We start from the raw sequence: 288358 nt of genomic DNA, 5'->3' as shown, positions 1-288358 counted from the left end.
GGAGTTTTGCTATTTGGGGAGCAAAATAACTGATGGTGGTCGAAGTAGAGAGGATATAAAATGTAGACTGGCAATGGCAAGGAAAGCGTTTCTGAAGAAGAGAAATTTGTTAACATCGAGTATAGATTTTAGTGTCAGGAAGTCATTTCTGAAAGTATTTGTATGGAGTGTAGCCATGTATGGATGTCAAACGTGGACGATAAATAGTTTAGACAAGAAGAGAATAGAAGCTTTCGAAATGTGGTGCTACACAAGAATGCTGAAGATTAGATGGGTAGCTCACATAACTAATGAGGAGGTATTGAATAGAATTGGGGAGAAGAGAAGTTTGTGGCACAACTTGACCAGAAGAAGGCATCGGTTGGTAGGACATGTTCTCAGGCATCAAGGGATCACCAATTTAGTACTGGAGGGCAGCGTGGAGGGTAAAAATCGTAGAGGGAGACCAAGAGATGAATACACTAAGCAGATTCAGAAGGATGTAGGCTGCAGTAGGTACTGGGAGATGAAGAAACTCGCACAGGATAGAGTAACATGGAGAGCTGCATCAATCCAGTCTCAGGACTGAAGACCACAACAGCAACAATCCCTAGGTAGGTATTTAGCTGAATTTACAGACTTGCGATTTCCTATTAATACATGTCCACCGCTCTGTCGAGTGGGCATGTAAAATTACCCTTTACAAATAGTTCTGATTTGTAATGGAAATAACCCGACGATTTCCGATGACACTGGGAGTCGCGTGGGAGACGCGATGAACATTATTTGTTTGTGATGACTCCAGCTACACATAAACAAATTGAAATTCCAAATATCTTTCGAAACACCAGAGAAAAGGTGCTTGACGACTCTCAGGACACACACACACACACACACACATACACACACACACACACACACACACACAGAGACAGACACACACACACACACACGCACACACAGACACACACACACACACACACACACACACACACACACACACACATACACACGAGTTAAATAAAAAATTTTAATCGCAAAAACACGGGAAAACGTCAAGACGATCTTCCTAACTGAGCAAGATACAGCGCTTGTCGCGTACAGGTATCCGTGCTCCACATTTTAACAGACCGTCTTGTACACCAAGCCATGAGGGTTGCAGGCACCTTAACAGTTAACATGCCGTCCATTTTAGGAGACGGTCAAATCAGTATAATATCTGGCCTCATCAATGGTATCTTAGAAGATTTTAAAGTGTTTCCAGGATGGTTGCTTCATCTTTTATTTTCCAGTTCCTCAACAGCGCACCGTTCCCTGTTACACCATTTTAGGTGTTGTGTAGTTATAGTCTGTATATTTTAATCTCAAACTGCCTTGACGCACACCTTGAGGTAACAAAAATAGAGGGATACCTCCTAACATCGCGTCGGGCCTCCTTTTTCCCGGTGTAGTGCAGAAGGTAGACATGGAATGGACTCAACAAGCCGTTGGGTGTACCCTGCAGAAATATTATGCTATGATCCCACTATAACCGTCCATATCTGGGAAAGTGTTGCCGGTGCAGGATTTTGTACACGAAAATGTCCAATAAATGGTCGATGGATGGCCAGACCATTCCGTCGAGTTGTCCAGCATTTTCTTCAAACGATACTTGTGACCCGGCGACATAGCCCGTTGTCAACCATAAAAATTCCTCTTTCTTTGGGAACATGCCGTCCAAAAATGGCTGCAAATGGTCTACAAGGAGCCGTACATCCAGAGGAGCCAGTCCATTCCATGTAAACACAGCCCACACCATTTATGGATCCACCATCAGCTTGCATAGTGCCTTGTTGACGACGTGGGTGCATGGCTTCGTGGGGTTTGCGCCATACTCAACCCCTACCATCACCTCTTACCAACAGAAATCGGGACTCGTCTGACCAGGCCACGATTTTTCAGTCCATCCGATACTGTTACGGAAGAGGCGCTGCAGGCGAAATCGTGCTGATAGCAAGGGCACTCGAGTAGATCTCTGCTGCCACAGCCCATTAACTCCACATTTCGCTGTACTGTCGTAACGGACACGTTCGTCGTACGTCCCTCATTGATTTCAGCAGTTATTTCACGCAGTGTTGCTTTTATGTTAGCACTGACTACTCTACCTCTAGGTCAGTAAGTGAAGGCTGTACGCCGGTTCGTTGTCCGTGGTAAGAGATAATGCTTGAAATGTGGTATCCTCGGCACATTCTTGACAATGTAGATGGCGGAACTCGAATTGCCTAAAGATTTTCGAAGCGGAATGTTCCATCGTCTAGCTGCAACTACCACTCCACGTTTAAAGTTTGTTTTTTCCCGTCGTGCTGCCATAATCACTGTGGAAACCTTTTTACATTAATCACTTGAGTAGGATTTACAGCCAACGCACTGTCCTTTTATACCTCGTGTATGCGGTACTAGCACCACTGTATATATGCGTATCGCTATCGCATAACTTCTGTCACCTCAGTGTGCATCTTTTGGTGTTCTTTGTGAAAGTGTGAGTGAAAAAGAGAGGGTGTGTTCCAAGGTGACTGTGAATTACTCTTATACACTGAAGCACTTAGCAGCCGGCCGGTGTGGCCGTGCGGTTCTAAGCGCTTCAGTTTGGAACCGCGTGACCGCTGCGGTCGCAGGTTCGAATCCTGCCTCGGGCATGGATGTGTGTGATGTCCTTAGGTTAGTTAGGTTTAAGTAGTTCTAAGTTCTAGGGGACTGATGACCTCAGAAGTTAAGTCCCATAGTGCTCAGAACCATTTGAACCATTTGAAGCACTTAGCACTCCGTCTGCAGGCCACTAGTGGCCTACCGGGACCACCCGACCGCCGTGTCATCCTCGGTGGACGATGCGGATAGGAGGGGCGTTGGGTCAGCACACCGCTCTCCCGGTCGTAAGATGGTGTTCGTGACCGAAGCCGCTACTATTCGGTCGAGTAGCTCCGCAATTGGCATCACGAGGCTGAGTGCATCCCGAAAACTGGCAACAGCGCATGGTGGCCTGGATGGTCACCCATCCAAGTACCGACCACGCCCGACAGCGCTTATCTTCGGTTATCTCACGGGAACCGGTTCATACACTGAAGAGCCAAAGAAACTGGTACACCTGCCTAATACCGTGCAGGGCCCCCGCGAACACGCAGAAGTGCCGCAACAAGAGGTGGCATGGACTCGACTAATGTTTCTAGTAGTGCTGGAGGGAATTGACACCATGTATCCTGCCTATACCAGTTTCTTTTCCGCTTCGGTGTATTTTGTCACCTGTTGCATATTTTTCACGCAAAACCGCATTCGTCTCTCACCAGTTGAGCACGGACGCTGGTAACCTCGCTGTTCAGCTCTGCATACCGCAGCCGCCACGATCACCATATTGTCCTTTCAGGTGATTACTTTTGCGTACAGCATTACAATGGACGAATCCGTACGTGGATTCTACAAGATGGACCAACGTTGACTGAACGCACTTCGAATAGCTATTAATTTGGACAGTAGGCGCTATATTTCTGACGTGTTAATGGCGGTACCCTTACCTTCTGGCTCTCCGTGACGTCATCTTTCAACGTGATAACGCAATACCGCGTGTTGCCCATGCTGGCCTGACCAGCATCGATGCAGATAATGTTCGACTGTTGCTCTGGTCATCATGTTTTGCAGGCCGCTCACCCACTGAAAAACGTCTGGTTATGGATTTCTGGGAATCTTGCACACCACCACTGACGAGTGAGTACCATTGACGGGACAGAGATAAAGATACAGGAAATGACGTACCCAGATCTGTGAGAAAGCAATTCGACTCAGTGCCCAGTCGGGTATCAGCCACTGCAGCTGAAAGATATGGTAGCCCTATGTGCTAAGCTAAAACCCTCAAATCTGCCGTAAACGAAAAATAAGTGAAATTTCGTTATTTCCTATTATTTCTTGTTTTACAATTTTAATGACTACCAGTGTAATTAGTCTAATACCTACGCAACCACTTACAACGGTAGCCACAGTTTATTGTGGTCCGTGGGCGACGGCGCAACCTGTGGCGTCTCTTGGTACCGTAAAAGTTCAGGCACATCAAAGGCTTCTCAGATGTGCGAACAGTTCTAATGTTCATTAGCTACGTTGCCATCTAGGGGATGATAACACTTCACCCAATTCTACTTACTTTTTAATAAATTACAGTAATTAGATTGTGGGCACTAGCGAAAATTAATAATTTTCTTACCACTCTACATCTACATCTACATACATACTCCGCAATCCACCATACGGTGCGTGGCGGAGGGTACCTCGTACCACAACTAGCATCTTTTCTCCCTGTTCCACTCCCAAACAGAACGAGGGAAAAATGACTGCCTATATGCCTCTGTACGAGCCCTAATCTCTCTTATCATATCTTTGTGGTCTTTCCGCGACATGTAAGTTGGTGGCAGTAAAATTGTACTGCAGTCAGCCTCAAATGCGGGTTCTCTAAATTTCCTCAGTAGCGATTCACGAAAAGAACGCCTCCTTTCCTCTAGAGACCCCTACCCGAGTTCCTGAAGCATTTACGTAACACTCGCGTGATGATCAAACCTACCAGGGACAAATCTAGCAGTCCGCCTCTGAATTGCTTCTATGTCCTCCCTCAATCCGACCTGATAGGGAACCCTAACGCTCGAGCAGTACTCAACAATAGGTCGTATTAGTGTTTTATAAGCGATCTCCTTTACAGATGAACCACATCTTCCCAAGATTCTACCAATGAACCGAAGACGACTACCCGCCTTCTCCACAACTGCCATTACATGCTTGTCCCACTTCATATCGCTCTGCAACGTTACGCCCAAATATTTAATCGACGTGACTGTGTCAAGAGCTACACTACTAATGGAGTATTCAAACATTACGGGATTCTTTTTCCTATTCATCTGCATTAATTTACATTTATCTATATTTAGAGTTAGCTGCCATTCTTTACACCAGTCACAAATCCTGTCCAAGTCATCTTGTATCCTCATACAGTCACTCAACGACAACACCTTCCCGTACACCACAGCATCATCAGCAAACAGCCGCACATTGCTATCCACCCCATCCAAAAGATCATTTATGTAGAAAGAAAACAACAGCGGACCTACCACACTGCCCTGGGGCACTCCAGATGATACCCTCACCTCCGATGAACACTCACCATCGAGGCCAACGTACTGGGTTCTATTACTTAAGATGTCTTCGAGTCACTCACATACTTGGGAACCAATCCCATATGCTCGTACCTTAGTTAGGAGTCTGCAGTGTGGCACCGAATGAAACGCTTTCCGGAAGTCTAGGAATATGGCATCCATCTGATACCCTTCACCCATGGTTCGCAAGATATCATGTGAAAAAAGGGCGAGTTGCGTTTCGCAGGAGCGATGCTTTCTAAAACCGTGCCGATGCATGGACATCAACTTCTCTGTTGTTAAGGATATTGGTCTGCAATTTTGAGGATCCGTCCTTCCACCCTTCTTATATACAGGCGTCTCCTGCGCTTTTTTCCAGTCGCTTGGGACTTTACGTTGGGCAAGAGATTCGCGATAAGTGCAAGCTAAGTAAGGAGTCAATGCAGTAGAGTACTCTCTGTAAAACCGAATTGGAATCCCATCAGGACCTGGCGATTTATTTATTTTCAACCCATTCAGCTGCTTCACAACCCCAGGGATGTCTATCACTATGTCCTCCATACGGGAATCTGTACGAGACTCGAACGGCGGTATGTTTGTACGATCCTCCTGCGTGAAGGGTTTCTCAAATGCTAAATTTAAAATTTCAGCTTTCGTTTTGCTGTCTTCTGTTGCTAGGCCAGACTGATCAGTGAGTGACCCGCTTGCCGATTTTACGTAAGACCAGAATTTCCTCGGGTTTTCAACAAAATCTCTTGTTAAGGTATGACGGTGGTAGTGGTTGTATGCTTCGCGCATCGCTCTTTTTGCAGCAGCACGAATCTCTACCAACTTTTGCCTGTCCTCATTCTCCCGATCTCTCTTGTACCGCGAGTGCAACTGTCTTTGCTTCCTGAGCATTCTCCGAATTGCGCTGTTAAACCACGGTGGGCTTTTTCCGTCCGTAACCCACTTTTTCGGCACATACTTGTCCAATGCGTGATTTAGAATGTGTTTGAAAATTGCCCATAATTCTTCCACGTCCATCGTACCGGAAGTAAATGAAGTCGATTCATTTACTAAATGGGATGTTAACAACTGCTTATCTGCTCTTTCTAGTAAGAATACTCTCCTAGCCTTCTTGACCGACTTTTTAACTTTAGCTGGTTTGCATTTAAATAAAAAGAAAGTGTAGTGAATTGTTACGTTCATTATGCAGTAAAATTGCTCCGTACGACAAAATCGTTAAGTTCTGCTCACCACGTGACTGTTGAATACTAAGTACTTGTAACCAACTCTCGAAACTATTAAAAGTCTAGCACTTGCGCTCAAAAGTGCAAGTCCAAAACTGACTGCTAACACTTTTATAAATAACACGAAACGTTACTGCTCCAAGGAGATGTTGTCCGAAAGTTTCTAAATTCTCAAAGCCGGAACGCGAAAATTCCATAAATACTCGACTCTGAACATATCTGTCACTTAAAAGTTGCGACCAACTGACCGCCCCTGGAAGCACATGTACTTTCTCTTTCAAGTCTGAGCGCAAGCTGTCCTGAGACAGGGTGAAAATTCTCATACATACATTTCTCGTAATTCTAACGTACATCAGACATACCAGCACAGCACAGAATTTCACCATTTATCCAGTTGTGTCTTTAGATTTTTGCTGGGTTTCTTAATTTTAGAGATATTTACCATTTCATCAGTGGGATAGTTTATGTATGCTAATTTGCTGTTAATTATTCTTAAACATGATAAAAATTGCACAATTATAGATAACTACCGTAATCTACTTTCTCATACTGAAACTAGTTCTACCATTTTACCGGCTGGATTGTGTGAAATTACGTTTTCTGATCCAGGAAGGAACGTTCCGGCTTATAATTTAAAATATATTATACGGAAAAAAGTGTGAAACTACATCGCGATATCGTTCTTCAAGATCTGTCTGTTGGTTTGTCATAACCGCTTAAGACGCGTAGAAGGTATTAATTTTCTAAATTCATAGGTATATACAAATCTTGTGTATTGAATTACTGATGTTTTATAGGGCAAACCGAGAAGATATTCAGACGCGCATTCTCGTCACAGTTTTCTCTTTAATTTAGTGTAACCGCCTACTTTTTAGCTATTTGGCTTGGGTTTGGCTTTAATGTACTTTTCGTTCGTAAAAAAATTTTCAGTTGCTGGGATGCCGCCATGTGCGTACCTCACCCTGTCAGGGTCCCCATCTGTCGCGGGGCTGTGTCTTTCCCAGCGGCAGTAACTCGGGCCAGTATTACTCGACACTACCGGCTCTTTTCTGCCGGCCGTGTTACTGTGTGTTCCGCCAGCCGTGTTGCTGCGTGGACTCTGTTCCGCAAGTAGCAGAGTGTGGAATGGTCATCTGCTGTGATCAGCAGCCGACGCCGAGTTGTCACCTCCTGGCAAGCGATGCGCGCCTCTGGCAGACCGTCGCATTGCTGTCATAACAGACTGAGAACCCAGTCGGCCTGCCTTTAAAGCCTCGTAAGTAACGTACCAAACCTATTTTTGCATACAAAACTCATTTCCGAAGGCGAGAGAAGAGATATACAGGTAACTGATAAGCCAAAACATTATTATCAACGCCCACCGCGACGCTGAATACCGCCTACTGGCGTTGAGGCACGTGACGATGTAACAACAGCATGCACGCGGGCAGACATGGATGGGAAATCACCCCAGTGAAGATATGGGAGCAAATCGGAAAAATCCATTGAGATGCGTGACTTTGACAAAGGGCAGGTTGTTATTACACTACTGGCCATTAAAATTGCTACACCACGAAGATGACGTGCTACAGAGGCGAAATTTTACCGACAGGAAGAACATGCTGTGATATGCAAGTGATTAGCTTTTCAGAGCAACCACACAAGGTTGGTGCCGGTGGCGACACCTACAACGTGCTGACATGATGAAAGTTTCCAACCGATTTCTCATACACAAAAAGGCAGTTTGTAATGTTGATGCATTAAGTTGTTCTTAAAGCGGTGCTGATATTTAAGACAATAAAAGCGGGTTAAAAGCTGTGAGCTATCTGGGGAAGTTAAGCTTGCATTACTGAGCAACTGTTTCACAAGGTATCCAGACTAGCTTACCAAATTCCCAAACAGACTAACATTAATTATAATCTTTTAATAGTCATATTACGACAACCGCATATATATATATATATATATATATATATATATATATATATATAAATAAATAAATAAATAAATAAATAAATAAATAAATTCTCTGTATATATATATATATATATATATATATACAGAGAATTTAAATGAAAATATATAAATCAGTTATATTTGAACATTTATTTTAACATTGATCATTGTTCCGTTAACATTTCAGCATGTTTAACTTGATTCATAACTAAACTGGTGCCTTATTTAGGATTGTGAAAATGTGAGTTTGTAGTCTTACGGAACACATCAAATATGCAGCCAAGATTGGGAGACTGCATACAACACTGCATTCATAAAATAACACACGAAGAACGTTGAAACATATGCAAGAGGAAATTAGCCAGAACCAACTGATTCAATTTTCACCCAAAGAAGTTACGTTCGTAGCGCAATACTGTCCGTCATCAAATTACCACACACTCTTATACTAAATTCACACTAACTGTGAAATCTTCCCGAAAAGAATAGCTGAGGGCTACTTTGATGATTACACTACATACTTCACGTGGTCAACTTGGTTTACAGAAAGAGTGTAACTCCACAATAATTTTGATAATTAAAATAAATTACACCGAAACACAATTTACGAAAGAAAACCTCGAACTGGTTACTATCGTCTTACTATTAACCTGATGGGTCAAACAATTGTATAAGCATGTGGTACTGGTCTCACAAAGTACACCCCAGGTGGGTTAAACATAAAGAAAAGTTGCTGTATTGAAAAATATTGTCAAGACGAGATGTTATAATCTCACACACATTCGCCTTTAAGATTAATGTTATTAGTTAGAGTTACGTATCATCAACACGGGTTTATACTTTACTCACAAAGTAGCGACACATCAACTAGTGGAAGATATTCTGAACTTCACACTCGAATTACACTGCGTTGCAATTTAAGATAACATTAAATATTTTAGATCTAAACCTGAAATAAAGGTGATTAAATTTTCAGTTAAACTGAACTTAAGAAATCCATTGTCCTACGGACTTAGCCGAGACGCGCTTAGCCGGAGATCTTACCACTTCAGACGCTCGCCGCAGACAGACTACTGTGGGTCCCTACTGAGGGTGCTTCACAGATACAAACGGAAGTGACCAGATAGGCAGCTTCCTATACCAACATGACAAGGGACAGACAGGACCATACTAAGAATAGAAACCTCTTTGCTTTTAGAAAGCGTAGCTACCTGTTCTGATGTTGGTCCTACTGTTCTCTAGCAGACAGGCTTTTCTGCTACCATCAAGCATGCAACTAGAAATACATTTGTTCACTCATCCTTTCGCACAGAAGAGAAGGGGGATGACAGTATCTTATCATATACACTATATAAAAGAAAGCGCATGTAGGTTCCATATGAGACTGTGTGACATGAATTACATATAAACTATGTTTTAAAGTGTAGTAGTGTGACAGATCGTTCTTGTTTATGTGTAAAAGTAACACGTTCCACTGCTCAGTCTCCTCCCAGAGTTCTCCTATCTTAAAATATTTATACAGCACGCATACTATAGTAAGAGATCCTCATTTATACTGACAGATATAGAATAGTAATAGATAGATAGTAGCAGAAAATCGGAAACAAGGCTACTAACAGCTGGGGACCTGGTTTTGCTAGACCCATAATACCCACAGATCGGATATTCCCCTGAGTTTTGCATTAATTCAACACAGATCTTGCTTCTCTCAGGAGCGACTCTTTTCAAATTACACAAAAAAACCATAAACAGCATTTCACTCGTTCACAAAGAAACCTTTTATCTTCACATTTGAGTCAACTTAAATCCTAATTGCACAAGGAAAGAAAAAAAAAAAACACAAACATCACTTCAATAAATCATATAGAAACATCTTTATCATTACTTTTACCAACATATTATTCAAAATGCTGTGTTCGCGACTGTTACCCCAGTTTCTATACGGCCGATCCCGATTATTGTTCCGTTCGCGTCGCGACGACCAGTCATGCCGTTGATTAGTACTACGGCCACGACTGCGGTCGCGCTGCTGTGCCCCGTAATAACTTTGTGCCTGATTAGGCGGGCATTCTCCTGCATTATATTCCAACTCTTGGAGAAGTGTGTTAATCATTTCCACGTCCTCTTTGCATCGTCCCGCAAGAATGACGTGGCGCAAGTGCATCGGCAATTTGGTGATTTATATCCTAATTAGTTCCGCAGGCCCGTATGGTTCGTATAGAAATTGATTCGCCTGCGGCATGTGGTCGAATAGGCGTGCTGGGCTGCCGAAACCAGACTGGTTCAAATTTGGCAGCATAATTATGCCATGCTTGACCCTATGCTGTGCCGCTTCCGACCAATAGGCGGACAGAAAGGCTTGTCGAAACTCCGGAGTGGACTTGCAGTATCGCGCTGCCGACCTCATGCGAATCACCGGTTCGCCTTCCAAATAGCCACACATATATTCTATCTTATGTGAACTTGCCCAGTCGGGGGGAAGACAGAATTCAAATTGCTCAAGCCATGCTCGTGGATGTATTCCTTTTTGCGAATTTCGAAATATCTCAAACTTTCTCACCGTAAGGAAATGTTTGAAATCAAATCCCCGCATTTCCTCCCAGCGAGGCCCTTGAATGTTTCTATTTTTCTCATGTCTGCCCCTCAAAATACATTCTTCCCTGTCCTCAAAATCTCCCTCGTGGCCAGAGTCCCTCTCTGCACTGTTTGTATCGCTATTTTTAGTGTTATTGGCAAGTTCGGAATCAAACCCCTTGCGGCTTTCCAGATGCGCCACGCGTTCTTGTAATTCGCCTGTTACAGCTTTGTACCGCCTGTTCACTTCGAACTGTCCCTTCTGAAATCTAAGAAGCGAACGCACTTCTTCGGTCTCTGCGACTGCTACCGGTGTAGTATTTTTATCGCTCTCCATCATCTTCATTGTGCCTACAATGTCCGCTAATGTCGCAGTCTAATCATGTATTTGTTTGTTGTCCTCCGCCCCAGTCTGCTTCAATTGTTCTACTTGCTGTTTGAGTGCGTGAATCGCTTGACTGTTGTCCGCTACTGTGTTGCTGACAGACGCCGGACAATACGTTTCCACCTTCTGGACCCTGGAGAGTACCTGCTGGTGTTCCCTTTGGCATTCTTCTCTCAGCACTTGGAAATTCCTAAGTAGCGGTTCCTCGCTCTCTTTCGATTCCACATCGCGACTCCGCTTGCCCTGTTCTAAGGCTGGCAGACGATCATCGATTTGTTCAAATGTACGGCCTAATTCTTTCATAATATCACTTTTTATTTCACTTGCCAGATTGTTTATTCTTTGTGAGATATCATCGGACACTCTCTGCATCGACTTGTCGACTTTATTTGTCTGCTGGATTAGATTTTCGTCTATTTGTTCGCCTAGCTCATGGATCGATTTTTCAGATTTCTGCGTCATTTGTTCGCCTGGCTCTCGGATCGATTTTTCAGATTTTTCGTCATTTGATCGCCTAGCTCTCCGATCGATTTTTCAGACTTCTCTGCGTTTTCTTTATTTTGTTGCAATAAGGCTTTCATGAGTTCTGCCAAATCAATTTGGTTTGTGGAAGGCAAATTAATTTCTGGCTCTGATGTGAGCCCGTTTGTCCTGTTTTGCATTTCCTCTGAAGTATTCCTCATTGCATTTTCGGAACCGTCTGATGCGTTAATATTCGAAATCAAATTATCCCCTTTGTCCATGTTGCTTAAGTTGTTAGACAGCCTACCTTTAGCTTGGTTACGTGTCTGCATTAGTTTAATTTACATCCGGTACGCAACACACTAATCACAATAAATGTATCCCCCAAAAATTACGACAGTTACACGAAAGGTACCCAACCTAATACGCACTTTTTCACACTCAAAACAAATTTTTGTCTTTGATCGAAGTCAGTGCAATTTACAAGCGAGAAAAAACACACACACACATATAAACTACACAAATATAGAAATCAAAACAACAAGAGAAACAACACAACGCCGCTCAACACGCTGTGAATCTTTTGAAAGTCTGCTCAGAAACAATGCACAAGTTGCTTGAGCGCTGCAGGGAAAAAAATTAAGATTATACAATGCTCGCAATCAAACGTTTCAGAGATTCCAGAGTCTAGTGGAATCGCAGAACTGGGTCGCCATGTGTAATGTTGATGCAATAATTTGTTCTGAAAGCGGTGCTGATATTCGAGACAAAGCGGGTTAAAAGCTGTGAGCTGTTAAGATAACATTAGATATTTTAGATCTTAACATGAAATAAAGGTGATTAAATTTTCAGTTAGGCTGGACTTAAGAAATCCATTGTCCTACGGACATAGCAGAGAGGCACTTAGCCGGAGATCTTATCACTTCAGACGCTCGCCGCGGGCAGACTGCTGTGGGCCCCTACCGAGGGTGCTACACAGATACAAACGGAAGTGACCAGAGAGGCAGCCTCCTATACCAAAATGACAAGGGCTGGACAGGACCATACTAAGAATAGAAACCTCTTTGCTTCTAGAAAGCGTAGCTACCTGTTCCGACGTTGGTCCTACTGTTCTCTAGCAGACAGGCTTTTCTGCTACCATCAAGCATGCAACTAGAAATACATTTGCTCATTCATCCTTTCACACAGAAGGGAAGGAGGATGACAGTATCTTATCATATATACTATATAAAAGAAAGGGCATGTAGGTTCAATATGAGAGTGTGTGACATGAATTACATGTAAACTGTGTTTTAAAGTGTAGTAGTGTGACAGATCGTTCTTGTTTATGTGTAAAAGTAACACGTTCCACTGCTCAGTTTCCTCCCAGATAGAGTCAGAAACACCACAGTAAATTTAGAAGTGGAATTTTGTTGTTGTGGTCTTCAGTCCTGAGACTGGTTTGATGCAGCTCTCCATGCTACTCTATCCTGTGCAAGCTTCTTCATCTCCCAGTACCTATTACAACCTACATCCTTCTGAATCTGCTTGGTGTATTCATCTCTTGGTCTCCCTCTACGATTTTTACCCTCCACGCTGCCCTCCAATACTAAATTGGTGATCCCTTGATGCCTCAGAACATGTCCTACCAACCGATCCCTTCTTCTGGCCAAGTTGTGCCACAAACTTCTCTTCTCCCCAATCCTATTCAATACTTCCTCATTAGTTATGTGATCTACCCATCTAATCTTCACCATTCTTCTGTAGCACCACATTTCCAAAGCTTCTCTTCTCTTCTTGTCTACACTATTTATCGTCCATGTTTCACTTCCATACATGGCTACACTCCATAGAAATACTTTCAGAAATGACTTCCTGACACTTAAATCTATACTCGATATTAACAAATTTCTCTTCTTCAGAAACGCTTTCCTTGCCATTGCCAGTCTACATTTTATATCCTCTCGACTTCGACCATCATCAGTTATTTTGCTCCCCAAATAGCAAAACTCCTTTACTACTTTAAGTGCCTCATTTCCTAATCTAATTCCCTCAGCGTCACCCGACTTAGTTCGACTACATTCCATTATCCTCGTTTTGCTTTTGTTGATGTTCATCTTATATCGTCCTTTCCATTCCATTCAACTGTTCTTCCAAGTCCTTTGCAGAATTACAATGTCATCGGCGAACCTCAAAGTTTTTATTTCTTCCCCTTGGATTTTAATACCTACTCCGAATTCTTCTTTTGTTTCCTTTACTGCCTGCTCAATATACAGATTGAATAACATCGGGGAAAGGCTACAACCCTGTCTTACTCCCTTCCCAACCACTGCTTCCCTTTCACGCCCTTCGACTCTTATAACTGCATCTGGTTTCTGTACAAATTGTAAATAGCCTTTCGCTCCCTGTATTTTACCCCTGCCACCTTTAGAATTTGAAAGAGAGTATTCCAGTCAACATTGTCAAAAGCTTTCTCTAAGTCTACAAATGCTAGAAACGTAGGTTTGCCTTTCCTTAATCTTTTTTCTAAGATAAGTCATAAGGTCAGTATTGCCTCACGTGTTCCAGTATTTCTACGGAATCCAAACTGATCTTCCTCGAGGTCAGCTTTTACAAGTTTTTCCATTCGTCTGTAAAGAATTCGTGTTAGTATTTTGCAGCTGTGGCTTATTAAACTTATTGTTCGGTAATTTTCACATCTGTCAACACCTGCCTTCTTGGGGATTGGAATTATTAAATTCTTCTTGAAGTCTGAGGGTAATCCGCCTGTTTCATACATCTTGCTTACCAGATGGTAGAGTTTTGTCAGGACTGGCTCTCCCAAGGCCGTCAGTAGTTCCAATGGAATGTTGTCTACTCCGGGGGCCTTGTTTCGACTCAGGTCTTTCAGTGCTCTGTCACACTCATCACGCAGTATCGTATCTCCCACTTCATCTTCATCTACATCCTCTTCCATTTCCATAATATTGTCCTCAAGTACATCGCCCTTGTATAGACCCTCTATATACTCCTTCCACCTTTCTCCTTTCCGTTCTTTGCTTAGAACTGGGTTTCCATCTGAGCTCTTGATGTTCATACAAGTCGTTCTCTTATCTCCAAAGGTCTCTTTAATTTTCCTGTAGGCAATATCTATCTTACCCCTAGTGAGATAAGCCTCTACATCCTTACATTTGTCCTCTAGCCATCCCTGCTTAGCCATTTTGCACTTGCTGTCGATCTCATTTTTGAGACGTTTGTGTTTCTTTTTGCCTGCTTCATTTACTGCATGTTTATATTTTCTCCTTTCATCAATTAAATTCAATATTTCTTCTGTTACCCAAGGATTTCTACTAGCCCTCGTCTTTTTACCTACTTGATCCTCTGCTGCCTTCACTACTTCATCCCTCAAAGCTACCCATTCTTCTTCCACTCTATTTCTTCCCCCCATTCCTGTCAATTGTTCCGTTATGCTCTCCCTGGAACTATGTACAACCTCTGGTTCTTTCAGTTTATCCAGGTTCCATCTCCTTAAAGTCTCACCTTTTTGCAGTTTCTTCAGTTTTAATCTACAGGTCATAACCGATAGATTGTGGTCAGAGTCCACATCTGCACCTGGAAATGTGTTACAATTTAAAACCTGGTTCCTAAGTCTCTGTCTTACCATTATATAATCTATCTGATACCTTTTAGTATCTCCAGGGTTCTTCCATTTATACAACCTTATTTCATGATTCTTGAACCAAGTGTTAGCTATGATTAATTTATGCTCTGTGCAAAATTCTACCAGGCGCCTTCCTCTTTCATTTCTTACCCCCAATCCATATTCACCTACTACGTTTCCTTCTCTCCCTTTTCCTACACTCGAATTCCAGTCACCCATGACTATTAAATTTTCGTCTCCCTTCACTATCTTAATAGTTTCTTTTATTTCATCATACATTTCTTCAATTTCTTCGTCATCTGCAGATCTAGTTGGCATATAAACTTGTACTACTGTAGTAGGTGTGGGCTTTGTATCTATCTTGGCCACAATAATGCGTTCACTATGCTGTTTGTAGTAGCTTACCCGCATTCCTATTTTCCTATTCATTATTAAACCTACTCCTGCATTACCCCTATTTGATTTTGTGTTTATAGGCCGGTAGTCACCTGACCAGAAGTCTTGTTCCTCCTGCCACCGAACTTCACTAATTCCCACTATATCTAACTTTAACCTATCCATTTCCCTTTTCAAATTTTCTAACCTACCTGCCCGATTAAGGGATCTGACATTCCACGCTCCGATCCGTAGAACGCCAGTTTTCTTTCTCCTGATAACTACATCCTCTTGAGTAGTCCCCGCCCGGAGATCCGAATGGGGGACTGTTTTTCCTCCAGAATATTTTACCCAAGAGGACGCCATCATCATTTAATCATACAGTAAAGCTGCATGCCCTCGGGAAAAATTACGGCCATAGTTTCCCCTTGCTTTCAGCCGTTCGCAGTACCAGCACAGCAATAGCGTTTTGGTTATTGTTACAAGGCCAGATCAGTCAAGCATCCAGACTGTTGCCCTTGCAACTATTGAAAAGGCTGCTGCCCCTATTCAGGAACCACACGTTTGTCTGGCCTCTCAACAGATACCCCTCCGTTGTGGTTGTACATACGGTACGGCTATCTGTATCGCTGAGGCACGCAAGCCTCCCCAACAACGGCAAGATACATGGTTCATGGGGGGGAGGTACAAGTGGAAGGTATGCTGTAAATGATAACAGATTTAAGAAATTGACATGAAAGGAATCCAACAGAAACCTTTGAAGTTGACCTGCGTTACCAGGTGAAACGTTGTTGTGATGCCTGGTGTAAGGAGGAGAAATGCGTACCATGACGTTTCCGACTTTGATAAAGGTCGGATTATAGCCTATCGCGATTGCGGATTGCCCTTGACGCTGCATCACAGACAGGAGCGCCTGCGATGGTGTACTCAACGACGAACCTGGGTGCACGAATGGCAAAACGTCATTTTTTCGGATGAATCCACGTTCTGTTTACAGCGTGATGATGGTCGCATCCGTGTTTGGCGACATCGCGGTGAACGCACATTGGAAGTGTGTATTCGTCATCGCCATACTGGCGTATCACCCGGCGTCATGGTATGGGATGCCATTGGTTACACGTCTCGGTCACCTCTTGTTCGCACTGACGGCACTTTGATCAGTGGACGTTACATTTCAGATGTGTTACGACCCGTGGCTCTACCCTTCATTCGATCCCTGCGAAACCCTACATTTCAGCAGGATAATGCACGACCGCACGTTGCAGGTCCTGTACGGGCCTTCCTGGATACAGAAAATATTCGACTGCTGCCCTGGCCAGCTCATTCTCCAGATCTCTCACCAAATGAAAACGTCTGGTCAATGGCGGCCGAGCAACTGGCTCGTCACAATACGCCAGTCACTACTCTTGATGAACTGTGGTATCGTGTTGAAGCTGCATGGGCAGCTGTACCTGTACACGCCCACCATCCAAGCTCTGTTTGACTCAATGCCCAGGCGTATCTAGGCCGTTATTACGGCGAGAGGTGATTGTTCTGGGTACTGATTTGTCAGGATCTATGCACCCAAATCGCGTGAAAATGTAATCACATGTCAGTTCTAGTATAATATATTTGTCCAATGAATAGCCGTTTATCGTCTGCATTTCTTCTTGGTACATCAATTTTCATGGCCAGTAGTGTACGTAGAGCGCGTGAACGAATATCTCTAAAACGACGAATCTGGTCGAATGTTCACATGCTGCTGTCGTGAACGTTTACGGAAAGAGGTGGAAGGATAATGTAACTACCACTAGGCGCTAAGCGGTTGCACCTCCACGTCTCTTCACAGAACTTGGGCTTCAAAGGCTTGTCTGCTCTGTAAAGTCGGATAGATGGTGATCTCTGGCATCTCAGGCGAAAGAGTACAATGTTGACTCACGCACGACTGTTTCGGAGCACACCATTCATCGTACATTGTTTATCATCGAGCCCCGCATCATACCACCCCTACGTGTTTACATGTTGAGTCGTCGATATCGTCAATTATGACTGCAGTGGGCACGGGACCATCGGGATTCGACCATCGATCAATGAAAACGCGTCGGCTTTTGGGGCGAATCACATTTTTACTACACTATGTCGCTTGACGTCTCCACAGTCGCCGTCATCGAGTTGAACGGTTATTGTAAACGTGCAGCGCGCCAAGGACGCAGGCTGTTGGGAGCACTATTATGCTACGGGAGACATTCTCCTGCCCTCGCATGAGACCTGTGGTGGTAATCGAAGACACGCTAACAGCTGGAAACCACCTGCATCCATTCATGCTACATGTCCTCCCCGACGGCGATGTCGTCTTTCAGCTGTACAGTTGTCCGTGTCTCGAAGCGAGATCCGTGCCACAGTGGTTCGAGGAATATTATAATGAACTCACGTCGGCGACCAAATTCACCTGATGTAAATCCTAAGGAACCCATCTGGGTCGCCATGGGGCGCCATCACCTCGTGCGCAAATCATCCGCCCGTTAATTAAGTTGATTTCATGACCTGTGCGCGGACATCTAATGCTACATATGTCCAAAAACCTACCACAAACATTTCGATCTCTGATATGCAGAATCAGTTATGTATTTCGTTCCAAAAACGGACAAACAGTTTATTAGGCCGGTCGTCGTAATGTTTTGCCTCATCAGTGTGTAATAGATATCATATCATACTGAAGCCCGGATCACTGGATATGTAGTACGACACATGTCTTTGTTGTTTTCAGTAGATATTATTTGTTTTCCTGTCGTTTTATGTCTTCCACCACAAAGGATTAAGCTGACCACCTACGAGTTGAGCACCAGCCTACAAAAGTGTGTTAGCAGCTACGATTAACAAAGTTCAAAGAAGAGGTGGTAGGCCATTATCACCGTCCAACCTTGGAATTGGCTTTTCCAGCCAGTTACAAGAGTATTTGTGGCCTAACGTGATCTCTGAAAGAAACGGTAGGCGATGTACTAAAATCTTAGGACATACTTCTGGAGTCGCAACCCGATGGTCATCCACGCAGCCACCGAGTCAAACGAAACACTTCGCAATTGCCACGGATGGAAATGGAGGGGGGGGGGGGGGGGGGGAGGTTGTCAAGTGGACATGATCCACTTCCCCGGAAGAAATTTTTCTATAAGCGTTTGTCAAGAAAGACAAACAGTTCTAGAATATTACAAGCTATGTTTAACAAACACAGAGCAAATTGAGATAAGACAATGTGGAATGACAGAAAAATTACCGAACGTAGGTAGAAACGAAACGACTGGGAGAAACAGCGCTAGTCTCAGTGAGAGGCCCGAGTACACAACCGTACTGCTACATTAAACACCAATGGAAAAAATGTTCCTGTCAGAGCACAAAAAGGACCAATATGTTTGTCTTTAAAGTACTCCACAGAATTGACGAACATGACTTTGAGTTGAATATGGTTTGGTTTAGCGACGAAGCCCACTTTCATATTGTGGATGGGTTCCTCAACAAGCAAAACTGGCGCATTTGGGGGCTGAGAATCCGCATTTCGCGATCGAGAAGTGCCTTCACGTTCAACGGGTGACAGTGCGCTGTGCAATGGCCATTCACGGAATAATGGGTGCGATAATCCTTGACAGCACAGAGACTACCGAACAGTACATGAAGATATTCTAAGACGATTTCATCCCCATTATCGAAAGTGACCCTGATATCGAAAGGATGCGGTTCGGGCACGACGGAGCTCGACCCTATAGACGCAGGAGAGTGTTTTATGTCCTGGAGGAGCACCTTGGAGACCGCATTCTGGCACCGGAGTACCCACAGGCCACTGGCATGGACCTCGACTGACCGCCATATTCTCTGGATCTGAACACATGCGACTTCCTATTGTGAAGCTGTCTTACGTATTCAGAAATAAACCCAAAACCATCGCTTAGCTCAAAACAACCATTCAGGAGGTCATCGACAGCATCGATCACTTCAGCGGATCACGCAGAATTTCGCTATTCGTCGCATCATCGCCAAGGATGGCAGGTATATCGATCATGTCATGACCTAAATCCGAATATCTGTAGTGACGTATCTTGTGTGTGCACGCCGTAGTTTGCAACTAATTTACGTTTCTTTTTTTTTCATATAGTTCGAGAATTGTCATCCTCTATGTACACATTGTATAAAGTTAACACGAAAGCGTTTGCTTTACATTTGTTGTTGATACTTAGCTCATTGATCATTCTCAATGGAGAGAAGTCTTCCGAAGTAAGAATGATTTCAGGTGTGCCGCAGGGGAGTGTCGTAGGACCGTTGCTATTCACAATATATATAAATGACCTTGTGGAAACATTGGAAGTTCACTGAGGCTTTTTGCGGATGATGCTGTAGTATATCGAGAGGTTGTAACAATGGAAAATTGTACTGAAATGCAGGAGGATCTGCAACGAATTGACGCATGGTGCAGGGAATGGCAATTGAATGTCAATGTAGACAAGTGTAATGTGCTGCGAATACACAGATAGAAAGATCCTTTATCATTTAGCTACAATATAGCAGGTCAGCAACTGGAAGCAGTTAATTCCATAAATTATCGGGGAGTAGGCATTAGGAGTAATTTAAAATGGAATGATCATATAAAATTAATCATCGGTAAAGCTGATGCCAGACTGAGATTCATTAGAAGAATCCTAAGGAACCGAAAACAAAGGAAGTAGGTTACAGTAAATTTGTTCGCCCACTGCTTGAATTCTGCTCACCGGTGTGGGATCCGTACCAGATAGGGTTGATAGAAGAGATAGAGAGGATCCAACGGAGAGCAGCGCGCTTCGTTACATCATCATTTAGTAATCGCAAAAGCGTAACGGAGATGATAGATAAACTCCAGTGGAAGACTCTGCAGGGGAGACGCTCAGTAGCTCGGTATGGGCATTTGTTAAAGTTTCGAGAACATACCTTCACCGAAGAGTCAAGCAGTATATTGCTCCCTCCTACGTATATCTCCCGAAGAGACCATGAGGATAAAATCAAAGAGGTTAGAGCCCACACAGAGGCATACCGACAATCTTTCTTTCCATGAACAATACGAGACTGGAATAGAAGGGAGAACCGATAGAGGTACTCAAGGTACCCCAAGCCACACACCGTCACGTGGCTTGAGGAGTACGGATGTAGATGTAGATCGCAGATCGCAATTCATCGCAAACGCCCGGTATATGATCTATATCTTTCAATAATGACTATGCTATTAGAAATATATTACTGACTTTGCACTCCTTCCAGTGTTACGTAAATTTTTGTTACTCATTTAGGTTACTTTCAGGCATGTTAAGACCCATTTTATCCATTTTTTGTCACTCCAGTACCACATTCGTATAGGCGTGAGGCGTCCATTGTACAGATTTCTTTTGGTGAAAAAATACTGACTAAAACCATAGCTTGGTGACCTCATAACCTTATGATGACACTGGAACCCTTGTCATGTGTTCACTACGTCCGTTAAAACAATATTTTGGCCTCAGACCGGATATTACGTTTATAAGTATAGTAAATTTGGACCTCAGGATCCCGGTAAGGGTTAATGATATTGAAAAAAAGTGTCGAATTTCCCCGAGAACATCACCTTGAAAATGTGTAACAATGAAACGTCCCCTTTGAACAATTTCTACACGACTGTCCTTAAACTGACACACAATATTTTTAGCGCAACGCAATCTGACTTTCAAAAATCCCTACAAAGGAATGGCCCTGACTAACATTAACCTATACGTTTCACAAATCACTTACCTCACAAAAATCTTCGTTACTCGAACTACTGCAGTACAGCGAGCGCCACTACTGCCAGCTAAATAAAAGATTCAAACTATGGAAGGCACTAACTACTGATAGTGATAGTTAGCAAATGAAAGATATTAATAGAGAACAAACAATGTATTTACCTTGATATCATCATATATAAATATAGCAGTTCATGACAAATTTCAAAACTCCGCCATTTCTCTCCCCACATCCACCACTGCTGGCGGCTCACCTCCAACTGCGCAACGCTACGCGCTGTTCACATCCAGCTGCCGCTGCCCAACACTACAATGGCGAGAATTACAACAATGCAAAGCAGCCACAGACTGCACACAGCACAGCCAGTGATTTTCATACAGAGGTGGCGTTACCAATAAAAAAACCTAAACAGTCTACTTACAACAACAACGACGTTGTACTATTGTACATATAAATAATTTTTTTTCCATCTGATTTTTCGTTAAACTTGAGTAATTGATGTTCTTATTTCATTTCTTTTTAGTTTCATGTCATTGTGTTAAGAAAACTGTAAACAAGTTTCAATGTGAATATTAATGTTTATGTGAAATGTCAAGCAATATTGTAATAGAATAGAAATGTAACTAATTTTGGCACCGTTGTAAGATGTTTAAAATTGTAACTGTGTGTCTGGTCCATGCGTAGGCAATGTGTTAGGATATGTAGAATGCAAAACCTCGAGTGAATACCCTGTCTGTAAGGCAGCGGTAAAAGGTGGATGGCAGGCGAGCGCGGGAAAATGCGCACGGGCACTGCACGGCACAACGGGCTCGGCAGTAGTAGTTGGAGTTTGGCATTGGTCTAAGCAACACCTTCAGAAGCGAGGAGGCTCTCCTGGAGGACGTAGTTTCACTGAGCCTTGGGTATGCTGTTCCAACGCCCACACAGCAAGGCAAAATTCCATAGGCACTAAATGGAAAAGTATTGCGACGCTAAGAAGAATTAAAGTGCCGATACGTCAAGAGCCATAGTTGTGGTTGTATGTGTGCTCCGTGCCTCGCCATCTCGGCGCTCGCCAACCGCCGCATCGATACAAGCAGGTTGAAATTTCTAGTACTGTATTCGTATGGACCATAGAGTGAACTGTTCAATAATAACGTAAATTTTACCAGACCTTTCCCCTCATTTAATTATCCTCACAACTAACCTAGACAGGGTCCTTTCCAAATGTTGTGCAATCCGAGTGTCCCGAAATGAAAAATTAAATTTTATGTTAATAATAATTACTTGCAGACCTAGTTATGTTAGAATGGTGTTTAAAGAACTGTTTTGTTAATGAACCAGTAAATGAATAACGAAGGTCTAATGGAGTTGAAAGATAACTTTAATATTGATATAGTAATGAAGTTTAATTATTTCGAGACAGATATAAAGGTATTTAAATGAGAAGTAAATAAGATGAAAAGAGTAGTAACGCATATACTTGATATCTTGAACGCATGATAATTTCAGTAATCAATTTTTTTTAATATAGTGACAATAACAGTTTCAGGGTCCCCCCCCCCCTTTTATTCATTTGAATTCTGAAGTGTTTCACATTGGTTTGACAAGCGAAAGTTAAAGTCAATATATAAGTCAAAATTTATCAGTGTTTTACCTTTAACAAAATTGACATTTTGTGTGTGTCACGAAAGTGCTATTGATAGGGTAACCTATGCCCGATTTTAATCAGATTAATAGACAGTACGAAGTTTGGTAGTATACATTATAGTGTAATGTTATGTATTCACGGTTTTTCCATATCAGTACAGAACGTGAGACTATCAGTTCAATAGATTTTCTGGTTCTAAAATTTTACTATATTATGCAGTGTTACTACGTGTTGTTTTGCATGAATATACACCAACTTGTACAGGGAAGAAACGCAGTTAATGCCTAATTAGGCTGGCGACCGTATTATTATCAAATTGGTAGCATCTTCAGTGTTACTTTTGGTCCATCTTGACGTGTAATTGCATTTTGAACTTACTTGACGGATCATTGTTGTCTGATTTGCCACCATTTAGGTACACGCGGTCGATATCTATATGAAAATCCTGTCTCGTAAGGTAAACCCCACTCACTTACCATAGTACAGGTTTTAATGAGTATTGTGTGACCCACGCGCACGTTACAAATGTATGGTAAAAATTTCGACAATCTGTCACCAATCGAAATTGCATAAACGGCCATTCTTCCAAAAATCACAGTTTTCCGGGGTTTTCTCAGGAACCACCCTTGAACAAATGGCGCTTTTATATGCCGCCTAAGGTCGACTTCTTTCTTTTGGAGTCATCATCTTCTCACGGTTTGAAACGGCTCGCCACGAATGCCTCTTCTGTGCCAACCTTTGCATCTCAGGGTAGCACTTGCCATCTACGTCCTCAATTATCTTCTGTATGTATTCCAATCTCTCTGGCAACGGCCTTGCCGCAGTGGTTATACCGGTTTCCGTGAGATCACCGAAGTAAAGCGCTGTCGGGTGTGGTCGGCACTTGGATGGGTGACCATCCAGGTCGACATGTGCTGTAGCCATTTTCAGGGTGCACTCTGCCTCGTGATGCCAATTGAGGAGCTACTCGACCGAATAGTAGCGGCTTCTGTCAAGAATACCATCATAACGACCGGGAGAGCGATGTGCTGACCCCACGCTCCTCCTATCCGCATCCTCCACGAAAGGTGACACGGCGGTCAGATGTCCCGGTAGGCCACTCGTGGCCCGAGGTCGGAGTGCTTATGTTTTCCAACCTCTGTCTTCCTCTGCAGTTTTTGCCCTTTACAGCTCCCTCTGGTAACATGGAAGTCATTCCTGATGTTTTAACAGAAGTCCTATTATCCTGTCCCTTCTCCTTATCAGTGTTTTCAATATATTTCTTCCCTTTCCGATTCTGCGCATGACCTCCTCACTCCCTATCTTATCAGTCCACCTAATTTTCAACATTCGCCTGTAGCACCACATCTCCAGTTCTTCGATTCTCTTCTGTTCCAGTTTTTCCAAAGTCCATGGTTCACTACCATACAATGCTGTGCTCTGAAGGTACTTTCTCATAAATGTCTTCCATTAATTAAGACCTATCTTCGATACCAGTAGACTTCTCTCTGCCAGGAATGCCGTTTTCGCGAATGCTAGTCTGCTTTTGATGTCCTCCTTGCTCCGTCAGTCATTGGTTGTTTTGCTGCCTAGGTAGCAGAATTCCTTAACTTCATCAGTGCAGATGTTAAGTTTCTCGCTGTTCTCATTTGCGGTACTTCTCATTACTTTGATCTTTCTTCGACTCTCAGTTCATATTCTGTACTCATTAGGAGGTTCATTTCATTCAGCAGATCATATTATTCTTGAAACTTCCTGGCAGATTAAAACTGTGTGCCGGACCGAGACTCGAACTCGGCCCCAGGCTGTGGCTAAGCCGTGTCTCCGCAATATCCTTTCTTCCAGGAGTGCTAGTTCTGCAAGGTTCGCAGGAGAGCTTCTGTGAAGTTTGGAAGGTAGGAGACGAGGTACTGGCGGAATTAAAGCTGTGAGGACTGGGCGTGAGTCGTGCTTGGGTGGCTCAGTCGGTAGAGCACTTGCCCGCGAAAGGCAAAGGTCCCGAGTTCGAGTCTCGGTCCCGCACACAGTTTTAATCTGCCAGGAAGTTTCATATCAGCGCACACTCCGCTGTAGAGTGGAAATTTCATTACATATAATTCTCCTTCACTTTCACTCAGGATAGCAATGTCATCAGCGAATCGTATCATTTATATCCTTTCAAGGTCCACACTATACCACACTAAACGCAAAATAATTAACCGATTTGCCCAAAATTCGCCTCGGCTACAGGAAGTATGTGATGTTTAAATTTTGACACTGTGCCTTAGGATAGCTACACTATGCCAGTTCTTCGTCCTGTGATCAACAGAGCTCGACATATGACCCCCTGGAAAATCGCATCTTCGCGCGCTGCTTTTTGGAACATTTTGGTAGCATGCACGGACAAATGAGTGATTACTTCGATTTTATATGGCATAAATTATGACGTCACAATTGTTCCACGTTGTGAAAATTGGACGCGCATATCCTTCATTTGAAAAGTTGGCTACCGATTCTTCTGTTGCGTGCATACACAAACTCTGAGTATGGGATTTTATTCTCGCGAGTGGTAGCGAGTGAACAGTTGTTGAGAGTTGTCGGACGCCACCTGGTCTGGAGAGAAGTCGCGATTCAGGAGAGGTGGCAGCCTGCCCTGACCGTGCTAGCGGTGACGGAGATTTTGGTACTAATCGTGGATTTTTGGTAATTTGCCTTTTTTGCTGCACATATTTGTTGCTTGCTTGCTCACTGTAGCGATTTTGTCAGATCTGTATACGCGTATAATGAAAGTAATTTTCATATCTGTGTTGCGACCAAATACCTGATTATTGACTATGCACATTGTGGATTAATTAAAGCTTTTGCTAATAAAACTGTCCCAGGAAAAGAAAGGTCTGACTAAAGTTGTAAATGTATGAATCTTCGATTTTCAGAATATGGTAAATAACAAGTTATTCATACGTACCCCATGCGGACGACGAGTCACTGAGTGTGTGAGAAATGTAATGACACTGACTTTCTGTCTCCCAAAGTTTTCATTTTTCTTTTCAAACAACAATGTTGTCCCCTTCAAAGTACACTACTGGCCATTAAAATTGCTACACCACGAAGATGACGTGCTACAGACGCGAAATTTAACCGACAGGAAGAAGATGCTGTGGTACGCAAATGATTAGCTTTTCAGAGCATTCACACAAGTTTCCGACTTTAATAAAGGTCGGAGTGTAGCCTATCGCGATTGCGGTTTATCGTATCGTGACATTGCTGCTCGCGTTGGTCGAGATCCAATGACTGTTAGCAGAATATGTAATTGGTGGGTTCAGGATGATAATACGGAACGCCGTGCTGGATCCTAACGGCCTCGTATCACTAGCAGTCGAGATGACAGACATCTTATCCGCAAGGCTGTAACGGTTCATGCAGCCACGTCTCGATCCCTGAGTCAACAGATGGGGACGTTTGCAAGACAACAACCATCTACACGAACAGTTCGAAGACGTTTGCATCAGCATGGACTATCAGCTCGGAGACCATGGCTGCTGTTACCCTTGACGCTGCATCACAGGCAGGAGCGCCTGCAATGGTGTACTCGACGTCGAACCTGGGTGCACGAATGCCAAACCTTTTTTTTTTTTTTCGGATGAATCCAGGTTCTGTTTACAGCATCAGGATGTCGCATCCGTGTTTGGCGACATCGCGGTGAACGCACGTTGGAAGCGTGTATTCGTCATCGCCATACTGGCGTATCACCCGGCGTCATTGGTTACACGTCTCGGTCACCTCTGGTTCGCATTGACGGCACTTTGAACAGTGGACGTTACATTTCAGATGTGTTACGACCCGTGTCTCTACCCTTCATTCGATCCCTGCGAAACCCTACATTTCAGCAGGATAATGCATGACCGCATGTTGCAGGTCCTATACGGGCCTTTCTGGATACAGAAAATGTTCGATTGCTGCCATGGTCAGCACATTCTCCAGATCTCTCACCAACTGAAAACGTCTGGTCAATGGTGGCCGAGCTACTGGCTCGTCACAATACGCCAGTCACTGCTCGTGATGAACTGTGGTATCGTGTTGAAGCTGCATGGGCAGCTGTACCTGTACACACCATCCAAGCTCTGTTTGACTCAATTCCCAGGCGTATCAAGGCCGTTATTACGGCCAGAGGTGGTTGTTCTGGGTACTAATTCCTCAGGATCTATGCAGCCAAACTGCGTGAAAATGTAATCACATGTCAGTTCTAGTACAATATATTTGTCCAATGAATACCCGTTCATCATCCTCATTTCTTCTTTTTGTAGCATTTTAATGGCCAGTAGTGTAAAACAAAGGAATGGTTGTATCAGTGGTTGTGTTCATGCATTGCACTCTGCATGGGTCGCAGTATTTCCTTTGAATTATTTTAGCACGTTGCTGAGTATATTTATGCAGTTACAGTGGCACGACGAGGTAAGTTGTCTGTTGTGTGCGGGAGCATTGCAGTCCGATTGTCTGGAGACGTTAGAGAATATTTTTTTAAAATTGCAGTCAGATACTTGAGAACTGATTTTTCATGATTTATGGGAAGAGTAATTAATTTCTGTTTTTGGTCTGTATCAGAATGCTGACATGTCCTATAGAAGGAGGTTCCAGAAAATGTTTGAATACTGACATGTCGGAATAAGGCTCTTCATAATACAAGATGTACGGCCACATGTCATATTTTATGATAACGATAATAAAGTTTCACTAGACCGTTCTGCAATTTTAAAGAAAAAGAATAGGTAACACTAATATTGTCAGAGATAGAGCTTTGCACATTTCCGTACGCCCTTCACTAGGCTAATAATAGCAATTACAACAACTGATAGTTAAGATTTTTAACTTTCAATTGTTGCTATTATAGCTGTTAAATAACGTTCGTGACAAAGGCACTTTTAAATGTTCGGAACAGTGCTTTTCTAATGAGTATTTCTCTGAAACGCAGTTTCTTAGAAATTATGCTAAAGCTACGTACTAAGCACTAACGTAAACACGCCTGCGACATTGCCTGTAAGGCTGTAAGCAAAATTGTGAAATCGCTCGACGCAGCGTGGTCACGCATTGTTGGATATTCGTATCATTACAGGAGTTGAGACCGTGTACTACCAAATCGGTCTGAAGACGAAGCGACATTTAATGGTAAGGTGTTAATCACCTTCCCCGATTCTCAAAATAAGTCGGGCAACAAAATTCAAGATTAAGATGACGTTGATCGTCTCTTTCGATACCAAAGGCATATCAGTTGTGAATTTTTACAGGTGGAGAAGACGAAAAACATCAGGACAGCGACTGTCGCTTGCTGTCGGGATCGTGCCGGTAGCACCAGATCTCACATCGTGTACGGATTTCGATGTTCAGCAACGCGTGACTACTACAGGGGGCCGAGCGGATTACTTCAAAATCTGGAGACTGCAACCCAGTGTGAGTAAAACAGAAGTGTGTTGCTTCCATTTAAATAATCGGTTGGCGAACGTAAAACTGGAAGTAAGCTTCAGAGGCAGAATACTTCTTCATAATTGGAACCCAAAATATCTTAGTGTCATCCTGGACCGTACCCTATGCTTCAAACAACACCTTCTTAACTTAGCTCAAAAGTTGAGGACTTTCCATAAGTTATGCGGAACTACCTGGGGATCTTCAGCAACCACCCTGCAATCTTCAGCTCTGGGCTTAGTATACTCAAGTGCTGAGTATTGTGCACATGTTTTGATGAACAGTCATCATACAAGGTTTGTTGATACTCAGCTGAATACGACAATGCCCATAATATCTGACGCAATCAGATCTACTCCAATTTATTGGCTTCCACTGTTAACCGGTATAATGCCTCTGTTCTACGCAGATGTACTGCCCTTATGAGAAAATTCCTCAAGATCTCCAGGAATTCCAACCTACCCGTGCATAGCGACCTGCCACTTTTAAATCGTAAGAGACTGAAATCAAGCCATCCAACTCTGTGCGATGCTCCTGACATGGTTGCTAAGGATTTAAAACCTCTTGGAGAAGGGAAAGGTCGGTGGGAAGCAGTGACAGATGGGCACCTGCGTAACATCTTCTTAGGTGCTAAACTTCCAAGTGGATTCGACTTACCACGCAAGACCTGGACTACTCTCAACAGAATCCATACCGGCCATGGCCTACGCAGGGATGCTCTCTTTAAGTGGAAGAAGCTGCCTAATCCAGCCTGTGACGGCGGGGTTCCATACCAGACTGTTCACCACATTGTCAGTGGATGCAGGATTCGAGCCTACCACGGTGCTGAAGAGGACTTCCTGCTAGCAACTCCAGATGCAGTGCGCTGGATTGAAGGACTGGATATTTAATTGTAAAGAAAAAGTTTATTGTGTGTCAATATGTACATATGTATACGTAATTTAATTTTATGATATGTCTGCATTAGCCATACGCTAAATAAATAATAAAGTTGTTAGAGTTATTAGTACATCCTAGAGAAGATGTCAGTGACCCTGGCCGTTACGCAGCACGAAGTGATCTCGTGCTGGATGCTGGAATGTACTCGGTCCCACTCTGAATACTATGGTGACCCTTATTGACCCGTCCTGTTGTCGGTAGTTGTGTGGTCGGGTGATCTACTCCCTACCTCCTGGTAGGTTTCAGCACCCGAAGGAGCCTGAGTGTTGGCCAGGAATGTGGATCTCAACAGGCCCTGTTGCTGGCTCCCGCGTTGAAGTACGGTATTGGCAACACTCTGCGATGCTGTGTTGTCGGAAGACAGTGAGTTTCTCCGTCAGTAGATGGTAGGCGGCGAGCAGCATGAAGTTCATTAGATGAAGGCCATCATCTTAAGTACATATTCGCCTGTATGAAACTTTCCTGGCAGATTAAAACTGTGTGCTGGGCCGAGACTCGAACTCGGTACCTTTGCCTTTCGCGGGCAAGTGCTCTAGCTGGTAGAACACTTCCCCGTGAAAGGCAAAGGTTCCGAGTTCGAGTCTCGGTCCAGCACACAGTTTTAATCTGCCAGGGAAGCTTCATATCAGCGCACACTCCGCTGCCGAGTGAAAATCTCATTCGGGAAACATCTTCGCCTAGTTCATAACCTCTGGTGGAGCGTCTAGGACATACATTCACTGCAGTACCGTAATCACGGAATCGAGTGCTGTTAATGTGAATGCCACCGATCCCAATGATCAACTCGTGATGAGAGCAGGAGCATTTAAAGGGAGCTAGCGCGAGACTATGACGCAAGGCACAATTCGTAATGACCGGATGTGTTCCCCCCTACTCCACTATACTAAGGCTATGTCGGTCCCTTGCTGTGTGCTCATACAGTGTTTTGCAGCATGTTTTACGAGCTAACGACCACCCTCATCTCGCTTCCCTTACTTTCCTGTCGCAGTCTCCTCCCAGCTGAGTGCGTATCCTTACCCGCCAGGCAGTGTCGTCAACCTGACCCATTTGTAGCGTACTGGCTTGCTTCCTGCTTCCACACCTGTCTGTGGCGTGACTTGATTTTGCTTGTGGCAGTGTGAGTGAGTTTTAATACTATTCTGTGCCCTAACACTACGATGCCTCAAGCGATTCTACAACAAGTGTTTTCTGACAATGACAATTTCCAACCGCCTTACAACTGATGTCAGACGTGTGTTCTAGGTAATAGTGATTACTTTGAAGGCCAGTAAAGGTATTTTGTTTGCAACTCTCGTTTCCTTCGTTTTCTGACACCATTCACCAAACTTTTCAAGCGCACTTTATATTTTACTATTATTAATATCCTGGGTATCCGTACACTTTAAAACTGGGGGCTATAAACGGTGCGGCACTTAAATCCGGACAAATTTCAATTTGAATTTCCCGCCATATCGTAGTTCCGCTGGAGGTCGCAATTGGCTCTCTTGAAAGCCATAGTCATCTACACTCAAGCTCATAAATTAAGGATAATTGCAGAATGTGGTGCCACACAACGTGGCACTACACAAAACTGGCGCTAACAGCATAGGCACCTAGGGAACACACGCGACACAGATCTGTAAGTCCAAGGTATTGGTGATAAGTTGAGAAAGCCATCCCGAAATACGCTACAAAACACCACTGTTTCCTGCGCATGTACCCCGACATTAATATGGGATATGATCACCATACACACGTACACAGGCCCCACAACGGCTAGGCATATTCTGAATCAGGTGGTGGAGCAGCTGCTGGGGCATAGCCTCTCATTCTTGCACCAGTGCCTGCCGGAGCTCCTGAAGTGTCCTGGGGGTTTGAAGACATGCAGCGATACGTCGACCGAGAGCATCCCAGACGTGCCCGATGGGGTTTGATCAGGAGAACAGGCAGGCCACTCCATTCGCCTGATATCTTTTGCTTCAAGGTACTCCTCCACGATGGCAGCTCGGTGGGGTCGTGTGTTATCATCCATCAGGAGGAAGGTGGGACCCACTGCATCCCTGAAAAGGCGGACATACTGGTGCAAAATGATGTCCAAATACACGTGACCTGTTACAGTTCCTCTGCCAAAGACATGCAGGTGTGTACGTGCACCAGTCATAATCCCACCCCATATCATCAAACCACGACCTCCATACAGGTCCCTTTGAAGGGCATTAAGGGGTTGGTATCTGCTTCCTGGTGTAAGTAGGCTGTTTATGTTTTCTTATTGGCAACGTTACGTAGCGCTCTGTATGAAAATCACTGGCTGTGCTGTGTGCAGTCTGTGGCAAGTTTGCATTGTTGTCTGCCATTGTAGTGTTGGGCAGCTGGATGTGAACAGCGCGTAGCGTTGCGCAGTTGGAGGTGAGCCGCCAGCAGTGGTGGATGTGGGGAGAGAAATGGCGGAGTTTTGAAATTTGTAAGACTGGATGTCATGAACTGGTATATTATGACTTTTGATGACTATTAAGGTAAATACATTGTTTGTTCTCTACTAAAATCTTTCATTATCTAACTATGCCTGTCAGTAGTTAGTGCCTTCCGTAGTTTGAATCTTTTATTTAGCTGGCAGTAGTGGCGCTAGCTGTATTGCAGTAGTTCGAGTAACCAAGATTTTTGTGAGGTAAGTGATTTGTGAAACGTATAGGTTAATGTTAGTCAGGGCCATTCTTTTGTAGGGATTTTTGAAAGTCAGATTGCGTTGCGCTAAAAATATTGTGTGTCAGTTTAAACACAGTCATGTATAATTTTTCTAAGGGGACGTTTCATACGTCGACCCTTAGCGGAGGATACCTCACTGGAATCTTCTGATTTTGTTCTTGTAGTTTGTGTAATTAGCGTAGCTATTGTTTATTGCTAGCGCGTAATCATAGAGAGAATTTCCTTTGTAGTTGTAGTTTTCATTCTTGTACAGTAAAACAGTTGTGGCACGCATGTAGATTTGCACCAAGTATTTCGCATCTGCGCTTGCAATTAACATATTATTTTCAGTGCTATGTTAATGTGTTCTCTTATTTTTGCTCTTGAAATTGTGTTTTTCTGTGTTGTTGCGTGAAATATTGTGACAATAATGGCGTGTGAAAAACGTAATACTAGGCTCGAAAGTAAACTGAGAAGTGATAGTGAAGACGAAAGTAGTGTGTTAGCGCCACCATGTAATGAATTAACTAATGTTCAAAGTAGTAATTTGGTAATTGTGCATAGGGAAATGGAGCGGGCTGCAAATAATGGTGTAGGCAGTGAAACAATTACTGAACAGGGAAGCATTATCTATCGACCGATCGGCAACAGCTCGCCTCAGGATTCCGAAATGACAGGACACAATCTTGCAAATACTGTAGATTCAGGATTTGCGTCCTCGCCGTTTTCTCAAATAAATCACGACACATTTTCTGCTTTTCAAAATGCGAATATTGCCAGTTCAAATGCACTGCCGAATAGCACTGAGGAACATGTTTCAGACACCAGTGCACTGTTATTACAGTTAATGCAACAAATTGGACAAAGGCTACAAAAGTTAGACACAACGCTCGAACAAAATCAGAAACAAATGGGACAAAATCTTCAAAAGTTAGACACAATGGAACAAAATCTTCAAAAGTTAGGCACAATGGAACAAAATCTTCAAAAGTTAGACACAATGGAACAACACCAGAGACAAACACAGCAACAGTTAGACACAATGGAACAAAATCAGAGACAAACACAGCAAAAGCTTCACACCACACTTGAACAAACACATGAAGATTTAACTACTGAGTTACATAACATTGACTCGAAATGCCAAAAAGTCTGTAATGACGTAAGAACACAAATTTGTGAGCATTTCCAACCTATTTTTTCGGGTCATGAAAATGCATTACAGAATCACGAAGCAGCCATAAAAGAACAGCAAACTATTGTTCATGAAAATCATGAGACCTTGCAAGCTAAAACTGACTCAGTTGCATCTACCGATTCGGTTACGCTACTTGCAAAAACTCAGGAAAACTAAAAGAACACAGTAGATACGATTTCAACACAAATGGACACTCTGAAACTTGGTTCAGATAAGCACACAGAGGAAATAATTTCACTATCGGATAAAGTAGCCGAACTTTCAGATCAGTTCACTAACTTATCTACAAAGGTAGATGATGATCTGAATGACACAAGACCTGTAGCCTTCATTGACACTGAAGAATATGAACAAATTAGAAAATTCAAACAAAAACAAAATCAAATCAATATAGTGTACAAAAGAGAAATCCGGGAGGTACAAGATCAGTTGGCACAAGTAATACGAGAATTACATATTTCAGAGGACACTCGCTCTCCATTACGGGCAGAGGGACATAGGAATACTGAACAACCACAAAATAATAACACAGGACACTTCGGAAATTAGGAAAGAAATTGGCAAGGCCGAAATGACGTAACAATGAGCGATCTGCTACTCGCCGACACGATGATTTTGACTATAAGCTGTTCATTACTACACGTAAATTCAAAACATTTAAGAATTCTAGCAACGACATTCATGCACAAGCGTGGCTCCATCAATTCTCTCACTGTTTTCCTCCCAACTTGTCATTAGAGCACAGATTAGAATTTATGTGTGGCTACTTAGAGAATGAACCAGCTGAAAGAATGCAATCGGTCATTCACGATTGTCACAGTGAAGGAGAATTTTATCATGCCTTCCTCTCAGCATATTGGTCTCAAGCTACACAAGACCGAGTAAAACATAGCATCATAATGATGAAACATTTCGAACAATCTGAATTTTCCAGTCTTGTGAAATATTTTGAAGACATGTTGCACAAGAATCAGTACCTGTCAAACCCATATAGCCCCTCAGAACTCATCCGCATTTGCTTAATCAAATTGCCTGAACATTTACGACATATTATTTTGGCAGGACGTTGCAAAGACGACATTGAAGCTTTTCAGGGACTCTTACAAGAATTAGAAATTGACACTGACAATCGCGGAACGCGAAAACAGGAACACAACAATTACAGGTCACATCCATCGCAATTCCGCGATGAAAGAAATAATAACTGGACACGACAAGGCTATTCTCACAACGCAAATCGTGACCAAAACAGACACCACCCGTATGCCAATCCTTGGCAGAATAGTAGTTACAGAGAAAGATCACATTTCCATAGTAACGAATATGACAGAGATAAACATAGAAACAGACAATATGGGAACCAAAACAATTATTATCAAGGGAGACAGAATAACTTTAAATGCAACGGTCCAGCGCGCAGTTACGATTCAGGGAGAAATTCTTCACCACGTGACTGACAAGAAAGAAACTATGGAATCCACCGACAAGACGACAGACGATATGATCGTAACGACAGACCTGAATTGCATCAGAACTGGCGAGATTCAAACAGAGCAGGGCACTCTCGACAAGGTGAATTTGTAGAAGTTAGGTCTCCTAATCCCAATAACGACGCGCGCCAAGAAAGGAACAGACAATGACTCGCACCGCAGGCAGCCGCGTGCGCCGGCTGGCTCAGAGAAAAATAACATCGACGCTAACCTTGAGAAAAATTTTAGCATTCCTCACCGACGTATACCGCATGATAATTCCATTCAAGTTGAACCTCTGCGTACTAGGAAGAGTAAAGGTTTACACCACATTTCACATGTAAAACCGTTTATTGAGAGGTAATCTGCTTTATAACTTAGTCTTTGACATAAAACTTTTCACTTCACGTTACTAGTATGCTTTGTCAGACTTAGAATCTGTTAACATGCAACAATGTTTGAAGTTAAATATCCAGTCAAGAATTAAGAGAACTTATTTAAACAGAAATTACGAATGCATTGTTATTGTGAACAGATGACACAGTGTTATTGTGTGTGTACATTCTTGCGTGTTAGTTTGCTTTAAGGATCACATACTTAGAACATTTACCTGTACTGCTAATGAGATTTTAATGCAACATTTTGGTTTACTTGAAAATACATTCTGGATTTAAAGTACTTTCTGTGAGATACCAGATGACACAGTGGTTAGTTTATATGACAGCTACACGATTATATCACAACGCTACTAATGAGTGACACAATTTATATTATTGCTTTTGCGCTGTATCTGTTTTATATCTGCACAGTTTTTCTGAATTATTCTGGAAAGCAAAACATGGTTTAGTAGTAACTTTTGTGGTATAGCTACAATGAGACAGCCTTTTCCGTACCACAACAATACGTTACAGCACAGTACTTTCTTCATCACGGCAATAAGCGTAATAACTAAGATATCTATACGCAAAGCATTTCACTTTTGTTTATCATGAGATAAGTACATTGACTTCTGCAGAACTTAGCTTTCGGAGGACAATAACTACGACACTTCCACAAAGATTATCTTACAACAAGATGCACAGTTTAGCGCTACAGTACACGTATTTGTTTGATTAATTTTGTACTTATAACATTTATTTTTAAAGATATTTGAAGTACGATGGTACAAAGGTTTTACGTGATACATTTTATTCCATTGCTGTAATCTGTAACACCTCAGGGTATAGTTACATTTATCCTCAGGGGGGTACACGCTTACTTTGTATACCATGTGTTTGGCAAGCACAAGGAGCCCTAGCTAATGTGGTATTTGCTTATACAACTTTACACATCGGTACCATATTTCTCTAACACATAAATTACACAGCTATCTGATCATTTAACTGAGAGGGACAAACTTTTGTTTTTACTATATCAGGGACATGTTTACGCAATTACACAGTTGGATAACTTCACACTTATGAAACTGTATTTTGTCTGTATTTCGTGAACTCTTCATTTTTTTTCAGAACCATTGTGATACTATGAGGGCTTTGAATGATGTAATTGGTATGAGATCATGATTTTTAAAGTACATTCGAGGTAGATGACACTATTGAAATGAGCAGAGAATATTTTTTTATGGTTTGAAATTATTGCAGAAAGCTACGACGATTTTAACATTTGACTGAGTTTTTATGATGTTATTATTACGAAGAAAATGTGTATTATGCTGTTGAGGTATGTTTATTATCAGTAAGCTGATGCTATATGAGGAATGTGATTACGTGTTTATATGTATACGAATAATGAACAGTAGTTAGTGACTTTGGTTTGTGAAAAAGGATGTTGGAAACCAAGAATCGTATTTTAAGAGTTATGAAATGTGTGTAAATGCGCGAATGTATCACAATGCTGACGAAAACTTTTTGAACACTGTTATATTCATAGGATTTTGTTTCTACACATTTGCAACGCAAATCCTCGACCTGTGAAATATTTTATATGAGACTGTCACTGTACCACAAACTGCTGTCGTAAATATTTCGGTAGGAGAGTGAAGTGACCTTCACGTAATGTGTGGTGGGCACCCAGCTGCACGATAGTCGCCTGGGAAAAAGCCATTAGTGTGTGCCTTTCAGGGGCACAGGTGGAGGAAAAAAAAGGGGCCATTATCCTCGCTATTGACATTCCTTTGTAGAAAGCATCGCAAATACGACACGCTCAAACTTGAAAATATATGATTACCCTGTGAAGCACTTAATTTATGATATTTACTAAAATGCCTAATGAAACGATGAGAAACATTATACATCTACTGTCTTTCTAGCTGAAAGAATTTTTTTGCCTTTGGAGACGCCATTTGCCTAGTGAATGACGTTTCATATGTTGCTTTATATACATATTTGTTCATTTTCTTTAATATCTAGTTTCTAACTGCACTGCAGCATTGGTTATTATAAAATTTAATAGATGTACTAATATCACTATTTTCTGTTTACAGACCCAGTAAAGAATACGTTTATGATATACTTTCTTAGAAAAGAGAGCACAAATAGACATTTCCCCTTACAGGAACTGCATAAATATTTTTTTTACGATTTGGTAACTTGTCTGCTAGAGTAAGTTCTCATGATGCATCACTCTAGTGTTAAGATGTGACATAGGTATTAAACATGGCCATTTTTACCGTAATATTTTTTCTGCTTGAGCTTTGTCATATTCAGGTATAAGTTATTGCATTTGCTGCTGCTGTTTGCCAGGCATAGTGCTACTGGATTTCACTTTGTATTACTCTGTTAAGCCAGTTTTACTACTGATTTATTTTTCTTGTTTGCTGCACATTGCCTTATATTAGTTGTAATATTGCAATTGCTTTGCTAATTTCTATAATGCTGCTTGCTTTGCAAATCTGCATTTTTTGTCATCGCTGTTTGTGTTAATTGTTTTGTGCTGCTGCATTGCCTCATCCCTTAGTTTTGCATCTGAGCTCAGTAGATTTAAGTTAGCTTAAGAGGGGGTAGATTATATAAGAAACCAACTATGATGGATTGGAAGAAATGCATTGAGAAGCTATAAGAAAATGGTTTGGCCAAAAAAGTAGTGTAGAGTGGAGAAAAACTATTTTTGAAAGAGGATGTGAACAGTATACAGAAAGCATGCTCGGATAGGATTTTTTTTTGGCTGGAGCAAATGTCGAAATAAGAGGGACGATCTATGGAATGAAGTTTTGGGTTGGACTGCAGTACCAAATGTTACACTGAAAACAAACCCTGTCCTGTATTTTTGTGTTATTACACTATGTGAATTTGTGTTTTTCCTGTCTGTATATGTTTAGCTAATAAGATTTATGTTGTAGAATTTTTCTGATAATATGTTATTTACCTTGTAAAGATGCTTAGACATTATTTATTCTATTTTGTTTTAATGCTCATGTGTAAATTTGATGTTTCAAAAGTTATTCTGATCTTTTATGTATTTACTTATGTCATAATTCCTATAACACTGATGTATATGTTAGTTCGATTCTTTTGTAAAGCCCATATTACTACAAATGTTATCTGTATTGATATGTTCTTTAATGATATATTTTGTACCTTTGTCCTTGTATTATCATGTTATAAAATTGTAATTGACACCAGTTCAGCAAATTAAGTAACTTGTAAGCATTCATTTCACTGCACACATTTCTGTTATACATAGTATATGGACAATATGTGAGAAGTAGGGACTGATAGTGTTTGCATGTATGTTGATAATTCAGCAAGGGACTGGTTAACAGCATTGCTGGTTCTAAGAACAATTCCAAAAACATTGTGAATGCACAAGTGATGGTTATGGACTTGCTATATTATCCGCAAGACTCTTCAATGGTGATTGTGCACCTGCACAGCCACAACAGATGGCTTCTGGCCATCTCTACAAGGACTACAGTGGGTTTGCATCTTTGATGACCCACCAATACCATTATCTCTACAAGGACTACAGTGGGTCTGCATCTTTGATGATGCACCAATATCATTATTTCTACAAGGACTGCAGTGGGTCTGCACCGTTGATGATCCATCAATACCATTATTTCTACAAGGACTGCAGTGGGTCTCCACCTCTGGTGGCCCACCAATACCGTAATCTCTACCAGGACTACAGTGGGTCTGCTCTGTGATGACCTACCTACCAATATTCTTCAAAACGTCGAATGACTCTGCTGTGGGTTTGCTCTGTTGTGGCCCATTACCTGTCAGCATGTCAAGAGTCAGCACCGTCTTTCCGTTGGAAGGACAACAATACTTCTTCAAGACTGCATGGAAATCCACTACTTCCGTGTGCATTGTCTTTTACTGCTCAGACTTTGAGAAAAGAAACGGCAGTTTTACTGTGATGAATGATCAGGACTGTCTTTATGGACTGTGAGAAAATTTTAGCTTTTGACCAACATTGTATCAATAAGTGTGTGCATTTGACATCTTTGTTATTGTAATTACGAAAAATTTTATCAAATCATTATTAGCCACTGCCCAAAACAATTTGTAAAATTTTTTGTGGGGAGAATGGGGGCTATGTAAGTAGGCTGTTCATGTTTTCTTATTGGCAACGTTACGTAGCGCTCTGTATGAAAATCACTGGCTGTGCTGTGTGCAGTCTGTGGCAAGTTTGCATTGTTGTCTGCCATTGTAGTGTTGGGCAGCTTGATGTGAACAGCGCATAGCGTTGCGCAGTTGGAGGTGAGCTGCCAGCAGTGGTGAATGTGGGGAGAGAAATGGCGGAGTTCTGAAATTTGTAAGACTGGATGTCATGAACTGATATATATATATATATATATATATATATATATATATATATATATATATATTATGACTTTTGATGACTATTAAGGTAAATACGTTGTTTGTTCTCTATTAAAATCTTTCATTTGCTAACTATGCCTATCAGTAGTTAGTGCCTTCCGTAGTTTGAATATTTTACTTAGCTCGCAGTAGTGGCGCTCGCTGTATTGCAGTAGTTCGAGTAACCAAGATTTTTGTGAGGTAAGTGATTTGTGAAACGTATGGGTTAATGTTAGTCAGGGCCATTCTTTTGTAGGGATTTTTGAAAGTCAGATTGCGTTGCGCTACAAGTATTGTGTGTCAGTTTAAGCACAGTCATGTACAATTTTTCTAAGGGGACATTTCACTGGTTCATAACAGATAAAAACCCAGCGAGAATCACTGTTCAGACTATACCTGGACTCGTCCGTGAACATAACCTGGGACCACCGTTCCAATGACCATGTACTGTATTCTTGACACCAGGCTTTACGGGCTCCAATGTGACCAGGGGTCAGTGGAATGCACCTTGCAGGATTCCGGGCGAATAAACCGTGTCTGTTTAGTCGTCTCTAGACTGTGTGTCTGGAAACAACTCTTCCAGTGGCTGCGGTAAGGTCCCGAGCAATGCTACCTGCAGTACTCTGTGGCCGTCTGAGGGCACTGATGGTGAGATATCGGTCTTCTTGTGGTGTTGTACACGGTGGACGTCCCGTACTGTAGCGCCTGGACATGTTCCTGTCTGCTGGAATCGTTGCCATAATCTTGAGATCACACTTTGTGGGACACGGAGGGCCCGTGCTACGACCTGCTGTGTTTGACCAGCCTCCAGTCGCCCTAGTATTCTACCCCTCATAACGTCATCAATATGTGTTCTTTCAGCCATTTTCAACACATAGTCTCCGTTAGCACGTCTGAAAGCGTCTGCACACTTACTCGCTGCACCGTACTCTGACATGCACCAACACACCTCTGCGTATGTGGACTGCTGCCAGCGCCACTGTGTGACGACCGCAGGTCAAATGCACCGCATGGTCATACCCCGAGGTGATGTAAACCCGCAAACCGCCCACCAGAGCGTTGTTTCACCATGTATCAGTATTATCCTTAATGTATGAGCATGAGTGTAGTAAACGGTCAGAACCTCAAAATGATCCAGATTTTATGGACAAGTGCGGGGTACAAGAGAAGAGCCACGATTATCGAAAGTGTTCGCGCTCGGCGTTTGCCCATTGAAATAGTTCGAGTCTTCGGGTACCCGTGACAACTCTTTACGATATTGTGGCAAAGTATAATGCTTCGGAGAAGTCTGGGGAAGGTTCCGCTAAACCTAGAAAACGCGTGTCACGAACTGCGCCAGTCATCGAAAAAGCTCAGTGTTGAATGTCAGCGAGCGAACTGTTCTCGCGTAACTACAAGCGCCGGAACGAAGATGACGAACGCAAGAGAAGAGAAGGCGATGAGACGACGTCGGCTAATGGTGCGCCGATTACGACCGCGCCACGACAGAAGAGCCCTCTAGCCAAGGAGAATATAGGCGCCGCCTACGCCAGCCTCGGCTGGACAGTATTTGCACAGTTGTAGACTGGCAATCACAGAACAGTTCTTAGTGATCCCTATCCATTGCTTGTTTGGACGTTGTTTATAACGAAGAACACTAGCTTTTGCATGACACCCTTCGCTTGTGACACATGTTGTGAGTTCAGAATTAAATAATGTCAATCTTCTTATTTGTAATAAAAACTATTAATGTGATTTGCTTGAACTGTTGTATAGCATTCCGAGAATGCAGCATCCTTTAGGCACCCTTTACGAGACGAGTGGGCAGGGACCCACATGAACGATGCATCGGATGGCAGAGGAGGACCTCATACCAGCCATTTAGTCCAGAACTGGCTCTCGGATAACATTGAGATGTTCTGGTTGAAACGCCCTGCTAAGCCCGCAGGACAGGACAGGTAGTTGGCATTGTGGAAAGGGGCCAAAATGAGCAGCTGTCAGCTATATTCGAACACACATAACTTTATTTATTTGACCAAACATTACAGTACAAATTCTTGAACTTTGTTCTCGGATGAATACGCCACATTATCTTATGCCTTAAGGGCACAACCACTTTAATTTTTTTTAAATGGCTAAAAGCCATTAACTCAAAATTCAGACGCCAAACAGAATATTTAGAAGGCAGAAGGCCTTACGTTAAGTAAGTTCTATAATTTGGCTGGAGGCCCAAAAATCTAACACGTGAAAAGCAACTACCTTAATTTAAAGACGGCTGAAGGCCCATGATTTAAGACTCAAGGTAAAATTAAATAAAAAAACACAAGGCAGAAGGCCTTATCTTCAATTAGGCTGAAGACCCCAAACAGTCTGATGCTCGAAAGACAAAGATCCGTAACTTAAAAATTGCTGTAGGCCCCCATGACTTAAAACTCAAGGTAAAATAAATTTAAACAACGGAGCCTTATCATAAATTAGGATGAAGACCCCAAACAATCTAACACTTGACAAGCACGGAACTTTAATTTTAAAACGGCTGAAGGCCCATGATTTAAGACACAACTGAAATAATTTTTAGTAGGCAGAAGGCCCAAGGCTTTATCTTTAAACAATATATTAATCAGGCTGAAGGCCCGAACAGTCTAATACTTGACAAGCATGGAATTTTAATTTTAAAGCGGCTGAAGGCCCATGACTTAAAACACCACTAAAAACAATTCAACTTTAATTCAAAACCATCGGCTTTGAGCCATACAAATACACACAACAGAAAATAAGAAAAGGCAGTGCAGCTAACTGGGCTCAGAAGTTTAGGATGTCGGCCAGCACTTGAAATACTAACGATCACTTAGGTGAGACAAGTAGTCGGCCCAACCATTCTCGATCCGACGGCAACCCAACCAACAGACAGTCAACGGACCCACCGACATAGTAACTTGCGCTCCACTCGACCAGCACACGACCGGGAGTTCAATGCAAAACGTAAAAAGGCATGGACTTCCACAACCAAGCATACATTAAGCTGTCAAACTCCACACACATGCTGGACAGTGACAACACGGTGAGAAAAGGACACTGCCTGAATTTACGTCAACGGCCAGGGCAGGTAACCGGAACGTTAACGGCCACAAGGCAGACAATTCCGCTGGTGCACTTCAATTACAAATAACGAAATACAGTTAGACTCCACCGGACGGTGACTAAACCTTCGCCAACTCGAACACACACCTTTTTGCTCGCGGGAATGTCCCAACAGCCAACAACGAGAACCAAACGGCACAATGTGATCAGTCTTGACTTGCTGGTAAACTAAATCCAAACTCAACTTTCGTGTCCAGGGTCGGTTAAGCACGGACCTCGTAGCAATAGGAACAGCCCCACACACTCCGACACTGCGTAGAGACCGCCAGCGGTCACGGCCAAACCACGCCCCGCGGAGATTTCCTCGCTGCTCCACGCCAACCGACTGACTCCCCGCACACAGCACAGCCTGAAACTATAAGCACCAGACCAAAGACAGTACAAGGTGCGAATATCGATAGACACCGCTGCTGCCTCTCACAGAGAGAGCGAACAACAGCATAATCGCAACCACTGCGGGAAACCAAACACAGAACAGGAACCAAGGTTTAAACCAACACATAACATGTGCCCAACACGGCTCACTGGTCATAAGAGTTGTGGCCCCCGAATGGCCAGGATTTGAATTCCCTCGACTACTATGTTTGGAGTGTAGTCGAAGGGTTACCAATAATACGAGACACCCTGATTTCGCATCTCTAGGCACCGTTATCGAAGCAGAATTCGTGAATATGTACAGCGCTGTTATAATGAGCGCGAGCGATCGCTTTTGTACAAGATTGGAGGCGGTCATTGCGGTTGAAGGGGGTTAAAAAATGGCTCTGAGCACTATGGGACTTAACTTGTGAGGTCATCAGTTCCCTATAACTAAGAACTAATTACACCTAACTAACCAAGGACATCACACACATCCATGCCCGAGGTAGGATTTTAATCCGCGACTGTAGCGCCTAGAACCGCTCGACCACTCCGGCCGGCGGGGGTTACATCGAGTAATGTTACTCTTGAAAGATACCGCTACTTATATGTAAAAGGATTTTCATTTTGATTTGTATTTTGTTTTAATAAATTTGCTTAGAAAAAGCGTATCATTTGTCCGGAATTAAGCGCCGCACCCTTTAGTCCGCCGGACGTAGGAACAGGTGAGCGGGGAGAGGAGGACAGAGGCGAGGGGGACCGCATCCAGAACCGAAACCTGACCTGCGCCTGATGACGTCCATATTTCGTCTAAAAACAGCGCCGACAGAGGCTGAGTCCTTCCGCGCGCTGAGGGATGTGAAGCCGCTACGCGCTGGCGAGCTCGCTCCGCGCGGACGCGTTTCGGAATACGCACCCACCTTGCGACACACCTTACTCCGTCGCATCCCGGCTGGCACTCTGCCGGTGGCTGTGCTGTCTGCCCTTCCTCTTTGGCGCAATCCCCCGCACGTGGTTGCGTGCAGAGCCTCCTGTTGCACTTGTGTTGACTAAACAGGACCCTCCGACAACGCACTTTATTTTCTTTCGATCCTTTATAGCGCAGTTTGGGTCAGTGGGAATCCCGGAGATTTCAAAACTGACCGGTAGGGATATTCCGTGAGCAACCTCCCCCGCAAATAATTCAAAATTTTCCACCGCCTTTCCGGCGCAGTTTTTTTTTCTGCCTACTGTTTTGTTCGACTTGATTTATGTTGGTGGTACAAGCTGTAATACTGATGCACCTTCGCAACTGTAAATCATCGCTGTTAGCGGGCTGGTGTGCCCGATCGGTTCTAGGCGCTTCAGTCTAGGACTGGTGACCTCAGATCCAGAAAATGATTGTATGATTGTATGATTATATGATATCGGAACAAACACTGGTAGCAGTTACTTCTGTAAAATATCTGGGAGTATGTGTGCGGAACGATTTGAAGTGGAATGATCATATAAAATCAATTGTTGGTAAGGCGGGTACCAGGTTGAGATTCATTGGGAGAGTCCTTAGAAAATGTAGTCCATCAACAAAGGAGGTAGCTTACAAAACACTCGTTCGACATATACTTGAGTATTGCTCATCAGTGTGGGATCCGTACCAGATCGGGTTGACGGTGGAGATAGAGAAGATCCAAAGAAGAGCGGCGCGTTTCGTCACAGGGTTATTTGGTAACCGTGATAGCGTTACGAAGATTTTTAACAGACTCAAGTGGCAGACTCTGCAAGAGAGGCGCTCTGCATCGCGGTGTAGCTTGCTCGCCAGGTTTCGAGTGGGTGCGTTTCTGGATGAGGTATCGAATATATTGCTTCCCCCTACTTATACCTCCCGAGGAGATCACGAATGTAAAATTAGAGAGATTAGAGCGCGCACGGAGGCTTTCAGACAGTCGTTCTTCCCGTGAACCATACGCGACTGGAACAGGAAAGGGAGGTAATGAAAGTGGCACGTAAAGTGCCCTCCGCCACACACCGTTGGGTGGCTTGCGGAGTATAAATGTAGATGTAGATGTAGATGCCGTGTTTCTTGACTTCCGCAAGGCGTTCGATACAGTTCCCCACAGTCGTTTAATGAACGAAGTAAGAGCATATGGACTATCAGACCAATTGTGTGATTGGATTGAAGAGTTCCTAAATAACAGAACGCAGCATGTCATTCTCAATGGAGAGAAGTCTTCCGAAGTAAGAATGATTTCAGGTGTGCCGCAGGGGAGTGTCGTAGGACCGTAACTATTGACAATACACATAAATGACCTTGTGGATGACATCGGAAGTTCACTGAGGCTTTTTGCGGATGATGCTGTAGTATGTCGAGAGGTTGTAACAATGGAAAATTGTACTGAAATGCAGGAGGATCTGCAGCGAATTGACACATGGTGCAGGGAATGGAAACTGAATCTCAATGTAGACAAGTGTAATGTGCTGCGAATACATAGAAAGAAAGATCCCTTATCATTTAGCTACAATATAGCAGGTCAGTAACTGGAAGCAGTTAATTCCATAAATTATCTGGGAGTAGGCATTAGGAATGATTTAAAATGGAATGATCATATAATGTTGATCGTCGGTAAAGCAGATGCCAGACTGAGATTCATTGGAAGAATCCTAAGGAAATGCAATCCGAAAAGAAAGGAAGTAGGTTACAGTACGCTTGTTCGCCCACTGCTTGAATACTGCTCAGCGGTGTGGGATCCGTACCAGATAGGGTTGATAGAAGAGATAGAGAAGATCCAACGGAGAGCAGCGCGCATCGTTACAGGATCATTTAGTAATCGCGAAAGCGTTACGGAGACGATAGATAAACTCCAGTGGAAGACTCTGCAGGAGAGACGCTCAGTAGCCCGGTACGGGCTTTTGTTGAAGTTTCGAGAACATATCTTCACCGAAGAGTCAAGCAGTATATTGCTCCTTCCTTCGTATATCTCGTGAAGAGACCATGAGGATAAAATCAGAGAGATTAGAGCCCACACAGAAGCATACCGACAATCCTTCTTTCCACGAACAATACGAGACTGGAATAGAAGGGAGAACCGATAGAGGTACTCAAGGTACCCTCCGCCACACACCGTCAGGTGGCTTGTGGAGTATGGATGTAATAGATGTAGATGTAGAAAATGTTCGACTGCTGCCCTGGCCAGCACATTCTCCAGATCTCTCACCAACTGAGAACGTCTGGTCAATGGTGATCGAGCTACTGGCGCGCCACAATACGCCAGTCACTACTCTTGATGAACTGTGGTATCGTGTTGAAGCTGCATGGGCAGCTGTACCTGTACACGCCATCCAAGCTCTGTTTGACTCAATGCCCAGGCGTATCGAGGCCGTTATTACGGCCGGAGGTGGTTTTTCTGGGTACTGATTTCTCAGGATTTATGCACCCAAATTGCGTGAAAATGTAATCACATGTCCGTTCTAGTAGAATATAGTTGTCCAATGAATACCGTTTATCATCTGCATTTCTTCTTGTTGTAGCAATTTTAATGGCCAGTAGTGAAATTAACCTCTACCCCCACCCCTCACCCCAACTGTTTGATGTTTCAGGGTATGCCTTGTATCGTCTTTTAAGTCAAGTGGCGCCTTAGAACTACTTTGTCCCCAGTGTGATGCAATAACTCTTCATTAGATATTCGAATTACAAATTTAAACTTCAGCACTCTTGTGTAGCATCTCAGTTCAAAATCTTCCATTCTATTCCTTTTTGTATTGTTTAACGACCACGTTTCCCTTCTGTAAGAGGCTACACTCCAAACAAAGAGTTTAAGAGAAGAGATCGCGCACTTGGTGTTGACAATCACTGCTTTATATTCTATTTACTTTCCTCCCCGTCGGTTATTTTCTTGCTCAAATAACAAATCTAGAGTAATGCTTCTTACATTTCCTAATCTACTTCCCTTAGCATTCTCTGACTCAATCCACTAACTCCGTTAGCCTTGTTTTACTTTCATGATTGTTCAGTTTATAATCTACTAGCTGAGGACCTGGCGTTGCCCAGGTATATATTTATTCTCATCTTGTACGTTTCAGTCAGATCTCATCCGTGTCCCTCTCCCTGTCCATCTTCTCTTCCCCAGTCAATCGCCACCTCCCACGTCTCTCTATCCATTTCAGACTTCCTCTCCCAGTCTGTCTCCTCCAATTTCTCTCTCTGTATGTCTCCCCCAGCTTCTCTCTCTGTCAATATCCTTGTCCCTCCTCTGTCCATATCCTCATCTTCCCTTTCTCTGATCATCTCCTCCTTCCCCTACCTCTCTCCATCTCCCCTTCCTGCTCTCTCTCTCTCTCTCTCTCTCTCTCTCTCTCTCTCTCACACACACACACACACACACACTGTCCATCTGCTCCTTTTTCCATCTCCTCCTCGCGCCCTTAATTCCATCTCTTCCTCCCCACTGTTTCTGTCTACCTGCCCCTTCCTGCTCATCCTATCCGTCTCCTGCCTCCCTCTTGCTGGTTGTTTCCTCCTCCCACTCTTTCTATCTCCTCCCCTTTCATTTCTCTGTTCATCTCCTTCTCCCCTTGCTCTGTACTTTTCTCTCTCCTCCTTCCTCTGTCCATTCTCTCCTCGAGCCCCATCTGTGTTCATCTCCTTCCCCATTGCAATCTATCCATCTCATTCTCCCTCTTCTTTCTCCACATTATTACCCACACCGCAAAATGGTTAGAGGCTGTTACCCTCACAGCTTTTTTTCCTGATCAGAGCTGTGTCTACTAAATTTGACTGAAATCGTTCCAGGTGTTTAGGATGAGCCTTTTACCCGTGCATTTACTTGCATACGCACATATCACATATAATTATGTCGGACGTCTTTTGCTGGGCGTAATATAGCAGCTCGACGTGGCGAGGACTCGACAAGCCGCTGGGAGTCCCCTGCAGAAATTCTGAGCCATGCTGCCTCTACAGCCGTCTACAATTGCGAAAGTCTTGCAGATACAGGATTTTGTGCACGATCTGACCTCTCGATTATATCCCATAAATGTTTGATGGGATTCATGTCGGGTGGTCTGGGTGGCCAAATTATTCGCTCGAACTGTCCAAAATGTTGTTCAAACAAGATGCGAACACCTGTCGACTGGCGACATGACATTGTTGTTTGGTAACATGAAGGGCATGAAGGGGCCGTAAGTAGCTGAACATAACGATTTTCAGTCAGTGGTCGCTTCAGCTGGACCAGAGGCCCAGTCCAATCTACGTAAAGACGGTCAACACCATTATGGAGCCACCCCAAGCTTGCAGAGTGCGTTGTTGGCAACCTGTGTCCACGGCTTTTTGGGGTCTGAGCCACACTCGAACCCTACCATCAGCTCTAACTCACTAATATCGGAACTCACCTGACCAGGCCACCGTTCTTGAGTCGTCTAGGATCCAACCGACATGGTCACGAGCCCAGGAGAGGCGATGCGGACGATGTCGTGCTGTTAGGTTGAGACACTCGCGTCGGTCGTCTGCTGCCATAGCCCTTTAACGCCACATTTCGCCGCACTGCCCTAACGGATACGTTCGTCGCACGCCCCACACTGATTGTTGCGGTTATTTCACGCAGTGGTGTTTGTTTGTTAGCACTGACAGCTCTCCGCAAACGACGTTACTGTAGGTCAGTAAGTGAAGGCCGTCAGCCAATGCGCTGTCCGTGGTGAGATGTAATGCTTGAAATTTTATATTCTCTTCACACTCTTGACATTGTGGATCTCGATTTTCGAGATGGAATGTTTCATGCGTCTAGCTCCAACTACCAATACGCCTTCAGAGGCTGTTAGTCCCCACTGTACGACCATAATCATGTCGGAAACCGTTCCACGTGAATCACCTGAGTACAAATGACAGCTCCGCCAATGCATTGCCCTTTCGTACCTTGTGTAGGAGATACTGCCACCATCTGTGTGAATGCATATCGCTGTCCCATGACATTCGTCGCGTCAGTGTGTAAGGTTGATGCATTAAGTTGTTCTGAAAGCGGTGCTGATATTCAACACAATAAAAGCGGGCTGTGAGCTATCTGGGGAAGTTAACCTTGCATTACTGACCAACTGTTTCACCAGGTATCCAGTCTAGCTTACCAAATTCCCAACCAGACTAACATTAATTATAATCTTTTAGTAGTCATCTTACGACAATCGGTGGTATATATATATATATATATATATATATATATGTATATATATATATATATATATATATATAAAGAGAATTTAAATAAAAAGAAATAAATCAGTTTATATTTGGACATTTATTTTAACATTGATCATTGTTCCGTTAAAATTTCGGCATATTAAGCTTGATTCATAACTAAACTGGTGCCTTATTTAGGATTGTGAAAATGTGAGTTTGTAATCTTACGGAACACATAAAATATGGAGCCAAGATTGGCAGACTGCATACAGCACTGCATTCATAAAATAACACACGAAGAACGTTGAAACATATGCAAGAGGAAATTAACCACAACCAATCGATTCAATTTTCACCCAAAGAAGTTACATTCGTAGCGCAATCCTGTCCGTCATGAAATTACCACACACTCATATACTAAATTCACACTAACTCTCTGTGAAATCTTCCCGAAAAGAATAGCTGAGGGCTACTTTGATGATTACTCTACATACTTCACGTGGTCAACTTGGTTTACACAAAGAGTGTAACCCCACAATAATTTTGATGATCAAAATAAATTACACCGAAACGCAATTTACAAAAGAAAACCTCGAACTGGTTACTATCGTCTTACTATTAACCTGATGGGTCAAACAATTGTATAAACACGTGGTACTGGTCTCACAAAGTACACCCCAGGTGGGTTAAACATAAAGAAAAGTTGCTATATTGAAAAACATTGTCAAGACGAGATGTTATAATCTCACGCACATTCGCATTTAAGATTGATGATCTTAGTTAGAGTTACATATCAACAACACGTGGTTCCACTTTACTCACAAAGTAGCGACACTTCAACTAGGGGAAGATATTCTGAACTTCACACTCGAATTACACTGCATTACAATTAAAGATAATATATTTTAGATCTAAACCTGAAATAAAGGTGATTACATTTTCAGTTAGGCTGAACTTAATAAATCCATTGTCCTACAGACTTAGCAGACACGCACTTAACCAGAGATCTTACCACTTCAGACACTCGCCGCGGACAGACTGGCGTGGGCCCCTACCGAGGCTACCTCACAGATACAAACGGAAGTGACCAGAGAGGCAGCTTCCTATACCAACATGAAAAGGGACGGACAGGACCATACCAAGAATAGAAACCTCTTTGCTTTTAGAAATCGTAGCTGCCTCTTCCAACGTTGCTCCTACTGTTCTCTAGCAGACCAGCTTGTCTGCTCTCATCAAGCATGCAACTAGAAACACATTTACTCATTCATCCTTTCACAGAGAAGGGAAGGGGTATGACAGTAACTTATCATATACAGTATATAAAAGAAAGCGGGTGTAGTTTCTGTATGAGACTGTGTGACATGAATTACATATAAACTGTGTTTTAAAGTGTATTAGTGTGACAGATCATTCTTGATTATGTGTTAAAGTAACACGTTCCACTGCTCAGTCTCATCCCAGATAGAGTCAGAAACACCACAGTAAATTTAGAAGTGGAATGTATGCCGTAAATGACAACAGATTTAGGAAATTAACATGAAAGGAATCCAACAGAGACCTTTCAAGTGTATGTGTCATATGTACAATGATGTAATTTTTCCGGTACCTTCAGTGATAAATTTGAATATGGCCTGCAAAATGTGTAGTGAATACAGCTAGTGGTAAATAAGCAATAAATTAAAACTTCATACTCAAGGCAGCAGTTCGACTGTGAGAACAGTGGCAATGTAGCGGGCGATAAACATTCTTCTTCTCATTGTTTTGTGGCGGTTATCAGCAAGAAAAAGTTTCATAATAATTTGAAATCATGCATATCACAATTCACCAATAACTCTCATTCTGAAATGCTAGATAATGAAGTATGACTACTGCTGCATCGTGGGCTACACTCCCGTTTTACGCCCACCCCTTTGACAAGTAGTTGGTTCTTGCCCCCACAGCGATTCGTCCCAACCAGCAGTTGCTATGTGTACCAAGTTGGTTGCAATTGGTCCAGTGGTTAAGTGGATGTGGAACACACTGTTACGTATCCCCGTGCACTTTGATTTTTATGTACAGTTTGATTGAATGTAAAATAATGTTATTCATTTGCTTGGTAGTAATAAAATCATGCATTAAACTTTTATGATCTTTGGCTATAATACAGTTTATATTGCATAGCACTTTAGGTAAACCAAATGTTGATTATCGTTGCAAACGCAAAAGATAAAATGCAGCTCTCACTACTGGTTTCTGTAGTTGAAAATTTAGCTTTGTACACTCTGACCTATTATGTTGGTATACGCGCAACTCTAAAAGATTTCCTGCTGTGAATGTATGATCGTTAATTTGCAAAACTATGTTCTCATAACTCTGATATTGCTTGTTAGAAATGAAACACTGTATCATTACTGTAACTGATTACGAAATTAGACATGTCTTTCTCTATTTTAGTCTCTGAACTGCGCTGAAAATTACTCTTATTACACGCACAGAAATTACAGTATGCAATGCTTGCCAGACATAAAAACTACAGTGAATTTTTTAATATTTGAACACTATTGATTGCCATGGCTAACACGAGAGCGTGAAACTAAAAATGAAAATGATTTTAATATTACTAGCCAGACCAGATTTCTACACAGCAGTCTTTGATTTCACAAAACTATAGTTTTAACTCTCTGATTTACGTAAATTATTTACGTCACTAATGTCTCACTATCAGTTGCCCATGTCCATCTGAAAATCACATAATAAAATCTGCAGTTCTCCTCTGTGGTCTCCGGGAAGCTGAAAGAAATAATTTTAATGTACAATTACCTGCCCTCTTAGTTGCGGGAAAACTGCTTTCATTCAATTATAGTTTGAGTTTGCCGCGGCAGCGGCTTCCAAGATCGTGGCGCAGCACTGCGTCACAAAAAATGCTAAATTCGCTGAAAAATGGGCTAAAAATGTTCGATGAAATACTGGTCAAGCGAGCTACAAATTATTGCAAGCATTTTTAACAATTTCTATATTCAGAATTAACACAAAATCAAAGTACACACCTTTTTTATACATCACTCCCCAACGGCGTCTTTCTCGATCAAAAAACAAATGAAAGCGAACTAAGCGTTCGAGAGAGCGTCACAAACTCTTAACAACATTCACGGCTACTAGAAGATAGAGACAGTAATGTCTGAGCCTCCACTACTTATAAGCTATTTAATATGCTAATATATATCTTTGTTATTTTTTAATAATCATTGTCTGCGTCGGTTTCCACACTCGCCGACCACAGACGTTGTTTGCAAAACTGACATACATAATATTATACAAACATAAAAATCCAAAATGATTATTTCTTTTATACACAATCCACATAATCGATATCTGTTCGTACAGAAATGAAATATAAGAACACAGATAAATGTTTTTTGCATATATTACACAGATTTTACAAGTGTCTTACTTGGGGATAATACATACATAGAAACATACATACGTACATATACAGGGTGAGTCACTAATTATTGCCACCAAGAATAACTCCGAAAGTATGATAGTAGTTGAAAAGTTTGTGGGCAAATGTTGGATGGGTCAACGGGGGTCATAATATGACGTTGGTTTTAAGTTGCTAGGTGGTGTCGCGTCAGAGGTATGAATTCAACATTTTTTTTTTTAATTGGGAAGTTGTAGTTTGGTACTTATTTTCTGATAACGGCTATCGAGACGAATTCAATTATGGGTAACATTAAGATCTCTGAAGGTCAACGAAGATAAAAAAACGCGGCATGAACGTCCATTTACAGAAGGATGTTCGAAGTGATGACCTTTGGTATCAGTACAGTGCTGCAGTCTTCTTATCATGGATTGAGTGGTATTCCTTATCACTTCGGCACTTATCGAAGCGTATGTTCTGACAATCCTCTTTCGTATATCGTGCAAATAGTAAATATTCACTGAGTACGGCGTAATCCATCTAACGTGTCATTGACATGTAAACACCATTCGACGGTTTCACAATACAACACTAACAGGAACGGTAAGACTAGTATCGTCGAATATGAATGATGTATTTCTCCGAAGAAGAAGTCGATATGTTTCTCATTTACGGAGAATGCCAAGGAAATTCAGTGAGAGCTAGAGACTTATACGCTGAAAGATATCCTCAACGTACTCACCCTACACGTCGTACATTTAAACAGTGTATGATAAATTGAGAACAACTGGATCTTTAACGAATCGGAAACATATCCGGCAAAGGAAAGTTACTAACGAGAAAACGGAAATTGGTACTCTTGCCACTGTGTTTCGAGATCCTTGTGTTAGTTCGCGTCAAATCGCAAGGGAACCTTGCATGAGCAAGAGTAGTGTTGGTCGTGTTCTACGTCGCCATGAATATCATCCTTACCATATCAGTCTCCACCAAGAACTAACTGGTACGAATTGTATGCGTCGCATTGAATTCTGCCGATGGGCTCAACTTCAGATTCGCAGGGATGACACATTTAATAATTTTATTTGAATTACTACGAGGCTACATTCATGAATCATGGAAATGTTAACTTGCATAACATACATTATTGGGGAACTGAAAATCCATGTTTTCTGCGCAACATTGTCGGTGATTGTATGGTGTGGTATTCTGGAGGACAGAATTGTAGGCCCCTGTTTCATCGTAGGAAATCTTAATGGTAGGAAGTACATCAAATTCCTGCAAGAAACATTAGGTGTCTTATTGGAAGAAGTTCCTTTAGGAAGAAGGAACAGAATGTGGTATCAACACGATGGGTGTCCGACACATTTTTCGCTGATGGCTAGAAATGAGTTGCAGAGACAATTCCCAAAGCGTTGGATTAGACGCGGAGGAGATGTGTCGTGGCCGGCTCGTTCGCCAGACTTGACGCCTCTGGATTTTTTCTTGTGGGGATTCGTAAAAGACATTATTTATAAAGACGTTCCAACTACACCTGAAGATATGCGAGAGAGAATTGTCAGAATATGTGCTTCGATAAGTGCCGAAGTTATAAGGAATACCACTCAATCCATGATAAAGAGACTGCAGCACTGCATTTATACCAATGGTCACCACTTTGAACATCTTCTGCTAATGGACGTTCATGCCACCTTTTTGACCTTCGTTGACCTTCAAAGACCTTACTGTCACACATCTTTGGATACGTCTCGATATCCGCTATCAGAAAATAAGTACCAAACTATATCATCCCATTTAAAAAAACGAATTTGACCTTCATATCTCTGAAACGACTCCACATAGCAAGAAAAAAAACAACGTCATATTATGGCCCCCGTTGTCCAATGCAACTTTCGTCCCACAAACTTTTCAGCTCCTATCACATTTTCTGAGTTATTCTTGATGGCAATAGTTAGTGACTCACTCTGTATATTGAAGACAGTATCCATTCGCTTCAATAAATGTTACAAGTATTTTGCCCTCATTGACAGAAATTAATATTAAAATTACTATTTCTTCTCTATTTCAAAATTTACGGTAATTCCTTTTATTGCTTGGTCGGTGTATAGACGCAATTAAACGGGGGATATGATGCAGTTCTGTGGATGAACGTGGCAGCTAAACGAAATATGGTGTTAGCATAAAGCACATTTCTCTTGAATGCGCCAAGTGAGATGTGTCTTTCCTTGTAGATGGATAACCATCAGAAGCGTCATGTTCTCATTCAGTGAGGAATTACGAAGCACTGTGGGACTCGACTCAAGACACTGTGGCACGGAATGATGAGCACAGCAAGTGAGCTCCACCACGTTGTTGGCTGCATACTGAGATGAGCATTCAGTAACTCACTACGATTATGTATATTGTGAATAGCAACGGTCCTACGACACTCCCCTGCGGCACACCTGAAATCACTCTTACTTCCGAATGAGAATGACGTGCTGCGTTCTGTTATCTAGGAACTCTTCAAACCAATCACACAATTGGTCTGATAGTTCATATGGTCTTACTTTGTTTATTAAACGACTGTGGGGAACTGTACCGAGCGCCTTGCGGAAGTCAAGAAACACGGCATCTACCTGGGAACCCGTGTCTATGGCCCTCTGAGTCTCGTGGAGGAATAGCGCGGGCTGGGTTTCACACGATCGTCTTTTTCGAAACCCATTCTGATCCGTACAGCCGGCCGCGGTGGCCGTGCGGTTCTAGGCGCTCAGTCCGGAACCGCGTGACTGCTACGGTCGCAGGTTCGAATCCTGCCTCGTGCATGGATGTGTGTGATGTCCTTAGGTTAGTTAGGTTTAAGTAGTTCTAGGGAACTGATGACCACAGATGATAAGTCCCATAGCGCTCAGAGCCATTTGAACCATTTGATCCGTACAGAGCAAATATCTAGTCTCCAGAAAAGTCATTTTACTCGAACATAATACATGTAAGAACGACAGGCTGCGGCAGTACTCTGACGAGGCATCAGCAGTATCCTTCTTGTAGAATGGATCGTAGACTGTGCAACACAGCATTTGAGGTTCATGTGGTATAATATGACGTATCGAGTTACTGGGTCATTTACCTGCTTAAGTTCTGCAGACCCACAGCATTTCTAGACTATACGCAAAATTTTAAATTTGGAGGACAACTTTTACTGGTCTCATAATTCACATACTCTTTCTTACTTTGCTGCTGGCGAATGTTCCGGGTTTTAGTGCCGTGGTCCGTGAAACTTTTTCGTTCCTCACGTTTCGTCCGAAGCTGCGCTGGCTCAGCGGAACTAGGAGCACATCTGAACATGTCTAACGCAACTTTGTACAAAAGACTAGAAAGGAAAAAGCTTCTTCGATCACGAATCACGACCTTACAATCGGGAAGATTTACCAGCAGCGAAGAGAACCGACCGTGAAAGCTTTCATTTCTGTCCTAAGCCTTTCAATAAAGCAAGTAAAATAGGTACATGAAATACGTTGACGGGGAGAAAAATTAGGATCTGAAGTTGGATGAGACTTTGATAATGAAAGTTGGTTATGTTTGTGGCCATGAAGCCTGTAGGGATGATGGTGTTTTGTGTCCTTGAAAACATTTTCAACGTAATACATGATTATGTTCTTAAAAATGGATTTGAACATTGATATTAATGTTGCGGAATGTCAGGAACAGTATGCCGGTAAGACTGCAGTTGCGCAGTGGATGGGTGGGCTAGAGTGTCTGTATCTAATGGGAGAGGTAAGCTAGGCTATAGTTGCAAGAATGCATAGAATCATTTCGTGGTGTGTGACGAGAGGGTGCCTGAAATTATCCTGAGAAATGACGTGGAATGTGTGGAGTTTTGAGAGAGGTGGGGCATGGTGGCAGAGCGTGGCAGCCGATTCTCTTACCGTTGTCAAACGGTAAGAGAATTGGTTTTGTGGGAGAAGTAAGACTCGTCAAGAAATTACAGGTGTGTGAGGTGATGTGAGAACGTTATGAGCTGGTACAGGATCAGGTTAGTGAGGGTAATTGGATATGGAAAGTGAGGCATTCTGGGACTGGTAAGGGGTGGTTCAACTAACGAGGGGCAGAAATCCCGCTACATCTGCGCAGTTGAGAATTACAAGTATGAGGGTCTTGTGGGTATGAATACCCATAGAGGCAGCGTTACTTTTTATGTTTAAGTTTCAAGGAAATGTCTTTCTGTCTGCTCCTGTGTTAATAGCCTACAGCTTCCGTCGACAGAACTACGTGAACCAGTCGCATTGATGTGACCACTGCCAATGTTCGACGTCAGTGTGCAATAATCGCCCATATGTGACAGGTGGCAGCACTCACTGTTGAGGGTATATAAGGCGCGCCGGGGATGGGTGAGGGGGGGGGGGGGGGACTCGAAAAACAGTGCAGTCGTTGTCGTAATGCGGAAATGGAGCGATTTATCTGACGTCCAAAATGACATGATCAGTGGCTTTCGGGCCATGGGTGGAAGCATTTCCGAATCGACTACGTTCGTAAACTGTTTGCGTGCCGCCGTGGTTAAAGTACACCATGCGTGGCTTAATGGCGTCGTTAAAAACTGATGGCGAGCCAACAGCAGCTCACCAGTACACCATGCATTGCATAACGCCGTCATCCAAAATTAGCGCTGAGCCAAATGTACTTCACCCCGAGCCATAGCTGACAGAGGTGAACGAAGTGTAGGGGCGAGTAGATGAGCAACTGACAGTCCAGATGAGTCAAGGGGCTCCGAACAGCGTCTCCTGAACGACCGTTTAGCGAACGTTGCTGCATATGAGCCTCCATTCTGACTGCTTTTCGCTGGCGACGAAAGCTGGAATTTGCACTCGAATACCGTAACTGGACGTCCACTGATTGGTGACAGGTGGCCTTTTCGGATGAATCACGTTTCATGCTCCAGCAGACAGGTGGCCGTTGTATAGGTCTGAAAGCAAACACCTTGCAACCAAGACACCTTGCAACCAAGAGGGAGCGTTATGGTCTAGGGAATGTTTTCGCGGCATTTCCTGGGTGATCTCAGCAGTCTAAGAGGCACAGTGGATCAACAGAAGTTTACCTCTATCCTTGTGGCCCATATTCACCCCTACATGCAGTTTGCTTCTCCTCGGCACGACAGCATCTACAAGCAAGGCAGTGTGACGTGTCACGCAGCCCGCAGTGTATGTGCATGGTTTGAAGAGCAGCAGGATGAGTTTATCGAAGTCCCCTGGCGCTGAACTCATCCAATCTAAACCCAATCGAGAATCTATAGGAACATCTCGATCTGGCTCTTTGCGCCATGATGCTGGACCAAGAAATCTTGCGCAACTGGAGTCGACATGGCTTGACATGACATCCCTGTCGATACATTCCAGAGCGTGACTGAATATCTTCCTGCGCATCTCGCAGCAGCCCATATTGCAAAAGGTGGTTATACAGGCTTTTAACAGATGGTTACATTAATGTGACTTCACAGTTTCTTTCACTGGTGAAAATGCATGAGGTGAGGTGTCTCGCACTATACGCCGTCCTCTTGTAGCTGCAAAGACGTTTATTTTTGTGATTTTTCAATGGGAAGCACTCGAATTATGACAAGCTCTGTCGGTGACTGGATATGCTGTTTAGTGATGACCTTGCACGGATGAGAGAATGTTTGGGTGGCAACTGTTACATTAACTTCCTACCAACTTTATAAAAAGATTTCTAAGTATAATATACGTTATTAATATTATTAACCTGAGCGGTCGTCATGCTCTAGCGTCATGCACGAACCTTGGTTCAATTTCTGTTACAGCCAGGGACTTTTTCTTGGTGGTAGGACTAGAACGAGATACACTCAGCATAGTAGTGGGTGGAGGTAGAAGGCACCACATTAAAACTCGGCGAGAACTTTCCAAGTGATTTATTGTTTCCAACTACAGTGGCATTATTCCTCCTGGTCTGCATCACAGGGCCCCGCAATGCTGAGAAAGAACCCCAGCGGCCCATGCAACAGAATGCTGTGTTATGCCGGCCTTGCACAGCCGCAGAATTGTGATGGCGTCAGGATATGCCGACAGTTGGCTCAGCAGTCTGTCTCCCTGCCGACTCAGCACTGCTCGGTGTGACCCGCAGGTGGCCATCTGCTGCTTCTTCTCGCCAGAGTTGCTGAGATTGCGGAGACGACAAGTGCCCGCGATCTGGCGTCCGAATCTGCGGCCCTCGCCTCGGGATGTCTCCGGCATGTGTTGGAAGCCAGGTCAACTGCCTGTGGTAGCGAGCCGTGGAGTGAGCTGCCACTGGCTGGCTGGCTACAGACCCCGTGTCAGCCTTAGTAGGTCGAACCAGTGACCCGCTGTGGACTGCAACACTGGTGCCCCATCTGCTGCTGTGTGTAGCTGGTGGTGTGACACACCCTTCATTAACTGCATTAAAGCATTGTAATGCCAATTGAAGAGTAACTAAAATGAGAATTAGCTGCTCCAAGACCTGGAAAGCCAACAACGAACAGGTTAGCGGTCTGCTGACTCTATACCATTCCATGCTTTATCCAAATGACACCATATGGCAGAGGATGGCATGGAGACCGGTCGTCACCACGCAGTCCTCTAGGCCTGATTGTGGAGTTGAGGATATAGTGTTATTAAACGGCCACAGAGAGCAGCTTAAACTGGTAACTGTAAAAGTCTCGCTCTACCGTGGCGGTTGGATGAAGGAGTGAAGAGACTGTCAACACTTTTAACAATTTTTGTAACTCCAACTTGCTTATCAGTCTCATGGCTGAGTGTCATATTAGTTACAGGGAGTCACTGAAACGACAGTCACGGTACTGGTTGTATTGTACTGTATCACAAGTATTAAACATTACGAAGTTTCTATGTAAACTGTGTTGTAGCTCCCATCTAAAGCATTTAGTTGAGGCCACTTCTATGGCGATGTGTCGATATGATAGCCGCAGAGAATAGCCATTAGAAGGCAAACAGCTGCACAACATTTAGTGAGTAGTGTACGTTATTTGACACGTACAGTTCCTGATATACAGGGTGTATCAAAAAGAATCATCTGATCTAAAAAAAAAGTCATAACTATTATGTTATTTGAGGTATGTGTGTAAACAATGTACTGTTGGAAAGAGCAAACTCTCGAGTTTTACATGGTTCCCGTTAGCAGCAACAGTGTGCGCCCACTTCAGTTCTACTAAAAATGGTGTCGGGACAATAGAAAGCAATTTGTGTTCAACGTTTTGCGCAGTGTGGGTCAGTAGAAACTGTTCAGCGCGACTTTCGCACTAGGTATGGTGTGGATCCTCCTGCAGCACAGAGCATTAGAAGATGGCATGAACAATTACGACAAACGGGTTGTTCGTGTAAAGGCAAATCACCGGGCCGTCCCCGAGTGTCTGACACAGACGTCGAACGCAGTCGCCATAATTCCACTAGGAGTGCGTAGAAATCCGTTCGCCGTGCAGCTTAAAATGCCTCCGATGTCCGCCTGGCGTGTGTTGCGTCGACGTTTACACATGAAACCATACAAAATTCAGCTACTACAAGCTCCTCGTGAAGGTGACAAACAACGTGTGGAGTTCCGCAATTTCGTTCATGGCACGATGGAGGATGACAGTTTTCTTCCACGCTTAGTGTTTAGAGACGTGGCAACATTCCATTTAAATGGAAAGGTTGCGAGGTGCCGGGGTGGAGAAGAGTCTGTACCTCTTTAATTCAGACGAATTTTGCATGATAACGAGACATGCAGTCGACCCCCTCCTTATCTACCAGCTAATTAATTATGAGCACAACGGTAATGGAAGCAAATGATGGTGGACCCTGCTAGTTAGTAAAATAAGGAATGCACACTCACAATAATTTAATAAAAATCGTAATGTACTCAAAAAAAGAGAACTTGATCCTAATAAACAACAGGAAATGGGATTCTGCCTATATCTACAAAATGATATGCGGATGAAATATCACAATGAGATTTATTATATATCAGAACATAAATGCACATCATTGTCGACACACACAGTAGGTTAAAGGATAGGGTGTACTGAAATATTACGAGAATAAGAATTGGCTCGAGAACAAGGGGCTCCTACTCTCTGTGATGCAATAGATTGACGATACTGACTGGAAGTCCTAATGATTCAAATATTAATGTCCCGACTATATAGCAGTATCGCAATTAGTAGTGAGAGTTCAAAAGGGATCACCTGGAGAAACAAGCAAGGTGGACTTGTAGCAAAGCGAGCGCGCGTGCTGCTGAGGGATTCAGTATAAAATTGAGAAGGTCCTACCATGCCGGAGCCGCAAAATACTGTACCAGTACTGAAATTTGCAGCACGTCGCCGATAGGCAGCGTCCTGATGATGTAAGCGCCGACTTCTGCCGTGCAGCAACTCTGTGTCAACCCCTGACCGCAAAGGCTCTCCGAGAATTCTAAGTTCTTCCGCAAATGAGCGACCAAGTCGCAAGACCATCGGACTCTGAGGAAGATCATATCCCGAATCCGCTGCCCGCGCAACCCAAGAGCGAAGCCAACATTGCTCTACTCCCTACTTTCCTCGAAAAACTGCGCATCAGCATTCAGTTCTGATTCCAAAATTCTCGCACACTGTCTCAGAACATCATTCGCGCCAATAGCGACCGTTCCCTCCAATTTCGAGCAGGGCTTTATGACGTCAACTAGCCTCAGTTTAAGTTGACCAATCATGCCTCTGTTATTCCGCTGAGGGCACTGAACTTGCCGTTTGACCGGCTACGAAAACAACCTGCCTAGACCACCGGCCATCCAGCGCCAGACAGTCGCACCCAGCAGGGCACGGTCCACAAGTATTCTCAGAATCAAGAGGACAACGCAGTCAGTCGGTGCCAGGAATCTTCGTTCCGGACGCGCCGGAACGGTAAACACATAAAAAGCGGCGACACTCAGACGTCTCGCAGGTCGTTTCGCCCTGTATAGAGTAGGTGAAACTCGACCGACGTCAGTCGTTCCGACAGGCGCTTAAGCCTATTGTACGAACCCCTCAGAATTTAGGGAATTGTAGCCCCCAATCGGAAACGCAGTGTGCTGCATCCTCCGATGCCCGCCTCCCACAGGCCACCCAGGGAAGTAAAACAACATGTTTAGGAATCAAGTGAAAAGTATTTTTTGAGCTCTCAGTACAAATACTCTCATTACAACAACCTTATTCGGTCCGTTACTACCGTGCAATGACATAGAACATTAATAAATTTGATGAAAATGAGAGGAGACATGCAAAAGAGGGCATGGAACCTCTTAAGGTGAACGTCATAATGTGAGAATATGGGGTATGGAACAACCACATGAAGTTGTACAACATGAAACGGACTCTCCAAAATTTAATGTGTTTTGTGCAGTTTCACGGGAAAAGGTGTGCTGTCCCTTTTTCTTTGCTGAAAACACTGTTATAAGAAGCACGTATCTCGATATGCTTGAGAACTTTCTTTTCCCTCGGTTAGAGACTGATTCGAACGAATTCATTTACCAACAGGATGGGGCACCACCACATCGGCGTCTGGAAGTGCGGGAATGTTTAAATCAAAGGATTATTGAACGATAGATTGGTCGCACTGGACCAAATGATTCAGCCTTAGATTACTGGCCTATTAGGTCACCAGACCTGACTGTATGTGATTATCTCTTGTGAGGGATATAAAAGACTTTACCCGGCCGCTGTGACCGAGCGGTTCTAGGCGCTTCAATCCGGAACCGGGGGACTGCTACGGTCGCAGGTTCGAATCCTGCCTCGGGCATGGATCTGTGTGATGTCCTTAGGTTAGTTAGGTTTAAGCAGTTCTAAGTGTAGTGGACTGATGACCTCAGACGTTAAGTCCAATAGTGCTTAGAGCCATTTGAACTATAAAAGACTTTGTTTATGTGCCTCCGTTACCAGTAACAGTGAATGAACTGAGACGTCGCATAACAGCAGCTGTAACTCAAGACATGCTCGCTGCAGTCTGGGAACAATTTGAATACCGCATTAACGTATGTCGTGCATCTCAAGTGGGCATGTTAACAACTGTGGAAAAGTATGAAAAAAAACTTTCTGAGTTTCTCGTTCATCAATAAACAAAATTCATTGTATTTTTTTATTAGTTTCAGAAATTAGACCTGCCAAATCGGATGATTCTTTTTGATACACCCTCTGCATTGGAAAACGTTGTCAGTAACGATAATTCATTGCATGATAACCAAATTTAGAATTGAAACGCAGGTGCTTGAACGCCATCCTGTGAAGCAATAGAGTGCCTGTGGTTGATTGCTTCAACTCGAGAGCACGACCGTGCGAAACCAGGCGTTTTCGGGTAGGCGTAAGTAGGGGTGAGCAAACTGGTGACGCGCTGCCAGTCAGGCAGTCTGGCCGTAGCCTAGGAGGTCGACTGTGGCTGCGTACCCGCGGGGTGGGGTTGCTGACGCTCGCGCAGAACGTGTACAGTAAGACTACCTGGCGGGTAACCTAAGGCCGGTATTACACTATCAAATTTCTTTGTCAAAGGTTTGATCAAAGATGCGATCAAATATTCGTCAATTATATTTGACAAAGATCTTTGATGTGGCGCTAAAAAGGGGTATTACACTGTCATCATATTTTTCGTCAAAGTTCAAGATGGCTTACAACAACAACTTGTTATTAACCGCAGCAGTTCCATGTACCACAACTGCACTGTGTGCACATGCGGAAGAGAAGCAGGAGAAAAAAAGGAGACGTATCTGGGTGAAACCGCGGGTTTTAAGACGACACGATGAAAGCATTCAACAAAACTTGTTACGTGAGCTTATAGTGAAGGACGTCAAGTCGTACATCAATTACTTAAGAATGGATGAGCATACATTTCTGTATGTGCTCAGTGAAGTGTATCCTCATATCACAAAGCACAATACTCACTCAATAACTGCTATATCTGCAAAAGACAGGCTCACTGTAACACTACGATTCCTTGCTACAGGAGAGTTAGGTTAGGTTAAGTCAGATCAGGTCTCCAATCTTCTTAATCTATTTTTGTATTAAGAGTGCCTCACGTTGCAAAGCGCTTAATCAGCTTCATACATCTCTATTAATTTTGTAGTTTTCGGTACACACCAATTGTATTTACCGGCCATGTTTATAAACACACTACAGATGACAGAACGCTGCAGCGATGCTAGCGCCCCACATGGTAACATGTCACATTGCAGTGAACAGAAGACAAGCGACTTCTTTGATCAAATCTACAGCGAGGCCCTAGATTTAATGAAATATTTAACGACATTTGACAAAGTTCCCTATTACACCATCAAGTTTCTTTGACAAAGATACTTGACAAAGATATTGGACAAAGAAATATGATAGTGTAATACCTGCGCCTGGCCCCGGGCCAGCCTGCGGGCACTCGCTTGTGTCCATGATCGATGGGGCAGCTTTGCAACAGCCTGAATTAAGATATGGCGGACAACCCACCTGCAGTTTAGATGCACTTCTGCGTTGGCAAACTGCAAACCGGGCTTCAGATGGCATCCAACGTCTCAGTTGAGACTGCTAATCAACAAACATTTTATCAGTTCACTTGTACAGTGTGCGCTCATAGTACAGCAGAGTCATACTTTTTGTAGTGCTCCTTGGTCTTCCAAATAAATCAGTTGTGCGAACGCATTGTTAATATGTACAGTGTGTGTGTGACTCACAGACCACTTTGAACCGTTGCACTATCTTTGCCTTGGGAGAGCACAGTTCGCGCGGGGATTGGAGGCGTGAGGGCAATGACAGTGAGACCACGAAGGTGAAACAGTTCGTCCTGGTGAGGAGGTGGGCGAGTTGGTACCTGGAAAGGAGGCGAGTAGCGTACCGGCAGCTGACACCTAGTACAAGTTCAGCAGGTAGCAGTCACCGGCTCTGAGCGTAGCAGTGATACCAGGGGGAGACACTAAGGGGGGTTCCTGGGTTGCGAACTACTATCAGTGCGGTTGGCTGCAAACCTTGCGAGGTTTGGGGAGCGGACTGACGAAAGTAAGGACCGTGTTCTGTGCTTCAGTGACCGACCGGACGTGGAGGTGGACGGCGAAACCCCGATGTGTTGAACTTGTGTGTGCGCTTGTGGGGCGGCGGGTGGAAATAATTGTTATATATACTGTTTTGTTTTTCCCGGCCGATTAGCAACTTATGTGGGGCTGCGGGTGGAAATAATTGTTATATAAAATGTTCCTATTATTTATTTAATGCTGTTGTTTGCCGTTCTCAACACTGGCTCTCTAACTACAATATTGGCAACCAGAAAGTGATTAGCAAAACGTGAAGCCTGTAATTAGAATTCCTAGTGCCCACTTCATCTGAGAAATACACTTATAGCTACAGCTTATAGCACTGAGGAATTAGGAGATTGTCTGGGATTCATAATCAAAAACGATTCTCTCTAAAATGTTCACTACATTCTGAAAGTCACAGACCAAAAAAAGAATCCACACAATCCAACTACCAGAGCAGTTCAGAGTCTAATGTGCTGATGCAACTATAACTGTTCAAATTAAATGTTTAAGTGAATGCTCGCCATAATTTGATGATAATGTTCATCAAACGCCACGCTAAATAATAGTAGAATATCTGTCCCATGGCGGCACGTGAAAATACGACATACGCAAACTGAAGATAGATCATTAAAGTCATCCCAGAATTTATACTTCACTTGAAAACGCTTTCATGGTTACGCGTATCCCGAGTAACTTATTACGGCATCCGAGGCTGTTTATAGCAATGATACCGACGATACGCGACTCCCGAGGCTGTTTATAGCAATGATACCGATACCGACGCGACGCGACTCCCGGCACGGGTGGTGCGCTAATCAACGTCTGGAGAGAACTGGGGCCTATGTCTCTCGCGCAGCATTCTTATATATAAAGCCGCGCTGCGGACGGCTAAGGGAATGCCTGATCAAATCCGCTCTGCCGACTAACCACTGGGCTAGTAATGCACCACTTCAAGTTATCGAATAAATTATCGTTTCCTTTGCTGATGGCCGATGAAGCTCTCAATTTAAACGTGCAATCAGCACACAGGTAAGTAATCATAATAAAAGTCTGACGTGGCTAGGTCAAATATTTCAGGCGATAGAATTAATTTAGTTACACTACACGCAGTAGACGAGCTCTGAACTTGCCCTTTGGAGATACGCTATCGCTATAGTTTTATAGTTATTCAGTTGAAACGTCTCACATCTTTATGATTATAGCGGATCTCCCTTCTACTTAAATTTAAACATCCTAGCCTTATTTATTCGCCTACTTAATCTATCTTGCTTCCTTAATTTTTAAGACAAAAACCAGAAAATCATGAATTTCAACTACAATTTTAATTTGTGAGATCCAGAATACTGTTTCTACTAAATTATTATGGAAAAGGAATCTAAATATAAATTTTTAAGTTTCTAGCTCTTTTCTGTTGCGCCAATGATTTTTACAGAAAAACGTCCAAATTTCGAAAACGGTTAAAGTTATTGAACTGACATTCAACACATATTGATTTAGTATTACTCCTGACATGCTAGAAACGTTTCAGGTTATTTTCTTGATTTTTAAAGTATTGCGCAACATTTATGACGTCAGAGCTAGTTACAGCGGACTGGCTGGCACACAATGGAAAGACTGATGTGAATTTTATATGGCGTGAGTAGTCTGCTTCCCTACAGGCTGCACGCTGCCCTCCCTGAATCGTTGTGCGGATGCGTCTGGTGAGCTTCTGATTTGGTTTGTCGGATGCGAGTGAGCCGATCATCGGCAGTAACCACAGTGGTAATTGCCATTTCCTGTACCAGTACTGTGACTGTCTGGTTTGGTAGTTGTCTGGTTCTGTTCGAAGTTGACGTCCTGTTCCATATCAGACGTTATATTATTGATCCCATTTTGTCTCTAGGCAGGAAAGTTGCGTGTGCACTCTTATATATGGTTCAAATGGCTCTGAGCACTATGGGAATTAACAGCTGTGGTCATCAGTCCCCTAGAACTTAGAACTACTTAAACCTAACTAACCTAAGGACATCACACACATCCATGCCCGAGGCAGGATTCGAACCTGCAACTGTAGTAGTCGCGCGGTTCCGGACTGAGCGCCTGAACCGCTAGACCACCGCGGCCGGCACTCTTATATACATATTGAATTTGTTTCTTTACTTAATGCTCCAGTGTGAGTGTTACTGGCCGGTCCCAACTTCCTAGTTGACTGCCGTAAAGCCGTCGGCACACGGATCGTGCCGTAGAACGTTAACATTGAGTGTGCCAAGTTCAACGTGCTGATGAACGCTCAGGAACGATGCGACTCGTGCATATGGTACGTGGGGCCCCAACGTGGTATACGCGATCGCAACGCACTCCAGCGGCAGTTGAGGGATGTTTCTAGTTCTTAAATCACACTGTTTACTCAAGGGGTGCGAATAAAATTCCCATGTTAGCTCTATTAAAACGCACATTTCCTCCATCGTCCACGAAAAGAAAAGTACCATGTCCAGTCAATAAGCACACACGTTTATAAAAGTTCCATTAGAAACAGTGCGGTACAAATTTGGAATACTTCTCCACATAAGATAAACATTATTTCATCATTCCCACATTTTAGTAACGCCCCAAGGTCAGTCTTACTTGATCACTGTTCCTACCCTGTAGCAGAATCTTTGCAACATGTGAATTATGAATCGAAAAGAAAAATGAGCAAAATATCTTTATACAAGTAGCGCAAGCTGTCCTATAGATTAAGCCAATCGAACAAGGTCACCCCGCAAGAGAAGGTGAACCTATATTTATATTACATCAAATATTATAGTATATACTCATATTAAACTAATAATAAAGTATCAGAACCTAATAAAAATGTGAATATTAGGAAAAAAATTTGTGAGTGTCAAGACGCGAACCCCTGCCCCAAACACTTAATTCCTCCATTTCCTCACAGGACTGTGACGCTACTCATTAAGCTTTTTTTTTTTTTCGATATAGTTCGTTGCGTTTGGTCTGGGCGGACGTCACAAGACATCCGTTAAGTTGATCGTTGATTCTTTGACTCAGTTTTTTTTATTACAGAGAGCACGCAGCCCTCTAACCGAACACGCTGAGCTACCGTGCCGGCATCGCTAAACCAACTACACACATGTTACTTGTAATCACAGTATTTACCCCACGCTGAAAACCTTAATCGTAGATATGTTGCTAATTGAAATTTAATTATAAGAAATTGTACCAAGAACACTGCGTTTTGGGTGGATCTTCAGTGTGTCGCTGCCTTCAGATACCCTACTTCCATAATACGCAAGTTACAATAATTCTTTTGCCACGAATATGATGTTTGTCATTATTTTATTGGAAACGAATCACACAGTTAACAATGGGTTTTCCAGTGATTCTCAATTTGCTGGTGCTCAGAAACGGCATATATACATATAGGCTTGAAATGAATGCCAATATGGCGCCTCATAACTCTGTACTGAAGGGAGACGTCGTGCGTGTGACGTAGGTGGCGTTGTGCCATCTCATTGGTCAACAGACAGACGCACGCTCAGAATATCTGACATGCCAGATATTGCTCTGACTAACGAACGTTCTATTCCACGCTACGACGTCAGAAACTCGGCACGCTCAACGTTCGGATGCACGGTCCGTTTGCCGACGGCTTAAGGCGTCGGATTTTTGGCGGAGCGCATTTATTTCTTAAGTGGGTTCATTTCACGTGACACATCCCGAATGTATTATTACTGGAGCGCAAAGTTTCATTTTTTGCCTTATTTGGTATTCATACCGCCAAGTTAGCGCTTTTTTTAATCATTTGTAATTAAGTCTCAATGAGGACTTAATTTTGCGTTTGTTACTACTATCTTTCTATACGTGGCTGTGATGTTATTTAAAAGGTTATGTTCTATCTGCTGTTAGTCAGAGGTTCGTTACGCATCCGAACGCGTTTGCTTGGGATTTAGTGCTCCACTCCCCGTGACGGTTACTTCCTTGTTGTTCTCCCACTTGACACGAATTTGATATAATTTGTGGTTGGCAGTCGAACTTCCTGCTCAGTAAATGTATTTTGAACTGTCTTTAGATTTTGGCCGCCTTACAAGTTTCATTTATTTGACTCTGTTAACTCACCGAAAAATTATTTACTTGTTTTTCTTCTTGCTGTAATTTTGACTGTCATGTGGCGGCATTCCGCCTATAGTAGACGTCTCGCCCAATTCCTGTACTATATTCTGTATTCCTCTGTTAATTAGGCTACCATTTGTGTTTCTTTTGGTGGGGCTTGGGTGAAATGTGCCTCGTTGATAGAGCAGGCGCAGCGTCCGAAAGCGGAGCCAAGTCCGCGCTCGACCGAATGTGCAGCTGGTCATGCACCACTTAATCTTTCCGAGCCCACATCGCTTTGCCAAGACAGGCTTGCATACCACGTCGATGTATTTATTTGTGTCTTAACCATTACGCACATACTGCAGCACTCGTTTCAATTTGTTTATTTCTAGCGCATGTAAATTTTTGAAGTGTTAACTGACTAATTTGCCAATTGAGTAATTACTAAATTTATGTACTTAAATGTGTTTACGCAAGTATGGCTCGGACAAATGAATAGTTAATAATCGTATTCCTTGTACGCACTGCTGGTGTTTAAACTGGCCAAATACTAGGAGATTTAAGATCTGTTAATTTCATTCACGACGCAATATTTAACATCAATATTGTCTCTTTATTTCTCTTGTATGCCTTAGAGCACCTCCGCTATCCGGCGTCATAGTAATATTCTTGTTTGCTGCTAATTTGTGGAGAGTACTTGTGTTTTGGATTGTAAATCTTAATGTTTCTTTCAACAAAGAATTTTTTTTCTCTTATTGAACTGCTTTAGTTTTTATTATTGTATTTAATCTGTTTGCTCTTAATCACTCTGTATGATTGGAAGTTATTCTGCTTCTTAATAGTCTGTACCTCTGGAGGTGTTTTTTTCAATAGATGTTAACAAATCAAACTTAGTATGTTCTGTTAAAACTAAGAGAAAGTTCACAACACCAGTGATATTCAGTCTCCCTTTGGCCCTGTATTTACTACTACTGACGGTCGTACGCGGGTTTGTGTGCCACGTATGTAAATTCGATCCTGGAATTTCTTATGAAAAGTTTGTCTCTTTTCATGTTGCCCAATTGATTTTTCGAGTTGTGAATCAGAAAGGAAAATTTTGTAAGTAATTTACAAAATTTGGGCAGGGAGCCAGCTCCAAAGTACAGCTATTATGATTATTTCAGGTGGCAACATGACCTAATTACATCTTTGAGTCTATACTCGGTAAGTTAGCTTTAAGTAGTGTGTATGAGAACATACTAATAATACGCAACCTTCAGCATGTCAGTGCAGTGAATGATTTGAAGCACATTAGGACTGTGCTGAAGATTCGGAAATTTAATAGTAAAAGTTGATTTCTGTTGCGTTTCAAAACTGTAGTGATAAATTCATGTTCTCAGTACTCGGTATACATGAGATTATGTACAGTGCAATACTGACCTCCTCGCACTTGTTATACGTCCAGTATACATGACTATAAATATTGTTTATCATGCACAGACAGCTTGTGAGAATTGTATTTAATGAAACATCGTATACTTTGATTCATTAAAAAGTAGCTGGTTCTTAATATCGAAATTTACAGTTTTTGTTTCAACTTAAACGCACAATAATTTATACACTGACGGAAAAAAAATCGCAATACCAAGAAGGGGTTGTGTGACATAAACGGAAATCAGCTGGTGTGATCTGACGTCTGAAAGATGTCTATCATGTTCCGTGCCAACTGCATCACTATGTGATCAAAAGTATCTGGACACCTGGCTGAAAATGACTTACAAGTTCGTGGCGCCCTCCATCGATAATGCTGGAATTCAGTATGGTGTTGGCCCAACCTTAGCTTTGATAACAGCTTCCACCCTCGCAGGCATATGTTCAGTCAGGTACTGGAAGGTTTCTTAGGGAATGGCAGCCCGTTGTTCTCGGAGTGCTGCACTGAGGAGAGGTATCGACGTCCGTTGGTGAGGCCTGGCACGATGTCGGCGTTCCAAAACATCCCTAAGGTGTTCTATACGATTCAGGCCAGGACTCTGTGCAGGCCAGTCCATTACAGGGATGTTATTGCCGTGTTACCACTCCGCCACAGGCCGTGAATTATGAACAGGTGCTCGATCGTTTTGAAAGATGCAGTCGCCATCCCCGAATTGCTCATCAACAGTGGGAAGCAAGAAGATGCTTAAAACATCAGTGCAGGCCTGTGCTGTGATAGTGCCACGCAAAACAACAAGGGGTGCAAGCCCACTCCATGGAAAACACGACCACACCATAACACCACGGCCTCCGAATTTTACTGTTGGCACTATACACGCTGGCATATGACGTTCACCGGCCATTCGCCATAGCCACACCCTGCCGTCGGATCGCCACATTGTGTACCGTGATTCGTCACTCCACACAACGTTTTTCCACTGTTCAATCGTCCAATGTTTACGCTCCTTACACCAAGCGAGGCGTCGTTTCGCATTTAACGGCGTGAACTGTGGCTTATGAGCAGCATATCGACTATAAAATCCAAGGTTTCTCACCTCCCGCCTGTCATAGTGTTTGCAGTGGATCCTGATGCAGTTTGGAATTCCTGTATGATAGTCTGGATAGATGTCTGCCTATTACACATTGTAAGGTAACGGGGGATAATATGGCTATACAATAACTTTGCTGGAAATGAAAATACCAGCTGTGGAAAAATGGATGGGATGTGAAAAGCACAGGGACAAGTCAATACATTTATAGACTTATCTTTCCGTGATAAAGAGAAGGCAGCGTTCAGCAGTTTCAGATGGTTTAAATTACTTGGTTACATGATTGCATGTAATTACTGTACGTGACTTTGCACTTAAGAAAATAATGTAGGGTGTGCTTTTAATGTGAGTCCTTGGATTTGCTGGATACCTAATCACTGAGACAGGAGTCATGCGAAATCGAGCTCTTCCAAGTAGCTCGTAATTTAAATTTAAGGCACAGTAGCAGAAATATGTTGGGCTGGTGTACTTCAATCAAAACGTTTCATAGTAGAATTAAGTTATAAAGATTTTTAGAACAACTGCAAAGTAAGTCATTATTTTATTATGAAGACACCACTCAGTTTCAATCTTTGTAGTGCCAGACAAGTATTTGTATGTCTCATATTTCGTGCAAAGACGTCATTAAATGAATGGAGAGGGGTGAAACTGTGCCAAAACATGGAGTTATTCCTAATTATGTAAATATGATAGAATGTCGTAAATTAGTTCTGATTTTAATTTTCCGTGCTTAAAAATAAAATTATGTATTAAATGCAGAGTGAAAATAGTGTAATGCAAAATCGACATGAAAATATTTGTTTCGTGTTTCGTAGTTCTGTTGTATAGCGTTTCGTTTTTTCAACTGCAACGAATTATAAAATTATGTGGTGGTAAATGTGTATAAAACTATATAACGTATTAAGTTTTAAGTATTTAAATCTTATAATAATTGTAAACGAATTGTAGCCATATTTAGAAATTATTTTGATTAATGTAGTGTCACGTGACCTGACACGGGACTGGGGATATGAGCGGGAAAAGGGGGTCTTTGGTCGTTGTCCGTTGTGGTGGTAAGTTCGGAGCGGCAAAGTGCCGCGAGTGTAAGCATGGATGCCAGGGTATGTGAATAAACTGTGAAGGTACACAAGGGGCTCAAATGGAACCGTTCACTACCAACCCCATTTGCAGATGAGCCACGTGAGAAATAGGTAGTGAACGAGCCCGTATACAGTTGCAACATTATGACCCTCTTCAACTGTCGGCGGTCTCTGTCAGTCAAAATGATCGCCGCGCGGGATTAGCCGAGCGGTCTTAGGCGCTGCAGTTATGGACTGTGCGGCTGGTCCCGGCGGAGGTTGTGGATGTGATAATCACTCCCAAAAACGTGATCGCATCGGACGGACAGACGGACAGATAATAATTGTCTGAAAACAAAAATTAAAATTTTCAGTCGAGGGAAGACTTGAACCAAGGACCTCTCACCCCACAGCTCCTCACGCTAACCACAGGACCAAGGCGCTCCTGACTGCACGCCGCTCTTGAAGTTGCATATGTTGCACGTGGACTACTCAGTTAATATATTTTGCTAATTTTTTTCATAGTTCCACACAACTTCTTCCTGTTTTCTCGATTGATCTGTCTTCAGTTTTTCAAGGCCTATCCACTGTTCCAACTTATAGCTAAATCTGAGGGGGGTGCGATGGGGAGGTTCCCTTGTCAGAACCATAAAAAAAAACTATGTGACTTAACATCTGAGGTCATCAGTCTCCTAGAACTTAGAACTACTTAAACCTAACTAACCTAAGGACATCACAAACTTCCATGCCCGAGGCAGGATTCGAACCTGCGACCGTAGCGGTCGCGCAGCTCCAGACTGTAGCGCCTTCAACAGCTCAGCCACCCTGGCCGGCGTATGTCAGTCAAGAGACGAGGTCGGCCTGTACGCTTTTATGCTGTTCGTGTCCCTTCACGTTTCCACTTCACTATTACATGGGAAACAGTGGACCTAGGGATGTTTAGGTGTGTGGAAATCTCAGATACTAAGTGACACCCAACCACCTGACGACGTTCGAAGTCCTTGAGTTCCGCGGAGCGCCGAATTCTGCTCTCCCACGATGTCTATTGACTACTGAGCTCGCTCATATGGAGCACCCGGCCGTAGGTAGCAGCCCATGCACCTAATGCGAAAATCGCATGTTTTCGAGAGTGTCCGGATACTTTTGATGACATTGTGTATGAATGGCGCTATTAGGTCGACAATGACGATGAAAATCACGTTTGCTTTAAATACACGCTGTAACGATTGTTGACCGTTAGTTACCTTTGAGATTGTATGTGGTGAGTTGATGTTAGCCAAGAATGTCTTTAAGGCAACAATGATGCCATTATCAAAACCTCACTGACTCTGAAAGAGGTCATGTAATAGGGCTACGCGAAACTGGATTCTGCGATATTGCAGAATGACTCGGCAGGAATGCAGCCACTGTACACGGCTGCTGGCAGCGGTGGTCACCAGAAGGTACGGTCGCAAGAAGACAGGGCTCTGGCGGGCCACGTGCCTCTACCGATAGGGAAGACCACGGTGTTCGGCGTGTGGATCTGGCGCATCGTCTACGCCTGGAGTTGCGGTTTGGGTTGCGATTTCTTATGACAGCAGGAGCACTCTCAGAGTCCCACACAAACTGACTGCAAATTTGTTCACCAGTCCGGTGATTCCACCTGTTGTGCTACCATTCATGAACAGCATTCCAGGGGCTGTCTTCTAACAGGATAACGCTCGGTCACATACCGCTCTTTCAAATTCTAAAGGTGGCAGGGCTAAAATACAGGGAGCGAAAGGCTATTTACAATTTGTACAGAAACCAGATGGCAGTTATAAGAGTCGAGGGACATGAAAGGGAAGCAGTGGTGGGGAAGGGAGTGAGACAGGGTTGTAGCCTCTCCCAGATGTTATTCCATCTGTATATTGAGCAAGCAGTAAAGGAAACAAAAGGAAAATTCAGAGTATGTATTAAAATCCATGGAGAAGAAATAAAAATTTCGAGGTTCGCCGATGACATTGTAATTCTGTCAGAGACAGCAAAGTACTTGGAAGAGCAGTTGAACGGAATGGACAGTGCCTTGAAAGGAGGATATAAGATGAACATCAACGAAAGCAAAACGAGGATAATGGAATGTAGTCGAATTAAGTCGGGTGATGCTGCGGGAATTAGATTAGGAAATGAGACAGTTAAAGTAGTAAAGGAGTTTTGCTATTTGTGGAGCAAAATAACTGATGATGGTCGAAGTAGAGAGGATATAAAATGCAGACTGGAAATGGCAAGGAAAGCGTTTCTGAAGAAGAGAAATTTGTTAACATCGAGTATCGATTTAAGTGTCAGGAAGTCGTTTCTGAAAGTATTTGTGTGGAGTGTAGCCATGTATGGAAGTGAAACATGGATGATAAATAGTTTGGATAAGAAGAGAATAGAAGCTTTCGAAAGGTGGTGTTACAGAAGAATGCTGAAAATTAGATGGGTAGATTACGTAACTAATGAGGAGGTATTGAATAGAATAGAGGAGGAGTTTGTGGCACAACTTGACAAGAAGAAGGGACCGGTTGGTAGGGCATTTTCTGAGGCATCAAGGGATCACATATTTAGCACTGGAGGGCAGCATGGAGAGTAAAAATCGTAGAGGGGGACCAAGAGTTGAATACACTAAACAGTTTCAGAAGGATGTAGGTTGCATTAAGTACTGGGAGATGAAGAAGCTTGCACAGGATAGAGTAGCATGGAGAGCTGCATCAAACCAGTCTCAGGACTGAAGACCACAACAACACAACATACCACTGTTGTAACCCAACATGCTCTACAGTGTTGATATATTTCGTTGCCTTGCTCGATTCAGCAACCAATCGAGCACATATGGGAGATCATTGGGCGACAGCTCCAGCGTCATCCAAAACCAGCATTAACCGCCCCAGTACTGACGGCCAAGTACAACGGCTACGGAACTTCATCCCACAGACTGATTGATGTCCAGCACCTGTACAGCACAATGCATGTACATTTACATTCTTGTATTCAACATTCAGGCAGTTACATCGGTTATTAACATACCTGCATTTCACATTTCCAGTGGCTTATCTTGCGTTTACATAAATTTGTCATCTTGCAATGATAGTCACTGAAATATATTGCGTAGACAGATGTATTCCCGAAATGTTATTACTCTACATTAATTATTTTTTGGTGTTGTGTTTTTTTCCGTAAGTGTATTACAGTACTTTACAACTTTTTTGTGTACTGCTGTACTGTATGACTGCATCAGTGTGTGAGAACATATAAGATTTGAGACAGTGCAACAGAATAGTAAATTTATTATTAGAGCAGGTACCCATTACCTGAAATGATGTAAATAAAATAATGAGTCCTTTGCATATATACGTCAGATCAGTGGCAAAGATAACTTGTCATCGAATTACCGAGACAGTGCACAGTTTATTTTTGTTAAAACAGTAGCAATCGAAAGAATAGTCATTCAAGTCATAGTTAAATAGTTCTAGTAAACCCGTTAAGAGTGAAGTCTGTTACAAGCGTACAAATCTTAAACCAATAATCCACAGCATATAAAATTTATAAACTCACTCATGGATCATTTTTGAGGATCTTTGGAACATGAGAAAGTTCGCCTGATGCCCAAAGTACGTCTTTAGCAACCTAATCACCACGAACGGGTGCTGGGTGTATCACTATAACACCGAGACGAAGGAGAAAAGCAAACAGTGGAAATATCTGGAACCACGAGAGCGGAAATAACCAAACCATCATCAGGCAAGGTGATGCTGATTGTTCTTTGGAACTGACTGGTGTGGTTCTGAGAAGTTGTGCTCGTAACTGGCAAACTCTGACAGCTGCATACTACCGAAATCTCGTGACAAGGTTACGAGCGCCTGGCACGGCGAAGCGTCGCAGAAAGACACACAGAGATGCTGGAGAAACTTAACTGGCTGACTCTTGAAGATAAACGCAAATTACGCCGAGAAAGTCTACTTATAGAGACTAGAAATGTAATACGTCCCTCTACATATCGCTCCAAAAGGGATCGTGTGACCAAGATTAGGTTCATTAGTGCACACACGGAGGCATTTAAAGAGTTGTTTTGAAAGAGTTGTTCTGACGCTCCATACGTGAATGGAAAGGGAAAAAGCCCTAATAACTGGTGCAGTGGAACTTACCCTCTTCCATGCACTTCACAGTGGTTTGCAGAATACAGATGAATATACATGTGAATCAGTTCAAGAGGGTGTTTTTGCTCTACGAAAATGTCCTAGGTCATTGTCCAAAGGACAGTCACACGCACAGCTCCATTAGGCTATCAGATTTTACCTCATTTCCCCGTATTTTACTTACATCACACCCTTTAGGTTCTTACTCTTTCCCTTGATAAAAAAGAAACACATTACGGTAGGCATTTCCATACTGACGACGATGTGATTTTCCAATTAGAACGTTTCCTGAACTGAAAATATATCCAACGCCACTCCCCGCCAAGTGATCCATTGTTGGGGAAAAAGTGTCGCATTGAAGACTGAATATATAGAGGAAGACTAACACCATCACCAAGTTTTATGTTGTAGTAGCTACATATTTCATTACAATCAAAAGCATTATAAAATCACAATCACAACAATCCAGGAGACTGCCTTACAAGGTCAGATCACTTGGACAAATAACAAATGAATTCCTTTAACCGGAACAAGACCGATAAAACTTGAAATTTGAATATGACTAGGTAAGTATACTCAGGTAAAGCTTTACTTAAATAGTACAAATGTCCATACAATTCCCATCAGAAATCTCATTACTTCCAATAAGCTGAGGAACAGATTAAGGGTGAGAACACAGATCTTTTAAGGTGTGGCTGGCAAACTTTCCTAAACAAACTCTGTACAAATGACTAAAACAGTTAGGGAGGTGCTTTAATTTTGACCAAACCAATCTTCAAATTTACTTATTAATCAACAATATTCTTAGAATGATTACCACTAGAACACGACCATATGATAATACCCCTAAAATGAGGTTGCTTCAATATTGCGCGTGAATTAGCGATAGACGCGAGCAGACCAAGGATTCAAATCAATACGAGAGATCAAAAATGGCTCAAATGGCTCTGAGCACTATGGGACTTAACATCTGTGGTCATCAGTCCCCTAGAACTTAGAACTACTTAAACCTAACTAACCTAAGGACAACACACACATCCACGCCCGAGGCAGGATTCGAACTGCGACCGTAGCAGTCGCGCGGCTCCGGACTGAGCGCCTAGAACCGCTAGACCACCGCGGCCGGCTACGAGAGATCCACGAGACAGGAAATGCCATGGAAATGTACTCAACTTTGCACTGCAATTGGACTTCAGATGCTGTAATTCTCTACCAGAAAGATGGAATCACGCAACAGTGACAACATAACCCAAGATGTAAAGGAGAGGACAGGGCTTTAAATATCTCTCTGCCCCCTTGGTGCTCTGCTCCCAGTATGATCGCGTCGACCGCTACCAATAATCTGTAACACAACACACATCAACGACAGACAATAAAAAATGGTTCAAATGGCTCTGAGCACTATGGGACTTAACATCTGAGGTCATCAGTCCCCTAGAACTTAGAACTACTTAAACCTAACTAACCTAAGGACATCACACACACCCATGCCCGAGGCAGGATTCGAACCTGCGACCATAGCGGACGCGCGGTTCCAGACTGTAGCGCCTAGAACCGCTCGGTCACCGTGGCCGGCCGGCAGACAACATTCTGAGACATAAACTACACAATCTTATCTAGATAACAGGTGATCAAGACAACTGAATAGAAACAAATTAGCCTCCATGAGTTACTTGGCCAGTGCCAGTCCTTAAACTTTATTTATAAGTTCGCTAAAAATCATGCCCTAAGGCTAAGATGACAAGAATTATCTCGTCGCACATTTAGACGCCAAACTACCAAATGAACTACAAGGTAGAATAGAGGACGTATCTCGGCGTGTCTTGAAACGCCAGAGTCGGACTTACTCACTACTCGTTGCACTTCCAGCTAAGTCTTTAACCACGCTTCATATCGGTTGGTTGGGAGTAGCCACACTTCCTCAATTGCCGTCAAGATAATTAGTCACGACACCGAGGTAAGTGATAAACAACCAAAACAATTCCAAAGGATTTTTAATACACTGGCATATTCAATTAAGCCGCACGCAACCCACCGAAGCAACTCGGCGACTCCAATTCAATCGGTTGGCGTAGCTTATAACAGACTCGAAGGAGCTTGTACTTCCGACCTCTAGGAAAACCAAAGCACCATGGACGGTGGATCTGCCCTCACGACTCAACACGCCGTAGCCGCTGGCCCCGCTCCTTCGTTGTCCGACCCCCTCGTCCTCTCGCCGTCCTGCCTACGTACACTGTCCCACGTGACTCTTGCTCACCGCCGATCCCGACACACCTCCCCAGCAGAGCTTTTTTTTCCTTTATGGTAATTTTAAACACCTATACAGGCGGGCTGTCAGCAGCATAGTACGCTGCTCTTCAGCCTTAAGTGGAACAATAAACATGACAGAGAGGTGATATATACAAGACAAAAAACGGCGGGCAAAAAATGGAGATACAAAAAAACAAACAAGAAGCCGTTCACGTTGGACGAAAAAAACACTAACACTTGGAGACACGGCGCACAAAACACGGAGAACGGCGACGGCACATGTGAACAGTTGAGTTGTAACTGCACAAAACACAAAACGATGCACACACACTAAACACTGATGGCGATGATCTCCGGCGCGCGAATGTTCACTGAGCGTGTACGAGTCCGGGGACCTGCCAAGAGAGGAGGTGGAGGAGGAGGAAGGGGAAATGGGAGAGGGGAGAGCAGAGATGCCATGGGCAAAGGAGGGAGGGGGAGGGAGGAAGGGGGAGGGGTAGCCCGAGGGAGAGTGGAGGAGGGAGGGGGGAAAGGAAAGAGAAGGGAAGGGAAAGGGGGGGAGGGAGGGTGCCTAAAGGAAAGGACACAGGAAGTGGGGGGGGAAGGATCAAAGTTAATAGGAGGGGTAGATGCAGGGGAGGAGGACATCATCTGGGAGGAGGAGCTGGCGGAAGCCACCTTGGGAGAGGGTAAGGAGGGTGGAGAGATGGAGACCGGGTGGGACATGGGAACACAGGCGCGGCAGCGGGCGGGGGTGGGTGAGGATCGGGGAGACGAGCGGGTGAGGAGGGTCGAGTTTACGGGAGGTGTACAGGATCCGTATCTTTTCAAGGAAAAGGAGGAGGTGGGGGAAGGGGATGAGATCATACAGGATCCACGTGGGGGAGGGGAGACGGATGCAATAGGCGAGGCCCAGCAGAGCGCACGCGCTGCCGTTAAATCCGCGCCGCCATAGATGAGCGGAAGACAAATAAGCATCGAAGTCGACTCAGAGATCAAAATGATGATCGATGGAAACTGACGCCAGAAAAACAGCAGCTCACTGACTTTTTCGAGATGATAATTAAAATATTTAAGATTGCAACATTGTAGTTAAATATAGTCTAAAAAGAAGACACTTTGGCACAACTACCGAATTGTCAGTGGTCACTGACTCCTCATTCCAGTCACTGGTGTCATGGACACTGCTGAGTGGCAACCTTGAATATAATTCTTGGTAAGTGATGACCACTCAAACTGGATAAAGATGCCCCCAAATAAAACAGTGTCTAAAATGAGGCAACTGATGGCGATACAAATAAGGCGAACTGTGAAATGAAATCACGGTTTGTGGTACCAGAGCGGACAATTCTCTGTCTGCCAAGAAAGGGGGTACAAAATGACCAATCAGTGGGATTGCAAGTCCTACACCAAGCAATCATCCTATCATTAATTCGTAAATTATTACTATTTTCGGTATCAAATGTAGGTATTTACAGAAAATTCGAACGTCACCTTGTAACAGCTGCACTTCAGTTTTTAAATCGTGACTATACTTTCCATCGTAGACCCTTCTTCAATGATAGGTAGCTAAAATGAATGACATATGTCGTTTCCAGCGCCTCGGAAGTCACGCTTCGTGCCAGCAAGCCTCACATCCGATACATCCATATCTACATTAGTACTCCCCAGTTCATAGTTTAGTGCCTGGTAGAGGGTTCATGTAACCATCTTCAAGTTATTTCTCTACTGTTCCACTCTCGAACGGCGCGAAGGAAGAACGAGCGCTTAAATATTTCTGAGCGAGCTCTGCTTTATCTTATTTCATTATGATGATCATTTCTCCCTATGGAGGTGGCCGACAAGAAAATGTTTTCGCAGTCGGAGGAAAAAGGAAATGAGCGTGTGCCATTGCTGCCCTGGAGGCACCGTCTGGGAAAGTTCGGCCGCCAAGTGCAAGTCTTACTTCAGTCGACGCCGCACTGGGCGACTTGCGCGCCGGTGATGAGGATGAAATGATGATAAGGACAACACAACACGCATTCCACGAGCGGAGAAAATTTCCTACTATTCCGGGAATTGAACCAGGGCCCGCTGCATGGGAGGCAAGCACGTTATCACCCAGCTAAGTAGGCCGACGCACTCGGAAGAGGAAGGTCGTGACTGAAATTTGACGAGAAAACCCTGCCGCAGCGAGAAACGCCTTTTATTTAATGATTGCTCCCCCCCCCCCCCCCCTCCATATTCACGTATAATGTATAATGTCCGTGGCATTCTCTCCCCTACTTCGCGATATTGCAAATCGAGCTGCCCTTCTTTGAACTTTCTCGATGTCTTCGATAAGTCCTGTCTGATGCAGAATCCACACTGCACAGCATTGCTCCAGAAGAGGGCGGACAAGCGTGGTATCAGTTGTCTCATTGGTAGATCTGTAGCACTATGAAAATGCCAATAAATCTTAGCCTTGTTTCTTTTCCCTGCAATCAACCCCAGTACCTCATACTCTCCACCTCTTCTCTCTCCTTCTGCTCCTCTCCCCTCTCTCTGTTCACCTTCTGTCCATTTCCTCCTCTCCCCTCTTCATCTACTCATTCTCCATCTCTCTGTCCATTTCGTCCCTCTATCTCTGGCCATCTTCTCTTCCCCTTCTCTGTCCAACTACTCCAACCCCTCTCCAAGCCTGTCTCACCTCCCCCTCTCTGTCCATCTCCTGCTCTTCCATATTCTCCTCCCCCTCTTTCTCTTCATCTCTTCCTCTCTCCTCTCTATCCATTTCCTCTTCACACCCCATCTGTCCATCTACTCCACCCTTATCGCAGACATCTTCTATTCCCCCCTCCCTGAGCTCATCCTCTTCTCCCTCTTCTCTCTATCCACCTTCCCACACATTCTATTTCACTTCCTCTTCCCCTCTTTCAGACCATTTCCTCTTTCCCCACTTTTTATCCATCCCCTCCTCTCCGTTTGCTCAGTCTATCTCTTCACCCTCATCCTTTCCCAATCTCCACCTGCCTCTCTTTTTGACCACCTCCACCTTCCCCCTCTCTCTGTCCATCCACTCTTCCTTGATATCCTTCTGCCCCCCTCTCTCTCTCCACCTTATCTTACCTCACACTCTGTCCACCTCCTCTTTCCCTCCTTCTGACCACCTCCTCCTTCCCCCTTTTTCTGTCCATATCTTCCTCCCTCCAGCTCTACTCATCAGCTCCTCCAACCTTTCTCTGTCTCCTTCTCTTCACATTCTATCTACTCCTCCTATCTCTATGCCCACCTCCTCCTCCATCCTTTCTTATCCATCTTCTCCTTTTCTGTCTCCATCTACTCCTGCCCTATCTCTGTGTCCATCTCCTCCTCCCACCTCTCTATATCGGCCTCCTCCTACCCCTGTCTATCTGTTCCTTCTCTGTTTCTGTATCTCCACCTCCTGCTTCCCCTCCCTTCCCAGTCCACAAACCCCACCACTGACTAGGTTGATGTGCCAAGCTTCTCACCTCAGAGTAACAACTGCAACCTACATTTTCAATTATTTGCTGGATGTATTCCAATTTCTGTTTTCTTCTACAGCTCGCTCCAGTACCATAGAAGCTATTCCCTGATGTCTTATAAGATCCCTTCCAGTCTCATAAATTGAGAGGGCAGTGTGCTGACCACATGCCTCTTCATATCTGCACCAAGTGACGCCTTTGAGCTAAGGTTGACACGGCGGCCGGTCGGTACCATTAAGCCTTCCTGGCCTGTTCTGGTAGAGTTTTTTTTAAAAAGACGCCCTACCATCCTGTCCCTTCTTCTTGTTAGTATTTTCCATATAATCCTTTCCTCACCAATTCTCCAGAGAACCTCCTCATTCCTTACCTTATTAGTCCGCCTAAATTTCAACAATCTTCGGTAGCACCACATCTAAAATATTTCGATTCTCTTCTTTTTCTGGTTTTCCCAATGTCCATACTTTACTACTATGCAATGCTGTGCTCAATATGTACGTTCTCAGAAATTTCTTCCTCAAACTAAAGCCGATGTTTGATACTAGTAGAGTTCTCTTGGCCAGGATGCGCTTTTTGCCAGTGCTTGTTCGCTTTTTATGTTCTTCGTGTTCTGTCCGTCATGGGTTATTTTGCTCCCTAAATAGCAGAATTCCTTAACTTCGTCTACTTCACAATCACCAATACTGATGTTAAGTTTCTTGCTGTTCTCATTTTAGCTACTTCTCATTAATTTCGTCTTCTTTCGATTTACTATCAACCTAAATCCTTCATTCCATTCAAAACCTCGTCTAATTCTTCTTGACTTTCACTGGGAATACCATTGTCTTCTGCGAATCTTATCATTGATATTCTTCCACCTTGAACTTTAATTCCACTCTTCAATCTGTCTTTTATTTCCGTCATTGCTTCTTCGATGTAAAGATTGAACAGTAGGAACGGAGGACTGTATCCCTAGTCTTACACCCTTGTTAGTTTGAACACTTCATTCTTGGTGTCCCACTGTTATTGTTCCCTCCTCTTTCTTGTATATACTGTATATTACCCGTCTTTCCTTATATCTCATCCGTATTTTTTCATAATTTCGAACATCTTACACTATTTTACATTGTCGAACCTCTTTTCCAGGTCGACAGATGCTGTGAACGTGTCTTCATTTTTCTTCAGTCTTCTTCCATTACCAGTCGCAATGTTATTACTGCCTTATCTTTGCCTTTACCTTTCCTATAGACAAACTGATTCCATTCTTCTGTACATTATTTTTGTCAGCACTTTGGACGCATGAGCTGTTATGCTGATAACGTAATAGTTCTCGCACTTCTCGGCTCTTGCTATCTTCGGAATTATGCCGATGACGTTTTCCCGAAAGCCTGCTGGTATATGGCCAGTGTCGTATATTCTACACACCAACGAGAGTAGTCTTTTTGTTGCCACTTTCCGGTTTTAGAAATTCCGATGGAATGTTATCTATCCCTTCTGCCTTGTTTGATCTTAAGTCTTCCAAAGCTGTTTTAAATGTTGATTGTAATTTTCTTCTTCTGTTACGCCATCAGAAACGTCATCTCATCAAAGAGACCTTCAACGTACGCTTTCCAAGTATCTGCTCTGTCCTCTTCATTTAACAGTGGAATCCCCGATACTGTCTTAATGTTACTGCTATTGCTTTTAATGTCTTCGAAGATTGTTTTAACATTTCTATATGTTGAGTCAGTCCTTCCGATAATAATTTCTTTTTCGATTTATTCACGTTTTTCATGGAGCAATTTCGCCTTAGCTTCCCTGCACTTCCTGTTTATTTCATTGCTAAGTGACTTGTATTTCTATATTCCTCGATTTCTCTGAACATTTTCGTACTTCATTCTTTTGTCGATCAACTGAAATATTTCTTTTGTTATCCGTGTTTTCTTCACTGTTACTTTCCTTGTACGCATGTTTCCCTTTGCACCTTCTTTTTAGAGGCGTCCATTCCTCTCCAACTGAACTACCCACTGATCTATTCATTATCGCAGTGCCTATAGCCTCAGAGAACTTCAAGCGTATCTCTTCATTCCGTAGTATCCCACTAATTTGCGCTTTGATTCTTCCTGACTGCTCTCTGAAACTTCAGCCTACTCTTCATCATTACTAAATCTGAGTCTGTAACTGTTCCTGGGTACGCCTTACAATCCAATATCTGATTTCGGAATCTCTCTCTGACCATGATATAATTTAACTGAAATTTTCCCATATCCTACTATCAAGCACAGCTCCTCTAATCCTTTATTCTTCCCCTTCTCCTAAAACCGCTTTCCAATCCCCCATGACTATTACATTTTCACCCTTTTACGTACTGAATCACCCGTTCAGTACCCTCATATACTTTCTCTATCTCGTCATCAAAAACTTGCGACATCGGCATTTATACCTGAACTATTGCAACCGGTGTTTATTTGTTGTCGGTTCTGATGACGACAACCCTACCACTGAATGGTTCACAGTAAATTACTTCCTGACCTACCTTTCTATTAATAACGTATGCCATTCCCATTATACCATTTTATGATGTTGTTAGTATTACCCTATACATATTCTTGCGTCATGAGCTACTCTTCTTTTTCTTCCTCACCAGGAAAGTACTTGGGCTCGAACAAACAGATCTGTATGAACGTTTGGTTACAGGACCATTATGTAACTCTGCATGTGCTGGTGGGTGTCGTTTTTCTGCAAAACTCTGCAATCATGCTCTAGATATCACTGTAGATGTAATTGTAGACGCCATACGCAATGCAGCAATCTTAACTATAAATGTAAATGCGGAATGTCAATAAAATGCTCCGAGCAATACGAATTACTGCAAAACGCACAGTGAGGAAATGCAAGTTGATCGCATGGCGTATTTGCACAGTGTTGAACGCCACGTCAATGACACTTTTGAAGCTGTTCACTGGTTCACCAATATCGTAGCCAGCGTTCTGCCACGCGTAACGAAGCATTGGTCTGTATACTCCCGCAGATAACTGATTGTAAATGACAGAATGCATATTCATGATAAAGAATCTGTCGAGCAATTTCGGCTGCATATTGCTGGAACGTAGTTTAACGAAGTTTGTTATTCTCTTGGCATATATTTTATATTGCCTGAAGAAATACACATCCAGAGGTTGTACATATTTTATAGTTTTAGGCGGAATGATTTTTAAATCTACATGTTTTCCGCCAGGTTCTTCCAGTAGTACTCGTTCATCCTTATGTCCAGACCAGGAGTCACAAAGTACTAATGACTTTCTCGACAAATGTGGATTCAAAACTGACAGAAACAACGTCTTCAGATGTTGTTTCGTCATCTTCCCATTCACACTTGCATCGACGACGACATTTGGAGGGCACCGCGTTTCTATTTCCCGGGACACGCGGGGTCCAAACTTCCCACTGGATTCTTTGAAGCAAATGTAGAGTTTGTCTGCCAATCGTCCGTCCATTGATAAAGCAACATCGACCGTGTAACTATGTGTTGCGCAGTTAACTGATTGCAACATTGTGACAGTGTTTCTCTCCCCTTTCATGGATAGTGTTCTGTCACAAGAAAATTCATAGTTGAACTGACTCTGATCACAGTTCCATACGGAACTAATATCGATGTTTTCTCTCGTGATATACTCATGGACGTCAGCAACAAACGTTTGAGCTCTTTCAATCAGCTCTTCCTCGTCATCCGTATCTTTTAATGCTTGGAGCATAGTGATACGGCATGATGTTATACTAAACTCCTTTTTCAAATTAGTAATAAATCCTAGTGAAGCTGTAAAGTTTGTACACCCGAGATTTCTGGCTACGTCCAATGCCCAATGTTGTAAATGCCAATAATGAACGGCGGAACCGTATTCTCGCGCTTCATCGAATTTCGCCATTACACGCTCCTTGATGGTCTTGCACAGCAGTGTACGATTTCCTTTGAAAAATGTATTTCCTTCTCTTTTCTTTGCCACGTAATCCAGTATGTTTTTAATATTGCTTTTAGACTTCAGTTTAAGGTATCTTTTCAGAAGCTTGTCGTATGTGTCGAAACCTCTTACGTAATAATCATCGTACATGTTCTCCAGTGTATTGTCATCAAACGCCGTGATGATACTTGCAACTTTAACCTTCTTTTTCGGAGACGGTTGGTATTCATTGTCACTGCTTCCATCGCCTCTTCCCGCACTTGCCGTAGCACTACCGTTTGCAATGAGTTGTTCGTCATTATCATCCCTATCATTATCATTAGGTGTTAGTGTTACAACAGTATCTGTTTCTAACATATGCTCATATTTCTGCACTATAATTGATACCAGAAAACATGTGAATGATTCGTCTTCTACACCAACACCATCTTCACGAGGAAGGGTTCCTCGTAACTTCATCTCAACCAATCGCAATACATTAGCAGGATTGATTAAAAATCACCAAGCCATCTCACGCTTCAATACACAAATAATGTCACAAAACGCAACTTCAGAGGCACACTGCACCGTCCCTACTGGTCCCGACTGGCGTGCCGGCAGGTCAGTGTGCAATGCGGCATGATACGCAGAGGCCTCTAACGGACGACTGCAGAGTTTTGCAGATGCGGGAGTATCACTAGGGCAATAAGAGACCTTTACATTATTTCTCACACGATTTTGGTGTATTTGTGTTGGTTCGAGCCCAAGTACTTTCCTAGTCAGTCGCACTCCTTCGAGAGGAAAGTGATTGGTGCTCCCACAGCGATTCCTTACAGATACTAAGTGATATGAGTGTCAAGATTGGTTGAAATTCATTCTGTCGTTTACGAAAAGATGTGGAACAAGCATACATATATCAGTTTTTATAATATACATGAATTTCATGATAGGTGACAGTTGCACCTCTTACGCACATTACAATGACAACGAAAGGTATGGTAAGTGGTTGAGCAAGTGACAAAACCCTTTGGAGGAAGAAAGGTTTCGACAATCAGTTAACATCTGGGTGCGGTATGTTGTGGTTCAAGCGCATAGCATCATCAATGCACTTCGCAGCTGCTGTGATAGGGGGAATGAGGGTTACAAGACTAATTAAGGAAAGTATGGAGACGGTGAGAATTCCTGGATGGCATTAATCCATCAACTACCGCGTCAGGGGTGTGATTCCCAATCGGGGAGCGTCTTGGGAAACGGAAGATCTACGCCGCCATCGCCATGCTAGTCAGTGGAGCTTGGACGACATTCCACCATGCCAGAGCTCGGCCACTGTCGCTGTATGACCGACTCAGCGCGCACGAGGAGCCACCAAGCTGGGAAGGGAAAACTGCTCCATCTGTCAAGAGATGCGGAACTGACCTTTTCCCGTGTGAGTATTGGGAATTGCCTCACAGTAAAATATCCTTGATTCAATTTACTTGCACCAGTTAAACGATGGATCAAATGACTACTTCTTTGTATTTTATCAGTGTAATTTCTTATCAACAACCTCTTAGCTTCCGATACTGGGACAAACTGTGTCACATCCGGATAGAATATTACACTATTGGCCATTAAAATTGCTACACCACGAAGATGACGTGCTACAGATGCGAAATTTAACCGAGAGGAATAAGATGCTGTGATATGCAAATGATTAGCTCTTCAAACCCTTCACACAACGTTGGCGCCGGTGGCGACATGTACAACGTGCTGACATGAGGAATGTTTCCAACCGATTTCTGATACACAAACAGCAGTTGACCGGCGTTGCCTCGTGAAACGTTTTTGTGATTCCTCGTGAAAGGAGGAGAAATGCGTACCAACACATTTCCGACTTCGATAAAGGTCGGATTGTAGCCTATCGCGATTGCGGTTTATCGTATCGCGACATTACTGCTCCCGTTGGTCGAGATCTAATGACTGTTAGCAGAATATGGAATCGATGGGTTCAGGAGGGTAATACGGAACGCCGTGCTGGATCACAACGGCCTCGTATCACCAGCAGTCGATATGACAGGCATCTTATCCGCATGGCTGTAACGGATCGTGCAGCCACGTTTCGATCCCTGAGTCAACAGATGGGGACGTTTGCAAGACACCAACCATCTGCACGAACAGTTCGACGACGTTTGCAGCAGCATGGACTATCAGCTCGGAGACCATGGCTGCGGTTACCCTTGACGCTGCATCACAGACAGGAGCGCCTGCGATGGAGTACTCAACGTCGAACCTGGGTGCACGAATAGCAAAACGTCATTTTTTCGGATGAATCCAGGTTCTGTTTACAGCATCATGTTGGTCGCATCCGTGTTTGGCGATATCGCGGTGAACGCACATTGGAAGCGTGTATTCGTTATCGCCATACTGGCGTATCCCACAGCGTGATGGTATGGGGTGCCATTGGTTACACGTCTCGGTCACCTCTTGTTCGCATTGACGGCACTTTGAACAGTGGACGTTACATTTCAGATGTGTTACGACCCGTGGCTCTACCCTTCATACGATCCCTGCGAAACCCTACATTTCAGCAGGATATTGCACGACGGCATGTTGCAGGTCCTTTACGGGCCTTTCTGGATACAGAAAATGTTCCATTGCTGCCCTGGCCAGCACATTCTCCAGATGTCTCACCAATTGAAAAGTCTGGACAATGGTGTCCGAGCAACTGGCTCGTCACAATACGCCAGTCACTATTCTTGATGAACTGTGGTATCTTGTTGAAGCTGCATGGGCAGCTGTACCTGTACACGCCACCCAAGCTCTGTCTCAATGCCCAGGCGTATCAAGGCCGTTATTACGGCCAGAGGTGGTTGTTCTGGGTACTGATTTCCCAGGATCTATGCACCCAAATTGCGTGAAAATGTAATTACATGTCAGTTCTAGTATAATATATTTGTCCAATGAATACCCGTTTATATTCTGCATTTCTTCTTGGTGTAGCAATTTTAATGGCCAGTAGTGTAATTTAATACCACATGGTCAAAAATGAGTGCTTAATCCAGAGTACTGTACAGCGTCCTACGTAAGTTCTAAACTAGATACGACAAGGAGAAGAAAAAACTGTTACTGGTAATATACATGACTACACATTAACATAGTAAAATTATAATAGTAATAACAGTAAGAATAATAAGAAACAAAGCGATGATAGCAGCAAACAGTTTCATTAAATACATTTAGAGAAAGAAGTGAATGTTTAGAGATGCAAATCTGGAACACTATACTACATTGGTAAGGATGGAACGTTTCTATGTATGCGAGTGCTCGACACTCATTTACAAGCTGCGAGATGCCTAAAAGACGAGTAGGAAAGAAATAATAGTGTGGTGGGAAATCAGAGGCATTGGAAAAAATCTACTAGAACACACAAAATATTGGAGGAAGAGAGATTTCTTTTGACACCTCTATCGAACGGTAGAGGATAAAGGATAACCTAACAAGTGGTTGGGGAACGACGTGGGAATCCCTTAGTGCAGTTCTGGGCCAGAATCTACTGGAGGTATTTTGCCGTTGTTTCCCTCGCATTGTCTACATCTTTACTGACATCCTAAGCATACAAAACAGTGTAAACTACATAACAGGTTACTTTCCATGGTACCAGTTATCAGGGTCCATTCACGTATGGAGAGCGGGAAGAATGACTGTTAAAACTCTTCTGTGCGCATTGTAATTTTGACTGTTGAGTTTAATTTTGATGTAGTTTTATTTTTGCCACTTGGTAGCGAACTGTAATCAATACTGAAGTTATTCATTTATAAAGATGAAAATTTTATAAACCCCGTCCATTTCCATGAAGCTCTATATCCAGTTGAGACAAAAGTTTTATAAAGTAAATGATCAGGTACTCATTACCATGTATAATTCTGTAAATAAATCTTGGGTACCAGCCAGACTCTTACAACAGCTCGTCAAGTTATGTACTAACTTCTAATGATGCCACAACGCAACGCGCTCGTGCCCGTATAGGCAAAGCAGCTTGACCATCCTCTTTTCCAGGCTCACAAGACTTAAAGAGTTGGACGCCGCGCCTCACCTGAGGGACAAAGAGACAGGAGTGGCAAATACCTGCCCGACCGCCCACTAATCGAGATTGTGGGCCAGGTTTTCCTCGATGCTGCAAGCAAATACACTTTCTCAGATGCGTCAGTCCACTAATGTTGGAAGCAAGGAACTAACGAAACAAGCTTCATCAGTCCGCCCTCCTCCCCCCGCCCCCTTGCCCTCGCCATCCACTCCCAGTGAGGATTTCTGCGCCCACCGTTTAAGACATAACACACAGCTATACATAGCCGATCAGCAGTTGCCGACCTCTTTCAGTTGCCCAATATTATTCTACAGCTGACACAATTACAACCCAGAAGCTGTGAGTGAGTGATCATCTTACAGTCAACGTCGAGTGCCAAAATGTATATCATTAACAGGAATGGAACTAATAAAGTATGGGACAGAAGTCCAGACTGAACAGCTGTTGTATTAGTTAGCGAACGTGCACTGAGTTATGTTACACCAGTATTCAGACCTTTTACTGCTATTCCTCACCCATTCACCTTACTAAGTTGACTATTTATCTTCTGCATCTACATAAATCAAAATGTAAGTTCTCATTTGTTCAAAATCTTAAATTCTTCATCTGATTACTTCAAATTCTTACACGACACCCAAATGAGCATTCGAACGAACTTAGGCTATGCATAAATTTAATTTATACAATATATAAATATATTTATCTAATATACAATGGGGAAACGTTGTTATCAAAACTATCGAAAAGTTCTTAATCGATTTGCTTCAGACTTTTAAATGATACTGAAATAAATATTCAGGCGGAGGTAGGCTGTATTTTTTTTAAAATGTCAGTAAAAGGTTTTCTGTTAAAAAACGACTGCGCAAAAGAAAATACTGTTCTGTGCTGTGAAAATGTACTGTTCCGAGTTCTTTCCCGCAGTCAGGTTCAACTACGGTAGGAGGGCATGTAAACAGACAAGTTTTTCTTCCATGTGTAGGATGGTCAGGAACACCTTGAAAAGCGTGTAAGGGTGTTGTAGGGTAAGTTGTGCTAAGAAATAATTGTAAAAAAAAAAAATTCGATATTTGGCGTCATTTCCGAGTTAATTAGCAGTGAATTCAGCCAGTGAGGCCGTCGCCCTCGCAAATTCAAGCGGCCCACCGCAGACTGTGTCGCCAAAAGTGTTCTTCGTTTGGTTTCCTAAAACCGAACGGGAGAGAGACGCAAAAATTGGACATGGGGCGGCAGTAAGGATAAATCCCGAGCCAGAAGCCGAGTAGTCTCGTGCGCTATCATCTACGCTATGAGAACGATTGACGCTAATTGTATCTAGTCAGTAGGTCAAATTTGCACTCACAAAGGCATGACTGGCTAACTGCAATGCTAATTAAGTCGCAAACGGCGGAACGTATCTGATTTTTTGTGTTAACAATCATTTCCCAGCACAACCTATCTTGGAACACCCTAACAAGCTTTTCAGACTGTTTCTGACCGCCCTGTTTATTCGTTCTCCTAATATACAGGATATCGCAGAAATGTTGCGACAAATTTCTAGGGGCTGTACAGGATGTCTTGAGGAACGAATCGAGGATGGGAACCTTTGTCTGGAAGCGTCTTCCAACGATGCTATGCAGCATCGAGTTATAGTCGGCGGCGCTGGCCATTAGGCCATCTCTTTGGCAGCGAGCGTGCCGTTGTACTCTGGCCGCCCGTAGGCGGAACGTCTCGCAGTGTTGTTTGTTAGTCAGTGGACGCAACTCATTGCCACGATCGCCATCGGAGAAGATGGCTCTAGCTGCTGCATAGAAAGGCCTTGACCACTACGAATGCAATGCTCTGTTGCCTCAGTGGGAGTATGGTTTCGGACACGGGTTTCCATCCAAAGTTTATTTTTCTCATTGGAACCCTATAAAATCTCAAATGTTTTTCGGTCTACAGGAGGATACTAAACTGCAGATTGAAACCCATATCCGAAACCATCATTCACCAAGATGGCAGAGCTGTGCATTCGTAGCAGACAATGCCTGTATGCGCACCTTCTCTACTGGCGATCGGGCAGTCAGTCGCGATCCCTGAGTAACAAACAACACAGCGAGACTGCGCCTATGGCCTTCCAAGTTTGCTGCCGAAGGGGTGGTCTAGTCACAGGCACAGGCACCTATAACTTATAGACTCTGCTGCGTCATTGGATGACGTTTCCAGACACGTGTTACTCTCATCGATTTATTCGTCAAGACACCCTCTAGAAGTTTATCGCAAAATTTCTGTCATCCTGTATATTTTAAAACAAAATTATATACACGACAATGTGCTGTCTTGTTTTGCTCCTCGCCATTAGTTTTACAGAAACCAGGAAAGATAAATGTACAGATAGCTCATTGGCTTTCGATTAGAATCTGACTCGTCCATACAGACAGTAAAATTATGGGAAACACTGTCGTTGAAGTTACTTTAGTCACAGATCCAGAGGCTGGAGAGGTCTCATACTTTGTATACCAACAATCCCTACTGATTTACCTATTCATTTGCAGCGACTGAAATTAGTTATCAAGATTTCAACAACAAACAAGGCTCAAGGTCACAGAGAGGGGTAATAAAACAGAGAGGGAGTGGGAAATGGAGAGGGAGAGAAGGAGATGGACAGACAGAGGGGGTAGGAGGACGAGGAAATGGACAAGGATGCGTGGGAGGACCTTTGTGTCGCCGTGATGTCAGCTGTTGCTCAAACTGCTGCCGCAGACGCTGTACAATGCAGAGGCAAATCCCGAACAGGATGGTCTCCCCTCTGTGAAGTGCCACGTGGCCGTCTGGAGCCCTATTTTGTTGCGCCCGCACATTCTCGTGATCACCACTGCCAGCAATAACATGCGGTGGCTGCATTCCTGCGAAGACTTTCGGCAGTATTGCAGAAGCAACATCCAGCTTCTGGTAGTCCTATTACATGACCTTGTTCAAACTCAGTAAGGTGTTGATAATGGCGTCTGTGTCACCTTAAAGGCATTCTGGACTAACATCAGCTCACCAAACCAGCCTCAAAGGTAACTACCACTCACGACTGTTACATCGTATATTTAAAGCAAACATTAGCCTGATAGTGGCACTACTAGCGCCTCTCTAATGAGACTGACACTAAATCGCAATAGACATCATCTTCAGATGTAGAAACACGTCTACTAACATTCAATTATGTCGTACAACTACTTCTTGGGGTTGCCACTTTTTCCATCAGTATATTCTTGAAAATAAAGAAAGGAAGGATAGGGTTTAACGTCCGGTCGACATAGAGATCATTACAGACGAGGCACCAGCTCGAAGTATTTTAATGATGGAGAACGAAACTAGCTATGCCCTATCAAAGGAAATATTGTGGTTTCGTAAGACTTCTACCTTATATGTGTACGTTGTATACTGTATAACTGAGTTGTCAAAAATGGTTCAAATGGCTCTGAGCACTATGGGACTTAACATCTGAGGTCAGCAGTCCCCTAGAACTTAGAAGTTCGATTTTACACAGAGTATGCGAAGGAACTTGGGCCCCTTCTTGCAGCGGTGTACCGCAGGTCTCTAGAAGAGCGTAGCGTTCCAAAGAATTGGAAAAGGGCACAGGTCATTCCCGTTTTCAAGAAGGGACGTCGAACAGATGTGCAGAACTATAGACCTATATCTCTAACGTCGATCAGTTGTAGAATTTTGGAACACGCATTGTGTTCGAGTATAATGACTTTTCTGGAGACTAGAAATCTACTCTGTAGGAATCAGCATGGGTTTCGAAAAAGACGGTCATGTGAAACCCAGCTCGAACTATTCGTCCACGAGACTCAGAAGGCCATAGACACGGGTTCACAGGTAGATGCCGTGTTTCTTGACATCCGCAAGGCGTTCGATACAGTTCCCCACAGTCGTTTAATGAACAAAATAAGAGCATATGGACTATCAGACCAACTGTGTGATTGGATTGAGGAGTTCCTAGATAACAGGATGCAGCATGTCATTATCAATGGAGAGAAGTCTTACGAAGTAAGAGTGATTTCAGGTGTGCCGCAGTGGAGTGTCATAGGACCGTTGCTATTCACAATATACATAAATGACCTGGTGGATGACATCGGAAGTTCACTGAGGCTTTTTGCAGATGATGCTGTGGTGGTTCAAATGGCTCTGAGCACTATGGGACTTAACATCTATGGTCATCAGTCCCTAGAACTTAGAACTACTTAAACCTAACTAACCTAAGGACAGCACACAACACCCAGTCATCACGAGGCAGAGAAAATCCCTGACCCCGCCGGGAATCGAACCCGGGAACCTGGGCGTGGGAAGCGAGAACGCTACCGCACGACCACGAGATGCGGACATGCTGTGGTGTATCGAGAGGTTGTAACAATGGAAAATTGTACTGAAATGCAGGAGGATGTGCAGCGAATTGACGCATGGTCCAGGGAATGGCAATTGAATCTCAATGTAGACAAGTGTGATGTGCTGCGAATACACAGAAAGATAGATCCTTTATCATTCAGCTACAAAATAGCAGGTCAGCAACTGGAAGCAGTTAATACCATAAATTATCTGGGAGTACGCATTAGGAGTGATTTAAAATGGAATGATCATATAATGTTGATCGTCGGTAAAGCAGATGCCAGACTGAGATTCATTGGAAAAATCCTAAGGAAATGCAATCCGAAAACAAAGGAAGTATGTTACAGTACGCTTGTTCGCCCACTGCTTGAATACTGCTCAGCAGTGTGGGATCCGTACCAGATAGGGTTGATAGAAGATATAGATAAGATCCAACGGAGAGCAGCGCGCTTCGTTACGGGATCATTTAGTAATCGTGAAAGCGTTACGGAGATGATAGATAAACTCCAGTGGAACACTCTGCAGGAGAGACGCTCAGTAGCTCGGTACGGGCTTTTGTTAAAGTTTCGAGAACATACCTTCACCGAAGAGTCAAGCAGTATATTGCTCCCTCCTACGTATATCTCGTGAAGAGACCATGTGGATAAAATCAGAGAGATTAGAGCCCACACAGAGGCATACCGACAATCCTTCTTTCCACGAACAATACGAGACTGGAATAGAAGGGAGAACCGATAGAGGTACTCAAGGTACCTTCCGCCACACACCGTCAGGTGGCTTGCGGTGTATGGATGTAGATGTAGAGAAGTACTTAAACCCAACCAACCTAAGGACAACACACACATTCATGCCCAAGGCAGGATTCGAACCTGCGACCGCAGCAGTAGCGCGGTTCCGGACTGAAGCGTCTAGAACCGCTCGGCCACCGCTGCCGGCTGGAGTTTCCGATATTGTTAGCTAAACACACTGGATAATGTCTTGATAAGAGATTATAGGAGGTGAAAAGTTGAGTTTCTGACAGCGTGAAAATGTTCAAACTTATTACGGGAAGGCAGCCGTGTGACGTCTTCGACAACCGCCGATGTTTCGGTAGGTGAACAGCCCGTCATTTTCAATACCTTGGAAGGTTGAGCAGTGTATAAGATGAATAGCAACAAATTTGAAACAAAGGTTACGAAATGTATTCAAAATTAAATCAAACGATGCTGAAGGGATTTGATTAAGAAACGAGACAATAAAAGCAGCAGATGAGTTTTGCTGTTTGGGCAAGTGATGGCCGAAGTGGTGAGGATGAAAAAAAAGTGTTTTGAAGGTCATTGTCAGCGGAGTAGCCTTCGAAGAAATTGAAAAGAAGTAAACAGTTCAACCAAAAAGTGAACAGAAGTTTTTTAAATGTAGTTATGTAAAACAAATGGATAGATCGAACAACTTTTGAGGACGTACTGGATCACACTGGGGAGCAATGAAATTTATGACACAACCCTGGAGCATCATAAACAGTCAGCGTGGTCGCGGAGGGAAGCGCAGTGGGCGAAAGTGGTAGATGGACACCAATGCTTCACTATAGTAATCAAATGCTAACGGATGTAGTGTGCAGTTTTTATTCAGTGATGAAGAGACCTGCAGTATATACATTATCGTGAAAAGTTGCATCAAACGGAGTTGGGGCAGAACGCCATAACTACATGAGATAAGGAATACCATGGGCAATAAAAAAGAAATAAGAACTCGAAATAATAGTAAAAACTGCAAACAGTACAATTTCGCTGACTGTTACATGACAAACACATATTATGTAAATCTCTTCTACCAGCTTGAGGGAAAAGAAAAGATACCATCCGAAATAACGCAAAACAAAACACGGAATAAAAGCGATAATTATACACCACTAACGCATACCTTAGCAATAATCCCTATAATGGGAATACCCAGTATAATGCACCACGTCTAATTAAGGATAAAAGAAATAGGTATGCGATAGGTCCGCGCACTTCGCAGCTGTTGCAGGTGATTCTTCTGCTTCCTGGTTGCTGGCAATATATCGTGACGTCACAACACTGAAGAAAACGCCAACGCTTTTGGACAGGTTTTGGATCATGAAGCTATACCAACTGCTTCCTGAGAAAATACGGTAAATGTGGTGAGATCTTCTTTCCATCATGTTTCAAAGAGTGAACAATACCTAGTTGTACAAATACGTGTCCAAACGAATTTTACTGAATTACTATCCTTTGTGCTGACTGCATGTGCCCTTCCTTTCGAGTATTTTACATACAGTGCACTATAGCTAATGATACTCTTTTCTCTCCTTCTTTACAGTCTTAAATTATTATAGAATTGTTTTAACTGATTTTACAAACGATTTTGTATTGTCGCTAGAATTTAGAAAATGAAAATGTCCTGCTTTACAGCAGGTAGAAATGTCGAATTGGTAGAATTCCGTTCTCAGAAAGTTGTTATGAACCAATGATATAAGCAAGACACTTCGGAAATAAATTCTTATTATATTTGTTTCGTCCATAATTTGTTGTGTATCAAGCACAGGTGAAAGCGCAAATGGGTGGGCGAGATCAGTTGTAATTGCATAGAATGTGCTAGGACTGTTGATTAAAAACATCGGGAATTCGAAATATCGATATTGAAAAAAATATCATCACTGGCCCTCGATGTAATGAAAAAAATATATCAATATATATTTACGGAAAAAGTATCGATATACTACCTATAAAAATATCGGCTGCACATTGCAAATATACTGCCGGTTTCAGAGCTGTACATTTAAGTACTGATTTATAATTAGGTATTCTGTACATCAACAAGCTAACAGCCTGTTTATCCCCCTTAGAGCAAGAATTCAAAGGAAAACTATGCATGATCAAGCTTGGCCAGCTATGGAAACTGAGTGTAAGTGGCACAACAAAAGGTGTCGGATGGGTCCGCGGTTCCATTTAGTCACCTAACAGATTTGTCCGGAACTCTTAACGTCGATTTCCCTTTTTTTTAATTTCTGCAAACGCTGGTGACCTAGCAGTTATAGTGTCAAAATTGCATGGTGAAGGCAAACGTTGCAGTTTCTGTTAGTAGCACCGATTACGTCAGCACTTCCCCTCACACGTCTCCACCCACTGCTAAGACCAATCTTGTCATTTATATTTTTGTTCGTCATTTTCAGCAGTTGTTTTTGAAGAATGCTGATGTGAAGAAATAGAACGCTAGTTGCGTTAAAAATTGTTTTTTAACGCAGCTAGTGCGCTTTTTTTTACACTTGGGATATCTTCTAATTCCATCCACACAGCGACCCCCCTCCCCTTTCCCAGTGCATTCGGACTTCTTCTTTTGCGCCACCTATACTTGCTTCACACAGTCAAAGAGAAAGACTGGATGCGATGAAAGCTGAAAAACTAGTGAGACTCCATCACACAATGAAAATAAAATTATGTTCTACTATAATTTCAAAAGAAGTTTCCAATATTTACAGAAAATTGCGAAAAAAATATAAAATAAAAACATCGGCATTTGATATTGTCCTTTCGATAGCGATATATCGGGAAATGAAATATACTCAACATATGTCGATAGCTATTGGTGTAAATATCGATGTATCGATATTTTATCAACAGCACTAGTGTATGCGCCGTGCTTAATCACTTGGCCTCTGGTCGTCGCCCTGGGATGTGACGTCTCTGGTGGGAAAGGCGGCAGCGGCAGCTGGCACAGTGGCGTTTGTTGTTCCAACACCGTTTGACGGCTTTTCTTCTTCTTTCGATGCGGCAGTTTTTGGTTCTGTTTGTTGGTCTGTTCCCTTGTCCAAAGAAATGCAAGAAATCTTTCGGCGAAGTCCGCTAAGACTTTTTGAAGTAATGATTGTTTCGGAAATGAAATACACAGGATATTTGAGTAATGAATCTTATTAGTACTTGCTACTAAAGAATTTACAGCAGACGGAGCAGACGAAGAGCAGAAGAAAAAAATGGCGGTCATTCTTTCACGTACTGAAAAGTCAAATTGATAAACCTCGAGAATCAAAGCTTATTTACTGTCATAACAAGGAAATGTTGTACCGGAAAGAAAAGTGTTGTATCTTTATCAGGGTATTAGGGTCGGTGATTAGAAGATCTATACATTTGACATATTTCTTGTCAAATTTCCATGTATTATTTAAGACGGGTTTGGTTAGGGAATAGGTATATTTTGAAGATCCAGTTAGTACCTCTACTTCTTACAAGTTGAATGTGGGTGAACACCGTATGGCATTCTCATTGTTCGATTGTGTATAATCAATACTTGCTTTCCAAGTGATTGGTTACTACAAAAATGGATGCTTTCTAAGTGATTGGTTACCTCAAAAATGGATGCCATAATACACTGATGAGTGGCAATCTGAGAAATATGTTGAGTTGTTTATTTACGTTTTCTGGACTAATAATTACGCGAGAAGCAAAAGTTGCTGAAGTTACATGTTTGAAAAGCCGAGTGACATGCTGCTTTCATTTTGTAACGGAACAGCATTACATATACTTTTTGTATAATGAATTGTTTTTAATAATCACAACCTAAAATCGATTACATCGATACTTTGCTCCTGTGAAGGTGATGACATTATGGTGCTGCGTAGGCATTTTGTACTTAACAGTTTACTGCATTATAACTTTGTTTTATGTCAATATTTACTTCCAATAGTCCAAATTGTGAATGTCTGTACCCTCCCCGAGGAAAGAATAATTTATTACAAAGGAAATTGTGTGGTATTCAATCACGGAACTAGGGAAACCGTTCTGCTTCTTAACTGCTTCGCCTTTTCTCATGCTTCTCCTTTATCTGGACGCCTCTCTTGCTTATCCGTTATCTGGAAACCTTTTCTCTGGTGAGGTATGCAACATGCTGACCATAGTGAACGGGGGCACTAAGAGCTAAGCATTTTCCCTCGCTTTTCCGTATTCGAACGCCTTTCCTTGGGGAAATATGTGCAGCGGGCAGCCAGCGACGAAATCCGTTGCCAGTGTTTGAGTGTAGTTCACATATGTGAAGTTGATATTTGTGTACAAATATGGTGCAATTTATAGAAGAACTCAGCTATTCAGTAAGTCGTCTCGTATAAATTTTACCCCAGGGTGCAGGATATTTGGAGCCAAAATTTCGGTGTTGCAAGCACTGCACCCCACTTACGCCAATAATAGTTCAACGAGGCAGACAATACGGCGTGCATTGTATACCTGTTTAATGGGAGACGCTAAACCACATTGAAACTTAATCTGTGCTGTTCAAAGGCAACTTTCGGATTTTCAATTTTACATCTATAATAGTAGGCTCCAAAGTATCGCATCGATGCTTGCAGAACACGAACAACAACAGTTAGGAAGGTCGGGAAAAAACTACATTAGAGCACAATTCTTTAAGCTTCAAAATCATGTATTTATTTTTCAACTCAGTCACCCTTAGGACTAACAAATTCCTACTAACGTGTAAAAAAATTTTTTTCATTCCTTCACTGAAAACTTCTTCCTACTTTTCGCGATTCCAGGGCTTGACCGCTGCCTTCACCTCATCGTCTGAGGTGTAATGGTTACCCTTAAGATCTCTCTTGAGTAGAGGAAAAAAATAAAAATCCCAAGGTAAAAGACCGGAGGAGGAGGGAAAGTGTGGAATCCGTTCAAACTTCAGGTTTCGCAGATCCTCCTCAATTGGACGCAATGTGTGTGGAGGTATGTTGTCATGTTGCAAGATTATTGTTGCCAAGCTGCACCTGACTCTACAAATTCGACGTCGGACGTATTTTAGAGTCTCTGTGTACTGAGAAGAATGTACCGTTTCCCTTTGTACCAGATAACCAGTTACATCGTAGCCTCCCCACAAAATATTTCACCGCAACCTCTCAACAGAAAATATTAACATAAATAATATTCACGTTTAGTGTAACCTCAAAACAGAAAAATTCCTAATTATTTCAGTAACCTGGTGATAAAACAATGTAACTAACCTCTCAATAAAATTGTCACTCACTTATAACTTTTCAATAATTGACTGTGAATTCAACCTGATAAATTTTGGACGTCAGCAGTGCTGCGTCATGGCCCTGAAAGATCATTCTGAATAAAAAAGAGAAAAATTGTTACCTCAATGAAGTCGCCGGATAACGCATATATATCTGCTCTTAAAATAATGTTTTCTGGCACAGCCCTGTGCAATGCTGGCCGATAGATTTGTCATTTATGAAAGGAAGCAACTGATTTTTCTTTTGCAACAATCGGGATGATCATGGATGGGAAAAATAAGTAAATTCTTTAAATTGAAATGAATGGTTGTTAAAAATTACTTTATATGAGAAGGAGTATTATTACGAGATTTTTAAAACATTTACATGGGACTTGAGATGACATTACTACATATGCGCGAGGCTGCTTTTTACCTTATACAATAATACTCAGGCTCCGGTATCGCTGCACCGCGACCGGCCCAGCCGATACACCAGATCAGACCAGAGCAGACTGCAGACTAGCAACAACTTACTGCTACAGCTACACAGTTCCTACTGCAGTCAACACTGCTCTCTGGTCAGAGATTCTCTTATACCTTGCATATCGCAGGCAGCGCATGAGCAATACATCGAAATTACATCTGCTCGGACCTCTTACAACATAAACTCGGTGAGCATCCCAAAACACAGTCAAAACAATTACCATTGCAATATTCAAAAGGAAATCGCCTCACTCCTCTCAATAGCGCTGCAAAAGTTCCTCGCAGAATTACAATCGGCGCTGTTTGTTCTCATCAGTTAGAAGGCTTGGTACCGATCGTGCACAAATTTTACAGAATCCTAACTGCTCAGTAATGAAGCCGGCATGTTCCTTAGATATTACAATATGGTTAGCGATAGGCTTCTGAGTGATTCGCTGGTCATTTTGAATCAAGTCGTCGATGAGTTTGCGATGTGTATCGTCTGTGGCAGTGATCGGACGTTCGCTGCGTGCATCATAATCATTATGACATTTCCAGGCTCGCCACTACGTTGGTTTATTGTTCATCGATTTACTACACACAATACACCGCCTGAATGCAACGTGTTCAGACTATGCATGGGGAAGTTGCTCTCCACATGCTACCTGGCGCGTTTCTCAAGGCCAGTTAGCTTGCGTTCTACCAGAATGGGTGCATTACTTTTCAGCCTAATTCGTACAATTAATACATGAGAGACAGGCATATTAGCGAACTTTTCTTTAAATAATAATAATAATAATAATACAGCAGTATGGTAATGATCCACTGAACAGATTAAATACACATTAAGCAACACAAAATCCAAGGTAAACTTCAGATGAAAACTTTGAGAGTCTCTCAAGATTAAAACCGGAGCAAGACTTTGAGACTGACTCTCTCCCCTTTGCTTTTTAACTGTGGACTTGATAAGATGACCCGGGACTAGCGACGGGAAATGAATGGAGTGGGTGAACTGCGTCTGCGGTGCTAGAGAAAAGGAAGGTGTGTAGCATTCACAGACAATATTCTGATACTATCGGAATCATCAGAAGAGGCAGGTAGCCAAATTACGCCGCTACAGAGACGAGCAACTAAAGAAGGTAATATAAATGTCATGGCATCTCCTAGATGGATCATACTGGAAGGTGGGAAAATGCAGAAGGTGGATAGATTTAAATACCTGGGAGAATGGATAGCAGCTGGGGTGACAAAAAAGGAAACGACGGGATCACGAATAAACAAAATGATTTAAGCTTACAAACTGACTATGAATATCTGCAAAAGCAGAATATTTTGATCAATGCAAAACACAGACATTACCAACCAGTGATCCGCCATGAAGTAATATACGTGCCACAAACTCTTAACCTAACACAAATAGACGTACTTAAGAGACTATAACTGGTGGAACGAAAGATATTGGGACCGCAAGGTCAGTTTGGAACACGAGCTAACCAAGGGATGTGTACCAAGATAGAGTGAATCTCGGATACCATCAGGAAAAGAAGGAGCGTGTTCTTCGGACATATCTTAGAATGGACCAGGGGAGATCAACACAGAAAACACAACACTTCCTAGTAAACAACAGAACCAAATTACGCTGGATCCAAAATGCACAAAGGCATTTAAAAGTAATGGGAACTCAGGAACCAGAAATAAACAACTGGGTGATTTTTAAGTAAAAAAATTCAGGCTTTCACTGGTTTCGAGGTCAGAGTTAGACTCAGAAGGAAGAAGAGCGAAGAAGTTTGCAAAGTATCAGAATGAAAGAAAACGGAGGAGGGGAAAGACCACAAGAAATGAAGCTGACCCGAGTTTAGGTGGTCCTCATATAGCCAAAAGGAAAAGAAAAAAAGGCAGTAATAATTTATAGTAACTTGTGTTATCGCCTTTCACGGGCAGCTTATGCCCATTTTTATACTTTTTGAGAAACAGTTAGGTAACAAAACGGGATCTGTCAAAATAATGTTTTTGTGGCAAATTTAATAATGTAGTGGTTAAATACAACTGCGAGTGCTCGCATTGCAATTGTCATTACTTAATTTGACTTACATAATTTCTCAAAATAAAAATGAACTCAATAAAAAAACGGAGAGCTTCTTTTCTATTTGTAAAACTTTATTGATTTGGTTGCTAAAGCATTTGACGTTAAAGGTTTTGCTAGTTTCATTCTTATACTAAAATTGAAGTTACATTCTTTCTGAGTAAATTTCAATAATTATAATTTCAATTAAAAGGACTTTTCTCGAAGTTAGTCCCTTCACGAGTAACGACCGATTTTTGTAGACAGTATGTTTTATTTACAGAAGGACAAAACCCACAGTGAGTTTGTACTGGTTCCTGGCCAAGTTGTAAATACTGGTACCGTGTGTTAGTGGAAAATTATTAGTTAGAAAAGTGATAAAGGTAATAGCGAAGTGATAAGTGTTTGCTTCTGCTAGAACGACCGCCAAAAATTCCACTAATATTCTCCGCTAAATAACGGAGCTTTCACCCAGTCTTTTACACACAGTCAACTTATCTGAAAACTTCAGTTTAAGGAAAAGCAATTCTCGAATGTGTCGAAGCGTACTTTTTATAACTCTTTTCAAGCGCATAGTTTATGCTGCAGTAGCAGTTAAAGGTTGTTTTAAGGTCACGAAACTTCGGAAACGAGACGAACCACACACGAAGTACAAGACAGAAGTTCATGATATTTAGAGAAAAATTAGAACAGGGCCACACAGGTTCCAATATGTACACCCAAAAATTTGAAGCAAGGTACCCTGACTCTTGCTTATGTCGTGCATTAATTGTGGACTTTGTTCTGCGTCCAGAATCAGTCTTTAAACCTGTAGCTGAGTGTGCTCTGGTTTAAAAATTCCTTACAGATTGAAGTTATGTGTTGCCCTATGTATTGCTGTCATTACAGCAAAGTAAGTAAAGGTATCCTCAACTATGTGGTTGGTTTGAGCACCTCAGCGCTTTACTAAAGCTTCGTCCTATTGGAAGTGATATGCCCTGGCTCCTCTCCTATCTTTGAAATGACTTCACCATCCAGTAACAGGGGGACAAAGGGTTTAACTTGTACTCCATACCACGATGTAGCTTAGCATTTCTAGTATTTACTCATGACGTGAGACAATCAATAAGTAAAAGAAAAACTATCAGCACAGACTGGAGGCTGAACCTCACAACTCACAAGTGGCAATCGCGGGCTAGCCGCGCGGTCTCGGGCGACTTGCCACGGTTCGCGCGGCTCCCCCCGTCGGAGGTCGAGTTCTCCCTCGGGCATAGGTGTGTGTGTTGCCCTTAGAGTAAGTTAGTTTAAGTTGCATGAAGTAGTTTGTAAGACTAGGGACAGACGACCTCAGCAATTTTGTCTCAAGGGAACTTACCACAACGACAAGTGGCAATCTGGTATGCCGTTTGTCACTATTGACTCTTCCACCTTTTAGGGGCAGTTTCTCACCCAAAGGGTGAGAGAGTGGACTGAACCTCTGCCCACTTCACCGTCCTTTTTGTCAAGCATGTTGGCAGAATGATGGCGACTTCTTATGCCAGAAGTATTTGGCTGCCATCAAGCTACAACTGTGGGTTGTGCAATTGGTTGCATTGTGGACTCACAGCGTGGCAATTATTGAACTATATGGAATAATATCGTCATAACTTCTGAACGGTTTGCGTTAGGACGTTCAAACTGCACAGTTGACCGCGCATGATGGGCATTTGAATGCGCTGTATGGCTTTGTTTAGCGACAAATTCCACTTTTATTTCGATGGGTTCGTCAATAAGCAAAGTCGTCGCATTGGGGGGGGGGGACTGAGAATCCGCATTCCCCGATCGAGACGTCTCTTCACCCTCAACGGATGTGATGCCCAGCCACGGAAGAATCGGTACGATATTCCTTGATGGCAAGGTGACTACCGAACGGTACGTATATGCTTTGGAAGATGATTTCATCCCCATTATCCAAAGTGGCCCTGATTTCGACAAGATGTGGTTCATGCAAGACGAAGCTCGACCCCATCGAAGCAGGAGAGTATTTGATGTGGAGGAGAAGCATTTTGGGGACCGCATTCTGGCTCTGGGGTACTCTGTGGCCACTGCCATGGACCTCGATTGGTCGCCACATTCTCCAGATCTGAACACATCCGAGTCCTTTTTGTTGGGCTATATTAAAGACAAGGTATACAGCAATAACCCCAAAACCATTGCTGAGCTGAAAACAGGTCATCGACAGCATCGATGTTCCGTCACTTCAGCGAGTCATGCAGAATTTCTCTATTCGCCTGCACCACATTATCGGACAATGGTGGCAGGCGTATCGAATATCTCATAATCTAAACCCGAATACATTTAGTGACGTTTATACACTCCTGGAAATGGAAAAAAGAACACATTGACACCGGTGTGTCAGACCCACCATACTTGCTCCGGACACTGCGAGAGGGCTGTACAAGCAATGCTCACACGCACGGCACAGCAGACACACCAGGAACCGCGGTGTTGGCCGTCGAATGGCGCTAGCTGCGCAGCATTTGTGCACCGCCGCCGTCAGTGTCAGCCAGTTTGCCGTGGCATACGGAGCTCCATCGCAGTCTTTAACACTGGTAGCATGCCGCGACAGCGTGGACGTGAACCGTATGTGCAGTTGACGGACTTTGAGCGAGGGCGTATAGTGGGCATGCGGGAGGCCGAGTGGACGTACCGCCGAATTGCTCAACACGTGGGGCGTGAGGTCTCCACAGTACATCGATGTTGTCGCCAGTGGTCGGCGGAAGGTGCACGTGCCCGTCGACCTGGGACCGGACCGCAGCGACGCACGGATGCACGCCAAGACCGTAGGATCCTACGCAGTGCCGTAGGGGACCGCACCGCCACTTCCCAGCAAATTAGGGACACTGTTGCTCCTGGGGTATCGGCGAGGACCATTCGCAACCGTCTCCATGAAGCTGGGCTACGGTCCCGCACACCGTTAGGCCGTCTTCCGCTCACGCCCCAACATCGTGCAGCCCGCCTCCAGTGGTGTCGCGACAGGCGTGAATGGAGGGACGAATGGAGACGTGTCGTCTTCAGCGATGAGAGTCGCTTCTGCCTTGGTGCCAATGATGGTCGTATGCGTGTTTGGCGCCGTGCAGGTGAGCGCCACAATCAGGACTGCATACGACCGAGGCACACAGGGCCAACACCCGGCATCATGGTGTGGGGAGCGATCTCCTACACTGGCCGTACACCATTGGTGATCGTCGAGGGGACACTGAATAGTGCACGGTACATCCAAACCGTCATCGAACCCATCGTTCTACCATTCCTAGACCGGCAAGGGAACTTGCTGTTCCAACAGGACAATGCACGTCCGCATGTATCCCGTGCCACCCAACGTGCTCTAGAAGGTGTAAGTCAACTACCCTGGCCATCAAGATCTCCGGATCTGTCCCCCATTGAGCATGTTTGGGACTGGATGAAGCGTCGTCTCACGCGGTCTGCACGTCCAGCACGAACGCTGGTCCAACTGAGGCGCCAGGTGGAAATGGCATGGCAAGCCGTTCCACAGGACTACATCCAGCATCTCTACGATCGTCTCCATGGGAGAATAGCAGCCTGCATTGCTGCGAAAGGTGGATATACACTGTACTAGTGCCGACATTGTGCATGCTCTGTTGCCTGTGTCTATGTGCCTGTGGTTCTGTCAGTGTGATCATGTGATGTATCTGACCCCAGGAATGTGTCAATAAAGTTTCCCCTTCCTGGGACAATGAATTCACGGTGTTCTTATTTCAATTTCCAGGAGAGTATGTTAAATAAATCGTGTGCACGCCGTAATTTGTAACTAATTTCCGTTTTTTCTCATACAGTTCAAAGTTCAATAATTGTCACCCTGTAGATAGAACCACTGATTAATTGTTCGACGGTCGCTATCAACAGTTAATTTGTTGCTGCCTCAGTAACCATATTAAATACAGAGTTATTCATAAGTGTTTCCGGCGTTTCCTACAAGACATACAGAAAATTGACACCTACGAGTGATAGACCGTCTCTCCAAGTTCTTAACCTGCATTAGGGGTACTCACTATGGGTACCGATGAGGCGCAGTTCTAAGCAAAGAAGGGAAAGCAGAAAGATGGAAGGAGTATATAAAGGGTCTATACAAGGGCGACGTACTTGAGGACAACATTATGGAAATGGAAGATGATGTAGATAAAGATGAAATGGGAGTTATGAGACTGCGTGAAGAGTTTGTCGGAGCACTGAAAGACCTAAGTCGAAACAAGGCTCCAGCAGTAGACAATATTCCATTAGAACTAGTGAAAGCCTTGGGAGAGTGAGGCTTAGCAAAACTCTATCATCTAGTGAGCAAGATGTATGAGACAGGCGCAATTCCCTCAAACTTCAAAAAGAATATTATAATTCCAATCCCAAAGAAAGCAGGTGTTGGAAATTACCGAACTATAAGTTTAGTAAGCCAGAGCTGCAAAATACTAACACGAATTCTTTACAAACGAATGGAAAAATAGGTAGATGCCGACCTCGGGGAAGATCAGTTTGTATTCCGTAGAAATGTTGCAACACGTGAGGCAATACTGACCCTACGACTTATCTTACAAGATAGATTAAGGAAAGGCAAACATACGTTTCTAGCATTTGTAGACTTAGAGAAAGATTTTGAAAATGTTGACTGGAATACTCTCTTTCAAATTCTAAAGGTGGCTGGGGTTTAACACAGGGAGCGACAGGCTATATACAATTTGTACAGAAACCAGATGGCAGTTATAAGAGTCGAAGGGCATGAAAGGGAAGCATTGGTTGGGAAGGGAGTGAGACAAGGTTGTTGCCTGTCCCCGATGTTATTCAATCTGTATATTGAGCAAGCAGTAAAGGAAACAAAAGAAAAATTCGGAGTAGGAATTAAAATCTGTGGAGAAGAAATAAAAATTTTGAGGTTCACCGATGACATTGTAATTCTGTCAGAGACAGCAAAGGACCTAGAAGAGCAGCTGAACGGAATGGACAGTGTTTTGAAAGGAGGATATAAGATGAACATTAACAAAAGCAAAACGAGGATAATGGAATGCAGTAGAATTAAGTCGGGTGATGGTGAGGGAATTATATTAGGAAATGAGACACTTTAAGTAGTAAATGAGTATTGCTGTTTGGGGAGCAAAATAACTGATGATTGTCGATGTAGAGAGGATATAAAATGTAGACTGGAAATGGCAAGGGAAGCGTTTCTGAAGAAGAGAAATTATTAAGATCGAGTATAGATTTAAGTGTCAGGAAGTCGTTTCTGAAAGTATTTGTATGGAGTGTAGCCATGTATGGAAGTGAAACGTGGACGACAAATAGTTTAGACAAGAAGAGAATAGAAGCTTCGAAATGTGGTGCTACAGAAGAATGCTAAAGATTAGATGGGTAGATCACATAACTAATGAAGAAGTATTGAATAGAATTGGGGAGAGGAGAAATTTGTGGCACAACTTGACTAGAGGAAGGGATCGGTTGGTAGGGCATATTCTGAGGCATCAAGGGATCACCAATTTAGTTTTGGAGGGCAGCGTGGAGGGTAAAAATCATAGAGGGAGACCAAGAGATGAATACACTGAGCAGATTCAGAAGGATGTAGGTTGCAGTAAGTACTGGGAGATGAAGCAGCTTGCACAGGATAGAGTAGCATGGAGAGCTGCATCAAACCAGTCTCTGGACTGAAGACCACAAAAACAACAACCACATGAGGCGCATGAAATGGTACATACCTGTAACGGTGACGAGAAACTTTACAAAAGAGAAGCCACCTTGTGAGCATGTTCTGTTGCGACGTTAGCAGCGGAACCGGGAAGTGTTGTCACAGCTGGGGAGACGGAGAGAGCGAGCCAGGCAGGACTTGGTAGCCGCACGAGCTTTGCGATGTCTCAGTAGATGGCGGCACCCTTAAGGTGCAGTGACTGGCAGGCGCTCTGAGTACGAGAATTTAAGACCGCAGGTCGGCTAAATGGAGGGGTAGGGAAAACCCAGCCGTTGGTGTCAAAACATGGGGGCGTAACCGCAATGACAGGATTGAACGTACGCAATAAAACAGCATCTAAGAATAAATCTAATAAAAACTAAAGCCTGTTAGTGACAGAAAGACCAGCAACATGGTTACAAGGACAAAATTAAGACGAGTGCTTGGATAAAAGTTATTTCATATTAAATGTTTTATGTATGTGACGAACTTTAAAAATTGATATCTTTATAACATCTTAAGTGATTTTTACGAGTACAAAGTATCTACAGATAGATCTCATTGAGAACTATTGAACTGTTATCGTAGATCTCTATAAATAGCCCCTGTTCTGAATTATAAGCCAGAATGTTACCTTTTTTGCGTAAAAATTCAGGTTTTTATGTGCGGAATTCAAAACAATGAAAAGTAGTGTTTACTTGGAGAAAATAGTTATTTGTGAACAAGCTATTTAAGTCAGAGAAAACCGAAGAACAGCACTGAAAAGCTCAGGAAATTTACATACGAGTTTGTATATGATACATATATTTGACATTAAATGTATAGTGTCAAGTATGTTTCAGAAGTCGGAAGTTTGTGTGTTTGACTCGTGTCAAGGCGAGGGTTTAAACAGCTGTGGCCATTTTTGTGAGTCGCTCTGTACCTCTGTGGCATTTGTCCAGCATTCATGGTTAACGTCTGGAAGAGACAGTACATTTATATGGCAGTATATTGTCTCGTCAGTAAATCAGAATATTTCTAACTATTTAGTCCTGAAATTGTGATACTCGTGTATATCGATAGTGAACACTCTGAAGTGTTTTTCAACTTGAGATTTAAAAGATGTCATGTCAGGCGACCTGGTTGCATTGTGGACTTAGGATATTCACGCGTGTTGCTGGCGGATACTTAAAAATATTTTCAGCGTGTGGACAGTGAATGTTTTATGTTATCTCTCTCATCTGAACTTTAAAAACTCTTCTGCGGTTGGGCCGGCCGTAGTGGCCGTGCGGTTCTAGGCGCTGCAGTCTGGAACCGCGAGACCGCTACGGTCGCAGGTTCGAATCCTGCCTCGGGCATGGATATGTGTGATGTCCTTAGGTTAGTTAGGTTTCAGTAGTTCTAAGTTCTAGGGGACTAATGACCTCAGAAGTTGAGTCCCATAGTGCTCCGAGCCATTTGAACCATTTCGAATCTTCTGCGGTTGATTTTGAGAGCGATCCACACTTGGAATTTAGCTAGTCCATAGTAGTAGAATTTCAACTTTAGACTTCCGCTGAACTAACTTTAATCATTTGTCCGTGGTTTTCGGAAGTTTACGTGACGTGAGACAATGTTCTGTTTCATCTAAGCCCCCACTCAGACGGTCGTAATTTCAGTAATGCACAATTATTAGTTGTGATACAGGGTACTTTTTTTTGAAAAAAACTTAGTTTTGTTAAAATCTCAAACGTGAACACAATTTTCACCTCAAGTTCCTGCCTGCATTTATTTGAACTAGTGACTGAACTATTTGTAGTCAATGCGACAGATGCGTCGGTTGCCCCCTAGACTGTAGCACTGCCAATACTTCAAGATCCAGCAATTCATTTCAGAGTTCCTACAAACTGTGACTTCTTTATTTACCATTTATTATTCATGCAGTTCCATGTGAGGGCTCATGAGCTATCGATTTAACAATCATTTTGCGGAAGCAGCAGATTGTGGCATCTCCATTCATTCATTATTTTTATCTGTCAATTTGCATATGTTGGTTTCGCCCGGGAACAACAAGAGTCAGCAATGATAGATTTATGCATACAATCACACGGTAAACGTCAATACAGAAGTTAACATCCTAGCACGTCATCGTAAATATCACTGCTTGAATTAACTATCCTTCCCTGTAACTCTTCCGTATTACGTGGTGGTGAAGGCAGGAGCACAAAATCTTTGACATAACCCCGCAAGAACAAATAACATGGAGTCAGATGATCATGGCTGCCATTGAAGAAGGGGAGAGCCATGATGGAAAGCACACCTGATTCAGTACTGATGTAGTCTGGCATCAAAGTATTCATGAACATCTGAATGGAAGTGTGGTGGAGCACCATCATGTTGCAAAATGGAGTCTTCTCTTTCTCGCTTATTGTGTCTTGAGCCTATGCAGAAACATATCCATAGACACGAAAAAAGTGATAGTTTTCTGTGCAAAGAAAAATGGCCCATAATCTTCTTAAGCTCTCTGCTCACGCGAAGTAATGGGTACTATCGACAGGGGATCTGAAACTGATTCCGTATTTCTAGATATCCAGAAGGCTTTTGACACTATTTCTCACAAGAACGTTGTAATCAAATTGCGTGCCAGAGGCGTATCGTCTCAGTTGTGCGACTGGATTCGTGATTCTCTTCGTACTAACTGATGGAAAGTCATCGAGTATAATAGAAGTGTATTTGGCGTTCTCCAAGGATGTGTTTTAGGCCCTTTGCTGTTTCCAAACTTTACTACTTGTATAAATGACTTACGGGGCAATCTCCGCAGTGATCTTAAACTGTTTGCATGATGATGTCATTTATCGTCTAGTAAAGTCATCAGAAGATGAAAACCAAATGCAAAATGATTTAGACAAGACATCCTCGTGGTGCGAAAACGGCAGTTGACCCCGAACAATGAAAAGTGTGGGTTCATCCACATGAGAACTAAAAGGAAACTGTTAAGTTTCGGTTACACGATAAATGACAGGAATTTAGGTGTTATCAATTCAACTAAACTCCTAGGAACTGCAATTACGAACGACTCAGAGTGGAACGATTGCATTGAAAATGTAGGGAAGACGAAACAAAGACTGTCTTTTATTGGCAGAACACTCAGAAGATACAATAGGTCTTCTGAAGGAACTGACTACAACTGTGCGTGATCGTCCTCTTTTGGATTATTGTTCTACGGTATTAGATCCTTACCAGTTAGGAAGTTTCAAAGAAGGGCAACTCATTTTGTACTATGAGAATGTCACGGATGTGAAGTGGCGATCATTAAAGAAAAAAAAACACGTTTTTCGTGGGAAAGAGACCTTTTTACAAAGTTTAACCACAAACTTTCTCCTTCGAATGCGAAAACACTTTGTTAGCGCCCACCTACACAGGGAGAAATTGAATAGTAGAAAAATAGTTTGAAGGTATTTCGATGAACCCCCTGCCAAGGACCTAAGTGTGTATTACAGGAGGCCTGAACACACAGATGAAGAGAATATGACACAAAAGAAGTTAACTTTAAGTGAATCACGAATGTTTTCTACAATCACGTGCGGATTTTCTGAGACCCAAACATTCACGTTACGACGATTCACCTTTTCAGAGACCTGGATCTGCTTTGGTCACTGAAAACCAACTGCTCAGAAAACAGTCTTCCTCCAGTAGCCGCTGCAACTCATTCCTGAAGTCTGAACGAAAATCAATGTCTCCAGTAGTCAGTGCATGTGGTTTACACGCAGGTGTTTGTGTAGATTACGTCAGATACTTGGCCGCGGTGTCTGCTATTCTCTCCTTGCATGTGTCGAGGATTTCTTTGGGCTCCTGACGAATGATTCCAGCTTCTTTGCTGACAGTACCAGCCAGCCTATTTTCTTCTCACCATGTAAGCAACCAATCTCGTGGAATGTGTTGTACCTCCTGACATTTGTTACGGAATTGCCAACTAACAGTCAAAATTGACTCTCATTTATTGAGGACACAAAACACAGTAGTCGATTGTAGGCCATTTTCTAGCACACTTTATCCTAGTACCCCACTCTGTAACTACGCCATGGCGCGTATTATGAATCGAAACTTGGAATATAAATGACTTAGTAGACAGTGTCGGAAGTTCCATGCGGCTTTTCGCGGATGATGCTGTAGTATACAGAGAAGTTGCAGCATTAGAAAATTGTAGCGAAATGCAGGAAGATCTGCAGCGGATAGGCACTTGGTGCAGGGAGTGGCAACTGACCCTTAACATAGACAAATGTAATGTATTGCGAATACATAGAAAGAAGGATCCTTTATTGTATGATTATATGATAGCGGAGCAAACACTGGTAGCAGTTACTTCTGTAAAATATCTGGGAGTATGTGTGCGGAACGATTTGAAGTGGAATGATCATATAAAATTAATTGTTGGTAAGGCGGGTACCAGGTTGAGATACATTGGGAGAGTGCTTAGAAAATGTAGTCCATCAACAAAGGAGGTGGCTTACAAAACACTCGTTCGACCTATACTTGAGTATTGCTCATCAGTGTGGGATCCGTACCAGATCGGTCTGAAGGAGGAGATAGAGAAGATCCAAAGAAGAGCGGCGCGTTTCGTCACAGGGTTATTTGGTAACCGTGATAGCGTTACGGAGATGTTTAATAAACTCAAGTGGCAGACTCTGCAAGAGAGGCGCTCTGCATCGCGGTGTAGCTTGCTGTCCAGGTTTCGAGAGGGTGCGTTTCTGGATGAGGTATCGAATATATTGCTTCCCCCTACTTATACCTCCCGAGGAGATCACGAATGTAAAATTAGAGAGATTAGAGCGCGCACGGAGGCTTTCAGACAGTCGTTCTTCCCGCGAACTATACGCGACTGGAACAGGAAAGGGAGGTAATGACAGTGGCACGTAAAGTGCCCTCCGCCACACACCGTTGGGTGACTTGCGGAGTATCAATGTAGATGTAGATGTAGATGTAGATGTAGAATAATGCTTTAATTATTAATATGTGTTTTCCTGTATGTCATGTGGTTTTCATACAGTTTTCTGGAACCCCAGAGGTACTTATGAATAACCATCTCCAGCATTTTATAACACTTCTGTAATTTGATGTTTGTTAATTGGAAGGAACCCACATATGAGGAACAGGAGTGGATTCAAAATTGAGCCGTAAGGGACACTATTCGTGGTTTCTCCTCAGTCATTAAAGTTTTCTACACTTCCAGATTGTTTGACTCTTTCAGGCACTTTTTGCATTATTTGCATCTATATGTCTCGAACTACTTGTTTGTTGTACTATCAGTTTTTTAAAAACCTGAAGTTTTGTAGAATCAATACCTTGGATACATCACAACAATTATAAAAACACTATTCCCACACAGCTCTCTCAAAGCGTTGTAAATTTCCGTTGGGTTCTTTCCACGTAGGGATACGGTTTTGATGTAGGAACGCTGGTAACTAAATGTAATACGACCTGAGTCGGTTACAGCTTCCATTTTAAAGCTGAATTAACCACTACACAGCCACGCGGACCAGCAAACAATTATACTACCGTTACGCTTTAAGTGTCGCTCACAACTGTCATGAATGTCAACTTGACCACGCCACCATAAGGTTCACTCATGCATAAAGTGCAGAACGTTTGTAATGACCGACGTTGATATTACATATCATTTAATGGCGTACAATTAAGAATTAAGGACTTATATTTCGTTTAAATTCGCCAGAAAGCATAACAACACAAACGGAAATTGAAGGATTGCTGGTCATTTGCAAGTCACATTCCAAACCAAGTCAAAATGGCTGTTGCACGTTCCCATCCTTTCAGGGCCATAGTCACATGTCACCACAATAGGTTGCAGTAATCTACAGTAAGGAAAACAGTACATTTCCGTTGTGACCCACTCCTTCATTCTGCCCCGAATTCTCCTACACACTGAGGTAACAAAAGACATGGGATGCACCCTAATATCGTGTCGGACCACGTTTCTTCTGGCGTAGTGCAGCAGCTAGACGTCGCATAGACTCAACACGTCGTTGAAATATCCTGCAGAAATACTGAGTCGTGTTGTCTCCATAGCTGTCCATAAGTGCGAAAGTGTTGCCGGTTATGGACATTGTGCACGAAGTGACCTGTCATTTATTCCATAAATGTTCGCTGGGCTTCATCTCGGGAAATCTGGATGGCTGGACAATTCGATCAAATTGTTCAGAATGTTCTTCAAACCAGTCTCGAACAATTATGGCTCAGAAACATGGAGCGGAGCAATGCGATACAGTCCGTGAATGGTTACAAACGATCTCTAAGAACCGTTTCCAGTCAATGATTGGTTTAGTTGGACTAGAGGACCCAGTCCATTCCATGTAAGCACTTCACACACTATTACGGAGTCGCCGCTATCAACTTGCAAAGTGTCTTGTTGGCAACTTGGGTCCATGGTTTCGTGGGGTGTGCGCCATACTCGAATCCTACCATCAGCTCTTACCAACTGAAATCGGGACTCATCTGACCAGACCACGGTTCTCCTATCATCTAGGGTCCAACCGATATGATCAGGAGCTCAGGAGAGGGGCTGCAGGCGTTGCCATACTGTATTAGCAAAGAGACTCGCGTCAGTCTTCGGATGGCCGCTTCTTCCTAGGGACTGGTAGGGAGTTTGAATTTTGGAGGGAAGATAGGTCAATTGAATATCTCTACTAACCTAAGAAAATGGTGGGAAAATAGGTCACTTTGACTACCTCCACTAACCTAAGTCACCCGACCGCCACCTCTTCATAGGGATTGGTGGGGAAAGGACCCTGCCTATGCTGGACATAAATCTTTATTCTGCATGCAGTCTTTATTTAAATACCATGAGGTCTGGAATCCAACTGACGTAGTACACATTAACACCACCACAGGGTTCTGTCATCTGTTCTGTTCCATGACATAATCCAAGATGGCAGCCATGACGTTATCCAATATGGCGGCCTGTATACTTGGCAACAGCGCATGACATCATTCGAGCTGGTGGCTATGACATCAGCTGATGATGTAAGTATTGTTATACAAGATGGCGGCTTTTAGCGGGAAGTGCCATTCTGCCCTGCCACACACCTCCTGGCGGGAAGTTCAAATTCCCATCAGGACAAGACAACCTCTACTAACCTAAGAAAATGTCAGGAAGATAGGTCACTTGGGCTACCTCCACAAACCTAAGTCACTTGACCACCACCTCTTCCTAGGAATTGCTGGGAAGTTTGACTTTTGGAGGAAGATAGGTCAATTGGGCTATCTCTGCTAAACTAAGAAAATTGAGGAAAAGAAAGGGCAGTTGGGCTACCTCCACTAACCTAAGTCGTCTGTCCACCACCTCTTCCTATCGATTGGTGGGAAAAGGACTCAGCCTGTACCAGGCTGCTGGATAGGACGGCAGCTATGACGTCAGCTAATGACACAAGTACCATTATCCAGGATGGTTTAGAGGTGGAGAGGAAGGGCCGTATAACAGGAAATTCAAGGGTATATTGCTTATTTATAAAGAAATCAGTTTTTGGGGGTTGGAGTTCTCTTGATCATCATTCTCTGCTGTTTGGAAACATGTAGATCTTGTAAGAAGTAATTACATGGAAAGAACATGTTGCATTACCTAATGTTTGGCGCTGTACTTTGGGTATCTTAACCTAATGTTTGATCCTTTGTTGGCATGTAACCTATTGTTCTGTTAAGTGGTTTTCGTCGCCCCCATTTTCGTCAACTATTCTACTGCCTGTGATACCAGATTAAGTAATCAGTTTTGCTCCCACCATTTTCTGGTACACTTTTCGAGTTTCACATGCGTTTGAACGCCATTTCTAGCGCATTCTTCTTTGTCACCCGCCCCCTTAAACTATTGTACTGCATTTTATATCAAAATTATGCTAATTAACCTAGTGTTCTGCACTTAACGTGCTGTTCTGCTCCATGCCACCCACTCATGCACACCCTCCCCTAAACTGTTGTTCCACTAACAACACCTTGATATAAAAAAATTATGGAAATTAATTAAATCGAAATTTTTCACATGTATGGGGTAGTTTCTTTTATTAGCTGCATCCTATTGGTCGGTGAAATCGATGGTATACAGCTTAAACTAAACATCACTAATAAAAAACACATCCCACTACTCGACACCCCGACGCTGCCATCGCCGCCGCTGCCGCTGACCCTGCCCCAACCTTACCCTGGCCGCACCCGATACAGCATCACTCTGGCGTCCACAGGCCACACTCCTTCAGGCTAGCAGGTTGTGGGTGGGGCTGCAGCAATCAGACTGCTCGCAGCGGCTCGATATTCCGCTACGTCTCCTCCTCTGCCGTCACGTCCTCGCTGATGGCGTGAGGTACAGCACACACCACAGTCCACCTCGCCACAGAACTCCAAGGTGCGCTCACACTAATCCTATATGCGAAACGCCTCTGGGCAGCATGTGTGTTTACCCTTGCTGACGCTATACATGTGGATACTGACGTCACAGATCGCGCTATAGAAATCTGTTCCAGAATAGCACAGGCTGCTTTCCCTTAGCGATCCTAACAAGGCATATGAGCCATGCATACCTGCGCGAGAGTGACTGACGCCTTGCTGCGAAACATCTGCATGGCAACTCAGCATCTAAAAGGTTCTGAGTGTTATACTGATGTCACATGGCTATGTAAAATAAGAGCCAAGTCAACCTCTCGGAAATTGTACAGTGTCCTAGAAACAGTTAACAGTCACTTTTGTAGGAGTTCTCATGATGTCCCACCTTGTCTGCATGGGAATTCTTGGCCTAACAGAACCAATTTACGAAAATACATTCCTCTTGAGCGTCCTAACGTGGCACACGATCCATCACATCTTACCCTTCTTGCTTTCAACATGCACAAACGTTCTCACTGCTATGTAGAGCTTTCCCAGCACAAAGGATGTCTTGTGAACGAAAAGGGGATTATGAGTGACTCTGACTGAATTTACCCGCCGAATTACTGATACCGCCAGTGTGGAAACACCGTCCACATTTTTCTTTCTTTCTGGAGACGAGACTTTCAGCCACAAAAAACTATTTTATACAGATAGCCATACTCCACCCACAATTATACCTTGCAAAGTACCCTACATATCGTCAAATACAGAAAGAATATTACTGAATTACACTGCTATCAGACCAAAGACAGGAGCTTGAATAATAGAGTGTGAAACCAATCTCCAACCCAGCAATATATCACCATGTACTGTGTCGATGTAGTAAGCAAACAACTCATATCCTGCTACATACAAAATCACTCCTTTTACACCATTTGTACATATACCATGATGGCAGACAGCATAAGCACATGCACCGTAGGTATATTCGCTGCACTAGATATTTCCTGTGACGTCGGGTGGTCATCCAATCCCAATGCATGACCAGAGCGCTCTCAGTGCATCAAAGTCACTCTCAGATCCGTTGTGGAAAGACAGTACCGAGAATGCCCTGTGACTCCCATCAGCATAGAGATGGATCATAAATTAAGCACTATGCTTGAGGTGTTTGAAATACACTCCTGGAAATGGAAAAAAGAACACATTGACACCGGTGTGTCAGACCCACCATACTTGCTCCGGACACTGCGAGAGGGCTGTACAAGCAATGATCACACGCACGGCACAGCGGACACACCAGGAACCGCGGTGTTGGCCGTCGAATGGCGCTAGCTGCGCAGCATTTGTGCACCGCCGCCGTCAGTGTCAGCCAGTTTGCCGTGGCATACGGAGCTCCATCGCAGTCTTTAACACTGGTAGGATGCCGCGACAGCGTGGACGTGAACCGTATGTGCAGTTGACGGACTTTGAGCGAGGGCGTATAGTGGGCATGCGGGAGGCCGGGTGGACGTACCGCCGAATTGCTCAACACGTGGGGCGTGAGGTCTCCACAGTACATCGATGTTGTCGCCAGTGGTCGCCGGAAGGTGCACGTGCCCGTCGACCTGGGACCGGACCGCAGCGATGCACGGATGCACGCCAAGACCGTAGGATCCTACGCAGTGCCGTAGGGGACCGCACCGCCACTTCCAAGCAAATTAGGGACACTGTTGCTCCTGGGGTATCGGCGAGGACCATTCGCAACCGTCTCCATGAAGCTGGGCTACGGTCCCGCACACAGTTAAGCCGTCTTCCGCTCACGCCCCAACATCGTGCAGCCCGCCTCCAGTGGTGTCGCGACAGGCGTGAATGGAGGGACGAATGGAGACGTGTCGTCTTCAGCGATGAGAGTCGCTTCTGCCTTGGTGCCAATGATGGTCGTATGCGTGTTTGGCGCCGTGCAGGTGAGCGCCACAATCAGGACTGCATACGATCGAGGCACACAGGGCCAACACCCGGCATCATGGTGTGGGGAGCGATCTCCTACACTGGCCGTACACCACTGGTGATCGTCGAGGGGACACTGAATAGTGCACGGTACATCCAAACCGTCATCGAACCCATCGTTCTACCACTCCTAGACCGGGAAGGGAACTTGCTGTTCCAACAGGACAATGCACATCCGCATGTATACCGTGCCACCCAACGTGCTCTAGAAGGTGTAAGTCAACTACCCCGGCCAGCAAGATCTCCGGATCTGTCCCCCATTGAGCATGTTTGGGACTGGATGACGCGTCGTCTCAAGCGGTCTGCACGTCCAGCACGAACGCTGGTCCAACTGAGGCGCCAGGTGGAAATGGCATGGCAAGCCGTTCCACAGGACTACATCCAGCATCTCTACGATCGTCTCCATGGGAGAATAGCAGCCTGCATTGCTGCGAAAGGTGGCTATACACTGTACTAGTGCCGACATTGTGCATGCTCTGTTGCCTGTGTCTATGTGCCTGTGGTTCTGACAGTGTGATCATGTGATGTATCTGACCCCAGGAATGTGTCAATAAAGTTTCCCCTTCCTGGGACAATGAATTCACGGTGTTCTTATTTCAATTTCCAGGAGTGTATGTAGGGTGCTCTCTGATATACTTTGATGATGTATGTATTCGAGAATTAACAATAAATGGACATACTGCGTAGTCATATATCCACATTCGCAATGATACTCGCAAAGTGGAGAAGGGGTGATTTAGCTGTGACACTGAAATTGGGAGACACACTCTCACATCATTGGGTGGTGTTGAAATTAGTGTAAAATTTCTAAAATTGGTCAGTGTCGACTGTGATGTTTACTATATCAGTACATCGGTGGTGTCTTTTCCATATCCACTGGCATGCTGTTAGTTACGAAATAATGACTGACCGACATCGGTTGTTTGGGATGTAGAAGGAGTTTTGTGGAGGGGTGACACACTCTGGGGATGGCTAGCTCTGAAACAGTGACAGCGTATGTTGTGTTGGCAGAAGAGCCAACACTGTGTTTCTAGAGGAGGCCGAAATGCACGCGTTTAATTACACGCTGACTGGCGTGAGGTCTGGAACAGGACAATATCTTGAGAATTGCAAATAAAGTACGTTGATGATGTAATACTTAACTTTAATCCACAATTGTAGAACATCTCTCGTTACGGTGCATGCTTCATAATATTAATTATCAATTGAATACAGTGCCTTGCTAGGTCGTAACAAATGTAGCTGAAGGCTATGCTTACTATCGTCTCGGCAAATGAGAGCGTATCGGTCAGTATAGCTTCGCTAGCAAAGTCGGCTGTACAACTGGGGCGAGTGCTAGTACGTCTCTCTAGACCTGCTGTGTGGTGGCGCTCGGTCTGCTATCACTGACAGTGGCGACACGCAGGTCCGGCGTATACTAATGGACCGCGGCCAATTTAAAGGCTACCACCTAGCAAGTGTGGTGTCTGGCGGTGACACCACAGCGTACATGACCACAATATGAGGAATCAGTCGAAACAGAACACAAAGCCACCAGCTATTCAGTCAGTGTGACAGATGAGTTTAAATGTAGTTTCGATACCCACACCAACGCTGTAAAACTCTTTCAATTTCCTAATGTTGTAAATGACGTTTATTTAAAATCATCCACTGTGTGTGTTGTGTTATGGTAACAGCAGTAACGATATAATTTACGCAGTGCGACGTCTAGAGGTAGCACAATTGACCTACCTTCCCTCCAAAATTCAAACTTCCCACCAAGGGGGCTTGGCAGGGGGGTGTGGCACTTTGCAGCCACCTTGGGTAATGATATTCACATCACAGCGGCCATCTTGAATGACGTCAATTGTGTCACAGTGGAACGTCTTGGATAACTGAACTTTGGGATGATGTCCTTGTTGTCTGTGAGAGGCCATAGATCAGAACGTCTTAATGTAAGTTTAGAACCTGACACTGACCTCGAAGTCCTGACAGAGAAACAAAATGTTTGTCATCATACAAAATGTGTTAGAGCAGAAAAAATAATGTTTCAAACAATGAGACTGGGCCACAAGCGGCATCTCTTGCGACTTACAGTCTCGTCTGTGGGATATGATCATCTTCATAGAGTGCAGATGATGGAACTTTAAACTGGTCTGCACAGTTGATCAGTACCTGTATATTTAGTAGGATCGTCACATGTGCTTGATGCCTTCACACATGCGGTATTTGCTTTTGATATATGGGAGGAGGGAGATGCAGAAAAGTCTTATCTACTTCTCTATCGGATGAAGTTAGTTGAGCTTTTATAGTTCGTAATTTTTCTCTGATGGATGGTACAGAATAAGGAAGATAGCATGTTGGAGAGATAGATGTGAATGGACGTGGATCTGTAGTACTCGGAAGTAGTTTGGTGGTGCACCACAGTGCAGTAGCAAAAATCCTTGTCTATCTCTCAGTTCCCATTCCCATAGAATGGTCAAAACACAGTTCTGTCACAGCTTGGCCTGTTTCTACATGGCATGCAGAAGGTAGTAGATATAGTCTCCTCAAACTTGTACTCAATTCTGGCTTACATTGGAACGATTATAGGTGCAAAGCTGCAGGGATGGTAGCATAGAGTCTGAGAGGGCTGTTGCAGGATGCATAGGGACTACGTGAAACGAGCCTAGAATTTTACTGTAGCAGACATGTTCAAGAAATGTGACTCGTTTCGAGACACAAGAGTGTCAGAAATATGATTCAGTAGTGGGTGCAATCATTAAAAGACTTTTCCATAGGATCCAATTCAGGTATGTGCTTGAATGGAGGGACTTGACTCCAAATCCAATACAGCATTTCCATCAGATAGTGCAGCATTAGAGATTTGAAAAGCTAGTGTACATTTCTTATGACCTCAATCATCACACCATTTACTGTTTGTGATCCTAACCAATCAACCATTGCCTATAGCCCAGTGGATATTTCACCGACCCTCTGACATTGCATTGAGACAGAATGCATTAGAAATACTGGAGGAATATCTAGCGACGGAGGCATGAGGGGTTGCAAATACCATGCTCCTTAGCCGAATAACTTTCAAAATTCAGCGATTTTATGACGAGGTTACATCGTGGGCTATGTATAACCGGACTGTTGGTGTGATAATATACACTACTATGATCACTGTCTCGGTATTTGTCTGGAAAAACCACGTGATTCGTAGGTAATGCCATGCATGGATTTATAAAGCCATTATAGCTTTTAACATTGATACTTGTGTGCACATGTAGAACAAAGACTGCTTGTGACAGTAACATACAGTAGTTGTTGGGATCGGGTTTTTCGACATCTGGAGGTTTGTAAGACAATTAAACCTCTCTTTCTAAAACACGGTGGTAGCACTCACAAGAAAAAACTTATGAGACATGTCCACCCATCGTAGATTTTTGGTCAGTATTATTTCGTATTGCCAGCGATCAGTTATTGACGAAGTATTATATTTAGTAGTAGGGGTTGCGTGATAGGTTCGCCTTGAGCTACAGACTTAAAGTATGTGTTTCTGTTCTGACATATGCAAAGGAAGTTATGAATTTGTTGTGGAATACTGTGACAGCAAAGGGAAGAATATGTCAGGTTATAAGAATGGTACAGATATTCTTATTTCCAGAGCCACAGCCGTCAGCAGGGTGTCGAATATCACTCAATTGAGACTGTGATCATAACATTTAATTGTAAGTACAATGGTAAAACATATTTGTGACCAGTTTTCTAGGATGATTCTGCCTATGCATGCTGGGCATTCAGCGCTGGTGATGGGAATGTTTCACATTTTCCATTAACGGTAGGAGCTGTCCAAACGGAAAGGCCTGTTAGAGTGTAGGGATGTAGCTGACTTAACGGTGTAGTCCTCTAGATGGCTGAACAACGAACTAATACTTAGTATGTGTTGGACAGCTTTCGTGATAGCGTGGAAAGTTGTGAAAATTCAATATGGATGTGTGTTTGCACTGGGCCATTATTGCCCCACATGTAAATTGTTTGGTTGACTGCTTCTTCACATTTCGCGTCTTTATTTACTTGAAAGAACATCGATTGTGGTGTATGCATCTAGCAAGTGGCGGACACTTCTGCTGGTTCTCTAGACATGAGAAACACGTTTTCCGACTTTGTAAATTATAGGGATGATTTGGGATCTGTTACATCGCCGACATCGGTATTAGCGAGTGGAAATATCAGTTTACTCTATTTTTCTTTTGTTGAGTTTTTTTCACATAAAGGTCTTCGCAAATGGGATAAGTTTCTAGTTACTATATGGTTTACAGCTATGCAGTCGACATTGATATGTGTTTGATATAGAGAAGTACCGCGAAAATTGTATGATATTCTAGCAAACCATGCGAAATTCGATATGTTCTTGTAATCACAGAGTCTGGAGATGTGTGTAGAAAAGAAAGCAGGTCTGGAACAGAAACAGTAACGCGTTTGTGCCAAGGGGGAAACGAGCAGTCTTTCCACAACAGTTTTGAGAGTGACTTCGATGGACTGAGTGTGCTCTGGTCATGCATTGGGATTGGATGACCGCCCGACCTTGCGGGAAATGTCTAGTGCTGTGAGTATACCTATGGTGCATGTGCTTATGCTGTCGGTCATCATGGTATATGTACGAATGGTGTAAAAGGGGTGATTTTGTATGGAGCAGGTTACGAATTCTTAGTTTACTACATCGACACGGTACATGGTGATATATTGCTGGGTTGGAGATCGGTTTCACATTCTGTTATTCAAGCTCCTGTCTTCAGTCTGATAGCAGTGTAATAGAGTAATACTCCTTCTGTATTTGACGATATGTAGTGTACTTTGCAAGGTTTAATTGTGGGTGCAATATGGCTATGTGTATAACACAGTTTTTTTGCGGCTGAAAGTCTCGTCTGCAGAAAGAAACAAAATGTGGACGGTGCTTCCACACTGGTGGTATCAGTAATTCGGTGGGTAAATTCGATAAGAGCCAAGCATAATTACCCATTCATTCACAAGACATCCATGTGCTGGGATATAGGAGTCTCTGCATAGCGGTGAGAACGTTTGTGTATGTTGAAAGCAGGAAGGGTAAGACATGATGGATGGTGTGTCACGTTAGGACCATCAGGATGAATGCATTCAGCGTTATTCCGCCCTTTTTCGTAAACAGATTCTGTGAGGACAAGAATTTCCATACAGACAAGCTGGGACAACATAAAAGTTTCTTCAAAAGCGACCGTTAACTATTTTTGGACACTATACAATATCCGAGAAGTCGACTTGGCTCTTATTTTACATAGCCATGTGACATCAGTATAACATTGAGAACCTTTTAGATGGTGAGATAGTGGTTTCACGGTGAGGCGTTAGTCACACTGGGGCAGGTAACCACGACTGGACACACTCGTATGCCCCGTTAGGATCACTAGAGAGAAAGCAGCCTGTGCTATTCTGGAACAAATTTCTATAGCGCGATCTGTGACGTCAGTATCCACTGTTATAGCGTCAGCAAGGGTAAACACACGTGTTGCCAAGAGGCGTTTCGCTTATGGGATCGATGTGAGTGCGCCATGGAGTTCTATGGCGAGGTGGGCAGGGGTGTGTCATCAGCAAGGACGTAATGGTGGAGGAGGAAACCCTGTGGAACTGGGTCACTACGAGCAACTTGGTTGCTGCAGCCCCAGCCCTAACCCGCTATTCTGAGGGAGTGAGGCCCATGGACGCCAGAGCGATGCTTTGGCACCCACGGCCAGGATAGTGTCAGGACAGGGGACAGCAGCAGGGGGAACAACAGCAGCTTTGGGCGTCAAGTGGAAGGATGTGTTTTTTATTAGCAATGTTTAGTTTAAGCTGTATTCCATACATTTCACTGACCAATAGGATGCTGCAAATTAAAAAATGTACTCCATACACGTGAAAAATATCAGTTTAATTTGATTTCCATAAATTTTTTATATCAATGTGGTGTTAGCGGTACAGTAGTTAAGGAGACGGTGTGTGTGAGTGGGTGACATGGAGCAGAACAGCAGGTTAAGTGCAGAACACTAGGTTAATTTGCATAATTTTTATGTAAAACGCAGTACAATAGTTTAAGGGGTGGGTGACAAAGAAGAATGCGCTAGAAATGGCGTTTAAAAGCATGTGAAATTCGGAAAGTCTACCATAAAATGTTAGGAGGACATAACTGATTACTTAATTTGGTATCAAAGGCAGTAGAATAGTTTAAGGAAATGGTGGTGACATGGAAAACCACTAACAGAACAATAGGTTACATGCCAACGAAGGACCAAATATTAGGTTAAGACACCCAAAGTACAGCGCCAAACATTAGGTTATGCAACATGTTCTTTCCATGTAATTACTTCTTACAAGATCTACATGTTTCCAAACAGCAGAGAATGATGATCAAATGAAACCTGAGCCCCACAAACTGATTTTTATATAAATAAACAATATACCCTTGAATTTCCTGTCATGAGGCCCTTCCTCTCCATCACTAGACCAACTTGGATAATGGTACTTGTGTCATCAGCTGACATCATACCTGCCATCCTATCCAGCAGCTCAGCACAGGCTGAGTCGTTTTCCTACCAATCCCTAGGAAGAGGTGGCGGTCGGATGACTTAGGTTAGTGGAGATAGCCCAGCGTCTTTTCTTTCCTGCTATTTTCTTAGGTTAGTAGAGATAGCCCAATTGACCTACCTTCCCTCCAAATTCAAACTTCCTGGCAATTTCTAGGAATAGGTGGTGGTTGGGTGACTTTGGTTTGTGGAGGTAGCCCAAGTGACCTATCTTCCCGCCGTTTTCTTAGGTTAATAGTGGTTGCATTGTCCTGATGGAATTTGAACTTCCCACCAGTGGGATGTGGCACTTTCTCGCCAAAAGCCGCCATCTTGGATAACGGTACTTGCGTTATCAGCTTTTGTCATGGCCACTATCTTGAATGACGTCATGTGCTGTTGCCACTTCTACAGGCCACCATCTTGGATGACGTCATGGTCGCTATCTAGGATTATGTCACAGAACAGAACGGACGACAGTGCCCTCTGGTGGTGGTACTGTGTAGGCTACTAGGTCAGTTGGTTTCCAGACTTCATGGTGAGTGAACTGGGTGGCTGTACTGGATCAAATTGTTTAAATAAAGACTGCATGCAAAATAAAGACTTATGTCCAGCACAGACAGGGTCCTTTCCCGCCAATCCCTAGGAAAAGGTGGCAGTCAGGTGACTTAGGTTAGTGGAGGAAGCCAAAGTGACCTATTTTCCCGCCATTTTCTTAGGTTAGTGAGCTGTGGCGAGCTGGCGCCAGTGTTATTTTGTTCATGTATCGTTGAGATCGATTATGGTTGAGCTAAGCTGTCTTTGCTTTTCGCATGTCGTATCTCCCGGGTTGATGGGCGAAGTGAGTTGGTGGTTAGCATATGACGGGTAACCCTCGAGACATCATGACATTCGCTGGGAGACGAGTGTAGCGACTGCCAAACGAGCGTGATGACTGTTACTTGTGGTGTGAAATTGGTTGTGCGTTTTGGCGACATGGGCAGCTTGGAGATACAAGTTCTGTGACGTCACTGAGAACAAAATTTGAAGTGAAGCTGTGAAGCTGTGGACATGACATGAAGCAAGTGGTTGTAACTGAGTTTTGTTGACCGACGCACTCAGAACCATTTAAACTTTATTATTGTGGTGAGACTTTCATAGTCGAACTTTATGATGGTGTGGAAGAGTTCAGTTGGCCTAGTTAAATTGTGGCCATTATTTGACAGTTTTATTAGTGCTTTGTGTCTCTTCTAATTAAATGGTCTGCACTCAATTAATAGAGTTGTCCATGTGTAAAATGCTTAAGGTCAAAGTTGCGATATAGTCAGTAGTGTAACGTTTCCTTTACACACTTACCCACATATCGAGTCAAAGGTTCTTCCAAGTGTTGCTATGTTTCATAGTTATTGGAATGTCTTTGTGATTTGGGCAGAAGCTTTTAATGTGCCAGCGCCTTGGTGGAGAGTGAAATGTCGTCCGAGGCCTAGGCCTGGCTGTGTTTAAGAACCTGGCCACTACCAGGAGAGGATCACATATCGCCTTCCAAAGTTCAGTATTTATCTTCCTTCCGCCAAGGCGGGTTAAGCTGGTAGATACATAAATATCTATTGTACGTAATTGACTAAACCTTGAGTTGCGTAGCATACACTGAGTTCCTTGTGCAGCTCTTTCCAGTAATTTTTTTTATTAACACGTCTGAGCATGAGAACATTTATTTTCAAAAACCAGAGTTTCTGCTGTTGTTTTTTTATTTATGTGGTTCTATCATGTCATGTAATTGTATCTTAGCTTGGCACTAGTGTTCAAGTGTCATTAAGTCACCCTTTATTGGTAATTCTTTTACTATATGTATTTTGAGCGAAATCCTATATGGGAGTTTGAATTTCTGTAGTTTGTCAGTACTTCTGTTTTCTTAATAAGGGACTGTTTATTTGAGTACCGAGTACATTGAGTTTCTAACTGTATTAGCAAAGCTTTGTCTAGTGGCTCGTCCACAATTTGTAATTGTCAAATTCCTTAAAATGCATAATGTCAATAAATTGTCTTAATTATAAATTGTCACTGTCAACCATGATTCCATCCCACTTCCTCTTTTATGGTATTTAAGATATGGTGTGTAAGTGTGGTAGGATTAAGGGAATGACGTACCAATTAGTAGAGATAGCCCACTTGACCTATCTTCCCTACAAAATTCAAACTTCCTGCCAGTTCCCAGGAAGAGGCAGCTGTCGGATGAGTTAGGTTAGTGTAGGTAACCCAAGTGAGCTATTTTTCCACCATTTTCTTAGGTTAGTAGAGGTTGCATTGTCCTGACGGAATGTGAAGTTCTCACCAAGGGGCGTGGCCTTTTTCCGCCAAATGCTGCCATCTTGAATAATGCTACTTGCGTCATCAGCTGACGTCATGGCCACCATCTTGGATGTCGTCAGGCGCTGTTGCCAAATCTCCAGGCCTCCATATTGGCTGACTTACCGCCATATTGGATACATCTGGCAACAACGGAGAGTGGGGCAGCACATAGGTAGCTCTACTACTTCAGCTGACTGTAGTCTACACCGACTTTGGTGAACGTAAATGTGTTATGGAAACACACAGACCACAGTCGTAACGAGCGAGTGGACACGTGTCTCTTTGCGAGGCGACATTCATTCGCCGGCCGGAGTGGCCGTGCGGTTCTAGGGCTACAGTCTGGAACCGAGCGACCGCTATGGTCGCAGGTTCGAATCCTGCCTCGGACATGGATATGTGTCATGTACTTAGGTTAGGTAGGTTTAATTAGTTCTAAGTTCTAGGCGACTGATGACCTCAGAAGTTAAGAGCCAGTTGAACCATTTTTGACATTCATTCCCACTAGGACTGATAGCGCCGCCGAGCGGTGGACGTAACCGCATCGCAGCAGGACGGACAGCACTGGCGCACGCCGTCAGCGGCTCGCCTCTCCCCGTAAGGCAAAACCCGGCGGTAATTTTTTTTCTGCGCCCCAGAAAACGCGGGGCCGCCGCGAGAATGGGTAGCCAAGGTCGCGGGACGCACACGGGACGGCCGCGGTGCAGCTGGAGCTGGAGGTAAGTGGCTGCGGAATTTCCGGAGTTCTCCAGCTGGCGGGCTGGTACCCACATTACGTAGGTGGATGTCTGAACCAGGAACACGCACGGTGGCAAACCACAGGCTGAATCATCTCAGCGTCCTGCCAAAGGGCATTCTCTGGCCGCCTTTCTTTGCCACAGGTAGCAGAGGTGTCATGTTGCATTGTTCTAAATCGGCATGCATGCGACAGCATGCAAACCTAACGTGTTCCAAAACGCCGCGCACAAAAATGGGATTTCACAGTGCTCATATCTCGGGTTTTATTGGTGATAGAAAGATGGGGTAAAGTGCTTGGCATAGTCCTTGGGCTAGGAACACTTTGTATAACCAACAGATAGTGTCACTATCCTACGACACAGGGTCAAAGTATGAATATTGCACACTTCCTCCTGCTTAGGCAAACAGGGCGAATCGGTTGGTTCCTTTTGCATTTGATGTGGTCTACGGGGGGCTTGAAGGGCTTCATGGAGGCACCACTAGTTCATGGGCGATTGCTCGGAAAACCCCAGGAGAAGGTTTTTTTTTAACCATATTTTCGCCGTCACCAGCGGACCAAAACACAGTCGAGGATTCGAAGGCGACTACGCACAGCAAATGGCTGCAGTTTCGCCGATAGATCCCGTTCTCGAACATCCTCGAAAATTTTCTTGATCTTTATCCAAGATACAGATGTTCAAAGTTCCTTCTTCCAAACGTGAAATCCGGTATAAGGCGAAACGAAATAATAAGTAACCGTAGCAAATTCCTCCCATTTTAACACTATTTTCTGTAGGAATTTATGTAGAAAAACCATCTCACCATATTCAAAAATCTTTACCCGTTGTCGAGAAACACGCTGAAAACTTGTTTTTTGGGAACCAAAACCCAGCCGCGGATTCCGAGACGGCCATGCACAGCAAATGGCTGTAATATATATGATGTATTCAATATATCCCGATCTCTAACAAACTTGAAAATTTTCTTAATATCCTTATGCGTTTCAGTATAATCGAGGTTCAAAGTTACCCTACTTGTAAGCGTAAAGCACGTAAAATGCGAAATCATATTTTGTAAATTGACGTAGAACAGAGAAATATGCTGTAAAATTTCTCCATTATCATCTGGAAACCCCGTGTCGTAACACTACAGCACATTTAAAACTTTTTTGGTCGTGAAATCCGACCTGAGGTGTAAAATTACTTTCGCGTTATTTCAGTCTGACACAAGGAAACTAAATTTTACTGGTCAGTACATTTCTTTTCATATGAGTTACATCCCCTGCTGCAGGGAAAAGAAGGGAACCAGCAGAAGAAAGCTCCCACAGGAGCACAAAAAATGCGAGATATGTTCCTGTTTGTTTAGGAGACTGACTGAAAAGTGGGGTAACAGCTGCTCACTTCTGCCGTCCTCAACATGTTTAAAAATTTTCTCCAAAATTTTAGTACGCAAACATATTTGCCCTTTTTTATGCTGGCAGAGAAGAAGACAGTGTCAGTGGTAAAGAGATGGAAAAGTAATAAATATTGGAAAATAGTAGACAATGGCTGTGTTACAGAAAAAGGAGACAATGGTAGAGTGAGTGAAAGAGAGGTACACAGTGCTAGGGAAAGAGCGAAGAAGACAGTGCCGGAGGGGGGGGGGGGGGAGGAGCCAGTGTTAGTGAGAAACAGAGTATATGACAATGACAACGAGGGAGAGAGAGAGAGAGAGAGAGAAACAGTGGCAGTGACACTGAGAAGAGACAGCAGCAGCAGCTAGGAAGGACTGAGATATCAGCAGAAAGTGAGATCAAGAGGGAGAGAGTGATATGAGAGGAGACAGCAGTAGTAGGACAGAAGGAAGGAGTCTGTGGCTGTGACTCAGGACACGATGACAGAGACACAAACAGATAATGACCATGAGTTGGGGTGAGTGGGTGAGTGATGAAGGGCAACTGGGAGTGGATGGGTATGAGCGATAACAGCGATGGACTAGTGGGTATGACTCAGTTACAGGGGAGCTCGAGAGAGTTTGAGGTGAATCGCACCTTAAAAAAAGCGCGAAATGGTCTTATGCTCAAATTTTTGGCAAAATTTTGGAAGTGTTGAGAAAAGTAGAACGAAGCATCTGGTACCCCACATTACAGGAGCATATTCGCCTTTCTTTGCTCCAATGGGAGCATTTATCTACTGGTTTTAGTATTGTCATACGCTAGGCTGAACTTCTAAAATGCAAACTGGTAGGATTTCTTTGGGGCAAAGAATTTGCTGCGTGTGCGTGTACCGAACAGCCAACGCGTAGGAATTTCATCGCCATATGGGTACCGAATACATCTGTACGCCTACACCAGTACTCCGTAAGCCACCTTACCGTGTTCTTCTGGTACCACTATCTTTCTACATCCTTCCTTGTACCGCTGGCGAATAGTATATGTGTAGATCAGCTGTCGATAAATCTCTGTACGAACTCTAAATTACACTATTCGCCATTAAAATTGCTACACCACGAAGATGACGTGCTACAGACGCGAAATTAAACCGACAGGAACAAGATGCTGTGATATGCAAATGATTAGCTTTTCAGAGCATTCACACAAGGCTGGCGCCGGTGGCGACACCTGCAACGTGCTGACATGAGGAAAGTTTCCAACCGATTTCTCAGACAGAAACAGCAGTTGACTGGCGTTGCCTGGTGAAACGTTGTTGTGATGCCTTCTGTAAGGAGGAGCCGGCTGGAGTGGCCGAGCGGTTCTAGGCGCTACAGTCTGGAACTGTGCGATCGCTACTGTCGCAGGTTCGAATCCTGCCTCGGGCATGGATGTGTGTGATGTCCTTAGGTTAGTTAGGTTTAAGCAGTTCTGAGTTCTAGGGGACATATGACCTCAGCAGTTGAGTCCCATAGTGCTCAGAGCCATTTTGTAAGGAGGAGAAATGCGTACCAACACGTTTCCGACTTTGATAAAGGTCGGATTGAAGCCTATCGCGATTGCGCTTTATCGTATTGCTGCCCGCGTTGGTCGAGATCCAATGACTGTTAAGTAGAATATGCAATCGGTCGGTTCAGCAGGGTAATACGGAACGCCGTGATGGATCCCAACGGCCTCGTATCACTAGCAGTCGAGATGACAGGCATCTGATCCGCATGGCTGTAACGCATCGTGCAGCCACGTCTCGATCTCTGAGTCAACAGATGGGGACGTTTGCAAGACAACAACCATCTGTATGAACAGTTCGACGAAGTTTCCAGTAGCATGGACTATCAGCACGGAGACCATGGCTGCGGTTACCCTTGACGCTGCATCACAGACAGGAGCGCCTGCGATGGTGTACTCAACGACGAACCTAGGTGCACGAATGGCTAAACGTCACTTTTTCTGATGAATCCAGATTCTGTTTACAGCATCATGATGGTTGCATCCGTGTTTGGCGACATCGCGGTGAACGACCATTGGAAGCCTGTATTCGTCATCGCCATACTGGCGTATCACCTGGCATGATGGTATGGGGAGCCACTGGTTACACGTCTCGGTCTCCTCTCGTTCGCATTGACGGCACTTTGAACAGTGGACGTTACATTTCAGATGTGCTACGACCCGTGGCTCTACCCTTCATTCGATGCCTGCGAAACCCTACATTTCAGCAGGATAATGCACGACCGCATGTTGCAGGTCCTGTACGGGCATTTCTGGATACAGAAAATGTTCGACTGCTGCCGTGGCCAGCACATCCTCCAGATCTCTCACCAATTGAAAACGTCTGGTCAATGGTGGCTGAGCAACTGGCTCGTCACAATACGCCAATCACTACTCTTGATGAACTGTGGTATCGTGTTGAAGCTGCATGGGCAGCTGTACCTGTACACGCCATCCAAGCTCTGTTTGACTCAATGCCCAGGCGTATCAAGGCCGTTATTATGGCCAGATGTGGTTGTTCTGGGTACTGATGCCGGCCGAAGTGGCCGTGCGGTTAAAGGCGCTGCAGTCTGGAACCGCAAGACCACTACGGTCGCAGGTTCGAATCCTGCCTCGGGCATGGATGTTTGTGATGTCCTTAGGTTAGTTAGGTTTAACTAGTTCTAAGTTCTAGGTGACTAATGACCTCAGCAGTTGAGTCCCATAGTGCTCAGAGCCATTTGAACCATTTTTGGGTACTGATTTCCCAGGATCTATGCACCCAAATTGCGTGAAAATGTAATGAAGTGTCAGTTGTAGTATAATATATTTTTCCAATGAATACCCGTTTATGATCTGCATTTCTTCTTGGTGTAGCTATTTTAATGGCCAGTAGTATAAGTTTTATCGCACTCTGAGGTAAGACGGTCAGTGCCTTGTACGCAGAGTAATAAATTAATGTATATACTAAGGTCAGCGATCGATCGTTCTGAGGTGCTACATGTCATATCGTTGTACTGAATGTATCTGTGATTCATTTTCGATTATGGTCTGTTTCAAAAATAAAGTAGGGAGTTCATACTTCTCCTTAGCACTCTCACGTCTTACAGAATATAAACACACCATTCTCCTGCTCTCTGTAATACTGTCATACATTATAGGACTAATTAACCTGATCTATGTTTTTATTTATTAGAAGATGGAACACCATCATTTAGCCTTTTCACATTTCAAGTTTCCCAATGTTGGAAGTGACTGATTTGGTGATGTGTCGATTGTGCGCCAGCCACATGCATTGCATACATATTTGCATTTTTCATAAGTCGAAACTGGCAATCTAAATTTGTTGTGCCAGAGTGGGATCGCTGTTCTGTTGCATTATACGTCACGTTCTCACGGTCCGCTGTCACCAAGCTTTTCTGCACCTGGCTACAAAGGGGTAACCATACCATCGGGTAACACAGCCATTTTCGTCCAGTATAATATTTCATAATTTACGAACCTTGATAATCCAATGATCAGAATCTTTCATAGTATTCCTGCTGTGATCACTGCGATATATCCCACTTCCGAACAATTAGCTTCCGGAAGAGTTAAGTACAATCATTTCGTTCCATCCTTTCTTTTTAATGAAATACTTTACGCCAGGCCTCTCCGAAGAAAATCGCCGACTATGTCTTAACTGATGGCTCCAAAAATATGAAAATCGCAGTGGGAGAAATCGGGACGGTGTGGCAAGTGTGTAAGGGCTCTCCAGCGGAACTTCTCCAGCGTAGTCGAAGCACCCTTCGCAACATGTGAGCGGGACGACATTCGTAGCCACTTTTGAAATAATGAACATTTTGCTTACTTTTCTTCCATCTATCACCTTTGTATTTTATTGTCCCTTACTTGTAGATAGTCAATCCGAGAATGTTTTGAGATGACAATGTTTTCAGAAAAGTCAGTTGAGCGCTGATAACCACTGAGAAGTTTGTCGACCGATAGCTTCGTGTTATACGCCTGCAGAATACTGCCACACACTGCATCTACATCTACATCCGTATTCCGCAAGCCACCTGACAATGTGTGACCGAGGGTACCTTCAGTATCTCTATCGGTTCTCCCTTCTATTCCAGTCTCGTATTGTTCGTGGAAAGAAGGATAGTCGGTACGCCTCTGTGGGGGCTCTAAACTCTGATTTTATCCTCATGCTCTCTTCACGACATATACGTAGGAGGGAGCGACATACCGCTTGACTCCTCGGTGAAGGTATGTTCGCGAAACTTCAACAAAAGCCCGTACCGAGCTGCTGAGCGTCTCTCTTGCAGAGTCTTCCACTTGAGTTTATCTATCATCTCCGTAACACTTTCACTATTGCTATATGATCCTGTGAAGAAAAGCGGTGCTCTCCGAAGGATCTTTTCTATTTCTTCTATCGACCCTATCTGGTACGGATCCCACACCGGATAGCAGTATTCAAGCAGTGGGCGAACAAGTGTACTGTAACCTACTTCCTTTGTTTTCGGACAGCATTTCCTTAGGATTCTTCCACTGAATCTTAGTCTGGAATCTGCTTTACCGATGATTAATTTTATATGGTCATTCCATTGTAAATCACTCCTAATGCTCACTCCCAGATAATTTATGGAATTAACTGCTTCCAGTTGCTGACCTGCTATATTGTAGCTAAATGATAAAGTATCTTTCTTTCTGTATATTCGCAGCACATCACACTTGTCTACATTGAGATTCAATTGCCATTCCCTGCACCATGCATCAATTCGTTGCAGATCCTCCTGCATTTCAGTATAATTTTCCATTGTGTCAACCTCTCGATATACCACAACATCATCCGAAAAAAGCCTCAGTGAACTTCCGATGCTATCCCCAAGGTCATTTACATATATTGTGAATAGCAACGGTCCTACGACACTCCCCTGCAGCACACCTTACTTCGGAAGACTTCTCTCCATTGAGAATGACATGCTGCGTTCTGTTATCTATGAACTCTTCAATCCAATCACACAATTGGTCTGATGGTCCATATACTCTTACTTTGTTCATTAAACGTCTGTGGGGAACTGTATCGAACGCCTTGCGGAAGTCAAGAAACACGGCGTCTACCTGGGAACCCGTGTCTATGGCCCTTTGAGTCTCGTGGACGAATAGCGCGAGCTGGGTTTCACACGATCGTCTTTTTCGAAACCCATGCTGATTCCTACAGAGTAGATTTCTAGTCTCCAGTAAAGTCATTATACTCGAACATAATACGTGTTCCAAAATTCTACAACTGATCGATGTTAGAGATATAGGTCTATAGTTCAGCACATCTGTTCGACGTCCCTTCTTGAAAACGGGGATGACCTGTGCCTTTTTCCAATCTTTTGGAACGCTACGCTCTTCTAGAAACCTACGGTACACCGCTGCAAGAAGGGGGGCAAGTTCCTTCGCGTACTCTGTGTAAAATCGGACTGGTATCCGATCAGGTCCAGCGGCCTATCCTCTTCTGAGCGATTGTAATTGTTTTTCTATCCCTCTGTCATCTATTTCGATATCTACCATTTTGCCGTCTGTGAGACAATCTATAGAAGGAACTACAGTGCAGTCTTCCTCTGTGAAACCGCTTTGGAAAAAGACACTAGTGGTGGAGGGCATCAGTTTTTCCCTGTTGCGAATTACTTCGGTATTACACTTTTGTGATTAAATGTATGTGTTCATAATAAGGCCACAGACTTAGTCGCCTGTGCCTCCCTACTGTACGCAGAAGAAGCAACACGCCGGCAGCCTTGTCGGTCGGTCGTAGTATAACGTACACTTCGGTTGCATTCGCCATTTGTTGTAATATTTCTCTATCTCTCCTAGGCCTTTCCCGGGCGACCTGGCACATTCTCGGAGGCGCTCGCTTTGTACGGCACGGTGAGATCATCTGCATACGGGGATTTGCATGAGAATGTCCCGCGCATGTCGTTTATGTGCATGTCGGAATGCAGAGCAGCCACACACGGACCAGTTCTTACCGCCGCGCCGCGCCGCCTAGCCCAACTGCCCGGCTCTCGCTGTCCGTCATACTGCACTGTATTCCAAACGAGCGGCGAGGCTTTGTCACGCGCTAGGAGGCCACGGAGTGAGTCCGTCAGTTCTCAGAGTTACCAGTATTCCAGGCGGTACTACATTGTTGCACAATAGCCACTCTTACGTTACTAGCTCCGCCAGGCACTGTACGGCGAATGAGGGAAGGTACTTCGTACGACAATACCTACTCATTTTGCTTTTCATTCGTGTACGGACGGGGTAGACATACGCCTCGGTATCTGCCCTAGCCTCTCTCATATTATTCTCATGATGCCTGCGCGAGTTACACGATGGAAGCGGTACAACTGGCGAAATATGTGTGTATGTACAACGTGCAATTTGATATGATTTATTGTACTGTTAACTAGTTTTGCACTCAAGAGTCATCATCAGAGCAGGGTATTACAGAGACATTCATTTCTGTTTGAAATGTGAGATATGATACTGCGACAAGAGTTTGACAGAGTAGTAATTGAAGTCGAAACAAAGTACTGGGAGTAGACGACATTCCGACTGAACTATCGATAGCCTTGGCGTAGCCGACCACGTCGAAACTCTTCCATCTGGTGCGAAAGATGTATGAGACAGAGCAAAATACCCTCAGACTTCAAGAATAATGTAATAATTCAAACTGCAAATAAAGTAGTTGCTGCCAGTTGTGAAAGTTAGCGAACTATTAGTTTAATAAGTCATGGTTACGAAATACTAACACGAATTCTTAACAGAGGAATGGAAATTCTTAGAAGCTGACCTGGGGGAAGATCAGTCCGGATTTCTGAGAAATGTAGGACACGAGAGGCATATCTGACCCTACGACTTGTCTTAGAAGATGATAGTTTAATGAAAGGCAAACCTGCGATTACATCATTTTTAGCCTTAGAGAAAGCTTCAGTTAGAAACTGCTGAGCCTCAGGCAGAGGTACGTGTAAACAGGAGACCACAGACTTTCAGTAGAAAATTCAGTATGAAAGGAGGGAAGTCAGCAAACAGAAAAAAAAGTTTTGTTGTTTGGTAGTTCTCATGCCAGAGGAGTAGGCTAACTTCTGCAGCATGCACTAGGATCAGAATACCGGCTCACCACTTTTTTTTAAAAACCCTATTGCTGATCTTCGTTAGCTGACTGAGGATTTAGGTTCACTCTGTAGAGACTTCACCAAGGAACATACCGAGGTTATTGACGGTGGGCTGGGCAACAGTATTAACAGAGATCCTGGGTGCAATATAGAGTGTGACTTAGTAAAAACTGCATCAGCATCGAGACATAAAAGTGTGATTGCTATTTTGTCTAAAACGACATGGTGATACCGTGGCTGTGTACAGCTAATGTAGGTTGATTCTTACAAATATGTGAGTGTAAAATGTGTACAATTAATGCAGCTTGATTCTTACAAATATGTGAGATTAAGTGGTTACAATACTTACATCGAAAATTCCGCGAGTTTACGTTGCAAAGTTGCAGGTTTGTATTTTTTAAATACTTAACCTCACATATTTGTTTACTCTGTATTACATGGCTTGGAAGTTAGTTATGTTCACATAGGGCGAGTCTAACTTTGTTTTCTTCCGTAGGACATCAATACACCAATAATACTTCACTACAGTGGGAGGATAAAAATCGTAAACTGACGATTATGTAAAGTACATCTTGTGAATTTTGTAAACAGTCGTCTGATGATGAACTTGTCAGTTCGAAACCGGCTACGGCGCTATTTACTTGAATAAATAGCATTATTAATAGTCGCTGGTTGCTGTATTCTTCTTTGTAAGAATCAACCTACATTAATTGTACACAGCAACGGTCTCACCATGTCAGTTTTAGACAAAATAGCATTAAGCACACCTCGCCAGATACTGAGAAATGTTCACGATTTCAAAAGATGCAAAAGAAACCTAAAAAAGACAATCCTCAACATCAAATACAACAAGTAATGTCTATTAGTACAAGTAACCCCAAACTACATAAAAGTAAAGATTAATGTAGGTAGCAGCACTGCAGAATTGTCAAAGCAAAATGTGAAATCATGTGCCTCAAGATAGATAAAAGTGCAACACAAAAAGAAAGAGCTCCTCAACAGACAACTGTATAATCTACACTTGCAACTTAGCAATTGCTTTTCCAGCCTACAGTTCTCCTACGTATTACAATACATTGATGACGTCATTTCTAAAGAACACCAGAAAATAACTTACAGGTATAACAAAAAAACTTGAAGGTCTGAAAAGTAAAAAAGGTAGCTTCACTGCCAAAAATTCCCACGCTAACCCACATCAGTTCTATGAAAGGGTTATTAATTCGACTAACATAACTTTTACAAATACTGCACTTACCCTCATAAACAAAGGTCTTAAGAACAACATAGAACCAAACCTTAATGGCAATAACCTAAAAAGCCTTATTGCATCCACTAAGCTTGCATGTGACGCTGCAAAATTAAATTCCAGTGAAACCAATGCTGTAGCCTTCAGAGTCAATAAAATAGTCACGAGACACCTAAAAAATACTTCACATCAAAACAGTGACCAAAAGACACTGAACTGTATCAACTCCAAAGTTTCTAACAGTAAAGCTCTAATAGTCAAGGCAGACAAAGGTAACTGTGCGGTTGTAATGTTTGAAAATGAATACGTTGACAAAACCATGGAATTTTTCAGTAGTAATAACGTAATCGAATAAGACTTTGACCCCACTTCTACATTTCAGGCCAAACTTAAGAAAACTCTTAAGAACTGTAAATTCCTCCTACGTAAGTGGGAAATGCGTGACTGCTTTGCTATGAACCCCACTGCCCCTCACCTTCGGTCACAGCCTAAGATACATAAACAGCATTGTCCAATCAGGCCTATTGTTACCTCTAGGAATAGCCCTTCATATAGATTAAGTTACAAACTGCTAGCTCTTCTGAACACCCATTATACTTTTGAAACCAACTACTCCATTAGGAATATGTATGAGCTCATTGACAAAATTGAGGATGTGCACATTCTACTGACAGCTAGATTTGCATTGCTTGACATTTTAATTCTTTATACCAACATCCCTATACAGGACACCATAAGTACAATCAAGAACAATCTGCTTAAACGTAAGAAACCGAGCATGGCAGAAATCTATGAGCTCATTGAGTTACTCACACTGGTGTTGACTTACAATTACTTCAGTTTTAATAACAAAATATACCAACAGAACGAAGGGTTGGCGATGGGTAGCAGCCTAGCTGGGAAGTTAGCAGACATTTACATAAACCACTTAGAGCACACATTTTTCAAAACTCACAGTCACATCAACAGCAAAATCAACTACTATAAAAGGTATGTAGATGATAGAATTATTCTTTTTGATTGCACCAACAAAAAAATTGACATATTAGCAACTAAGCTCAGCAGCATGCACAATAACATCAAATTTAATTCGGAACATGACTCCAATAACAGCATCAATTTCTTAGATTTAAAAAAGTTCAGCAAAAACCAGAAACATCACTTTGAAATTTACAGAAAGCAAACAGCCACAGATGTGTGCATCAACAGTTCATCTTGCCATCCAAACCAACATAAGATGGCATACTTAAGGTTCATGGTGAATCGCCTGTATAGAACTCCACTTGAAGCGGTTGAACAACATAGAGAAACCAATATTAGAAAGCCATAGCTCTAAACAATAGATATAACCCTCACATGATCCATAAATTATCACAAAAAATCCAAAAAACAGCCGACAACAAATACCCTACATGAGACACCTCTACAGTCAACACACAACACAGTAGAAATAGAAGAAAATATGTCTCACTGCCTTTTCTAGGAAGATATCCCTAGTTAGAGTCTCGGTCCGGCACACGGTTTTAATCTGCCAGAAAGTTTCATACTACATGAAATTCAGAACTTGTAAAAGGTTTCCTGCCAGTATATGCTTAAAATATGACAACAAGCAGTTAGAAGAAGTTGACAGTGTTACATTCTTGATAAAAATTTTAACTGGGAGTAGCATATCACAGAACTGCTGAAGGACCTAAATAAATGTCTATTTGGTATGCGAATGTTGTCAGACGAAGGTGATACAAAAATAGAAAAAGCTGATGTATTATGCATACTTTCATTCCATAACATCATGCGGGATTGTTTCCGTGGATACTTCTCCTAGCCAAGCTTAAGTTTTACGAGTCCAATAACGTACAATGCGAATTATTTGTGGTGTGAACTCTAGAACGTGCAGCAAAGGGCTGTTTAAGGAAATGGGGATACCAACTACTGCTTCACAATATATTACATTCCCCAACGAAATTTGTCATTAAAAATATATCTTTTTTTCAAACCAGCAACTTAGATCGTAGAATCAGTACTAGAAATGAGAATAACTTTCAGAAAGATTTAAAGTCACTTACTTTGGTTCAGGAAGATGTTCACAATTAAGCAATACACATTTTCAGTAACATGCCAGGAGCTATAAAAAGTTTAACCATGATGAAGTTCACTTTGAGAAGAGTCTAAATGATTTATTGGTGGACAGCTCCTCCTACTAATGAATTTCTTAGCAGAACCTATTGATGCGTCTGTGTTATATCACATAATGTGAATACTGCATACAATCTGACTTGTGTACGAATTTTGTGTAGTAAGGAGATCAGTGTTAATAAGTGCTGTAAGTTTTTATTTTTTTTATTGATGTGCAGCTACAATAGTATAAGAATTATGATATGCACCTAAGTGTATTGAACATTTAATATTTGGTGACAAGTTTCATATGCTTTTAAATGTAAATATGTTGAAGGCGTTTTTGACAGAGTCCACATCCACAAAGGCAATTTCATTCAGGATCTGTTTGGCGTATCTGTTTTATTTTGTAAATATTTGTTACGTATTCTTGTTTTCTGACATGTTCGACATCCCAGAGGATCACTATGGGCTAATTAGAACGAAAAGTTCATCTAAAGTTATCTTGATAATGTTGATGGAAATAGTGTCTTCGAAATTCAGAAGATACCAGGGGTAAAACACGAGGAGCGAAAAGTTATTTACAACTTGTGCAGAAACCAGATAGTAGATATACGAGTTAAGTGGCATCGAACGGAAGCAGTGGTTGTGAAGGGAATAAGACAGGGTTTTAGTCTGTCACCGATGTCATTCAATCTGTACACTGATCAAGCAGTAATGGTAACGAAAGAGAAATTCGGAGAAGAATTTAAAGTTCATGGAGAATAAATAAGAACTTTGACAGAATTACAGTGACATTAGAAAACCTCAGAGACACCAAAGCACTTGGAAGAGCAGTTGAATGGAATGGACGGTATCTTGAGAGGAGGACATAACATGAACATTAAGAAAAGCAAAACAAGGATGATAGACTGTAGTCGAATTAAATCAGATGATGCTGAGGAAATTAGATTTGGGAACGAGATGTTTAAAGTAGTAGACGTGTTTTGCTATCTGCACAGCAAAATACCTGACGATGGGCGAAGTAGAGAGGATATAAAATGCAGACTGGCAATGGCAAGAAAAGCGTTTTTGAAGAAGAGAAATTTATTATCATCGAATACAGAATTAAGTGTTAGGAAGTTTTTTCTGAAGATATTTGTGTGGAGTGTAGTCTTGTATGGAGGTGAAACATGGACGATAAACGAATTCGTCAAGAGAGAATAGAAGCATTTGAGAAATGGTGTTACAGAAAAAATGTTGAAGATTAGATGGGTTGATCATGTAACTATTGAGAAGGTACTGAACAGAACTGGGCAGACAAGAAATGTTTGGCACAACTTGACTAAAAGAAGTACATTAAATGTACTCGCAAATTGCGAATATGGACAACCATCAGCTGTAGAATGGAATGACGACAATGAACATTTTTACTAGATTGGGATTCGAGCCCGAATTTCCCGCTTATCGTGAACGGTCGTCTTACGATTTCTCTATTTTTTTTCTTTTTCTACCTTTTTTTTTGGGAGATATTGTTCGTTGTATTTGTTCGGTGCGGATGTCCCATGACACCCGTTCAAGTTCAGTGTTGAGCCGTTGACTCAGTTTTTTTTATTGCAGAGGGCAACTAACCCTCTGACCGAACACGCTCAGCTACCATGCCGGCGTATACGTACACGACACACGGCCACACACAAACTTCCGGATGTTGTCAACGATGTGTCATCAACCCGTACTCGAACATCCATTATGTATATTCCCGTACAGGGGAGCCAGTTTACTTGAATGTCGCTTGTCCAGCGTCAGAGGATAAATACGATAGCGCAGTGACTGTTTTATTCCTAGTACTGTGTAAAGTTCCTTTAGATATGCGAGAATCTATTTCATGACGGAAATAGTCACTGCAGTGCCTGTTCCTTTGGACATGAGTGCATGCCCAAAGAAACTTTGCATCGTATTCGGAATAACACGAGACATCGAGGGGTCACCAATTTGGTATTAGAGAGAAGAGTGGGGCGTAACAATCGTAGAGGAAGGCCAAAATTGAATACAGTAAGCATAACCAGAAGGCTGTAGGTTGACGTAGTTATTCGGAAATTAAGAGACTTGCACAGGATAGAGAAGCGTGGAGAACTGCATCAAACTAGCCTTTCAATTGAAGATCACATCAAGAACTGCATATTCTGGACTGTATGCAGGTAGACGCTAATGTCGTGGAGCTGACCAAAAACACAGATATAGGCACGAGTTAACAAAATGTGCCAAAATATTTTAGTTTTGCCAGCACCAAGACTTTAGCATCTAGATGCACATGGTCCATTCAAATCTGATCCTTCAGCGGTTTGAAAATTTTGCTGGGTGATTCTAATGAACTGAAGGTATTCTGAACGCTGCATTGCGGGCTGTATACATCGCAGGGCATTGAAACATCGTAGGTACGTTCACTAATCTGTGCGTTCGTGGAGTACGCTGAAAAGATAATAGTTCCACTTTCTGCCACCAGGTGAAAATATGACTCTGTAAGCAGTAAGAACGTGAAATGTTTCCTTGTTTGACGTCCGTATGCTGTTTGTCGCTTAGCGACTCTTATTTATCTATCTTTGAACTGACATGATATAGGGGTAACAAAGTTGAAGTTTTCCGTAAGAAACGCATTAGTTATTGGGAAGAAAGACTGCGCACTGCTGGTAAAGTTGTTTTATCAGAACAGCAGCAATAGCAGCACTGCGTTGCAGGAACATCGCCGACAGAAACAGCTGTGAAGAGGCCCCATGCCAGTACATGGGCAAAGAATACGATCAAGAAATCTGAAGAATTAGGTGAATAAGGCGGTGCAGCAGGAAGAGGGAGGCGGCCCATTGCCATGGTAGTTGTTGATAAAGTTGCCGTAGCTATAACCGACAATGCAGCACACGTCTAAAATTCTGCAGCCTGGCTGTAGTCATACTTTCATAAACCGTCAATTTAAACAATTTTGATCGTCCTCAATGGATGTAAGCAATTAATGGCAACACTGTCGGACACTCTATTTCGGATGAAAAATTTAATTGTAATTAGGCCACTTTTATTCCAAAGATCCTGGTTCTACTCCCATGAGCACATACACAGTGGCAGTTCGCTAAATCTATCTCTAGGAAACAAACAGCCTTGATCGCAAGCGCTAATGTTTGGAATAAAATATAGCTCTGTTTATGTCATTTTTCTATGAAGAACCGCGGCTTTTAAGGTTCCTGAATAAAAGTCACCTTGAAAAAGCGATTTTTCCTGTACAACTTGCGTTTCTGGAACTCAAAAACAAGCATCGGACTGCATAATGCTTATATACCGCCGGCGTACATTCTCTCTTGGAAAAACTTAAAAACTGAAATTCCCGAGTCTAGAAAGTATCCATTTTAACAGTTAATTATAAGTCGTATTAAGACACCTAAGAATTTTAAGTGAAAGGAACTATCTGACACATAATTTTTTTCACCAGTTGACCCACGCTTCATAAAACACAAAAAGAAAGAAATTACAATACTGGCCATTAAAATTGCTACACCAAGAAGAACTGCAGATGTTAAAGGGATATTCAGTGGACAAATATATTATACTAGAACTCACATGTGATTACATTTTCACGCAAATTGGGTGCATAGATCCTGAGAAATCAGTACCCAGAACAACGACCTCTGGCCGTAATAACGGCCTTGACACGCCTGGGCATTGAGTCAAACAGAGCTTGGATGGCGTGTACAGGTACAGCTGCCCATGCAGCTTCAACACGATACTACAGATCATCAAGAGTACTGACTGGCGTATTGTGACGAGCCAGATGTTCGGCCACCATTGACCAGACGTTTTCAGTTCGTGAGAGATGTGGAGAATGTGCTGGCCAGGGCAGCAGTCGAACATTTTTTGTATCCAGAAAGGCCCGTACAGGACCTGCAACATGCGGTTGTGCATTATCCCGCTGAAATGTAGGGTTTCGCAGGGATCGAATGAAGGGTAGAGCCACGGGTCGTAACACGTCTGAAATGCAACGCCCATTGTTCAAAGCGCCGTCAGTGCGAACAAGAGGTGACCGAGACGTGTAACCAATGGCACCCCATAGCATCACGCCGGGTGATACGCCAGTATGGCGATGACGAATACACGCTTCCAATGGTCGTTCACAGCGATGACGCCAAACACGGATGCGACCATCATGATGCTGTAAACAGAACCCGGATTCATCCGAGAAAATGACGTTTTCCCATTCGTGCACTGAGGTTCGTCGTTGAGTACACCATCGCAGGCGCTCCTATCTGTGATGCAGCGTCAAGGGTAAGCGCAGAAATAGTCCATGGTTCTGCAAACGTCGTCGAACTGTTCGTGCAGATGGTTGTTGTCTTGCAAACGTCTCCATCTGTTGACTCAGGGATCGAGACGTGGCTGCACGATCCGTTACAGGCATGCGGATAAGACTCCTGTCATCTCGACTGCAAGTGATACGAGGCCGTTGGGATCCAGCACGGCGTTCCGTATTACCCTCCTGAACCCAGCGAGTCGATATTCTGCTAACTGTCATTGGATCTCGGCCAACACGAGCGGAAATGTCGCGATACGATAAACCATAATCGCGATAGGCTACAATCCGACCTTTATTAAAGTCGGAAACGTGGTGGTACGCATTCTCCTCCTCACACGAGGCATCACAAGAACGTTTCACCAGGAAACGCCGGTCAACTGCTGTGTATGAGAAATCGGTTGGAAACTTTCGTCATGTCAGCACGTTAAAGGTGTCGCCAACCTTATGTGAATGCTGTGGAAAGCTAATCATTTGCATATCACAGCATCTTCTTCGTGTCGGTTAAATTTCGCGCCTGTAGCACGTCATCGTCGTGGTGTAGCAATTTTAATGGCCATTAGTGTATCAGCTGTTTACACTGTTTTGTGGCAAAATAAACGCAACCTAGCAATATTTCGGTTCGTTGCTTTAATTTTAGACACCAGTATAGTACGGCAGAAGCGCCGAATATATTCCCAAAGTGGTGCGAGAGTGGCGGGCCCTGGCGGCCTCGTTTACAGGCTGGGGCAGACAGTGTCGGCATTTAAGGCGGGACCGGCGCCGCTACGGCAGTTGCTGACGGAGTGTACCGGGCCGGAGACAGTCAGACGGACCCGTCCTCTGACAGCAGCGTCGCTGCGCGCCGTAAAGGGTGACAGGGGGCACCGCTAGGCGGGCGCCAGCCGCGGCTCTACTGACATGGCGCTGGGCTGGCGAGCGGCGGGCAGCGGCCCGGAGGCTGCGCCGGCGCCGACGATTATGCAGCCAGGCCACGCGACGCGACGTCTGCGGCCGCGGGGTCAGCCGGGAGAGTACCGGGAGTAGCTTCCAGACTCAGCTGCGTCCATCCGAACCACTCAGTGATCAACTGTGTTGCATGCAGTATGACGCCCCTTCCTTACTTCAGCAATACACTGATGTGACTAAAGTCACTGGATAGCGATATGCACGCATACTATCGCGTACACAAGGTGTATTAAAGTGCCGTGCATTGACGGTGTTGTGTACATAGTTCCGCGTAGTCAGCGCGTACACAACTCTCCCACTAGAGCGCGAACCACTAAGCACAACAGCGCAGGCGCAGCGCTCGTCCGTCTCCGCACTACGAGATGGCGCTATCATAGTCACGGACCAAATTCTGCTTCCGCCGATCCGCGTATTAATATGTAACGCAGCCAATGAGATTGCTGCTAACGTAGAACCTTTTCTCCTCGCGGATCACACTCGCACAGTGATAAATGAACGCGAGAGGTATTATAACGAGTGTACAGACCTCAGATTGGTCAGTCTGCATCAGTCTGTACTAGTCTATAGTCAAGTTTCAGTCTGCGCCGAATAACATTACCATATTCCTGTACATAGGCATGAAGATAAATGATAAGACACTTTTGTCAAGTATCAGAGATATATGTGAGAATAAGATTAACGTACCAATACCAAATGAACTTCAGATTGTCAATTGTAAATAGCATCCAGAACCAAGTTAAGTAATTTTTATGCTTGTTATTATTTTTTATAAATGTGTGCGAAAATTAATCAAGTTCTGTTTAGAGTTGGTCACCGTCCATCTGCTACTCTAAGCGTGCAAGTGGCATTTCTATCATCTGACCTAATGGCAGAAGATAAAAACGCCACGATAAGACCACGAGACATATTGCTGACACTCGCCTTCTTCCTTAGAGCGAGAAGTCAAATAATCTGATGGTGTGTGTACTGAAGGTCTTACAGTACGCACACCACAGATGGAGCTATCATTTGTGCTCAAGTAATTCACGTCAAAAGGTTTTCAATGTGATTGTGGTGGTTAATCCATCCTAATCAGCCAATTACTGTTGAGCGGGAGGGCCAGACCACATAAGCAACATTGACAGTTTACAACAACAACACTTTTATTAACTTTTCTTTGGCCAAATAAAATTTTATCTTTAAAATTCAAAATCCTTAAAGCCGTGGGCAACCACCCTATTCAAAGAACAACATTAATCTTTAACCAAGCATTAAGTGACTTACAAGCTAATTAAATTCTATACACAGTAAATCTCCCAAAAGGAGACTACAATAATGAGATAAAGTTTAACCAATAATGGATATCACAAATTTTTTTAACACCAAAGAAAATACCAACAGATACACCCCTTCGTGACACATTTTCAAAACAGGTGACGTCACATAGGCACGGGCAAATTCAAGTAGCAGAAGGGGGGCCCACTGGACCCCGACCAGAGGCAGCTAGACCCAGAAACCACAGCAAGCGGGCGAGCTGTACAGGGTGCCGCACACAGTAAACTATAACACACTGGACAAAAAGTTCTTAGGGCCCGTGCTACTATGCAGTTTCAGTGAAAAGAGGGGGGACGGGGAGAGAAAACGGCAAACATTAATTCCTCAAACGGTATTTCACGAACATTAAAATAAAATAATCAAGGGTGAATCAATAACTAATGCCTTTAACCTTACAGGACGAGGGCGAATAGCATAATACCAAGTCAGCTTAGAAATTTAAACCACTCTAGTAGGTTAACATATGCTCACTAAAACTGCGGAGCTCATTTAAATTAGCCTTTAACAGGATACTGATAAACTTAAAGAGTCAAGTAAGGTTACCTTTTCACAGTTTCCGAGTTAACAAGTAATGCAACTAAATAACACAGAACGTACAGTTTCAATGTTAAGCCTGTACTTTGAACCAACTATAACAACGTCCACACGGCTCACTGTACCAGGAAAAATATTACAGTTTCACCATACTGGCTTATGTTGTCCGTTACTCCGAACAGCAATAGTACAAATTAATACACCTCGCTTATTCGGACTGTATCACATCACAAAATCCAGATAAACATTTAACCAAACACAATAACACGTGTTTACTTAAACAGCACTAAATAGAGGGGACCTTTTGGTTGGCAAGAGAACAGTTTCCAGTCATGGTGCCGATACTTGGGAAGCAAAGATCACTATAATATGCGCACCAAAAACATGAGAAGCAATTCTCACAAAATATTTTATAAAATCCTTTACAGATCCAAATCAGGGCCGAACGATTCGATTCGGGTAACGTGGCCGAATCCAGTTCCCACACTGCAAACCAGGTTCGGTCTTGCAAACGTGTCGAACACACCACAGCCTCTGCGTCGTGCCCCGGCCTGCTCAACCACGCTCGCTTCCGATTCTCACGCGCCGCGCGGCTCTCCGGCTGTCCCCTTTCTCGCCCTCACGCCCGTCGCGGCCAAAAGTCACGTCAAACAGCCGAGCCCAAAGATCACACCATGCCCACCCGATCGATCAATCAATCAGTGATTATGGCCGCATAACGGGGATTAACAGACTTTGAACGCGGAATCGTAGATGGAGCAACATTCATAGGACATTCCATTTCGGAAATCGTCGGGGAATTCAATATTCCGAGAGGCACAGTGTCAAGAGTGTGTGGAGAATACGTTTCACAACAACGCTGCGACCGACGGCCTTCACTTAACGACCGATAGCAGCGACAATTACGTAAAGTTGTCAGTGCTAACAGACAAGAAATACTGCATTAAATAGCCGCAGAAATCAATGTAGGGCATAAGATGAACGTATCCGTTACGACAGTGCACCGAAATTTGGCGTCAATGAGGTGTAGCAGCAGACGATCGACGCGAGTGGCTTTGCTAACGTCACATCGCCTGCAACTCCTCTCCTGGGCTCGTGACGACATCCGTTGGACCCTAGAAGACTGAAAGACCGTAGCCTCGTCAGATGAGTCCAGATTTGAGCTGGTAAGAGCTGATGGGACGGTTTCAGTGAGGCGCAGAGCTCACGTAGCCGTGGATCCAACGCGCTGTGCAAGTTGGTGGTGGCTCCATAACGGTGTGTCCTTTGTTTACTTAGCTGATCATTGACTGGAAATGTCTGCAGCTCGTGATCTATTGGCTAACATTGCTGCCTGCGGATCATGGGGCCCCGAGTTCGATTCCCAGCTGGGTTCGGGATTTTCTCTGCCTGAGGACTGGGTCCTTGTGCTGTCCTCATCATTTCATCATCATCATCATTCGTGACAGTGGCTAGATTCGATTAAGTATAAAATCGGATTGTGTAGAAAAAAGGGTTAGAGTGTGGAGCAGACTCCACGAAGCCACGGATCCCAGTTGTCAACAAGGTACTGTGCAAGCTAGTGGTCACTCCACAGTAGAGTGGTCTGTGTTCACATCGAATAGACTCTGGCCGAACTGAATCGATCATTGACTGAAAATGGCTATGCTCGGCTGCTTGGACACCATTTGCAACCATTCGTGGACTCCACCTTACCGAGCAACGATGGAAATTTTATGGATGACTATTGGTTCGAAGGAAATTGTGGACAGTTTGAGAAAAAAAAAATACACCATCCAGACCACCCGACATGAATCCAATCGAACAGTTATAGAACACAATCTAGAGGTCCGTTCGTGCACAAAATCGTGCATCGGTAACACTTTTGTAATTATGGACTTGCTGTAGAGGCAGCATGGCACAATATTTCTGCAGGTGACTTCCAACGACTTGTTGAGTGCATGCCAAGTCGAGTTCCTGCATTACGCCGGGCAAAAGGAGGATGTATCCTATGACATTTGTGACCTCAGTGTAAGATATTTTTGTTTATACACACATAAAAAATACTTTTGCATCACCCCGATTCCCAGAACTCCTGAACATAGACGTTGACTGTGGATATTCTATCACAGACACAGTCCCTTTGACTGTTCACAGATGTCACTAAACCCGCCCAAAGGTGTAATCAACGATGCATGAGCAGCGCCAATTAGACGGAGGGAGTCCGACAGCCGATCAGTCCCAGTCATTCCACCAGGAAGGGGGTACACAGATCGTGTTGTCTGTAGTTCAACCGTGCCTAGACGGTCAATACCGCGGTTCGATCGCGATTGCGTCAGGAAGGGCTCTCAACAAGGGAAGTGTCCAGCTGTCTCGGAGTGAACGAAAGCGATGTTGTTCGGACATGAAGAAGATACAGAGAGACAGGAACTGTCGACAATACGTCTCGTTCAGGCCGCCCAAGGGCTACTACCGCAGTGAACGACCGCTACCCACGGATTATGGCTCTGAGGAACCCTGACAGCAACGCCACCATGTTGAATAACGCTTTGCGTGCAGCCACAGGACGTCGTGTTACGACTCAAACTGTTCGCAGTAGGCTGCATGATGCGTAACTTCACTCCAGACGTCCATGGCGACGTCCATCTTTGGAAACACGACACCATGCAGCGCGGTACAGAGTGGCCCAGCAACATGCTGAACAGACCGCTTAGGACTGGCATCACTTTCCCTTCACCGATGAGCGTCGCATATGCCTTCTACCAGACAATCGTCGGAGATGTGTTTGGAGGCATCCCGGCCAGGCTGAACGCCTTAGACACACTGTCCAGCGAGTGTGGCAAGGTGGAAGTTACCGGATATTTTGGCGTGGCATTATGTGAGGCCGACGTACGCCGCTGGCAGTCATGGAAGGCGCCGTAACAGCTGTGCGATACGTGAATGCCATCCTCCGACCGATAGTGCAACCATATCGGCAGCATATTGGAGAGGGAATTCGCCCCCCCCCCCCCCTTCGCCCACATCTTGTGAATTGCTTCCTTCAGGATGACGAGTCGCCAGCATGTTCTCCAGACATGTACTCTATCGATCATAGCTGGAATAGATTGAAAAGGGCTGTTTATGGACGACGTGTCACACAAACCATTCTGAGGGATCTACGCCGAATCGCCGTTGAGGAGCCGGCCTCAGTGGCCGAGCGGTTCTAGCCGCTTCAGTCTGGCACCGCGTGACCGCTACGGTCGCAGGTTCGAATCCTGTCTCTGGCATGGATATCTGTGATGTCCTTAGGTTAGTTAGGTCTAAGTAGTTCTAAGTTCTAGGGGACTGATGACCTCAGACATTGTCCCATAGTGCTCAGAGCCATTTTGAAGCCGTTGAGGAGTGGGACAATCTCAACCAACAGTGCCTTGATAAAGTTGTGGATACTATGCCACGACGAGTACAATCATGCATCAGTAGAAGAGGACGTGCTACTGGTTATTGGAGGTACCGGTGTGTACAGTAATCTGCACCACCACCTCCGAAGGTCTCGCTGTATGCTCATACAACATGCAATGTGTGGTTTTCATCAGCAATGAAAAGGGTGCAAATGATGTTTATGTTGATCTTTATTCCAATTTTCAATATAGATTCCGGAACTCTCGGAACCGAGGTGATGCAATACTTTTATTGGTGTGTATAGTTCACGTTGGCATTGCATAAAAACATTCACTGTTTAGCAAGCAATGTATATTCAAGTGCAAGACAGATGACATCAAACAACTGGAAAATGTTTACTTAGCTGTTTAATACGAAATCAATCTTCAGAGGAGTTAAAATATTGCGTAACGTATTTGATGCCGGTGGTGTTAATTGATAAGTCATAGAGGTGACAGTTACTCTGTCAGAAAATGTGGGTTACTTACCTTTCCACATACAATGTCACACCAAGTTACAGCTTTCCATGAAAGTTTCAACACGTAAGACATAGAACTCTTTTCATTGTCTATCTGCTGGAAACATTGCAGAGAGATTTACTGGCGTTAACGCGGTCTATGTAAAGAATGGTCTGACGCAGTTAACGCCTGCGGACGACATATACATGAGACACTTTTTCTTGCTAAACTTGTAAAATTTTAAAATTTAAAACTTCTTCTTATATTGCAACGTCGAATACTTACTGATGTTGGGCCGGGCGAGGTGGTCTAGCGGTTCTAGGCGCGCAGTCTGGAACCGCGCGACTGCTACGGTCGCAGGTTCGAATCCTGCCTCGGGCATGGATGTGTGTGATGTCCTTAGGTTGGTTAGGTTTAAGTAGTTCTAAGTTCTAGGGGACTGATGACCACAGTAGTTAAGTCCCATAGTGCTCAGAGCCATTTGAACCATTTACTGATGTTGTTGTTGTGGTCTTCAGTCCTGAAACTGGTTTGATGCAGCTCTCCATGCTACTCTATCCTGTGCAAGCTTCTTCATCTCCCAGTACCTACTGCAATCTACATCCTTTTGAATCTGATTAGTATATTCATCTCTTGGTCTCCCACTACGATTTTTACCCTCCACGCTGCCCTCCAATGCTAAATTTGTGATCCCTTGATGCCTCAGAACATGTCCTACCAACCGGTCCCTTCTTCTAGTCAAGTTGTGCCACAAACTCATCTTCTCGCCAATTCTATTCAATACCTCCACATTAGTTATGTGATCTACCAATCTAATCTTCAGCATTCTTCTGTAGCACTACATTTCGAAAGCTTCTATTCTCTTCTTGTCCAAACTATTTATCGTCTATGTTTCACTTCCATACATGGCTACACTCCATACAAATACTTTCAGTAACGACTTCCTGACACTTAAATCTATACTCGATGTTAACAAATTTCTCTTCTTCAGAATCGCTTTCCTTTCCATTGCCAGACTCCATTTTATATCCTCTGTACTTCGACCATCATCAATTATTTTGCTCCCCAAACAGCAAAACTCCTTTACTACTTTAAGAGTCTCATTTCCTAATCTAATTCCGTCAGCATCACCCGACTTAATTCGACTATCCTCGTTTTGCTTTTGTTGATGTTCATCTTATATCCTCCTTTCAGGACACTGTCCATTACCTTCAACTGCTCTTCCAAGTCCTTTGCTGTCTCTAACAGAATTACGATGTCAACATACTGATATCAGAAACATTTTACATATTGATGTAAGACATATAAAATTATAAATGGTAACCTGAGATTTACTTGCAGTCGAAACAGTCCTTTAAAATGGCTAATAAATAATATGGTTTTGTCGAATAAGAACTGACTGTTGAATTTTTGTAAATTAATCTTCAAAGTGCTTTCTTTCCCATAAAGCTAACTTAATCGATACATAAACGAAAAATACATTTACGGCAGCATTTACGATCGAGGGTTAGAAACGTTCGTAAATATCCACAGTGCTAGATTATGTAGTTTACAAACGAAAACAAGACTAAATCTGGCCAGAATTTGGGTGGGACCATGTACTTCACTACCTGGGAAAAAGTTCCGTCAGACCCTGTTTTATTACAGCAGAATGTCGACACACTCTTATTGTCGAAAGAGACATCATGCTGCATTACACTTTACAGGTGGATCAAAGTGACTACTGGCCATTAAAATTGCTATACCACGAAGATGAAGCGCTACAGACGCGAAATTTCACCGACAGAAAGAAGAGGCTGTGATATGCAAATGATTAGGTTTTCAGAGCATTCACATAAGGTTGGCGCCGGTGGCGACACCTGCATCGTGATGACATGAGGAAAGTTTCCAGCCGATTTCCCATACACAAACAGCAGTTGACCGACGTTACCTGGTAAAACGTTGTTGTGATGCCTCGTGCAAGGAGGAGAAATGTGTACCATCACGTTTCCGTCTTTGATAAAGGTCGGAGTGTAGCCTATTGCGATTACGGTTTATCGTATCGCGACATTGCTGCTCGCGTTGGTCGAGATCCAATGACTGTTAGCAGAATATGGAATCGGTGGGTTCAGGAGGGTAATACGGAACGCCGTGCTGGATCCCAACAACCTCGTATCACCAACAGTCGAAATGACAGGCATCTTATCCGCATGGCTGCAACGGACGTGCAGCCGCGTCTCGATCCCTGAGACAACAGATGGGGACTTTTGCAAGACAACAACCATCTGCGCGAACAGTTCGACGACGTTTACAGCAGCATGGACTATCAGCTCGGATACCATGGCTGCGGTTACCCTTGACGCTGCATCACAGACAGGAGCGCCTGAATGGTGTATTCAACGACGAACCTGGGTGCACGAATGGCAAAACGTCATTTTTTCAGATGAATCCAGGTTCTATTTACAGCATCATGATGGTCGCATCCGTGTTTGGCGACATCGCGCTGAACGCACATTGGGAGCGTGTATTCGTCATCGCCATACTGGCGTATCACCCGGCGTGATGGTTGGGGTGCCATTGGTTACACGTCGCGCTCACCTCTTGTTCGCATTAACGACACTTTGAACAGTGGACGTTACATTTCAGATGTGTTACGACCCGTGGCTCTACCCTTCATTCGATCCCTGCGAAACCCTACATTTCAGCAGGATAATGCACGACCGCATGTTGCAGGTCGTGTACGGCCATTTCTGGATACAGAAAATGTTCGACTGCTGCCCTGGCCAGCACATTCTCCGGATCTCTCACCAATTAAAAATGTCTGGTCAATGGTGGCCGAGCAACTGGCTCATCACAATACGCCAGTCACTACTCTAGATGAACTGTGGTATCGTGTTGAAGCTGCATGGGCAGCTGTACCTGTACATGCCATCCACGCTCTGTTTGACTGAATGCCCAGGCGTATCAAGGCCGTTATTATGGCCAGATGTGGTTGTTATGGGTACTGATTTCTCAAGTTCTATGCACCCAAATTGCGTGAAAATGCAATCGCATGTCAGTTCTAGTATAATATATTTGTCCAATGAATACACGTTTATCATCTGCATTTCTTCTTGGTGTAGCAATTTTAATGGCTAGTAGTGTAGAAACAAACGCGAAGGTTGAAGCGCGGATGACCGTATGATTCTTATGGGCAAAACGTTTAGATTTGAATCTGGCTCTGTATGGACCACATGCAGTGCCAAAAATTTTACCAAGGCCACACAGACGTGTATGATGCTGATCGAGAACGACGCCCGCGTACACCGATGTCCACCACAGACGACAAAATCCAGGCAGTCGAGGAACTGCGATCCACAGCAGTGGCAGAGTGACTGCCGAGGACACCGCTCAACACATCCGCATCTCAATAGGCAGTGCTCATTTCACAGTCCGAGATCGCCTGCAGTATCGTAAATTGTACTCACGCTGCGTTCCGTCATCACTGTCAACTGCCCACAAACGCACAAGGTTAACGGCGTCTCCGGACTTCCTTGAATGTCGCTCCGTGGTAAGCAATGTATTCCTAAGCCGGATAATAGTGGGCGTGGGTCAATTATTTCACATTACCGGCGAAGAGGTATCTCCTCGGCTCCGCGGAAGAAATGCAAAGTTTGGCCATTTACAAGGAGATGAAGGCCACCGTTTTCTAAGAATGTGAAGGAGTTGTGAACACAGAGGTTGTGACAGAGGGCACAATCATTACTGCCGATTCGTAATGTGCAGCACTGAAAGTGCTGTGCAGCGCCATGAAGAATAAGAGGCGTAAAAAATTAAGCAAAGGCATTGTTCTCCTGCACGTCAATGCAACTTCCCACACGGCGCCTCCGACACAAGCCTTGCTTCGGCGTTCTCAATGGCAGGCTTGGAGTCGTCCACTATACACTCAAGATAGTTCACCGTTCGATTTCCATACGAGGTGAATTCAAGTTCTAAGGCCTCCGGCCGGCCGCGGTGTTCTAGCGGTTCTAGGCGCGCAGTCCGGAACCGCGCGACTGCTACGGTCGCAGGTTCGAATGCTGCCTCGGGCATGGATGTGTGTGATGTCCTTAGGTTAGTTAGGTTTAAGTAGTTCTAAGTTCTAGGGGACTGATGACCACAGTAGTTAAGTTCCATAGTGCTCAGAGCCATTTGAACCATTTTTTCTAAGGCCTCCGATTTTTTTTCTAATTAACTACTCACCCGAAATCGATGAAACTGGCGTTACTTTTCGACGTAATCGCCCTGCAGACGTACACATTTTTCGCAACGCTGACGCCATGATTCCATGGGAGCGGCGAAGGCTTCTGTAGGAGTCTGTTTTGACCACTGGAAAATCGCTGAGGCAATAGCAGCACGGCTGGTGAATGTGCGGCCACGGAGAGTGTCTTTCATTGTTGGAAAAAGCCAAAAGTCACTAGGAGCCAGGTCAGGTGAGTAGGGAGCATGAGGAATCACTTCAAAGTTGTTACCACGAAGAGACTGTTGCGTAACGTTAGCTCGATGTGCGGGTGCGTTGTCTTGGTGAAACAGCACACACACAGCCCTTCCCGGACGTTTTTGTTGCAGTGCAGGAAGGAATTTGTTCTTCAAAACATTTTCGTAGGATGCACCTGTTACCTTAGTGCCCTTTGGAACGCAATGGGTAAGGATTACGCCCTCGCTGTCCCGGAACATGGACACCATCATTTTTTCAGCACTGGCGGTTACCCGAAATTTTTTTGGTGGCGGTGAATCTGTGTGCTTCCATTGAGCTGACTGGCGCTTTGTTTCTGGATTGAAAAATGGCATCCACGTCTCATCCATTGTCACAACCGACGAAAAGAAAGTCCCATTCATGCTGTTGTTGTGCGTCGACATTGCTTGGCAACATGCCACACAGGCAGCCATGTGGTCGTCCGTCAGCTTTCGTGGCACCCACCTGGATGACACTTCTCGCATTTTCAGGTCGTCATGCAGGATTGTGTGCGCAGAACCCACAAAAATGCCAACTCTGGAGGCGATCTGTTCAACAGTCATTCGGCGATCCCCCAAAACAATTCTCTCCACTTTCTCGATCGTGTCGTCAGACCGGCTTGTGCGAGCCCGAGGTTGTTTCGGTTTGTTGTCACACGATGTTCTGCCTTCATTAAACTGTCGCACCCACGAACGCACTTTCGACACATCCATAACTCCATCACCACATGTCTCCTTCAACTGTCGATGAATTTCATTGGTTTCACGCCACACAAATTCAGAAAACGAATGACTGCACGCTGTTCAAGTAAGGAAAACGTCGCCATTTTAAGTATTTAAAACAGTTCTCATTCTCGCCGCTGGCGGTAAAATTCCGTCTGCCGTACGGTGCTGCCATCTCTGGGACGTATTGACAATGAACGAAGCCTCATTTTAAAACAATGCTCATGTTTCTATCTATTTCCAGTCCGGCTAAAAAAAATCGGAGGCCTTAGAACTTGAATGCACCTCGTACTATCAGCAAGTTGGAAGAACATTTGGGGGAAATAGATTTTCCAAATATTGGGGTTTTCACACGGCGGTTCTAAAAGGGCCGCATGACTAAGAAGCGGATTTCTGTCGTCGAGGAATTTAAAGATTGGTAGAACGTTCCGACTCTTGTTTGCAGGAACTTGGAGACAATGTTGAAAACTAGTGTCTTGTCTTTGATTTAGCTTCAAGTGCATAAAAATGGTTCAAATGGCTCTGAGCACTATGGGACTCAACTGCTGTGGTCATCAGTCCCCTAGAACTTAGAGCTACTTAAACCTAACTAATCTAAGGACATCACACACATCTATGCCCGAGGCTGCATTCGAACCTGCAACCGTAGCGGTCGCGCGGTTCCGGACTGTAGCGCCTAGAACCGCTTGGCCACTCCGGCCGGCTTTCAAGTGCAGATCTGCATTTAGTAAAAGCTATGTGGCATGCCATGATAACGCGTAATAACGAATTACTACGCCCAGGGCTGTTTTAAGACCCAAGCTTGGGGAGCTAAACTGAGAGGGGCGCCCGAGGAGTCCAAGTGCAAAATTATGGAACAGAAGTGTATCGTGGTTAAAGGACAAAATTAACGCATGTAAAACTACACGACAATCGAAACAAAAACTGTACTATAGACATGGGTCCCAGACGAATCCTTTGCGTCGTAAATGCCAGTGTATTGGCAAGAAGCTCCACTGACTTCACTCTGAAATATTTTCACACTTACTACAAACGTGTTTGAATAGTCAGCTGCTCGATTAATTCCACACCAAACTGGACTCAAATTTCATTCATGGCGTACTTTAACAAGAAATACGTTGCTACTTCAGCAATTTACGAGATACAATTTACTGATGAGTTTTCTTTACGTGTCACAGCGTATAAAGTAAAGCAGTGTGCTATTTTTAATACATTCCAAGATGCTACTCCAGGCGGGTGTAAAATGAATGTGCGCAACGGAAAATAATAAACGCTAAAATGAAGATTTGGCCCTGTCTGACTACCCCCTGAACCAAACCTTAGGATCTATTAATTCTATAAATTACAATCTAAACATAAATCAATGAGGAAGGCACTAATCCTCCTAAATGATAAACGTTGTTGCTGTTTATATATTTATTGTAGATTGAAAAAAGCCTTTATATTACAAAGTTTACATTTCCTAAGTAAATTACTGATCAGTTGCCCGACTTTGCCCCTTATTATGACTTCGAGGTCTAATATCAACAACGGGAAATGACTGACATCATCTACATACCAAACACTAGAAGACACTACTTTCAAAGATGATCTACGGTGGTGTGGAATCTCAGTGGAAATAAACTAACGTGATCACAGTTGTTTAGCTTTTATAGCCCTAATAAGTCGAATCAATTTGTGATATCACCGTATGTACTGCGTCCGGTGCTTCAAAGTGATGGTTCTCGTACTCGTCTGCGACGATGGAAGAACTCCAGCCACATTAAACTCTTTCAGGCACTAGGACGGCAGAAGGCGGTCCTCTGACTAATATACTCTAATACTGTCTTCTCCTCTCTATGTTCTACAGACAAGGAACGCGAACTCCCAGCCACAAAGACGAAGTTCAGATAACGTCTCAACATAAGCATAGGCAGAGGAAGTGCTATCAATTACTGAACGCTGCGTACTCAACGACGACTTCCAACCCGGAGGTGAAGTCCAGAGTCATATAGGTTCGCAACTGTACAGTGCCTAACTGTTCTAACTATAAACTCTACTGAGAGCAAAGACAGCAAGTCCGTCTGTACCAACAAAAGCTGATATCGTGCGACCATCACACACGGGAGCTCACAACGGAAGACCGCTTCTCTCCACCGCTGGCATCCCAGCAAGGCTCGGCTCCCCACCATCGTAATTCCAAAAACGAATCATATTCCCGAAATCACGGAATATTCTCCCTCTCTACAGAATCTTCCGGACGCCGACCAACCATATTTTAGTCTTTTGTCGTCCAGCGCGGAAAGTTTGCGAGGAAAAACCTATACTTATACAATGGTACCCTTCTGAGTAAAAATCCTTGGAAATAACCCAGCCTGCGTGGTTTCCGAGGTGCTGCTTCTTCGTTCCTCTCACCCGCGTCCAAGATTCCAAAGTATAATCCTTCCGGTTGGGCCAAAAAACCGCCCGGTCGCGACTATAACGCGCTCCAGCGCTTAGGTGCTACAACGTCCGTCTTGGTATTTCCTGTGTTTAAGCAGGACCAACACACCTGTGTGGGCCTTCCACCCAGGGCTTGAGTTTCGTCTGCCGTTTCATTTCCACTGGCGTTCCAACCTCTACTAGTATAATAATAAAGACACTCCGTCACCTTTCATGCAATAAGCTTTAACAATTGTTTACAAGGCGTACGTGACAATGTTAGTCTCCTTCAAATATTCATATATACGATGTACTGTTATCCAATAATACCTAATGTGGTTGTAGATCACAGCAAAGTATGTGGATGAGTCCTTGTAAGGTGCGAAATTATAGACACCTTACAACATCAATACAAAAATATATAATACTTTATTCTATTTGTGTCACGTTTTTTCCTGGGCAAACTGTTTCTTTATGATACATTTAAAACTTCCATTATCAAACTAAATAAATCACAGAAATTTTGTATTTCCATTTTGTCCACTCAGTTTGACAGATAACAAATACTTATTGAAGCTAGAACAGTAGAGTATGTGTAATTATTTCTGCTTTCATTTAAATCTCTTAAGAATCTCATGAATTATCTTAAATGGAAATAAATTGTTTCTTCTTCTAATATTGAGCACTGGAATAAGATTCAGTATTTTTTCTGTTTCAGCGAAACTTTTATGTAGTGGCTGTATGTTTAAAAAAATAGTCCACGACCACTAGGTTTATATTTATTTTAAAAGACCTTACCAAGGCAAATTTCTGAAGAACATAGGATAGGACTCCAAATGATGTCACTTATGTGGAAAAATCTTCTATAAGCAGCCCTAAGTACATCACACGTTCGCTTCTGAACAGACATTTTGTGATGGTTCATTTGTAAATTGTAAATTTCACCGAAATAATTCCTTCGTTGCGTTGTCTTTTGGAGGGTTTTTTATGTATATGTTTTGGGCTCTGTCTTTTGGTTCTTATTTAGCTTAAGGATAATTCTGTGGTTAGTTTCCTTTAAATTAAATTTTATATTTCTTGTATCTGGCACTGATTCACATTCCACACTTTTCTGCTCAGTAATTAAATCTTCTTAATAATTTACCACATCATAATTTTCTGTTTCACCAATTTCTCTATTTTTACGTCTTTAATTATTATTTAGTCTTTTGCACCAATGATACTACGTTCCCACTACACTATTACACCAAGCCGCTTCCACTATTGGCGCAGACAGTTCAGATGCATAAATGTAAGTTTCAGGACAAAATTATTGTCCTCTCCACTATGGTTGCCACGTGTAATGCAGCTGTTGGCTTCTAATACATGAACACCTTTCCCGTTAAGCACTATTGACCGTAGGTTAACTGGACACCGAACATAATGTTACAAAAACAATAATTTAAAGCTCGTGTGGTGCTGTACTTTCAGGTGTGTATTTTTGAAATCAAATAATTCATTGGAATCACACAATACAATCCAGGTTGACGAAGGTATGATCAGTTATTTATAGTAAGAACTACCAGCATTGTATTTACGTAAAACAACCACTTGGCATATCCATAAGAAAGCATCCAAACCCAAACATTTATGCATAGTTCTATTATTAACCATACAGAAAAATAATATTGCAAACTTTGGAAACAATATGCTGCTGAAATAACTGATCAGCTAAAAGAATATGTTGAACTGATTCTGACAGCTTTTCAATACACAATGTTATCAAACAATTTCATAAAAGGAAAGTAGTGTCTTTGAAAATGAGTTTCGAAGCAAACTAACATTAATAAATTTAAATGACTCTACTCGATATTCTAATTTCACATTAGTGCTACAGTCAATTCAATCCGTAAAATACACTCCTGGAAATTGAAATAAGAACACCGTGAATTCATTGTCCCAGGAAGGGGAAACTTTATTGACACATTCCTGGGGTCAGATACATCACATGATCACACTGACAGAACCACAGGCACATAGACACAGGCAACAGAGCATGCACAATGTCGGCACTAGTACAGTGTATATCCACCTTTCGCAGCAATGCAGGCTGCTATTCTCCCATGGAGACGATCGTAGAGATGCTGGATGTAGTCCTGTGGAACGGCTTGCCATGCCATTTCCACCTGGCGCCTCAGTTGGACCAGCTTTCGTGCTGGACGTGCAGACCGCGTGAGACGACGCTTCATCCAGTCCCAAACATGCTCAATGGGGGACAGATCCGGAGATCTTGCTGGCCAGGGTAGTTGACTTACACCTTCTAGAGCACGTTGGGTGGCACGGGATACATGCGGACGTGCATTGTCCTGTTGGAACAGCAAGTTCCCTTGCCAGTCTAGGAATGGTAGAACGATGGGTTCGATGACGGTTTGGATGTACCGTGCACTATTCAGTGTCCCCTCGACGATCACCAGTGGTGTACGGCCAGTGTAGGAGATCGCTCCCCACACCATGATGCCGGGTGTTGGCCCTGTGTGCCTCGGTCGTATGCAGTCCTGATTGTGGCGCTCAGCTGCACGGCGCCAAACACGCATACGACCATCATTGGCACCAAGGCAGAAGCGACTCTCATCGCTGAAGACGACACGTCTCCATTCGTCCCTCCATTCACGCCTGTCGCGACACCACTGGAGGCGGGCTGCACGATGTTGGGGCGTGAGCGGAAGACGACCTAAAGGTGTGCGGGACCGTGTCCCAGCTTCATGGAGACGGTTGCGAATGGTCCTCGCCGATACCCCAGGAGCAACAGTGTCCCTAATTTGCTGGGAAGTGGCGGTGCGGTCCCCTACGGCACTGCGTAGGGCCCTACGGTCTTGGCGTGCATCCGTGCATCGCTGCGGTCCGGTCCCAGGTCGACGGGCACGTGCACCTTCCTCCGACCACTGGCGACAACATCGATGTACTGTGGAGATCTCACGCCCCACGTGTTGAGCAATTCGGCGGTATGTCCACCCGGCCTCCCGCATGCCCACTATACGCCCTCGCTCAAAGTCCGTCAACTGCACATACGGTTCACGTCCACGCTGTCGCGGCATGCTACCAGTGTTAAAGACTGCGATGGAGCTCCGTATGCCACGGCAAACTGGCTGACACTGACGGCGGCGGTGCACAAATGCTGCGCAGCTAGCGCCATTCGACGGCCAACACCGCGGTTCCTGGTGTGTCCGCTGTGCCGTGCGTGTGATCATTGCTTGTACAGCCCTCTCGCAGTGTCAGGAGCAAGTATGGTGGGTCTGACACACCGGTGTCAATGTGTTCTTTTTTCCATTTCCAGGAGTGTATTTGGCAAGACTCTGAAATCACACACGACAGTTCATTTTTAAAATTCCTATTCCTCTCTCTCTCTTTCTGTAACACATTGCCTCGAGCATAATTTTGTGCCCACCAATAATTCGCATTAGGCAGGTTCCTCCATCCACTGCAAATATTGCTACTTGTAACAACATAATGCCACCCACAACTTAGCACTGCTGATCACACACAATGCTGACAACTGACATTATTCATTTCCTTGCTTGACAACAAATAACGAACTTTGTCCTACCTCGTTAGGCTCACTTTCAAAAGTAAACAACTTGTTGACAAATAAATACTGTTTTTCATACTAAACATTTGCATATTATGTTAAGCTCCAAAATACACTACTGGCCTTTAAAATGGCTACACCACGAAAATGACGTGCTACAGACGCGAAATTTAACCGACAGGAAGAAGATTCTGTGATACGCAAATGATTAGATTTTCAGAGCATTCACATAAGGTTGGCGCCGGTGGCGACACCTACAACGTGCTGACATGAGAAAAGTTTCCAACCGATTTCTCATACACAAACAGCAGTTGACCGGCGTTGCCTGGTGAAATGTTGCTGTGATGCCTCGTGTAAGGAGGAGAAATGCGTACCATCACGTTTCCAATTATGATAAAGTCCGGATTGTCGCCTATCGCGACTGCGGTTTATCGTATCGCGACATAGCTGCTCGCGTTGGTCGAGATCCAATGACTGTTACCAGAATATGGAATCGGTGGGTTCAGGAGGGTAACATGGAACGCTGAGCTGAATCCCAACGGCCTCGTATCACTAGCAGTCGAGATGACAGGCATCTTATCCGCATGGCTGTAACGGATCGTGCAGCTACGTCTCGATCACTGAGTCAACAGATGGGGACGTTTGCAAGACAACAACCATCTGCACGAACAGTTCGACGACGTTTGCAGCAGCGTGGACTATCAGCTCGGAGACCATGGCTGCGGTTACCCTTGACGCTGCATCACAGACAGGAGCGCCTGCGATGGTGTACTCAACGACGAACCTGGGTGCACGAATGGCAAAACGTCATTTTTTCGGGTGAATCCAGGTTCTGTTTACAGCCTTATGATGGTCGCATCCGTGTTTGGCAACATCGCGGAGAACGCACATTGGAAGCGTATATTCGTCATCGCCATACTGGTGTATCACCCGGCGTGATAGTATGGGGTGCCATTGGTTACACGTCTCGGTCACCTCTTGTTCGCATTGACGGCACTTTGAACAGTGGACGTTACATTTCAGATGTGTTACGACCCGTGGCTCTACCCTTCATTCAGTCCCTGCGAAACCCTACATTTCAGCAGGATAATGCACGACCGCATGTTGCAGGTGCTGTACTTGCCTTTCTGGATAGAGAAAATGTTCGACTGCTGCCCTGGCCAACACATTCTCCAGATCTCTCACCAGTTGAAAACGTCTGGTCAATGATGGCCGAGCAACTGGCTCATCACAATACGCCAGTCACTACTCTAGATGAACTGTGGTATCGTGTTGAAGCTGCATGGGCAGCTGTACCTGTACACGCCATCCAAGCTCTGTTTGACTCAATGCCCAGGCATATCAAGGCCGTTATTACGGCCAGAGGTGGTTGTTCTGGGTACTGATTTCTCAGGACCTATGCACCCAAATTGTGCGAGAATGTAATCACACGTCAGTTCTAGTATAATATATTTGTCCAATGAATACCCGTTTATCATCTGCATTTCTTCTTGGTGTAACAATTTTAATGGTCAGTAGTGTATTTAAAGCTCAAAAATAGATTTAAAAACGTATTACTAAAAAACAATGAAGAAAAAAATTCACATCCATCCAAAAACGAAATACGTGGCTATTGATTTTCAGGAGGGAAACCTTACCAGGTAGAACAGATAGTAGAAATAGGCAAGATGCAAAAGAAGGGTAGCGCGTTTTGTCACAAATTACACTGTTCCGTTTAGTAAACGTCAGAGCGTGAGAGAGACACTCATCCAGCTCCAGTGGCAGACGGCATAAGAGTGGCGTTGTTCATAATGGCGTGGTGTACCGTTACCATTCCGAAAGCGTACCTTCGTAGCAGAGCCAGCCAGCATGCCACTTTCTCCTATCCAGTTTCATCAGTCTCCTTACTTGTTTGATGCGGCCCGCCACGAATTCCCGTTCTGTATCAGCCTGTTCATGTCAGAGCTGCACTTCCACTCAACGTCCTCAAATACTTCCTGTATGTGTTCCACCCTCTGTCTTCTGGTTTTACTCTCTGCAATTTCCTCTAGTACCATAGAGGTTATTGGCTGATGTCTTAACGTGCGTCCTGTCGTCCAGTTCCTTTTCCTTGTCAGTGTTTCCCATATGTTCAAAAATGGTTCAAATGGCTCTGAGCACTATGCGACTTCTGAGGTCATCAGTCGCCTAAAACTTAGAACTAATTAAACCTAACTAACCTAAGGACATCACACACATCCATGCCCGAGGCAGGATTCGAACTTGCGACCGTAGCGGTCGCTCGGTTCCAGACTGCAGCGCCTAGAACCGCACGGCCATTCGGCCGGCTTACATATGTTCGTTTCATCCCCGATCCTGCGGAGAACCTTTTCATTACATCTGCAGCTACATGGATACTCTGCAATTACATTTAATTGCCTGACAGAGGATTCTGCGAACCACCTTCACAATTCTCTATTATTCCGATCTCGTATAGCGAGCCGAAAGAACGAACACCTATATCTTTCCATGCGAGCTCTGATGTCCTCTATTTAATCACGGTGATCGTTTTTCCCTGTGTAGGGCGGCGTCAACAAAATATTTTCGCAGTCGGAGGAGAAAGTTGGTAATTGGAATTTCGTGAGAAGATTCCTCCGCAGTGAAAAACGCTTTTGTTTTAATGATGTCCATCCCAAATCCTGTATCATTTTACTGGTACTCTCTCCCCTACTTCGCGATAATACAAAACGTCCTGCCCTTCTTTGAACTTTGTCGATGTACTCTGTTAATTGTACCTGATAAGGAGCCCACACGGTGCAGCCGTATTCTAAAGGGGGACGGACAAATGTAGCGTAAGCAAGTGATCATAATTTTTTGGCTCATCAGAGAATCTGGTGGGACAGTTTTTGCGGTCAGGTGTGTGCTTTCCTTTAATCTACAACTATTTGATCGTAAAGTGTCTGATCAGTCTGCCCTCCCTACGAATCCGTAGCGTAAAAAAAGTAAATGGGCATGTGAAGAAATTGACAATAATTAGACCTTTTTTCTTCTTTCTTTCTTTTCTTCTCTTCATTTACTCTGTACACATGTCTCAGATGATTTGTCCTTTTGTTTTGTAGTATGCAAAAGTATCAATTTGTGTTGCATCTTCTCTGTAGTGCTTTTGTGTAATGGGCTGTGTGACGCCAAATGTAACGTGCAGAGCTGTTGTATGATGTGTGATGCGAGAGTGACGTCAATGGTTGGCACTGAGTGGACGAACTCGAGTGTGTTGTATAATCGTGATAGACAGAAGCACATGAAAATTTATGGCCGCGTTCTTATTTCTCGGTCACGGTTTAGACTGCATTCCAACGTAGACCTTATGAAAGAAAATGTTAGACTGTGAATTATGTGCACTTCATTGAGTGTCATAAACAGCAGTGACAATGTACACCCGAATGGAGCAATGACTGTCGCGAGAACTGAACCGTTTCATATAGCCGAGTTACTTAAGTTAATGCACTTCAAAGTTATTACCTTCAGTGCAGCTTAATGAGTTTCCACATGTGTTAAAACATTAACTATCACCGTGGGGAGTTCTAAACGGTTTGTAATGTGTGGTATTGCTTCCCGCCAGAACGGTGAATTCGCTGCCGTGGTGCTAACGCAAAAAGTGGACCAACTGTGATTTCGCGATGTGCGAGTCAAAGCGAATTTTGTACTGCTTAATAACTGTGTACGGGACGTTTATAACGGAGCCGTGCGTGTGAAAGACGCCATTGATGACCACATAAGAACTTGGATGTAGACAACACCAAGAGGATGTTTCCATGGCAGTTTCATGGCCGGTGAAGCTACAGTAATTACGCGGCCAGCACCAACAAGCTGCCGCTGATGTCAAAACCCATCGACAACAAAGAGACTCACAGTGCAAAGCACTCTACCCCTGTAACGACTCAAAGCATTTCACGCGATTTCAATTACAATTTCTTTCTTTTGTAACGTACATTGTTACTATTGGTTTCCTTAAAAATAATTGTAGTGTCATTGGCGTGTGTTTGCAGTCTGCGTTGGCATTGTTGGTTCTGTCATTAACAGTAGTCATTACCATTTTCTACCTCAATCTTTCTCTTGTTCTTTATGGTAGCTGTTGTTACGCGCATTCTAATGTATTTTTTGGATGGATATTTTTTTTCTACGAATATGAACAGCGCTTGTATCAGACGCATTTACGTGTTGTTGTTTTTTTGTGGTTTGTGGTATACCACGTAAGCTGAGGTTTTCGCCGTAGAGTACACTATACGAAACATAGGCGGCTCGGCTGCTGTTGTGGCAAGACAAGCCAGAGATGGGAATTTTGAATCTGACACCTGGTAGCTACGTAAACTGTGTTTACACTCAATAAGATGTCATATTATGACGTACTCATGACCAAGTCCGAGTTTATTTGCTACTTACAACTGAACAGAATTATAGCCATTTTTTAAATTATTTACGTGAGTTTTCACGTTTTATGTACTTTTGGTGTTAGTTACCAAACTCTGACGTGATGAATTTTCCCTAGTTTGGAAGTAAAACGGGTTCTTTTGACTTTAAATAGTTGCAGTTCAAGGACAAAATTACGCAAAGTAGATGTCTAGGACAGTTTTTTTTATGTATGGCTCAGTTTGAGACAGGAATAGATAACACAGCAGGGATTGGATTAATTTCATTACACTACTGAGTCATTTTCCTCACTGGCAGGACTCGAACCGGTGCCGCCAGCCTGGTAGCCATGAATCTCAGACGCTGTGCTGCTGTCGCTTGGTCGAAAATGACTAACATTACAGGTAAGGGAAGTAAGCATAAAACTTCACCATCGACTTTCTTGGGCACAAGGTATCTAGGGGGACAAGTCGTCCTACAATACACCTCAGTCTCATCGCAATCAGTGATTAACGGATCTGATTGTGCCCTTGGTAAGAGAGCTTCTGCCTCCGGCGGCAAGAGTGCGACTCGATATGGCGCTACAGCGGCTCCGAGAAAAGGACGAAAGGACGTTTCAGCTGCGAAAGCGTTCGCGGTATGCTACAGCTAAGACCAATGAGTTGCAGTTTTCAACTACATCTACTTCTACAAAGACGGTGTCAATTATTGAACTATATGAAATAAAATCTTCGTAACTTCTGAACGTTTTCCGTCAAGACGTTCATACTACACGGGTGGCAGCGAAGCATTATGAGAATTACACTACCGGCCATTAAAAGCGCTATACCAAGAAGAAATGCAGATGATAAACGGGTATTCATTGGACAAATATATTACGCTGGAACTGACATGTGACTACATTTTCACGCAATTTGGGTGCATAGATCCTGAGAAATTAGTACCCAGAACAACCACCTCTGGCCGTGATAACGACCTTGATACGCCTGGGCATTGAGCCAAACAGAGCTTGGATGGCGTGTACATGTACAGCTGCCCATGCAGCTTCAACACGATACCACAGTTCATCAAGAGTAGTGACTGGCTCGGCCACCTTTGACCAGACGTTTTCGGTTGGTGAGAGCTCTGGAGAATGTGATGGCTAGGGCAGCAGTCGAACATTTTCTGTATCCAGAAAGGCACGCACAGGACCTGCAACATGCGGTCGTGCATTGTCCTGCTGAAATGTAGGGTTTCGCAGGGATCGAATGCAGGGTAGAGTCACGGGTCGTAACATATCTCAAATGTAACGTCCACTGTTCAAAGTGCCGTCAATGCGAACAAGAGGTGAGCGAGACGTGTAACCAATGGCACCCCACACCATCACGCCAGGTGATACGCCAGTATGGCGATGACGAATACACGCTTCCAATGTGCGTTCACCGCGATGTCATCAAACACGGATGCGACCATCATGATGCCGTAAACAGAACCTGGATTCATCAGAAAAAATGACGTTTTGCCATTCGTGCACCCAGGTTCGTCGTTGTGTACACCATCGCAGGCGCTCCTGTCTGTGATGCAGCGTCAAGGGTAACCGCAGCGAAGGTCTCCGAGCTGATTAGTCCATGCTGCTGCAAGCGTCGTCGAACTGTTCGTGCAGATGGTTGTTGTCTTGCAAACGTACCCATCTGTTGACTCAGGGATCGAGACGTGGCTGCACGACCCGTTACAGCCATGCGGATAAGATGACTGTCATCTCGAATGCTAGTGATACGAGGCCGTTGGGATCCAGCACGGCGTTCCGTATACCTCCTGAACCCACCGATTCCATATTCTGCTAACAGTCACTGGATCTCGACCAACGCGAGCAGCAATGTCGCGGTACGTTATACCGTAATCGCGATAAGCTACAATCGGACCTTTATCAAAGTCGGAAACGTGATGGTACGCATTCTCCTCCTTACACGAGGCATCACAACAACGTTTCACCAGGCAACGCCGGTTAACTGCTGTTTGTCTATGAGAATTAGGTTGGAAACTTTCCTCATGTTAGCACGTTGTAGGTGTCGCCACCGGCGCCAACCTTGTGTGAATGCTCTGAAAAGCTAATCATTTGCATATCACAGCATCGTCTTCCTGTCGGTTAAATTTCTCGTCTGTAGCACGTCGTTTTCGTGGTGTATCAATTTTAATGGCCAGCAGTATAGCATGGTTTGGTTTAGCGACGAAGCCCATTTTCATTTGGATGTGTTCGTCAATATGCAAAACTAGTGCATTTGGAGGACTGAGCAACCGGATTTTCTGATGGAAAAGCGTCTTCACCCTCAATGGGTGACTGCGTGTTGTGCAATGTCCAGTAGCGGAATAAACGGTGCGATATTACTTGATGGTGCGGTGACTACCGAGAGGTACGTGAAGATTTTGGAAGATGATTGCATCCCTATTATCCAAAGTATTCCTGATTTCGACAAGACGTGGCTCATGCAAGATGGAACTCGAAGCAGGAGAGTATTTGATGTCCTGAAGGAGCACTCTGAGAACCATATTCCGGCTCTGGAGTACCCAGAGGCGACTGGCATGGGCTTCAATTGGCCGCGATATTCTCCAGATCTGAACACATGAGACTCCATTTTGTGGGGCTATATTAATGACAAGATTTACGGCAATAACACCAAATACCATTGCCGATATGAAACAGCCATTCAGGAGGCCATCGACAGTATGAACGTTCCGACACTTCAGTGGGTCATGTAGAATTTCGCTATGCACCTGCGCCATATCATCGCCAATGATGACAAGCATATCGAACATGTCATAACCTAAATCCGAACATCTGTAGCGACGTTTACATGTTGAATAAAGTGTGTGCACGCAGTAGTTCGTAACTAATTTACGTTTCCTTCATATACGAGGGCTATCCACAAAGTAAATTACGTTTTGGAATTAAAAATAAATAAAGTATTGGAAATTTTATTTTATTATATACAGATGAAAGCCACACTTAAATTCTACTTTTCTACATAGTTGCCATTTAAATTAAGGCACTTACCGTAGTGATGGACGAGCTTGGAAATTTCATTGTCGTAAAATTCGGCCGCCTGCGCCTTTAACCTCGTGGTTACCTCTTCTTGAAGCTGTGCGTCGTCATCAAAGCGCAGCATAGCCAACCACTTCTTCATTGCTGGGAATAAGTGGAAGTCGCTCGGTGCCAGGTCGGGACTGTACGACGGATGAGGAAACAACTCCCACTTAAAAGATTCGAGAACTTCTCGAGTGGCATTTGCCGTGTGGGCCCGGGCGTTGTCGTGAATCAGCAAGATCTTTGAGCCCAACTTTCCCCTGTGCTTGTTTTGTATTGCTCTTCTGAGGTTGTGCAGAGTTTGGCAATACCTTTGAGAATTTATTGTAGTGCCTCTTCCCAGGAAATCCACAAAAATCACACCATTTCTGTCACAAAAGACAGTCATTACGTGGTTGAAGGCGCAGGCGGCCGAATTTTACGACAAAGGAATTTCCGAGCTCGTCCATCGCTGCGATAAGTGCCTTAATTTAAATGGCAACTATGTAGAAAAGTAGTATTTAAGTGTGGCTTTCATTTGTGTATAATAAAAAAAATTCCAATACTTTATTTATTTTTAATTCCAAAACGTAATGTACTTTGTGGATAGCCCTCGTAGTTCAATAACTGTCACTCTGTACATACTGCACAAGCTACCATACGGTAAATGTCGGAGGACACTTTGTACATTACTAGTCATTTCCTTCCCCGTCCCATTCGCGAACGGAGCGAGTATTAAACGACTGTCTATATGCCTCATTACGAACCCTAATTTCTCTTACCTCCTCCTCACACACCACACGCTAAATGTACGTTGGCGGTAGTATAATCGTTCTGCAGTCAGCCGCAAATGCTGGTTCTCTAACGTTTCTCGGTACTGTTCCGCGAAAAGAACGACGTCCTGCCTCCACGGATTAACATTTCAGTTTCGCGATGCATCAAATTTACCAGCATGCGTTTGAATTGCTGTGATGTCTTCCTTTAAACCGACCTCGTGGGGATCTAATACACTAGAGCAGCAGTCTTGAATGGATCGTGCTAGTCTTCTATACGCTCTGTCCTTTATAGATGAGCTACACTTTCTTACAGCTCTCCCAATAAAGCGAAGTCGACCATTCCCTTTTGCTACTACCAGCCTCACATGCTCGTTGCATTTCATATCGGTCTGTTACGTCACACACACACACACACACACACACACACACACACACACACACACACACACACATATTTCATCGACGTGAAGGTATCAAGCAGCTCAACATTAACGCTATGCTCGAACATTACAGGACTGTTTTTTTCCCTGCATTACTCTACGTTTTTCTACGTTTATAGCAAACTGACATTCATCACACCAAAAAGAAATTCTGTGTGATTCATTCCTTATCCTCCTAGAGTCCCACAGTATCAAGACTGCCTGTAAACTACACCGTCATCCCAGAAAACAGTCGCAGATTGCTGCTCATCCTATCCATCCGATCATTTATATATGCAGAGATGAAGAGTGGTCCTATCACACTTCGTCCTGGTGCTCCGCGCGATATCCTTATCCTAATGAGCATTAGGCATCCACAACGACGTACTGTTACTTACAGACTGATGACCTGAGAAGTTAAGTCCCATAGTGCTCAGAGCCATTTGAACCATTTGGTACTTAAAAAGTCTTGCTGCCACTCACATATCTGGGAACCTCCTTCTCCAAGAGGGCACTGTGTCGAAAGCCTGCTGAAGATCTAGGTGTGGTGTCACCGCCAGACACCACACTTGCTAGGTGGTAGCCTTTAAATCGGCCGCGGTCCGGTAGTATACGTCGGACCCGCGTGTCGCCACTGTCAGTGATTGCAGACCGAGCGCCGCCACACGGCAGGTCTAGAGAGACGTCCTAGCACTCGCCCCAGTTGTACAACCGACTTTGCTAGCGATGGTTCACTGACAAATTACGCTCTCATTTGCCGAGACGATAGTTAGCATAGCCTTCAGCTACGTCATTTGCTACGACCTAGCAAGGCGCCATTACCAGTTTATATTGAGATTGTAAATCCTGTATCATCAAGAGCGGTGCTCTCCAATTATGGATTAAAGTTAAGTATCACACCTAATGCATCCGTTTTTCTAAGTTCTCAAATACTTGTCCTGTTCCAGACCTCACGCCAGTCTGCGTGAGCTTAAACGCGTGCATTTCGGCCTCCTCTAGCAACACGGTGTTGGCTCTTCTGCCAACACATCTCTAGGAATATGGAATCTGTTGTCCTTCTCATCTGTGGTCCGCAGAATGTCGTGAAGAAAAGGGCAAGACGAGTGTCGCACGAGCGATGCTTTCTAAAACCGTGCTGATTCTTGGACATAATCTTCTCGGTCTCAAGAATACTTATTACATTCGAACAGAGAATATGTCCTAGGATTCTGCAACAAACCGATGTTAAGGATATTGGTGCGTAATTTTATGGGCCCGTTCGTTTCCGTTTCCTATGTACAGAAGGGACGGTTTTTTCCAGTTGCTTTGGACTTGGCGCTTGGCGAGAGATTATTGATAAACGCAAGCTAAGTAAGGACCCAGTGCCGACAAACAGTCTGTGTAAAATCGAATTGGGATTCCCTCAAGTCATGACTAGTTACTTGTCGTGAGGTCTTTCAGCTGCTTCTCAAAGCCAGTGGTGCGACTGTCTATGTCCTCCGTACGGCAGGTTTCTACATCTACAACTACATGGATACTCTGCAAATCAGACTTAAGTGCGTGGCAAAGGGTTCATCGAACCAACTTCACAATAATTCTCTATTATTACAATCTCGAACAGCATGCGGAAAAAACGAACACCTATATCTTACCGTGCGAACCTTGCAGAATTGGCACTCCTGAAAGAAGGGATATATACCCACGAAAGGTAAAGGTCCCGAGTTCGGGTCTCGGTCCGGCACACAGTTTTAATCTGCCAGGAAGTTTCAGTATTTTGTCTGCTTCTCCAACAGTGCCCATCGGCTACTAACCTGAATCATATTGCATAGAAACCACCTACACTGGAGCCCTCTGACACCACATGTCTTGCGCGTGGCTCACACTGCACACCTGTTCACAAATCTCCCGACTCAGTTAGACGATGTAGAGGCCCTTTGTAGTGTTGGCAGAAGAGCCAACACTGTTTTTCTAGAGGAGGCCGAAATTCACGCGTTTAAATACACGCTGACTGGCGTGAGGTCTGGAACAGGACAATATCTTGAGAATTGCAAATAAAGTACGTAGTTGATATAATACTTAACTTTAATCCACAATTGTACAACATCTCTCGTTACGGTACATGCTTCATAATATTAATTATCAATTGAATACGGCGCCTTGCTAGGTCGTAGCAAATGTAGCTGAAGGCTATGCTAACTATCGTCTCGGCAAATGAGAGCGTCTTTGTCAGTGAACCATTGCTATGAACGTCGGCTGTACAACTGGGGCGAGTGCCAGGACGTCTCTCTAGACCTGCCGTGTGGTGGCGCTCGGTCTGCAATTACTGACAGTGGCGACACGCGGGTCCGGCGTATACTAATGGACCGCGGCCGATTTAAAGGCTACCACCTAGCAAGTGTGGTGTCTGGCGGTGACACCACTCCCTTCGCCTCAGGGTGACCTTTTTGTCCGGTGAGCTCACTTCAGAAGACTGTGCGTCCGTAACCCGTACAATGAACCCATAGACCGATCTGAGGCGACACATCCGTGCGACTGCGGTCCCCGGTAGCCGGACCACCTGCTGGAAGACCTCACCACGTCAAGCGCCGGCCTGCCCAATCGGTGAGAGCAGCCCGTGGCGGGCCGTGCAGCTGAGTGGCTTCCGGCGCGGCGCGGCGCGGCCCCGCCGGCGGCAGCACCCGCCACGCCACACAATGCGCTCGCTGCCCCTGCGCGCCGACCTTCCGCGCCTTATACGTCGCCGGCGTCGGCGTCCCCTTTTAGACATTCCTCGCTCCGAAAAAAATCATTTCGATTGTCCCCGCAGAGCAGAGGAGAGGCAGCAGAGGAGAGGAGAGGAGAGGAGAGAGCGGTCGCCGCGTGGCGCTGCCGGCCCGCAGCACTGATGGACGAGCCTCGGCCGTTTGGCCTCGCGTGGCCCGCCGCGGAATGCAAATACCCCCCCTCCCTCCCTCCCTCCCTCCCTCCTCCACACAGCCGCTCTCAGAAGGGCCGCTGCCGTGTTTAAGGGCTGTACACCTCTGAGCTGAATCTCTGCTGCAGTCCGTACCGAGGGCGAATTTTTGAGCATTCGTAGAATCAGAGTTAGCTTTTGACATCGCTCGCCGGACTACAACCTTTGAAATTCTGACGGAAGCACGCATAAAATGCAGGTAGCAAAGTACACTGAGGAAAAAACCCGCAACACCAAAAAGTAAACGAAATTTTCCAATCCCAAAGAAAGCAGGTGTTGACAGATGTGAAAATTACAGAACTATCAGTTTAATAAGTCACAGCTGCAAAATACTAACGCGAATTCTTTGCAGACGAACGTAAAAACTGGTAGGAGCCGACCTCGAGGAATACCAGTTTGGATTCAGTAGAAATGTTAGGAACACAAGAGGCAATACAGACCCTACGACTTATCTTAGAAGAAAGATTAAGGAAAGGAAAACCTATGTTTCTAGCATTTGTAGACTTAGAGACAGCTTTTGACAATCTTGATTGGAATACTCTCTTTCAAATTCTGAAGGTGGCAGGGGTAAAATACAGCGAGCGAAAGGCTATTTACAATTTGTACAGAAATCAGATGGCAGTTATAAGAGTAGAGGGACATGAATGGGAAGCAGTGGTTGGGAAAAGAGTGAGACAGGGTTGTAGCCTATCCCCAATGTTATTCAATCTACATTTTGAGCAAGCGATAAAGGAAACAAAAGAAAAGTTCGAAGTAGGTATTAAAATCCATGGAAAAGAAATAAAAACTTTGAGGTTCGCCGATGACATTGTAATTCTGTCAGAGACAGCAAAGGACTTGGAAGAGCAGTTGAACGGAATGGACAGTGTCTTGAAAGGAGGGTATAAGATGAACATCAACAAAAGCAAAACGAGGATAATGGAATGTAGTCGAACTAAGTCGGGTGATGGTGAGGGAATTACATTAGGAAATGAGACACTTAAAGTAGTAAAGGAGTTTTGCTATTTGGGGAGCAAAATAACTGATGAGGGCCAAGTAGAGAGGATATAAAATGTAGACTAGCAATGGCAAGGAAAGCGTTTCTGAAGAAGAGAAATTTGTTAACATCGAGTATAGATTTAAGTGTCAGGAAGTCGTTTCTAAAAGTATTTGTATGGAGTGTAGCCATGTATCGATGTCAAACGTGGACGATAAATAGTTCACACAAGAAGGGAATAGAAGCTTTCGAAATGTGGTGCTACAGAAGAATGCTGAAGATTAGATTGGTAGATCACATAACTAATGTGGAGGTATTGAATAGAATTGGGAGAAGAGGACATTGTGGCACAACTGGACTAGAAGAAGGGATCGGTTGGTAGGACATGTTCTGAGACATCGAGGGATCACCAATTTAGTGTTGAAGGGCAGCGTGGAGGGTAAAAATCGTAGCGGGAGACCAAGAGATGAATACACTAAGCAGATTCAGAAGGATGTAGGCTGCAGTAGGTTCTGGGAGATGAAGAAGCTTGCACAGGATAGAGTAGCATGCAGAGCTGCATCAAACCAGTGTCAGGACTGATGACCACCACAACAACAACGAAATTTCCGGAAGAGATTCTGGTCATGCTTTAAGCACACCAGTGGCAAGACACAATCAATACCTTCACTGCGCGATAACAACGGTGAAGTCACTGATGACAGTGCCACTGAAGCAGAGTTATTAAACACGGTTTTCCGAAACTGCTTCACCAAAGAAGACGAAGTAAATATTCCTGAATTCCAATCAAGAACAACTGCCAAGATGAGAATCACAGAAGTAGATATCCTCGGTGTAACAAAGCAGCTTAAATCACTTAATAAAGGCAAGACCTCCGGTCCAGATTGTATACCAGTCAGGTTCCTCTCAGAGTATGCTGATAAAATAGTTCCATATTTACCAATTATATACAACCACTCGCTCACAGACAGATACGTACCTAAAGACTTGAAAATTGCTTAAGTCACACCAATACCCAAAAAGGGAAGTAAGAGTAATCCGCTGAATTACAGGCCTATATCACTAACATCTTATGTTCGAGTATAATGACTTTTCTGGACACTAGAAATCTACTCTGTAGGAATCAGCATGGGTTTCGAAAAAGACGAACGTGTGAAACCCAGCTCGTGCTATTCGACCACGAGACTCAGGGGGACATAGGCACGGGTTCCCAGGTAGATGCCGTGTTTCGTAACTTCCGCAAGGCGTTTGATAAAGTTACTCACAGTCGTTTAATGAACAAAGTAAGAACACATGGACTGTCAGACCAATTGTGTGATAGGATTGAAGAGTTCCTAGATAACAGAACGCAGAATGTGATTCTCAACGGGGAGAAGTCTTCCGAAGTAAGAGTGATTTCAGGAGTGCTGCAGGGGAGTGTCATATGACCGTTGCTATTCACAGTATATATAAATGACCTTGTCGATAATAGCGGAAGTTCACTGAGGCTTTTTGCGGATGATGCTGTAGTATATCGAGAGGTTGTAACAATGGGAAATTATACTGAAATGCAGGAGGATCTGCAACGACTTGACGCATGGTGCAGCGAATGGCAATTGAACCTCATTGTAGACAAGTGTAATGTGCTGCGAATACACAGAAAGATAGATGCTTTATTATTTAGCTACAACATAGCAGGTCAGCAACTGGAAGCAGTTAATTCCATAAATTATCTGGGAAGTAGGCATTAGGAGTAATTTAAAATGGAATGACCATACAAAATTAATCATCGGTAAAGCAGATGCCAGACTGAGATTCATTAGAAGAATCCTATGGAACCGAAAACAAAGGAAGTAGGTTACAGTAAATTTGTTCGCCCACTGCTTGAATACTGCTCACCGGTGTGGGATCTGTACCAGATAGGGTTGATAGAAGAGATAGAGAGGATCCAATGGAGAGCAGCGCGCTTCGTTGCAGGATCATTTAGTAATCGCGAAAGATTTACGGAGATGATAGATAAACTCCAGTGGAAGACTCTGCAAGAGAGACGCTCAGTAGCCCGGTAAGGGCTTTTGTTGAAGTTTCGAGAACATACCTTCACCGAGGAGTCAAGCATTATGTCGCTCCCTCCTACGTATATGTCGTGAAGAGAGCATGAGGATAAAATCAGAGAGATTAGACCCCACACATAGGCATAACGACAATCTTTCTTTCCACGAACAATACGAGACTGGAATAGAAGGGAGAACCGATAGAGGTACTCAAAGTACCCTCCGCCACACACCGTGAGGTGGCTTGCGAAGTATGGATGTAGATGTAGACATTCTATAGAACACACTGGATTAGAACAGCGGTAATAGGTGGCCGCATATAGGACGCTGATGCGACCTATTCTTGAGTACTCTTCGAGAGTTTAGGTTCCGTACCAGGTCGGATTCAAGAAAGACATCGAAGCAGTTCAGAATCGGGAGGCTAGACTTGTTACCGGTAGGTTCGAACAACACTTAAGTGTTAAAGAAATGCTTCGGGAAGTCAAATGGGAATCCGTGGAGTCAAGGTAATCTCCTTTTCGAGAGAACCGGCATGTGAAGCTGACTGCCGACCGATTCTCCTGCCGTCAACATACATTGCGCGTGAGTACCACGAAGATAATGTACGAGAAATTAGGGCTGGAACGGAGGCGTACAGACAATCGTTTTTACCTCGCTCTCTTTGAGAGTGGAAGAGGACGTGAAATGACAAATAATGGTACCGGGCACCCTCAAAAAATGGTTCAAATGGCTCTGAGCACTATGGGACTCAACATCTTAGGTCATAAGTCCCCTAGAATTTAGAACTACTTAAACCTAAGTAACCTAAGGACATCACACATACCCATGCCCGAGGCAGGATTCGAACCTGCGACCGTAGCGGTCGTGCGGTTGCAGACTGTAGCGCCTTTAACCGCTCGGCCACTCCGGCCGGCCAAGCGATGTAAGCACATTCCCTGATTACCTCCAGGGCATCTACCACCAATAATTCTATCTGTATCAGCACTATTCAATCAAACTTGAAGTGACCTCTTAGCGAGGTTCCATAAGTCAATGGAAAATGATAGACGATAGTTTGCACTGACTACCTTACCTGCTGGGCTGTCACCAAAGCTGTGCCAACAGCCAATTCTCCAGAATTTGCAAGCTTCTTTGTAGAAGACATTATTCTGTTGGAGAACATCGGCTCAAATGGTGTTCATGAACGGCGCACAACACGTCGAATCACCAGAGTGACGTACAAATATGCAGTCAGGTGCGTGGGATAACGAAGAGAGTGCTCCTGATGTCATACGAAATCGCATCCCGTAAGATAACTCCAGGTGTAGGTCCAGTGTGTCTAGCAGCCAGAGAGGTTGGTCGCAGGCCTTGAACTGCCCTCCTTCTAACTAACACACGGCCATCACTGTCAGCGAGGCAGAACCAACTTCCACCAGAAACCACAACTGACCTCCCCGCTGCAATCCAATCAGCTCTCGCTTGACACCACTTGAACTCGCAGATGGTGATGGTTTGGGAACAATGGAATGCACGCTACGGGTTGACTGGCTCGGAGCTGTCCTTGAAGTAACCGATTTGTAACAGTTCGTTGCGTCATTATGGTGCCAACTGCTACTGGAATTTCTGCTGCATATGTGCTACGATGCGTCAGAATCATACGCTTAACGTGACAGCTTAGAAATGGCTCTGAGCACTATGCGACTTAGGTCATCAGAACTTAGAACTACTTAAACCTAACTAACCTAAGGACATCACACACATCCATGCTCGAGGCAGGATTCGAACTTGCGACCGTAGTGGTAGGTTACTAGCCGACGGGCACTGTTGGAGAAGCAGACAAAATACTGAAACTTCCTGGCAGATTAAAACTGTGTGCCGGACCGAGACCCGAACTCGGGACCTTTACCTTTCGCCGGTATATAACCCTTTCTTTCAGGAGCGCCATTTCTGCAAGGTTCGCACGGTAAGATATAGGTGTTCGTTTTTTCCGCATGCTGTTCGAGATTGTAATAATAGAGAATTATTGTGAAGTTGGTTCGATGAACCCTCTGCCATGCACTTAAGTCTGATTTGCAGAGTATCCATGTAGTTGTAGATGTAGAAACCTGCCGTACGGAGGACATAGACAGTCGCACCACTGGCTTTGAGAAGCAGCTGAAAGACCCCACGACAAGTAACTAGTCATGACTTGAGGGAATCCCAATTCGATTTTACACAGACTATTTTTCGGCACTGGGTACTTACTTAGCTTGCGTTTATCAATAATCTCTCGCCAAGCGCAAAGTCCAAAGCAACTGGAAAAAACCGTGCCTTCTGTACATGGGAAACGGAAACTAACGGGCCCATAAAATTACACACCAATACCCTTAACATCGGTTTGTTGCAGAATCCTAGGACATATTCTCTGTTCGAATGTAATAAGTATTCTTGAGACCGAGAAGATTATGTCCAAGAATCAGCACGGTTTTAGAAAGCATCGCTCGTGCGACACTCGTCTTGCCCTTTTCTTCGCGACATTCTGCGGACCACAGATGAGAAGGACAACAGATTCCATATTCCCAGTGATGTGTTCGCAGAAGAGCCAACACTGTGTTTCTAGAGGAGGCCGAAATGCACGCGTTTAAGCTCACGCAGACTGGCGTGAGGTCTGGAACAGGACAAGTATTTGAGAACTTAGAAAAACGGATGCATTAGGTGTAATACTTAACTTTAATCCATAATTGGAGAGCATCGCTCTTGATGATACAGGATTTACAATCTCAATATAAACTGATAATGGCGCCTTGCTAGGTCGTAGCAAATGACGTAGCTGAAGGCTATGCTAAGTATCGTCTCGGCAAATGAGAGCGTATTTGTCAGTGAACCCTTCCTAGCAAAGTCGGCTGTACAACTGGGGCGAGTGCTAGGACGTCTCTCTAGACCTGCCGTGTGGCGGCGCTCGGTCTGCAATCACTGACAGTGGCGACACGTGGGTCCGACGTATACTACCGGACCGCGGCCGATTTAAAGGCTACCACCTAGCAAGTGTGGTGTCTGGCGGTGACACCACACCTAGATCTTCAGCAGGCTTTCGACACAGTGCCCTCTTGGAGAAGGAGGTTCCCAGATATGTGAGTTCCATCTTGCATGAACCACGTCTTGTCGAAATCAGGAATACTTTGGATAATAGGGATGAAATCATCTTCCAAAATCTTCACGTACCTCTCGGTAGTCACCGCACCATCAAGTAATATCGCACCGTTTATTCCGCTACTGGACATTGCACAACACGCAGTCACCCATTGAGGGTGAAGACGCTTTTCCATCAGAAAATCCGGTTTCTCAGTCCTCCAAATGCACTAGTTTTGCATATTGACGAACACATCCAAATGAAAATGGGCTTCGTCGCTAAACCAAACCATGCTATACTGCTGGCCATTAAAATTGATACACCACGACGATGATGTATTACAGACGCGAAATTTATCCGACAGGAAGAAGATGCTGTGATATGCAAATGATTAGCTTTTCAGAGCATTCACACAAGGTTGGCGCCGGTGGCGACACCTACAACGTGTTGACATGAGGAAAGTTTCCAACCAATTTCTCATACACAAACAGCAGTTGACCGGCGTTGCCTAATGAAACGTTGTTGTGATGCCACGTGTAAGGACTAGAAATGCGTACCATCACGTTTCCGACTGTGATAAAGGTCGGATTGTAGCCAATCGCGATTACGGTTTATCGTATCGCGACATTCTGCTCGCGTTGGTCGAGATCCAATGACTTTTAGCAGAATATGGAATCGTTGGGTTCAGGAGAGAAAGATGGAACGCAGTGCTGGATCCCAACGGTCTCGTATCACTAGCAGTCGAGATGACAGGCATCTTATCCGCAAGGCTGTAACGGATCGTGCAGCCACGTCTCGATCCCTGAGTCAACAGATGGGGACGCTTGCAAGACACCAACCATCTGCACGAACAGTTCGACGACGTTTGCAGCAGCATGGACTATCAGCTCGGAGACCATGGCTGCGGTCACCCTTGGCGCTGCATCACAGACAGGAACGCCTGCGATGGTGTACTCAGCGACGAACCTGGGTGTATGAATGGCAAAACGTCATTTTTTTCGGATGAATCCAGGTTCTGTTGACAGCATCATGATGGTCGTATCTGTGTTTGGCGACATCGCAGAAAACGCACATTGGAAGCGTGTGTTCGTCATCGCTGTACTGGCGTATCACCCGGCGTGACGGCATGGGGTGCCATTGGTTACACGTCTCGGTCACCTCTTGTTCGCATTGACGGCACTTTGAACAGTGGACGTTACATTTCAGATGTGTTACGACCCGTGGCTCTACCGTTCATTCGATCCCTGCGAAACCCTACATTTCGGCAGGATAATGCACGACCGCATGTTGCAAGTACTGTACGGACTTTTCTGGATACAGAAAATGTTCGACTGCTGCCCTGGCCAGCACATTCTCTAGATCTCTCACCAATTGAAAATGTCTTGTCAATGGTGGCCGAGCAACTGGCTCGTCACAATACGCCAGTCACTACTCTTCATGAACTGTGGTATCGCGTTTAAACTGCATGGGCAGCTGTACCTGCACACTCCATCCAAGCTCTGTTTGACTCAATGCTCAGGCGTATTAAGGCCGTTATTACGGCCAGAGGTGGTTGTTCTGGGTACTGATTTCTCAGGATCTATGCACCCAAATTGCGTGAAAATGTAATCACATATCAGTTCTAGTATAATATATTTGTTCAATGAAAACCCGTTTATCATCTGCATTTCTTCTTGGTGTAGCAATTTTAATGGCCAGTAGTGTAAATGTGTAAACACACCTACCAGCTTTTATTTACGCCACACAATTTCTTCTCGATGGTGTAATTTTTTTCCCTCAGTGTCTTTGAGTTCAATATTGCAGAAACCGGACTGCAGTTATAAGAGTGAACGGCATGGAAAGGAAGCAATAGTCGAGACGATAGTGACACAGGGTTTGTACCTGATCTCTCACGTTATAAAATCTGTAAATTCAGCAGTCTGTGAACGATGTTGGAAAGGAAATGAAACTTCACACAGACGAAGAAAATTACTTTGTGTTTTCCCTAAAGGACTGCAATTCTGTCAAAGACAGCAAAGAACTTGGAAGAGCAGTTGAACGGAACCGGATAATATCGTGGAGGAAGATGTGTATTCAGGATAAGATTAACATCAACAAGAGAAAAATATGGGTGACTGAATGTAGTGGAATGCATCAGGTCATGCAGATACAACGAGATTAGGAAACGAGACACTGAGAAAGTTTTTTAAATTATTTTATATTATCAGTAAAATTGTGGTCATTGACTGCACTTAAAGAAACAAATTCTATACTTCCTGGATCACTATTTCTTGCGATTAGGGCGATGATTTTAAAAGTACCCGACGATATTTGAAGGGAAGAGTATGTAAAATGTTTGAGTGGTAATAACAAGAAAAGTATTTCTGAAAAGGTGAAATTTCTTTAAGTGCTGGGAAGTCTTCTTTTGAAGATATTTGTATGGGGTAGGAGGTTGACACAGGGAATTTAAATAGATTGGAGATTAGAAGCCTCTGAAATGTGATGCTACGGAAGAAATCTGAAGAGATTGGTAGATTATATAAATAATGAAGAGCGACTGAATCGAAGTGAGGGAAAATTCAATTTGCTACACAACGTAACTAACAGAAGGGATTAGCTGACTAGGCTTCTCCTGAGGCATGAAAGAATCGTCAGCTTGCTGACGGAGGATAGTCTGCGTACAGAGAGAGAGGGGAGGAGAGGGGCTGTAGAAGAAAAGCAAGGGTAGAATATAGTGAGCAACTTCAAATGAATGTAGGTGTCTGGAATAGTTAGGCTGAGATGAAGGGACATGGGTAGGATAGACTGACACGGGGAACTGCATCAAAGTAGTCTTCAAACTGAACACAACAACAACAATAACTACAACAACATGCAAAAACTCCATTTCACAGCGATTTTCAAGTCTGAAACCTATAACACATCATTTATATACTGGAACACCAAAGAAACTGGTCTAGGAATGCGTACTCAAATACAGAGATCTGTAAATATGCAGAATACGACGCTGCGATCGGCAACGCCTATGTAACACAAGTGTCTGGCTCAGTTGTTAGATCGATTAATGCTGCTAAAATGGCAGGTTATCAAGATTTAAGTCACTTTGAACGTGGTGTTACAGTTGGCGCACGAACGATGGGCCAGAAAAAGATCTTGCAAGAACGGGACAAACGACGACTGGAGAGAATCTTTCAACGTGACAGAAATGCAACCCTTCCAAACATTGCTGCAGATTTCAATGCTGGCAATCAAGTGTCAGCGTACGAACCATTCAACCAAACATCATCAAATGGTTCAAATGGCTCTGAGCACTATGCGACTTAACTTCTGAGGTCATCAGTCGCCTAGAACTTAGAACTACTTAAACCTAACTAACCTAAGGACATCACACACATCCATGCCCGAGGCAGGATTCGAACCTGCGACAAACATCATCGATATGGGCTTTTGGAGCCAAAGGCCCACTGTGTATCCTTGATGACTGCACGACACAAGGCTTTATGCGTCTCCTGGACCCGTCAACACCAACATTGGACTGTTGATGACTGGAAACATGTTGCCTGGTCGGACGAGTCTCTTTTAAAATTCCATCGAGCGGATGGACGCGTACAGGTATGGAGAAAATCTCATGAATCCATGGACCCTACATGTCAGCTGGGTACTTTTCAAGCTGATGGAGGCTCTGTGGGCCGTGTACAGCTGGAGTGATATGGGACCCACGATACGTATACACACGACACTTGCAAGTGACACGTAAGTAAACATCTTGTCTGATCACTTGCATCCATTCATGTCCATTGTGCATTCCGACGGACGTGGACAATTACAGCAGGATAATGCGACACCCCGCACGTCCAGAATTGCTAGAGAACGACTCCAGGAACACTCTTCTGAGTTTAAATACTTCCGTTGGCCACCAGACTCCCCAGACATGAACATTATTGAGCATAACTGGGATGCATTGCAACGTGCTATTCACAAGAGTTCTCCAGTCCCTCGTACTGCTACGGATTTGTGGACAACCCTGCAGGATGCATGGTGTCAATTCCCTCCAACACTGTTCACACATTAGTCGAGTCCATTCCACGTCGCGTTGTGTTGCGGCACTTCGGCGAGCTCGCGAGGGCCCTACGCGTTATTAGGCAGGTGCACCAGTTTCTTTGGCTCTTCAGTGTAGATTATTATACAGGGTTATTACAAATGATTGAAGCGATATCACAGATCTACAATAACTTTATTATTTGAGATATTTTCACAATGCTTTGCACACACATACAAAAACTCAAAAAGTTTTTTTAGGCATTCACAAATGTTAGATATGTGCCCCTTTAGTGATTCGGCAGACATCAAGCCGATAATCAAGTTCTTCCCACACTCGGCGCAGCATGTCCCCATCAATGAGTTCGAAAGCATCGTTGATGCGAGCTCGCAGTTCTGGCACGTTTCTTGTTAGTGGAGGTTTAAACACTGAATCTTTCACATAACCCCACAGAAAGAAATCGCATGGGGTTAAGTCGGGAGAGCGTGGAGGCCATGACATGAATTGCTGATCATGATCTCCACCACGACCGATCCATCGGTTTTCCAATCTCCTGTTTAAGAAATGCCGAACATCATGATGGAAGTGCGGTGGAGCACCATCCTGTTGAAAGATGAAGTCGGCGCTGTCGGTCTCCAGTTGTGGCATGAGCCAATTTTCCAGCATGTCCAGATACACGTGTCCTGTAACGTTTTTTTTGCAGAAGAAAAAGGGGCCGTAAACTTTAAACCGTGAGATTGCACAAAACACGTTAACTTTTGGTGAATTGCGAATTTGCTGCACGAATGCGTGAGGATTCTCTACCGCCCAGATTCGCAAATTGTGTCTGTTCACTTCACCATTAAGAAAAAATGTTGCTTCATCACTGAAAACAAGTTTCACACTGAACGCATCCTCTTCCATGAGCTGTTGCAACCACGCCGAAAATTCAAAGCGTTTGCCTTTGTCATCGGGTGTCAGGGCTTGTAGCAATTGTAAACGGTAAGGCTTCTGCTTTAGCCTTTTCCTTAAGATTTTCCAAACCGTCGGCTGTGGTACGTTTAGCTCCCTGCTTGCTTTATTTGTCGACTTCCGCGGGCTACGCGTGAAACTTGCCCGCACGCGTTCAACCGTTTCTTCGCTCTCTGCAGGCCGACCCGTTGATTTCCCCTTACAGAGGAATCCAGAAGCTTTAAACTGCGCATACCATCGCCGAATGGAGTTAGCAGTTGCTGGATCTTTGTTGAAATTCGTCCTGAAGTGTCGTTGCACTGTTATGACTGACTGATGTGAGTGCATTTCAAGCACGACATACGCTTTCTCGGCTCCTGTCGCCATTTTGTCTCACTGCGCTCTCGAGCGCTCTAGCGGCAGAAACCTGAAGTGCGGCTTCAGCCGAACAAAATTTTATGAGTTTTTCTACGTATCTGTAGTGTGTCGTGACCATATGTCAATGAATGAAGCTACAGTGAATTTATGAAATCGCTTCAATCATTTGTAATAGCCCTGTATAATCGTATAAAACTGTATTGTATAATTTATGATTTAATGAATTGACGAGATTTAAGAAAAAATGAATATAATCGAAATCATGAAGGTATTCAACATGATTTGTTAATGTCTCATGAAAAACTATATTAAAAAAGAGAACAAGAAGTTTTGATTAGTGTTGATGCAACAAACAATATTTAAATTTTAAAAAGAGCATATACCTCATACTAAATGGCTAACGCCAGGCAGTTGCATTTTCCTGTTGCACGTTGCCTATCTAACGGCTTGCAAGGGGAGCAAAAAATACGATTTTCGAATTTCTCTTGACTGAATTTAATAATTTACACTCGTTTCATAATTTACTAATTGGCAACTGTAACCATATGTCAAAGGTTTAACACAATACATGAAGTATTACGTTTACAATCTTTGTATGTCTTGAGTCAGGCAACTCACACGTGCAAATTACTTAGACCATATGCATCCAGTGTCTGTGTATGTGGAAACTTAGCTACTTCCAACAAACTTCAGGCGTAATTTCAAACCTTTACCAAACTTTCCCTGGCTGACACGCGCCTCAAAATGATAAAAGGAAAAAAGTTTTATCATTTACTCCATTTTCGTTTGCTCATGAGGTAAATCTGCAGCATTAGGTTAGTTAGTTAGTAACATGTTCCATGGATGATTTTGCACAATAAATCGTAATGATGTGGAATGGCTCATATGCATTCACATCGCAAATTAATTCGTACATACGGCTACATTTTGAAGATTTCTAAATTTTCTAAACAAAAAGGAAGAAAGATATACAGATGTGAGATATGACATTTTAATTTGTTATTTATTTCCTAATTATTCCACCCGCAACACATTTTGCAGACACTATCGACACATAACACTGATTATACCTGCAAAGTTGTATCAGTGTGCGACACAGTTATTGAGATATGACGTTTTATACTTGTGAACTCAATTGTTTAAATAATTGGGCGGGGTGTGGATGGGAAGTCGTTTGTTGGTTGTAACCATAAGTAAACATGTTTGTCACACAAATACCAGATAAGAAAAGGAATGTAACAGTGAAGAAAATTTTACCTTTATTCAAGACAGTGAAGGACAGGGGGACCATAAATTATCTTTACATTGTAGACTTTAACACCTTTAAAACTATACTAGATACTAACAAATGGTTCTCGGCATGTGGTAAGATAACTCATAAGGATTTATTTCCTCACCCATACACATCAGTCCGAGAACCCTTAGTCGGAATTCCGTTTCTGTCCACGTACAATTCAAGATCTCAAAGGTGACGTGTTCAAATGCACTGCGAATGCATACCATCAAGTCATGTGGGTCGCTAACCTTGGTTTAGTGCACCAGATCCTTTAAAAAACCTAACAAGAAGAAGTCTAGTGGTGTGAGGTCAGGGGAGCGAACTGGACCATCTGCTCCAATCCACCTATCAAGAAACTTTCCATCTAGAACTTGACGTACATTCCGTGACCAGAGGGGTGGTGTCCCATCCTGCTGGAAAATGACCAGGTTGCAGGTGTTCCAGTTATGGTACAGCAAACTCTTGTAAGATTCCCAGGTAGACAGCACAGACTCGATGAAAAAGAATGGACCAGTGATGCAATTGTACATCAGTCCGCACCAAACATTGACCTTAAGACTGTCTCTTTCCATTCCACGTTTAACATGAGGATCCTGTGATCCCCATATACGAACGTCATGACGATTCAGTTGCCGGATACGTGAAACGTTGGCCGTCGCCGAAACAAATCTTTCCCAAAAAGTCATTGATTGCGTCAGCCTTGCCTGCCGTATTGATTACAGACTGTTCGCACTGAGGTTTGTCCGTAGGTATGCCTGAGGCAGCTGCACCTTATGGGGATATAGCCATAACCTCTTATGCAAGATATTGTGCACTGTTTGTCGTCCATTTCCAATTGTCTGGGCGCCGTACGCACTGATTTTGTCGTACTAGTCGCAAATTCCTGCCGTGCCTTGTCCATGTTGCTGTCTGTAACGGATAGACGACCCGCCCACTTTTTATGGAGAACACTATCTGTTTCCATAAATGACGAATGCCGAATCCGATTACTTAGTCGGGACGGTGGTTGCTTTCCATAGCGTGCTCGAGAGTTTCGTTGCACTTGGGTATCGGACGACGTCTGTATAAACCAGGCCATATACTGAGCTTTCGCCTCTGGCGTCTTCGTTTTGTCAGGTTTTCAAGTTCAATTACGCGTCAAAATTGCGTCACCTAGAAGATAAAAAAACGTTGAGTTATCTCGTCACATACTGAAAACCATTCATTAACGTCTAGTGTAGTTTTAAAGTTATTTAAGCACTAAGTTTTAAAGATAAGATTTCCCAAATAATAAGCCTTAAAATAAAGGCTGTTGATACCCTTATTGGTTAATTGTTCTGCGTCTGTACTTCATATTAATTAAACTTCTTGTAGTATTTTTATATTTTAGTTGCCTTAAAATATGACTTTCAATACTCAGAGAAGCTGAAATGTTGAGCCCATCTTCTAACATGGAAGGTCGTATAATGGTTTTGGTCGAGTTCAATTTTTGATAGCGACATTTTTCACAACTTGTGATCATAAGTGACAGGTACAGCTTCGGAGCTATCTAGATATTCGGGAAACAATCCTGATTTAGATGAAATGAATTATAGAAGAAATTGCTTTGCCGCTAAACTGGACTAATTAAAACTTAAAAAATATCGTTTACTATAGTTTAAAGGGAGACGTATGAAAATTTTCAATACTTTGAGCACAACCTCAAATAGTCCAAAGTTTTTAAAAGGCACTGTAACTAATGTTGACACAGTTAGTAAGACGTGTTACAGACACTCACACTTCAGTTTTCATGTTCATTGGCTTTATACGCTTTTAATTATCAACGATTAAAATGTTTGTAAGAAGGTGAGTACAGATGTTTGTTTTTTGAAAAATCTGTCAGAAATAAATTTATACATTTTTGTTCAAAGTCTGGCATACCATTGTTACAAATATCTGTGGAGGAGAATTTTGATACCTTCTTTTGCTGGAGTTTTACATTTCTCCAAATATCTGTGAAAAACATATACAAATTTTAGAGGGATCTCTTAGATAAAACTCTTCTTATCGTATTAAATGATAATTCCTGCAACATAAGGTTTTACTATAGTACTGACCAGTAAAAATCCAAACTTAAGTACTATAGCGCCAGTGGTTTGTGAGGATAAGGCACATAAAGTTTCCAACCTGTAAGTTGCGGGAAACTTGAATCAAAGATTTGGAAGTATTTGTGGTAGGCCTTATCTTATCTGGATTAACTACGTCAAACGATATGCATACACCTCTTCATCCTTGAACTGTTTTTTCTTTGATTGTCTTCTTCGGTCAACTTGATTTTTTAACTGAGTGCCATAACGGCACCCACTTGTAAATAAACACTAAATCAGTCGCATTGATACTATTCCACAGCCTTCTTGTTGTACCAGACAAACATTCCCTTCATTGGTATTGCATAAAACTTGAAGAAAACGCCGCAGGTATAAATAATATGAGCACCGATATTTCAAAACCGTGTTGTAAATCAACAACCAATAAATTATTTTTCCAATTATGGTCGCTTTCACGTATGTACACCCCCACCCCCCCTTTAAAAAGGCCTAGCGGTTTTATCACATGCTGTACTAAAATAACTGCGAACACACTTATTATGTTTATAATGAGGCCGCAACACATCATCACAGTGGTTAGGGCCCAGAGGCTTAGCACACACAGTCTACACGCTGAAGGCGGCTATATCACTGCCAACCAACGTCGGTGTGTCACGAGCAGTATCTCCGTCTCCGTCGTCCAGATACCAGTGACATGGGATCTTCGTGCACCCACAGTACCGAGTGATATGTTGCAGCGGTTCTGATGCTAGGCTTGCAGGAGGGCAAGTGGGGTTCCAGGCTCCACGTGGCCTTTACAATAAGGTGACAAAATTGGAGGATGTGAGGTCCGCCAGTTATGCAAAACACCGTTTTTTTTTCAGTACCCAAAGATATTTCAGAAGCACTGTGTCATCATCAGTGGGTTCCCATTTTATTATTCTGTAATGTGAACATATTTATTAAATGATTACAAAATTATGTGGATGTTTAGTTCAAACAATAGTTCTTTTCTTTTTGTTATACCTTTACACTTGGTGTTCATGATTTTTTCGGATCACTTGTTTATTATTTACTACAGGCAGCTTGTCATCTGCAACCAAACAACGTTGATGAGAAATTTCGTTGGGACTTAACCTTTCATCAAGAATGTAATATAGTTTGTCGCGATATTTCGCGCCTATATTCGTATTTACTTACGTTTTCGTGTGGCAAGCCCTTTTATTCTCCGCATCATGGTGGGGTGAAGTGATACACACGTAAATATAACACGTATTTTCCACAAATAAGGTCGTAAAAGCACTTTTCACGTTACCAAAACACAGTGTGATTGTGGTGTTGTGTGTCCCAGCACAGTCAATGGTTATTTGTTCACCAGAGAGTTCGGCGACAATTTTGAATTTGTTTACAGTTTATCTTTGTGTGTGTGTGTGTGTTTTCTGTATGCTTCTTAGTTGTTAGTGTTGTCTTTTACATGAGTCCTTGCAGATTGTAGTGTACCCATTTTCCGTGTGTGTGTGTGTGTGTGTGTGTGTGTGTGTGTGTGTGTGTGTGCGCGCGCACGCTTGTGTGTGTGTGTGTGTGTCTTTTTCGTAAAGTTCCTTTAATGGGTTAAATAGTGTGGCCATACAGAGTGTAGTGTATTCAATTAAGATCTGTTTTCCTTCTGCTATTGCCTTCTGCATGTGGAGGTTTTCCTCAATAGTCAGTTTGCTGTATAGGCTATGGCTGGGTTTTAGTATTTGTTTCTATTGTAATTGTGTCGTGATTGTGTGCTACAAGGTGGTCAGCAAATGTGCTATGGGAGCTGTTGCTTTTTAAAGCTCGGAGATTTTCTGAATATCTGGTTATGAAGATTGTGCATATTTGTCATGGCAAGTGTTGTATTTGAGTTCATATATTCCTGATCTGTTAAATTTATCCATGGTTTTTCTTGTGTTCTGATCTTTTTCTGTGTTGTGTTCTCTGTCCTGTACAATACATGGAGTCCCTGTTTCTTTAATATGTTGCCTATTATGTGAACAATCTTGTTATTATAGATGAGTATGTGCCATTTCCTATTTTGTGTGTGTGTGTGTGTGTGTGTGTGTGTGTGTGTGTGTGTGTGTGTGTGTGAGTATGTGCGTGTTGCTGCTCTGTTGTGTCTTGTGTGTGGTCATTGTTTGTGTTTATATTGTTCTGTGTTGGGTGAGGATTTGTGTGTGTGTGTGTGTGTGTGTGTGTGTGTGTGTGTGTGGTAAGTTCATTTTTTTACTGTTTACATATTTTTTATTTAACTTTTCTACCATAGGGGTTGTTGTTGTTGTTGTTGTGGTCTTCAGTCCAGAGACTGGTTTGATGCAGCTCTCCATGCTACTCTATCCTGTGCAAGCTCCTTCATCACCCAGTACGTACTGCAACCTACATCCCTCTGAATCTGCTAAGTGTATTCATCTCTTGTCTCCCTCCATGATTTTTACCCTCCACGCTGACGTTCAGTACTAAATTAGTGATCCATTGATGCCTCAGAACATGTCGTGGCAACCGATCGTTTCTTCTAGTCAAGTTGTGCCACAAATTTCTCTTCTCTCCAATTCTATTCAATACCCCTTCATTAGTTATGTGATCTACCCATCTAATCCTCGGCATTCCTCTGTCGCACAACATTTGGAAAGCTTCTATTCTCTTCTTGTTTGAACTATTTATCGTCCACGTTTCACTTCCATACATGGCTACAATCCATACAAATACTTTCAGAAACGACTTCCTGACACTTAAATGTATACTCGATGTTAACAAATTTCTCTACTTCAGAAACGCTTTCCTTGGCATTGCCAGTCTACGTTTTATATCCTCTCTACTTCGCCCATCATCAGCAAAACTCATTTACTACTTTAAGTGTCTCATTTGCTAATCTAATTCCCGCAGCATCACCCGATTTAATTCGACTACATTCCATTATCCTCGTTTTGCTGTTGTTGATGTTCATCTTATATCCTCCTCTCAAGAAACAGTCTATTCCGTTCAACAGCTCTTCCAAGTCCTTTGCAGTCTCTGACAGAATTACAAAGTCATCGGTGAACCTCAAAATTTTTATTTATTCTCCATGGATTTAAATTCCTACTCCGAATTTTTCTTTGGTTTCCTTTACTGTTCGCTTAATATACAGATGGAATAACATCAGAGATAGGCTACAACCCTGTCTCATTCCCTTCCCAACCACTGCTTCCCTTTCATGCCCCTCGATTCTTATAAGCACCATCTGGTTTCCGTATAAATTGTAAATAGCCTTTCGCTCCCTGTATTTTACCCCTGCCACCTTCAGAATTTGAAAGAGAGTATTCCAGTCAACATTGTGAAAAGCTTTCTCTAAGTCTACAAATGCTAGAAACGTAGGTTTGCCTTTCCTTAATCTATCTTCTAAGATAAGTCGTAGGGTCAGTACTGCCTCACATGTTCCAACATTTCTATGGAATCCAAACTGATCTTTTCCGAGATCGGCTTCTACCAGTTTTTCCATTTGTCTGCAAAGAATTCGTGTTAGCATTTTGCAGCCATGACTTACTGAACTGATACTTCGGTAATTTTCACATCTGCCAGCACCTGCTTTTTTGGGGGTTGGAATTATTATATTCTTCTTGAAGTCTGAGGGCATTTCACCTGTCTCATACATCGTGCTCACCAGATGGTAGAGTTTTCTCAGGGCTGGCTCTCCCAAGGCTATCAGTAGTTCTAATGGAATGTTGTCTACTCCCGGAGCCTTGTTTCAGCTTAGGTCTTTCAGTGCTCTGTCAAACTCTTCACTCAATACCATATATCTCATTTCATCTTCATCTACATCCTCTTCCATTTCCATAATATTGTCCACAAGTACATCGTCCTAGTATAGACCCTCTATATACTCCTTCCACATTTCTGCTTTCCCTTCTTTGCTTAGAACTGGGTTTCCATCTGAGCTCTTGATATTTATGCAAGTGGTTCACTTTTCTCCAAAGGTCTCTTTAATTTTCCTGTAGGTAGTATCTATCTTACCCCTAGTGATATATGCCTCTACATCCTTACATTTGTCCTCTAGTCATCCCTGCTAAGCCATTTTGCACTTCCTGTCGATCTCATTTTTTAGTCGTTTGTATTCCTTTTTGCCTGTATCATTTACTGCATTTTTATATTTCCTCCTTTCATCAATTAAATATCATGTGGGTAACATAAGCGTTTTCTACAGCTATTTGTTTTATTGTGTTTAGTTCTTGTATGTAGTTCTGTTTGTTCATTGGTTTAATCTATGGAGCATGAATGGTGGTGCTTGTGGTTGTCGGTTTCCTGAATATTGTGAAGTTGTGTGTGTTTTATGTATGGTGAGATCTAGAAAACGCAGTGTGTTGTTAGTTTCTATTTCTAGTGTGAAGTTAATGTTTGGGTGTAAGTTGTTTATTTCATTGTGTAACTGTTCTGTGTTTGTATGTGGTTCATCAGTCAGGCATATTATGTCATCGACATAACGGTACCAGTATATAACTTTGTAGTTTCTTGGTTTTATTATGTCCCTGAAGATCATGCTCTCCAGGATGTTCATAAATATGCTAGCTACGAGGTCACTAATTGGTGATCCCATTGGCAGTCGTTCATGTTAGGATAAAATTCTTTGTTGAACACAAAATAATTTTGTGATGTTATGGTCTTGAGTATGGTTGTTATTTCATTGATGTGTATGTCTGGTGTGTTTCCTTGTTGTTTTAATATTTGTGTGATGATGTTGATTGCTTCATTTATTGGAATACAAGTGTACATTGATGTGATGTCAAATGATATGACGGTTGCTGTGTATGGTATGTGTATGTTCTTGATTCTGTTGATTAACTCCCCTAAGTTTTCCAGGTTCCTGTTGTTGTCAAAAGTGTACCGTTTTTTGAGTAGTGTGTGTGTTTGTTGGGCTAGGTGGTAGGATGGAGCATTTCGGAAGTTAATTATGGGCCTTAATTGGATATTATCCTTGCGAATCTTTGATGGGGAATTTATGGTGGGTGCTTTTGGATTTTTCTGTGTTATCCTCTTTACTTGGCCTTTTGAGAATGTATTTTTGATGTTTTTCAGTGTCTGTTGAATGTTTTTCTGATACCTTGCTGTTGAGTCACTCGTCAGTTTTAGATGTTGTTGTCTTTGAGAAAATCTAGTGTTTTCTCTATATATTCTTTTTCATCCGTAATTACAATAATATTACCTTTGTCTGTTCTTGTTACTACGGCATTGTTCTGTTTTAATTTTTGTTTTAGCTTGTTGGCTGTGACTTAATCTTCTGTTTTATGATTATAAGTAATTGTGGATTTGTGTGTTCTCTTTATCTGTGTTATTTCTCCAGCTGCTAATTCTATTTGTTAAGTTTTCATTAAAATTTGGCTTGCTCAGCCTTTCTTGTTCCATTATAATGTGTTCTGATTCCGTTATGAGGTTTTCTATTGTTTTATGTGATATGTTTGTTTTAATGTTGTGTTTTGCTCCTTATTTTAGCAGCCTCTTTTCTTGTTTGATAGGATTTTTGTCAGTTAGGTTACTGATTCTGTTATGGAACTTATATTGTCGGTTGTGATTGTTTTTAGTGGGTGTGTTTGTGCTGTTGATTATTCTGTTCAGTTTTCTGTTTTGTTTCTCCTGTTTTTCTTGCATTACTTTCTGTATGTATGCCTTTTCTCTCTCTGTTGTTTCCTCAAAGTGAGCTGGTATTGTAAATTTGTTGGCTAATTCTAAATGTGTTTCGTAAAGTTCAGTGTTAATCGATTGCTCTTTAGCATATAATTCCCTAATTTCCTGCTTTAGCCACAAAATCTCCACTTTCTTTGTCACTTTCTGTGGTGCAGATGACATGCTACTCAAAGAGCTTTTGATACAATCTGGAATTACATTATTAGCTAGGCAATTTTTATTAAACTGTATATTGAGAGTTGTCTTTTGAAGCTTCATTAAGGTGTTCCTGTATTTGTTGTAGAGCTTGCTGGGTAATGCCTGGCTGGGCGACGACATATTCATCATTTGGATTTGCAGCTCTTTGTGTTGACAGTGCTTGCAGTTAAAATTGTAGGATGTGAGATCAACCAGTTATGCAAAACACCGTTTGTTCTCTGTACCCAAACATGTTTCAGCACCAGTGTGTCATCATCAGTGGGTTTCCATTTTCTTTATTCTGTAATGTGAACATTTTACTATACCCGGGCCGCTGAAACATTGCACTTGACGCTTGCGCATGAAGTTGGCAGCGTAACAGAGTAACAAGTGAAGAACGATAGGCGCTAGGCGTTCAGCATGGGGCGCCAGCCAATCACAGCGCAGTGAGCACAGCTGTTTCTCACGTGCTGTGACGTCAAAGTTCCCGCGTTGCCGGCTTTGTTTAGTGAATGTGTATACAACGTGAATTGTATGTTGTTTACCGCGTGTTTTCGTTGTACTGTGTGCTATATCGTTGTGACTTTTGTTACGTTGTGAGTGTACATACTTGGAAAATGCCACCGAAAAGACTTCGTTCACTTAGTGACAATCCTTTGCGTCGAGGGGTGCCGCTAAACAGCCAGGCACTGGAGTTATTACGCAGAACTCGTGAGTTTTACGAGCAGGAGAAAAACTACGTAAGCATTCATGGACAGCCATCAGTTCCTGCCGACAAAGTGGTGGAACGTACGTCGAAAACTCTTGGTATTAGTGCAAGAACCGTAGTAAGTAAGGGAGTATTACTACAAAACTTGGAAGATACTGAAGTGAGCCGTAATGATTCCGAGCTGTCTGGATCAAATAATACATTTTTATCAACCCCGGGAAAGAAGAAAAAGCGGCCTAGTCCTATCACAGATTCAGATTCTTTCCAGACTGATGCAATTCGTAGGCATGTTTATGCTTACTACAGCAGAAAAGAGTATCCGACTGTAGCTAAGTTATTAATCTCTTTAAAAGAAAGTGAACTCTTCAGGGGTGGTAAAACATCACTAAAAATTGTGCTAAAAAATATGGGTTTCCTTTACAAAACGCTAGACGGACGCAAAGTACTGTTAGAGAGGGCACATATTGTTACCGCTCGTAGTATTTTCTTGCACAAACTTGTGGGCAGAGACATTCATTCCATAATTTGGCTAGACGAAACGTGGGTTAATGCCGGGGAAGCTGTCAGTAAATGTTGGACGGATAACACACCCAGCAGTAGCGGCCATCAGCCGACGGGAAGAGGAGCTAGATTAATTGTGGTTCATGCAGGCTCCTCCAGTGGTTTTGTCGCTGACGCACTTTTAGTTTTTAGATCGAAAAAGACTGGTGATTACCATGAAGATATGGATCACACACGATTTGTTGAGTGGTTCAGGAACCTTTTAAAACAATTTTCTGTCCCTACAACAACTGTAATGGACAATGCTCCATATCATTCGGTGATACAGAACAAAGCCCCAACCACAAATGATCGGAAAGAAGTTATGGTGCAGTGGTTACAGGCTCGAAATATTGCAGCGGATATGAGTATGACAAAGGTTCTGTTGTATTCTCTTGTTAAAGAAAATAAGCCTACGACACCTACATATGTATTAGACGAAATTGCCAAGGAGCAGGGTCATACTGTAATAAGGCTGCCACCATATCACTGCCATTTCAACCCTATTGAGTTAATATGGAGTGATGTAAAAATGTATGTAAGGAACAACAACAAGTCCTTTACAATAACAGAGGTGGAAAAGCTGTTGTGTGAAGCTCTTGTGACTGTGGATGCAGCCTCATGGAGAAAAAAAGTAGAGCACGTCGAGAAGCTTATACGAGCAGCACAGACAATAGAAGGAATTATCAGTGACCATGAACAATTAATGATTTGTCTTGCTGATGACGACGATGAAGACGGTTTTGGCGATGAGTCGGACAACAGTGACGATGGCGAGCTGGATGGAATTGCGCCATTATCGCTGTAAATTGGTGAGTGAAAAATTACTAATATTGGTTATTTATTGCACTCTCGGTTATTATTTATTTTGTAAACTACGTACATTATTGATTTGAAAGTACCAGTCGTCAGATGCTTGTTTTTGTATTTCTTTGCTCCGTTATCGAAAGGGTGCGCATTGTTATGCTTTTACATGTATTGTTATACGGTTGTTTACTTCCTGTCATTGTAGTACAACTAAAAACGAGTTTTTATATACACTGTAATTGCTCAATCGCTTGCATTTACGAGACGGGACGGAAAACTGTATCGTCTGCTGTGTGTACAGAGGCTGCTGTTGCAACATCGGTATTACAGTGTAGCCAACCTAAATAGACAAAAAGCGAACTGTCAAGTGCAATGTTTCGCCGGCGGGGGTATAAATGATTACAAAAGTGTGTGGATGTTTAGTTCAAACTACCGTCACCCAGCCGGGCATTCCCCAGCAGCAGATGTCGCACAGCCAGCAAAGACACTCATGAGCCGTGTGCTAGCACAGAGCGCTAATGCCAAATTCCACATTGGTTTCTGTGGTTATTTCACGCAGTGTTGCTTGTCTGTTAACACTGACAACTCTACGCAAACAGCGCTACTTTCAGTCGTTAAATGAAGGCAGTCGGCCATCACACTGTGAGAGATAATGCCTGAAGTACGGTATACTCAGCACACTCTTGACACTGCATATCTCAGAATACTGAATTCCCTAACGATTTCCGTAATGGAATGTCCCTTGCATCTATCTTCAACTGCCATTCTGCATTCAAAGTCTGTTAATTGCTATAGCGCGGCCATAACTAACGTCAGAAGCCTTTTTGCATGAATCACCTGAGTACAATTGCCAGCTCCACTAATGCTCTGCCCTTTTATACCTTGTGTACGCAATACTACTGCCATCTGTATATGCGCATATTGCTATCCCATGACTTCAGCGTATAATGGAGGACGGCTCCTATTAACCATTTCGGGCCGAATTACAGTTGCACACGGCCTATAGTCGTAATGAAGGGAGTCCATTTGGCATCGTTACACATCCCATCGTTTCTACATCTACATCTACATCCTTACTGTACAAAACACGTCATGCCATCACCTGTAGACTGATAAAGTGCCATGTGGCACAATATAGAAATACTTCTGCTCTTGAGTTAAGAAAGCTTATTCTTTAAGCCGTGCATCGAGTACCAGGTACTGCAATTACTACTTTGTGGAATTGGTATTAAGTGCAATTGCGTTTGTAAAGGGAATCGTTCAACTGCGTGTATATTTCGTTACTCTTAAATGTCACTTGTGTAAGAAGAAATTTTGCTGCTTGAGTAAATTATTTCAACTTTACCTTGGAACGATTTGGCAGCATTACTTCAGTAATTGGAGATTCTAAAACAAACGCTACAATTTCAAGTTAACTGTACATGCAGCACTCAAATGAAACAAATATTAGTTCTAATGGAACCAATACCAAGTTTTATTTTTTATATCTGTGAGCACTGTCTCTGGAGATCAAGGTAATAGTTTTGTTATTAATACAATGGTGATCATCCAGCAAGAACAGTGACAGTACTGTAACCCCATTTCTTTTGAGCAGCGATACTAGAATAATGACAAAATCTCTTACGTAACTTGCCATAAAATTCATTTGTGTAATATACAAAGCATGTTTTTTAAGGGGATAAGGTTCTGTAATGACAATAGAAAAAGTAGACTTTTCTGAATCATGAAAGCCTGTATTTTATATCCACTTTTGTACATAATTCCCACAAATATTAAATGACTAGTTGTACCATACAATCAGTTTTTGAATACCATAATCACATAAATCTGCCAAGATATTAACAAGCCATTGTAACATGGTCGTTTTCACGTTCTCACTGCCATCGTGGCACTGATCACCCAGGTGCTTCTTCAAATGAAGGAACACATGGCATGCTAAATGAGGGTTGTACGGAGGGTAAGAAAGATGTTCTAAGCCAAATGTTCCAATCAGCAACTGAGTTTGATGGGCCATGTGTTGATGAATATTGTCATCAAGGAAAATGATCCCCTCACTCAACATGCCACGCGTTTTGTTTTGGATTTCACAGTACAGTTTTTTAAGGTTTCAAAGTAAGTTGTAGAATTTATGGTGTCACCACACGGGAAAAAATCCACGAGCAATACGTCCTCCCTATCTCAAAAAACAGCACACATGAGTTTCTATGCTGAAATTGTTTGCTTGAACTTAACTTTCTTCAATGATGCTGAACGCCGCCGTTCCATGGACTGCTGCTTTGGTTCATTTGTACTGTAAGCCATCCATGTTTCGTCCCCTGTGACAGTTTGGCTCAAGAGCTCATGACCGTCCTCATTTTACCACTCAAAGAAAGTCAAGGCACTGACTAAACGTTTACTTTAGTGCACTTTCATCAGCATTTTTGGTACCCAGCGTGAGCATCACTTTCCATAATTTGAACTTTCTGTAACAGTTGCATAAAGTACACTTCTTGACAATTTTGAGGAAACTCATCACAAAACATCGAAATCGTAAAGCGTCTGTTCACTCTCGCTTCTTTATCAATTTTCTCCATTAAATGTCACTAATGACTGGAGGTCGCTCACTTCGTTCATGATGCATATTTGTAAGGCCATCTTTAGAAGTTCTCATCCATTTCTGTACCATTCTATCACTCACAATGTTTCCTCCTTACACTTCACTGATCTGACAATGAATTTTAGGCGCTTTCACGCCTTCAGCACTAAGAAAACGAATCACAGCGCATACGTTACAGCCTCAGGGCTTCTCAATCAGAGAAGGCGTTTCAAATATTTACAAACAGACGCTAACACGCCGAATGGCTCTCTAATAGTGTCTGTGACTTGCCAACGGCAACAGCGCGCGTGCGCCAGTATGCTGACCGTGGCGCTGCAGCGGCGGAATTTCAAAGTGGTACGTACTTTAAAAACACGTCCCGAATTAACAAACATTAATTACTTCTAATCAACAACAATGAACACTTCGTTGGTTGATCATAAATACAAAAGTAGAACAAATAAGTACAAAAAGTACACATTGCTTTCCACTGCAGTTAATAACAATTTAACTCCAATCATCATTACAAGTTCCACAAAATAGATTTTTTGAAGCAGCGCTGTTTCTTTGAAGAGTCTTTTTCTATGTCAGATTTGGTGTATTATTATGTGTGCATGCATGTGTGGAAGTATTACAGTAGTTTTTTTTTTGGGCAGTCCTTTATAAAGACCAATGTTTGGAGTTATCGAAATTATTGTTTAGAAACCAGAGGGGGGGTGTTTACCGAAAATCCCCTCTTCATGCAGTAAAAGAAATGGTTTTCTGAGGTTAGACGCAGGAATTGTGAAGTTAGTTTACTAAACTGACGCTCTGTCAAAGAATTGTAATACTACCCGCGATTTAGATGTTTCTTCCAAAGGTAGTATAACAGTGCAAGTATTCCTGAACAGCTGAGGTTACCGCTTGGAAATTTACCGCTGATATACCCTGCTGGGAAATACTTGACAAGGGGACCAATTCCGTGAATGTGATCCGCCAGTCGTGTGTTCGTGATTACCTGTACCTCTAAATCTTCTCTTTCTGCACTCACGTCACTCCTTGGAGTTGTGGTCCTGCTATGCAATGTCACTCATAGATATACAGAACGTCTTCACCGTTTGGTGGAAAGCGCTGTGATAATGGAAGTTATGTCTGCTACCAACTAGCTACGAAATCATGTAATTACTTCTTGACAGAATCCTTTCGTATCTAACATACCCCGTAACACTTTCAACATGTCACTGAAACTTTCACTTTCAAGCTCTTAATTACCAAACTCGCCGACAGACAGATCTAAATATACCCCAAAGTCAAGAAGTAAGTAATTAATTAAGTAATTCCGAACAATCTTCTCTTGTTTTTTTCTTTCCCGACAACAGCCACTGTCATCCCGACTTCTTCTTCTTTGGCGTCCACGGTACTCCCAAGTCGCGACGTCAAAGGGCGAATGGCTCCTTCCTCACCAATAAAACACTCTCCCTCCCCCGCGCTTTGCCGGCTGCCGTGGTCGAGCGGGTCTAGGCGCTTCAGTCCGGAACCGCCTGCTGGCACGGTCGCAGGTTCAATCCTGCCTCGGGCATGGATGTGTGTGATGTCCTTAGGTTAGTTAGGTTTAAGTAGTTCTAAGTCTAGGCGACTGATGACCTCAGATGTTAAGTCCCATAGTGCTTCGAGCCATATGAACCCCCGCGCGTTGCGCCTGTGCTGTGTTGACATTTGCGTTTCGTATCTGCGCATGAATAAAAAACGCGCGCACAATGTGCGGTCTTTCCTCTACCACTACTACTCTAAATTAAGATTTCTACACGACCATCTTCCATCGATACAGTAGAAAAGAAGTGTGACATATTGCTGCCTTGAATAGCAATATGTACCACTACACTCCACATCTTTTCGATGACTTTCCATCCGAGATAACAAAAAATGTTCAAATTCGTTTGAATTTCTAAGGGACCAGGCTGCTGTCATTGGTCCCATTTAGTCAGCGCGAGAGCGTTACGGAGATGCTGAACAAGCTCCAGTGGCGGACACTTCAAGAAAGGCGTTACGCAATACGGAGAGGTTTATTATCGAAATTACGAGAGAGCACATTCCGGGAAGAGATGGGCAACATATTACTACCGCCCACATATATCTCGCGTAATGATCACAACGAAAAGATCCGAGAAATTAGAGCAAATACGGAGACTTACAAGCAGTCGTTCTTCCCACGCACAATTCGTGAATGGAACAGGGAAGGGGGGATCAGATAGTGGTACAATAAGTACCCTCCGCCACACACCGTAAGGTGGCTCGCGGAGTATAGATGTAGATGTAGATGTAGATGTAGGCTTACACACAACTTAAACTAACTTATGCTAAGAACTACACACACACCCATGCTCGAGGGAGCACTCGAACATACAAGGTAACATTCTACCTCTACCGAGAAATCTTCAGCCAAGTTACAAATTTCGGTTCTTATCCAGCCAATAGCGACGTTTAAAATAGTAAGTACTCGACCTGAAAGTGAAGGTCCTGTTCCGTTCCCATTAAGAGAGATCCAGTGACGGCTTGAAGAATTAACCGAGTGAGGCGGTTCGGAAGTTACCACACTGGATTTGTATTCAGAAGGACGGCTATTCGAAACCCCGTTTTTGATAGTTTCCCCGAATATTGGAACGGTTCCCCTGAAAAGGTCACGGCCTATTTCTTGCCCTAACCTTCCCCATCTCTGCGCAAGCGTCTCGTCTCGAATGACCTCATCGTTGAGGGGCGTTAAACCCGACCTCCGTTATTCTTTTCTTTTTTTTACGTAAGCTAAGAGAGAGGGCGCACAGGAGCACACGTGAGACAGCTTTGGCCGCCTGATGGTCCTCGCAACCTCGGCTGGCTGGCTGTAAACAAGGCACGGACACCGGACTCTAATGTGGCCATAAATCGCGCATCGCTCAACTTTCGTACCGCCCAGAATGCGCCGCTGCTGGCGCGGTTTCGGACTCGCCTGCCCTTATAACAAACTCACGCGGGGTTTTATCTCCTCGCTTAACCATGACAGACTGCTACTGTACTTGGCGTTACCTCGGCTTCTCGCTATCATGGTTCCATAACGGCTATAGCCGGAATGTCTTATAACCCATCTGTCAACGTATCACTGAAACGCTTCGTTCTGTGCGAAGATAAGAATTCAGCCGAAAAAGACTAATCTGCAATATCCTCCACATTCGTACCGACACTGCTAACGATACCGGATGTGGGTCCCGTTAATTCGACTACATAATTCGCTCGCTTTTGATGTGCTACAAAATGAGCGAAATAAGTAAGGATTCGGTAGTTGGTAACAGTCAGCATCAACAGACTTTAATTCCAAGCTCTCCTATAACGTCGATATCAAGCGGTTTACGTGAAACCATTTCATCCTTGTCGATGCCGCTACGCTACAGCAAATTTTGCAAACGTCAGACTGAAGGTTCAAACAAAAATGTGTTTAAGCTACGATTAAACTTTCTCACCTAATGTTCGAATTTAAGTAAGTGCTAATTTGACGTCGAGCTTAAGTGGGCAACTACTAACCATTAAAATTGCTACACCAAGAAGAAATGTAGATGATAAACGGGTATTTATTGGACAAATATATTATACTAGAACTGACATTTCATTACATTTTCACGCAATTTGGGTGCATAGATCCTGAGAAATCAGTACCTAGAACAACCACCTCTGGCCGTAATAACGGCCTTGATACGCCTGGGCATTGAGTCAAACAGAGCTTGGATGGCGTGTACAGGTACAGCTGCCCATGCAGCAACACGATACCACACTTCACCAAGAGTAGTGACTGGCGTATTGCGACGAGCCAGTTGCTCGGCCGCCATTGACCAGACGTTTTCAATTGGTGAGTGATCTGGAGAATGTGCTGGCCAGGGCAGCAGTCGAACATTTTCTGTATCTAGAAAGGCCCGTACAGGACCTGCAACACGCGATCGAGCATTATCCTGCTGAAATGTAGGGTTTCGCAGGGATCGAATGAAGGTTAGAGCAACGAGTCGTAACACATGTGAAATGTAACGTCCACTGTTCATTGTACCGTCAATGCGAACAAGAGGTGACCGAGACGTGTAACCAATGGCACCCCATATCATCACGTCGGGTGATATGCCAGTATGGCGATGACGAATACACGCTTCCAATGTGCGTTCACTGCGCTGTCGCCAAACACGACCATCATGATGCTGTAAACAGAACCTGGATTAATCCGAAAAATGACGGTTTGTCACTCGTGTACCCAGGTTCGTCGTTGAGTACACCATCGCAGGCGCTCCTGTCTGTGATGCAGCGTCAAGGGTAACCGCAGCCATAGTCTCCGAGCTGATAGTCCATGCACGATCCGTTACAGCCATGTGGATAATATACCTGTCATCTCTACTGCTAGTGATACGAGGCCGTTGGGATCCATCACGGAGTTCCGTATTACCCTCCTGAACCCACCGATTCCATATTCTGCTACCAGTCATTGGATCTCGACCAACGCGAGCAGCAATGTCGCGATACGATAAACTACAATCGCGATAGGCTGCAATCCGACCTTTATCAATGTCGTAAACGTGATGGTACGCATTTCTCCTCCTTACACGAGGCATCACAACAACGATTCACCACGCAACGCCGGTCAACTGCTGTTTGTGTCTGAGAAGTTGGTTGGAAACTTTCCTCATGTCAGCGTGTTGTAGGTGTCGCCACCGGCGCCAACCTTGTGTGAATGCTCCGAAAAGCTAATGATTTGCATATCACAGCATCTTCTTCCTGTCGGTTAAATTTCGCGTCTGTAGCATGTCATCTTCGACTTCGTGTAGCATTTTTAATGGCTAGTAGTGTATATTTGATACCACAAACAGTCAACCTCTGCAGACCTCTTATGTGTAAACTTACGTCGTGCCGAAGTAACGTGACATGGAGTGCGCTGTATGCTGTCGGCACGATTATGTTTTGCGCTAGTGAATGATCTCACCAGAGATTCAGCTCTATGCCGACGCAGCAGAGAAACGTTACCTCGCACTGTTGCCTGAAAGCAGATTAAGAGACTACTGTTGTCGCTTTGACAGCACTGTACCACTGTGCCGTGTGTGAATGCTCTCTGTTTATAAATCCATGACTATTTGGAGTATGATGGTTCGTTTTATTTGAGTATGAAGGCTGGCAACTACATCTTCACTTACGGTTCTAAACGAAGCATTTATTTGCCTTCTCAGATATGTGTACTGCAACGTTCGAGCAACGTTGGCAGATAATTCTGTAGAAACGCGATGTATGTTGCAGCTGTTTAGGCCCCTGCAATGAAGTGAGGACCAATGAGGTGGTCGCCAATGATTCCGCACCATACATTTACGGTCCACGATTGCGGTCGCTCTACCTGTCTGTGCCAGCGAGGATTGTCCACGGACCAGTAATGCATGTTCCGTAGATTCACTGCCCCGTGGTTTGTGAAACCCGCTTCATCGGTAAACAGGTAGAACTACAACGCATTCTCTGTTAATGCCCATTCACAGAATTGCACTCGATGATGAAAGTCATCACCATGTAATTGCTGATATAGCGACACATGAAACGGGTGAAAGCGGTGACGATGCAGTATGCGCATGACACTACTTTGACTCAGTCCACCGGCTCTCGCAATGTCCCGTGTACTCATGTGTGGGTTCATGGCAACAGCAGCTAACACACCAACTGCACCCGCTTCTCTTGTGACGGGCCTGTTACGGACCCATTTGCGTGCTACGACCATACCTGTTGCATACAGTTGGCGGTAGATGTTTTGCAATGTGCGGCACGTTGGATGCTCTCTGTCCGGGTACCGTTCTGCATACACCCTGCAGGCTTCAGCTGCATTTCGTCGACACTCGCCATAGATGAGTATCATCTCCGCCTTTTCAGAGTTCGAATACACCATGGTCACAGTTCCTACAACACTGCACCATCACAGACGTCTGGTAACACGGTGTACTACAGTTGGTCTGCGTGCGGAGACGAATGCAGAATAACAATAGCAGCAAGCGCTACATGCGGACACTGCGACAGCTAGACCAAACCACAACAGTGCACTACAGCCACACTCGTAAACACGGTCGTCATCGTAAACATGTCCCTGCAGATACTGCTCGCCGACCGTGGCCCGTATTTGTTACAACACGCAACTGAACGTCGGAGGTTTCAAGCGTCAACTTTCAAAAAAATGGTTCAAATGGCTCTGAGCACTATGCGACTTAACATCTGAGGTCATCAGTCGCCTAGAACTTAGAACTAATTAAACCCAACCAACCTAAGGACATCACACACATCCATGCCCGAGGCAGGATTCGAACCTGCGACCGTAGCGGCGTCAACTTTAAGTTACAATATCTGCGGATGTAATTAACATTTTACAATGCAACAAACGGCACTGATTACGTATGTATTTATATGTTCAGATGTGCTAACAAAACTAACGTGGTTCTATTTTAAAAAAACGTAGGTTAGTGTTAAAAAACATACTTCCGTGCATTTTTGTATGGTTTGTATTAAACAATTACACTAGCCCCTCTCCTCACGTTCGGTCTGTGGAATCGGTTCTTCAGTATTTGATGTAGTTTACGAAATATATCCAGCGGTAACGTTAGGTGACTCACCCTGTATATGGGGGAAACAAAAGAAAGAAAAAGTGCTTCGTACACGACGCAGAAGGGTGTGTCGCTACTCTCCTTACGCTTCATCATCCAGGTACGTATCCACGCATGTCGTATGTTATTCCACCGATAATCGGACGTAGTCTTGTCAGCTCAGTCAATGGGTATATTCTACCTGTTAATAATCCAGCTGCGTGGAGGGTCACGTAGGGCACTCCGTAAGTAATTAGAAAAGTATTGTCCGTATTTTGGGTCCCCGTACGATCTTGCAATAACGTTCTTGTAAGTAGTTCCAAAAGTCCAGTAAATATTTAGGTCCACCGTGAAATAAATATCGCACCGCATGCCCACGGATCCACGTGACTGCGTTGGTTTTGGTGTGCGGGAAATACTGTTCATCCGGAAATAGTAGAAGCCGAGGTGTGATGTGTTCCGGAGTCAGTCGTAGAAAATACGACAAAATTTGGCGCACCAAGCGCCATACGTTTCCTGCAGGCCACACGTGAGACGATGCAACATTTTTTTTTTCCACTTCAGTCTCATTACTTTATTGTCGCACCTCGTATGCAGACGACCTGGTTCTCGTGCTCCGCAATCGTGCCGATGTACCCAGTGGACTAGAATGGATTACCACAAACGGTGTGGCTTCTAGCAGCTGTCTCAACATCACCAAATCGGTCTCCATGGCCATAGGAGACGGGTTGACCCCAGCGTTGCCTGTGATGTGCCGTGTGGATCGGACGTCTGTATCCAGTGTAACCCCGTGTATCGTCCGCCACACCACCTTCCAATTAACCTGAGGGTTTTTGTCCTCTACGATGTCGGGAGCACGACGGTTCAATCCCGCGTCCGGCCATCCTGATTTAGGTTTTCTGTGATTTCCCTAAATCGTTCTAGGCAAATGCCGGGATGGTTCCTTTGAAAGGGCACGGCCCACTTCCTCCCCCATCCTTCCCTAAACCGATGAGACCGATGACCTCGCAGTTTGGTCTCTTCCCCGAAAAAACCTAACCTCTACGATGTTTGGCGGGTGCCTCTGCTGTATGGCTTGACACATATCTCGCGTCGACGCCTGTTTCGTCGGTGGTACTGCGATACGGACGTAAACTGTGTTCGATATAAAAGTGCCCGAAGTAGTAGAAGGATGGGGGTATGTCTTGCGTCGTCAGTGGGGGCATAAGGGAGGACGGAGCTAAAGACTCCAGCAGCAAACCTGTCAAACTTTCCGAGTGGTGGCCCACAGCTTGATGGCGAGCTGACATAAAGGGCCACAGCCCTGTCGTGGACATGGACTAGGCCAAGACCTCCCCTTGCTGGGGAAAGGGTCAGCGACTCGTAACTGACTTTGAAGAGCATTCCTTTACTGACGTAGGTTCCGAATGCCGCTAATAGACGTCGAGCAATCAGTAACGGTATTGAGAGGACACGCGCTATGTGTGGAAGGCGCGATGCGAGGTAAACATTGACGAAGTGTGTCCTTTGAAGAATGTCGAGGGTCCGCAGACGAAGGTTGAAGATCTGGACCCGAATTTGTTGTAATAAGCGGCGGTAGTTAAGGGCCGCAGCGTGCCGTATGACGTCGTGAAACCCTATTCCGACACATTTGACAGTGCCACTAAGCTGTAACGGGGTCGACACACGTTGGGATCAACCCGTCTCCTATGGCCATGGCGACCAATATGGTGACGTTGAGACAGCTGCCGGAAGCCACACCACATGTGGTAATCCATTCTTGTGCGCTGGTTACACCGTCGTGATTGCGGAGCACGAGAACCAGGTCGTCTGCATATGCTGTGCAGCGAAATGTGACGTCACGTAAGGCGACTCCGGTAAGGCGTTGACGGAGGCCACAGAGGAGCGGTTCCAGTGCCAGATCGTAGAGTAACGTCGACAAGGGGCAGCCTTGACGCACCGATCTGAAAATCGGGAGGGACTGAGTGAGACGCCCGTTAACGAGCACTTTGGAAGTCGCCCCTCGGAGGAGGCGCATCACGACGTCTGTGAATTGCTGTGGGTACTGCATGTGCTGGAGAACGGACGTTAGGTGCGCGTGATCCACTCGATCAAAAGCTTGGCTAAAATCTAGTGATGCCAGCGCTCCCGGGATGCGACGTGCCCTGGCTAGGGCTGTTAAGTCACGGTATCGACACAATGCTGTGTGGATGTTGTTGATACCCCCTAGGGAAGTGTGATCTGGTGAGATGACGTAAGGTAGGGTCGGTCGTAGACGATTTGCTAATACTCTGGTGAATATCTTCATGTCGTAGTTGACGAGTGTTAGCGGTCGGTAATCTTGTATTCGAGCCCCACCTTTAGGTTTGCGAACCGGTATAATTATTCCTCCTACGATGGTCGCGGAGAGCGGCACTACAGGGGACATATCCTCCCGACAGATGTCTGTCAACTTGGGAGCCAGGAAATACTGGAAAGTTCTATAAAACTCCACAGGGAGGCCGTCGGGGCCAGGAGACTTATTCGCCGCTCCTTTACCTATGGCGTCGATACCTTCGTCTTCCGTAATGCCGTTCAATAATTCAGTTTGTAAATCCTGTAGGACAGTGCCATAAACCAGTTGTGAGACTCCTCTCACCGTCGTCGGGTCGGAACATTGAACAGAATAAAGTCGTGCGTAATGGTCGAAGAAGCCTGCACCAATATCGCGTTTTGTGGTGTGGTGACGGCCGTCCTCAGTGGTGATGGCCTGTATCAGCGCCAGTCATCGCAGTTTACGTTCTCGGAAGACGTGGTACATTGTGGGTCGTTCCGATGCAAGTCTGTCATGTGTTCGCGCTCGGACGATCGTCCCTTCGCGGTGTCGGCGCATATGGGCTACGATCTGTGCCTTCGCACGCTGTACTGTCATCTGTCGTTCCAGTGTGAGCGGCAAGTAGGCATATTCGCTAAGGACGGTGAAATAAAAATCGAAGGTCTGCCGCCTCTAAGCAGCGGTCTCACGACCATACGTAATAAAGATGCTCCTTATGGCCGGCTTGGCGCAGTTTAACCAGCAACTGATCGATGTAGGATACGTCGGGAGGCGGGATACGAAATCCACGTGTCTTCGATGGCGCGTCGACATTCCGGAGAAGCGAGGTGAGCAAGGTTTAATTTCCGGGGATGTCGGCTGCGCCACACCCGTTGGCGATGAAGGGTGGCGGCACATATACGGGCCTCGTAATCAGAAAAGGCTACAGGCCACACCTCCGTGTCGCTCACTGTTGCCGCGAGAGAACGGGCGACGTAAATCCTATCGACACGACTAGACGAGTGACTCATGTCGATTTACTCGGACATGTTCCCAAGTATCTACCAGCTGGAGATCGCTTACGAGTGTCCAAAGTTCAGGGCACAGTGAATGGCGTGGCAGCTGATCTGTAGGTGCTTGGGTGCTATTGAAACCACCCCCTAATACCAAATCATCGTGCCTGCCCTCGAAAAGCGGTGCTGTTTCTTCTGCGAAGAAGATCGGTCGCGACAGCGATTTGTACCGAAAAGTGCGTACACATTGATAAACTGGACGCCTAGCACCGTCACGGCCATTCCTCTAGCGTCGGGGAGATATCGTACTTCGTCCGCCTCGAGGCCCTCTCTGAGGAGAACTGCGACTCCACTGTTAGTTGGCGAGGCGTGGGACACATGGGCCCTATAACAATACATACCTGGGAAATCGGGGACGAAGACTTCTTGAAGAAAGGCAATGTCAACGTCTGCTGCACTGAGGGTGTCTTGGAGCAGCGACAACTTCGTACGTGTCCGAATGATGCTAATGTTGAAGGAGCTAAGCGATAGGTCTGTAGATCGTCTCCTACAGTCGCCGTAAAAGGTGAGGCCTGTAATCTGCAGGCCACGTCCGCGCCATCGTCTGTTGCTGCTCGGGAGGGGCCGAGGTGTGGAAGTACTGCAATCTACATCCCTCTGAGTCTGCTTACTGTACTCATCTCTTACTCTCCCTCTACGATTTTTACCACACATGCTTTCCTTCAGTACTAAATTGGTGAGCCCTTGATGCCTTAGAATCTGTCCTACCAACCGATTCCTGCTTTTGGTCAGGTTGTATCGTTGGCGCAACTGCACGAGTGAGGCTTTCATTCGGTCTTTCTCGTCTCAGCGATTGTTTCGGACCCGAGTTGGTGCCACACTCTCTGGTCGATTTGAGCAGGAGAATGGTGTCCCTCAGGGCAGTGTTTTAAGCGTTACTCTCTTTGCCATAGCCATCAACAGCATTACATCTACAGTAGGAGTCCTGCACAGTGCTCCTTATTTGTGGACGATTTTGCTGTTTTGTGCTCCTCCTCCAGTGTTGCAACGGCGAGTCGTCAGTTGCAACTTACAGTGCGACGGCTAGAGTAGTGGGCTGCAAAGACGTGTTTTCGGTTTTCTGCTGGTAAGTGTGTGTGTGTTCATTTTAATCGTTCTCGTCGTCTTTTTCATTTGCCTGCCTTGAAGATGGGGGACACCATCCTACATTTTAGAGACACAGTGCGGTTTCCGGGCCTCATTTTTGACTCCAGATTGTCGTGGTTGCCACACCTGCGAGAGTTAAAAGCCCGAACACTGAAGGCGCTGAACATCCTCAAGTGCCTTCGCCACAGATCTTGGGGAGCGGACACGGCGCGTCTCCTCCAGTTTTATCGGGCTTTTGTGTGCTAGCGTCTGGACAACGGGTGCACGGTGTATGGGTCAGCGAGGCCCTCTTCTTTGCGGATCATTGATGCCGTCCACCGTGAGGGAATTCGGCTGACCACGGGCGCTTATTGTACCAATCCCATACCCAGCCTCTGTGCTGAGGTGGGGGAACAGCCACATACCATCCGGCACCAGCTGCTCATGGTGAGCCAGGCATGTAAGTTCCTCGCAGCTCCAACTTCACCCGCACACCATACTGTTGTTCGTCCACCTCTGGAGCGCCTTTTTCCAACCGTCCACAAGCCACGATGCCGCTGGGGATCCGTGTGCAGCATGTGCTAGAGTCACCCGGTGTGGCGCCAGTGCGACCCCAAGTCCAGGGTTTTAACCGTCTGCCACCCTGGTTGCTGGTGCGGCCCAGAGTAATTTTAGATTTGATGCGGTACAGGTGAGATAGAACTCCTGCTTCCGTTTTTAATGCGGTCTTTCCTACCGTTTTATCTGAGCACCACGACCATGTAGCTGTTTTTACGGAAGCAGGTGGACTCCGTTGGTTGCTCTGTCGTCTTCCCGGATCGTGTCCTCAAGGTCAGACTGGCTCCCGAAGTTACCATCTTTGACGCAGAATCTTGCGGGCACTGGAGCAGATGAGACATTCTCCCAGTGTTAGATTTCTCATCTGTTCAGAGTCTTTGAGCACCCTTTACTCTCTCCAGCGTTTGTACCCAGCAGATAAAGTAACCCAGACTACCCAGGACGCCCTCCTCCAACTGCAGCGACTGGGGAAGAAGGAGTCTTTCTACTGGGTACCAGGGCACATGGGAATTCTGGGGAATGAAAGGGCTGATAGAGCAGCCCAGGAGGCGTGTCGTGACCGTCAGGTTCAAATGGTTCAAATGGCTCTGAGCACTATGGGACTTAACATCTGGGGTCATCAGTCCCCTAAAACTTAGAACTACTTAAACCTAACTAACCTAAGGACATCTCACACATCCATTCCCGAAGCAGGATTCGAACCTGCGACCGTAGCAGTCACGCTATTCCGGACTGAAGTGCCTAGAACCGCACGGCCACCGCGGCCGGTGACCGTCAGGTCTTTCAGTGTGCTATCCCCCTGCATGCCCTCTCCTCGTTGTTGCGGTATAAAGTCCTGTGTCGCTGGGAACATTAGTGGCTAGAAGTGACCGACAACAAGCACCTTGTCGTCAAGCCCACAACTCGGCCGTGGCGTACGTCTTCCCAGCCACGTCGACGGGACGAGGTCCTCCTTACTCGTCTTCGCATCGGGCACAGCCCTATGACGAATGGAATTTTACTTCGGTGAGAGGACCCTCCGATGTGCGGTGCTTGTGGCGCGCAGATCACTGTGCACCATATTTTATTGAACTGCATTTTACTGGCTGACCAGCGGGCTGCATCGGATTTGCCGGCGGATCTGCAGTCTATTTTATGCAATGATCAAACGAATGTGTTTCGCGTTTTAAAGTTTTGTGAATTGTCCCACGTTTTTAACAAGATTTTGGGGAGATGTTTTTAATGTGTCAACAGGGTGGCTGGCTCACCCAAGTTTTTTGTAAGTAGTCAGCCAGTCACATTTCCCTGTCCTGTTCTTTTAGCTCTTCTGTCGTTTTACCTCTGTTTTAATTTCTTGATTAGCTATCTTGCCTCCTCATTGGTTTTAGTGCATGTGGGAGTGCCTCTGCGATAGAGTAATTGTGTGGTCATTTCGTGTGCATGCGTGTACGACAGCTTTCCTTCTTATCCACATTCGTTTATACTAATTATTATTAGGGCGCTAATAACCTCGCCATTTGAGGCCCATAAGATCCCCAAACCACACACACACAAGAATTTCTCTTCTGTCCAATTCTATTCAGTACCTAAAATGTAAACGTCTTGTGACTAGGGCCTCCTGTCGGGTAGACCGTTCGCCAGGTGCAAGTCTTTCGATTTGACGCCACTTCGGCGACTTGCGGGTCGATGGGGGTGAAATGATGATGATGATTAGGACAACACAACACCAAGACCCTGAGTGGAGAAAATCTCCGACCCAGCCGGGAACCGAACCCGGGCCCTTATGATTGCCAATCTGTCGCGCTTTTTTTTCTTTTTTGTTTCTCTCATTTTGTTCGTTGCATTTGTTCGGTGCGGATGTCCCATAAGACCCGTTAAAGTTCAGTGTTGATCCAATGACTCAGTTTTTCATTACAGAGGGCAGCTAATCCTCTGACCGAACACGCTCACCTACCTCATCATTAGTTAAGTGATCTACCCATCTAATCTTCAGCATTCTTCTACAGCATGACATTTCAAAACCTTCTATTCTCTTCTTGTCTAAACTGTCTGTCACCCATGTTTCACTTCCATACGTGGCTACACTCCATACAAATACTTCCTGGCACTTAAATCTATAACCGATGTTAACAAATTTCTCTTCTTCAGAAACGCACTTCTTGCCATTGCCATTCTACATTTTATATCGTCCCTACTTCGACTGTCATCAGTTATTTTGCTTCTCAGATAGCAAAACTCGTTTACTACTTTAAGTGTCTCATTTCCTAATCTAATTCCCTCAGCATTCGACTACATTCCATTATCCTAGTCTATAAGCAACAACAAGCACATCTGTTTTGTAAATGACAAAGAATTGGAGCAGGAGATCTTTTTGGAATTCATACACCCTTTTATTTATCTACATATAAAGAGAACTGCCATACGTTACAGGGAGCAGAAATGTTACCCAAGTTTTTCCACATTTCTTTACAGTTCGATCAATGACGATATTTTTCTGTTTACAGCAGTAATGGCAGTGAAGTACTCGTATGTGGTAGTGCTGTTGGTCCTTCATATTAACCGTTTATGTATACTGAGTGACCAGAGACCATTGTAATAGCATCACAGATGAGCGTACGTTTTAATCTTCTGCTTAGATTAATTTCACTCGCGAGGGTAGTCACGTTACACTAAACACCATTAAGTGCAGTTCACATATCCGAGAAGGCAAATAAATGCTCCGTTTAGAACCGTAAGTGAAGATGTAGTTACCAGCCTCCATGCTCAAATAAAACGAACCATCATACTCCAAATAGTCATGGATTTATAAAAAGAGAGCATTCACTCACGGCACAGTGGTACAGTGCTGTCAAAGCGACAACAGTAGTCTCTTAATCTGCTTTCAGGCAACAGTGCGAGGTAACGTTTCTCTGCTGCGTCGGCATAGAGCTGAGACATCTCTGGTGAGATCATTCACTTGCGCAAAACATAATGGTGCCGACAGCATACAGCGCATTCCATGTCACGTTACTTCGGCACGACGTAAGTTTACACATAAGAGGTCTGCAGAGGTTGACTGTTTGTGGTATCAAATATACACTACTGGCCATTAAAAATGCTACACCAAGACGAAGATGACATGCTACAGACGCGAAATTTAACCGACAGGAAGAAGATGCTGTGATATGGAAATGATTAGCTTTTCAGAGCATTAACACAAGGTTGGCGCGGTGGCGACACCTACAACACGCTGACATGAGGAAAGTTTCCAACCAACTTCTCAGACACAAACAGCAGTTGACCGGCGTTGCCTGGTGAATCGTTGTTGTGATGCCTCGTGTAAGGAGGAGAAATGCTACCATCACGTTTACGACTTTGATAAAGGTAGGATTGTAGCCTATCGCGATTGTAGTTTATCGTATCGCGACATTGCTGCTCGCGTTGGTCGAGATCCAAAGACTGGTAGCAGAATATGGAATCGGTGGGTTCAGGAGGGTAATACAGAACTCCGTGATGGATCCCAACGGCCTCGTATCACTAGCAGTAGAGATGACAGGTATATTATCCACATGGCTGTAACGGACTATCAGCACGGAGACCATGGCTGCGGTTACCCTTGACGCTGCATCACAGACAGGAGCGCCTGCGATGGTGTACTCAACGACGAACCTGGGTGCACGACTGACAAAACGTCATTTTTCGGATTAATCCAGGTTCTGTTTACAGCATCATGATGGTCGTATCCGTGTTTGGCGACATCGCAGTGAACGCACTTTGGAAGCGTGTATTCATCATCGCCATACTGGCATATCACCCGACGTGATGGTATGGGGTGCCATTGGTTACACGTCTCGGTCACCTCTTGTTCGCATTGACGGTACACTGCACAGTGGACGTTACATTTTACATGTGTTACGACTCGTTGCTCTAACCTTCATTCGATCCCTGCGAAACCCTACATTTCAGCAGGATAATGCTCGATCGCATGTTGCAGATCCTGTACGGGCCTTTCTGGATACAGAAAATGTTCGACTGCTGCCCTGGCCTGCACATTCACCAGATCTCTCACCAATTGAAAACGTCTGGTCAGTGGTGGTCGAGCAACTGGCTCGTCGCAATACGCCTGTCACTACTCTTGGTAAAGTGTGGTATCGTGTTGCTGCACGGGCAGCTGTACCTGTACACGCCATCCAAGCTCTGTTTGACTCAATGCGCAGGCGTATCAAGGCCGTTATTACGACCAGAGGTGGTTGTTCTAGGTACTGATTTCTCAGGATCTATGCACCCAAATTGCGTGAAAATGTAATCACATGTCAGTTCTAGTATAATATATTTGTCCAATAAATACCAGTTTATCATCTACATTTCTTCTTGGTGTAGCAATTTTAATGGTTAGTACTGTAGTCCCAGAAAAATTGTTATATCAGGGTGAGATCATCAAACGAACAGCGATGGCTCGTCATTAATCTTCTTACCAATAGACGTGTTCCTTTTTTGTGTTTTGGACAGAGGGAGGACTGAGGGAAGGGGTATAATCAGTCTTCCGACTCGTTTGATGGTGCTCGATATGACGTTATCTCCTGTCCAACTCCGCCTCAGACTATCAGATACACCCAATGTTCTTAGTTTAGCCGGCCGGAGTGGCCGCGCGGTTATAGGCGCTACAGTCTGGAACCGCGAGACCGCTACAGTCGCAGGTTCGTATCCTGTCTCTTGCATGGATGTGTGTGATGTCCTTAGGTTAGTTAGGTTTAAGTAGTTCTAAGTTCTAGGGGACTGATGACCCCAGATGTTAAGTCCCATAGTGCTCAGAGCCATATTTTTGTTCTCAGTTATTTGTTGAATGTATTCCTATATCTGTCTTCCCCTGCAGTTTTTACCCCTCCCGTCTCCCTCTAAAACCGTGAAAGCTATTCCCTGGCGCCGGCCGAAGTGGCCGTGCGGTTAAAGGCGCTGCAGTCTGGAACCGCAAGACCGCTACGATCGCAGGTTCGAATCCTGCCTCGGGCATGGATGTGTGTGATGTCCTTAGATTGGTTAGGTTTAACTAGTTCTAAGTTCTAGGGGACTAATGACCTCAGCAGTTGAGTCCCATAGTGCTCAGAGCCATTTGAACCATTTTTATTCCCTGGCACAGTACCGCATCTCCATCTCTATGATCCCCTTTGTTCCCGGTTCTTCCACTGTCTGTGATTCACTTAGATCTAATGCTTTGCTCCGAATGTGTGTTATTACAAATTTTTTCCTTAAACTGAGGCCTATGTTTGACACCAATAGGCTTCTCTTGGCCAGGAAAGCTCTTTTTGTCTATTCTACTCTGCTTTTTATACCGTCCTCGCTTCGTCCCATCATGATTTATTTTGCTTCCAGGGTAGCAGTTGTTAAGTTTGTTCGGTCGTGCCCAGTTGTGATGTGAAGTTTATCACTAATCTCATTTGTGCTACTTTTCGTTGTGTTTCTCTTTCTTCGGTTCTCGCTTACTCTCTAATGTGTGCTCATTAGAACGTTCATTTTATTCGGCGGGTTTTGCAGTATTTCCACACTTTTACTGAGAACAGCAATGCCGTCAGCAAATCATATCATTGTTATCGTCTCATCCTGAATTTTAATCCCACTCTTGTAGTTTCTTTTATTTCAGTCATTACTTCTTTGACTTACAGACTGAACAGTATGGAAGTAAGATTGTATCCTTGTCTTCCACGCCTTTCAATGGGAGCACTTCGTTCTTTGCCTTCCATTCTTATCATTCCCTATTCTTTCATGTACATAATGTTGTGACACCCCACCCGTCACTTATCTGGCTTTGGCGTGTGTTCACCCCAGCTAATTGACTAACCTGATCAACAGAGGGTGCAAAAACTGCCTCAATATCGGATAACGCAAAGAAAGTAATAAGGCCCTGTGACTCCTGATTGAACTGCAGTGGTAGTGTTGACATTAGTTGATTCAGAACTGATCCCTTTTAATTAAAAGGGATGCACATTGATGTTATATTCAGCTATTGAACACCAGATGCAAATGTTGAACATAAAATTAACTAAGAAAGTGACTTGGGATTTCAACTACTTGATTGAGAACAGATGCAGTCGATTAGCACAAATTTATTTTAACTCACGACCTTCATGCATCACATTACATGACTCTGCTAACAGGCAGTACGAATAAATTGCGTTTATGTGGAGTAAAGCACGATAAATCAAAATTAATTCCTATCGACTGACCCAGGCGTATTGCAAAGTGCGAGAAGAATTCTACAATACACAGCCCATGAAACCCTAGTGGAATCTTTGGTGATGTGATCCAACAAATTAATCAGTGGCCTAACTCAAGCCGGAGCGGATGCAATATCACCGAATTCAGCGTGGCGGGGCGGCGTCGTTGTGCGGACGTCGGCTGGCCTCGTGGTGCTGCAAGGCTACATTCATCTATTCACTCCTAGCTGTCTTGCTCAGTACATAGCTGAACGAAAACTTCTATCAATCGTTCTGTGTGCTAAGTCCCAAACTGCAGAGATGCTCACTCTCTCTCAGGCAAGCTGAGTAAAGAACACCACGTCCGCACTCTAGGCAAGCTGTGAATGGAAGACCTCTATGGAGACTTCTGCCAGTCTGCTCTTCACCTTGGTTTACCCTCCAGCAAAATCACTTACGCCAATTGCAGCGCAAGTCACGTTAATTACGCGTCGCTTCCCAGTGCTGACCAATGCCTGCTCTGGGAAGTGAACAAATTCCCACAAAATTTCCCTTCCTCTCAACTTGTGCTATTTAGCTCCTCCCAGGCCACCCATCAAGGTTAGCGTCTGCACAAAACACCAATTTTTCCGGAGTTCTGACTCCCAGGAGAGTACTTCAAATTCCTTGGTCCTACATTCCCATTGGAGGCTGGTGTATTTCATTCGGTTGCTCTTCACCTGATTTACTTCAGACTCTGCGAACAGTGAATTCAGCATGAAGTTGCTATAGTCACGAACATGCATATTTTGGCCTCTGTTGACCGCTCCACCATAGCTTTGCACGGCTTTCTCCCATGTTTGACTGAAAACGGGATGACGGACATTTATCAACAGGCGTACAAGTTCTCCATCTGCTTCCCAGTATACCAGTATGGGATCAACCATCCCTCACTGTCACTCATCTTAAGGCAGCTGGAGGCCATGCCCCATTACCGCTTTCTCAGAGTTTGAGCTGCCCTAAGCTGCCGATTGTCATTTCCCTTCACCACTCCCCAGTTGTGCACGCCCCCGACCATGGTCAACTCTGAATACTTCCCTGGGATAAACTAGCCTCCAGGAAATCGATGCATTTCCACAAAGTTTTCATGTCATGTGAATTACTTTAAAACCATCACCCAACATTAATCATTCCAATACGTCCATACTATACCCTCTACAAGATGCATTGTGCCTTGTCAGTCATTTTTGTTCAGCCCTACTGTTCGCTCAATGTGAGTTCGATGATCTTTAATGACTTCATGTAAGGGGCATAGTTCTTGCCATCTTACAATGTATACTATCAATCTTGCTCTATGACTTATATCTGTTTCCGTTCCTAAAATTTCTAAATAAATGATAACTGTTGCATCAAGTCACAAAGCAATAAAAATGATTCCATTACTGGTAGGATATTACCATTCCTGGTTTCGATTTCAAAGCCAATATTTTGCATATTAGTGATGTTCCAAAAGAAACAGCTGAGACACAAATTTAAATTATTGAGACAATTTCGACAAAATATGGTTCAACTCACAAAGTAATTGCACTTTCCGGAATGAGATTTTCACTCTGCAGCGGAGTGTGCGCTGATATGAAACTTCCTGGCAGATTAAAACTGTGTGCACCGACCGAGACTCGAACTCGGGACCCGAGTTCGAATCTCGGTCGGTGCACACAGTTTTAATCTGCCAGGAAGTTTCAGTTTAATTGCACTTTATTCAGACAATGTAAATACAAATTTTGAGGTGGCCAGCAGTTGTGGAACACATAATGTTTACCAGAAATTTCAGGTAGAATTAAATAAATCTCTTGTTGGTATTGGGTGTGGTGCTCACGTTTTGCACAATAGTTTTCAATCAGAAGCAGGTGTTCTGCGAATTTACAAATATTTTGAAACGTACAATGTTAGAAACCATGCGTTAAAAGAATTCTGTGAGTTTCCTGATGCTGAATGCAAGTCCCTGTTAAGTAACAGCAAAACACTTTAGATATCTCTTCTTCATGTACTGCAGAGGGCCCTGGATATTTCCGAAGAACTTACGTCATGCTTTTTGCCCTTCGACGACCGCCATCAAAATTTGCAAAATTTCTTCTCTAATAACTCTTTCTCAAAATGGCTGAGATTTTCAACAGATCAGGAAGAACTTTTTATTGCTTCATTAAACAAATTGAAAGTCAAAACGTCTTACCCATTGGAATTTCTAATTTGATTGACAGTCTCATACAAAAGTTAATATCTAGAAAGGTCAACAGATTCATAAGAACAATTAAGTAAACGTTTAAAAATCTTGTGAAACAAGTAATTAATATAGAAAAGGTGTTGAAATCATTCCAGGCGTTTTTTGATGACTGTGTGAATTACATAAAGAAGACCTCTTGTCAGTTTTCAGACAATTGGGATCTATATTGGATTCTTTGCGACAGTCTGCCTCACTGGCGTCATGTCAGGGTTCCCTCAGTTTTTTGTCTCAATATGGTTCCTGCTTCTGCTTTCAATGAGAATTCATCATTCGACGAACTTGAACTTTTTAAGAACGTAATGGAACAGCACATCAAAGCTGTGTTACTCAGACTGTACATCCAGAAGAAAGATGGACTGCAATATTTTTAAAAAAATGTGAAATTTATAATGTTTTTTTTTTTTGTGTTACGTCTGCCAGATACGAACACTGTAGATGGAAAGGTTTTCAACTTGGTTAACATGTTCTGACATGATGAAAAAAAGTCATTCTTGTTTTGATACAATGACAGTTATTGTTGTGAAAAGTCATTTCAGTTTATCATGCAACAGAATTTTGGGATTTTAGAATCGATTCATTCTTCTGAGAAATATTCATACAGCAATGGTAAATCTTAAGCTGAAATATGTAATTTGTATCTGATCACTGATTAACCATATTACATGATTTTTAGAATTAACAAACTGTACCTATTTAAAATAGTAAGCGACTAAACATTTCCGAAGATATTTCCAGGCTGTTACAATAAAAACGTATATATCAATTTTTTTATTTCTGAAAAGAAGATTGCTTTATTTATGTGTAATATACCAGCATTTTCCCTTCCAGTTCACAAAATGAAGATACATTGCTATGGCTTTTCTGCTTCTGCGTCGTCATAGGCCTGTTATCGATTTCAAAATATCACCATAACTGACACGAAACGTACCATAAGCGTAAGTGTAGTAGTGAAGTCCAGTGTCAGGTCTAAACACAAGTCTCTCGGTGTTTTCTCTTTGAAATCTGGTCAGCAACAAGACACAACGGTGGGGGAGAAAGCGACCCCTGCTGTACGCAATGAACGTCCCAGTGGCGCAACGGCCCCATTCTGCCCTTCCGCATCATACATTTTATTTCTTAGATTATTTCGTAATTTACTGACGTGCGATGAACGTCTTGGTGGTACGACGTTCCTTTTCTTTATCCTACATTTTCTTTCCTAATAACTTGGTTCAAATGGCTCTGAGCAGTATGGGACTCAACTTCTGAGATCATCAGTCCCCTAGAACTTAGAAATACTTAAACCTAACTAACCTAAGGACATCACACACATCCATGCCCGAGGCAGGATTCGAACCTGCGACCGTAGCGGTCTCGCGGTTCCAGACTGTAGCGCCTTGAACCGCACGGCCACTCCGGCCGGCTCCTAATAACTTCCTCATTTATTAAGGAGCACCTTCAGTTGTGCGTTAGCAGACTTCTCTTTAGAATTATCATTTTATTTCCTCATATCTTGTTCCCGTATTTTATTATTTTAGCTTGATGAACTCTTTTACTATCGTAAGTTAACTTGCCAACACATATCGCAAGTAGACACAACTTTTTATGAACAGTATTTTTTCTGTCTATTTTAGATCTGAAGATTATTGCTACCTCTGCTGAAACCCGTCATATCAGTTTATAAACTGACGATCTAGGCAACTGAATTATATAAAAAACTAAAATCGCTTTTCCACACTCTTGACCACATCATGCCCCTTCAAACTGACTCAAGAGTTATGCTATATCAGATAAATCAAACACAAGTACATTAAATGATCAGCATAAATTAATAGCTCTGAAAGAACAAATGCAGTTATCTTCATCGCATTTATGTTAGACTGAACCCGTAGATAATGAAATCATTGACAAAATTAATATTCTCAGAAATAGTATAGGATACAGATTTTCTTTGCGTTGGTATTGGCCCTTCACTGCTTAGCTTTGTCCTGCTCAAAACACGCGATCTGCTGATACACACAGAATGACTGACGTCATCGCTATACGAAATATTAGAAGAAATTACTACCCCAGTAAGCAGTGTGGAATCGCAGTGCAGGAAGAATAGTACTTGTGATCTCAGCAATTTATCAATACGTCCTATACTACCAGAGCGTATGCTATATGACCGGAATGGTAGAAGTGCGGGAATACAAAGCTCTGTGGCCCGAATACTGCTAAATGAATACTGCCTTATAACTTCACTGTACAACAGATGAAGTGGTCTCTAATACTGTTCGCTGAACCAGAAGCGAACTCTTAGCTGTGTGGTGAATTTCAGACAACGTCGAAGTGCAGCATCAAATGCAGTGTCCGAACACCTATCTACTACAAAAGAGCACAAGATAGCAAGTCCTTTCGTCGTCTGCACAGAGCACGTCCGATTTGAACGAGTTCTAAGACGTAATACGGCAGACGGACCACGTTTCTCTACTGCCTTTCCTACAGCAAGTCTCGGTTCCCCTTCCCTTGGCGAATCATATTTCTGGAAGTCCTTTTCATCAGTACGCAGACCAATCTCCGACTTCCATAATGAGATTTTCACTCTGCAGCGGAGTGTGCGCTGATATGAAACTTCCTGGCAGATTAAAACTGTGTGGCGGACCGAGACTCGAACTCGGGACCTTTGCCTTTCGCAGGCAAATGCTCTACCATCTGAGCTACCCAGCACGACTCACGACCCCTCCTCACAGCTTCAGTTCTGCAAGTACCTCGTCTCCTACCTTCCAAACTTCACAGAAGCTCTTCTGCGAACGTAGCAGAACTAGCACTCCTGGAAGAAAAGCTATTGCGGAGACATGGCAAAGGTCCCGAGTTCGATTTTCGGTTCGGCACACAGTTTTAATCTGCCAGGAAGTTTCATATCTGCGCACAATGAGCTGCAGAGTGAAAATCACATTCTCGAAACATCTCCCAGGCTGTGGCTAAGTGTACTCGATCCTAAAACAGAGTGGTTCAAATGGCTCTAAGCACTATGGGACTCAACATCTGAGGTCATCAGTCCCCTAGACTTAGAACTACTTAAACCTAACTAACCTTAGGACATCACACACATCCGTGCCGGAGGCAGGATTCGAACCTGCGACCGTAGCAGCAGCGCGGTCCAGACTGAAGCGCCTAGAACCACTCGGCCATAGCGGCCGGCCGTAATATAGTAATACAGTCCAGGTGAGTTTCGAACTGGACTGAGCGGTACGCTCTTCGTGTGCGGGTCCACTAAAATCAATGGAAGAGCGACACAACGCGACGCCTGTGGTGAGCTGCCCCCTCGATGACCAAACAGCGAGGTCATCGGTCCCATCGGATTAGGGAAGGAAGTCGCCCGTGCGCTTGCAAAGGAACTATCCCGCCATTTGCCCTAAGCGATTTAGGGAAATCATGAAAACCTAAATGAGGATGGCCGGACGTAGATCTGAACTGTCGTCCTCCCGAATGCAAGTCCAGGATGCTAACCACTGCGCCACCTCGCTCGGTCATATCACAGGCCAACACCTTCTGTACAAAGCCTTCCAAGAGAAACCAGATGTTTTGTACATTTTGGTGGTTGCATTTTACACTGTTTTTTATTGTTGTGATGGGACTGCACTGTAGCGAATGTGACTGAGGTAACAGACTGAATAAGATTTATTACTCTTTTATAATGGGGATCGTTGGTCCCTTACACCGAAATACTCAAAAGGTATCCCTGAACAACCTCCAAAAGTTTGTCGATAGAGTTCTGGTTCACCCGGTAGAACGATCTCAACATGGTGGCAGATTATGACTCATAGGTAGAAGTACAGCTAGGAAAATACAATTGCTTGCAAAACACTCACGCGACGGATACTAGAAAATTGGAAATTTGTGGTAAGTTCTATGGGATCAAACTGCAGAGGTCATCGGTCCCTAGGCTTACACACTACTTAATCTAACCGAAACTAACTTACGCTAAAGACAACACACACGCCCATGCCCAAGGGAGGACTCGAACCTCCGACGGGGGAAGCCGCGCGAACCGTGGCAAGGCGCCCAGACCGCACGGCTACCCCGCGCGGCACGGATACTACAATATTGCTCAATGACATTGTCGCAAAAAAAAAAGCTGAGTGGCACTGTGGCTTCGTGGTCTGCTGGCACGGTAGCTCAGCGTGTTCTGTCAGAGGGTGTAACTACCCTCTGTAATAAAAAAACTGAGTAAACGGATCAATGAAGAACCTGAACGAATGTCATCGGGCGTCCGCCACGACAAATTCAACGAACAATATAGAAATGAGATTTTTAAAAAAAAAGTTATGATACTAAACTGTTGCATGAAGGGTCATGAGTTCAAAACTCACCTGGAGTGTACAATTTTAATTTCTATATTCGGTTCGAGTACGTTCTAGAAGTATCTACAAATGTCAAGCATCATTGTACTGTAATGTTCTGTAGCTGTAAATTACTGTATGTGTTCCGGCCGGAGGCAGTTCGCTCCGCGCTCTTGTCTGTGCCAGTGCTGAATAAACCTTCGTTAAGTGAAGTTAGTGTTCGTCATTTGTCTAATTACACCGTCTTCTACGTGACAATATGACTCCATATTGGGTAGGATTAACACGGGATGTTGAACGTGTACAAGGTGTCGGAGGAGCAATGGTCAATAATCAGGAAAATGACAGGAACCATTATGTAAAGGAAAAACTTCATGTGGACCAACGCCCTATTCCCAATGGTTTCCGAGATAGAACACATTTAATGTACGTTGTTATTTCTTTTCTGTGTCATGCAGTACATTGTCAGGAAGTATCAATTGAAGCATATGTATTTTCAACATAGTCTTTCTGTGTTATTCAGTACATTGTCAGGAAGTATCAATTGAAGCATATGTATTTTCAACATAGTCGTTATTTTTAATGACATTATTGTACACGTCACACTGCAGCTGCTGTACAGTTTACAATAAACGTTTGAATATCCAACCGTCAGTTTCAGCGCATTTGTGGACTCCTGGGAGAACTTAATGTGTTGTTTGTCTCAGTGCCCTGCACGGTCCCCATTGAAGGCAGCAGCGTCCACGATGCGACCGAGCAGTTCATTTCACGTATTCATCGTTCGCCTGTAAACCCCATAAACAAAAATCTAATTGCGTGAGGTCTACGATCTTGGTGGCTAGATAACTGTCCAATCACAAGCAATCCAGCGATCAGGGTAAGTGCGGCTGAGACGTTCCCCCACACGTCTGATAAAATGCGGAGGGGCTCCGTCACGCTACAAGTACATTGCTGTCTGCCAGGCCAGAGGAACATCCTCACGGTGTTCAACAAATCGATCTTGCAAGAAATGCGAGTAATTCTGTCCCGTCATTCGCTCATCTAAAATTAATGGTTCTATCAACATGTTACCCATCATAACGCACCAAAAACCGATCGATAAATGAACTTGAAAATTGGTTTACACTGGGGCGTGTAGATTTTCCTGCGATCATCGGTTATTATTACGTGTGTTCTTGCTTCCATTCCGTGCAAACGTAACTTCATCAGTGAATAGTATCAATGGAAGAAAATGACGATTGTCATTTAACCTGTGACAAAATTCAAGTCATGTGGCATTGTTGCCATCGTGAAGATTGTGGACACACTGTACGCAAAATGGATACAAGTTTTCAGCATGTAATGTTCGCTACATACGTGATCATGGGACATAAATACGTACAGAAAGCCACCGTGTGCTGGTAGTAGAACTACGCTGCACCGTTTCAACCATCTGTTGCTGTTCCTGCATAGTTTGTTGAACTACAGATTCAGAAGAAGAATGGAAACGCACAAGAATACCTGTTTCACGTAGTATGCTCAAAACTCTCGTAAACACTCTACTACGTGTCCGAAAGTGCCGACGGTATTGACCGAAAGCAGCAGGGACATTACCATGTCATAAGTACACTATATCTGCGTATTTTTCACTAGTGTACATGTGTGGAATTTTACCCAGTGCGAGTTCAAACACAGTTAACCTTAGCTTCTTTCTGATGCACTAAAATGTAATTGTCGTGTGACTAGGGCCTCCCGTCGGGTAGACCTTTCGCCGGGTGCAAATCTTTCGATTTGACGCCACTTCGGCGATTTGCGCGTCGATGAGGATGAAATGATGATGATCAGGACAACACAACACCCAGTCCCTGAGCGCAGAAAAATCTCCCACCCAGCCGGGAATCGAAGCCGGGCCCTTAGTAATGATATTCTGTCGCGCTGACCACTTTTTTTTTAAGTCTCATTTTTGTTCATTGTATCTGCTCAGGGCGGACGTCGCACGACATCCGTTTCAGTCCATCGTTTATACATTAACTCCGTTTCTTTTATTACAGAGGGCAGCTAACCCTCTGACCGAACACGCTGAGTTACCGTGCCGGCTACTCATAACACTCTCAGTCCCAGACATTACTGTTCTCACAACACACCATGCACAGCTGTGCGTTCAACGAGCAGAAAGACATCCCGAGCAAAGACGTTTGAAAGCAACGAAGCAGCTTGGACTTGCGTAGGTAAGACACGAAGGTACTCACCACTTGCCCAGAACAAATGTACATTAAATGTGTCCTATCTGAGGAAACATTCGGAATATGAAGTCACTTGCTTCAAATGAGCGTTCCTGTCATGTCTTTGAATAGTGACCAGTCCTCTTGGACACCCTGTATTAAGAATCTCAGCACGCATGGTCACTGCTTTGTTCGACCCAAGGAGGAGCGTCACGGAGATGCTGAAAAAACTGAACTGGCAGACGTCTGGAGAATACCACAAACCATCTAGTGAAAGTCTACTTAGATGGTTTCTAGAACCAACTTCAGGTGGTCTAGCAAAGTATTACAACACACTAGGTACTGTTCCAGTAGGGATCGCAAACAAAAGATTAGACTAAGTCACGGGACACCTCCCAATATCGTGTCGGACCTCATTTTGCCCAGCATTGCGCTTCAGCTCGATGTGGCATGGACTCAACAAGTCTTTGGCAGCTCCTGCATCAATAATGGGCCACGCTCACTCTATTGCCGTCCTTAACTGCGACAGTGTTGCCAGTGCAGGATTCTGCGCAAGACCTGATCTCTAGAATTTTTCCCATGCATGCTTCATGACATTCAAGTCGGGCGATCTGGATCGACAGATCATTCTCTCTAATTGCCTAGAATATTCTTTAAACCAATCGCGATCAATGGTAGCCCAGTGACATGGCACATTGACATCTATAAACGTTCCATAGTTTTTTGGGAACATGAAGTAGAAGAATGGCAGAAAATGGTCTCCAAGTGGCCGAATGTAACGATTTCCAGTCCTCGGTTCAGTTTGACCAGAGGACCATGTCCAATCCATGTTAACACGATCAATAGACCACCACCAGCTTGCACAGTATCTTGTTGCCATCATGGGTCGATGGCTTCGTGGGGTCTGCACCATAATCGAACCCTACCATCAGCTCCAACTGAAATTGCACTCAGCAGCACCAGGCCACGGTTTCCAATCGTCTAGGGCCCAACCAATATGGTCACGAGCCCAAGAGAGGCGCTGCAGGCGATGTCATGCAGTTAGCAAGGGCACTCGCGTCGGTCGTCTACAGCCGTAGCCCAGTAACACCAAATGTCTCCGCACTGTCCTAACTGACACCTTCGTCGTACGTCCCACATTGATTTGTGCGATTATTTCACACAGTGCTGATTGTCTGTTAGCACTGACAACTCTACGCAAACGCCGCTGCCGTCGATCGTTAAGTGAAGGGCATCTGCCAAAACTTTGTCCGTGGTAAGAGATAATGCCTGAAATCTGGTGTTCTCAGCACACTCTTGACACGTTGTACCTAAAATACTGAAACCGCTAACGAATTCTGAAATGGAATGTCCCATGCGTCTAACACCAACCGCCATTCCTATTTCAAAGTCTCTTAATTGCCGCCGTCCGGCCATAATCACGTCGGAAACTTTTTCGCGTGAATCGCCAGACTACAATTGCCTGTTCTTTTATACACTACCGGCCAATAAAATTGAATTGCTACACCACGAAGATGACGTGCTACAGACGCGAAATTTAACCGACAGGAAGAAGGTGCTGTGATATGCAAGCTTTTCAGAGCATTCACACAGGGTTGTCGCCGGTGGCGACACCTACAACGTGCTGACATGAGGAAAGTTTCCAACCGATTTCTCATACACAAACTGCAATTGACCGGCGTTGCCTGGTGTAACGTTGTTGTGATGCCTCGTGTAAGGAGGAGAAATGTGTACCATCACGTTCCCGACTTTGATAAAGGTCTGATTGTAACCTAACGTGATTGCGGTTTATCCTATCGCGACATTGCTGCTCGCGTTGGTCGACATCCAACGACTGTTAGCAGAATATGGAATCGGTGGGTTCAGGAAGGTAGTAGGGAACGCCGTGCTGGCTCCCTACGGCCTCGTTTCACTAGCAGTCGAGATGACAAGCATCTTATCCGCGTGGCTGAAACGGATCGTGTAGCCACGTCTCGATCCCTGAGTCAACAGATGGGGACGTTTGCAAGACGACAACCATCTGCACGAACAGTTCGAACACGTTTGCAGCAGCATGGACTATCAGCTCGAAGACCATGGCTGCGGTTACCATTGACGCTGCATCACAGACAGGAGCGCCTGCGATGGTGTACTCAACGACGAACCTGGGTGCACGAATGGCAAAACGTCATTTTTTCGGATGAATCCAGGTTCTGTTTACAGCATCATGATGGTCGCATGTTTGGCGTCATCGCGGTGAACGCACATTGGAAGCGTGTATTCGTCATCGCCATACTGGCGTAACACCCGGCGCGATGGTAGGGGTGCTGTTGGTTACACGTCTCGGTCACCTCTTGTTCGCATTGACGGAACTTTGAACAGTGGACGTTACATTTCAGATGTGTTACGACCCCTGGCTCTACCCTTCATTCGATCCCTGCGAAGCCCTACATTTCAGCAGGATAATGCATGACCACATGTTGCAGGTCCTGTACGGGCCTTTCTGGATACAGAAAATGTTCGACTGCTGACCTGTCCAGCACATTCTCCAGATCTCTCACCAACTGAAAACGGCTGGTCAATGGTGGCCGAGCAACTAGCTCGTCACAATACGCCAGTCGCTACACTTGATGAACTGTGGTATCGTGTTGAAACTGCATGGCCGGCTGTACCTGTACACGCCATCCAAGCTCTGTTTGACTGAATGCCCAGGCGTATCAAGGCCGTTATTACGGCCTGAAGCGGTTGTTCTGGGTACTGATTTCTCAGGATCTGTGCACCCAAATTGCGTTAAAAGGTAATCACATGTCAGTTCTAGTATAATATATTTGGCCAATGAATACCCGTTTATCATCTGCATTTCTTCTTGTTGTAGCAGTTTTAATGGCCAGTAGTCTGTATACGCGATTTTACAGCCCCCCGTATTAGTGCGTGTAGCTGTTCGATGACTCCTCTTACCTCAGTATAGGTTTCAAGTAGGCGTTTAAGCGATCATTCTTCCAGCGCTCCAGACATGAATGTAAAGGGAAGAATCCCTAATAGCTAACACAATCAGAAGTACCCTCTGGCACCTACATCACAGAGTTGTGAAGAGTATAGACGTCGCTGTAGGTGTACGTATCTGTATGAGTGGGCTAACAGCGCTAAAACTCTCTCCACTCCGTGACAGGCTTGTGGTTGTTGGAAGTGGTTGCAGCTTGGAACAGAACCCGGGCCCTCCTCGTACACTGACCGCTGAGATGCGAGCGTCGCCCGCTGATTGGCAGCCGCGACGCGTACTGTGCCCGGCGCCTCCGCCGCCGCCGCCGCCGCCGCCGCCGCCTCCGTCTATTTCTGTGCGGGCGGACGGTCGGTCGATCGGCAGGCGCCGTGTGTGCGCCTCGCTGGAGCGACGACCGCAGGCGGGCGGCCGCCTCTTCCAGCGGGGAGCGCTGGACAGCCTCCTCGCCAGCGGCGCCTGTAGCTGCCTCACCGTATCACTAGAGGCACTTCTGGTAATATTCAGAATACGTCCACTTGACCATCAAACAAGGAAGAATGCAGTCGGGTACTGAAACTGTCTGCCAGATTAATGCTGTAAACTGTGTACCTGACACAGGCTCGAACTTGGATCTCCTGCCCTACGCAGGAAAGAGCTCTGGCGACTGAGATGTCTGGGCTCGTGTCGTGACCCAACCTTCCAAGCCTGCTCCCACCAGCACCTCTCCCCTACCTTCCATACTACACTACACCTTGTAGGACTAACCCTATTAAAAGAAACAAAATTATGCTGTGACGCTGGGTCGCTAGCCCTGCTTCGATAGCTCGGGTGGTACAGCGGTAGCCCGTCAAAGACAAAGGATTTGGAGTCTCGGTCCGGTACACGGTTGTATTCAGCCAGCAACTTTGAAAACAGCTTAATCAGCGCTGCAGAACAGAAGATTCATTCTGGAAACTATGTACTGGTTGAAGAGAATTACTGTACTTCTATTAAAATACACCTCCTGCCAAAATAAGAAATGCACGTCCAAGATGGGGTGGGATGTCAATGTACACTACTGGCGATTAAAATTGCTACACCAAGAAGAAATGCAGATGATAAACGGGTATTCATTGGACAAATATATTATACTAGAACCGACATGTCATTACATTTTCACGCAATTTGGGTGCATAGATCCTGAGAAATCAGTACCTAGAACAACCACCTCTGGCCGTAGTAACGGCCTTGATACGCCTGGGCATTGAGTCAAACAGAGCTTGGATGGCGTGTACAGGTACTGCTGCCCATGCAGCAACACGATACCACACTTCACCAAGAGTAGTGACTGGCGTATTGCGACGAGCCAGTTGCTCGGCCACCATTGACCAGGCGTTTTCAATTGCTGAGAGATCTGAAGAATATGCTGGCCAGAGCAGCAGTCGAACATTTTCTGTATCCAGAAAGGCCCGTACAGGACCTGCAACATGTGTTCGAGCATTATCCTGCTGAAATGTAGGGTTTCGCGGGGATCGAATGAAGGTTAGAGCATCGAGTCGTAACACATGTGAAATGTAACGTCCACTGTTCAGTGTACCGTCAATGCGAACAAGAGGTGACCGAGACGTGTAACCAATGGCACCCCATACCATCACGTCGGGTGATATGCCAGTATGGCGATGACGAATACACGCTTCCAATGTGCGTTCACTGCGATGTCGCCAAACACGGATACGAACATCATGATGCTGCAAACAGTACCTGGATTAATCCGAAAAATGACGTTTTGTCAGTCGTGCACCCAGGTTCGTCGTTGAGTACACCATCGCAGGCGCTCCTGTCTGCGATGCAGCGTCAAGGGTAACCGCAGCCATGGTCTCCGAGCTGATAGTCCATCATGCTGCAAACGTCGTCGAACTGTTCGTGCAGATGGTTGTTGTCTTGTAAACGTCCCCATCTGTTGACTCAGCGATCGAGACGTGGCTGCACGGTCCGTTACAGCCATGCGGGTGAGATGCCTGTCACCTCGACTGCTAGTGATACGAGGCCATTGAGATCCAGCACGGCGTTCCGTATTACCCTCCTCAACACACCGATTCCATATTCTGCTAACAGTCATTGAATATGGACCAACGCGAGCAGCAATGTCGCGATACGATAAACCGCAATCGCGATAGGCTACAATCCGACCTTTATCAAAGTCGGAAACGTGATGGTAGCATTTCTCCTCCTTACACGAGGCATCACAACAACGTTTCAGCAGACATCGCCGGTCAACTGCTGTTTGTGTATGAGAAATCGGTTGGAAACTTTCCTCATGTCAGCAAATTGTAGGTGTTGCCACCGGCGCCAACCTTGTGTGAATGCTCTGAAAAGCTAATCATTTGCGTATCACAGCATCTTCTTCCTGTCGGTTAAATTTCGCGTCTGGAGCACGTCGTCTTGGTGGTGTAGCAATTTTAATGGCCAGTAGTGTAGCTTCCTACACGTACACACCATTGCCGCAAATGTAGGTGATTAGCGTTACAGTTATCTGCGACACGTAGAACAGCCGCCAGAGTACACTTGTGTTCTTCAACTTGACTGTTGTTACCAGGCCTAACTGCCGAGAACAGCGTGAGACGATCGGTGGTCATTGTGAAGGACACGAAGATTTCTTGCACCCGTATGAAACAGTGTTATCGGCGTCTGACAGACTTTGAAGGAACCTCATTGTGGATCTCCATGTGACTGACTGGTCGAATCGTAGGATATCCAGATTTTTGGGGCATTCAAATCTGACAGTGGCCCGATGGTGGATTGCGTGGGAATGTGATGGCAAGCATACTCTTCTCACCACCACGAGGGAGGACCGATGTACTGCGTACAAAGTCGATCGTAATCATTTCAAATCTGTGGTTGGCATCAGAGAACAAGTAATGGAATTCCCGAAACAGCCCTTGTCAACCTGTGCCATTGGTTGGACACTAACAGCAATCAGACCAGACATTTACCATCCCACGTGTAGTCTGCCACTAACAAACACAAATGTCGCCGTTTGTAATGGTGCCACGGCCTGGAAGCATAAGCATAACAGCTGATGAATGGCTTCCCATTGTGTTCAGTGATGAAAAGCGTATCTGCACTACCCCAGGTGACTACATAAGCGAATACGACATGACCTGGAAGAGATCTCATTCTTCTCACATTTTGGAGCGGTACAGCGGTATTAGTCGTGGACTCATGGTGTCGGGAGACATCGCGTATGACGTCAGGTCAGGGATAATAGTGTTTGAGGGAACTCCGAGGTCACAGCAGTATGTCACGGATTCCTTCCGTCCTCATCTGATACCTGATATGTGACAGTATCTTGCTACCATTTTTCAAGAGGGCAAGGACCGTCCAGACGTGGCATGTTGAACTGTCAACCTGATGTTAAGGTTCGCCCGCAGTCAGTAAGATCATCGGATCTGTGCATGATAGAACATTTGTGGAACGAGCTTGGACGTCAACCCTGTCCCAGTGCTAGTATCCACGATATCACTGACCAGTTACAACAGGTGCGAGTCCGTTTGCCTCAGGAGAGCATACAGCGGCCCCTGTCACACCCTTCCCAACCGACTCAGGCCACAGGTCGTGCAACTCCATACTGTAGAGTGGGGTCATCTATATCCACATCATACTCCACAAGTCACCTAATGCTGTGCGGTGGAGGGTACTTCTGGTACCACTAATTGAACTGAAGTGAATGACGTGTGGGAAGAATGATTGTCGGTAAGCCTCTGTACCCGTTCTAATTTTTCGAATTTTCTCGCCTGGTGATTACGCGAGATGTATATTGGAGGAAGTAATATGTTATCCGACTCTTTCCAGGAAATGCTCTCTCAAAGTTCCGATAGTAAACCTCTCCGTGGCCGGCCAGTGCGGCCGAGCGGTTCTTGGCGCTTCAGTCTAGAACCGCGCGACCGCAGCGGTCGCAGGTTCGAATCCTGCCTCGTGCATGGATGTGTGTGACGTCCTTCGGTTAGTTAGGTTTAAATAGTTCTAAGTTCTAGGGGACTGATGACCTCAGATGTTTAGTCCCATAGTGCTGAGAGCCATGTGAACCTCTCAGTGCTGCACAACGCCTCTCTTGTTACGTCTGCCAATGGAGTTCGTTGAGCATCTCAGTAACGTTCTCACGTCTACTAAAGCATCCCGGGACGAAACGCGCCGTTCTTCTTTGGATCTTCTCTGTCTCTTCTATCAGTCCTACATGGTAAGGATCCCATACTGACGAACAGTACTCAAGAAAAACCACTTCTTTTGTAGATGACTTACATTTTCTTAAGATTCTCCCTATGAACCTCAGTATGCCATCACCGTTTTCCACTATTTGTTTTATGTGGCCAGTCCACTTAGGATAGCTCTGGATAGTTACTGATAGATGTGTTACGGTAGGTACTGATTTCAGCAGTTTCTCATCAATATTTTAGTTGTACAGTAATGGATTTCTTTTCCTGTGTATGCACAATATGTTACATTTATTTATATACAGAGTCAACTGCCAGAGCCTGCACCATTCATCAACCAGCTGCAGGTAACTCTGCAAGTCGATAGTATCTTCTGGCATTGCTACCTTCTTATAGATAACAGCGTCGTGTGCGGACAGTCATGAGATACCGACGGTTTTTACTAGATCATTTATACGCAGTGTAGAGAGTAGGGGTCCTATCACACCGCCTAGCCATACTTCTACATCTACATCTATACTCCGCGAGCCACCTTACGGTGTGTGGCGGAGGGTACTTATTGTACCACTATCTGATCCCCCCTTCCCTGTTCCATTCACGAATTGTGCGTGGGAAGAACGACTGCTTGTAAGTCTCCGTATTTGCTCTAATTTCTCGGATCTTTTCGTCGTGATCATTACGAGAGATATATGTGGGCGGTAGTAATATGTTGCCCATCTCTTCCCGGAATGTGCTCTCTCGTAATTTCGATAATAAACCTCTCCGTATTGCGTAACGCCTTTCTTGAAGTGTCCGCCACTGGAGCTTGTTCAGCATCTCCGTAACGCTCTCGCGCTGACTAAATGTCCCCATGACGAATCGCGCTGCTTTTCGCTGGATCATGTCTATCTCTTCTATTAATCCAACCTGGTAAGGGTCCCATACTGATGAGCAATACTCAAGAATCGGACGAACAAGCGTTTTGTAAGCTACTTCTTTCGTCGATGAGTCACATTTTCTTAGAATTCTTCCTATGAATCTCAACCTGGCGCCTGCTTTTCCCACTATTTGTTTTATGTGATCAGAAATTACATTCACGTCCGTCGGTTTTGTTCCTTGCAGTACGACTTGATAATGTCATGTTCTTTCTAAATTTGACTAGGTATTGTAATCGCTGAAATAACATAGCAAACCCTCTAAAGCCATGAAGTTTCATTTCATTAACTCCTTCAGTGTGCTTCAGCTTTTTTTCTCAGGGCAGTACCACTTTGTGGTTGGGCTCTCAGTGAGTCGAGTGGTAAAGCCGGAGCATACTGTAGTCGCAGGCCACTCCTGGGCTCAACATGGTCGCCGTATTGTATCCCCTGCGGTGGAGGCTTGGCAACTCGACAAGTTGTGCAGTTTTCGAAATGCTCGTGCCAAGCCTCCAGGCCATCACAACCTGCCTTCGGTCAAACTCAGATAGACCGCGCCCTTCTCAATTCTACACACAGACAGCTCGCTCACTGATACTACACGCAACGCGAGTGTGTCTGACTAGCAGTCATTCCAAGCCACGTGACGTTTCTGTCACCTGCACGGGTTTATAGATGGTAGGTAGGTGGTCATAAAGTTCTGGCTGATCATTGTATATCCTAAGTTTCGCTTGTAAGTAGGCTGTTTATGTTTTCTTATTGGCAATGTTACGCAGCGCTCTGTATGAAAATCACTGGCTGTGCTGTGTGCAGTCTGTGGCTAGTTTGCATTGTTGTCTGCCATTGTAGTGTTGGGCAGCGGCAGCTGGATGTTAACAGCGCGTAGCGTTGCGGGGTTGGAGGTGAGCCGCCAGCAGTGGTGGATGTGGGGAGAGAGATGGCGGAGTTTTGAAATTTGTAAGACTGTCATGAACGGCTATATATATTATGACTTTTGATGATATTAAGGTAAATACATTGTTTGTTCTCTATTAATATCTTTCATTTGCTAACTATGCCTATCAGTAGTTAGTGTCTTCAGTAGTTTGAATCTTTTATTTAGCTGGCAGTAGTGGCGCTCGCTGTATTGCAGTAGTTCGAGTAACCACTAAATTAAAAGAATTTGCTGCTGTTGATCTCTTGGGACCGCTTGTCAGAACATCTAATGGATTTTCGTACGTTCTAGTCGCTGTTGAACTTACTTCAAAATTTGTTTCTTTCACACCGTTACGTAAAACCACTGGACGGTCTGTATCCAACGCCTTTGTTAAAAAAATTTTACGTGAAGTTGGACACGTTAGTAAAGTCATTTCAGATAACGGACCTCAATTCAGATCTGCTGTTTGGTCACGTATGCTTCGGAATCATAAAATCAAACCTGTTTTTATTTCATTGTACTCACCACATTGTAACCCCTCCGAACGGATTATGAAAGAAATCAATGAGCTTTGCAGACTTTATTGTCACAGAAAGCATCAGCATTGGGACAGATATTTACACTTATTTCAAAACGTGCTGAATGAAATGCCTCATGACTCCACTGCTTTACCACCTATTCTTGTACTGAAGAATGAAGAACCATCGAACAGAATCAGAGAGCTTGTACCTTTCCCGAATACACGCAAACTTCGACACAAGGACATAATTGATTTGGCTATTAAAAATATAAAATCTGCAGCAGACAAAAGGAGAAAACTACACGGTAAAGCAAATGCAAAGAAATTATATATTGGTTGGAAAGTTCTCATTAAAGCTCATTCATGGTCACATAAGAAGAAACACTTGAGACACAAATTCTTTCTAGTTTACAATGGACCTTACAGAATCCGACGTATACCACATGATAATTGCGTTGAAGTGGAAACTCTGCGTACTAGGAAGAGCAAAGGATTGCACCACATTTCACATGTAAAACCGTTTATTGAAAGATAATCTGCTTTTTAACTTAGTCTTTGCCATAAAATTTTTCATGTCACATTTCTAGTACGCTTTGTCAGACTTAAGAAACTGTTAACATGCAACACTGTTTGAAGTTAAATATCCAGTCAAGAACCAAGAGAATTTATTTAAACAGAAATTACGAATGCATTGTTATTGTGAACAGATGACACAGTGTTATTGTGTGTGTACATTCTTGCTTGGTAGTTGCATGATTACGTAACGACTATAAGGCTCACATACTTAGAACATATACCGGTACTGCTAATGAGATTTTAATGCAACATTTTGGTTTACTTGAAAATACATTCTGGATTTAAAGTACTTTCTGAGAGATATCAGATGACACAGTGGTTAGTTTATTTGACAGCTACACGATTATATCACGACGCTACTAATGAGTGACACAATTTATATTATTGCTTTTGCGCTGTATCTGTTTTATATCTGCACAGTTTTTCTGAATTATTCTGGAAAGTAAAAAATGTTTTAGTAGTAACTTTTGTGGTATAGCTACAATGAGACAGCCTTTTCCGTAGCACAACAATACGTTACAGCACAGTACTTTCTTCATCACGGAAATAAGCATAATAACTAAGATACCTATACGCAAAGCATTTCACTTTTGTTTATCGTGAGGTAAGTACATTGACTTCTGCAGAACTTAGCTTTCGGAGGACGATAACTACGAGACTTCCACAGAATTATCTTACAACAAGACGCACAGTTTAGCGCTACAGTACACGTATTTGAGTGATTAATTTTGTACTTAAAACATTTACTTTTAAAGATTTTTGAATTACAAAGAAAGTTTTCCGCGATACATTTCATTCCATTGCTGGAATCTGTAACACCTGAGAGTATAATTACATTAATCCTCAGGGGGGTACACGCTTACTTTGTGTACCACGTGTTTGGCAAGCACAAGGAGCCCTAGCTAATATGGTATTTGCTTATACAACTTTACACATCGGTACCATATTTCTCTAAGACAGAATTACACAGCTATCTGATCATTTAACTGAGAGAGACAAACATTTTTTTACTACGTCAGTGACAGATGTTTACGTAATTACACAGTTGGGTAACTTCACACTTACGAAATTGTATTTTGTCTGTACTTTGTGAACTGTTCATATTTTCTCGGAACCATTGTGATACTACGAGAGCTTTGAATGATGTATTTGGTATGAGATCATGATTTTCAAAGTACGTTTGAGGTAGATGACACTATTGAAATGAGCAGAGAATATTTTTTAGGGTTTGAAATTATTGCAGAAAGCTACGACGTTTTTGAGATTTGACTGAGGTGTTATGATATTAGTACGACGACGATGTGTATTATGTTGTTGAGGAATGTTTATTATGCTACGTATTTCTCATGATGAAATATTGAAGAAGTGTCGATGAATATGTATATGTACAGTGAGGTAAGGAATAATGAGTAGTGGTTAGGGACTCTGATTTGTGGAACAGGATGTTAGAAACCAAGAATCGTACTTTAAGAGTTATGAAATGTGTGTAAATGCTTGAATGTACCACAATGCCGACAAAAATTTTTTGGACACTGTTATATTTACAGGATTTTGTTTCTACACATTTGTAACGTAAATTTTCGACCTGTGAAATTTTCATATGAGACTGTCACTGTAGCGGAAACTGCTGTCGTAAATATTTCGGTAAGAAAGTTAAGTGACCACCTGCACCTAATGCGTTGTGGGCACCCAGCTGGGCGACAGTCGCCTTGAAAAAAGCCATTAGCGTGTGCTTTCCAGAGGCACAGGTGGAAAAAAAAGGAGGCCATTATCCTCGCTATTGACGTTCCTTTGCAGAAAGCATCGGAAAAACGACACGGTCGACCTTGCTAACATATGATTACACTGTGGAGCTCTTAATTTATGATATTTACTAAATTGCCTAATGAAATGATGGGGAACATTTTTACATCTATTGTCTTGCTAGCTGAGAGAAATGCCATATGGCTTGCTTTATGTATATATTTGCTCATTTCGTTTAATATCTAGTTTGTAGCTGCACTGCAGCATTGGTTAAAATAAAATTTTATAGATGTACTAATATAAATATTTTCTGTCTACAGATCGAGTAAATAATAATTTTTTTTAAAAAAAATGAGGGAGCACAAAAAGACATTTACCTTCACAGGAACTGCATTCATAATCTTCTTTTCAACTACTTGGAAGTTTTTTTGGTAGAATAACTTCTTGTGGTGCACCACTTTAGTTACATAGACATTAAGATGTGAATAGATATTTCCCTTATTTGCATTGTTGTCTTTAGTGTACTATTTTTTCTGCTTGAGCTTTGTCATGATTAGATATAAGTTATAGCATTTGCTGCTCCTGTTTGCCAGGCATAGTGTTACTGAATTTGACTTTGTATTACTCTGTTAAGCCAGTTTTACTACTGATTTATTTTTCTTGTTTGCTGCACAGTGCCTTATATTAATTGTAATATTGCAATTGCTTTGCTAATTTAGATTTCCTGTTGCTTGCTTTGCCAATTTGCATTTTTGTCATTGCTGTTTGTGTTAATTGTTTTGTGCTGCTGCATTGCCTCGTCCCTTAGTTTAGCATCTGAGCTCAGTAGATTTAAGTTAGCTTAAGATGGGATAGGCTATGTAAGAGAACGAGTTGTGATGAGTTGGAAGAAATGCATTGAGAAGCTATAGGAAAATGGTTTGGCCAAAAAAGTATTTTGAAAGAGGATATGAACAAAAAAGTAGGGTTTAAGGACAACAGGTTTAGGTTGGATTTTCTTGGAAAAAAATGATGTAAGATAATAGAAAATAAATAATGAGGTAAGAAATATGTGAACATATAAACACAGAAAGCATGCTTGGATAGGATGTTTTGGTGAAAACAAATGTTGAAATAAGACGAAAGATGTGGAATGAAGTTTTGGGTTGGACTGCAGTACCAAATGTTACACTGAAAACGAACCCTGTCCTTTCCATTGTGTCATCCCCCTATGTGTTTGTGTACTCTGTATATTTCTGTTTTTCCTGTCTTTATGTGTTTAGCTAATAAGAGTTATGTTGTAGAATTTTTCTAATAATATGTTATTTACTTTGTAAAGATGTTAGACATTATTAATTCTGTTCTGTTTTAATGCTCATGTGTGAAGTTGTTGTTTCAATAATTATTCTGATCTTTTATGTATTTACTTATGTCATAATTCCTGTAACACTGATGTATATGTCTATTTCTATTCTTTTATAAAGCCTGTATTACTACAAATGTTATCTGTATTCTTATGTTCTTTAATCATATATTTTGTACCTTTGTAATTGTATTCTTATGTTATAAAATTGTAATTGACACCAGTTCATGATATTATTAACTTGTAAGTTCCATTTCACTGCACACGTTTCTGTTGGTCATAGTATATGGACAATACGTAAGAAGTAGGGACTGTTAGTGTTTGCACATGTGTTAATAATTCAGCAAGGGACTGGATAACAGCATTGCTGGTTCTAAGGACAATTCCAAAATACTTTGTGAGTGCACAAGTGTTGGTTATGGACTTGCTATATTATCCGCAAGACTCTTCAATGGTGATTGTGCACCTGCACAGTCACAACAGATGGCTGCTGGCCATCTCTACAAGGACTACAGTGGGTCTACACCTTTGCTGACTCACCAGTACCATTATTTCTACAAGGACTGCAGTGGGTCTGCACCTCTGGTGGCCCACCAATACCACAATCTCTACCAGGACTACAGTGGGTCTGCACCTCTGGTGGCCCACCAATACCATACTCTCTACTAGGACTACAGTGGGTCTACTCTGTGATGACCTACCTACCAATATTCTTCAAAACGTCGAATGACTCTGCTGTGGGTTTGCTCTGTTGTGGCCCATTATCTGTCAGCATGTCAAGAGTCAGCACTGTCTTTCTGTTGGAAGGACAACACTACTTCTTCAAGACTGCATGGAAATCCACTACTTCCATGTGCATTTTCTTTTACTGCTCAGACTTTGAGAAAAACACTGCAATGTTACTGTGATGAATGATCAGGACTGTCTTTATGGACTGTGAGAAAATTTTAGCTTTTGACCAACATTGTATCAATAAGTGTGTGCCTTTGATTTCTTTGTTATTGTAATTATGAAAAATTTTATCAAATCATTATTGGCCACAGCCCAAAACAATTTGTAAAATTTTTGTGGGGAGCAAGGGGGCTATGTAAGTAGGCTGTTTATGTTTTCTTATTGGCAATGTTACGTAGCGCTCTGTATGAAAATCACTGGCTGTGCTGTGTGCAGTCTGTGGCTAGTTTGCATTGTTGTCTACCATTGTAGTGTTGGGCAGCAGCAGCTGGATGTTAACAGCGCGTAGCGTTGCGGGGTTGGAGGTGAGCCGCCAGCAGTGGTGGATGTGGGGAGAGAGATGGCGGAGTTTTGAAATTTGTAAGACTGTCATGAACTGATATATATATATTATGACTTTTGATGATATTAAGGTAAATACATTGTTTGTTCTCTATTAATATCTTTCATTTGCTAACTATGCCTATCAGTAGTTAGTGTCTTCAGTAGTTTGAATCTTTTATTTAGCTGGCAGTAGTGGCGCTCGCTGTATTGCAGTAGTTCGAGTAACGAAGATTTTGTGAGGTAAGTGATTTGTGAAAGGTATAGGTTAATGTTAGTCAGGACCATTCTTTTGTACGGATTTTTGAAAGTCAGATTCCTTTGCGCTAAAAATATTGTGTGTCAGTTTAAGCACAGTCATTTATAATTTTTCCAAGGGGACGTTTCACGCCGTTACACGATAAGTAGCGCCAACAATGGACCTTCTACAATTTAGGCATAACCACATGGTATAAATCTGCATGTTGGCTGTTCAGGACATGTCGAACCATGAGAAACGTCAATCACCCATCGTTTCTTCATACGAGTAAAGAGGAAGAACTCAGTGTGTAACGTGTCATGAGAAAACGGGAAGTGGAGCAAAATATAATTACCAAAAGAAGCAGCATATGTGACTGAACGAATCGGGCAGCCCTCGTGAAAGAAAAACACCCTTTTGCCCAGCTTTCTGCGACGCTTTGTCTTCACAGCCTCTCGTAATCACGACAGCAGATTTCGGTAGAATGCTTGAGTGAGGTTCTGTCCCTTGGGACCACACGATGGTAGTACCAAAAGCCACTTATCATCACCTTGATCAATGAAAACGGAATCTTCGGCGTTGGTGATCCTCGTGTTTCTACTGTTTGCTTTGCCATTCTGTCTCGTCATAACGATCCACCCAAAATTCGCTCAAAGTGATTAGCTGATTAAAGAAGTCGTGTAGATTGGTTAAAAAAATGCTTCTGAGCACTATGTGACTTAACATCTGAGGTCATCAGTCCCCTAGAACGTAGAACTACTTAAACCTAACTAACCTAAGGACATCACACACATCTATGCCCGAGGCAGGATTCGAACCTGCAACCGTAGCAGTCACGCGTTTCCAGACTGAAGCGCCTAGATCCGCTCGGCCACTCTGGCCGGCCGTGTGGATTGGCCTGACGGTGCTACAAAATTTTCGCTGTGGCACCACTTTGGCGAGCGTTTTGAATGTGCGAGAGCAGTCGCGGAACCCAGAGGTCAACGAACTTTGTGATGTGCATAATGTTGTGGAGGATGCTGGAAATGGACCCGTGACTGATAAAATTTTCTAGATCTTCCAGCGGCGTCAAATGGTTAAAAACCAACAAGCCTTCGATCGAGTTCTCCTCGGTGATTGTCATGTCAGTGACCGAGGGGCATTCAAACGAAACTTTCTGAGTTTCAATAGGTAATGCAACACAATTTTTTCTCTTCCAGCTTCGATTGAAAAATTCGGAATCCGTTGTTGGACCCCGTGCAATATTCCCTTCCCCTTTCAGTGCCAGTGGTTTCATAAAGTTCTGTTACCTGGCGGCGTCATACGTTAACTTTAAAATAGCTTCTGTAACCAGGGTGCGTTCGAAACAGAGAGCTGTTATTGAGTTTCTTATGGCGGAAAACCACAGCATCGCAGATATGCACAGGCGCTTGCACAATGTCTACAAGCGACCTGGAAGTGAACAAAAGCACGGTGAGTCGTTGGGCGAGGCGTCCGTCATCACCACAACAAGGTGGAGCAAACCAGTGCACTCTCCCGCCTGCCGGCCGTCCGCACACAGCTGTGACTTCTGCAGTGTCGGGCAGTGCGGGTGCTCTCACTGGAGACGACTGACGGATCTCAGTCAAACACGCAGCTGCAGAACTGGAGTCTCCCTTGGTAGTGCTGATACAGTCTTCGAGCAGTGGGGTACTCAGAGCTGTGTGCCCGCTGGCTTCGTCGCGGCCCAACATAAGACCACAAAGAGCGACGGAGGACCCTCTGTGCGGAGTCGTTTGAGCGCTACGAGGCTGATCGTGACAATTTGATGTCGAACATGTGTTCATCATTTCGCACCATAAACAGAACGGCAGTCCATGCATAGGGGCACACAACCTCTCCGCCAAAGAAAACTTCAAAGCCGCACCCTTAGTCGCTAATGACATGGCGACGTTTTTCTGGGACTCTGAAGTGGTTACTCTGTTTTATGTCCCCCCATCATTTTGCAACGGTCGAGTATCACACTACCGGCCATTAAAACTGAATTGCTACACCACGAAGATGACGTGCTACAGACGCGAAATTTTGCCGACAGGAAGAAGATGCTGTGATATGCAAATCATTAGCTTTTCAGAGCATTCACACAAGGCTGGTGCCGGTGGCAACACCTACAACGAGCTGACATGAGGGAAGTTTCCAACCGATTTCTCATCAGTTGACCGACGTTGCCTGGTGAAACGTTGTTGTGATGCCTCTCGTGTAAGGAGGAGAAATGCGTACCATCACGATTCCGACTTTGATAAAGGTAGCCTATCGCCATTGCGGTTTATCGTATCGCGACATTGCTGCTCACGTTGGTCCATATCCAATGACTGTTAGCAGAATATGGAATCGGTGCGTTCAGGAGGGTAATACGGAATGCCGTGCTGGATCCAAACGGCCTCGTATCACTAGCAATCGGGATGACAGGCATCTTATCCGCATGGCTGTAACGGATCGTGCAGCCACGTCTCCATCCCTGAGTCAATAGATGGGGACGTTTGCAAGACAACAACCATCTGCACGAACAGTTCGACGACGTCTGCAGCAGCATGGACTATCAGCTCGGAAGACCGTGGCTGCTGTTACCATTGACGCTGCATCACAGACAGGAGCGCCTTCAATTGTGTACTCAACGACGAACCTGGGTGCGCGAATGGCAAAACGTCATTTTTTCGGATGAATCCAGGTTCTGTTTACACCATCATGATGGTCGCATCCTTGTTTGGCGACATCGCGATGAACGCACATTGGAAGCGTGTATTCGTCATCGCCATACTGGTGTATCACCCGGCGTGATGGTATGGGGTGCTATTGGTTACACGTCTCGATCACCTCTTCTTCGCATTGACGGCACTTTGAACAGCGGACGTTACATTTCAGATGTATTACGACCCGTGGCTCTACCCTTCATTCGATCCCTGCGAAACCCTACATTTCAGCAGGATAATGCACGACCGTATGTTGCAGGTCCTGTACTTGCCTTTCTGGATACAGAAAATGTTCGACTGCTGCCCTGGCCAGCACATTCTCCAGATCTCTCACCAGCTGAAAACGTCTGATCAATGGTGGCCGAGTAACTGGCTCGTCACAATACGCCAGTCACTACTCCTGATGAACTGTAGTATCGTGTTGAAGCTGCATGGGCAGCTGTACCTGTACATGTCTTCCAAGCTCTGTTTGACTCAATGCCCAGGCGTATCAAGGCCGTTACTACGGCCAGAGGTGGTTGCTCTGGGTACTGATTTATCGGGATCTATGCACCCAAATTGCGTGAAAATGTAATCACATGTCAGTTCTAGTATAATATATTTGTCCAATGAATACCCGGATATCATCTGCATTTCTTCTTGGTGTAGCAATTTTAGTGGACAGTAGTGTAATTGTGCTATAATCACGAAATTGTAGAAACGACTTCGGCGTGTTCGTCGTCACAAAAATGCAAACGAATTTCTCCTTCTCCATGAGAGCGCAAGGCCTGTGCAAGTCTGGCCATCCGAGAGGAGCTCACAAAACTTCTTTGGATTGTTCTTCCTCATTCACCGTACAGCCCGGATCTCGCACCTTCCGACTTGGAAACTTGTGGTAAGTTCCTATGGGAGATCCAGGGTGCATTACAGCAAAACTATACGACATTGTCAGGCCAGAAAGTGTAGAGCCGCCGATAAATAAATAAAAAATAAGTTTCAAAGTAAAACATATTAGTGAGTATTATCTTAAACTAAGCTATCTCAGCAAAAAGCTTTTAAACTCCAAAATCGTTACAGCGAAGGCGGTTTTAGTTGAAAGACGTAAACATGAAAGGAAAAATAACGTAGAAACTAAATATGCTGGAATAGAATGGAATGTGGTCTGGAAAAACATAAGTATTGACGTTCTTTCGTCTGACGTGAGGACAGCGTGCTACAAGGTAGTCAATAACATCATCAGCACTAATGAGCGTCTCTTTGCCATCGGTTTAAGTGACACTAACCTCTGCAGCAAATGCAACCTGGTTGGTAGTGTGCCTCATCGGTACACATGTGGACATCGGATTATCAACTGGAGGTGGACTGGGGAGAAAATTGCTCAGATAACAAGACCTTCAGCAAACAATGTACCGACTAACATTGTCTTCGGACCAGAAGAAAGTTACTACCTTCAGGCAAAAAATAACGCAGTTGTTTGGTTAATGGGCAAATATACAAGTTACATTTTTAACAATATTTGGAGCCATGAAAATATTGAATACCAGATGTATATGACAAATGAATTCGAGAAAACAGTTAAGTATAAGAATCACAATCAGAAATATGGTAACATGCTCCGATTTGTCTTCAACAGAATGGGTATAGGTTACGAACCGGATTCCTCGTGGAGAGGGGATGGGTTGTGTCACGTTCACTACCCTAACCTCACCTACAAATCACACATGAAAAATAAATCAGCAGTACGGCAGAATACAAGAATATGATGGCAAACATATGGTATCTCTGTAAGACGTATATATTTCTATTGTCTATTGTCAAACCACAATTTATGAAAGATGTTTATATTTTATTAATAGTATTAAGTAGGAATAATTTACATTTGTCATGTTGGAAATAACTGTGGTAGGAGTGAATGTCTGCACCAAAGTACAGGGTTATTACAAATGATTGAAGCGATTTCACAGCTCTACAATAACTTTATTATTTGAGATATTTTCACAATGCTTTGCACACATATACAAAAACTCAAAAAGTTTTTTAGGCATTCACAAATGTTCGATATGTGCCCCTTTAGTGATTCGGCAGACATCAAGCCGATAATCAAGTTCCTCCCACACTCGGCGCAGCATGTCCCCATCAATGAGTTCGAAAGCATCGTTGATGCGAGCTCGCAGTTCTGGCACGTTTCTTGGTAGAGGAGGTTTAAACACTGAATCTTTCACATAACCCCAGAGAAAGAAATCGCATTGGGTTAAGTCGGGAGAGTGTGGAGGCCATGACATGAATTGCTGATCATGATCTCCACCACGACCGATCCATCGGTTTTCCAATTTCCTGTTTAAGAAAAGCCGAAGATCATGATGGAAGTGCGGTGGAGCACCATCCTGTTGAAAGATGAAGTCGGCGCTGTCGGTCTCCAGTTGTGGCATGAGCCAATTTTCCAGCATGTCCAGATACACGTGCCCTGTAAAGTTTTTTTCGCAGAAGAAAAAGGGGCTGTAAACTTTAAACCGTGTGATTGCACAAAACACGTTAACTTTTGGTGAATTGCGAATTTGCTGCACGAATGCGTGAGGATTCTCTACCGCCCAGATTCGCACATTGTGTCTGTTCACTTCACCATTAAGAAAATATGTTGCTTCATCACTGAAAACAAGTTTCGCACTGAACGAATCCTCTTCCATGAGCTGTTGCAACCGCGCCGAAAATTAAAAGCGTTTGACTTTGTCATCGGGTGTCAGGGCTTGTAGCAGCTGTAAACGGTAAGGCTTCTGCTGTAGCCTTTTCCGTAAGATTTTCCAAACCGTCGGCTGTGGTACGTTTAGCTCCCTGCTTGCTTTATTCGTCGACTTCCACGGGCTATACATGAAACTTGCCCGCACGCGTTCAACCGTTTCTTCGCTCACTGCAGGCCGACCCGTTGATTTCCCCTTACAGTGGCATCCAGAAGCTTTAAACTGCGCATACCATCGCCGAATGGAGTTAGCAGTTGGTGGATCTTTGTTGAACTTCGTCCTGAAGTGTCGTTGCACTGTTATGACTGACTGATGTGAGTGCATTTCAAGCGCGACATACGCTTTCTCAGCTCCTGTCGCCATTTTGTCTCACTGCGCTCTCGAGCGCTCTAGCGGCAGAAACCTGAAGTGCGGCTTCAGCCGAACAAAACTTTATGAGTTTTTCTACGTATCTGTAGTGTGTTGTGACCATATGTCAATGAATGGAGCTACAGTGAATTTATGAAATCGCTTCAATCATTTGTAATAGCCCTCTATTGTTGGCAGGAGAGATCGCACATTGACAAAATTTTAAAAAGGGTGGGAGAGATCGTGTATGGACACATTTTAAGAAAAGAGCTGGAAAGACCTCGCGTTGATACATTTTGTAATGGTAGCAGGGATTGTCTGCACCAGAAAGCATTGTTGCGGGAGAGACCGCACTTTAGCCTTCGTAGGAAGTCAGTAGTAAGCGAGAACAGAAGCGAGTTGGTAACAGGTTTGACGCGAGAGGTTGTGAAGAGCGGTGTGCCTGCCAAGCACCAGCTATGATTTACAAGAGATTATAAACGGATGTACAGAGACATCAGCTAACTATTATCGTAAGAGGAGCTAATATTATTGAATTATGTTTTTTTTGAGAAACTCAAAGACTACTGAAGGTATGTTTGCGCAATGCTAGTTGTAAGATTATTGTAAAAAGTAAGTCCCATTTGTACATTTGTAAAATCATTTCGTTCAGAATATAATTAATTTTTGCCAGCAATATTGCATTAGTGATTATAATCCATCCCAAAAACCATCAACGTAAAACTTTGCAAAATTTTATTGTTGTCGAGAAAAAGCTTAAGTATGAATTACGTAACTTCAGTCAAATTAATTAAAGAATAACGTCAGCTTTGGTATCAAAGAATAACGTCAGCTTTGGTAATAAATACAACCACTTATTATGACAGCCCACCAGCAGCTAATAGAGTATAGTAAAACAAAGTAAGTATATTCATGTCGCAGTTCGATGTAGCAGTCAGATGGCGATCCAGTAACAGTAAAAAAGGTAAGGAACAGTTTTGGGTTATTGCAGGTAACGACTGAGGTTCCACGACGACGACACGTTCTATGTTTCGTCGAAATAATCAGAAAATCACTTTTAATAAGCAGCATTTAAATTTGTATCCGAAGATTGAGAAAGAGAATTTATTTCAAAGGGACGATTTTATTTGTTATTATTAAGCAAGAGATATAAATCCTAAGGGAAAGTCTCATAGGTTATTGTAGAAGGGAAGGTTGCGTAACAAAAGAGATATAGAGGAGACGGGAAGGTTTCATCTGTTATAAAGGAAGATCGTGAACTCCCTAAGGAAGCGTTTAGGAGGCTGGAACTGACAAAAATAACAAGGCAGTGAAGGACTTTGCGATGCCGCTGTTCGGGACTGCTCTTCTGTCCACTTAATTTACCCTGGAAGGAACACACATCAAGGATTTACTGACTGATAAATTTGGGTCTGGGAAATGATGATGGGGAACCTCAGGCTGCAGAAGCAGAAAATGTGCATGCTGAACTGCCACCAGTTGAAGAGTGAAGGTGCTAAATGTGTACTACTGCTAAAAACCGCATATCATTCCTCACTCTTTGAATACTGTAATTTATGACTGCAATTATCTGTCACATTACTTATGTCATTTCATTGTAAGATAGCTATGTTTGTTAGTATTTTTGTGGAATAAAAAAGAACTGCTAAGGTCATCGGTCCCTAGGATAACTTAAACTAACTTACGCTGAGGACAACTCACCCACCGATGCCCGGGGGAGGACTCGAACCTCCGATAGGGGAACCTCGCGAAGGCACCTGAGACCGCACGGTTTTACGACGTCCACTGGATGATGGCTCTGAGCACTATGGGACTCAACTGCTGAGGTCATTAGTCCCCTAGAACTTAGAACTAGTTAAACCTAACTAACCTAAGGACATCACAAACATCCATGCCCGAGGCAGGATTCGAACCTGCGACCGTAGCGGTCTTGCGGTTCCAGATTGCAGCGCCTTTAACCGCACGGCCACTTCGGCCGGCCACTGGATGATGCACTCCGCGGAATGCAGCACGCAGATGACGGCAAGACGTTGGCTCCGAAATCGACCAGTGGAGTGGTACCATGCGGGCATACAAGCCCTCCCAATAAGGTGGGGTAAGGCCATTGCATTGAACGGACATTAAGTTGAAAAATAGGGTTTCGTAACAAAAAGATGAGGAATGAAATGGTGTATTGAAATCCAGAATAAGACTAACCTGCTTCCAGAAAAAAATGTGTTGCAATATTTGTTGAACGTCCCTACTACCGTATGTTTCGAGCATTCTGGGCACTAAAATTAAAGGCTCCCCTCACCACCCTTCACCATCACCAGTTCACTACTCCGTAAGTATCTCCTTCTTCGAGTCCTTGTACTGGCATTCATTAAGCAGATAGTCCAGTATCTGAACCCTTTTCTTCTAATCTTCTCACTGGACTCGCATTCGGGAGGACGACGGTTCAATCCCGTCTCCGGCCATCTTGATTTAGGTTTTCCGTGATTTCCCTAAATCGTTTCAGGCAAATGCCGGGATGGTTCCTTTGAAAGGGCACGGCCGATTTCCTTCCCCATCCTTCCCTAACCCGAGCTTGCGCTCCGTCTCTTAATGACCTCGTTGTCGACGGGACGTTAAACACCACTAACCTAACCTAATTCTAATCTTCTCCTCGCCACCATACGTACATCTCTCTAAAACGATTTTTAAAATTTCAGTACGCTTTCTCAGTAATTACCCGAGCCCATTTTTTTCCTACTTTCTGTTACATTCAGTATTCGTTCTGGAAGAATCACTGTGTAAAGAAGTGGGATACTGAAGTGTTGAGGAGTGATGGTATGCTTATGAAGTTCTACTGAGCAGTAGCCACTACGATAATGAACACCCCATTTGACATTCCAGTTGAAGAGGAATGATTGTCCGTAGAAAGCTCAATCACAGATGTTGGACAGATAGATACAGGAAGGCAACGGCGAAGAAACCTTGGGTAGTAGGTGTGAGAACTGAGTTGAACTACGAAACAGAGAAGTAAAAAAATTTACAGAAAAAATAAGGTCCACAAAAATGTAAATTATTTAAGAATCACGTCAAGTCACATCAAGCAAGGGAGCTAAATCGAAATGTCTTGTGGAAAAATATAAAGAAATCGAACATGAAACGGTAGCTTAGTTGGTAGAGCACTTGCCCGCGAAAGGTAAAGGTCCCGAGTTCGAGTCTCGGTCGGGCACACAGTTTTAATCTGCCAGGAAGTTCCATATCAGCGCACACTCCGCTCCAGAGTGAAAATCTCATTCTGGAAACATCCCCCAGGCTGTGGCTAAGCCATGTCTCCGCAATATCCTTTCTTTCAGGAGTGCTAGTTCTGCAAGGTTCGCAGGAGAGCTTCTGTAAAGTTTGGAAGGTAGGAGACGAGGTACTGGCAGAAGTAAAGCTGTGAGTACCGGCCGTGAGTCGTGCTTCGGTAGCTCAGTTGGTAGAGCACTTGCCCGCGAAAGGTAAAGGTCCCGAGTTCGAGTCTCGGTCAGGCACACAGTTTTAATCTGCCAGGAAGTTTCATGAAACGGTTGTCTGAAGAACATATTCATCACATAGAATTGAATTTTCTCATTATGATAGTATTGAAGAGTGATCTGTTTTAATTTTTATTGGCTTTTGAAAGGTTTCTAACCGTCACACAGAAAAAAATGTATCAACATTAAGTGCGCAACTGAATTCCAATGTTAAACTCAGTGGACAGAGCGGAACCGAGCGAGATGGCGCAGTGGCTAGCACACTGGACTAGCATTCGGGAGGACGACGGTTCAATCCCGCGTCCGGCCATCCTGATTTAGGTTTTCCGCGATTTCCCTAAATCGCTCCAGGCAAATGCTGGGATGGTTCGTCTGAAAGGGCACGGCCGACTTCCTTCCCTGTCCTTTCCACCTCGCTGTCTGGTCTCCTTCCCCAAACAACCCCCAGCCGCCCGACAGAGCGGATAGGTGGAAAGAGTACATTGAAGGATTCCCTGAGGCAGAGGAACTCTCTGCCGATGTGCTAGAAGAAGATACGGCAGTCCATTTGTAAGACATGCAGGTTCCATTATTTGAGTAAAAGTCTGACAGAGCTTTGGAACATTTGTAAGGTAATAAAACGGAAGGGATGAATAACATACCTACAAAATTTCTAAAAGCGTAGGAGAAAACGGTAACCAAATAGTTATTCAGGCTATGGTGTAAAATACATAAAACTGGACACATGCTATTGGACGTAACGAAGAACATTTTCCACACAGTCCCTAACACATTTGAGGTGAATAAATGCGTGAACTCTCACACAACCAGCTTAACAGTCAAGAGTTCCAATTCACTGACAGGAGTAACATACAGAAGAGTGGAAAGAGAGGATCTGTTAGATGAGTACCAGTTTGGATTTAGGTGAGTTAAAGGCACCAGAGAGGGCTTAATAAAGAAGGTAAGATTTAGCTATAGTTCAGTACGTACATCGAAGAAGCAGTGGGTGAAACGAAAAAGACGGTTCAGGAATAGGATTAGTATTAAGATTCGCTGATAACGTTACTATCCGTTGTGAAAGATAGGGAGGATTAAAAGACTTGTTGAATAGAATGAATGGTCTAATTAACGCAAAAAATGAGCTGGGAGTAAACTATAGAAGGACGAAAGTAATTAGAGTAGTATGCATGAGATTAGTAATAAGCGTAGTACCAAAATTGTGGATCCTGAATAAATTCTGATCATTGGAAGCAAAATAACACTTGCAGAAACCAAGAAGCGTGTAAGATACACATTACCACAAATAAAGAGTAAGTGGAGACAACAATTCTTCTTTTCCGAGAAGAAAGCTGTCAACCGAAATGTCACGAAAAGATTTCGGCTCAAAGAAAAAACCTGTTTTCATGACTTGGCGTCAAAACTGCTTTATTATGTCCTTGCCTACTTCCCGACAAATCGAGCGGCGCTTACTTGAATTTTCTGGATGTAATTTGTCACTCGTGTACATACTGGGTGAGAAAAACGTGAATACCCAGAATATATCGTTGGATGTCGATCCAACTTCGTACAGATGCACTTTATCTGATGGTATATAAAAATTATAGTTTGAAAGTTGTGTCTCAGTCGCAGCTGTCATAACTGATTTCTCTTCCACTTTTTTTCAAGTCACAGACACTCTGCGAAGACCTTGCTGTCCTGAGCAGTCGAGCTCTGAAAGTATCGCCGTATTGGGCGCACTCAGAATGTAGGTGAAACCCTTTGGCGAGATGTAACGCCAGACAGGCGGGGCGAGCGTCGCACGTGTTCAGCTGGGAACTTGCGGTATAATAGACCAGTGGTTATCAGCCTTTCTTAGACCATTATTCTTGGGTGCAGTTAGACATTAGCTGGTACCCCCCCCCCCCGTCCCCCAACCCTACCGTCTGTTGCCCCCCCCCCCTTTCCCCCACATTATCACCAACTTTAGCACCTAACTGAACTATAGAATGAAGGAATTTTCTTGGAACACTTTTATTTTTAAAATTAAGGAAGATGAATCAAATGGTTCAAATGGCTCTGAGCACTATGGGACTCAACTGCTGAGGTCATTAGTCCCCTAGAACTTAGAACTAGTTAAACCTAACTAACCTAAGGACATCACAAACATCCATGCCCGAGGCAGGATTCGAACCTGCGACCGTAGCGGTCTTGCGGTTCCAGACTGCAGCGCCTTTAACCGCACGGCCACTTCGGCCGGCCGAAGATGAATCATTTTCTGTTTGTTTGTTTGTTTGTGTGTTTGTGTGTGTGTGTGTGTGTGTGTGTGTGTGTGTTAGAATGAATGAGGAAGGAATTCGTGTTGCATCCCAAATGATACAACTCCTTCTCAAACAAGAAAGCTTACTATCCACAGTGAAGGTAGCACCTTGTTGCGAAATATACTTCCCCTGCATTACTCCTTTCCACTGCGGCAGTTGCTTGACCTTTGACCTGCACACTGCAACCCCATTTAAAATGAACCAACATAAAATATGAGCTCTTTACTTACTGTTCGTAAATCACTTGACTGCTGCGCTCCTTACTTCTAAACCGGCAGAAATTGGAAGACTACAGGCTGTTAATGCTTTGTGTCTGACCACAGCCATTAATAGTAGCAGTAATGATGACGATAATAATAATAATAATAATAACAATAATTTGTACAGCACTCTAGTAGCCCTGATCTATTTACTGCTTTGTCCTGCTGTCAATTAATTCATTTGTCTGTTTCGATGCGAGTAATGAAACAAAGACATTTTCTTGAAATATTTATGATTTGTTACTTATACGTCCTACTTTTATCATCAGCGATATACGGGACAAACCACAACATATGTGCGTAGTGAGTGGACTGTGCTACTAATTGAGAAAAAGTAATTATTGATAACTTACATAATCAGTATTAGAGTCTTACTGAATTATGATAATAGTAATGACCTTTTGAAAGTTATTTAGATTCGTGAATCGTTTAGTTTTTACCCCTCAGGAGGTAATTTCCCCCAGATTGGGAACCACTGAAATAGACAAAAGCGAAGGGTAGCCTGGGTTGGGTTTCCGGTCGGCGTGTTTTGGAGTGCAGAGGCGCTGCTGTGGTTGAGTAACGTATTAAGTAGAGCTGAATTCAGTATCTGTTGATCATTCTCAGATCTCGTGTTACGAATGTTTCCCGAGATTCTGACTTCCATTGCGCAGCTTGGCGTGTTAGTATTTGCAGCGTTTCCAGACCTTAAGCGTGCATTTATCTATGTTCAGGCCGGCCGCGGTGGTCTAGCGGTTCTAGGCGCGCAGTCCGGAACCGCGCGACTGCTACGGTCGCAGGTTCGAATCCTGCCTCGGGCATGGATGTGTGTGATGTCCTTAGGTTAGTTAGGTTTAAGTAGTTCTAAGTTCTAGGGGACTGATGACCACAGTAGTTAAGTCCCATACTACTCAGAGCCATTTGAACCTATGTTCAAACTTAACTTTCGTAGTTCGGTGAGACGATAAATTCTCGAGGTATAGTACAGAATCAGGATTACATAACACGAGGGCCGTTGAATTCACGACACCCTCATCTAGTGAAATGTTTTTGACACTTTCTAATGGAAGTGAAATACTTTTGCTGAATTCTTTTCTTTTTGGTGATATAGTGTAAGGTATGTTTCATGCAACGACGATTGCATGCTATATTTTGGGCATGATTATGGTTTAAATGAAATTAAGCTCTCCTGAATCAAAGTTAAGAAGTTTATTTGTCAGCCCTTGTCACTGCTTAGAATTTCCGATTTATTTACGATAGACTGATCACTTTGCAATCTGCATCGAGTTATCTCAAGTAAATTTTCTGCCTTCAACAAAAATACCAGACTTACTGATCCACTATTACAATCAGTATACACGTTCCTTAACACTTCAGTCAACACTTCTTTGCATGCTTTTCATGTCGAAAGGTAGGTCGTCACCTGGAGATGCAGAGAGATATGATGGTTTATTACTTGATATATGACGTGATCACTTTGTGTCATTAAGTTTCATATTTATAACATATTTAGTTTCATATTTATAAACATATTTTAACGCGCTGAGCAAAGCTAGCTCGTTGCACGTTATTTTTTACAAGCTGAATTACTTACACATTTTCAGGTCATAGTATGAGTTTATCACAAATTAGTGGAAGCACAGAATCCATTCAGATGTTCATTCATGCCAACTGTTATTACCTTACACAAAGTAAGCTTCAACTATCCTCCTCTTGTTTTATTCTTCTAAAAATTGTTGGCAGGTAGCGTTAATGTATCATTTTTCGGTCTAAAATTCGTGCAGAAGTAAGAATTTTTGTTGCTGACTTGTTTCAAGATACATATTTGCAACCAATCAGCATTTAACAGAAGAACGGTCAGCCCGCTAATAGAAATTGTTTGTGACAGGTACAACAGCTTCCAGATTGCATTAGTGTTGTTTGTGTTTAGTACAGTTTCCTGTTTAGTGTGGTTACGAGACGTAGTAGGGCAGACAAGAATCGTCAACAGTGCTAGATGTTGAGCAATCACTGTGAAGGAGACGGTGATGCCAGGTATGTGTGAAACAGCGTTGTCAGCACCTGACTGAGTTTGTGAGGGACCTGGATTGTGGATCTCCAATGGGCTACCTGGTCAAATGGCCCGTTCAGGTTTGTAGGTCGCTTGGGATTGACAGTGGCCCAGTGTTGGACTGCAAGCGAGCATGAGGGCAGGCATGCTCATCGGCAGCTCTGCAGCCGACCACGTGTGACCACAACAAGGAACGATCGCCATATTGAACAATAAGAACCCTGAACCCCTTCACATCCGCGCCCGGCTCGGAGACCAAGTAATGGATCCCTGGCACATTCAGTGTCAGCCTGTGTCTTTGCACGTGCTACAAAGTGGTTGGCACCACTTTTCTGTGTACTGCACGAGCTACAAAGTTGTTGGCAGCACTCCTCCATGTACTGCACGAGATGCAAAGTGGTTGGCAGCACTTCTCCATCTATTGCACCCACTACAAAGTAGTTGGCACCACTTTTCTGTGTACTACACCAGCTACAAAGTGGTTGGCAGCACTTCTCCGTGTACTACATGAGTTACAAAGTGGTTGGCAGCACTCCTCTGTGTACTGCACACACTACAAAGTGGTTGGCACCACTTTTCAGTGTACTATGCGAGCTGCAAAGTGGTTGGCAGCACTTCTCCATGTATTGCACCCACTACAAAGTAGTTGGCACCACTTTTCTGTGTACTACACCAGCTACAAAGTGGTTGGCAGCACTTCTCCGTGTACTACATGAGTTACAAAGTGGTTGGCAGCACTCCTCTGTGTACTGCACACACTACAAAGTGGTTGGCACCACTTTTCAGTGTACTATGCGAGCTGCAAAGTGGTTGGCAGCACTTCTCCATCTATTGCACCCACTACAAAGTAGTTGGCACCACTTTTCTGTGTACTACACCAGCTACAAAGTGGTTGGCAGCACTTCTCCGTGTACTACATGAGTTACAAAGTGGTTGGCAGCACTCCTCTGTGTACTGCACACACTACAAAGTGGTTGGCACCACTTTTCAGTGTACTATGCGAGCTGCAAAGTGGTTGGCAGCACTTCTCCATCTATTGCACCCACTACAAAGTAGTTGGCACCACTTTTCTGTGTACTACACCAGCTACAAAGTGGTTGGCAGCACTTCTCCGTGTACTACATGAGTTACAAAGTGGTTGGCAGCACTCCTCTGTGTACTGCACACACTACAAAGTGGTTGGCACCACTTTTCAGTGTACTATGCGAGCTGCAAAGTGGTTGGCAGCACTTCTCCATGTATTGCACCCACTACAAAGTAGTTGGCACCACTTTTCTGTGTACTACACCAGCTACAAAGTGGTTGGCAGCACTTCTCCGTGTACTACATGAGTTACAAAGTGGTTGCCAGCACTCCTCTGTGTACTGCACACACTACAAACTGGTTGGCACCACTTTTCAGTGTACTATGCGAGCTGCAAAGTGGTTGGCAGCACTTCTCCATGTATTGCACCCACTACAAAGTAGTTGGCACCACTTTTCTGTGTACTACACCAGCTACAAAGTGGTTGGCAGCACTTCTCCGTGTACTACATGAGTTACAAAGTGGTTGGCAGCACTCCTCTGTGTACTGCACACACTACAAAGTGGTTGGCACCACTTTTCAGTGTACTATGCGAGCTGCAAAGTGGTTGGCAGCACTTCTCCATCTATTGCACCCACTACAAAGTAGTTGGCACCACTTTTCTGTGTACTACACCAGCTACAAAGTGGTTGGCAGCACTTCTCCGTGTACTACATGAGTTACAAAGTGGTTGGCAGCACTCCTCTGTGTACTGCACACACTACAAAGTGGTTGGCACCACTTTTCAGTGTACTATGCGAGCTGCAAAGTGGTTGGCAGCACTTCTCCATGTATTGCACCCACTACAAAGTAGTTGGCACCACTTTTCTGTGTACTACACCAGCTACAAAGTGGTTGGCAGCACTTCTCCGTGTACTACATGAGTTACAAAGTGGTTGCCAGCACTCCTCTGTGTACTGCACACACTACAAACTGGTTGGCACCACTTTTCAGTGTACTATGCGAGCTGCAAAGTGGTTGGCAGCACTTCTCCATGTATTGCACCCACTACAAAGTAGTTGGCACCACTTTTCTGTGTACTACACCAGCTACAAAGTGGTTGGCAGCACTTCTCTGTGTACTACATGAGTTACAAAGTGGTTGGCAGCACTCCTCTGTGTACTGCACACACTACAAAGTGGTTGGCACCACTTTTCAGTGTACTATGCGAGCTGCAAAGTGGTTGGCAGCACTTCTCCATGTATTGCACCCACTACAAAGTAGTTGGCACCACTTTTCTGTGTACTACACCAGCTACAAAGTGGTTGGCAGCACTTCTCCGTGTACTACATGAGTTACAAAGTGGTTGGCAGCACTCCTCTGTGTACTGCACACACTACAAAGTGGTTGGCACCACTTTTCAGTGTACTATGCGAGCTGCAAAGTGGTTGGCAGCACTTCTCCATGTATTGCACCCACTACAAAGTAGTTGGCACCACTTTTCTGTGTACTACACCAGCTACAAAGTGGTTGGCAGCACTTCTCCGTGTACTACATGAGTTACAAAGTGGTTGGCAGCACTCCTCTGTGTACTGCACACACTACAAAGTGGTTGGCACCACTTTTCAGTGTACTATGCGAGCTGCAAAGTGGTTGGCAGCACTTCTCCATCTATTGCACCCACTACAAAGTAGTTGGCACCACTTTTCTGTGTACTACACCAGCTACAAAGTGGTTGGCAGCACTTCTCCGTGTACTACATGAGTTACAAAGTGGTTGGCAGCACTCCTCTGTGTACTGCACACACTACAAAGTGGTTGGCACCACTTTTCAGCGTACTATGCGAGCTGCAAAGTGGTTGGCAGCACTTCTCCATGTATTGCACCCACTACAAAGTAGTTGGCACCACTTTTCTGTGTACTACACCAGCTACAAAGTGGTTGGCAGCACTTCTCCGTGTACTACATGAGTTACAAAGTGGTTGCCAGCACTCCTCTGTGTACTGCACACACTACAAAGTGGTTGGCACCACTTTTCAGTGTACTATGCGAGCTGCAAAGTGGTTGGCAGCACTTCTCCATGTATTGCACCCACTACAAAGTAGTTGGCACCACTTTTCTGTGTACTACACCAGCTACAAAGTGGTTGGCAGCACTTCTCTGTGTACTACATGAGTTACAAAGTGGTTGGCAGCACTCCTCTGTGTACTGCACACACTACAAAGTGGTTGGCACCACTTTTCAGTGTACTATGCGAGCTGCAAAGTTGTTGGCAGCACTTCTCCGTGTACTGCACGAGCTGCAAAGCGGTTGGCAGCACTCCTCTGTATACTGCACACACTACAAAATGGTTGGCACCACTTTTCTGTGTACTACGCGAGCTACAAAGTGATTGGCAGCACTTCTCCATGCACTAAGCGAGCCGCAGAGACCTAACTTCAAGGCCATCAACAGCATCAGGGGTTGGGTATTCTGCCGCCGTCCCACAGAGATCTGTCACAGACTGTGCCTACTAGATGACATAATGTCACCGAGAAAACGACGGATCGTGTTGCTTGAGCCTTTGTTTCTTCTTCGTCATCAGTCTTATGTCTGGTTTGACGCAGTCCGACACGATTTGCTCTTCTATGGCCATCACTTCATCCGAGAATAACATTTAAATCCGTCTTATACCTCATTCACTTTTTGGATGCATTCCAGTCTCTGTCTTTCCCAGCAGCTTATAACCTCCGCAGCTCCGTCTAGTACCGTGGTGGCAGGGGCGTAACCGCATAAATGTGGTGCTATATCCCTCCTGCATGCCTACCCCCCCCCCCCCCAGTTCACTCCATTACCATCTCAACAATACGTCGCCCAAACATCGTCTCTGATAGCCGGCTGCCATTCCAGTCCCCCCCCCCCCTCCGCCCCCCCCCCCCGACCGTTCCACCCTACGTTACAGCAATACCCCAGCCATTCTCCTCCCACTTCAGGCAAAACATGACATAAAGAGAAAAACCTATTTATAACTTTTTTGTTGTAATTTCATGTACCGACACGTTCTGTGACCATGGAAATCTGCTAATCTACTCTTCAATTTGGTCCGACGGAACTAGGCGTACGCGAAACAGCTGTTTGTCCCTGTATTCATCCCTGCATCAATACACATAACACAAACTGCACTCTACGTAAATTTTAATTAAATACGAAACTAAAACTAAACTGTTTCTTCTGAGATCATTTATTTCGCTATTCAGACAACCTTCTTTTGTTGAAAATAAAAAGAAAAAGAACTAATTTAAAAAAAAAACAATTTTTGAAAACGTGAAAAAAGTCTTTGTTGCGAAGTCATAGAAACTAACTGAAATTAAATAACTTTGCAACCTAGAATGTTTTTCACTTTGAAATAATTCAAAACGGTTGCTGTGTCAGCTCGCCAGAAAGGAATGGAATAAATTTTTGTTACACTGTATAATATTGTACTACAAAACAAAACAAACGAATAGATAATTTCGAAGAGATACGCAAATTTGAATACTCATGTAGAAATATAAACTGCTAATGAAATGCGGGTGTCTTAGTGACCTAAACTCTTGTCTTACTTAAAAGCGTTTATCCTCATTCTTTTGTGCGCAATATTTCATAAAAATCAAATTTTCGTGCTCTTGCCATTTGTCGTAGGCTTATAAATCCAGAGGTTTATCTGTACTCAGGGAATCACTGTAAACAACGTGGCAGAGGGCACTTTTTACTGAATCATACATGATCACACATTTTAGTATGTTCCTGTTACAATCGCGGTTGGAGTGTGTGGAGAATTAATACTTTGTGCTAGTGTGCTAATTGTTATTTTCGTAATTTTATCTGCACAGTCTATACGGAATAAATACGTAGGGGCTGAAGAATGTTCATCGTCTCTCACAGGTGGATCTTGGAGTTTGACAGGTGTATATAGTATCGATTCGAGTTCTCATAGTTAAGATTTTTGAACATTTTTGCGACACACACTCTCCAGCCAGAGAAAACTGACAATTCTTGCCATCTTCCTCGTAAGGCGATGTCTCTTTGTGTAACTTTAGTATTTGTTTGAAACGTATTTTTATCGTGGAACTTGCAACAGCTGTAGGATCCGTTGGATACATCAGTACGGATTTAAATACAGGTGTTATCGACGTTAACTGTGCTAGGATTAGAAGTGTCATAAGTATAGTTACTGAATAACATATGTACTTCATTTTTAAGATCTTCTACGTCTACACCCACATACATACTCCACAATCCACCATACGGTGCGTTCGGAGGGTACCTCCTACCACAACTACCATCTTCTCTCCCCGTTCCACTCTCAAACAGAACGAGGGAAAAACGACTGCCTGTATGCCTCTGTACGAGCCCTAATCTCTCTTATCTTATCTTTGTGGTCTCTCCGCGAAATGTAAGTTGGCGGCAGTAAAACTGTACTGCAGTCAGCCTCAAATGCTGGTTCTCTAAATTTCCTCAGTAGCGATTCACGAAAAGAACACCCCCTTTCCTCTAGACACTCCCACCCGAGTTCCTGAAGCATTTCCGTAACACTCGCGTGATGATCAAACCTACCAGTAACAAATCTAGCAGCTTCTATGTCCTCCCTCAGTCCGACCTGATAGGGATCTCAAACGCTCGAGCAGTACTCACGAATAGGCGGCATTAGTGTTTTATAAGCGGTCTCCTTTACAGATGAACCACATCTTCGGCGCAGGGCGGGCAAATATGAAGAAAGGTTGGTTGAAATGACTCTGAGCACTATGGGACATAACTTCTGAGGTCATCAGTCCCCTAGAACTTAGAACTACTTAAACCTAACTAACCTAAGGACATCACACACATCCATGCCCGAGGCAGGATTCGAACCTGCGACCGTAGCGTTCGCGCGGTTCCAGACTGAAGCGCCTAGAACCGCTCGTCCATGAAGAAAGGTTGTATTGGCTCCTTATCCTCGGGGCGCATTAGGTTACGTCCCTACTACTATCGCTATCTCCTTAATTGCGTGCCGATTGTTTTCCGTATATCCTGCTAGAGTAAACAACATCTCGCGACGTGACGCATTTCTTAGCAATATAGGGGAGCACGCTGTTGTTTATCACGAAATGCAGTAAGAGCACGGAGCAACGGCAGCAGTCACAAGTTAAACCATCCGCCAGTCCGTTATACCCAAACCGCAGGCGTCAAATGGATTGTACCTTCCTGTGGGCGCTTAACAGAAATTCTCACAAGTATGTACGGTCAGCGAACACGGTGAACTTTGGCGCTCCAGTTAAATTCAGGGTGATTTGGTTGGGCGAACTAGTCACGCAGACTGAGAGAGTTTGTCTTGGAGAATCACGAATTTTATAAATCTTGTAATCACAGGAAAATCGGAATACTACTGATTATAAATTCTGTTATCGAAGTTTTCCAGTCAAGTGATGTCTGTATTCGTTCACACAGAGATTGTTCGACAAGTCTTGAATGACACGTTTTCCCTCCATATGGCATCAGACATGTTTTTATAAGATTTTCTAGACCAACTTCAAATAATAAGCTGTATTTTTGTCGAAAAGCTAATTTGCTTTATAAATCATAAGTGTTTTATAAACGGAATAAAATGCGATTTGAAACTGTTGTTTGTGTTTGCGTATTATTGAAAAAGGTGAATCAGCTTTCGTCTTTGTACTTGTGCAGTTGCTATCCTCAGTCACAGAACATTTCCTTGGCTTATAGTCTCCCTTGTACCGAATCGGTAGAGGTCGCTGGAATCTAATATATTCATTCGTCCGGCCATCAAACGACAGTGTGCGTAATAGGGTTGACACTGTATTGTTTAATGCTATATTTCATTTCCATGATAGGCCCCAAGTAATTTGTAGCGGCGAGTGTCATTGGTACTTGACCTCTTACGCCATTGGCTGCCCCCTGACCTGACACAACTGGTATCAATCGATCACTCTGAAGAAGACACGTGGCGCAGTGGCTGAGGTGGTTGGGTCGCTATTTCGACAAAAGTCGAAAGGTTGTGTATGAGATTGGACTGGTATTCCTTTATTTACAGTCGTTAGCAACAGTAGCTTTTAACATTGTCTGCAGCGAGTATCTTCACTGAACGCATTAATAAGTGTAAATCATTTCAAAATCAAGTACATACAGTAGTGGAAACCAGTGTAAAAGCATATGAATGTTTTTAGAAAAAATAACATTGTAGGTTGGATTGGTTGTGCAGAGTGTATACGCAATAGTATGAGGTGCAGTATACTGACAGATGCAGTCTAATGGTATCGCATTTGATACCAGTAGTACAGTATTAACAATACGTCAACGATTCAGGTGGTAGAGTGTGAAATTCAGTATAAAGGCAGTACGCTGCGTGTGGTGCTAGTGTGTGTGTTCGTGCCTTTCCTGCTGATAGGAAATAGACACCATTAGTGGCAATGCGTACTGTGTACATAAATCACCATTGCGACATAGCCACACGGAAAACAGTTATCGTGTTATTAAATAGCAAAAATCGGTACTTATAAGGAAATGGGCCTCTGTCATCGTCAAATCGCCAAAAATTGAACTGTTCAAGTACAGTGATTTATAATTTCATTAGGTTCGGCTCACGACATGGTCAGAGCGGAAAATACGAGCAAAGCAAAAAAAAAAAAAAAAAATTCTCAGGCGTCGAAACCGAGTGGTTCTAGGCTATTCCGTCCGGAACCACGCCGCTGCTACTGTCGCAGGTTCGAATCCTGCCTCGGGCATGGATGTGTGTGATGTTATTAGGTAAGTTAGGTTTAAGTAGTTCTAGGGGACTGATAACCTCGGATGTTAAGTCCCATAGTGCTTAGAGCCATTTGAACGATTTTTTACTTTTGAGAAAAGCAAGAGCCACAAAACGTTATTCTTCTCAGTTTGTTGCAGATTTACGGTTGCCAGTAACTGCCAGACGTGTACGACAAATTTTATCAAATGAAAACGTCTTGTATCCAGGAAACGACTGCAGATACATGCTCTAATACCAGGTTAGAATGAAGTTTCTGAAAAACATATGCCATGGACTTCAGAATGGGGTAAAATAATCTTTATTGGTGACAAGAAGTTTAAGATGGTCGAGATGAATTTCGATGTGACTGGCATGATATGAGAAAAGAATAGCAGGTAAGAATGATCAGAAATTTTGATGGTGGAAGAGTTTTGGGCAGCATTCTGCGCTAAAGGTAGATCACGTATTGCTTGGGTGAACACTGGAATGAATTCTAATGTGTACACTGATATGCTAGAGACAGAATGAATTAGAATATATGGGGACCTAAGTCTAATGTTTCAATAAGATAATGCATCTATACATGTTTCTGCACAACAAAACAGAGGTTTGTAGATAAATATTTCGAAATCTTGCCTTGGAATGCACGAAGCACGCGGAAAATCTTTGGCGAATACTTGCAAGATGATTATGAGGTTTGGTTTGTGGGACGCTCAACTAATAACTGTAAGGCATGTTTATCGCAGTGGACGCCGTATGTCAGCCGAAAAGAGCGATACGAGAAGAGCAGACGAGAAATTCGCTGCAAGAACTACGAACTCTAACAAAATCAATGCCGAAGAGAGTTTCTAATGGAATAAGGAAGAGGTTGGACAAAGTACTAACATTTTAATAGCACAAGAGAACAGTGAGTGCCTTTATACCAATTTCCATACGGGAAATATAAGCGTCACATTTTGTACACTCCTGGAAATGGAAAAAAGAACACATTGACACCGGTGTGTCAGACCCACCATACTTGCTCCGGACACTGCGAGAGGGCTGTACAAGCAATGATCACACGCACGGCACAGCGGACACACCAGGAACCGCGGTGTTGGCCGTCGAATGGCGCTAGCTGCGCAGCATTTGTGCACCGCCGCCGTCAGTGTCAGCCAGTTTGCCGTGGCATACGGAGCTCCATCGCAGTCTTTAACACTGGTAGCATGCCGCGACAGCGTGGACGTGAACCGTATGTGCAGTTGACGGACTTTGAGCGAGGGCGTATAGTGGGCCTGCGGGAGGCCGGTTGGACGTACCGCCGAATTGCTCAACACGTGGGGCGTGAGGTCTCCACAGTACATCGATGTTGTCGCCAGTGGTCGGCGGAAGGTGCACGTGCCCGTCGACCTGGGACCGGACCGCAGCGACGCACAGATGCACGCCAAGACCGTAGGATCCTACGCAGTGCCGTAGGGGACCGCACCGCCACTTCCCAGCAAATTAGGGACACTGTTGCTCCTGGGGTATCGGCGAGGACCATTCGCAACCGTCTCCATGAAGCTGGGCTACGGTCCCGCACACCGTTAGGCCGTCTTCCGCTCACCCCCCAACATCGTGCAGCCCGCCTCCAGTGGTGTCGCGACAGGCGTGAATGGAGGGACGAATGGAGACGTGTCGTCTTCAGCGATGAGAGTCGCTTCTGCCTTGGTGCCAATGATGGTCGTATGCGTGTTTGGCGCCGTGCAGGTGAGCGCCACAATCAGGACTGCATACGACCGAGGCACACAGGGCCAACACCCGGCATCATGGTGTGGGGAGCGATCTCCTACACTGGCCGTACACCACTGGTGATCGTCGAGGGGACACTGAATAGTGCACGGTACATCCAAACCGTCATCGAACCCATCGTTCTACCATTCCTAGACCGGCAAGGGAACTTGCTGTTCCAACAGGACAATGCACGTCCGCATGTATCCCGTGCCACCCAACGTGCTCTAGAAGGTGTAAGTCAACTACCCTGGCCAGCAAGATCTCCGGATCTGTCCCCCATTGAGCATGTTTGGGACTGGATGAAGCGTCGTCTCACGCGGTCTGCACGTCCAGCACGAACGCTGGTCCAACTGAGGCGCCAGGTGGAAATGGCATGGCAAGCCGTTCCACAGGACTACATCCAGCATCTCTACGATCGTCTCCATGGGAGAATAGCAGCCTGCATTGCTGCGAAAGGTGGATATACACTGTACTAGTGCCAACATTGTGCATGCTCTGTTACCTGTGTCTATGTGCCTGTGGTTCTGTCAGTGTGATCATGTGATGTATCTGACCCCAGGAATGTGTCAATAAAGTTTCCCCTTCCTGGGACAATGAATTCACGGTGTTCTTATTTCATTTTCCAGGAGTGTATTATGAAAGAAACTAGGTAATTACGTCATGATTGTTTATGTCTTATAAGGATCTTCTACTTCCGTAGTAAATTCGATGTATGTATGCTTCAGACATTGTGTATTAGTTTCGTAGGAATCCTGCCTTGTACTTATTTCCATTACTCAGTAACATTTCTGTGATCCTTAACTCCACATATTACGTAAGCTGTCGTTTACGAGTAAATAGACCTGCTGAACACAACGTCCGTCATCTGTTAGCTAAAGCTGACTAAATGATTCACATTTATTTACAACGAAAAGATTTCCAAAACCAGCTCAGATTATTTTAGTACAGAGTGTAGAGGACAGGATTGTGTTGGCCTTGAAGCATTACCTGGACAGACCAACGTAATTTCATGTAAATTTAACGTCGGAAAATGAATGAAAGCACAGAAATGTGCACTTTTCTATTTATTTGCTGTAAATGACTTCAAATGTAAATGACTTATGTAAATTAATTTTGTGAACTGTAATTATTATTTCATAAATAATATTTCAGAGATAAAGCAGCAATCATACTGTGGCTGACTGCGATGATTCTAATACGTTCCTGCTCTCTCTTGTCTGTTAGCCTTCATACTTATGGGACGCATTATAATTGCGTTCCTTGCGTATCATTCGTTAATCCTTTCTGTGCAGACAAATGTAGTGTAAGTGTCAGGTGCTAGGTTTACAACCATTTGCAATTAATTTAATTAGTTCAGTCTCATCGTTTCTCATTTTAACAGTTCTCCTAATAGATATATGACACATGACATGTTTTAATGCTTTATTGTTACACCCAGAGACCAATACGAGCTTAAATGATAGTGGCTTGGAGACAGCATAGCCGAATACAATTAGTATTCTGCGATTCATTCATTTGCAACTTGCTACGGCGTCCCTGAGATTAATTGCCGATCATCACGAAGCGGTTTGCAAATTTGAATGCAAGCGCGGAACATTGAGTGATTTTGGCACAGTCTCCAAGCTATGATTCCGTTTCATCTGTGCCTTCGATGGGTTGGCAACTGTCCTTGCTTTTTGCATCTACTATCAACATTAAACAGTGTCCAGTTCAAGTAACTAATAAGCGAAGTCTTTCCTGAAGATTTGAGAGGAGCGAAGACTACAACAAAGTTTGAAGTTTACTTAGCTTGTCATGTTGAAATGGCCCCACCTCTTCTTATCTAGGGGCCTGATTCTTGAAACTGAAAATCTCACATCAGGTTTCAACCAATGAATTTGAAGAGTGTTGTTGCACCATTTCTTTTTACGTAGATATATTTTTATCACATTTTAGTATATCATACAATATTTTGATATCTCACATTAGCAAAGCCTACATTACATTGTTCGCACAAAAATACGTCCGATGACATCAGAGGCAAGCTTACGACTCCCACACTCTGCGGAAATAACAATATTCCACAGGGTTTACACTTTTTCGTAACAAACGGATTTCTACTAGTTTCTGTTACGTTATAAATTTCGATTATTATTTGATAAGTGAATCCTCAAATAACCGTATTAAACAGTACAGGATTGCGTAATTAATCATAGAAATTACACTACTGGCCATTAAAATTGCTACACCACGAAGATGACGTGCTACAGACGCGTAATTTAACCGGCACGAAGAAGATGCTGTGACATGCAAATGATTAGCTTTATTCAGAGCATTTATACAAGGTTGGCGCAGGTGGCGACACCTACAACACGCTGACATGACGAAAGTTTCCAACCTATTTCTCATATACAAACAGCAGTTCACCAGCGTTGCCTGGTGAAACGTTGTTGTGATGCCTCGTGTAAGGAGGATAAATGCGTACCATCACGTTTCCGACTTTGATAAAGGTCGGATTGTAGCCTATCACGATTGCGGATTATCGTATCGCGACATTGCTGCTCGCGTTGGTCCATATCCAATGACTGTTAGCAGAATATGGAATCGGTGGGTTCAGGAGGGCAATACGGAACGCCGTGCTGGATCCCAACGGCCTCGTATCACAAGCAGTCGAGATAACAGGCATTTTATTCGCATGGCTGAAACGGATCGTGCAGCCACGTCTCGATGCCTGAGTCAACAGATGGGGGCGTTTGCAAGACAACAACCATCTGCACGAACAGTTCGACGACGTTTGTAGCAGCATGGACTATCAGCTCGGAGACCATGGCGGCGGTTACCCTTTATGCTGCATCACAGACAGGAGCGCCTGCGATGGAGTACTCAACGACGAACCTGGGTGCACGAATGGCAAAACGTCATTTTTTCGGATGAATCCAGCTTCTGTTTACAGCATGATGATGGTCGCATCTGTTTGGCGACATCGCGGTGACGCACATTGGAAGCGTGTATTCGTCATCGCCATACTGGCGTATCACCCGGCGTGATGTTATGGGGTGCCATTGGTTACACGTCTCGGTACCTCATTGACGGCACTTTGAACAGTCGACGTTACATTTCAGATGTGTTACGACTCACGGCTCTACCCTTCATTCGATCCCTGCGATACCTTATATTTCAGCAGGATAATGCACGACCGCATGTTGCAGGTCCTGTACGTTCCTTTCTAGATACAGAAAATGTACGACTGCTGACCTGGCCAACACATTCTCCAGATCTCTCACCAATTGAAAACGTCTGGTCAATGGTGGCCGAGCAACTGGTTCGTCACAATACGCCAGTCGCTACACTTGATGAATTGTGATATCGTGTTGAAGCTTCATAGGCAGCTGTACCTGTACACGCCATCCAAGCTGTGTTTGACTCAATGCCAAGTCGTATCGAGGCCGTTAGTACGGCCAGAGGTGGTTGTTCTGGGTACTGATTTCTTAGGATCTATGCACCCTAATTGCGTGAAAATGTAATGAAATGTCAGTTCTAGTATAATATATTTGTCCATTGAATACCCGTTTATCACCTGCATTTCTTCTTGTTGTAGCAGTTTTAATGGCCAGTAGTGTAAATTTATACCAGCCGACGTCCCACTGTCCTCCATTTCAACTATGGATGTACTAAGATTTTTCCACTCTCTTCCATCTTCTACTCTCCCCTCTTTCTGACATTCCCCGTCTATACCTCTATCCATCTTCCTTTTCATAAATTTTAGCTTTAAATATTACATACTGTGTATAAAATTATACAAAAGTTTCGAGAAAAGCAACTGAGATAATATTGACCTGTCGAGAATACGAAAAATAATGCTGTTATCGAGAACTACTGTCGAGGAAAGGTAATGTTAGAGGAGGATGTCTCGTTACACAACGGCTGTGGGGCATCTGTCGAAGGTGAAAGTGGCTGTAGCAAGACATATGGCGCACATGTAAACTGTTTATTACTCCAACAAACTACAGCAGCTACAGCTACGTACCTTCTTACGGTGACGACCCATATCGCCCTGGTCGCGGGGCGTGTGTCCCGCCTAGATGAAGCTAATGTCGGTCACTGGCTTGCGACAAGCGTCTCGCTGACTTGGAGGACATCATTTCGGCCGATTCAGCCTTACCAGTTGCGGCCTATGGGAGAAAAACATGGGCGTCCTGACGGCGGCAGCCGACACATAGCGGACGCCGATTCGACGCCCGGTTGTGTCGACATCCCACCCTGGCCGTTCAGCATGCCTTACCGGCACCTAGACAGGACTTGTTGCGCTTGAGGTCACATGCGCGGCCCACCAAGCGCCGTCGAAATGCCTCGAAATGGTCGGTATTGCCTCAGCGTCCCAGTTGTAGTTGCAGAGCCATTGCGCGTCTGTATTTCGGCAAAAGGCGCTGGCTCGATCCTGTGTCGCTACGAGGGTAAGTTTCACTCGAGTGATTTGTTCTAAGCCGGCCGTTGTGGCCGAGTAGTCGCTTCAGTCCGGAACCGCGCTGCTCCTACGGTCGCAGGTTAGAATCCTGCCTCAGGCATGGATGTATGTGCTGTCCTTAGGTTAGTTAGGTTTAAGTAGTTCTATGTCTACCTGACTGAGGACCTCAGATGTTAAGTCCCTAGGTGCTCAGAGCCATCTGAATCATTTTTTGATCTGTTTTACTAATCTTTCTCTATCTAAATTTTTTTCCTTCGGGTACCAGGAAACAGTCAACTTCACGGGCCCCAGCCTAGTGATGCTCTTGTTGATGGCAGCTATTACCCGACGTCTTATCACATGTCCTGTCACTCTGTCCCGTCCTTTCCTCGTCGATTCCTCAGAGAAGCTCCTCATTTCTTATACCCTTATTTGTGTGGGAGCCTTACCAGAGAGGACTGACGGAGTACATAGAGAAAGTTCAAAGAAGGGCATCCCGTTTATTATTATCGCGAAACAGGGGAGAGAGTGTCACTGAAATGGTACAGGATTTGGGGTGGGCATCAGTAAAACAAAGACGTTTTTCGTTGCTGCAGAATCTTCTCACGAAATTTCAGTCACCAATTTTCTCCTCCGAATGCGAAAATATTTTGTTGACGCCGACCTACATAGGGAGAAACCATCACCATAATAAAGTATGGCAAATCAGAGCATGCACGGAATGGTGTAGGTGTTCGGTTTTCCCGCGCGCTGCACAGGATTGGAATAATAGATAATTATTGTGAAGGTGGTTCCATGAACCCTCTGCCAGGCACTTAAATGAGATTTTCAGGGTATCCATGTAAATGTAGATGTTATTACCTTATTTTCTACATCCTTCTACACTGTGCAACAAAGCTAAAGGATAACTTTCTCGATACCACATAACTGTTGCCCATTGTGACGTATAAGTTTGAAATTTGTCTCAAAGGTGTCTATAGCCTTGCTCCTTAGTTTTGCAAAAGCGCGGCGCCCTGCGACATCACTCATGGATTCGGCGACGCCTCAAACACCAATGTGTCAATACGTGCGAAAGAAAAGGCCACAGCTCAGGAGTTCATGTGAGCTGTAAGGTGGGTTAGTGACGTCACATTGGCACCAAATTCTGACAAAATTCTGCCCATCGCCGCCGTGTGTCACACAATAAGAAGGTCGTCACAGCCCTCCCATTACCCACATTTCACCCCTTCTATTGACACCCCCACGATGGAACCACATCACTTAAGCGTTAAAAATCACGCGGCCTTTTTATGGGGGGGGGGGGGGCAATAAAAACGTTTCAGACACACCGCTGCTCAGAATCGACAGGAAAAAGCCTTAGAGGGTGGCATAAAGGACGTCAATATAGCCACCCTTTCAGTGGGGTATTGATCGCCGCACATTCCGCGCTCGAGAACAACAGTTCTGTGTCATTACCAACAGGACGGCGTCATTGACAACGTTAGACACTTCTACCACGCCTGGAGGTTTCATAGCTATTCGAAGGGCCTTGTGGGGCTGCAACCCCTTTGGAGTGTACTGTGACTACAATTTACGCTCCGTATACAGGGTGGAATCACTAGGGGCCTTGTACACCCACTCGGTGAAATTTGAATGCGATGCAAAGCGTAGAAGTGTTTTTATGCTTTCTCACTTTCCTATTTCGCGCCCTCCTGTGGCCTGGTCCGCCCCTCGTGGTCTCGCGGTAGCGTTCTCGCTTCCCGAGCACGGGGTCCCGGGTTCGATTCCCGGCGGGTCAGGAATTTTTCCTGCCTCGAGATGACTGGGTGTTGTTGTGTCGTCTTCATCATCATCATTCACTCCCATTACGGGCGGAGGAAGGCAACGGCAAACCACCTCCATTAGGACCTTGCCTAGTGAAGCGGTGCGGGTCTCCCGCATCGTTCCCCTACGCTCTGTAAAGAAGCATGGGACTTCATTTCCATTTTTTTCTGTGGCCTGATCACTGAGGGTGCAACATTAACATGTGCGCGAATAAAACGGCAAGGGGTCCCCTAAGACGCCCGCCCCCTCCCCCAGTTCGATAACATCCACGGTGCCAACCGCACGCCTTTGTTGAGCGCGTTAGAGATGTACCTATCGGAGACTTCGACATACGTACATTCATCCTCGAGGTTGCCCTAGCGCCTGAGGGTGAGGCAATCCATTCGACATTCTTTAGATGCGGTTTGCCTGCCTTCACGCACTGGAGGTGCCGCGAGTGTTGCGGTTCTATCCTCCATCGCAGGGGCGTCAAAACAAAGGATGGATAAGAGGGCTTGTGCCGATCTTCCCACCGTGTGACACGTCCAGTCTGGCGTTGCACAGAAACGGGGTAAAAGTTGGTGCCAGTGTGACATCATTAACCCACCTTACCGCTCACATGATCTTCTGCGCTGCGACCTTTTCATCGCATGTGTCGACACCTTGCTGTTTGAAGCGTTGTCACGTCCGAGGTCAAGGTCACGGGACGCCAGGCTTTTGCGTCATTACAAAGGATATTTGTAGGCTCTTTTGACCCAGTTTCACATTTCTGCGGCGGAATGGGAGACAATTACGGTGTTTCGAAATTTTGTGACGCGGTGTATAGCATCACATCTCACTCGCTTCAGTTGCCTTCTTTTCCAGTTTCCCGCAGTCCATGATCCACTTGCACACACTGTGGCGGTTTTGCATATCATCAACATGGACAAATGCAATGAATATGGTTGATATGATATTCTATGGTATTCTGCGGTTTGAATTCACTCTGTTATTTAGCAGTTGCCTTGATTTGATTTTGTAAATGATACTGACAATATTATACAGATGTATAATGCAATATTCATACTACAACTTCTCTCGGATAATTATTTTGTTCAAATTACACAAGAATTCCACCTGACATAGTGTAATAATGTTGACTGTAAGTTGTGTTTATGTCACTAAAATTACAGATCGTTCATCAGAGCTTTTATAATTTTTCTCTTCGATGGATTTAATTATTCTTAGCAAATTGATCATGAAAAGGAACCACAGAATACCACCCGCACACAACACTGACGTATGCTACCAGAAATATTTTTCTCCGTGATTCGTGCGTAGCTTAATTTTGGTCTCATACATCAGCAATGAAATCTTGTTCAACAATAAATACCATCAGCACTGTTCTTACAAGAAGCAGTCTGATTCGATATTTTTTTTATATATAAATAGAGTTCAGTACCACCGGTGCGCATTTATTTCTTACACATGGGAATATTGTTTGCAGTTTCAAGCAATTTAAATTTGCCGCTGAGATAAAAGTTAAGATGGCGGCCAACAAAAGATAGAGGATTTCTTTTTTGATTAAGATTTTCCTTTGCTCAATAAATAATTAATCAGACCTCAAATCGATTCGCGTCTTGCGTCGGCGACGTACATCAGAAGAAGACGAAAAAGGGTACAAAACAAAAGAAAAGAATGACATAGATTAACAAAGAATATGAGACAAATATTGTCTTTGTTTTACATAATTATCATCTTTTAAAGAAATAATTACATATTTGAATGAATATTATTGAGTTACGTAATTTCCACACTTTCATATTCCACTCGTCACATTATAAGTAAAAAAATGCATATCGTGGATGTTATAACACTACCGTGCTCAGGCGTACATTCTCAGAAATTTCTTCCTCAAATTGACGACTACGTTTGATGCTAGTAGTCTTCTTTTACCAAGGAACGCTCTCTTCTATGCACTAGATTGCATATTGTCCTTGCTTCCAAGATAGCAGAATCCCTGCACTTCGTCTACCACGCGCCCCCCAACTTTTGTGTTAAGCTTGTCTCTAAACTCAGCTGTGCTACTCCTCATTAATTACGTTTTACGAGGGTTATTCGGAAAGTAAATTTTGCACAGGTGTGTCTGTCGATCGCATTACTTCATTCTTTTTAGTTGTGAGCACACAGGGAGCACATAAAGATAGCTAGAACAATAGTGTCTCCCGCCAAGTACGAGGACCTGATGAAAAATTTCGCCTGAAGCTATGCATTCAACATTACATAACTGTCGTGCGTTTTCTTCTTCAAGACAATTCGTAGCCGCATTCTGCAGGGGCAATGAAGATGCTCCTGCATCGTTTTCAATTGGAAATGTTTGATTACCCACAATACAGCCCGTAATTGTCTCTCTGAGTTTCATCTTTGCTCACATGAACCGCTGGCTATGAAGACAACATTTTGGCACAGACAATGAGTTGTAGTCCAGTGTACAGAATTGGCTAAAAACACTGGCGGCAGCCTTCTATAACGAGGGTATTGGAAATTTGGTACAACGCTACGACAAACGGCTAAGTCGGATGGGCGACTATGGAGATAAGTACCTGGAAGTTGTAGCTAGCTGTTGCAAATAAAACAGTTTTGATTTTCACTGTGGTTTACATTTCGTAACCTATCTTTCCTTACTTTACGAATAGCCCTCGTAATATGGCTTACTCTCAGCCCATATTGTGAACTCTTTAGACTGTTCGTCCCATTCAACAGATGCTGTAATTCTTCCTCACTTTCTCAGAGAATATCACTCCCATCAGCGATCCTTATCTTTGGTATCCTGTCTCAATGAATTTTAATTCCACTTCGGCATTTTTCTGTAATTTCTGTCATTGCTTCTATGACGTGCAGGGTTCGAGATTAAGGCGATAAAATCCTCCCCCCCCCCCCCCCAATTAGGAAAATCAGGCGAAATATAAATCGAGAAGCACCTTCACGGATACAAACACCATAGAACTCATAGAACTGCTTCAAGTACACGCCGATGATACTAAATTTTTTATTTTATATATCCCCAGTAGGGTGTAGGGTGGCACTGGCCATGTTGTTACTTGTCAACATTTAAGTTTTAAAAAATCAGTATACCTGCTCATTAAGCAATGCGTGTTAAAGCGCCACTTGCGCGACAGGGAGGTACCCCGGCCCCAGATCGAATCCCCCCCCCCCGGCTGATTAACAACAATGTGGTCAGTGTGCTGGTCAGCCTGAATGCACTTTTTAGGCGATTTCCCACATCCCAGTAGGTGAATACCGAGCTGGTACCCAAGCCCTACCTCAGTTACACGATTGCAAGTATTTATAAAACTTTCTCTCACAGTTGGGGTACACGTCTTCTGTTCCAGGAAGTAACGGGGTGGCATTCGGCCACATTTTAAATCAGCCTTGCCACATCTGTTAATAACTGTACTGTGCAGCACCGATGCCGGTCAAAAGCACAAGAAATAGAAGAAAAAGAGAATAATTTAAAAATAAAAATACATGTAAAACTATACACTACTAGAAATAAAAATGGTGACCTAAGACTGGTGGGGTGGTTGATACGGCTTTCAAAATCTGTAAAGACAGTAAACATAGTGGTGCTGTGGGCTGTTGGTACAATTTTGTAGGTGAGAGATTTAGAAGCAAACAAGACTGGAGAGGAAAAGGATATGAGGAAGGATATAGAATGAGTGTTTGGAAGGGTGAATAGCACTGCGGATGAGAATTTTATCAGCTGATAAAGGATTGCTTGGGGGGGGGGGGATAAACGGATACAGAAAGCGAGGCTGAGTTCATGACCCGCGACGTTTGCATAAATGGAGATAGGATGGATGAGAGCTTCGTGATAAAGTGTAATAGTTGCGGGATTTAGTCCTCATTTTCAGCTGGTGTATTGATGACCATGTTAGTAAGTGGAGATTGTAGTGGCACTGATTAGGAGATCTCTTTTTTTTTCTTTGTGTATTTGAGAATCTAATAAATATTAGTGACTAATCGTAATACTGCATTTACTGTATTTTTGACAAGACGACTAAAATTAAATACATTTTATAAACAGAAATAAAACATGAAAATATCATAAGATTAATTGTTTTATGAGAAATATTGTTTTTGAATTTTTTATATATCTCACAGTTATATTCATATTTCACGTGATTAATATTTACAAATTATATTTTTTATCATACTTGCTGTTTTTGTAATTATTCTGAAAGATAAATTAATACAGACCTGTTTTTCTCCGTCAGATACTAATGAAATGCAACAGCCTTTAGTTAAGAAATACCGATTGTATACACATCTCTTTGTACTAAAATTGCCGCATCTTTGTTCTTGTCGATCCGTGTAAGTAGTTGAAGGAAGTCTAGTGTCAGTTATTGGAAAGGGGAGTCGTCTACTTACAATTCAGTAAGTTTTTCGTTCGCAATGAAAGTTTTTGGGTACGTGCAATTTAGTTGAAGTTCTCAAGTTCTGCGCCTTTAAAAAAAGTGTTAATATTTTATCAGTACAAATCATAGAGCCTATTTCGACCTTTTTTCCAGCAACCAAACACAGTTTGAATGTATCGCAGACGACAGAGCTATAACTATAAAGAAAACCACAAAGAAATACGTTGTCCGTGTTAAGTACCAGAAAAATTAGTTATATTTCAAATAATTGGTACGCAAAAACAAACATTTGCCTCTTTTCATCAGTACTGTGGTAAACTAGAGACAATGTATCGGAACCGGAACATGGCATGCATACGGTTTCAGGTGAAATTAATCATTTTTGTTAATACCTTCCATAAATGCAATTTAAGACCTTCTAAAAAAGGGGGAGATATCAGAGGGGCAAGTTAGTTTTTAACAGCTCAAGGCGTTCAGGTTGGTGGTGGACTATTAGGTAGAGATAACTCGTGTGGCTTTTCCTGTAATTACTGCCTGGCATTTACAGAATTGATGGGGAGGGACCATAGAGTACACCTAGAGACGAAGTTATTGAGATGAAACAGGAAGAATTACTCTGATGAATGTGTGGTGAGATGGACAGCATTTAAAGTAATGTCGTCAGCGTACTGATGTTACGTACCAGGCAGGGGGTTAAATTAAGAACATTTGTATGTAGTTGTAAAGTAGTGGTGACAGGTTGGATCCTTGGGGCGTGCCTAGGCAGGACGGGGAAGAGTTAATGTCAATGATTGTTATTTAGTCTCATGATGAAAAAGACCGCTTCAGCTGTACAGGTATGGTAAATCTTTGTTTATGATCCAGCTAGTTTCGCGACGTTCGAGCCATATCTTCAGGGATACATCTGCATATAAACAAGAGTAAACTGAATACAGATCCTTCTTAATGTCGTTGATTTATACAAGAGGCTATATAACAAAAATTACGTACGCACATTTATTTCATAATTTATTTCAAATGCTAACCAGAGGATGACCCAACATTCTTTGTCCGATTGTGACAAAAATAATCAACCGTAAAGAGGTCGGTACTCCCATTTAAAACATAGCAGAATGCAGGGAGCAGAATAAGAATAAAATTGTAACTAGGTGGACGTAAAAGATAAAACAAGTGATATGTGTATCTGGAGAGAGCTTCGTTCACACTGGCAAGGTAAAATAAATCTCAAAAAGTTGAGTTTGTATGACTTTACGTCAGGTAAAGGTCAACTTTAGATAAAATGCTGCTTAGAAAATCCAGTTCCTGAGGCCCATACCAAGACGTAGAAGGCGTCGGCCACTGCGGCGTGGGCGGGTCCTCCTCCATCGGTAGGAAGAGAGGAGGCGGAGGAGGCGGAGGCTCCGTCTCCATGGGGTCATCCCTCGGTGTCGTGATGACACCCTCCGGCGGCTGCTCTGATCGCACTGTCCTCGAGACCTGTGGATCTGGTAGAAGAGATAGAGAAGGATCATGACGGTGGAGAATTTGATTGTGATGTCGGCGCTGCAATCCATCTGGGCCTGAAATGAGATACATGCATGTGCCAAGTGGACGAATGATCTCGCCTCGCTCCCACCGTCTGCTGCCGCTAAAACCCCTGCAAAAGACAATATCATGCGGCACGAAGCGATACTTGCGGCCTTCCTTCGGCGCCGGATGCTGAGAAGGGTGGAGCAGGTGGAGCAGTGTCCGATGGCGGTGGCCCTGAAGCTATTCCGCCGGCGATGGTCCATCTCGTGGATGCGAACGATAGGAGGCGAGAAACAGTTGCAATGCTTGATCCCTGGTGTGTGCGGAGCGAAGTTTGGCCATCTGCTGCTTGAAGGTTCTGACAAAACGTTCTACTTCGCCGTTTCATTGTGGATGGAACAGTGCACTAGTTAGATGCCGCATGCCATTGCGTTCACAGAATCTTTAAAATTCGTTTGAAGTGAACTGAGGTCCGTTGTCTGACACTATGACCTCAGGCAAACTTTCGAGGCAAAAAATAGAGGACAACGCCTCAACCACTTTGTGATAAAATCAGTCTTGGGAGAGAAACTGTCACTAACAAATGGCAACAGAATAGGAAAGATGATGAAATGGAATACAGACAAACTGAACATCGCCGATGAAGTAAAGAAAGTACCAAGTAACATTAAGCAGAAAGTTGAGCAATGAAGAGACCACGGTAGGAGTAGATGACAGGTGGAACAGGTTTGAAAAAGCCATTACGGATGCTGCAGAGTAAATAACAGGCTTAAGAAGGAACAGAAGAACCCAGGAATGGTTTGATGAAGATTGCAGGTCAGCAATAGAGGAAAAGAACAGGGCAAGAAAAAAAGTGCTAAACCAGGAATAATATGGAACAATATAAAGGAGAAGAGCTAACAGACTGTGCAAGAGAAATAAAAGGGGCCAATAAGGGAGGAAGAACGCTGGAGAATACCCTACAATGCCGAATTGCAAGAGTTAATACAAGGCAGGGGCGTAATAAAATATGTGAAATCACAGCGAATACGATGGCTAGGACACTTAGAGAGAATGATGAAAGGTGTGATCCATTCAGTTAGGCGAAAAGGGAGACCTAGAAGAAGATGGATCGACGAGGCAATAATGGATATCACCAGTATGGGAGTCCGGGGGTGGAAAAGAGCAGCAAATAACCGAGAAGTGTGGAGGAAGATTGTTGAAGAAGCCAAGGCTTACCAAGAGCTGTAGCGCTACTGAAGAAGAAGAAGAAGAAGAAGCCTAAAGTGTGCTACATGACGTTGTCGAATTCATTGGCACAGCAATAGGAAACTTCCTATAAGATTCTACCACAATCAGCCAAGGAAAGTTCCAAAGAGGACCCTCAATGTCTATGTGCATACGTTGCCATGTTGCTTGCGACTTACGCCAAGCAGAGAATTTTTGAGGCGGAGCGGACTGATTTTCCGTACACACGTGACACTGTGGCTTCATCTGTTGTGTTTGGATGTCCATACCCTGCCAAGTACAGTGTCGACGCGCTAACTGTTTCGTACGAACAATCCCCCAGTGTCCCTGGTGAAGTAACTCCAACACTCCTTTTTGCAAGGCTTTGGGGGGTTAACACACGTGTCTGTACTCTGTCATTTTGAACAAAAATCACACCTTGCTGTACAGCGAGGCAATGCCGACGTGAAAAGTATCGGCGCACTACGGAGTTCTTTTTTCTATGCAATGAGCGAGGGCAGGATGTGCGAATTTTAGCACAATATTCAAATCTGAATCAGCTTTAGTGGCCTGTGTAATTTTCCTATAGTTCAGAGGAAAGGACTGAAGAAATTCAGAATCGTGAGCATCGATGTGACAACAAGATGCAGCATTTAAGGGCTCATCTGCTTTTCTCTGCCTCGTGATGACTGGATGTTGTGTGTTGTCCGTAGGTTAGTTAGGTTTAAGTAGTTCTAAGTTCTAGGGGACTGATGACCATTGATGTTAAGTCCCATAGTACTCGGAGCCATTTGAATTTGGCTCATCTGCACGCGAAAGCGGTAATACAATTTTTCGCGCTGTCAGAGACATGATATGAAGCGCTAACGACAAACAATTCGTAGTTGCGATGAAAAAACAGCAAATGTTTTAGTATTGTACTTTATCTCAGACTCTTCTCGCGCTACTTTAGAGTGGTGAGATAATCTGTTTCTGCACGGACGCATTTTCTCATTGTTCCGTAACTCTTGAGTTTTCTTATATACTGAACATACTGTAGGCAGATTTAAAGAGGCGCATCGACGTACTCATTTATTTTAATATACTGCCAAGCGACAATTATTGTTTATATGTAAGTGCCTATTCATAATTTATGTGCATTTGTGGTTTCCTGAATATTTATCTAATTAATCTGTATGTCTTTTTTTCATTTAAGTAGTTTTAACAATGATGTAAGCGGCTGCGAAATGGCTGAGGTTTGTGTGCAATCTGATGGAAAATTATGAAGTCCTATCATAAAAGAACCATAAGTCAATCTTCATGGCAATTTTACTGCAAGAAGTCCAATATTTTGTTTTGGTAACTTGCAAGGCACACGGTAATGCAAAAATACTTAGGAAGCGCACGACCTCAGCCACCAATTCCATTGTTCGCACGCCAGACAATGTGTGAGCAAATAATATTGTTTAATCGTAATACTTTGAAATATTGTTAATTATCTGATCTGTGTTCTCATCCTCACACACAGAATCTTATTATTTACATTATTTATAAGCAGAAGCGTCAAAGTCTGTATCAGGGCCAATCGGAAGACATGAAAGTGCGTCCGCATTACCTTGTTGAACTGTCGGACGATACACAATCTCGTACCGCTATTGAGACAACAACAAAGCCGTTCTTTGCCATTTTTGGGCAGTTCGTACAGGAAACGGCTTCATCGGACGAAAGAAGGACTGCAATGGCTTTTGATCCGTTACTAAGTAGAATATTCTGCCATACAAATAGTGGTGGAATTTGGTGACACCATACAAAATAGCCAACGCCTCTTCCTCTGTTTGTGAATAGTTACACTGAGCTGTGGACAACATTTCTGATGCGAAAGCAATAGGTCTGCCGTTATCACCAAATCTATGCGAAAGCACTGCACCGATCCAATAAGAAGAAGCGTCAACTTGCAGCACAACTGGTTTGTCAGGATCAAAGTAAACCAAGCATCGATCACTGTGCAATGCATCTTTAAGTTTTTGAAAAGCTTCTTGGCACTCGTCCGAGAAAAGAAAGGGGTCTTTCTTGCGACGCAACGGAGCAGCGATTTGTACAGCATTCGGTATGAACCGAATATAATAGTTCACTTTCTCAAAAACTGACTGCAGTTCTGTGACATTGCGAGGGACTGGCAAGTCACGTATGGCTAATAAATGTGACCGAAGAGGATGCACACCTTGACTGTTCACGGCATGTCCAAGATACTACAACTCAGGTTTAAAAAAATCACACTTGTCCAGTCTACACTTTAGTCCTGCATCAGATAACACATGAAACAAAGCACGCAAATTTGCAATATGTTCTTCAAGTGTGCAACCGGCAACGATTATACCGTCCAAATAATTTGAACTGGTGGTACTTGGGCAGTCGGCTGTTCCAAATACCATTGGAAAATGGTGGGTGTGGAAGGACTGCCAAAAAGGCAAACGCGAATATTTAAACAAGCCCAAATGAGTCTTCACGACACACACCGTTTGAGATTGTTCCTCTAATGGTATTTGAAGATACGTGTCGCGCAAATCAATTTTTGAAAAGTAGCGACCAGTGCTTAATCTGTCCATGAGATCATCTGGGCGTGGCAATGGATAAGTACTGAGCCGTGGCGGCTCATATCGATAGTGCCACTCTGGTGGTTTATCTTTCCTGCCACGGTCAGGGCGGTAAGCAGCGCCCTCTTGGGCCTACGCGAGGGGTAACGAGGCGAGGTCCTGTGGGTGGTATGCTCCGGGACGTGGGGGAAGACGGTAGTCGGGTTGACGCAGCGGGTGTGGGACCGGACCTCGCATGAAGATATACAAGTTGGCTCTGAACGGAAGGCGCCGTAGCAAGCAGCGGGAAGCGGGCATCCTGTAATTTGTGTGAAGAAGTAACGATTTTGCATTGGATGTCCCAGTGGTTCCCGAGAGTTGCGGTGGCTGCTTTCGGAGAAGAGAATTGGTAAGAGCTTGTGTCTACGCTCTTTTCCGTACGATGTTGCTGCCTGCCGTTATAAACGGGTGAAAATCAGGCGCTTGTATTGACTATACGGGAACTGATGATGTAAAATTACATTTGTGATTGAGTCTCACTTGTACTGTGACAATTTAGAGGCGAAAACTGTGGTGGTTTCATTAGGTCTGGTTCTTTGCTGTGCAACTAAGGGAGTCAGTTATTTGGGGTAACTGAGGGAGCACCACTGTATTGGTCTAAGTGATACGTTCTCCACGTTTTGTCTATGGCTTTGCGATTCGAAATCGTGGGGGAGTACACGTGTGAGTAATTTGCTATTGTATTGATGGTTATGTTGTAAAGACTGTTCTCTGGGGTGTTAAACCACGCGCTGATTTGTAGCCAATCTAAGCAGAAGTTACCATTGCTACTTGCTTATGTGCTACTCTCCTTATGATTGGCGTTGTTTGTCTTTTGATTGCGGGTGTGCTCACGTTAAAAGAAAATTACGGCTACTATTCATAAGGGTTGTCTAGTAAGGAAATTGCTTAAGTTTTTATTATATGCTGGTCTGCTTGCCCATCACATTGGCTTTCTATGCAGTAATTGAAGGAATGTGTATGGCGGTTCAAGATTGTAGGCTGACTAGTATTTGAACTGGTGTTGAGGTTAAGGGCGAGATCAGCATCCCACAAACACGCGCGCTGCGCGTGGTTAAATGTTCCGCTATTGGGGAGCCGGGTCTCTGTTCTTGGATTTTATAAGGATACGTGATGAATGCATAGCTGTAGTTTTTCGCTTGCTAAATTGCGGGGTGTCGGCGCCGTCCTAGGGCTAGACTTGTGATGTATGTTATGTTGAAAGGGAATTAACTGTACCAAACTTAAGAGAGCTTTTAGTTTGTTTTAGGTCTGTACATGGAATGATGTTGATATTTTGTCGATTGCGGCAGTAACTTCCTGTGTGGGGAGATCCTCTGAGGGACTTGTATTGTACTGTTGCAGTGCAGTCCATCTGAAACGTGCTGCTGAAAACTTGGGACTGCAGCTCTCTCATGTTATATATTACTGTTTAATCTTAAATGTCTTGGATGTAATATGGTTGTTGAGGATTATGTATTTAATTTTGATCGCTGGTTCCTTAAAGGAAGTATTTCGTTTTAAAATATGTGCTCGGTCAGAGCCTATTTAAATATGATTTTAACTCATCATTCAAATTTTCTAGTCTTGCATCCTTAAAAGGCTTTCAGTTAAATGATTGCTATTTGCCTGTTTAAATGTTTGAGTGACTTAAAGGAAAAGAATATTATTTTGTAATTTGTACTGATTGTTCCATTTGGGTAATACCTGACTTATGTGTTCAATAAATGGGTGTCTAGTCAATGGTGATGCACTGTTCTATTGCTAGCCTACCCCTTCCACTCCACAACCTATTGAGATGCTTTGTGTCGAAATTGTGTTCAGAACACCCCTCTGACCTGACACCTCAAGTATCAATCATAGTTTGTGGGTCGACTGTAGACATAAAGTCAACACAGAGCGAATGCGATCTGAAGGTCTGACGGGCAAAACCAGTGGACTTGCCCGATGACTAGCTTGTATGAGCGCAATGGCTCCACCATCTTGAAATTCTTTAAGTTCATCTGCTACTTTGTCTCGTAATGCAATGGAAACAGTTCTGGCCTGACAAAATTTCGGCTGAGCGCTGTCTTTGATAGTAACAATATTGTTAGCCTTGCCTAAACCTTCGGAAAAAAAGTTCAGGGAATTCTTTCAGCAAGTGAGCTACACTGTCTGTGGGACTGAATGCAGTCACTGACAACACATTGTCCTGAATGTCAAAAGCCAAATGAATCAAACGAATGAAGGCCAAACATGTTCTCACAATCGCGTGGTTGTAGCACTGTAAAAGTCACTGCTCGTGTATGCAAGCGGTACATGGCAGGCAAAGTACGACAATGTCTTTTCTATTAAAAGCCCTCAGGTGCGTGCTAGTTTTAGATAGGCGTGGGGAGCCTAACAGTTCAGATGTGTTACGATTCAGCAGTGTAACAGAGGCACCCGCGTCCAACTGAAACTTCACACGTTTTCCATTAAGAAGCAAACGAACCAAAAGTTAGTTGGACTGGCGTAGCACCGAAGATACCGCTCGCTTGCTAGTTTTGCCAATGCATGCAGTAGGCTTTGCATACACTGCATTGATTAGATGGGCCTTGTGACTAGAATTTTGTGAGTGCACAGAATTGTTATGTTTGTTCCACCGAAAACATAGGGATGGTATGTGACCTTTCTTGCCGCTAGCGTAACACTGTGCTTGTCTCGACGGGCAGTCTTGGCGTTCGTGCCCCGCGAATAGCAGCCGGCCGCTGTGGCCGAGCGGTTCTAGGCGCTTCATTCCGGAGCCGCGCTGCCGTACGGTCGCAGGTTCGAATCCTGCCTCGGGCATGGATGTGTATTATGTCCTTAGATCAGTCAGGTTTAAGTAGTTCTAAGTCTAGGGGACTGATGACCTCGGATGTTAAGTCTCATAGTGCTCAGAGCCATTTGAATGTGAATAGCACCGACGGCATGACTTAATTCCATTCACTGATGTAGCCGCCTATTTGGAGAATTGTTTACGTGGCTTGGCACGCATACACTGTCGCTACCTACTGGGCTAGTCGTGAGCAAGGGGCGACTCAACCCGACAAACTGCTGGCTGCTCAAATTTAATGTCCACTACGGCAACTGAATCGTAGTGATCTATAATTTGCACTGTGTGATAAAATGATGGATCTGACTGTTTCACATCAATTACACTGTACACGATCACATCACACGACATAACATCTGAATATAAAGTCCTACAAGAACATCTGAATTTGCATTTACTCGTCATGCCCTAAAAATCTATTACCCACACGTGACAAGTCTGTACTGACGTTTTCTTGCATTTAAAGAATTGGTACCTAGCTGCCACCACATCCACTTGTTGGTCATAATAGTTAGTTAGCGATATTAGGAAAGTTCATTTGGAGTGGAGTTAGAGAACAATTTCTGAATGAGGCGAAAGACTGCACATCCTACTGTTGACAAAAAAGTAACGTAGTTTCACGGTACCTGATACTTTGTGAGCAATTATGTGGGTTTCATACAGTTGTAACCACTCGAGGCCGGCCGCTGTGGCCGAGCGGTTCTAGGCGCTTCAGTCCGGAACCGCGCTGCTGCTGCGGTCGCAGGTTCGAATCCTGCCTCGGGCATGGATATGTGTGGTGTCCTTAGGTTAGTTAGGTTTAAGTAGTTCTAAGTCTAGAGGACTGATGACCTCAGATGTTACGTCCCATAGTGCTTAGAGCCATCTGAACCATTTTAACCACTCGAGCCATTCCTGTTTTTCACTAAACTGGTGAAAAGGCAGTATGGAACTTGGAACTACAGTTGTAGCATGTTGGTTGGGTGATCGTACCGTGTTCGTTGCTTGGTTGCTAACTGCTGTGCTGTGTCTAGAAGGGCTGCAGTCTGCTGCATCTGAAACTGAAACATCTGTGCATCTATCGCTTGCAGCCGAGGCGCCTGAGCAGGGGGTGGAAGAGGTGAGTTGCTCATTTTGGAATAGGCAAATGCAATAAACAGACAATGCAAGCAATAAAAATAGGCACAGAAGCAAAGAAAACTACTGAAATGCCCACCTAAAAACACTGAACAGAAAAACACTGTAAGAGACAGTGTTAAAACGTGTAAACACACCCCTGCAGACAACAGACAAGCCAGCCGGGGAGGCCGAGCGGTTCTAGGCCCTACAGTCAGGATCCGCGCGAGCGCTGAGGTCGCAGGTTCGAATCCTGCCTCGGGCATGGATGTGTGTGATGTCCTTAGGTTAGTGAGGTTTAAGTAGTTCTAAATCCAGGGGACTGATGACCTCAGATATTAAGTCCCATAGTGCTCAGAGCCATTTGAACCATTTTTGAACCAGTTGTCTGTGTAGCTACACGACATTATTTGTTACCTTCCGATATACACTGTGGCCCAGGATGCTGCCAACTGTTCTCTCGACCATGATGCGCAGGAATGGCAGTCTTAACTCAGTCTCCATAGCTAATCTCGTGTTGGGATGCATAAAATTTAAATGTGCTAGGAAATTATGGAGTTTGTCTCTTCCTTGGCGCCAGATGGCGAACATGTTCTCCATATGACGGAAAAAGCAAGTATGTTTCCGTCTAGATGACTTCAGGAGCTTGCTCCTCGAAATGCTCCATGTACAGATTGACAACCGCAGGCGAGTTTGGGCTGCCTATTGCTTCTCACGCCGTCTATTATTAGTATTCGCCATTAAAGAGGAAATATGTATAAGTCAGGACATGCCTGAAGCGGTTGATAGTGTTCGGGTTAAATTTCTGACCAAATAGTTGTAGTGACTATTTAGGGGCACCATGGTGAATAGGCATATAATATCAAACCTCATCAGTCATATGAGGATACTGGCGGTGATAATAGCAAGTGGCCCCTTTGCGAGCCCTGGAAACGTTGAGGGTGGGCTCTGGAAGGTGATGGAATCGTTATGCAGAGGTCTTGACCAAAGCACCTTGCAGTGCTACCCAAAACTATTATTAAGTAGTAAGCTTTGGGTTCATGGAGCTTACAACGTCAGTACACAAATGTGCGGCTGAATCAAGATCGGTTGATCTGAATGCAAAGTGATGGTCGTGAATCCACTGGTGTTTTCATCAAGGCGCGTACGTGCAAGCAAAGAGCGGTGACACGTCGTTTTGTCCTACTGAAAAGTGGCGCGTCCATCGTAGTGCTCTAGAGCTAGAAAAATACACAGATGATAGGTAATAATAGCCAGCTAGCACGCACGCGCCATCGGTCCTCGCAGCTGGGTAATGCGGCTTAATTGCGATCACCTGCTCCACAGCTCCACTGGGCCACCTCCTGCCATGATACAATCTTGTTGACACACGAGATTCCCTGTTCCATGGGACTTACGCTATACTCGCACTAGCTATCAGCTCGATATATCTGGAAACTGGGAACTTTGGATCCTGCTACACGCCGCCATTGTTCCCTGGTCCAAGGACGATGTTCGTGGTCCTATGCCATGCGTTGAGCTCTGCGTCATTGTGTCGGCACAGAGACGCTGTGACAGTGCGTTTATCTTGCTTGGGAATCCACACAAATTATAAAAATGTATGTAGCGTATGTATGTATCTATGTTCCACATCTCCTCCTAAACCACTGGACCAATTTCAACCAAACTTGGTGCGTGTATCATTTACTGTCTGGAAAGAACCACTGTCGGGGCGAGAACAACCCATCTCTCAAAGAAGTGGTAGTGGGGATGAAAAACCAACGTAGCCCACGACGAGAGAATACCCTTAGTATAGTCATCAAGAATTTGAGAATTTGAGCACTTAGTGACAACTTTGCACGTAATTTCAAACCCTTACGAACCTTTTTCTTGCTGACAACCCCCGCAAAATGATGAAAGGGGAAAGTTTGTCGTTTACAGCATTTTTGCTGTTCATGCAGTAAAAGTGTCTCATGAAGAAGCATGTTTTAATTTATTACCTCATTACTACTAACTCTGTTCACAACACATTTCATAGACAGTAAGCACATTTACAACTGGATGTGCCTGCAAAATTATATCAATGCAAAGCACATACTTCAGGACATACGACGTGATAAATGTTGTACTGCGTGAAAATGAAAGCGCAGGGAGAAATTCGCTAGAGACACAGGTCAAATATGTGTACAAATGCACATGAAATATGTTAAATATGTGTGAAATATGTCTGATATGTGCTCATGCAAGCAAAAACATTGGTAAAAAGCTTATTGGAACCGATATTAGTTACAATCTGGAAAGAAATACTGTAGGGATAAGAACCACCAGCCCCCAATCGGGGTGTGAGTGATCACACGAGAGAGAAGAAATGGGGAGGAGATGGATAGACAGCGAGGGTGACAGAAGAGATAGGCGCAGATAGGAGGAGGAGGAGAAGATGGATAGAGACAGAGAGGGGGAATGTCAGAAAGAGGGGAGAGTAGAAGATAGAAGAGAAAGGAAAAATCTTGCTACATCCATAGTTGAAATGGAGGACAGTGGGACGTCAGCTGGTATAAATTGACACTACTGGCCATTAAAACTGCTACAACAAGAAGAAATGCAGATGATAAACGGGTATTCATTGGACAAATATATTATACTGGAACTGACATGTGATTACATTTTCACACAATTTTGGTGCATAGATCCTGAGAAATTTGTACCCAGAACAACCACCTCTGGCCGTAATAACGGCCTTGATACGCCTGGGCGTTGAGTCAAACAGAGCTTGGATGGAGTGTACAGGTACAGCTGCCCATGCAGCTTCAACACGATACCACAGTTCGTCAAGAGTAGGCTAGTGACTGGTGTATTGTGACGAGCTAGTTGCTCGGCCACCATTGACCAGACGTTTTCAATTGGTGAGAGATCTGGAGAATGTGTTGGCCAGGGCAGCAGTCGAACATTTTCTGTATCTAGAAAGGAACGTACAGGACCTGCAAAATGCGGTCGGGCATTATCCTGCTGAAATGTAGGGATTCGCAGTGATCGAATGCAGGGTAGAGCCACGGGTCGTAACACATCTGAAATGTAACGTCCACTGTTCAAAGTGCTGTCAATACGAACAAGAGGTGACCGAGACGTGTAACCAATGGCACCCCATACCATCATGCTGGGTGATATGCAAGAATGGCGATGAAGAATACACGCTTCTAAAGTGCGTTCACCTCGATGCCGCCAAACACGGATGCGACCATCATGATGCTGTTAATGGAACCTGTATTCATCCGAAAAAATGATGTTTTGCCATTCGTGCACCCAAGTTCGTCGCTGAGTACACCATCGCAGGCGCTCCTGTCTGTGATGCAGCGTCAAGGGTAACCGCAGCCATTGTCTCCGAGCTGATAGTCCATGGTGCTGCAAACGACGTCGAACTGTTCGTGCAGATGGTTGTTGTCTTGTCCCCATCTGTTGACTCAGGGATCGAGACGTTGCTTGACAATCCGTTGCAGCCATGCGGATAAGATGCCTGTCATCTCAACTGTTAGTGATACGAGGCCGTTGGGACTCAGCACGGCGTTCCGTATTATCCTCCTGAACCCACAGATTCCATATTCTGTTAACATTCATTGGATCTCGACCAACGCGAGCAGCAATGTCGCGATACGATAAACCGCAATCGCGATAGGCTACAATCCGACCTTTATCAAAGTCGGAAACGTGATGGTACGCATTTCTCCTCCTTACACGAAGCATCACAACAATGTTTCACCAGACAAAGCCGGTCAGTTGCTGTTTGTGTATGAGAAATCGGTTGGAAACTTTCCTCATGTCAGCAAGTGGTTGGTGTCACCACCGGCCCCAACCTTGTGTGAATGCTCTGAAAAGCTAATCATTTGCATATGACAGCATCTTCTTCCTGTCGGTTAAATTTCGCATCTGTAGCACGTCATCTTCGTGGTGTAGCAATTTTAATGGCCAGTAGCGTATCTATAGCGGACTGCTCAGGTACCGTGTCTGCATTCGCACATGGAACTAGTCGAAACATTCGCATCCCCTACACGGTATATTTTCAGATGGGCCACCTTTTCCCGTGGCCACTCAGATTACCGCAAGCATACTTTCTTGAAAGTGTGGTACACAAGACTAAATTACCCGGTGGCGATGAAACGGTGGAATTTCGTGCACCAGAATACCAGATACGGAAACGCGGTTGATCTGATCCAGATTTCCTTGTGCGAACGCTTCCACCCTTTGCCGCAAGTGGGTCTGTGATTCTCCCAGCGGCGCGAACGACGCGTGTGACGTATTTATCTGCGGGGCGGCCACATAGCGGGGCTGCGAGGACATTCCGCGTGGACGCCCGGCGGCGCTCGGATACCGGCTGCCACTTCTTCTGCCCCGGGAATCCACGGAATTTGACACACAGCCTGCAGTAGGGACAATCAGAGGTGTGCCCGCGGAATGCGTTTAACTGCCCGCAGATTGTGGCGCGGCTTGCGCCGCATTCCAGGTACACGACTGTCCTCTGAGGCCGTTCTGCTTCAGGAAGCCACCAGCTGACGCACCGGAAGCAGTCGCCACGCACTTCAGAAATGCTGTATTGTCGGTAAAATGCAGTGTAACTAGTGGAAAATTAGAGGAAAAAGGAAACGGTGCAGAAAACGCCAGTTACTGTGCTTCAGATAATACAATAGAAACTTTTGAAATGTCATACTGCAAAACCATGTTGACAATTAGGTAGGTAGATCACTGATGAAAAGGTACTGAATCGAACTGGAGACAAAAGAGGTGTACTCAACGAGTTAAGTGAAAGAAGGGACGGGTTGTCAGAAAACACCCTGAGGCATTAGGGAATAGTTAATTTGGTAATGGAACAAATTGTAGGGGTTGTTGTTGCTGTTGTCGTCTTCAGTCCTGAGACTGGTTTGATGCAGCTCTCCATGCTACTCTATCCTGTGCAAGCTTCTTCATCTCCCAGTACCTACTGCAACCTACATCCTTCTG

General features: G+C 43.8%; 1 protein-coding gene across 1 annotated transcript; it reads left to right on the top strand.

Moving 5' to 3' along the window:
• Positions 1-145477: 145477 nt before the first annotated feature.
• Positions 145478-273457, top strand: LOC124545899 (sterile alpha motif domain-containing protein 1-like). Its single transcript, XM_047124859.1, has 3 exons — positions 145478-145590; positions 228745-229069; positions 273395-273457. Exons 1-3 carry the CDS (start codon positions 145478-145480, stop codon positions 273455-273457), a joined length of 501 nt encoding a protein of 166 aa, XP_046980815.1.
• Positions 273458-288358: the final 14901 nt, after the last annotated feature.

The sequence above is a fragment of the Schistocerca americana genome, chromosome 8 (assembly GCF_021461395.2).
Source record: "Schistocerca americana isolate TAMUIC-IGC-003095 chromosome 8, iqSchAmer2.1, whole genome shotgun sequence".
Classification (NCBI taxonomy): domain Eukaryota; kingdom Metazoa; phylum Arthropoda; class Insecta; order Orthoptera; family Acrididae; genus Schistocerca; species Schistocerca americana.
This window is presented reverse-complemented; position numbering and strand designations above follow the sequence as displayed.

Bases quoted from the DNA above. Each gene is read 5' to 3' on its own strand.
- LOC124545899 (XM_047124859.1), top strand. From the start codon at position 145,478: ATGGCGCTGGGCTGGCGAGCGGCGGGCAGCGGCCCGGAGGCTGCGCCG. The intron at 145,591-228,744 runs GTACCGGGAGTA...ACTCCGTGACAG, and splicing joins CCGCGGGGTCAGCCGGGAGA to GCTTGTGGTTGTTGGAAGTG. The intron at 229,070-273,394 runs GTAATATTCAGA...ACAATTTTGTAG, and splicing joins TATCACTAGAGGCACTTCTG to GTGAGAGATTTAGAAGCAAA.